At 33.1% G+C, this 225434-nt stretch overlaps 11 protein-coding genes and 2 long non-coding RNA genes across 14 annotated transcripts; 2 read left to right on the top strand and 11 right to left on the bottom strand.

Annotated features, from left to right (window-relative positions):
- Positions 1–8766: 8766 nt before the first annotated feature.
- Positions 8767–12916, bottom strand: LOC120346105 (sulfotransferase 1B1-like). Its single transcript, XM_039415756.2, has 7 exons — positions 12056–12916; positions 11545–11658; positions 11327–11436; positions 11112–11244; positions 9808–9923; positions 9445–9616; positions 8767–9050 (listed from the first exon to the last, which is right to left on the bottom strand). Exons 1-7 carry the CDS (start codon positions 12285–12287, stop codon positions 8938–8940), a joined length of 990 nt encoding a protein of 329 aa, XP_039271690.2. The 5' UTR covers positions 12288–12916; the 3' UTR covers positions 8767–8937.
- A 7185-nt stretch (positions 12917–20101) lies between these two features.
- On the bottom strand, positions 20102–23923 carry LOC120346046 (uncharacterized). The gene is made up of 2 exons (XM_039415680.2): positions 23303–23923; positions 20102–22936 (listed from the first exon to the last, which is right to left on the bottom strand). Exons 1-2 carry the CDS (start codon positions 23767–23769, stop codon positions 20968–20970), a joined length of 2436 nt encoding a protein of 811 aa, XP_039271614.2. The 5' UTR covers positions 23770–23923; the 3' UTR covers positions 20102–20967.
- Positions 23924–25204: 1281 nt separating this feature from the next.
- LOC120346378 (cytosolic sulfotransferase 3-like) lies at positions 25205–39783 on the top strand. The gene is made up of 7 exons (XM_039416093.2): positions 25205–25470; positions 36497–36610; positions 36694–36803; positions 37303–37435; positions 37671–37786; positions 38198–38369; positions 38786–39783. The coding sequence occupies exons 1-7, from the start codon at positions 25239–25241 to the stop codon at positions 38896–38898; spliced, it is 990 nt and encodes a 329-aa protein (XP_039272027.2). The 5' UTR covers positions 25205–25238; the 3' UTR covers positions 38899–39783.
- On the bottom strand, positions 27477–27844 carry LOC144425630 (uncharacterized). Its single transcript, XR_013477562.1, has 2 exons — positions 27773–27844; positions 27477–27592 (listed from the first exon to the last, which is right to left on the bottom strand). It is a non-coding gene; the product is annotated as an uncharacterized LOC144425630 (long non-coding RNA).
- Positions 39784–39910: 127 nt separating the features above from the next.
- Positions 39911–47024, bottom strand: LOC120346376 (cationic amino acid transporter 4-like). Of its 2 annotated transcripts, none has more exons than XM_078114994.1 (11): positions 46399–47024; positions 45812–45988; positions 45567–45711; positions 45242–45456; positions 44818–44983; positions 44575–44730; positions 43807–43948; positions 41909–42075; positions 41247–41697; positions 40977–41085; positions 39911–40542 (listed from the first exon to the last, which is right to left on the bottom strand). In XM_078114994.1, the coding sequence occupies exons 2-11, from the start codon at positions 45933–45935 to the stop codon at positions 40484–40486; spliced, it is 1734 nt and encodes a 577-aa protein (XP_077971120.1). In that variant the 5' UTR covers positions 45936–45988; positions 46399–47024; the 3' UTR covers positions 39911–40483. The 2 variants fall into 2 exon arrangements, with proteins under 2 accessions (XP_077971120.1, XP_077971119.1); XM_078114993.1 differs by having other exon boundaries at positions 46404–47023.
- A 5787-nt stretch (positions 47025–52811) lies between these two features.
- On the bottom strand, positions 52812–119499 carry LOC120346535 (uncharacterized). The gene is made up of 122 exons (XM_078114947.1): positions 119367–119499; positions 118839–118921; positions 118268–118421; positions 118079–118161; positions 117837–117990; positions 117080–117162; positions 116839–116992; positions 116386–116468; positions 116158–116311; positions 116005–116087; positions 115693–115846; positions 115495–115577; positions 115261–115414; positions 114584–114666; positions 114202–114355; positions 113297–113379; positions 112906–113059; positions 112738–112820; positions 112484–112637; positions 112265–112347; positions 111816–111969; positions 111273–111355; positions 110903–111056; positions 110361–110443; positions 110028–110181; positions 107730–107812; positions 107468–107621; positions 106947–107029; positions 106510–106663; positions 106350–106432; positions 106101–106254; positions 105752–105834; positions 105444–105597; positions 105156–105238; positions 104605–104758; positions 104321–104403; positions 102858–103011; positions 102421–102503; positions 101141–101294; positions 100941–101023; positions 100179–100335; positions 99858–99943; positions 99447–99662; positions 96206–96273; positions 95838–95997; positions 95548–95657; positions 95350–95458; positions 94936–95112; positions 94418–94456; positions 93937–94038; positions 93648–93743; positions 93286–93378; positions 92460–92549; positions 91997–92196; positions 91587–91782; positions 91246–91383; positions 90774–90935; positions 90489–90556; positions 90091–90247; positions 89518–89636; positions 88788–88896; positions 88440–88628; positions 87978–88119; positions 85983–86075; positions 85141–85262; positions 84791–84935; positions 84510–84637; positions 84129–84256; positions 83562–83679; positions 82327–82452; positions 81750–81954; positions 81278–81414; positions 80556–80774; positions 79229–79435; positions 78861–79055; positions 78253–78313; positions 77966–78087; positions 77643–77753; positions 77399–77565; positions 77147–77238; positions 76979–77059; positions 76457–76572; positions 76060–76188; positions 73222–73365; positions 72906–73001; positions 72569–72661; positions 72312–72393; positions 71590–71699; positions 71295–71375; positions 71043–71165; positions 70544–70735; positions 70028–70231; positions 69374–69580; positions 68828–69016; positions 68346–68528; positions 68037–68228; positions 67504–67692; positions 66691–66891; positions 66451–66578; positions 66215–66308; positions 65654–65848; positions 65371–65577; positions 64729–64836; positions 64494–64592; positions 63780–63992; positions 63070–63273; positions 62519–62728; positions 61742–61942; positions 61428–61523; positions 61181–61303; positions 60591–60803; positions 60164–60352; positions 59487–59741; positions 58908–59089; positions 58313–58471; positions 57980–58105; positions 57615–57733; positions 57183–57393; positions 56692–56879; positions 55020–55852; positions 53882–54078; positions 52812–53755 (listed from the first exon to the last, which is right to left on the bottom strand). The coding sequence occupies exons 1-122, from the start codon at positions 119369–119371 to the stop codon at positions 52952–52954; spliced, it is 17916 nt and encodes a 5971-aa protein (XP_077971073.1). The 5' UTR covers positions 119372–119499; the 3' UTR covers positions 52812–52951.
- Positions 119500–119603: 104 nt separating this feature from the next.
- LOC144425697 (uncharacterized) lies at positions 119604–141454 on the bottom strand. Its single transcript, XM_078115215.1, has 45 exons — positions 141376–141454; positions 141151–141304; positions 140511–140593; positions 140005–140158; positions 139592–139674; positions 139316–139469; positions 138971–139053; positions 138340–138493; positions 138085–138167; positions 137841–137994; positions 137509–137591; positions 136051–136204; positions 135861–135943; positions 135616–135769; positions 133549–133631; positions 133143–133296; positions 132944–133026; positions 132715–132868; positions 132468–132550; positions 131632–131785; positions 131421–131503; positions 131193–131346; positions 130940–131022; positions 130047–130200; positions 129838–129920; positions 129609–129762; positions 129389–129471; positions 125962–126115; positions 125747–125829; positions 125516–125669; positions 125253–125335; positions 124967–125120; positions 124031–124113; positions 123787–123940; positions 123266–123348; positions 122784–122937; positions 122574–122656; positions 122361–122514; positions 121661–121743; positions 121120–121273; positions 120785–120867; positions 120532–120685; positions 120360–120442; positions 119833–119986; positions 119604–119697 (listed from the first exon to the last, which is right to left on the bottom strand). Exons 2-45 carry the CDS (start codon positions 141237–141239, stop codon positions 119604–119606), a joined length of 5160 nt encoding a protein of 1719 aa, XP_077971341.1. The 5' UTR covers positions 141240–141304; positions 141376–141454.
- A 767-nt stretch (positions 141455–142221) lies between these two features.
- LOC144425696 (uncharacterized) lies at positions 142222–150102 on the bottom strand. The gene is made up of 29 exons (XM_078115214.1): positions 149939–150102; positions 149647–149729; positions 149407–149560; positions 149252–149334; positions 148956–149109; positions 148759–148841; positions 148519–148672; positions 148370–148452; positions 148086–148239; positions 147887–147969; positions 147647–147800; positions 147406–147578; positions 147204–147357; positions 146912–146994; positions 146672–146825; positions 146516–146598; positions 146220–146373; positions 145978–146060; positions 145738–145891; positions 145587–145669; positions 145303–145456; positions 145062–145144; positions 144822–144975; positions 144654–144736; positions 144360–144513; positions 143808–143890; positions 142644–142797; positions 142493–142575; positions 142222–142391 (listed from the first exon to the last, which is right to left on the bottom strand). The coding sequence occupies exons 1-29, from the start codon at positions 150100–150102 to the stop codon at positions 142222–142224; spliced, it is 3588 nt and encodes a 1195-aa protein (XP_077971340.1).
- Positions 150103–165834: 15732 nt separating this feature from the next.
- LOC120346537 (uncharacterized) lies at positions 165835–183693 on the bottom strand. Its single transcript, XM_039416304.2, has 44 exons — positions 183572–183693; positions 183404–183486; positions 182992–183145; positions 182829–182911; positions 181905–182058; positions 181746–181828; positions 181526–181679; positions 181175–181257; positions 178271–178424; positions 178116–178198; positions 177891–178044; positions 177721–177803; positions 176204–176357; positions 175972–176054; positions 175719–175872; positions 175556–175638; positions 175278–175431; positions 175079–175161; positions 174834–174987; positions 174668–174750; positions 172985–173138; positions 172830–172912; positions 172605–172758; positions 172436–172518; positions 171679–171832; positions 171443–171525; positions 171190–171343; positions 171027–171109; positions 170749–170902; positions 170549–170631; positions 170304–170457; positions 170138–170220; positions 168735–168888; positions 168580–168662; positions 168355–168508; positions 168186–168268; positions 167428–167581; positions 167192–167274; positions 166939–167092; positions 166777–166859; positions 166520–166673; positions 166347–166429; positions 166105–166258; positions 165835–166039 (listed from the first exon to the last, which is right to left on the bottom strand). The coding sequence occupies exons 1-44, from the start codon at positions 183664–183666 to the stop codon at positions 165835–165837; spliced, it is 5277 nt and encodes a 1758-aa protein (XP_039272238.2). The 5' UTR covers positions 183667–183693.
- Positions 183694–186970: 3277 nt separating this feature from the next.
- Positions 186971–197196, bottom strand: LOC120346538 (uncharacterized). The gene is made up of 22 exons (XM_078115213.1): positions 197181–197196; positions 196342–196545; positions 195577–195780; positions 194763–194916; positions 194574–194656; positions 192483–192636; positions 192321–192403; positions 191677–191830; positions 191400–191482; positions 191156–191309; positions 190623–190705; positions 190378–190531; positions 190211–190293; positions 189716–189869; positions 189553–189635; positions 188518–188671; positions 188370–188452; positions 188147–188300; positions 187702–187784; positions 187447–187600; positions 187248–187330; positions 186971–187128 (listed from the first exon to the last, which is right to left on the bottom strand). Exons 1-22 carry the CDS (start codon positions 197194–197196, stop codon positions 186971–186973), a joined length of 2715 nt encoding a protein of 904 aa, XP_077971339.1.
- Positions 197197–198223: 1027 nt separating this feature from the next.
- On the bottom strand, positions 198224–200634 carry LOC144425695 (P-selectin-like). Its single transcript, XM_078115212.1, has 4 exons — positions 200628–200634; positions 199959–200189; positions 198802–199023; positions 198224–198533 (listed from the first exon to the last, which is right to left on the bottom strand). The coding sequence occupies exons 1-4, from the start codon at positions 200632–200634 to the stop codon at positions 198253–198255; spliced, it is 741 nt and encodes a 246-aa protein (XP_077971338.1). The 3' UTR covers positions 198224–198252.
- A 320-nt stretch (positions 200635–200954) lies between these two features.
- LOC144425611 (uncharacterized) lies at positions 200955–205352 on the bottom strand. The gene is made up of 4 exons (XM_078114936.1): positions 205225–205352; positions 202624–202887; positions 201550–201768; positions 200955–201481 (listed from the first exon to the last, which is right to left on the bottom strand). Exons 1-4 carry the CDS (start codon positions 205319–205321, stop codon positions 201087–201089), a joined length of 975 nt encoding a protein of 324 aa, XP_077971062.1. The 5' UTR covers positions 205322–205352; the 3' UTR covers positions 200955–201086.
- A 3030-nt stretch (positions 205353–208382) lies between these two features.
- LOC144425615 (uncharacterized) lies at positions 208383–210020 on the top strand. The gene is made up of 3 exons (XR_013477551.1): positions 208383–208554; positions 209428–209612; positions 209778–210020. It is a non-coding gene; the product is annotated as an uncharacterized LOC144425615 (long non-coding RNA).
- The last annotated feature ends 15414 nt before the right edge of the window (positions 210021–225434 follow it).

Genomic DNA, 225434 nt, shown 5'->3' with positions numbered 1-225434 from the left:
AGCCAGCCATGACCAATCGCGAGAAAAAGAAACACGAAGAAAGTGTGTGCGATTCTGAAGGCGACGGATAGGTCAAGAGGCGGTGGGCGTTAGTGAGGTTGAAATTCAATTTGTACTCGGATATTTTAGGAGCATTGACTTTTTTGACTTCGACATTAAGCACTCGAACATCTACTCGCAAATCTATTTTTCGTTTTCCAAGTTGCTCTAAGAATACCGCCATGAAGTAAGAGCTGTGGCAAAGCTAGGACGAAGTATTATTTAAATGGAGAATGAGACTGACTCATTTGCGGCTGCTCCGTAATAACCCAAGTTGATCTAATATGGTTTGCAAAAAGTACACTATCTGGATAATTAAATACCACTCAGACCGAACGTAGTATATATTTTATAAGCGTAAATATATGTATACTACTACGTATAAGCACTGTAGAAAGTTCAGACGCCCGAAATGAACTGTTCGAGTCTACCCTTTTTAGCCGTTGTTTACACAATTGTGTGTGAGCGTGTGTTCATCAGTATTGCAGTAGTTCGGAAATTTTCAGATACAATCGGCGAATCGTTCTACTGATTGTTATTTAGATGTGTGATATGTGTCACAATCGTATATTATTTTTTGCCTTATTTTTTTTTGTGTGTGTGCTATAGCTAGAGGTCACTCACTTGCATGCTGTATAGTGTATACAGTTCACATGAACCTTAACTTTTCAATTGCATTTGTCATATTTGTGTTTTTTGCATTGCATCAAGCTTTCTTTGAATAGATACAACAAATTTTTATGTAACATTGGATATCTCCATTAAAAAGAGAGGATCAACTGAAGAATCCCATGGTGGTGGTACCAAAATGAAAAATCTCCACCCCAAGTTAGATCAACTGTGGAATCACCACCCCAACTAAGACTAGGCTTACCATAAATCTGAAACAAAAAACCGGGACGGTGCGATTTGGCAAACATTTGGTCGATTGCCAGTCTTGATAATATTGGAACTTCTACCATGCCATTGCGGGTATATACGGCTTTAAATCTCTACTGATCATTGAATTAGAAAAAACACAAAAAATTAGTTTGTATTATTCATTTATACCAAAAGTATTTGTCCGCAGATGGAACCTTTCTCAAAAATTCTTGTTTTGATTTTGTCATAAAACTGATAACAAGAGACATCACCATTAAATTTGCAGGTTACGGAGTGGTTTTATATTTTCTTCTGGCATTCTGCACCTGCTTTCGGACCAAAATTTTTTAACAATGGAAAAAATCCTTTTAACAGATGCCGATGTTCCGAAAAACAAAATCAACCAATTTGCTGCAAATTCGAAATGCTAATATTTCTGTTAGAAAAAACGTTAAACATCTTTGTCCACTTAATTTCAACCGGCAAAGTAAGTCAAATTGCATTTGAACCATGCTCAGATAAATATCTCTTTATCAGTATTCGTAAAAGTGCATCGCTATTCAAAATCTGATCAGCTAACCAAATATATCATTTATCAATTTTGCAGACCAAACACTTCAGTCCAGTTTATTTCACTCTTCAAATTTGTCCATATGTGTGGCCTGGCAGCATTGTAGGCTTCATCGTGCAGCTCTATATACGATAGACATTTCTCGTAAAAATCGCAAACATTCTTTTTAAATACAAATTTTTTCCCTGCAAATTTAGCTTCACCTCTGACAGAATATTTGCAACATCTACGGCAGGGGTCGGCAACCTTTTGTCGCCCGCGGGCCAAAATTAAGGGTTGCGAGTCATTGGCGGGCCGCAGATATTTTTAGAAAGTTGAAACTGAACGGATGATAGTTTTTATATTAAAAATCAAGCAGTGATACATCTCTCGAATAGAATATAGATTTATTTCCTCATTGCATCTCAAAAAATTCCGTTTGAATATTTTCAGCGCCATTGAACCCTTTGCACTTAGCATCAACTTTTCTGCGTTTTGTTGCCATTCGAGCTTGAAGTAAATCATCATTAAATTCAGAGGAGAACAACGGAGCAATGCACCAACTCTCATTTATTTCTGGCTAAACGTGCAAAATCAGCGAATCCGCTTATCAAACAGCGGACATCAGAAATTCTAACTGTGTATATTTACAAGTTAATGCAAATTTAGCCTCAAAAAAATTTGAAATTCATTTAGAGGTGCAGTCAAAACTTTGGTCATGAATAGCAGTGCGATAGGTAAATGTCGGCTGCCAACGACACAGAATCATCCGAATTTGTTATCGCAAAATTGGTCAGTCGAGTCGATGCTTCAATGTTATTGTTTTGTGCTTCCTGCTTTGGATATGATCGTTGACATCTGAACGTCCGCCATGACTAATAGAAAAACAGATCTGCAATGCGTACAGTGTACCTTTCCTCCTTCAGTTTGCTTCAAATAAGGTAAATCTTTCTTCAACTCATCAGAAAACTTGTACTTTCTTTTTGGCATTTCGACAACTTGACGACATTGCAGTTAACGCCAGAAAACATATACCAATTGTGACATAACAATAGAGCGATTTCTCTCTCTGGACTAGCAAAGTGTGTCGCAAAACAGTGGTAAATGGGCTGTCACCGTTAAAAAAAAATTGTAATATTAATGAATTTGAATTTTTTACCCATGAAAACCGTGCTGACAAACCGGGACATTTGAGTCAACCGGCCGGGACGCCGGGACAGCTTGTCAAATCCGGGACTGTCCCGGCTAAACCGGGACGTATGGTAAGCCTAACTAAGACCAACTGTAGAATCTCCACCCCAACTAAGACCATCTAACCCTACCAAATAATTAGTCCAGGTTAAATGAAGGTATTCATCAGGTCGAATAAAGGATCAACTGGTATTATCGGCTTAGGTGGGTTGGGGGAGGGAGATATTCTTTAGTAGGGAAACGGGATCAACTGAAGAATCTCCACCCCAACTAACACCAATTCACCATCAAATTCTTCAGTTGATCCAATAAAAATATTGAACCATATAAGAACCGCAGCCACACTTTTTTTCTTATTTATTGAAATCTAGTTTTTTATAAACATAAAGTATTGCCATGATCTTCTTTCGATCAGTGTCTTACATCCTAAATTGATTTAAAAGGTATTGCCCGCTTTATATCGTGTCTTTATTTTATTGTGTTCTTTGTTATTTTTGGTGGACGGGAACGTACTTGTACGTTTTTAACTGGTGAGTAAAGTGGTCTAACTCTAGCCTAGAGCTAAGATCTGAAGCCCGACCCGAGCTTCGGGCCTGAAATGTTAATCATTACGGTCGGGTCGGGCTTCTCTATCGCTGACTTTTTTTTAAATGAGTCGTTTTGGCCACGAGGGACCGTGGTCTGCAAAATACAGAAGTTGCCTTATCACCACGACACATACTGTACTAAACTCTTGCAATGACAATTTAATGAACTACTAAATAAAAAATGAAATTTCGGGCTCCAGCCTGCATATCCGTTTAATCGGGTTTAATACCCATTGGCCTGGTTCGGGCCGGGCTGGAATTTTTTGGCCCGATCTTACCTCTAGTCTAGCCCAGTGGCTTCCAACTGCTAGAAACTTTTTTCAGCCATCGTAATTACCCTCTTGGATACAGAAAGGTAAGTTACGATCCTTCATAAGAATTCGGAGCAATTTTAGAAAAAACGGCTTGCTTTTATCTGGCATTTTTTCATATCTTGAGACAATTGCAGGTCGCCACGTCATTATCTCAACACCGGCCAAACGAGTATCTTCGTTAATTGAACACGAAATGAACGTATGAATCGCTTTGTTATTATGCTGTTGTTAGTTGGAATTTTCAGCGATTAATGATTGTTTTTCTCGAAAAGAGACTATTAGTATTACTTTTATTTGTTTCAAAAATTTCTGTGAGTTTCAAGGGATTCGTTTTTGTGTGGTCGAAGACGTCATCAACATTAAACACCCTGTGGCGCTTCCTAGTACGTGTTGTGTTCATCATGGCTCTTTTGTTTTCCTTGCGTTTACATGTTTTCCTGAGTGTAGCAATTCCGCGGTTGTTATATTTCATACTGGCAAGGGTTTTAGAGCATTAAGTTCGACTACTTAAAATGTTAAGGAGCTTTACAATTGTGTCATTGTATAATCGTTAACGTAACAATATATAATAGCATTATAACGTCATTCCTTATTAAAAAACATAATTCTGCAAAGTTTACCTCGTTCTCATTGTTACTTCTAAAATCGTATTGTAAACGGTACTAAAGCATATATATATAACTGGCGTTTATCATTTAGCTGAAGGTTAATTTTAGAAGAACACGATCATTATATGTCCATTATTGTTTGTAAACGAACTTTTAAGAATTACAGCTTAAATATTTAACTAATTGTTGCAGTTTTATGTTATCAAAAAATAAATGTTCCCATTCTTAATATATTGGGTATTTGATTCATCCATGGTCTAAATATTTAAATAACCCATACGTGTTTAGTCATCTCCATCGCATAAAAGTGAATAATGTTACAAGAGTATTATATATATATCGTAATTAACAAAACTTGAAACTAGAATATGTTGCGCTACATTCCCGATTTCCTCTGCACCGCCAAGTGAGAAGTATATGAAAATATTAACCTAATTAGTAAAGGTCAAAATGGGCATGCCTAGAAGTATGCAATTTTTTGAATTTGTGATGAATTTTGATTTTTCCGTTGTAATGGTTCTTATGAGTGTTGTTTTCTTGATGTTAATATTTTTGGGTGACGTGTGATTTTGCTAATTTTGTTTCGGAATGTTCGATTTAGTATTGAAAACACGCAAAACCCCGGTACTGTTTTTAAAAACAAATCCATATTAAATTACCACCAGGAATGCTCTCATCACTTTTGAGAAGGATTTTGTTTCTGAAGAAAGATAATAAATCAAACATTCCTAGCCAAAAGCCAAAAACTGTAAGTAACGGAAGCTGATAGGCATTTTATATTCTAGTGTAAATTATTATTTCGGAGCGTTTCACGCAGTAAAAACAACAGGACAACAAATTTTGGCAAAATAAAAGTCACTCAACACGACCAAACCCAGTACATGTTTTCCCATTCATGCTTCGTTTTACTCTTGGAGTAATACCCTTACACTGAACTGCAAAAACACACAAATATTCGGATTTAGACTCGAAATTATTTTTATTCGAATCATATGTAAAAGTATTCATACGCTACCTCACAATCTACCCCCTTTATTAGGACGTCGTTCCGAATCTCAGAGCCCTTCAACACGTTTTTCATAAGATGCCGTGTGATAGTACTCGTCCTAGTGTTACTCGTTTTGGATAGCACCGATTCAGATGTATCATGTTTTGGCATTGAACACTGAAGTCATTTTTAACAGTCCTTGCCAGCTTGTCGGAGGGGACGTTGAGCAAGTTGTCTCCGTGACAAAATTCGCATTGAAACAATTCGCATACATATATAGTGAACTGCCAAATTTCATATGCATATTCATATGCCAACCCAACATATATACATATAAGCAGTGATGGGATGGGAATATTAAAGTGATATTTATTGTTCGCCAATATATTTGAAACCAAACACAAAAAATTATTCAAAGACGATTGGGAGAAGAATGAAGCTTTTAAAAGGGCAGTTTTCCCTCACGTAATACAAAGTAGCGTTTAAAAAAATCAAAATCTACGGGAAGGGGGCCACAAGTTGCAGAAAGTATCGCCGAGCGTGAGAAGCCTTTTACCGATGGTTCAATTTTGGTAATCTCAGAGACGTTGTAAAACCTTGCTTTCTGTATTCGGATCTATAGGTACTTGTGCAAACAATTCTTTTCGCAAATGAAGTTTGTCTCGCGGCTGATAATTGCGAAGGTTATGTTCAGCTAACATCTACAAATTACAAGCCAAATATTTAAACTCTGAGTGAGATAAAGCAAGGACAAAGATGCTATTGTGACCATTTTTTCTTTTATGTATAACAAATAACAATGATTTGCCGTGACATTTACATTGAAACAAATAATTTGTGTGCAAATCATCAAACAAATAGTGCAAACTATCCAAGCAATTTTACACCAATCTGGTCTGATTATACAACGAAATTTTTCATCAGCACGCAAGCGTTTATTTTAACATTGAATTTTACAAATTGTGGAATTTTACTAACAACGGAACGAAACCGCCGCCGACCTCAGCGGCTGTGCAACCAAATACCTATTACAAAATGCTGACAATTCAGGTCATATGTGACGTCACAATTATCTGAATCCGGCACAATCTGCGTTCGTGTGACATATCCGATAGCTCTAATGGAAATTCCATTTCGTAATATCTAAAAACTCGAGGATTTGTAGCAGGGATTCACTAAATTCAATAATCCCTGGCATTTAAGCACTTTTCAACGTTTCTCCCTGACGCAAATTTAACCCCTAAAATCCTGGACATGTGGGTGCAAATGTATGTGAATACGAGTACGAATATGCTGGATGAAATTTTACTGGTGCTAAGAGCGAAATATTTCTGTATTTCTCCCATAAAACATTTCTTCTCTTATCAAATTTTGCGACATCCAAATATCGATATATATATTCAATACTGTTTAGTTAGTATATATATATCTTTTTTTAATAATGAGTAAAAATTCAAACAGTTTGGTGAGCAACTGCGGGCAAATATTCCTGATTTGTGTGTCACTGAATTCTCTAAAATGCCTGATCATGATTATTTGTTCACCTATCCACGAACAGCAACGTATTGTTGTTGCTGAGGTTGTGAAAAACACACACGTATAAACAAGGTATGACACGATAAAATAATCCGATTAGCTATTCGCAATATTTTGAACGCACGTCATTTTAAAATTTGATGGATAATTCTTTTCTATTTCGACAACAGTTTTCATATTCACGTGTTTTTGAAATAGCCAAATTTCGATTCAACCTGCATATTCACGAAATCAACTGGGGTGTAGTAAAATTGAATTGGCTTTTGCAAAATCTGAAAGATCTCTATATATATCCATTTAAGAAACATAGTAGCTTCGTACATATCGGTTACAACATTTGAAAAACCCCGTTTGAAGCAAATTCCTAAATATTTCTGATGTTGTCAAACAAGCTCTTAACTCTTATCGTTGAACGCGTCCAAAATAAAATGCCTGCTGATATACAATCCACTGAAAATATCACAAAATTTCCCGCTTTCGCATTAGGCATGTTGTAAAAAATCAAAATTTTCCATTTGGAATGTCCTGACAAAAATTGAGCGTTTATATGATCGCGGCTCACTATTTAAAAATATTTTTCAATCAAGGCTATATGTTCACCTGCAAAAAAAATGTTATTGCCCATACTCGTCTAATTATGAAATATGCTTAGGAGATTTAGAAGAGTAAGATATAGATAGGTACCAGATATATATATAGTAGTAACTAACCAATAACATAATAAACCTGGTTGACCTAAGAAACAGAACTTACGTCACCAGCGGTCAATTTAAAAACATCAGTTACTGGTAGGGTTACCATATTTTTTTTACTTCAAGGTGGGACGCCTCCAAAGACACGACCCCTTAGCTGTGATCCTGAAACATTACAGTTTCCGATTTCACTATACATAGGCCTACATTTAAAGCCATCCCGGCTGTCTTCGTTGATCATATTGTCATCGAGAGTTCATGCGCTTATTCTCTGTTTAAATATCGGGTTCAGTTCGAGAAATAGAAAGAAATATAGACGTTAATGATATAAATGATCCGAATTTAAATTTTTTATACACAGCAAAGGGAATAAAGAATAATGAAATAGTCTGCCGTTTTCAAGCATTGAGAATTTACTTATTCGCCCAAGCATGCTTTTCTGTAGATAACACCTTCAAAAAGACGTTGTCCAATGCTACATTCACGTGAACGTCCGAACCTTCAACTTTTGGCTGACTTGTCGGGACGGAGGGACAAGACGCTAAAAAGCGGGACTGTTCCGTCTAAAGCGGGTCGTATGGTTACCTGGTTACGATATCCCGCGGTGGCGAGAAAAAGCTTGAGCCGGGGTACGAGTTCAGTCGGGAAACTTCATAATCGCCAACACCAATCGACCAAACTTTGGGCGCGCATTGCACCGCGCATCCGATGGCCATAGCTAACCGCCTTGAGAATGATGAGAAGGCAGTAGGCAGACGTTTAAGGTAGTCGAGCTAGTAAGGGCCAGCGGATACAGTAGAGTGTAGACTTTAGTCAAGATTTAAAATCCAGGTGTGCAGGGTGTGTCTTAGCTCACACATAAACAAGCTAAATATATGGCTATATGCTAAACCGACCTATTAAAATCAGAGCTGAAAATCCGAGTTTGGCATTCTTGCTGATATTGAAGTCAGGTGAGACCCGAACCGAAGTCGAATTTCCAAACAAGTCGGAGTCCGGGGCGAAATTTTTAACTCCAAGAAGTCCGTATGGGTATTTTAGATGTCCAATAGTAGTGACGGGATTCTGAATTGAGGATATAGGCTGAAACAATTTTATTGTTAACGCAAATCGTTTTTGTTTTGAATAGCGCGGAAGTGTAATATTTGGAGTGAATGAATTTTTATTCCGAAAATTGTTTCTGTATCCTACATCGTGTGTAAACATATTATAACTTCAGGGCTAGCGACAATCTACTCAATGCGCTCGTTGTTTGATAGGTCCAAGTTCATTATTTTGTTGTAATGAACGAAGAAGGTTAATAAATTATAAGCATTGTCGTATCGTATCTCCAAAGTATGCAAATACCAACACGATATTCCCGAATAAAATCATACTATATAAAAATGAACTATAATGAACATGGTATTGCAACACAAGAATTTATTTGATATTATTTTGTTTTTTATTTTTACAATGTTGCTCAATTCTAATAAAACGAGTATTTACCATGTAATGAGAACGAGAACAAATTTCAAAATGCAATGTCAAAATTAGACATGTTTGTCTGCAAGCTTAGATGTTCACTACGTCTATAGCACATAGGTGAAATTTATGTCTGTATCACCGAGTTTTTTCTCAATGATACTATCCATCAACTCAGACTGAGCTACCGTGAAAGAATCCTTCCACGAACCAACTTGACCTGAAAAGAAAAGAATTGTTATTCAGTTTAGCTTGTAAAATTATAATATGCAATGGATACTTGAGCATAAGTCCAAGATGTATTTTGACGTTTCTGGAAAATTCGCCGCAAGTGCATTTATATGTCAATCAAGTATTTGTGATAAAAACAGTTAGGTAGGGTTAGGGTATGCTCTTAATAACGAATCTTTTTTGAATAAAAATTAACTTCAAAAACCTGAATGTTTTTATCACAAATACTTGTTTTACGGCAAAATGCTCTCGCGGCGATTTTTCATGTGAGGCGAAATTTCCTGCGACGACATTTCCTACGGCGAATTTTCCCAGAACCGTACTTAGATATATAATACAAATAGTGTAATCAGGTTTATTAAACCGCAAATTTAACATTTTACCTTTTCTCATCATATTCAATGATTTGTGTACTTGGGCTGAATCAACAGCGCCAGCATCAGCAGCTTTTTTCATTGAATCAAATGAAGTCGATTGAGCAATCGACGATACCCTTTCATTGTTCAATTCAACTTCTAAGAAATTTGCTAATCGACGAATTTCTTTTTGTGGATCCTAGAAAAAATATACTAACAAGGTAAAGAAACAGTCCAGACCCAATTCGTAATCATAGCTGGAATGCGAAGATGCATGTTTTGTTTGCATCATATGACTGTTTAGACATCCAAATTTCAAAATTAAACATTCTGAAGACTCGCGGAAAGCGCATATCAGAAAAATGTGTCAACGAAAAAGTAACCACAAACCCGTTTCATATCTTCAAACACCAGAAACAAAATATTATCTTCATCTTTGTGTTTGTTCCAACCAAGTAAAAAGTCTGGATACCATTGACCTGGTTTTGTTATCATGGGATGCTTTCCTAAATATTAAAACATCATGTGAAGGCATAAGCTTTGTTTATATGACGAAGGTAGATCTCCATTACAAATTGTCCCAGGACTGCTTATGCTTATAAACATTGATGTATATCTTTAAGGATTGGTTGATTAGTTTCATATATAACCTAAATTGAAAAACTAGTTTGACATATATATATAATCAATTTTCGAGTGTGTAAAAGATTTTGTATGTGCTATATACTGTTTAATAATAGTAGCCTATATGTCATTATAAACAAAACCACAATACGTAGTACAATACTAAATGAACGACTGGTCACATTTCTTGTTTTACCAGCAATCGAATGATATTTCTATCGATTGAGTTCAACTGTACGTAAATGATTTTACAAAGTTTTCGTTATTGTAATGGTATTGGAAATATATAATATGCTTTTCTGAATTACATAAAATATATATCGTCTAGCTAATAACCGAATTGCGTAAGTCATTTTTAGCAGTTTTGAGAAAAACGTAAAAAACTTCCTATTGAAATTGTTATGCCATTGAGTCAATAATTTGCCATTGTTCAATTTTTTGATCGCAGCCGGATTTAAGTTAATTTGTATGACGCAGTTAAGTGACGTCATAATGGCGCACTGTGACTTAGGCAGAAATGTGTCTATGACTTGGGGACATACGCAATTTTGCAACTTTACTATATGCACCAGTCCTGGAAACTAAACATTCCAAAAACGAATGTAATTTTCAGTATCTACAATGTCTAATCCCAAAAATAGCTAATCAGTTTCAATTACATATATTTTTATGTTTAAAAATATATATTTCAATAATATAACACGTTCTGCACACCCACCGAAATAAGACTAAGATTAAATATAAAGAATAAAACAGCAATGCACCCAATATAAAAGCCAACCAAGGTGAATTGGACTCGGACAGTGAATATCACAAGTGCACGTCTTCCTATACTGTAGTATATATTCAAATTAATACGCGCTAAGATAGAATCCGAGATGCAAAAACTCGAAAATACTTCGCCGAGGTTATTTTGCCTTTGTGACGTCACAATAGTCCTGCATTACATAAATACCTATTTTATAAAAAACTCAAAATCGCCAAAAATGACTTACGCAATTCGTTCATTAGCGTGACGATATTGTATTATTGTTTTTTTGTTTGTAGTAGATTTTTATGCGGAAAAATACCCTGAACGTAGTCCGATAGAAATTGATTCCAATCGCTGCTTATTTCATCACGCAATCCATCAAAATGACGATTTTTCGTAAAATGAAACCAAGAAACTGCCTGGTCTTTGGGATTTCTAACGAGGACAACGACCTTCGAAGATAAATGTATATGTGTGTTAGATAAAATTTAAAACGCTACGAGATTGTATTCTGTTCATGTGAAAAATTTATACCTTTCCGTTTTTCTTTTTCAATTTTTCATAATTCACCAATTCTTCCGGAAGATGAGTCAAAAGAACTCGGCGAGGTAGCGGAATGTGCTCGAGAAGATCAAGTTTCTCCGCTAAATGATACGTAATTTATATATAAAATGTGTGCATCAAATTGAAAAGTGAATGAATAGAAAGGTAAGTAATATTAGTTATGATAGACTAATCATTTTATTACTTACGACGCCAGATTTCCAAAGCCGTCAAAGGAGGTGGAAGTGCTTTGGACAACGCTGAAAATCTTTCATTGTCGCCATATAATATTTGCCGAATTACTTCGGCTGTCCAATTAGTTCCTGAAATGTTTTCACGAGATGAAGTCGAGTTATATTTTTGAATACAAAGCTAATTTGAAAAGAAAAATTTAAACAGTTTCTTGACGATATAATACGACCATTTTCTGCAGTAAACTATTCCAATGATTATTTTTGTAATTTGTAAATACAGTCAATATATAACTATAGAAAATACGCTTCTGCGGGTCACGGAAACGTTCTAAAAAACTGGACTACAGGCCGCAACAGTATCGAAACTGCTTTTTATGGAAAAGCGATCTATTTTAAACTTTACTACTTATCAATAGAAACACACAAATATAAACGATGTGGAATTTATAAAAAAAAAAAGAGAATCAGAGTATATTCACAACACTCGCATATTTTCGAAAGCGGTAAACTTTGATTTGAAGCTTACCTGTTTTTGGATACGATGCTAAAAGAATAGTATTTTCTTCGAATTCATAATTTTCAAATGCTCTTCTTGCGGTCTCGGCTTGGAAGAATGGAATGAATCTGTAACCTTTCCACTCGCTACATTTCATAGACTTAAAATCGAATGATTGTCCCATCATTTCCTTCATCGTTGCTACCAATTGTTGAGCTATAGGTTTTTTCTCGTCGGGAAGGGAAGCTACAAACTGCTCCATTGTTAATATTTGCCCTAATTTTATTCAACTATTTACACGTTTCTGTATAGTATACATTAAAGAGCTCTCAACCCGCAAAATCACATACACAAGTTATAAATTGATGACGATTCTCGACAAGAGGAACCAGATACAAAACAATTTACCGAGATGAAATTATATCATGTCCCATTAAAAAACAGCAGATATAAAAATCAAATAAGGAAATAGTAAAACCATAGAGCTTGGAAATTTGAAGCAGAGAATTCGAATTAAGTATTGAACTGAACAGTATAATATTTTTGAAAATTATGCCCCAGTACTGCTCTTATCGGATTCGTAAATGACCAAAATTTGTTATCGGATGAGCTTCATGTATATATGCCAGAAGTTATAGATTGGCCATTTCATTACTTTTGTGTATTTTTAAATATTCGCTTTCAAATTTGTAAATCAAATCCGATATTGACATTGTCATAATATTGTCGACTAACGGCACCATTAAAATTATACAGCACTCGTTATGGCTGTATTTAAAATAAATTTGAACTAACAATAAGGTACAAGAAACTTTAAAACATCTATGAATGAATTGATTGTTGAAATAATAAAGAATATAAAATTAGCATTATTACACAGTATAAATTTCTGCACTGGAATATCAAACGCTGTGACTCAGTAACCCTGAAATAAACTTAATTTCATTAATTCTACCTACTATATGATGACTTATAACAACTAACCGCTCAATAAAATGCCAACAACTTATTTTGAAGAGGAAGACTCACAATTAGAATATATGTCGACACTATACTTTGCTTACAACGTGAAGAGTATCCTTCTTTTTGCTTAGTCATTTGAAATATTGACTTTACGGTCGAATAGCATTATAGTATCTTGTTTGTTCAGACGTGATTCGCGTATCAATATCCCTTATATACATGGTCCACGACAACTTTTTTATGAATTACAAATATGAGAATTGCGAGCGCAGACCTTTCAATCACAGTGCGATATATACAATTTAGAAAAAGAGACGTATACATATATATATGTATATCCCAATTGCCATCCAAGACATTTGTACCGATGATTGAATTTCAACAAAATGTCAGAATTGTACCAATTTTTCGCTTAAATGTTGGTCTTCTGATGCAGATATGACTTAACATTTACTGTATATTGCGACTGATTGCCACCAGGTATATTCATGTCGAAGATAAGCGAAGCACAGTCGGTGTATAGCAAAACGATTTAATTTGCCGACGTTTCGAATTTATATTCAGAAAAACTTCATCAGGGCATGCTATGAAGAGTATACTATCGTATATATAGAGAGCAAAAAATAAAAGGTAAAAATTAACACGGCGTGAAAAAAATGACAATATGATAATAGCGAGTGAACTGGCTCGAATTCAGACAAATATGCGACTATCTAAACAATGACTTATACATATGCGGGAACAATGTAGTTTCTTTATCGTTCATTGAATTTTTCTCTTCGTTAATGTGATATGATTCGAGAAATAGTCTTTTCCTGTAGTGAATTTCATTCTCTGATATCCTGCTGTTTTCCCAATCAATGCCGTGATTTGTAGAAAGGGCATGTTTTGAGAGGGCCGATTTTTCGTATTTCTTTTAATTTACATGTCGCTGATGTTCTTTTTTCCGAGTTTCGAGACCTCGTTTCGTTCCTCCAATGTAAATAGAGGAACAATCAACGCCGTTTTTCTTGTTGACCTGGCGCTAAGAGTAACCCGGAAACGTTTAAAAAACGACATCACGCTTAAGGAGAGGACCAAACTTTCAATCGACTAAATTTGCGAAGCTCTAGCAATTTGTTTAAGCGCGGCCAATTTAAGTTTTATAGGGGAACACTATCAACAAATTTTCGGAACAGCCGTGCATGGGTTCGCCTGTCTCGGTCGTGGTGGCCAATATGGTTATGGAGGACGTAGAAGAAAGAGCCTTAAAGTCCTTCCCTAATAGCCCGAGAATTTGGGAAAGGTATGTTGACGATTCCTTCAACATTATCAAAGAAGAATTCTGCAATGTGTTCAATGACCACACAAATACAACAAACCCAGTATATAATTTACAATAGAAAAAGACCTGAATAGAACTATCGCCTTCTTAGATGTACAAATACATAGAGAAGAATACGGGAAGTTAACGACCGATATATTTAGGAAAAAGACCCATACAAATCGCTATCTGAATTTTATTTCCAACCACCCGGTAGGCCACAAACGTTCCGTTATCAGTATATCAGTTAGCCTTATTAATCGCGCCAAAACTCTAATACCAGATGAAAGAAAACAAAAGCAAGAAATCAACTTCATTAAAAAGATCTTAAGACAAAATGGATATCCAATGAAAATGTATAAAAATCAGAGCAACCTTCAAGACACGAATGAAAAACTGAAACCGATCGCGCCCACTACCATCCCATATGTTTGAGGACTTAGTGTAAAATAATAGTAATGAAAAACAGCTAAGACCGATGACAAAGGAGAGCGTGGTCTGTTTGGAAAATACGACTTGCCAACTGCTGGTGTTGAAGAATGAAGCATTAACCTAGGAGTTCCAAGTTGCCTGCTATTAGGAAATATGCGGCCAGTGAAGTTCAAATTGGAAAATGTTGGTTGCTCAAGCCAATTGGTAGGAGTGATTCAACTATTTGTTAGGAGTCATCAGCACCAACTTGTATTGTGGTTTATTCCACTTGCGATAACAGAGGCTGAGAGAAGATGGTTCGAAGAAATGGCGACAACCTGGGAACGATTAAGAGCGTTTTATATCAATATCAGATGTATACCTGTGGCACGCAGTAATATCGCAGCGATAGAGGATGTGGTTGAGGTATACCAATTCATAGTACATCTGTTTTGGGCAACTGCAAAAACTAGCCCATTGGCGAATTCGAAACAATAAATTAGACAATGCTAGACATATTTCCAACACCCAGGTCTTACGACTATATATGAAGACTTGGAAGAATTAGATATATTTAGACATGTAATACATATGTTATTAGCAACTTCATTAAACACGTGGTTTTAACATTTCACCTTTCCTCATCATATTCAATGATCTTACAAGGCCGTGTTTCTAAAGCGATCAAAGCGGGTGGAAGTCCCTTGGACACCGCGGCAAGTCTTCCATTTTCACCATATAATATTTGACAAATAATTTCGGCTGTCCAATTCGTTCTTAAAATGTTTTTGCAAAATGAATTTATGTGCGATATATTCTTTTTTACCAAAACTAATCCTAAATTGAAGATTTCAACAGTCTCTCAACGATATGATACGACCGTTTTCTGCAATATGTAAATCCTTCCAGATCATGCATTTTGTAATTTGTAAAATGAGTTTATACAGTTAATAACTACACAAAAGTGAGCTACTGCGCCAAAATCTGAAAATAAAGAGAATGCGCCTCGACAGGAAATAATGTTAAAACGACAATCGCGTGACATCGCATCTAATATTTTTGAAGACCACAAACTTAGACTATAGTAGCTAACTTGTTCTAGGATATGATTTTAAAAGAATAGTATTTTCTTCAAATTCATATTCCCCAAATGCTCTTTTTGCCGTCTATGCTTTGAACAAAGGAATAAATCTATAATCCTCTTACACACTACATTCTATAGAATTGGAATCGAATGATTGTTTCAATATTTTCTTCATCATTGCAACTAATTTTAAGCTTGAGCTAAGCTGTTTCTCATCAGGAAGGTATGCTTCAAATTGTTCAACTGTAAATATTTGCGGTAATTATTCAATTTAAGTATTAGTCTAGTTTCTAGATGAAGGAACTTTTAAGGACAACATAACCCACTCAAAGATAGAAATTGATGATGAATCTTGTGTAGCGAGTACATAGAATAGTTACTGTGTATTATAATACTTTTCACCACTTATTGCTAATAGAGTAATAGTGCATGTCATTTGCCTGAAACAAGGTCGTTGCCAAATATCATTTTCTTCATGATTATTTTCATGGAACGTTAGATGCGAACAAGTTGAGGATGTCTTTTCCACCTCGCTCAAGTGTTGCTCATCTTTGTTTTATCGTTCTTTGTTAGCTAGAAAATTAGTTTCATCTCATATACTTACGTTAAGTTAAGGTTCTAAGTGTAATTCGTTATCTGATATTTGAATCAGTTCTATGATGAAACTGTACAATGTATATACATTTGGCCTACCACTTATTGTGTGTAGTATCGAACAGCAGATTATTTCTCTCTGTAGTTCATTGTGGACTTGCACGCAAAGTCCATATCTATAATGATTTTTGTTTCGTTTGAGACCAGCAGCGTCTCATATAGCGTAGCACTGGTGTCATACCACAAAATCACCAGTAAGTGCAAACAAATCTAACGCAAGTTCACTGCCGCATCAACCATTGATGCCCCCAATAAGCTCGGGAGAAAATCGGGCATCTCACAATTACGTTGAGAGAGGCGTGTAATTATCGACCAGGAAAATACCTTTTTCGCGAATCTTCATATTTTGTTACAGTGTCCTAATTTATTTGATACAAAAAAAGTATGTTCGAAACAAAACTGATACGAAAAAATTAAGTTACTAAACAAACTCCCAGGTTTGCAGCAGTTGCAAAACACTAAACTGGTTGCCTTGTTGGGCATTTTGTAATATTGAACTCTGGTTGGGAAGCATGAGGTTAAACAGATCATCTGGTGTAACTGAAGGATGATGCTAGAAAAGATGACCGACAAAGATTCTGCAAGTGCAAATAAATCAGTCTGGATGATGGACCTACAGGCAGTGCTTACCACAAAATAACCAGTGATTGCAAACAAACCTAACGCAAGTTCACTGCCGCATCAACCATCGATGTCCTATGACCCGGGACCTAGAACCAGAGCTAGTACATCCTATTACACAATATTATTTGAAGAATGTTCAAAGTCAACAGTTGCCAATGTTAGATCTCGTATTCCAGCCTGTTCAAGGAAATCTTCAAGGCCAATTGACTGCCATCGTAATTTTTGATAACTTTCTCACGAGTGTATTATATGAACTTTAGTGAATTATACTTTGAATTCATGTATTGAAGTTGTTTGTTCATGTTGATGTTGTAGGTTCAAAATAAGTTAGTGATGTTTTGATTGTATTATATTGTTTTAATTGTGAAATTTTACATTCCTCATATCAATTGAATAAAAACACATCTAGTCCAATGTTCATCATAGCCAAATTATAGTCACGGAGGTACATTGCATTTTGTGACATATTAATTCAATCAAAGTTACCCGCTAATTTTTTTTTCAATTATTGCCGAATGGACTTAGGTTATGCGAATAATATTGCACAACGCAGGGTGCGGGAATAAAAAAAATGTCAATTTTACCGCATATGAAATAAAATTTGTAAGTAATATGAATTCTAAAATAATTAATAATGAGATAAGATAAATCTAAATAAAGAAATTTTTGAAACAGATTGAGAAATGGGAAAGATATGAATTTTTTATTTTATTTACCCAAAATGCGAAAATATGACTTGGGTCATTTTTTTTATTAGGCTGGCGATAGATGTTTGAAGATATTGACCTAAGATTTACAGTTCACCTGTTTTTGGATACGATGCCAAAAGAATAGTATTTTCTTCAAATTCATAATCTTCATATGCTCTTCTTGCGGTCTCTGCTTCAAAAAAATGGAATGAATCTGTAACTTTTCCACTCGCTACATTTCATAGACTTAACATCGAATGATTGTCCCAACATTCCCTTCATCGTTGAAAACAACTTTTGAACTATAGGTTTTTTCTCATCGGGAAGGGAAGCTATGAATACTACTATTAACTACTATTTGACGTTTTTCTGTAATGTTATAATGAAAGAACTCTAAATTCACAACATTGCACACACTTAGTTCAAAATTGGATGCTGATAGTTGCAATGATGGAACAAGAAAAAATTACTAAAATGAAAACCTTATATTGTTCTATTAGCAAACAAAATATATATGAGAAGGATACTTCTCTATGACACATGATATTCGACCGGACTCCTGAACAGCATGTGAGGTTTTTATAAATAATTCATATTCTTTGAATCCCTTGAGGCGATCTTGAATTAGATTAGAAAATATTCTTTTGCTGGATGGTCCTAAATACTCAAACGCGACCAGCGCATTGGAAACTAATTTAAACCACAATCTGTTATCATATGAGTGTTTGATATACCCCAGCAGGTATAGAACTGAAATATCATATATTTTTCAGTCACGGCTCTCTTGAATATTCGCCCCCAAATTCTATATCATCAAAATATTACAAATAACCGATTGCAATAACACAATTCTGGCTGTTTTATATTCATATTTTGAACGCACTACGAAGTATATGAATCACGATACACGTGCATGAATGTATTAAAATATCTATGCTCAATTGGCATCATTAACCAACGAAGATTTTTGCAGCCGAGGCTCACCAATTCTGAATTAAACGCATTTGAAATAATACTCCCCGTTGTACTATGACCTTATCACAGTTAATCGCGCAATAAATGCCAACAACGTCTTTTTGCTCGTCTGTTTGCTTAGTCATGTTGGGTTTACGATAAAGTACTATTGAATTATCTTGTTTGTCCAAAGATAATCGTCCCTTAAATGCAAGTCCTATCCACAGCCCACGTCAGCTAAATTCGGCAATCGTGAGAGCCATGGAGAATATTCTTGAATGACAGTGCAGTTTTTGACTATTCTCCCTTCGATCTTGTTTTTCGCCTCCCGAATGACGGACATTGATTTTTTGTTGAAAATCCTTTATCCACGTGGAAATACTCTACAAACTCTTTCATAAAAGCGTAAGTCTTACATGAGCATTGTACTTGATTTGCAGTAGCCCTCGTATCAAAATCAAACCATTTGCCAAATATTCAATGGAGAATTTGATTATATGACCATCCACACACCTAATGTAATCAGCGCAACCGATCCATTACTTTCCACTGTTGCTGAACGAAGTTATCAATATCTTCACATCAGTGAGTAGATCTGGGAATAGTCGGTAAATCGGTGGACCGTTACTATAGATGGTTAATGGTTTCTATTAATTTAGTTAGACCGTTAACTGGCATCCAAGGTAGGCGTCCATTTTTCAGTGTGAATTCTCCTAATAAAAATTAATTTGCACATATACCTATTTTGTGATATATACTTCATAGTACCACTAATTGAGTTAAGCCATGAATGGCATGAAGGCAACAAATGACTTCGAAAACCATGACTGCTAGCAATAAAAATGTGACAATACAAAGTTCATGAACAGATGCAGATCTCACCATTCAATACAAATTATATGACACTAATTTTAGGAATAACATTCGAAACATGCAAATTCTGTGGAAACAACATAAGCAATGAAATATCTTCGGGAAGTAGTGCCAGATGCTGCGAGTTCACAATGTCGCCGCCGCACTGAATACAAAATTGAAACATTGACACGTAAGTTACATTGAATGTCCGAATCGGTATTAAAATAATATTTTTAAAATAGTTTGCATCTCTTTTGTGAAAGAGTGACCAAAAAGAACTACTAGAAGGGAATTTTCGATCCGTCCACAATTTCAAGCAATACTAAGGAAAGTTTATGACAAACTGCTTTATAATCAAAATGAGACGTGTTTTTCCATTTTAACACGTCAAATGAGACGGCGTTGTTTTATGCTGCGCCTTTGACCCCGCCAGTCGTTAACCGCCTGGTTAGCGGCTAAATTTTCCAAATTCCCAGCCCTAGCCATAGGAAGAAGTCCGAAACAGGTTCTATGAATCGAGTTTTGTTGCACATAGATGATGACTGGAAATTTTTTTCGGATTTTATGGCAATAGGCATATTTGAAAAAATTTCAAATCAACTTTCAAGTAAACACATTATTAGGAAAAAGGCAGTATATAAACGATTCTATATTTAGGATTTGAGAAGTAACACACATCAACGAAACTTGGCACAAAAGACTGTCATATACGCAGATGAAGTTTTCAGGCTTTTGGGTGTTCAATATTTTATTAGGTAGCCATCTGGGTATTTAAAAATCGAGATACTTTTTAATGAGATCTCCTTCATAAACAGATAAAAACTGTAATAGTTGAGGATTTTAGAAAACAAAAGAACAGCCGTTGGGAAACAGTCGAAGGAAGGACCTGGATTGTTGAACTGTTTAAATTAGCACCGTGCACGTGTGCACAGAGAAGAACGGATATCTGTGAGTGTTCTTAATTGAAATTAAAAAAGTTATATAAGCATATACGACTCTTCACGTTAACTTTCGGTGCTGTCTTTTATTTGACTCTAGCGGAGGCAGCTCTGGACAGTTGTAATCAACATCACAATATGATCAAATCCCAGAATTCCATTCGATACCGTTTCAACTCACAACATGAGTTTCGTGTCGTGCAAAATTCATCTATCTTAATTTGTTCAAGACAATTCAATTCTTTAATGAACATACCGTTCATACCATAGGTACAAAATCTGAGAGGTGGTGTTACGAGACAGTTTACAAACCCCCTAGGTTTTTTGGTGTTATTAGAAAACAATAAAGAACAAGTGCAAACACATCTTTTTGTGTGTTTAAAAACTCGACAAATCAAAATATAATTGGTAAATAAATGAAGAGAATAAACGTATATATTATGTGTAAAATAGATGAAATGTCTTTGTCACCACCAACCGTCCCATATATCGCTGGAATCCTCCTTCTTAATGGATTTTATGATTTTTATTTCATTTGTTTTGTCTGTTTTAGAGTACTGCATCATTTTTGCGGTTGAAAGTGCCAAAATTCTCCATTTGGGTAACCGTGTCTTCACTGTGAAAGCTGCTGAGTCAGTTGTACGTATTGAAATATTGGCAGATTTTTTTCTATTGTTGGAAGGTTGAAATATATCATCATTTGCTGAAAGTTCATCTTCATATTTTTGGTTGAGTGAGTACGGAACTGGAGGCTGTGCTTCTAGCATTTGTTCTTCGCTTTCAATACTGTTTGTCGATATTTGAGACATTGATAATTCGTGTGATGAATTATCAATATTCGCACATGCCAAAAATTGGTTACTGACGGAGCATGCATCTTCACCAGGTATTATGTTTTCCCTAGAGGGAGACTGATAATTCAACAACTGACTTTCTACATGACAAATCCTTTTTAAGATTATATGCGAGCTAGCTACATGTCGCATTGTTGATTTTTTCTCGAGTGGTCTACTCGTATTTTTTGCGAGTTTATGAACACTCGTTTTTCGGGAATGAGCTTTAGAGGGTTTTTGTTTCATAATCTCTATACGCTCTTCTTGCTCTTTAATCCGTATTCGTCCTTTATGTGTTGCATGTAAAGGAAGAATAACATTATGTAAAAGATGCGCAACTTTACGGTCACAATAATATGGCCTTTCATCTCCGTTGTTCCTTTCAAAATCTTCCCATATGCAGATAGCTAATCCGGCGATGGTCTCAAGTAAAGATGCCGTAAAAATCCCCACCACAAGCCAAACGATTGAACCAAACAGTAAAATCAGGACTGAAGGAATATACAATCGAATATTCGATGTCAATGCAAGAAAAAGGCTCGTTGAAGCGCACGTTAAACCGATTTTGAATGCACAAATTGCGTTTCTAGTTTCATAGTAAGCTTTTGTAACTGCCCTTTCAACTTGTTTGCTTCCTGAACATTTTAAAATAGTATCTCTCAGCTCTCCGTACACTCCAATGGAAATAGATGACAATGAAGAAAAATATCCCAGAAACTTTGTGCTGTTGAATCCATTTAAAAAGAGTTCGATTCTCTCCGTGGCATTTCCAGAAAATGAAGTAGCTGCAAGACTGCCCATATTATACCGCAGTACATCTTGAAAAGCGGTGGTTATTGGGTGATTATGAGATTTGAAATACCAGTTTGCTGCAGTTCCTGATAGTATGGCTGCTTGACATCGTCCAACTAATTCTAGAAACCATATATGGAACAACAATAATGGTAATAGTATCCAAGTATCAGTGTTAGCTTCGAATTCAACATATTGATTTGTTGCTGATGCTTTGATTTCTCGACAGCCCAATACTGAGAGAAACAACAAAACAGAGAGAAAAGTTGCTCCGGCATTTATGAATAAGGTGAGCAGAGGCTGGCTCAATATTTTTGGATTTTCATTTATGCAAAGTGATGCACTATGCCACAATCCCCTTGCTTTACTAAAGTTACCTCTTGATGAAATCAAGCAGTAAATTATAAAGGATTCTCCAAAAATACAGAACACGGATGTTAATAAATATGGAATCGTTCGCGATGTCGTAAATAATCTTTTATTGTTGTAAACAGCGTTTTCATAATCTGTCATGCCGGGAAGTAACTTGACCACATACGCTATCATGTATGAGCAGGCCAGTGATGTCATTAAGAAGGATGTCACATAACAGCACAGCGATGCATATTTTGGAAAGCGAACGAGAAGCATGTTCATAAATATGCTACCGATAAGTATGAGTACGAAAATTGATCCGCTTGCGTTCAGACTGCTTATTATATCATCAATGACGTAACTGAAAATAGTGAGGAAATCTGCAATTTCGACATAACCACCCTCCACTAGTGTCTCCTTTATACATCTGTTCAATATAACGATGCTGTTGCTGGCACTGTAAAATAAATGTGCAAATTTGCATATTAGATATGGTTGAAGAAATTCTCCAACTCGTTTTTTACTTTATTTAAAAAAAGACTATCTAAGAAAAATCTAACTGATTAAATATTGCAAGCCTGATGCGGCGTATTTTTTGGGTTTATCAATACTTTCAATTTCAAGGACTTGTTCTTCTTTTTACAAAATATTGCTCATGCTAGACATTTAGAAAGTTTGCCATACAATAGCAAATTGAAATTAGTATATAAATTAGATGAAAATAGACAGAATTTTCCCTATTATTTTGATTGGTAGCCGTTTTATGGTAGTCAAGTGACAATTAAAGCATACCACCTCATGTCTACTATACATGGCAACTCACTTCAATCGTTTTGGTGCACACGCGTCGTCACATCCATTTATCAATGTTGTATCATTGATAAAGTTGTAGCCATTTTCCCAAAATATGTTGGAACACATAGACGAGTTCTCCAACCACTCAGGACATTTTTTAACGCAGAATCTCAAGGTTGTATTGATGCATTGCATTCTCCACAAATACGTCGAATCGGCCTTTACGTCGCCCGATCCTTTAACGTCTTCAACCACACGCGAAGAGCTTGGATCGCCTCCACAAACGTTCCCCCATGAGTCGGTCCCAGCCCATACATACGACGGATAACATTTCTGAAAACAGTGCATGGATATTGAAACAAATGCAGCAACGAATAATATATAGCAGGCAAGAAATGGCAAGTCTCGGCATTGTCGCTTCCGCAATGGTATCGGTTTTGAATCATATTCTTCGTCGCCACCTACGGGATGCACGACATTAGGACTTGAACACATGCCCACACAACAAGAGGATGCCGTTGTTATATTCACTGTATTTCAGATTTTATACAGTCGCTTTTAAATATATTGCACGCTTATTGTGACTTCATAATTCAAAATGGTTTATTTCGTCCTATCCTTTATTCTAAGCGCAGTTTATTGAACGGGAGGCGGGAGACTCGACTACATGGATAACTTACCTGAGACAATTCGACTACCTAGACAAGAGTAATGATGAGTTGTCCGTATTGTCACATTTTCTACAAGGCATGTTATAATAAGACTATATAGATGTAATTTCGATTATTTCGGGGTTCCAATGGCAGGTAAAACACATCAATATTCTCACATTGACATTTTTATGTGCTTGAGCGACCTATTTTCGAAAGGCAGACAACATATCGGCCGAGTAATCGCTCTGCGAATTTGCGATATCGATGCTTGAGAGGAAGACCGAATACCGAGCGATCAGTCTGCGAAGTTACGATATCTATGCTCGAGAGACTGACAACTCACCTACTTGGATAGCGTTTCCCTAGTGCCGACTGATATTAGTGACAACTCAACGCCACACAATTTCAGTCCTGTCCATATATTTGAGCATCGCTCTCTTGTTTGCTTTAAAGGTTATATTACCCAAAGGTTCGCATTTGTAAATATTACAATGAGGTATATATTACAAGCTATTTCCATAAATTCTGCACCGTGTTGAGCAAACAATACATTATTTGCCGACGCTCATGTACAGTTTTACAGTATGAATTTATTGATTATAAATAGTTGAAACTTTTAAAATTTATTAAAGTTTAATACAGTCTTTGTATTGTTCGACGCTAACAGTACATTCCACAATGGAACGATAGTAATATATTTGAACCAACAATCTGCTATAGTGGTTTTCTTGCAAAGCATACACCGGAAAAAGTGCAGTCGTATAGGGTCAATTTGTACTACGTGATAAGACTAAGTAAACATTGTAACTCAAACTAGATAAATATATACGATACAGAAATTAGGTCATTGACGAGATCATTGAGTCAGATAGAAATGTGAACTCATTAAGTTTAGGCAGTTGTGCATGGGTGCAAAGTTTCATTTTTTTAGTGAATGTTGAAATTGAAATATCTTGTTTTGAAAATTGTACAGATTACGGCACATCATTTACCAATATCGTGAAGAAGCTGACTTCGGTAAAAATAGTTTGTCGTGGACTCAAAGAAACAAGTAGGCCTACATATAGAACGAGCTAATCCGAAATAATAGTGGTGGCTACTGGCTACTGCAGGCATCGAATTTTAGAACAATCATCTTTAGATGACTCAGGGCCGCAGTCGAGAGCAACGACATTTATTACTGATAATAAATAATAAAAGGAATGATACAGCATTTAATTGCATAGCGGTTCAACTATATAAATTTTTTTAATGATTTTCTATTATATACAAAGCTTAGATAGATAAGTTATATGAAACCAAAACATTATCATGAATCAGTTATTTGCTTCGATACCGAACAACAAAAAGATAATTGTTCAAGAACTGACAGCTCTGGTTGAACAAATTGTGCAACGTACATTCGACTTTGGTGCGCTTACATGTAGTGAATGGAAAGGATACAAGTTTATTCCGCTATTCGAAGCAGATACTGCAAAGCGAGCATATGACAATTACGAATTCGAAGAAAATACTGTTCTACTGGCATCTTTTCCGAAAACAGGTTTGCAGTTAAAAATATTTTACACACCGAGAAAACAATTAATTGAGCCTCATGCCTAATGGCAAAAGACTAAATTTCTCACACTCTTCAGTTATGAAAATCGCTCTACAAAGCATTTAATATCTATCCATGCTAACAAAAGCATGGCAGAATGTCTAAACAAACTGAAATTTGTCATGATAACCAAAACCTAGACGCAATCAAACCGAAACTACTAAAAATGCAAATTGGGTCTGGTGACAACATTTTCCATAAAAATAAATATTAAAAGCTTTTTACATCTACGCTTTGGGTGGATTTTAATGTATTGAGTATCAAACGTCTGATAATGTTCCCAATGACGACGGGTATATTTTCTCCTAACTCTATAATTCTTATGCATCTGTTAGTATAGATATGTTACTATATCTTTGTTGCGAAAGTTTAAAATAATTTGTAAAGATGTACTCAATTGGTTAAATGCAAGGATAGAATTTTATTGTGTTTTGTCTGTCATCCCAGACCAGTGAAAGATCCATATCATTTTATCTGGTTCCTTTTAATACAAAGAACCCCAGTATTGTCCGACAGCTACCAAACTTCATTGTACGATTTATTCAATGTAATAATCACATCAAATAGGAAAAGTCTGCGTGAAATGTATATTTACACACTGAAGCTTAGATTATGTACCAAAACGTACGAAAGGACAACACTAAAAGGCTGAAGGAAGAAACGGATGAAGTGGAGGGAAAACGGAAGTTGAAGTGTTCCCAAAGGTGAAAAATTAAAAAACACTAAAAGGCTGAACACTAAAAGGAAGAAGTGGATGAAATTTTTTCCGGCGGGTAGTTAGGTGGCTGAAGTCACTAAAAAGCTGAACACTAAAAGGAAGGGGGGATGAAATTTCTTCCGACGAATAATGAGGTGGTTGAAGTCACTAAAAAGCTGAACACTAATAGGAAGAAGTGGATGAAATTTTTTCCGGCGGGTAGTTAGGTGGCTGAAGTCACTAAAAAGCTGAACACTAAAAGGAAGAGGTGGATGAAATTTTTTCCGGCGGGTAGTTAGGTGGCTGAAGTCACTAAAAAGCTGAACACTAAAAGGAAGGGGGGATGAAATTTCTTCCGACGAATAATGAGGTGGTTGAAGTCACTAAAAAGCTGAACACTAAAAAGAAGAAGTGGATGAAATTTTTTCCGACGAATAATAAGGTGATTGACGTCACTAAAAAGCTGAACACTAAAAGGAAGAAGTGGATGAAATTTTTACCGACGAATAATGAGGTGATTGACGTCACTAAAAAGCTGAACACTAAAAGGAAGAAGTGGATGAAATTTTTTCCGACGAATAATGAGGTGGTCGAAGTCACTAAAAAGCTGAACACTAAAAGGAAGGGGGGATGAAATTTCTTCCGACGAATTATGAGGTGGTTGAAGTCACTAAAAAGCTGAACACTAAAAAGAAGAAGTGGATGAAATTTTTTCCGACGAATAATAAGGTGATTGACGTCACTAAAAAGCTGAACACTAAAAGGAAGAAGTGGATGAAATTTTTTCCGACGAATAATGAGGTGGTCGAAGTCACTAAAAAGCTGAACACTAAAAGGAAGAAGTGGATGAAATTTTTTCCGACGAATAATGAGGTGGTCGAAGTCACTAAAAAGCTGAACACTAAAAGGAAGAAGTGGATGAAATTTCTTCCGACGAATAATGAGGTGGTTGAAGTCACTAAAAAGCTGAACACTAAAAGGAAGAAGTGGATGAAATTTCTTTCGACGAATAATGAGGTGGTCGAAGTCACTAAAAAGCTGAACACTAAAAGGAAGAAGTGGATGAAATTTCTTTCTACGAATAATGAGGTGGTTGAAGTCACTAAAAAGCTGAACACTAAAAGGAAGTGGAGAAGAAGTGGATGAAATTTTTTCCGACGAATAATGAGGTGGTCGAAGTCACTAAAAAGCTGAACACTAAAAGGAAGAAGTGGATGAAATTTTTTCCGACGAATAATGAGGTGGTTGAAGTCACTAAAAAGCTGAACACTAAAAGGAAGAAGTGGATGAAATTTCTTTCGACGAATAATGAGGTGGTCGAAGTCACTAAAAAGCTGAACACTAAAAGGAAGAAGTGGATGAAATTTCTTTCTACGAATAATGAGGTGGTTGAAGTCACTAAAAAGCTGAACACTAAAAGGAAGTGGAGAAGAAGTGGATGAAATTTTTTCCGACGAATAATGAGGTGGTCGAAGTCACTAAAAAGCTGAACACTAAAAGGAAGAAGTGGATGAAATTTCTTCCGACGAATAATGAGGTGGTTGAAGTCACTAAAAAGCTGAACACTAAAAGGAAGAAGTGGATGAAATTTTTTCCGACGAATAATGAGGTGGTCGAAGTCACTAAAAAGCTGAACACTAAAAGGAAGAAGTGGATGAAATTTCTTCCGACGAATAATGAGGTGGTTTAAGTCACTAAAAAGCTGAACACTAAAAAGAAGAAGTGAATGAAATTTTTTCCGACGAATAATAAGGTGATTGACGTCACTAAAAAGCTGAACACTAAAAGGAAGAAGCGAATGAAATTTTTTCCGACGAATAATAAGGTGATTGACGTCACTAAAAAGCTGAACACTAAAAGGAAGAAGTGGATGAAATTTTTTCCGACGAATAATGAGGTGGTCGAAGTCACTAAAAAGCTGAACACCAAAAGGGAGAAGTGAATAAAAAAATTTCCGACGAATAATGAGGTGGTTGAAGTCACTAAAAACTGTACACTAAAAAGAAGAAGTGAATAAAGTTTCTTCCGACGAATAATGAGGTGGTTGAAGTCACTAAAAAGATGAACAGTAAAAGAAAGAAGTGAATGAAATTTCTTCCGGCGATTAATAAGGTGGTTAAAGTCACTAAAAAGATGAACACTAAAAGGAAGAAGTGGATGAAATTTCTTCCGACGGATAGTGAGGAATACTTGAAAATTTAATATATTAGGAATTGGGCAATTTAATGTTTGTTCTGTTCGTATTTATAAGACAATGTCCTCGTGGATTCGTTTTTTGGTAATTTTTTATCTGTTATGCTCAGTTCGAGCCTGGCGAATTGAAGGCCATGACATTCTCGTTATATTCTTTTTAATTTTGATGTAATGTGCAAATTAATATATATATATTTTCATATCTAGCTGTTCTAGATCAACAAACCTTGTAATTTATAATATGTTTGTGGCCCACCTCAAAATGCCTCTGAGGCTTACCAGTGGCCCAGGGCCCATTGGTTGAGAACCAGTGGTCTAACAGGACTTCGATTTGACTAATACATCATTATTCAAAGTCTTCGTGCGTGAACTGCTTGCAAAATTTATAAAAACAGATATTAAGTTCAAGGAATGAAATACGGAATCAAAAATAAATTATATTCGGGCACAATATCACGGCAATCTATGTACATAGATGTGTGGTCAACTGCGCGATTATTATTAATTTTTGATTCCTATTTTCGTATTTACGGCGATCCATGGACTTAAAATGTGTGGTAAACTGCCCGATTATAATTAATTCTTGATACATATTTTCGTATTTATAAAATAATAAAAGATATATATGCGGACATTGAAGTGCCCCAATATAAAAAATCCATTCGTATTTACGTACTCACGAAAAAATTGTCGCAAGTCAGAAATATAATTTATACTTTATCCCGCTTTTTGCAAATAATTTGGATAATGGTTGGTATTTAAAAGTATTTTTTACTAGGATGATTTTGTGTTGCGCAAAATGTTCAAATCTATGACCGATAGCACTATTTTAAATGCTTGCCGTATTAATTTAATTCTGATAACGTAACTAATGGTATATAAAAATATATCGCAGTAATCTGCAAACATTAAATGCATGGTAATATAGTCATGTTGTAGATAACAGTTATTCCATTGTTTATTGTATGCAAATTCCTTCATATACTATAGATCAGTAGTCGGCAACCACCGGGCCGCGGCCCATCGCCGGTCCGCGGAAAGGTCACTACCGGTCCGCAGAAAGGTGACATGAAAACGTACAATGCCATTGTTATCTTCATGTGAGGTTGGGTTTTTAAAATGGCAATTACAAAAACGAAAGATCGAAGTGGGTTTAACGTAAGAAATACGTTACGTGAATAGTATCACCTTCGTTTTTGAATGAATTGTCAACATACATTTTCTAACGCATATTATTTATTAGATTAGTTCGTTTGTATAAAGGTGGTCCGCCAAAATTTTGGTCAGGCTTTACCGGTCCGTTACTGAAAAAAGGTTGCCGGCCACTGCTATAGATCATTGATTTTCAACCGGCGAGAGACCTCCGGGCGTTCTGCGGAAAATTGCTTTTTTTGCAGTATTATGACGTCATAACTGATGGATTTATATAAATTTCACAAAGCGCTGTTCACAACCGCTTCCAATCTTGCTATCATTTTCTACTACCTATCTTTGCGAAATGAGTTTTTTAAGCATGGCCGGTCTAGGGCTGTGCAAAATATTCGAATAGCGAATACAATATTAAAATATTCGAATGCCATTTTACTGTTCGTATGTACAATACCACATAATCTGTACCGCTTTGCTTGGGCACGGAATTCACGCCGGTAAATCGATCGCTTGGATTACGCGAGAATTCACCCTCGGCTTCCACTGTTATTTTGCAAAAAGCGTGCCGACACTAGTCCGTAAATGTAGAAACGTCAACCCAAATAAGATATCTAAAATAAAGTTACCAGCCTCCGCATGCATGACCCGAATAGAAAATCATTTTCGGAAATTAAGAGTTACAAAGACGTTTTCGATACATGGTGAAAACGGCAATTATAGGTCGTCAGAAAATTCGAGTTATATAATTGGTACTCCTGTAATATGCAAACCAAGACGTTGGACACCAGAACGTAGTATGTGTACCAGGTTAGGCCAAAATTTTGTTCAAATTTTCCTCATTTTAGTTCTATTACGAGTTCGGGGACTAGCCAGGTGACTCCTATAGTATTCGTACCTGAAGTTATGGCCTGACCCTAACTTGGTACACATACTACGTTCGTGTGTCCGCCATCTTGGTTCACATACCACGGGAGTACCATATAAATAGCATAGATTTGAAAATGGCGAGTCAGAGTTTTGAAAAGCCGGTATAAAAACATATAACCAGATAAGAAATGACAGGCCATACTTTCTTTTAATGGACTTTCTAATAGCTCGGCGTGTATTTTTAGTGATCCATTTCATCCTTGACCAAATAATGTTTCAAAAATGTGAACATTATACTCGACCATGGATGGAGTCATCATCGGAATTGACTACATTTGTTGCATTTTGAAGCTTTTCTTGCAGTATTAATTAGGGCGTGGCATCATCAAAATCGTCAAGTGGAGTGTTGAATTTGCAAATTCCGTAAATAAAATTATGAATTTCCCGGTAACGATATTAGCTATGATATTGGTCGGGGTATTGATTTGTTGTAAAATAAATGGTGACTTGAGGTGATTAATTATAATTAGCGTCTTCCCTTCTACTAGGTACGAAAAGCACTTGGGCACAAAATTGTTTACAATTTTTTGGTATCAGGTCGCGTATGTAAAATATCGTTCAAGAGTGCTGCCAAACGACAACGTAGAAATGCCTTTATTTCAGATTTTAAATCAACATTCTTTATTCACGCAATCACAGCTTCACAGATTTATCTAATCACAGTATCAAATTGATTTTTTTCGAAAATAACACTGAGCCTAAGAAAGTCAATTGTCGTCTTAATAATAAATGTGTGCATCCCGTTGACGATAATGATAATATTATTTGCTTAAAACTGGGACGTTTAATTTGCAAACGGCGATAAGTTAGATCAGAGTCGGCGCAAAAGATAAATATCAAAATACAATTAATTTGGCTTTGAAATCACTCCGTAATGTCATTAAAATCTGTCGCTGATGTGAACTCATAGTTATATCAATAATATGAAATCTCGATCTCCGCCGACCCACGGAAATTAATAGCTGTGCGGAAGAACAAATGGCGGGAATTTAAAAACGTTCAGGCTTTGTTGCCGATTTTCAATGTTTCTATTAATTTCCAAATCTACCTCCGACGTTCTGGACCCTGCTGCGTATAAAAATAGTCGGTATTGGACTATTCGGTATTTGTTAAGAATATTCGAATTATTTGATTCGAAAAAAATATTCGATTTTGCCCACCCTTTTCTTGGCCGCCATAAGAGTATAAAAACACGAAAAATTGAGAGTCGTCGAGAAAGAGCTGCGTGTTTGTCTCTCTCAATTAAATTCCAGCCAGAATAAAAAATTGAAACTCATCGAAACAGGCCCAGATATTACATTAAAATACCATTTCTGTTCCTAGCTCATCGGTAGCTCTGAATCGGAATATGTGTAACGTCTTTTCCAGCTGAAGTTGACAAGCTAATATTAATCTCGTTAATTTATTTTTTTCCGAAATGATCGATGTCAGTTAATTGCATAATATAGTTTATTTCCAAAAATCTCATTTGGTGTTCCGTCACAATTTTAGAATAAAAAAAATGTTCCGCGATACAAAAAAGGTTGAAAATCACTGGTGTACGAGGTTAGGGATCAGGTTGTGCGACATCTTGGTGCGCATACTTCAGTAGTACCAATATTTCAATTTCAACGAAGTTTAAATTAAATTTCAATCAAAATTAAATGTTTTCTAGAAGTCGGTATCTGATCGTTTATCAATTCATGTCAAGGCGTACCATAACTTAGTCGCAGAGAAGGTGTGCTGTTGCATATTTTTAACAAAATTGCAACGAACTTTCGGGTATACGATCCATTTAAATTTGCGTGTGATAGAAACTTAGGTCATTCAGTGGAATACTCGATTGACAGATTGAAGGAAATTAATTACCCACACAGCACGTCAGCATCTCGAGTGATGATCAGGGTGTGTTGCGCTGAACATGAAAATGAATGAAGGCAGATCAATAAAAGTAAATAACGAAAAATTCATTTACATTCCCGTCTTGCAATTGGTGTTATTTGGAGTGTTTGTTTTTCTTCGCTAAATGGCTCTCTTCCTTTCGAATCGCGTAAATCAGATTCGAAAAAATTGCGATTTGAATCGATTCAATTCATAAATCTAAAAAGGGCATGCCTACTCATCAGTCCGCTTTCAGGGTCTTCATCCAATCTCACTTCCGTCGGGATATGTTTTGGCTATTTAACTCTCCCAATGTTCGGTATTTCAGTGACTTCAACCGCCTCAAAATTGATAAGACAAAATATCATCTAACCCTAACGTACTTCTTCCTTATAGTGTTTCGATTTTTAGTGACTTCAGCCACCTCACCACCCGTCGGAAGAAATTTCATCCACTTCTTCCTTTTAGTGTTCAGCTTTTCAGTGACTTCCGCCACCTCATTATTCGCCGGAAGAAATTTCATCAACTTCTTCCTTTTACTGTTCAGCTTTTTAGTGACTTCAACCACCTCATTATTCGCCGGAAGAAATTTCATCAACTTCTTCCTTTCACTGTTCAGCTTTTTAGTGACTTCAACCACCTCATTATTTGTCGGAAGAAATTTCATCCACTGCTTCCTTTTAGTGTTCAGCTTTTCAGTGACCTCCGCCACCTCATTATCCGTCGGAAGAAATTTCATCCATTTCTTCCTTTTAGTGTTCAGCTTTTTAGTGACTTCAACCACCTCATTATTCGCCGGAAGAAATTTCATCAACTTCTTCCTTTTACTGTTCAGCTTTTTAGTGACTTCAACCACCTCATTATTCGTCGGAAGAAATTTCATCAACTTCTTCCTTTTAGTGTTCAGCTTTTTAGTGACTTCAACCACCTCATTATTCGTCGGAAGAAATTTCATCCACTGCTTCCTTTTAGTGTTCAGCTTTTTAGTGACTTCAACCACCTCATTATTCGTCGGAAGAAATTTCATCCACTTCTTCCTCTTAGTATTCAGCTTTTCAGTGACCTCCGCCACCTCATTATCCGTCGGAAGAAATTTCATCCATTTCTTCCTTTTAGTGTTCAGCTTTTTAGTGACTTCAACCACCTCATTATTCGTCGGAAGAAATTTCATCCATTTCTTCCTTTTAGTGTTCAGCTTTTTAGTGACTTCAACTACCTCATTATTCGTCGGAAGAAATTTCATCAACTTCTTCCTTTTACTGTTCAGCTTTTTAGTGACGTCAATCACCTTATTATTCGTCGGAAAAAATTTCATCCACTTCTTCCTATTAGTGTTCAGCTTTTTAGTGACTTCAACCACCTCATTATTCGTCGGAAGAAATTTCATCCACTTCTTCTTTTTAGAGTTCAGCTTTTTAGTGACTTCAACCACCTCATTATTCGTCGGAAGAAATTTCATCCACCTCTTCCTTTTAGTGTTCAGCTTTTTAGTGACTTCAGCCACCTAATTACCCGTCGGAAGAAATTTCATCCACTTCTTCCTTTTAGTGTTCAGCCTTTTAGTGTTTTTTAATTTTTCACCTTTGGGAACACTTCAACTTCCGTTTTCCCTCCACTTCATCCGTTTCTTCCTTCAGCCTTTTAGTGTTGTCCCGTACGAAACATGGTACGGTAGGTAAAAGTCAAAGGTAAAATCTTTGAAACGAAGTTTACGCAAAGAACAAGCATGTGATAACTCATGCACCAGTACTTTGATGACAAACTTCCCATGGCATTCACCGAATTTTTTACGAAGCAGAGTAATATCCATTCCTACTCTACCAGATCGGCTTCATCAGGTTCATTCCATGTCCCAAGGTACTCCTCGAGCAGAACACAGAAATCCATTAAATATATAGGTGTGAAACTGTGGAACGCTTTACCTAATACCATTAGATCCCTAGCATATTGCACTTTTAAAAGAGACCTGAAAAATAAATATATCGGTGAATATCTCTCCTCTTATACCAGTACGGGTACCGCCACCGGTAACCATTGAAATTTCTACTAAGATCGCTTACTTTTTATTACCGTAACGATCTGGCCTACACTGGCTAACGTCAATCAACCCGAACGAAAATAGGTGCAAGGAGTCGGAATCCGAGAGTATCTACTACATTAATAGTTGATTCAAAAATCGTTCAGAGTGGAGAGCGATAGCTTATTGCCCTTAACCTACGTTCGCTATTATTTTCAATGACCAGGCCGTTTTATCTTTTCCTCTTTATTATGTACATTATATAGATGTAATAGTTTGTTTGTATTCCTCATTAGACCTTATCAATTTTTCGTAAGTGTCTCCTAAATTGCATTTGCTGTAAATATTTTCGATTTACTGTTTGCCTTATATTGCTTTTAGTTGCATATTCCGCCAAACTTACATTCCTATATTTTTTCTGTGCTTTTATCTTGCTTTCCTCGCGTTTTTATTAGTTGTTAGTAATTATTCCGTGAAAGTTACATTTTCTGTTTTACTGTGTCATAATCGCATACATTTCGAATGTCGCTGTAATTGTATCAGTTGTGACTTATTCCTAGGATTTATTCATTTTATCCCTCATTTAATTATGTTTATTCTAACCTGTAGCGCTGTAGGTGTCGCTGCTTGAAGACCTTCTTAGGTCCCTCGCGACTCCGGTCACGCAAAAACATGATTAGTACTGTAATTTATTCATTATGTCACTTTATTTTTGAACGTGTTTTTTTTGTGATGACAAAATAAACGATTGATTGATTGATTGATTGATTGATATGAACGGTATATGGGCCATTCCAAGCAAAAGTTGAATTCCATCATTTTTTTTGAAAAGTGTAGTGAAAGTATTTTTTTTTTTTTTGATATCAAAAGACATTGGAATATTATTGGACTGCATTCATTTCATCGAACAATTTAAAATTTCAGGTTTTTGATGGTTTATAAAAAATGGCCTGAAATGTAGAAATTTTGGTATATTGACATATTTTGTGATGATTCCTGACACAAAGTGTTTGATTGTATGGTACAGTTATTTCATATGAAATTGACGCACTGGATTTAAGTTAAAGTTTAAATGTTTGCAGTGCTGTAGGACATTTCTTCACCCATTTAACGATTTAATTCCAGAATTTTAAGAGATAATAGAGGCCACTATTCCGAAGCGGAAAAATGTCCTGTTGTGTCACGTCCTGTCGTGTCACATACAATATGCACATTGTTGGCATGGATTTACAGTGTTACATTAAGTAACTTGAGCAACACATAGAGGGGTCGTTCAGCTACTCCACCAGAAAATATTATGGGCTCCTGCTGTACCATTGCAAAAATTTACAGCACAACACAACGTACTGTTATTGCATGGTGGATTTGCCGTCCTGTAGTGTCACGCTATATTTTACTATATTGTTTGTATCTACAAGTAAGTCTTGGGTGTAACTTTTGTGCAATTTTTTACATATTCAATAAAGCAACTGATTGAACAATGAAACAAAACATGTAGCTGAAAATATATTGCATCCAACAACATGCAAAATTTCTGGAATTGTCCTGTAGTGTCACTTGGAATAGCCCATATGCGCGATATATATAACATACATGGGCACACGCTTAATCGGAGAGAGAACTGGTTCCAACAAATTACAAAAAATAGGATGCCATAATAATGGACTTTGCGATTGCTGTAATGTTTCAGTGACAGTATAACATTTTCTAATGAACTGTCGTGCATATAGAAATGAAAGACACACACTTAAGATGAAATGCCGCGATTAAGTACACCAAGAGAGTACTATAGGCATATAAAAAGTTTGGTTCAAATTATCTTGCGCAAAAGACTTAAATTGTTGAAAGCGCCATATATTTTCATATTACACACACACACAAAATTGTGTGGTAAATATTTCGAAATTAGGCCTTCGTTCTATGCAGGTATTGGTGTATTCAATTTAACAGAATGTGATCTTTGAAACAAACACTTGCTTCAGTAAATAACACTGCTTAGTTTTAAATATTTCAATATCGTCGCATGTTGCTTGAACCATGTTGAGCTATATAAAAATTTTAGTTTAAATTTTGAACTATTAAAATTAAATTTTCAACAATTTTAGTTTATATTAAAATTGTCATTCTAGGAACTAATTGGACGGCCGAAATTATTCGCCAAATATTTTACGGGCAAGATGAAAAGCTCGATGCTATTTCTAAGTCGATACCTCCAGCGTTGTCAATGCTAGAAATTTGGAAGGGTGAGTAACTTAAATTTTAATATATCTCTTGATTGATTTTACACAGAACTAATAGCATAATGATTGAATATATTTTTATGCAGCTGAAAAGCTTGATCTGATGGAGCACCTACCTTTACCACGTAAGCTATTTGCAACTCATCTTCCGGCTGAATTGATAAACATCGACAAGTTAAAAAAGAAAAACGGAAAGGTATTAAATCTACAATTTTGAATACAAGACAAACAACGCACCTCTCAGACCGAAATCAGGAGTTATCACTGATGTGGCGACTAAGATTAGCCGCATCACAAGTTTTGTTGCCTTGCCATATCTCTATAATTTTTTTCAAATTATCTCCATTTCATAGTTTAATGAATGTTCTTCGTTAGTTATTCATTGACATAACCTACCTTAAGTTGATTATATATATATATACTTTGAACAAAGATCTCGTGTATAAAATCGGCCACAAAAATCTAGCACGATATTCGATTGGTAGAGCTACTTCATTATTACGCAATGGCCTTCCTATTGACTTAAAATATGGTATCTCACTGAAGCAATTTCTGGTTCAACAGCACATTTTTTATTATGCTTCATGCGTATAACTCACATTAACAATGAGGCTGAAATTTATACTATATAAGAAGTAGAAATCCATATATTGTTTTTGTCATAACAAATTTACTTTCTTTTTCTATGTCTAAAGGTTGTTGTTCTTGTGAGAAATCCAAAAGATCAAGCGGTTTCTTGGTATCACTTTTCGAAAAATCATCATTTTGATTCGGTGCGTGACGTGTTAAGCAGCGATTGGAATCAATTTTTGTCAGATTACGTGCAAGGTAATATTGTAGCTAAAATCGTAACACGACTATAAAATACAGGTAGCAGGTAATAATAGATATGAAGTGGACTACATGGCTTGTTTTCAAAATCAAGAAGCATGTGCAGCTCAAATTTAATATTTGGACCGCTGGTTGAGTTACCCTGAACTATAGAGAGCCAAAACATGAAATGCGATAGTATTCTTGTTTTGATCTTGAATTGTATGCTTTTCGTGACTTGTCTTTCTTTCAGGCAAGCACCCTCTTATAACAAAACCGGGTGAATGGTATCCTGAATTTTTGCTGGGGTGGAATAAGCACAAAGGTGATAGTAACGTCATGTTTCTAATATTTGAAAATATGAAAAAGGTTAGTAATATGTAGGCAACTTCTCACTCGGTTAGCAGCTTATATTTTTCACACGCCTAAATCAGATACAAGCACAGGGCGACTACCAAGAATAAGTGTTGTTTTAATCGTCAATATCATAAATTTCAACACAGACCCATCTTTTAATTTGCGCTATTAATTTATTAGACAGTAGACACAAAGTATAACGATGGATCGTTTAGCTAATTTGTTGTTAATGTTGTGGGCAATCGCTTTCTCTGCAACTTCGCTGTTTCATTTTATTTACGGGAACATTTTTATACGTTAAAGAGTGTATAGCCTCTAAAACAATTGTTATTAGTTTAATTAAAGCAATTGCTTTCCATATAGTTATGTAAATTATTGATATTATTTCCTAATAAATATTATTATTATATATTACTCAACAAGGATATTAAGAGGGAAATTCAAAGATTAGCTACATTTTTGGAAGTTGATATAACAGATAAAAGAGTAGCAGCGATTGCTGAATCTACATCGTTTGGCGCCATGAAAAAAAATGCAGAATTAGGCAGAAGTGAATTCGCGAAAGTACAGAATATCATGACAATGATGAGAAAAGGTAAAAACAAATTAATCATTAATTAAATTAACAGGATATTTACAGAGAAGGTTTCGTAATAATGCTTTATCTCAGTTGAGATATCATGCTTACACTAATTAGAAGTAAAAGAGAACCGAAGTTTCACATAGAATTTGTTAATATATTTACATATACTATTATCTTCCACAGTAACTGTGTTTTTTTCAAACATGCTTTACTGCAAAACAGCCCTTTTCAATTTATTCATCATTGACAAATCTTCAAACCACGTGCGAAGTTTCGTACTTTCCCTTGCAACTTTTTCGTAAGAAAAATTATCAGCACACAAATGTTTTTTGAATTACTAGTCTCGCGAGACGTCGGCTGTTTTGTAATGATAATAATATTAAAATGCCAGATCCTGTGTCACATAGCAAACATAAAATGTATTTTAGGGCAGGTTGGAGGATGGAAAGAGACGTTTACCGTTGCACAGTCTGAATTAATGGATAAAATAATAGAAGAAAAGCTTGGCCATACGGACATCAAATTTACATACATGCTTTGATATCTTAGCATTTATATGAAGTATACGAGTTTCATCTTCTGATATTACAAATCTAAGCTATAATTGAAATGATTCTACTGGTATTAGAGTTTTCATTGGTCTGAAAAGTTATCTAATGGCGAGAGGAATTCTTTTATGAACAAAATACTGTATTACATAACAATTCAGGTTAGATACAAGCGATAACAGAAAATAATCATATGAATATGATGCAATATATAAACTTTCGTCCGTTATGAGAATTTTCATTTTAAGATATATATTTGGTGGAGGATTGATCCTGTCGTGAATGTCTTTTATTAGATTGGTAGACAGGGACAGTGACGTAAATTGCATATGTATGCGAGGAGAAACGCACTTGTAATCATTAAGTAGTAAAATTTGAAATCAAATTTTCCGTTCTTTGCGGTGATAGTCCAGTTTTCCCAAATTTAATACCAACAAGAATTTAGTACAATATCAACCTAATAGCCTCACCATAGAACTCTTAGTTTACCAACAATATGTAAAATTTCGATTCATGTTCAAGTAATTTCATTTGTGCGAGGTTTACACTACTGCGACTTGTAGTTTGGAATTCCTTCACTTTCACCAAGTGCAACATCAAAAACTTTATTGTCTTTGAAAAAACTCTGAAGATTAGTAGGGGCGCTTTTTAGGCTCCAAATAGCACAGTGGTAGTAACGACTTTTCATATGAAGTCAAACGAAACCCCTATCACCACGTTCCTATCGATTAGCTGTACGAACATATGTCAGGCCATATATATACAGAAATTAAACAATCCGTACAACTCATTATGTGAATATTTGTAAACTCGTTCATTCTTTGGACTATCTGTCCAATCATTCATTAATATGCGAAATAAACACATATTAATAGGTGTACAAGTGTGATTTTTCTCGCGTGTCTTTGGTGGTAATTAGGAGGAGGGTTGGTAGCATGAAAGTCATATTGGGGATGGCGAAATACGGTCGAAAGGTGGCAGATTAGGGATGGCGAAATAGGGACGAAAAGCCAAATTGGGGATGGCAAAATGTGGTCGAAGTAAGTACCACCAAAACAACTGCCAGAGTAGCCTAATTTGGACCAGAAGAATGTTAAATCTCTTATTTTCTGTCTACTGCCATTCTCTACGCAGCCCATGCCGTCAGGGACTGGATTAGCATTAGCAGATTAATGCTGTAATGGGCCACATACCGGTACTCACTACGGTACGTACCGGTAGGTGGTACTTATTACCGTATCCTGGCATATGCAGTTACATTCAGGCTACATGCTAAACTTAAGAACCCTAAAATGTTCGTACGGTACCGACAGTACCGATGTACGGTACGGTAACACTGACACCATGCCCTTCACTTTCTCAAACGTCGCCATCCCTAATCTGCCACCACAATTCGACCGCATTTTGCCATCCCCAATCTACCACCACGCTTCGACCGCATTTTGCCATATAGTATATATAGTCTAATTTATCTGGTATCACAACATAAATAATATAGGTATAAAAATACAAAAGTAATTCAAATGTTTCTCTGATGAATTTTAAACAAAATGATTCATCCATGCAAAACGCATATTATCATCTTCGCTTTCCTTCTGCACTGTGATTATATCCGTAACCAAAATATATTGCCAAACCTAAAATAGAAGTGAAAGTATTGAGTAAAGCAACTGAAAGTAGACTTGAAAAATTACATATTAATTGAATTCCCATTAAATGACTTAAATGCAAAGAGGCTTCTTTATTCAAGTTATGACTTGGAAATGGCTTGTTTGTTTGCCTCACAGCAACCGTAGATTAGTCATATACAAAATGAAGTTCAATCGTTACCTTGAAATAAACTTGCAATTACCGCCCTAGGCATATGACAAAACCTAAGCTATGGTATTCTTTGCAGTATACTGTAAGATTACAACAAAATCGCGAATCGAGAGCTTTCAGCTTACAGTAGAAACCTCGATGCTAGAAGTTACAAGCTATTGTTTGGAAGATAATAATTACATAAATATCGGTTACTAAAGATATTTAACGTGTTTGATATTCCTTAGTTACCCACTCCACTGAAACTTACCCAATATGCACCAAATTCCAAGTCTTAACCAAGTCATTGGCTGAAGTTTTAAAATAAGAATAATATTTATGATTGCACTGAGAAATGGGACAAACGGAACTCCAGGAACCTGTGTAAATTAAAATAATATAAACTGATGATAATAAATGACTGAATCATATTTGTGAGATATTGTATTGACATCGCATAAATTTTTTTTTTAATTTGAGCACATATTGTGATGTCGTCATTCTGTAGTCGAAAGAATTTTTTCCAATAGAAATAAAATACCTTGAAAGTTTTGATGCTTTCGTCTTGCTTGAATACGAGCAATAGCAGAATTGATACTGTCGCGATGGATGAAAATATGAAAATCAGAGCAATGTTCCACCACGAAGAGATGTAATCTTGAGTGAATATGCCGAGTGCAGATGTAACGGTAATAGCAAAAGTTGCCAATATTAGAAGATAATTTGGAACTTCTCCGGCTTCAAATTTCACTAGAGGTTGAAAAAGAAAACCAAATTTGCTAGATAAAATTTCGGCTTTCACACTACCGACTCCTTGATCAACATTTGGCCCAGTCTCCTCGAAGAGGGTTACTTCGGACTTAGAAGATAAACTCGAAGCACTTTGGGTCTTTGTCTCATCTTTCTCAGAAGTTTTTACCACATGCGACATCAGCGGAAATTTTTCCGATGCATCAGATTGGTTTTCATTAATGGTATATGTATCCATGAATCTGAAGAACAACAACAAAAATAAAATATTGTAAACAGCGTCTGCACTTATACTGATTTGCGATAGTGTACTTTTACCCATTATTAATAATATATTGAACATGCTATTTGCTAAATAATATGTTTACTCCAGTCATGTAGAATCATAAAAGCCTTACAATTAAACAAATACATTCATTTTTAACCGATTCATCATTATCAGAAACATGTTACCTCGTAATGGAATTTGGTTGATATCTAAGTTTTATGACGCAAATTGCGACGAAAGTGCACGCAATTAGTTGTCCAATTGAGACGAATTCTACAAGTGCATCAACTTCAAATGCAAAAGCAAATAGTACACATACTAGTCCGCAAGTCACGATAGAAAATATAGGAACCTGTAATAAAAATTTGTTCATTCAAAAGCTGTTTTTTACAGTATTGCCCAGAAGGGATCTTCTATAGTCATTATTAAATCCTTTGTCTTTCTGCGTCTAAAATGCAACTATACTTACTAAATTGTATGGAGATAGAAATTTTCATTGTGGATGGAGCCATATATATGATAAAAAATTCTGTTAAAAATTTGACATTGCAAATTGAGCAAATTTAGTTCTTACATTATGTAAAGCAGGGGTGTGTATTCTTTAATACCGGAGGGCCAGATACAAATACCTTGGTGAAACCGCGGGCCACATCTTTATTTAACATGCACCCTTTTGTAGTTGCACACAAATTCTAGTTATTGGTCTTATGACATGAATTGTTCGCTTTGCACTTTGCACAAGCTCGGTGTTAGCGCATTGTGAGGTCATAGTCATAGACAATAAATTGGACTCACATATATACAGGCTTTGCAAGGCAAAAGGATTGGACTTACTAGCACGTACCAGATTAAACTAAATTAAAAACTCGTTTCGCAGGCCGTACACCTTTTAAAATTGACACTTCTTCTTGTGTCAATTAACAATTTGTCCTTGTGGGCAGCAGGTTGCACACCCTGATTATAGCACATTCAGATTGAATGGCAGGTTTTGAATAACAGAATTTTTAGCCGTTACTCTGAAATAACAATTTGGTCAGAATTTTCGTTAGGACATAACACGGACACGCAAAAGACTATTATTTGAACAAAAACATGCAGATTGATTCAACTCGCAAAAACAGACAAGCTGGGAAAATTGGTCTTGGATGGAAAAAATAATAAAAAATGGTTATTGAACCCGGCTAAGTAGTAATTGAATTGACATGTTTGCACTATTTTTTTACGATGTTTTTTTTCGCCGAGCATCTTGACTTTTCTTTCATTCATTTTACCTAGTTTTTAGCATTCTTGCTTATTCACGGAATACCCCATTAGCCACCTAGCAGGCCGAATGTTAATTTTTTGTAATTTGTGGCGCACGGTTGGTTAGTTAACTGCCAAATCCTCGCCCATCAATGATACCATCACTCCGAAATTCGATATTTTAGACCTCGCGAATGTTCAATTCGAACCTTGAGTGTCGCTGCTAGACAGCTTTGGTTCCTTCGGCTTTTCTTTCCCAGTGAAATGTGTGTTTATTTTTATTCTTTTAATTTTGCATGCTATTTTTACTGGGTGGAAAAAATAAACTTGACCATGACTAATATTTAGTTTAGTATAACGCTCTCATCTCATCATAAAACACATTTAATAACGCCGGACGCAATATAAAACCATCTCCTCACAATCAGAATTGACAGCCACTCAGAAAATTAGCAGATCAAGTTAAATATACTTCTATCTCATGTTTTCATAGGCTGCAAGTCTGCAAACCTATACAGTACGTGATTTTTGATATTTCGACACCAGTAATAAATTTTTGGATTCTATCGGATAATATTCGAAAAATAGGCAAGTACTCAATTGTAAGGATTAAAATAATTGTGAAAATAATCATTAATATATCAACATGCATACATTTGCGGACCCAGAATTGAGTTGAAGAGGGGGAAAAGAGGCATTCAATATTCGTGACATTATAATATGGCATGATATTTAATTTAGCACAATGTGAAATATATATTGTAATGCCATATCGGGTTTATAGGAAATGCATTATACACTTATAATTTTATGATACATCACCATAAAAGTGTATTTGTACTTTTGTTTTCTCGTTGACTCTTGCAAATATTTCCATCAGTAACCCATCTCTGGACATTGCAAGAAAATACCTTGGTACGGTAAACAACGAAGTTAACATAGCTGTTGTCATGGCAGCGAGTGCACCGATCGAGACGATGTACCTGTTCAAAAACGTTGTAATTACATTTGAGTTATCGGGCGTGAACCTGTGTTTTGAGGATTATCGTATAATTATCAATAAAATAAATTAGGTTACGGCACGTGATTGTTTTTTTTTCTTTCATTTTATATTTCTTCCTATATGAGAATATTTAAACATGAATTTTTATACTTCGATTTTAAAAAATATACATATAGCCAGAAACACAATGCGCCACTGCACTGTAAAACAATTTTACCTTACCTTGAGGCAAATAACGTGACTATTGAAAATTATCCTAAATAGTACTAGAATGCAAGTTGTTTATAGGCTATATACGTAAATAATACAGACTTTTAGAATGCAATATCTACATGCTACAATATTATTTCAAATGACACATACATGCCCATTTTCAATGTGACAGAACGTGAATTTTGAGTTTTTTTATAACACATAAAAACTAAGGAAAAAATGACTGTCAGCAATTTTACGGTGACTTGCAGTAAAATTAGCGGCTATAATAACATTACATGTCGTTTAGTAATCAGGCATATTTTTAGAAGGCGAAATTTCACTAAATTTTTACAATAATTTTTTTAAATATTATAAGAAAATATAATGATATAATATAAGGAAAAAACGAACCTTGCCCAGTTCCATCCATATTGTATGTACGCATTAGGAAATGGAGCTAAATCGTAAATCATGTTGTAAGGAATCATATATGTAAGAGAAGCTGATGCACCAACATACGCTGTCGCAACTACCGACAACCCGATGAGAAGTGATAGTGGTATATCCCTGCGAAAAAAAAACAATATGGTCAAAGTAAAAAAAATAAAAACGTAAATACAAACAAAACCAGTGACATAATATTTTCACAATAACCTGTTCGGATTCAACGCTTCTTCTGTGGCGGTTCCAATGGCTTCGTATCCAGCATAGGCAAATATTAGGCTGGCAGCTCCGCTCATAGTCCCAGAAAATCCGTATGGGAAAAATCCGCCATCAACATCAGTCCAATTATTGGTATCACCCAGGTAAAAACCAGTACCTAGTTAGTTAAAGATAGAAATATTGTATATTTGTGAAGGATGTTTAATCATCAACATAAGATGCTACAATGACATATTAAAAGACTTCAAACAAGAGTTATGCATGCTGTGTTTCAAACTTCAGCCAAATAGGGTTTACATGGTGATGCAGTGACGGCAATTTTTATGTTTGAACAGGTTTAATTAATTTTGTAACGTAGACATAAAAACAACGAAATTCTCTTCTTGTGACACCCAACATCACACTAATCACTTACCAATTATGATAACCACAATGAGCAGATTAAGTCCAGCAAATCCTGTTGTTACCAACGAAGATATCTTGGCACCAGTTGCAAGAATTACTGTTATTATTATCAAAACAGCAATAGCAATGAGATCCGGATATCTTGCGAACATACCGCCATCGGCCATTGGAGCGTTTTGTAAAAGATAATTTTGAACAACATTTCCGAATGCGGCATCAAGATAACTGTGAATAAAGGACATAAATTCCGGTTGTTCAGTTGTTAATACGAGATTTAATTGCAGAATGGAAACAAAATGATATAAAACGAATAAAAAATTGAAGTTTCATCGTACCCACTCCATGCCTTTGCTACGGCGGATCCCACAACTATATGTTCAATGAGTACATTCCATCCAATGATAAAAGCCCAAAATTCTCCGATGCTAATATAAGTGAATTGATACGCCGAACCAGTTATGGGAATTCTGGCTCCGAATTCTGAAAAGAAAAGTAAACATTCGCAAATAAACTTGATTTGGCTGTAAAAACATATTGCCCACCTGGTGGAGAATGAGAAACTGCTACGTGGTTCACTTACCAGCATAACAAATAGCAGAGAGACCAGATGCCACCGCAGCTATTATGTAACTAATTATTACGGACGGACCTGCAACATTGTGGGCTATTGTACCCGTCATAACATATAATCCACTTCCAACCATCGAGCCGATAGCTAGAAATGTGAGGTCGACGAGATTGAGACATTTTTTCAAATCTAAATTGATATTGAAATGTATTAGAGTTAGAGATACACCGTGTGATAACATCTGATCACAATGGTACAGAAATATTGCTAAATATATGAATATTTGATAAATAAAATGACTAATTTGATAATCAGAATGACTAATTTGACGATGAGACTTACCCAAGAGAGTCGCGCGATTCACGATGCAATGTAATAATAAACTTACATTTCAAAGCAATGTTTTAGCAACTCAATCCTTCTAGATATTTGATTTTTAATCAAGTTTTCTACTTTTAACCGCCCAATGCAAAGATTGAGGTGAACCAAATGTGTTATCAATAAACGGAATTCAGGCGTAATATACATTGGCACTGTGGACGAAAAAAATGATATTTTACAAATTTTCCAATACAAAAAGAAATGTCGAAAAACTTCACCTCACCTGTTTGCAACAAGTCTTCAGTCAATGTCTTTTTTCGATTAATTGCCTTCCAGAAGGCAAAGCAAAGAGATGTTCCCATTTTATTTATAAAGATTTACTTTAGTTTGAATGGTAAGCATTATAGTCCGTGATAAATCATATACAAATAATGAGAGCGTATTCGAATTGACGACAGAGTGCTCGAAATATGTTTATTATCCAACACACCCCTGGTATTCCGAATACTTGACAATTTTCCACATTGTCACAGGTCGTGGGCGTGGAATGATTATATAAAAGAGAAATTTCAAAATATTATTCTGCTTCTTATACTTATCCATACTTCACAAACATATATATACCAAACATCTAACCACTGATATTACTTTTTGTTGTCCTAATTCCCGAAACCTCCTATACCTCATAAAACTCAACTTCACGGTGTTATCTGATGGCAAATAACTCCTAACATGTGCAAAACATAGTCAACTGGGAAGATCATTCGCCGAGTATAGGGATTCCGCGACTGAGAGAAGTTGCCTCTTCGCTATAATGACAATATGTCGTAACAAAGCTTCCTTTTGAATTAATCAAATGCAGAACTGTTTCCTGTAAATATTACACGCACCATACGCTCAGCACGTACAAGAGCGCATTGATCAAAATTATCGCGAACTTGTCATCTGAATGCTGTGGTAAATTATTTCTATCTCCTGGAACTAGATTCTTTACTTTTAAATCTACAATGCTATAATAATGATATATATTGAAATTAATAATGATATTAATTGATATATACATTGCGTGCAATGAAGGCATAGTAATTTGGCCTGCAATTGGATATTTGACTGGAGCCTATCAGTCAAAATGTATTTTATTATGAGCATTTTACTATCGGTTTTGTTTTCGTATACCTATCACTAAGCTTTCCTCGGTTCAGGTACGGGGTTTCCCGAACTCAACCCTAAACTTCTGTTCATTGGTACCATTTGAACAGTTTATAGGTTCTCTCGTGCACCCACAATTCTGATGTTTCGTCTTGCGTGCCTGCTTGGCAAAAAAGGGCACGTGAGCTGCTAAAGTAGACTTGGTGGTTACTATGGTTGTAGTTGTGGCTTTCTAGGGAGTTCTTATAATTATAATATAATAACTTTATTTCTTAAACGCAGATCTTCAAACTATTAACACCAAGTGGTGCATGTACCCCAGTGACACATGAGCTAGGCAGTGTTTCAACACGACATACCAAACCTAATATTTCAACAATATTGCTTCGCGAACATCCTCCGATAAAATTTCCTGCATTACGTTTCCCACTTCCGCCCGCGTTTAGTACTCAGCAAAAACCGTTATGCATTAGCTTGAACTTCCGAAACATGCCACAGAACTAACTAATTGGGAAGGAAACGTAACACGAACTTTTTCCGACTTAAAATTTTATGGAATAATTTTGGCGATGTGTGAAATTTACAGTTACATGATACGGTTGTAACATTTATCTCAGCGAGAAGGAAGCCGATAAAACGACTTGATATCATGGCAAACGACGTCATTTCCGGTCACCAATTCATGTTAACTGACCATCGAGCAATCCCCTCCCACAGGGTAGATTTACATATTTATCCGGGGGAGAAGAGAAGGGGGACAAAAGTCGATGAACCAACTTAATCATATGGCGAATCACGGCTTCTCTTTCGGTTACCTGTCCATTTCGGGTATGGGATCGGTTATCTAGTTATTTTGTACCCAGGAACCAGGTAGGCTATATACTTATAATAGCAGAAGCCCTAACCGATTAGCGTTTACGTGAAACACCCTACGGCGGCGAGTCCATCCACCCGCTACTATCTCGCACATAATTACCCCCCACGGGATTCGAACCCACGCAGGGTAATCAGAGATGCGGTGACAAGGGCATTTATAATGCTTAGCACGACACGCCACATAACCGAGCCGTGATTATTTCCCCAGGAATGCGTACGGTACCAGAGGTGTGATGGGCTGATGGCAAGCATCCCTAAAGCTTAACATGATGCAGCTTAAACCAATACCGCATATTTTGTTATAGTCTGGTAAGCGGACGAGACGAGCCATACGATTAAGCCGTGTTCCCACTGGATAAGTATATATGAAAACCATATCCTCATCAGGCAATGTATAAAAATCAAGGCGGGAGGTCAATCTAGGCCAGTGATTCTTAACCCTTTTTTGCATATTTTACCCCTTTATCAAACAAGATTACAATATTTACCCCCAATCGAGCCATTGATAATCATTTATTAAAAATTCGTCAAGCAAAGTATGAATAGCGAATTTCCTCTCAACATTCTACCCCTTCTTTTCCCCATCTTGGGGAGATTGCGGGGTAATTTCTATCTTATAAACTAGAACTTTTTTCAAACGAGTTCGAGCCAAAAACCGATATTAACAAAAAACTCAAGAATAAACAGAAAGGCTTGGTCAGGAACAACGACTAACATACCGGTCAGGAAGCTACATGAATTTACTTTCAGGAAAACAAAGAACAATCAAATTTAATGCGCGACGTATGCCCTTGTTTAGGGCAACCAGATTTTGGTGAAATAGCAAACAATGCGCTACGCATGTCAGTCAGGTTCGACATTAGGCCTCATCCGTGCTTTAGCTTCGATAGTAAGCAACGCAGAAAATCCGCACTTGCACAGGTAAGGCGTAGGGAAGGGAACAAGTAGCTTTAGGGCATTAGTACCCAGTCTTGGATAAGAACGTTGCATTTCAACCCAAAACTCCTCTAGGATGTAAGTGAAATTGATCTCTAGCGAAAGAATCGTTTATTGATTCTATAAATTCTTATTGATTACTTCAGAAACATCCTTTACTACACATACAAAGAGATTCCTTGCCAATCTCATCAAAATGTGGAATTCGGGAAAATATCGTTCGATTTCCTTTTGCAGCTTTTTTTAGATGGCAGATGAGATTTTGAGTCCTGCTGAGTTGTTTCAAAATAATCTCCATTTACATCCGTCAAGCGAAATAATGATGTAAAATTATCGTTTATTACTCGTTGGCTAGGTGTTGTTTTGATGGTGCAGGTTTCGCTGTACTGTTTGAAAAAGGTTTTCATGCACAGAACAAACTGGGAATATGAAGACCATCCCGAATAAGATACGTAAACCCAAAATCTAAATATTCTTGATATTTTTTTCCTGACACTCTTTTTCAACAAATTTCAGTGTGCTACTTTGTGACTAAATTCGATGTAATGGTTAAAATAACGAAGAAGTCGGCTTATAGTCCGGCAGATAAGGGGCTTTTTTGGGCCCAACCTTGTTTTCAGACATAAAGTTTTTTTTATTTGTGATTATTCATCTTGGGGTTATTGCCCATCATTTCTACATGGGTGTGGAGTTTGCAGCCTTGAGCAATTTTTTTTACGGCTCGATATTTGTATTAGTGTTTTTCATCAAATCTGTGCACCATGGCGCACAACCTGAAACATAACCTGTTACAATACTATGTTCAGGTTGTGCGCCATCTTGGTGCACAAACAACGGAAGCAGCAAATTTACTATGAAATACAAATCAATAACTTTTAGGTATTTTTTGAACCCAGCTTTGGGTCGCGACCCATATATATGGAAATACTGTTGTAACATACGCGTAAAATAAAGAGTACTATTTCAAAATACCCGCTCTTGTTGCAATTAACAATACAAGCCTGCTAATGCAGCCGGCAGTGGTTCAAGTGGATATACACCCTTGTTATGCAGCGGGATGATCACGACGATGCAGTGAAAGATAATGCTATCACGAGAACAAGAATGAGAAAATTGCTACATTTTATAGTATATCCATGGGGAAAAAATGTAGTTCATTCTTATGTTCCATGCCAATGCTTTTCAAACTACCAAAGACTTTCAACACTTTTGCTTCTTCTCTTCTATAAAAATACATTGTTATTATATATTCGCATTTCCATCTGTTTGTTCGTGCTCCCAGATAACCGATCAGTGGCCTCCAAGGGGGCTGGGGTGCCCTTTTAGGAAACCCTGTCATAAACTATAAGAGGCTACCGTGCTTTTCTTGCCTGTTGTCATGCTGTCCCTCGAATTCAGCTACAACAAAAAAATCACGAGAACGGGTTTTAGATTTCCTCATTATTCTCGACAATGAATGATATATATGCGGGTGGTAAAATGCCGAGTTATTCCAACAACATGATCATGTTTTGCAACTTACAACCAATATTTTATATGTAACTTTGCTTGACAGAGGCCCAAGGCCAAGAGATCTGAATACAAATATCAAAAATGTGAGGTGAAAAAGTTACACTACAACATAGCCAAATGTGCTGTATTTACGATAGATAACAGGTTTACCAAAAAGCATTACATGAAAAATGGTAAAATAAAGATCAATTTAGCAATATCTACTTAGCATTTGGTGAAATGCATCTGTTGATGATTTTATCTGTTTGTTTCGGAAGTTTCATGACAGAATTAATTGTGGTTGTTGGGGATGTTTCAAAAAAAAGGTTGAATGGAAAAAAGGTTTGACAAAATGTCAAGGTTTGAGAATAGTAAAAAAGTGGAAAAAATACTCCCATGTGTTCTTCATTTGATAACCACGCCACAGAACTTCTCCGATAAATATACGCAGCAATTGCGCGAGGCAGAAATGCCAAGATGGAATTTCATCGTATTGCAAACCAATATCAGCGATTCTCAGATATATTCGCGCATTCCCATCTGAACAGCGTGGAAAAGATTATACCTATCTACACACTTGAAAAACTATGTCAGATGAGCGTCATATTATTGAATATCAGTAAAGGAATAGTGCAATGGGAAAGTAACTTTCAGTAATATGCATCAAATAATCTTATTGCGGAATATATATTTAAAAACAATTCTTCGCGCCAACCGCAATCCGAAACTTTTTGTCTCTGGCTGAGCTTAGATACCAATTGGCACTCATGTAAACTGGTAAGAGGCACGCGATGGAGCAGATAATATGAGTATCCATCCCCCAGCTGTCATTTGAGTAGGTACTGCTGTTTTTATTGCAGATGATACTGATTTTTTTGTATTAAAGATTTACTGGCATCACCGATTTAAGTATGTCAAGTAATGGATATAAATAAACCATTTGAAAACCAACACGCAGTATTACAAAACTTACTTCCTACGGTTTGAATGAATAAAAAAGCTGAAACTAGTATTCTTTAAAACAGCATACAAATTCTATGGAATGAAATCATACACAAAAGCTCGTCAAAAACCTATAGCTCAATAAACAAGTGGAATTTGATGCATGTTCGCAAAAATGTGCGCGTTACTACGTACAACCGAAGCACGCAGGAAAATGTATGTGATGTACTAGTGATCAAAATGTTTGACTCAACTATGTTGGCATAACAGGTGCACATCTTGGTTTCGCATACGCATTTCTTCTATCTCCACAAGGATATATTAATTTGGCCAAAGTCAATGCTGCACCTGAAAGGTTCCGGTTATTCCAAAAGAAAACACGTTACACATCGTTAGATACCAGTGGATGGTTTTGCATGGCCTTGTTCGGAGTGAAAGACGAGGTCGAATATTCCAATCCATTTCAACTAATAAAATATTTCCTAAGTCCCTAAGCTTTAAGAAAGAAAACGAAATGCCCGCAGCAACACAAATGTAGTTTGACGAGCGCAAAAGAAAGTGGCTAGATGCTGTCGATGGATCTTGGCTTATATTAGTGAAATAAACTACCATTAATCTACTAAAAATGAATTTCTGACATTGTAAGGAGATGCAATGTTACTATGTATTCAAAACTAACCCATGTAGTTATGAAATAATTGTTTTTAACGAAAAGGTGCTCCCGAAGTATTCGTACCAAGATGGCGCACAACCTGAACATTGTATGTGTACCAGGTTAGGATTCAGGTTGTGCGTCATCTTGGTACGTATACTTGAAATCCATTTAAAAAAAATTGCTCAACATTATATACTCCACACCCACCTGGGTATCATTATTTATGTCATCGACATTTTATCTAAACAATAAAAAAAACTTTATGTCCCAAAACAATGTTAAGGCCCGATTCTGCCGGACTATTATTTGAAGGTGTTGTTTTCAATATCGGTTGAACCTACTGTTGATAATAGGCTAATACTGATTTCTCACAACATTGCAATAAAACAAGCAAACAGATGTGTTTTTTTTTTACCATTCTGAATCTCTTTTTCACAAAAACGAAATTTACCCCAGGTTAAGAAATGCTGAATTCTAGGCAACTCTTTTTTTTAACTCCAAATTGATAGAAGCCGCAATAAGAATTAATATTTATCCTCGCGTCAGGTCTTCTACCAGAACAATGAGTCATTGAGAGAAGGGAATGAAAAATATCCTAACTTGAAACTTATTAAGCTCCCCATATGTACAGTACCAACTGCATCATCCATACTAAAACAGCTAATATGTATTTTCATTGATAAGAACTGATTGAAACCATAATTTGGCACACAAACAAAAAATAACACAATAGGTGGAATTATAATATGCGAAAACAAATCAAACTATTAACTCGGTAAAATTCATAATCTATTGCGAAAACAAGATCCAATTCCCAATTTATTCAATAGGTACAAACTAAAAGCGATAATGCAAGCACAAATTGGAATGCCTAAACAGATATTCATAAGTAAGCTGAGTAATAACAAAACTGAAACTTGAGCAGATGTTTTTTCAGAACAATTTGTGGTATTGGAAACTATATAAATAGTCACTGATATGGCAAAGATAATTATTGAAGCAGCAAGTATAAAACGAGCAAGTGTGAAATGAAATGGTTTGTAATCATTGGGCAGATTATTTTCGAATGGATCATCTGGTGGATACGGACGATGAGTGATTACATTTGGACGATCATCAGATTTTTCAAAAACTTTAACAGAATCAATATCTGAGGCTAAGGACTGGGGTCGATTTATTACACCACAAGAAGGAAAAAGAAACGGATGCTCATGTTGAAGATTTGAAGACAATGAATGATGCTTTATATGAAACTCTGTCTTATAGATAGATTCTGTTGAAGCAGTAAAGTCACTTTCACTCATTTTTGGTTTTAATGTCACTTTTTCAAGATTAATTTCCTCTACCTCTGATTCTTGCATCATGTCAGATTCTGGATATGAAATCGAACTTGGTACACTGATTTGCGCTGAAGTAGATACCAAATGGCTTTGTCTAGTCTGATCAATAACTGAACTGCTGCATGCAAAAAGTTCATCTTTGCTCACATTCTCAGGTTCTGGGTACAAAAACTGACGCAAGCTTCGATTTTCACTCAAATAATTTGGTATGGCTCTGACTACCGGTTGGATCTCTTCATGGATGAGCTGAAATATCAAAATACTAGGATGTTGAAAGTAAAGCTTCCCAAACTCAATTCTATATATTCTCAAAATATTTATTCAGAATAAATTATCTAATTCTCATGTCTGATCATTTAAAAATTATATTACCTGTTTCAACTCAACAGGACCAGAGTTCACAGTTGTTGCGGATTTTTGATTAATGGAAGAAAGATGGAGTCTTGATGCAGAATGTCCCAAACTCATTCCTTCTTCCGATTTCTCATCTTCCATAACTTGCTTTTCCGATATCATATTGTGCATACAGCTCAGTAATATTTTCCATACTGAGTAGAGTGGTTTGGTACCTTGTAACGATAGCAAAAAAAAATAGTTCTGATCTTGAGAGTACATGTTTCTCAAAAGACAAAGAAAAATTTAATTGTTCAAACAATATACTAGGAGAATCATTCTCGCACTTGCATTGTAGGTGTAGCTCTGTCATATCCGAGAATTTGTCACACAAAGTATCAACAGTTTCAGATCACTTTAATTGGGTTCTTTTATAGCAGGGGTTCCCAAACTTTATTGGACGCAGGCCAAAATTAGAATCGGAAAGATGTTCGCGGGCCGGAAGAATGTAGCGCCCAAAAGTGGATTCACTTTCATTTGACATTTTTTTGAAACATGTTTGTTTGACTCATAATGGCGCTTAATGTTGTATTCCTTCAGAACTGGAATAGTTCGTTGGCAAAGAAGACAAATCTCTAAAGTTTGATATTTTTTAATGAAGAAATACGAACACCGCCATTTATCCAAGAAACGTTAGTTTTCTAAATCTAGTTTTTGTTTGATTTCTGACATCTTTAAGCTTTCCTATATGGCTGATAACTAAATTACTGCCTTATGTAATCCTAACACCGGTACCTATAATTGATATACTGGTATAATTGAATTGTTACGATAAACACGTGCTTGAACTCTGATAATGACATAAATTAGCGGTATCTAGATTGCAAAAAGGTAGGAATAAAATCTGTTGAACATTACTTCACGTAAGCTCGGCGGGCCATTTTAAATCGTTACACGGGCTGTCTTTCGCCTGCGGTTTGGGAACCCCTGTTTTATAGGATTGCCAGCGGACAGAACCCCTTATTGAATATCTAATGATGTACATATGTGTCAGTGAGGCTGATAAACTGGAAGTATCAAAATTTCTTTAATTTTGACAGACCAACTTTGTAATTCAAGTTTAAGTAATTTAACATCAAACAAGTTTACTAACTGTTGTCAATATATATTACCTTACCTTGCCAATAACTTATAGGATCCTCAACTCTCCTACTCCACTTTCCTGATAAAAACTTTCCAACAAGAGAAGTAACAATCAGCAAAATTACAGGGATTGAAAGCATAAGAAATCGAGTGATTTCAAAGTATTCCCCAACAAATTGCAGGACACTCGTTGTATCATCAGAAGCAAAATATAATGTAGAATCAGAAAGGCCATGTTGAAGTGCTTCTACTAGGAAACTTAGAAACACAGCAAGAATAACAAAGCACAATCTCTCCATTCGTGTTAGGTTTGTCACCACTGGATGAACTTGTTGACCACAATAGAATAGCCATGAAAGTGGATACTCTTGCAGAATCACAGATAAAATTTTTTGGATACCACTCTTAGGCCTAAGGTATTTTGATGAGGTATCAATAAGTTCAAAGGTTACAGGGTCACCATGTCTGAAATACTTTCCTGCTTGCTTATTACATGACCCCGAAGTGACACTACTCCACTCTTTTTTTATTCTGTTAACGGGATCCATCAAAACTAATTTATTGATGCTTATAACATGATTTTCCGAATCAAAACCAGATAAGAATATATTACTGATTTGTCTCAGTGGCCCCGGAAAATAATCATAGTGAATTGATGGAGCTTTGTCCATTGGTGATTCACTTGCTGTCATCGATAGTTCTGATAGAATTTTGGACAAGTTTTCAGAAGCATGTCCACTAGGAATTGGAAATTGAGATGATGATTTATTGATATTTGACTGTTTGTAGATACATACAACATCTATCTTCTCAACAAGATTAATATCAACTGGAATGTTAATGGCTAATGTGTCTGTGAAACCAGGCCTGAAACAAAATGACAAAGGATTGAATACAAAAATATAGGATTTACATATTCATCCCGATGGAGAGGAAAGTCAATACAACAGCTTAATCCTATGACGAACCACGGACTTTACAGTAACCAATGTCCCCTCACTTATCGTGTGTTTTCTTTATAACTTAAATACATTTATCCAAAGATGCCTTTTTTGTAAATTTCTCCTCGAGTTGTTTTTCTTTTTTATTCTATTATATAATTTTAGTAAAGTTGCGTTTGCTGCGAAGTTTTTCAATATTTCAAAAGTCAAAATATGTTCATCATAATGACTATTGCATAGTCAAGGTTTGTAGCAAATGTGGTTATTTTTTACACCAAACCAGTAACAGCGCTTTAGGTGTCGCTGCTTGAAGACCTAATAAGGTTCCTCGTAACTCTAGGCGGACAACTAACATTATTACGGTAGTATATTTATTTCCTGTACCAATTTTTTGTGCATTTGTTGTTTTTTGTGATGACGAATAAATGTTTGATTGATTGAACTCGTCCGGTTACTGGTCCAAGTGGGGTATGGGATTAGTTAGCGAGATAGCCTCTTGCACAAAACTATCCCAGCATGGTATTCCAACCTGCGAACTCTCGCAGGGTAATCAGAGGTACAGTGGCGAGCATATTCCTAAAGCATAGCACGATGCCCACTACACAACCATGATAATGAATGTGAACATAGTTAAGTGACGTGCAAACTATAAAACTGACAGAGTTTAATAAATATCATTATAAATTATTTTATACAAACAACAGCCTCATAAAATAGCAGAGATACCACAACAAAGCGTACACCTATGATCATTGCTCTGCTCACCTGAGTAAACCGTCATATGAATGTCGTAGCCATATAATAGGTGATATGCTGTCTTCTTTAGAATCAACGATACGCAGCAACAAATCTACATCGTGATTTCTCTTTTTCCATGATGTTGTGATACTGAGTTGGAATGTTCTTAGTTTCAAACTATCACAATTTCCCCCAGGAACCAACAATATATATCTCTGTAGATATGCATATCACTATAAAACTACATGCCAAATTGATTTAAATATATGCTGGTAAAGGTAGAAAATATCAAAAAAAAATGGAAACGTACTTTGCTATCACAACAAATTTTAAGGCAAATAAATGTTCAAATTGCAATCATACATACAAGTGCAAAGGTATATGCTGCAAAATGCATACCTTGCAAATACAGAAAGTTTTAAAAATTGATATAAGCAAATGTGATGTGATAAAATCGCTTAGAAGCAATGATAATTAACCAGATACAAATTTAAAATCTCAAAATACAAATTCGAAACCTTCCATCTATCTTTGACATCTGATTTATATGCTTGAAAGAAAGTAAAAAATAGCAACAAGTGCAGAACAGCAAAGAAGGCAGGAATGATCATAGTATCAGTAGTCTTAGTACTATCCAAAACACAATCAATTTCAGATCCAAAAACACCAAACTTTGTCACTATAGGCGACCTCATCAATGCAGTTACAGTGATATTCAGCCTGATGTATCTGGAAAAAATAAAGACATTTAAAAATTTGTATTTGTTTCCTAGTTTTCCAAATTGGCATCCATAGGAAAACAAGTTAAGCTAGTTAGTTATGTGAACAAATTGAATGAAGGATAATTACTAGTGAAGATGATGGAATCATACTTTCCAGTGAGACAAAAAATCATAGAGTTAGTATTGATGAACTTTAAATACTGGTAACTAAAACATAGAAAAGCCTACCTTGCTTGAACTGGTTGAAAACCATAGAAAAATTCTGCTCTATGTGACCGAATGAAAGCATGAAATGGTCCAACACTTGACCAAACCTCTCCATTAAGTGAAAAATGAACATTGAACATCTAAATTAATTTGTTAAAACTTAATTTTTTAAGGAACAAGGCAAGTACCATGAAAATGTTATCGATGTAGTGATTTGAAATGACATCAGCATGCAGAAACATTATTTAAATAGCAATTATACACTGAAAATGTAGTACGGATGAAGTGTTAATTTTTATTGTTTTAATATGTTTATCATTCATTCATTATGTACTTTACAAAAACATATAAATACAACTCAAGTTATAAAGAAGCTTATTCAGTACCTTAACATCATTAGCAAAATTATCAGAAGTATGAAGTTGAATGCTGGCAATAACATATTCATGTTGTAAATCCCAATCAACGACCCATCCTTTCCAATAGTAATAATGATATTCCATTTCTGGTTGCTGAAGAAATTGCAAACCTGTCTTATCTATGGTGTGTGAAGTGTGGTCGTAAGTTGATAAAATTTTATTTGCACTATGACCCTGATATATATGTGATCAATTATTAGTCAGAATTCAAGAAGCATAGAAAAATCTGTGAGTATCTTGCATAAGTTTGCTATGAAAATGAATAAACATATATATTTATTTAAAAAAAAATAAAGCTACTTCAATAGGCATCCAGTATGTGTCAAGATCATTGTCAAAAATATTCCACAGATCATGAGTTTCACCAGTTTCCTCCATGACAATTGGATGTAATTTGGTATTCACATCATCTTTTGATGATGGTTGTAACCATTGGCCATGATTTTCAATGAGAATGACCTAAATAAAAATGTAACAATAAAATAGTAGTAATCAAAAAAAACATTCACCCTCAAAGAAGATGAAACATTTTTAGCTCCTTTTTTGAGCTTGTGACATACTATAACAAACCATCACTAAAGCAATACCCTCAGAGGGACATGTAAACAAGTAATCATTAGTGAGTGTAATAACAAGTACCGTAATTACTAAATAATAACAAGCACAATGATTACCAGTACATTCACAGGATTAAAAGAAAAGACTGAATACAATTTATTTGTGTAGTTGAAATGTTAATCCAAATAATTATATTTAGTATATTTCTGCATCTTGTATTCTAGTAATAAATACTGGTATTTATACAAACATTAAATGAATATTAATTGTTAATTTTCAAAAAAATCCAATTTTCTTATAAATCATCAATTTAATCAGCATGCTTTCAGACATTCACCTCATCATCTCCACAATGTGATCCGACAACTGATTCAGCTTTAGATGATGACTTGACAGGAATTTCATAGAATGACCCACGGGATGTGGGTTGATGATTCAATCGACCAGTTCTTTCTAATGTACTGGGATATTCATTTATTGCTTCAAAAAAATCTTTTAAATTTGTTCCAGTATTTGGTTCTGAAAATATTGGTTAGGAAGTTACATAAAAGATATTGAATGTATGATTTTAATACTAATGTGGATATTGAACACAACCAGTAAAAAGTAATGTTTAATATTTCTAGGGTAATTAAAAATAAGAGAGTCTACCAATACCAGGCCACAATGAAATCGAATAAAAAGTAAAACAAAGTGTACAAGTACAATGTATGCAATAATCCCAATGAGAGGAGAGTTTTCTGAACATACAGAAAATGTCTGCAATTTGCTGTTATTCCGCTTGATTTCAAATGTTGTTCTCGAGTTTCAGCTTTTAAGTCCTTATACTCCAATTTGAAAAGTAAAATATTACTTTTCAATAGTTTGTTGTATTGCTCCTAAGATTGGGATGACAGCATAAAAATATAGAACTTACCGGAGCAATGTACATTAACAGGGAGTGGTTTCCATTTTCCCTCATTTGTACATGTTAGTTTAATAGAACTGGATGTTTTATCAATTCCAGGACTCAAATTTGTTATCCAGGCCCCTTTTGCATCTTGTTCTTTCGCAATGAAATATCCTGGCAGACATCGATACTCAATTTGTGAATTTTGAGAATAATTACCATCTCCTGATAAATCAATTCTTACAGAATTTGGTAAAATTCCTGGATTAGCACATTGAATTTCTGAAATCATAAACAATTTATGTATAAAATTCATAGCAAAATCGTATCTAAGCAATATTACAAATGAGATTTGATTACATTGTCTTGAATTACACATAGGAATAATATATTTGTATCAGATAATTAAACTTTATCATAAAGCTAACTTCTTGTTCACTGGCTGACAAAAAATAATAATATGTGTAAACACTGCAGGGAAAACCAAGAAATCATGAATGAAATGCCACAGTAACTTTAGATCACAATGTTATTATAGTCTCTGCTAAGGCATAGATGATATTGAATACAGTGATGGGTTAAATAATCCAAATATTACGTTATAGATTTTCAACAAAACAATAAAGATAGCTATTAAACAAACATGGTATGGCTTGACATTTAACTACAAGAATAACAAAAAGATTAAATTTTCTATAGCATACCAATACATTTGAAAGTCGGTGAAGGCTTCCATGTTGTGTCATAAGAACATTGGGATGTGATAGATGATTTACCAGGTTTTATAAAGTATCCCTCTCTACATTCATAGGTAACTTTATCTCGATAATTAGTTAAACCATTCCAAAATCTTATTGTGCCAGGATGTTCTGGGGGTTTGGGACAAATAACATCTGAACATGTAAGAAATCAAATAATTAATATAATAATATTCACAGTATGAACTTTCATCATAGAGAATGAAAAAGTCTTAGAAGTAAAGAAGAAGGATGTAATCTATTCAAAAACATCTGATTGGATCTAAATTGAGGAGATACATACTCCTCTGTAGGATAACAAAGCTTCTGCTTATATGATTGTCAAACAGTGTTTACTGGTAATCTTGATTCAAATTCCAGGTTATCAACTTACCCACACAAGTATGCATTGTTAAATTATTGGACCATTTTCCATTCACCAAACATTTTGATTTGTCTTCAAGTGAATCCATTCCTTCTAAAACATAGCCATGAGCACATGTTACTGTAGATTCATCTTCGAAAAAGAAATTGCGCTCTCTGTTGGTCCAGTGGCCACCAGAAATATAACCTCTTGCAGGGGGTATTGGAACAGAACATTGCACTCCTAAATTGTAATGAATATAAACAAAAAAGTTCCACATATAGTAAACTGTAGATTTACAATTATCAAATTTGTAAAAGACGAGCATGCATCATTATCTTTTCTGTTCATAAAGCACAAAATATTTTCTCAATAATTTTCCCGGTTCAACTGTAGATCGCTCGAACATGGATCCCAAAACTTTAAATGAAATTGCAAAAACAACAATAGAAATTAAGTCTATAAAAAAATGTAAGAGTTCACAATGTATAATATTGAAATGTAACCAGTTGTTTGTTGCATCTTAAGAGTTTTAAGGAAATAAAATAGGTTATCAATATGTTTTCAGTTTGTTCAGATCTGCAACACATCAGAAAAGTAGTTAAATTGATGCCACATACTTTCACATTTTATTGTACTCGGATGTGGCGTCCATGCAAGTTGAATAGTACATTTTGAAACAAAAGTAGTAACAGGAGGCCACTTTACTATGAAACCACCATTTCCCAGATCCACTACATATCCTGAAATACAATGAAATACATATTTTTATGGTAATGGACACAATACTCAATAAATATGAAACTGAAATGAAAATTGATGATACAATAAAATTGAAGTAAATAATAATTCAATCTAATTGCTTACCATGTTCGCATTGATATTGTGCTGAACTTCCTATTTTTGTATATAGATATGATTGCTCAGAATTTTCGATGGGCTCGGGAATGCCACAGTCAAAAGCTGAAATAATGGCAGATAACAGTTATTGAGTTTAAAATATTAAACACTATATATTACTTAGGATTAACTTGCTGCGGAATTTCAACCACCTTAACCATTTTGACTTGCTTAATAGAGATAAATAAAGAGATGTGATGAATCTTGACTCAATAAACCATAACCAGATTTTAGTGTTGAACAAAACCACAAATCTTTTATCATGAATTCAAAATTCTTACGTGAACAGTCCAGTTTATATGGGTTAGGTTGCCATGTTTGGTCTTTTGTGCATTGAATAATCTCTTCATTTATTCCCGATTTATTATGCTGATCCATAAAATATCCAGGAAAACATGTAATTTTCACTTTAGAACCAAACTCAAAAGTTGATTCAGATAATGATGAGTTCTTTGGAGCGTAAGGTTGGTCACAAAAAAGAGCTGAACAAAAAGGTCCATACAACAAAAATGAACAATCAATAAATTCCAACTTTGTTAAAAGATTTAGAATCACTTGAGATACAAGGCAACATTTGTGGTATTCATGCAAAGCACAGAACCCTAGTTCTATTCAAATGTAATATAGGATGTTTTAGACCAGTGCTTCCCAACCTTTTTCAGTTCGCGATCGACTTTCATTGTCGTTTCTCAGTTTGCGACCCACTTTTATTGCCATTTTTCTGTGTGACCCACAATGACATGTTAATATATGAGAAAAGAAACAATGCATCACCAAGCAATTTACTAATAATGCGAAACTTGATCTTGCATATTGGATAATATCTGATGAGATCTGATACTGACGCATAATATTGATTGTTGCATTGTTTCATAATTGTTTTGAAATGATAATGCCACAATTTCCTGATCTAGTCAAAAACGGTATGTAACATGTGGAAAAAATTCGCGACCCACTGGTTAGGAAGCACTGTTCTAGACAGTACAGCTTCATTTAAACCCAAACAAATAACACAAAATATTACAACCAAAACTGAACAATTATGAGAATTTTGTTACTTGCACATTTGAGTTTAGGAATATATTTATCCCATTCTCCGGTATCCATGCATGAGACTGTAGTTGACTTGATAGTATTTTGATAATTATTTGGATCGCGAAATGTAAATCCAGCATCACAAGTATAAGTAACAGAATATCCATATTCATAAACATCTCCATGTCTTACTCCATTTGGAATAGAATGCAAAGGTGGAGGACACTTCACAACTGAACAAAAGCAATAATATTATCTTTTATTAAACATAAAATTATTTAGAATCAGAACAGCAAACAAAACCTCGAGTGAGGTGTAAAACGTACAGCGAAAGCGTTTTGCCAAAATAAAATGGTACGTGTTCACTCACCCAAAATACGAATTTTCTCAAATCAAGTAATAAATATGTTTAAAATATAAAGTTGACAAGTTGGAGTACAAGTATTAAAAAAATTATTAAAAAATTTAGTTGGAATTGGAAAACCCATGAATATTTACTTTAAAACATTGCAAGTGATCATTGGATTTTCAATTGAATATGTATTTTCAAATGTGACACACAAACTTAAAATACCTTGACAAGCATAATCATCAGGATCAGGAGTCCATTTTCCATTCGATGAACATACTGCTCCAAAATGAGTTCTATTTAAAGATATTACAGATTGACTGAGTTTGTATCCTTCGATACAAGAATACATCACACTATTACCAATAGTGGTCTTGTCAGCAACATAATTCATGAATTCAATTTTTGGCGGAAATCCACAATCAATTTCTGCAAAATAATATAACATTCATTACAAAACCACATAATATGCACACAAAACTTTAATAACCAATACTACAATCATCAATTATCTAATTTACAGTTTGTTATAATGTAATAAAAATTCCTTCAATTCAAAGTGTAATTGGGCACTAGCACAATTAGCTGACTCTAAACTGATGAAATTATTTTTCATTTCAGGTATATAATAATCAAACTATTTTATTTCATAAACCTTAACAAATTCACTAATTTTCATAGAGGAATTTACTTTATACATACCTTACATCTACATCTGTGAATGATCTATACACTTATTTTCCGTATCGATAGTTAACTAGACTAGACCACTCATAACGATGCAAATAAGGAAAAGTTGATTTGAAGTAAAATTCCAATTCATAAGAAAACAACTCAATATTCACAAATTTATTTTATATATTAATTATCATATAACAACCCGTCAGAATAACAACAGCTACAAAACCACTCAGAATTATATTATTAATTTTAACCTTCACACTGTGTTTCAGTAGGCAGTTTTGACCAGTAACCATCATGCTGGCAAGTAGTTGAAATATAAGATCCATGTGATGGAGGCTTTGAGAATTTATATCTATCTTGGCACAAGTAAACTGTTGTCTCTGATACAGAATATATATCTTTATCATCAAATGACGGTGACGCATCAGCATTAGGAAGCATCGGTGGTTGTAAACATGTCACATCTAAAAGAAAAGCAAAATTTGGTTTAAAAAATGTGAACACATCAAGAAGTCATGGTAATAAACACTAGTGTGGAAGAAAAGGCATCTTCAACCTTTCCTAAATGAACATTAATTATTCTAAAATAAAAACCAAGAATAGCCAGCTCTAACTGACCAGTTGTAGTCTGTCAAATAAAATTTTCCTGCTATTGTGAATAAAATTTGCGATGAAAAATATTGCCTGATTTTCAAATGATGGCAACTTCATTTCCATGTTTAGATTGCTGTTAATTTCTGAGGCATATGCACTTTCAGTAATATTGTCAATCCTGTATTGAACTGTCCAAGCGTCCCAGTTGATTGACGTTCACATTATTGAGCAATATATTATTGCCCAAAATTTCTTCCAATTACAATGTTCAACATTACAAAAAATGGTAGAAGAACATTGCAATCAAAATAACGACAACAATCTTTACAGATGTATATACACAAGCTTAGTTGAAAAGGAAAATCTCTTACCAATACATGACGGCAAGGTTTCAGCAATCCCAGGAAACCACTGACCATCATCACTACATGTTATCCTAATTCGAGTGTGCCCACGATGAAACCAAGATCCTGTTACATGCATTTACAATCATACTCAGGATAAAATATTTACAGAAATGCAGAAAAAAGTGACGTATATACAAAGCACTTGTGCCTAAGTGTAGTATCCTTGGTGCATTTACAAAAACTCATTTGCATTTCATACCTGATCTACAAGTATATTCAACAACTGATTTGTAATCATACACAGAATTAGATGTTGAGGGATGCTTTGTAGATGCAGGCAAATATCCAGGATCATCACATGTTATTCCTGAAATTATTATTTTGTTGAAACTGATCACACTGACATATTGCTAGGATCGATTAAAGAGATGTTTCATTTAAATTTGGAGATAAAGAAGAAAAGAATTACAGCTTAACAAAACAACGATCCACTACATGTATCAACATGAAATTAACTATCCATATAATAAATGCATAAAACTGATGTGAACATAACTGCCTTGTCATAGATAATGGATGAATTTGAATTTGTATATTCTGTACAAAGATATAAGTGCTACATTCTTAGTTCATAGCTCCAGCAAACTGTCTAATTTCACACCTTAATTTGTTACTAATTTATGACATTTGATTGAAAATATATAGCCTAGTTACTGAATAGGTTCAATTAAAAATAACACATAAGAGAATGCTCTGTAAGTTAAAACAACAATACAATTTTAATTTGATCTTTAGTCTACAAAACAAATCACAAGCAAAAAAATGAAAGGAATCATACAAGGACGATAATACAAGTTATATTCAATGTTAAATTATCTCATATTCTTGAGAAAATACTTACGTTCACAATCCCTCATAGCTTTAGCATTGGTCCAAGTTCCATCTTTGGAGCATTCCAAAAACTGTGAGTTTCTTATTTCTTGTTCATTGTCTGATGATGGCACACGAAATCCCTTCAGACAATGGAAAGCAACTTTCGCACCATAGGAGGTGGAATTTCCGAATACCAAACTGTTCGCCGGTTGCTTCACAAAACCACATGTAACAGCTAGAAAGAATTAAAATTTTTTAAAAATTTTTAAAAAGACAGTAACGCAATGAAAAATAAAAAAAACAGCACTTACGTCTGCAGGCAAACATCTCTGGATCAGGCACCCATTTACCATTGATAGAGCATTTGATATTTGCAGATAGAATACGTTCAGTCATGAAAAATCCTTCATCACATTCTATGGTGAGTTCAGCACCATATAGCGTATCGATGTAAGTTTGTGTTATCGATGCATTGCGAGGCAAAATCGGATGAGAACAGTTTATAACTGAAATAGATTTTGTAGACATGCTAACTTATGAGGTCTTTTATGGAATCATGAAAAATCTTACAGTCAGCAAACGTTGTTCTTCCATTGGCGCATCATGCTAAAAATATACTTGTTATGTCACAGATTTGATTCCTGTGTTGAATAATTATATGCAAGAAGATTGCTGGAATCTGCGCTGTCATCAGTGGTTGTTGGCTTCATCCACCACAAAGTCTGTGCATTTTAAACAAATAATCAGTGAACTATTTTCATACCCGACATAGACTCATAACCAAACGAGGAGCTTTTAAATTTTTCTTATTTTAGTAGTTTACAGCAGATACTGGGTTACAAATGTGAAGACAAAACACATATTAGTCAAACCTGTACAAGATAATGTTTTAGGATCAGGTATCCAATTACCATCAGCTCCACACTGTATTGAAATTGTTGTGAGTTCTGTTTGGGTGGCAAAGTTCTTAAAATATCAAAAATAACATAATAATGAAGATAAATTGAAAACATTATAATATAAAATATCATTTTATACCATATCAAAACAACATACCAGAAAATGTATATATATTTGTATAACAAAGTAGAGAAGTAATAGCTCTTACGTCATAGAAATTTTCAGATGAAATCAAATGAGACGGAGCACAATCAACTTTGATAACTCTATAATAAACATAATTATAGCCAAGGATCTGAGCATTTTCAACGCTTTCAGGTTCTTCACAGTAAACATCTAAAAACATATAATTGTCGTAGTCACTTTCATATTGGCACAGGGTGTCATGTCTCTGTTAATACTTGAATAGATAATTGAATTCAATGAACAATTTAATAAATCATCTTACCATGGCAGTAGAATGTAGATGGATCTGGATGCCATGTTCCATCAAGCATGCAAGTTATGGACATGGAATAAACAGAAGGAGAAAACCAAAGACCAACTCTGCATGTGACATTTATAACACTAGAGTATGCAAAACTATCTGCAACATAGTACGAAACCTCTGGAAGATTTTGTGGTGGATCACAAAGGAAAGCAGATTTAGCTGTAAAGTAATTGCATAGCACTGAGAAATGGTTGCATTGTTAAAATTTGATAATACAATATTAAATAACATTTTATGATATCAGAAACTGAGTGGAAAAATATTATATGTTTTTTCGAAGAATAACATATTTCGGAAATAGAGTCTGAAATTAAACGACTCAATAAGCAAATTATAAAAAATGTAGCTATAAAAGAAATTCACAGTAAAGTCACCCTAATCTTGCTTTTTCGGAGATCCGTATTTCCCAATAAGATTTCGATATAACTAAGTCAGATGACTCAACTTTTCTGTGAATGTTTTGGTCTAATTACTTCACCATACACATGTAATCATTGTGGCATTACTTGGTATTATTTAGTAATTACTATTTGTTTACATGTTTGCATGCTGCATTGGTGATGGTCTATTAAGCTCACAGAAGGAGCTGTAAATGTTTAATCTGCTTTGATGGCTAATTTAATATATGATGTGGTGTAAACTCATTTCTATAGAAATACCAAATCTATTTTCAGAGGCTGAAATAGGCATAATAAGCTAAACCATTAGTATTAGACTGCGGTGGACAGTAAAAAAATGTTCTGGAAAATGTTGTGTGGCAAATGGACTTACGCAAACATTTTATGCTACGAGGCTCAGGTGACCATCTTCCAATGTAGGAACAAGTGATGTTTGTACGATTTTCAGTTCGAGAAAGAAAATATTCTTTATTGCAAGTATATTCGACTGATGCCCCATACGTTAAGTTATTTCCTGATGATGTTGCATGCCAAACAATTTCAGGTTCAGGGCACATCACATCTAATTAAAAAATAATTGATAAAATATTTGAAATCTGAACAAAAAAGGTTGGAACAAATAGATTAATATGTAGAATCTATACTTGTAATAGTAGCTTATGTAACTGAAATAAATTGTTAACAATACTAGACTAAAAACATGCCAATTAAGGAAGCTTTCCGTGGCAAATTTGTACCGTTTTGTGTTTGACACAGCTCATAACAAAATTGTCCATCTGAGAAATAAAGCATCAGATTCATCTGGCAAAAATATTTACAAAAATCTCATGGTTGATATAAAAACAGCAATGAATGGTAAACAATATCTGTATCCTTCAATATTTTTTTTATTTATTCAGCACTTACTTTTACATGAAAATTGTTCAATAGGAATGTCCCAGTGACCACTCTCTGTACATCGTATAGTTACTTGAGATTTACCGGGCTCAATATAATAACCTCTTTTACAAACAATAGTAACAAGACTTTGGTAAGCAAAATCATCCCCATAAAAGTCAGCATTTTGTACAAGTATGTCTGGATCCAAACATTCGACAACTAAAAAGAATAATTAGGAAATGATCAAACCACAGCTCATGCTGATAATAAAAGATATTTAAATATCTAGTCTATGACATGAGTGTTCTCTTTAGTGTTAAAAAATATTGAACATACTTTTGCAACCTCGGAGTGGTTCATCCCATCTTCCATTTTCCTTACAAGTAGTACGAAGCTTGAATTGATCTCTTTGAAACCAAGTACCCAGATCACATATGTAAATTACGGTACTGACATATGAATAATCACCACCAGATTTTATCGCACCTTGAATTTTGCCTGGATCTCCACAATTTACCACTACAACAAAATAAATGACATGAACTCTTAATCATAACATTAGTATGCATCAAAGCTTTTTAACTGATTGCTGAAATGCATGCTTTGATAAGTTATTACTAACATGCCCCATGAAAATAAATGCCCTTGGCCACCAATAGAACGGATGATGTTTGATTCACATGACCCATGATAAACAATCATCTCTAACAAGATCTGATGTCTATTTTTCTTCCATACATTAAATTAAACAGGCTGAAGCAACAATATTAGGAATATGTGACTGTTTAATGTGAACAAACTATGTATGTGGAGCATACATTGACAATCGACATCAGTGAACTCCTCATCCCATTGTCCACTTTGTTCACATACAAACTTCCATGAAATCTGCATGCTTTTGGCAGCATAACCTGTCACACATTTGTACTGAACTGTACTATTGAAGTAAAGTTGACTTCCAGTTAAAACTGAATTTGGTCTCAAGGTTGGTTCAGGACATTCAACAGCTAAAGAATAATTTTGTGAATATAAAATAGTTTTGTTAGACATACAAATGCTATTTTGTACCAAAAAATTTGCACTTTATTTTATGAGGACATCATTGTGGTCCAGATCACAGTAAACATAGAATGGAATAAAGGCAGTATAAGTTGTCAATGCATTCCTTAAATGAATTACTAGAAATACATGATGAATTTTATTCAGACAATGTAATAGAAATTGTTAATATTAGGTAAAATGCAAGTCATTTGAAACATGAACGAAGTATTTCATGGAATAACTATAGGCTTAATGAATTTTTTTAGTGTTGTATTTACATCCCTACATGATAAACCAAGTTATATATAACAGGTTAAACAAACCTGTGCAAAGTGTAAACTCAGGTTCTGGTAAAAAGTGTCCAGTTTCGTCACAATAAAAGTGAAGCATCCTCCTCCCTCCTTCAGAAGCAAACCAATAACCATGATCACATGTTACTGTCAAAGTTTCATTGTAATAAAATGTGCTGTTCAATGATCTACTCATTTTTGAGTGAAGTGATCTTTCTTGTTTAAATAAACATGTTTTGACTGGAAATGCAGAACAACAAGCAATGTAAGTACAAAGCTATATCATCAAGACAAGTTTAAAGATTAATATATGGTATAGAGCATGTATTTATAAGAATTAAATAAGAAAAATGCAAAAATAAAAGGAGAACGTGGAACAATTAATGGTTTGAAAAACTTACAAGCAAACTTTATTTGTGTCACTAAATAGTCACCTCACATAGTTCCAACTGTCTTATAGCTTATAAAGTAAACATGTTCATAATACAAGTAGAATTTGACAATCAAACTATTAACATCAATAATTATTTATTGTATAGTTTATTGCATTACTATTCACAGCAATGGTGCTAATAATGTTGTGACATTTTATCTAACATTTGACAAAAAGTAAACACAAAAGGACCTGAACTTTGTATATTAAAAAAATTTTGATCGGAATAGCAAGACAATACCGATAATACTGACTTTTACAAATAGACTTGGATTGATCTGGAAGCCATAAACCGTCTGATTGGCAAGTTGTAGAAAACAAAGTTGTAGCATTGATATAATTGCCAAGTTCATGACCTTTATTACATTCATATACAACTGTTTCATTGAAGGTGAATGAAGAAGGGATATGCAGTTGATGAGAACCAGGTAGAATACCAGGATTTTCACATCTCGCAACTAAAATATTCAATTATCAATATAAAAATGAGAATAAGATGTGTGAAATATATTAACCTCTAATAATGTATTTTTTATAATATAAAACACATCACAAAATCTGCAATTAATTTCCTAAAACAGTTTACTTTTAGTAAAACTTAATTTTTCAGGATGCCACAGAGAAAACTGAGCGCATGCACCAGCCTTTTAAACGTTTGATCAAACTCAAATTTTGGTGTGGTACCGGCTAACTAACATGACTGAGCTTCTTTGATAAATGATATTTTTTAAAAGTTGTTGCATACAATATTTTATTTATGGTTGCAATACCTCTACATTTAACATCTTCTGGATACCACATTGCATCTTCAACACTGCATTCTAACTCTATTTCAGATTGTTTTGCTTCTTGGTCAATCCAAAATCCCTCATGGCATTTTAGAGTACGAAATGCACCAACATAATTTCCACCATCTTCTATTATTCCATTTTGAACATATGAAGGTTTTCCACACATTTTATCTACAGAATTCATGAAGTTAAACATTATCTGTTTTACCCAAAATACACATCTGTTGTTAAAAGAGACTTTTGGATTGTTAATATAGATTGTTAATATATATAAAACAACAATATATAAACGGATGTTACTCAAGGTGATGTAGTTGCTTAGTACCTTTCACATTTTTAATGACTCATATTGTGCCAGTGCTTTTCATTAGTGTTCATAGATTCGAGGTTCAACAAACTTCTATTGAATGCCTTCTTTGATAAAAAAAAAGTCAGACTAAACCAAAAGGCAAATATAACCATTAAATTTTTCACTTACTTTTACATATTACTGTGTTTGGTCGTGGACTCCATTCTCCGTCATTTTGACAATAAAATGTCTCTGATAATTTCCCCTTCGAAATCCATGACCCATCATAACACTTATATGTCACACCATCACCTGCAGCAATAAAATCATTCCAGTCCTACTTATTATACTTGAAATAAATAGATAGATTGGAACTGGTAAAACTAGAGGTTAAGAAATGCTCATAAGAATGATTATGTAAAGTATGTAAAAGCAATTCACCTGCATTATAAACATGATTCCAGAGCTTTGGATCTGTATCATAAGCTGAAGGTACATAGCCAGGTGACTTGCAGGTAACACCTGGAATAAACATACAAATAAAGTGTTTGCAAACACATAATGAGAAGAAAAAATCAAACAACCGCTGCGTTTCTGTTACTTTTACGTGAGATAGAGAAGAGATGGTGCCGAAAGGTTCAATCATGTGCCAAAATATTTGAAATGCATAATCAATGATATTCTTATTGTAATCTCTAGAAAAAAACCATAAAATTCCAGTTATGAAATGGCAAACCTAAGCACTTGACATCTTTTACAGATGGTTTGTAGCTTCCATCCTCTTGACATTTGATCCCTTTTGTCATTACACCGCGTTCTATCCAGTAACCATCATCACATCGATATCTTAACATACAATATGGAAAAAACAAAATACAAAATATGATCGAAGCAGATGCACAATTTCACAACCCATTGTATAATATTCTATAGCAACGTTTTCAATAAATGGGTCAAAAATTATATTTCCATAATAAAAATGGAGAGGAAGAAATTTTGTCTTCTAAAGGGCATATTATGCAGAAAAGAATGAACTGTGAAGTAGCATTTTTGTATGCCTCCCAACACATTCTGTTGCTGCCTTCAGCACATGCACCTTGAAAGCGATCCACTGTAGCAAGACAGGTTGCGTGAATACAGGTATATTATAGTACTTACATTAATGTTAGATCAAAGTAAAGCTGGTTTTATGGCAAATTTTTATCACTGAAATGTTGGCATGTTTTGAACTTGTGCACACATGACTTGACATGTCACTGTTAAAAACGTGGTGGGTCATTTTGTGACCTGCGGGTCAGTGGTACACCATCCCTGTTCTTTAGTAACATGTTTTTTGCAACAATGACTAATTGACTACATAGTTTTCATATACAAACAAAACTTTCTTTTTAGCATAATAAAATGCCATACAAATGTTAACACAAAAAGGTAAAAGTAAGAACTTGATATGAGAATTACCCGACTACTTCCTCATATCCAATAAATTCTGAAATCTCATAAGTAGCATGAGGAATCTTGCCAGGATCGGGACATTCAACGGCTGAAAACACATAAAAAGTTAAGAGTCAAATTGAAATAAATAAGAATAAAATATAAAGAATCAGATAAGGGTACAATTGAAAAATTTGCTGTCAGTGGTTGGAAAAAATCAGATTTTCAGTAATAAAGGGAAATATTTATATATAGTTTCCCAAATTTACAATCGCAATACTCACGTTTGCACTCAAAATTAAGAGGATCAGGATCCCATTCTGCTGTTTTGGTGCATGTTGTACTTTGTTCATATTCACCTCTCTTCACCCAAAATCCTGTTAATTAAATGAGAATTTGAGTGTTGAAATTAACAATAGGTGCATCATTTACGTAGCTTTGAATATGCTCTATAAAATACATATCATTCACAATTTTGTGAGTAGGCACTTTTTTGGAAACTATTTTATTAATGGTTTGGAGCTGTTTTTAAAGAATTCAATCATTTTTTTTATATATACACATCAGCTATAAAACAACTTAAATTGTTACCAATCATCATAATACAAACAAGAAACTTACCAGTGGCACATTTGAATGTTATACTTTCATCATATGTATAACGAAGTCCAATAATATCAGCATATTGTACAGGATAAGGGGGTGGACAAATTAGATCTGAAAAATTGATAAGTACGGAACATTGCAGTTAAAAATTATATAAGAAATTAGCAAACATATATATTAGTAAACAAGTATGACTAAAAAATGAACATTGGTATAAGTTTGAAAGAAATGCAAAGCAATCAAATCTGTAGTTCATAAAACCTAATAAAGGGGCTGTTGAAGCTACACTGAACATATCAAAAATAAAAAGATATTTTATCAGGAAACATACCAATGCATCGAATAACGTCAAATGGAGGATACCAGTTGCCAGTTTCATCACAAACAAATTTTTGTTCAACTATTTCTTTTGAAACCATTTTTCCAACTCCACAAGTGTAAATTGCCTCTGCTCCATATGTAGTGCTTGAGGACACTGTGGAGTAAATTTGAGAGTTGGTATTAGGGATGCCGTGTCCGAATAATAAACTATTCTAAATTGCTTCTCAAAAAACATTTCGAATATTGCTTAAATTAAATTAAAAGAACCAAAACAATACTGCACCAGTGTTTGAATAACTTTATTCCCAACATAGGTGAGTGTAAGAAACATGTGACATATGACAAAGTCTGCCAAACTATACTGATGTGAATTGCTGAAATAAAATGAAACATTCTCCAAAAAAAATTGTTTTCTGAATTAAATAAAACGAACTTTTGCCATTCCAAACTTGTAATAACAGAAGTTGGAGCCAATCAAAATACTTTGAAAATTATCAAAAATGAGTCATGGGATCGAAACTTTTTTGAAATTGCACATTTCAACCAATGTTTTTTTATAACAAATTATGGCTGCAATGTAGAACATTCAACGCTCTCACATGCTTTCCAGTTAAAAAGGTAGACAGAAATAAGATGGCAAGTGTTGCAACTTGCAAGCATTGCCGTACATTTAAATTACTTGAATAAGCAATAAATATAAATTACCTCAATAAGCAATAAGATATTTTGCAACCAAAATGAAGCCGACAAATAGCTATACCAATCAGGAACAACAAAATTAAACCCACAAATTGCCGAGTGACTAAGCAAGCCTTTTTCATACTTTGTTGCGACGTTGTGAACAAAGAACGTTTTCCTAATTCATTGCACAACTTAAGAACATATTTGGACACAATTTATCTCATGTATGATCTCAAATTTAGGCGAGACGCATTGTGCGCAAGGCGCTACATTAGAAGGCCAAAATAATTTCGATAACGTAACTATTTACAATTGTATTACAAGCTGTGGCGTAGCAGCAGACTCGGAGTTCAAAACGCCACATTATTAAATTTTCAAAACATCGAATGCGATTTCACAGCACTAATTTTGGTATTAAAATCGCTGATTCTTCAAATTCGGAAATTCCCTTGCAACAGCTTCTGGAACGGTCACAGAGATAATGTGTTAATAATGTTAAAACAATGTTAATAATGTTAAAACAGCCGACATTTTTAGCGTTCAAATGACTTTTATGTGGCCTAAAATGTTCAATCCACAAGAACTACAGGAATTTTAAATGTCTTTTTATATTAATTTACTTGTGTTCAAGGTAACTCGTGGTTACCCCGACTAACGACAAAATAAAAGATGTGAGATGTGGTTGCGTCAATAAATATAAGCATTAATAATACTCAAAATACCACGGCAATCGGCAGACATAAAAATGTGCGGCAAAGTGCTTAATTATATCTTGTTTTGATTCGTATTTTTGCGAATTTGACAAATCTGTGCTGTTCTTGTAACACTGAAACCGCACTATCACAATGCTTTCAATATCAATTTAAATAATATCACTGTTAGACAAATCCCTGTGTCCGCAATAAAATTTCATGGAGTTGAATTTTTTTCAGGAAATTATTTAAAGATACTTTACATTAAATATTTTATATATTGCCATAATCTGGAAAAAAGTTACGCCAGGCCCCGTCGGTAGTTTTGAATGGATAAAAAATGCCTCGCGCTCACAACTGACTGTATGATAATGTGAAATTTTGCAAAAGCGTTTTCAATCTGTCGCGGGCCTCTTGAAACACAACTTATGGTGCTTTACGTTTTATTTCAGCGCTGTATTTTATATTCCCGCTTTCTAATCTAGGAAATTCGGGTTGTGAATTCACTCCCTTATTTATTTTTAGCATCTCGTCACCGATGATTATATGATAACTCGTTTTTCCCAATGGAGGCGACACAGTCCCATGCAAAAAAAAAACTTTCATTTTCCTGGTGGCAAAAGACATACCCATATGTCGTCGGAAATTTGTGATATTGAGAGAATAAACTAAACGCCGAAATAATAATCATTACGGCCTAAAACAATCGATGATTCTAATAACAAAATTATCGCTGTGAATTGTCATCAATTGTGCATTTACAACAACGATTGTTGGTCTCGAAGAGGGTTACTGGTACCCAGCAGAGCTAATGCGTCGGAAGATTCAGCATATCTACTTATTGACGTACTGAAAAAGATTGCGCGGCGACGTCGCAAGTTTTGCACATCATAAATTACGATTAAGCGAAATTGGAAAAAGCTATTCGAATACAGCTCTAAACGAAAACGAAACGATAGGGACATCCCTAGTTGGTATGTTGTTCAGTATTAATATGAGGTTGAAAAACGTGTTTTTATTGATCATTTTCTTGTATCTCAATTAATCTCACAATCTCAACAGAAAATTTTTTTTTTGTTGCACAACTCATATTACCGGTATCTCACATCTGGGATTAGTGTTTTCTTTATTCCAAAAAAATACTGCAACTATTTTGTTTTAATATATATATTACAAAAAACAATAGCTCAGATTCATTTGAGCATTATTCTTTTGCCTAATTACTTACACTAATTCATAAATGAAATGGGAAGCTTATTTTTAGTTCCAAACAAAATCAGAGTTTACTTCAAATTACAAGCAACATCCAAACCATCAGATTACAAATATTCAATAAACGAAATATCGATGGAGATCAAAGCAGAATCTGTGTATAGCAAGCCTTTTTTCATTCGATGCCAATATAAAAGTAATCAAAACATTGTACACAGTGGCAGAGTTTTCACTCAAGATGAAAATAAATATCCATAACTTACAAAGCGTGTGATTTGTTCCATCAATATCAGGCAGTTCTGGACATCTTTGAATAAAACAATTCACATCAGATGCTGGTGGCGTCCAATAACCAAACTTCGTACATTCAGGTTTTGCAGTTGGAAATCCATCTGAGAATATGATATATTTCTATATTGTATTCCTAAATTTCATTTTTAAACCTGGATTTCTTATGAATATTCAACTAATGTCGTGCATGAAAGAGAAATTGCTTAGCATAATATATCCTTGAAAAAACTGTAATTCAAATTAAGGATTACAAAGTACAGATTACAATTAATTATATTAACTGTCAATCATTTGTGTTGAAACCATTGAGTCAGTAAACAATTTAACTATTTGATAAATAAATTTGAAATAGTTGGAAAATAAAATAACCTAAATATGAACATATATTATTTTCCTCCCAGTGGTCTCTAATCATCCAACTACTGAGCGGATCTGTAAATTCTTCTCCAGATCTTGCTTCTACAGCATTCTTATCTTTAACGACTCTAAAGATAATTCAAGTTTAGATAATGATAAACTAAAAATTAACTTGTAATAAAGTAGTGTTAGCATAAAGGTTGCCAATGTAACATAGAATGACCAATAGAATATAGATATACATTTGAATAATTTGAAGTGCAAAGTATGCATGTTCATTTCAAATAGCTAAATAGAAAACAAAAAACACAATCAGTAATTTCTGAATGGATATAGAATATTGAAATTTTGGTCAAACTTTGCAAAATACAAGATTCAAATAAAAGTCTTAAAAAAATACAGCATATTTCAGGTAACTTGAGAATTTATCTGTAAATCCTGTAACCAGCAATAAATGTCATTTGTCACTAATGTGTATGGCTCTGTGCTGACCAGACTGGATTTCTATCTGAATAGCTTTAAAGTCATACTAACCTAATGTATACGGGAGGTGATGTATCTTTCAGTGACAGTAACAATTTGTTTCCATTTGATATTGGGCAAATCCATCGTTGTCTGTACGAGTAAATATTTATAGTTGAATATGGAGACAAAAACAGCGATATAGATATACTCCAAATATGTGTAAAATCATATTCTTACTTCTTATTCTTGCTATCACATCTTCTTAGCACAAGACCAACAGATTTACCATCAGATAATTGATGTGTTGAAGAGTCAATGGTCAGACAGTACTAGAAAAAAATAATCTGTGAGATAACAACACTGAATATTTTCAAATAAGTGAACAAAACAATATTTTAATATATGATCCCGTGTAAAATTGGTGAAATATCATTTATGAGTCTCGTATATCAATCATTTTAAAAATGACAGCAATAGAATGAAACATACCCTAGTACCAACTATTCGAATTTGATTGTTTCCCTCCCATATCCATGAATATTTATGATCACCCCATTCACAGTTAGATTCAAGCACAACTTTTTTCTTTTCATCTATAGCAAGACATTCAAGTCGATAAGGGTTCATAATTTCAAAATGTCGCCTTATTTCGTGACCTGCAATCACAAATTTGATAATTATAGTGAAGCCATGTTCTATACTTATAATGCAATCAGGCAATAATATACCAAACCTGTTTTGTTACACATATACTGCAAAGTATCGGAAAATAAGTATTGTGTTTTATGTCCACCAACATTTATTGTATCAATACCGCTGTCAGTTGGTTGTGGACATGTCACATCTGCAATAAAATACATTGAGTTAAGTGAGGTAGCATGAAAGTTACATTTCCAATATAATAAAAGTGTGCAATGGCAATGCCATTTGCAGACAATATATTATCAAATATATAAATTTTATAAAAAAGTATCACAGGCATAATTACTGCAGCAGACATTTCAAAGAAGTAAATGGTAAATAAAATATTCAAAAATAAAATGAAACAGTTCATACTTTGGCACCAGGCATCACTGGGATCAGGATACCATTCTCCCCACTTATTGCATTTTACAACTTTTCCTTTTTCAATCACAGAATAACCCAGTTCACATCTTACGACCAGTTTTGCATTGTATCTGTAATAGTGACATATTCTTTTCAATTACTATTGAATAATTTAAAAGAATTTAGCAAAGAAAATGTTAATATGATAAGTAATAATAAATTCTTGTTAATGATTATTCTTAGATAATTCTGAAAAGAATAACATTCAATTAATAGCATATTAGCAGTACATTCACCTGTAACTTGTGACAATCATCTCACCATGAGGTGGAGAGTCTGGTTCTTCACATATCAAGTCTGTAGGAATAATTCACAAACATGTAAAGTAAAAAGCGAAGTAGTAAAGAATCCAGCACATATGTGACTTATTCGAGCATTGCTGTCTTGTTTATTCAATTACGTATAATAATTTTGATTCATAAATAAAAACAAAATCCTATTCTTGGAGACAAAACAAAATGATAGTTTCATTCAAAATACAAATATTTAAAAATCAACTTTTAATTCAAATATTGGAACCATCCAGCAATATCAGGATCAAATTTATTATCATTGATAAAGTTACCAATTCAAGTTATTCTAAATTGGTGGATTATTTTTTATTCCTTCATAAGTGAACATCATGAAATAAAGCATACATTCCAAAGTTTCACAATGCGTGAAGCCTTATGAGGAGGACTTTTCAAGAGAAATGTTATTGATTAGAACATTAGAACATATTTTTTCCTTTTGCAACATGGAAAGCAATCAAGTTATGTTCCACTTTTGTCATTTTACATAGAGAAGTTTTAAAAGCTTCTGCATATATTCAAGAGCTAGATAAACGAATCAATAAATCAATTACCAACACAGTGTACAGTAGTAACAGGTTCAGGCTCCCACTTTGCTTCAATGGTACAGATGAATCCAGTAACATTATAAACGCCACGTTCAATCCAATATCCATCATTGCATTGATAAATAGATTCTGATCCATAGGTAAAGTTATCAGCTATATATTCAGCATTTGCAACTCGGGGAGGATATTCACAAGTGATAGCTGCAAGCATATAATTTCAACAGCAAATGAAACTCAATTAATATCAAGTGCGAATCTTCAAATTTTCGCGCACAAAATGGTAGCACATATTTAAGAGTATATCGTATGGCAAAAACTTGAATATCAAAACTATCCTTGCCAAAACATAGTACAATATATCAACAATATCATACTCAAACATTCAAAGTCGCTAGGATCAGGATTCCATTGCTGTGTTCCATTGCAAGTGGAAATAACTGTGTCATGTCCTGGTCTTCTAAGAACAGCAGTACCATAATCACATTTATAAGTGATCTTATCTTTGTATCGAAATCCTGAGCTTGGCCGTGTAGTTTCCAATGTTGCATTGGAAATAGAAGGAGGATCTGGACATTGCAGTCCTGGAAGGATAAAATTTATTTCCAGTGTAATTGTATGATCAGTTATACCAGTAAAAGGAAGTTAATCTTTATAATATACCAATGATATACAATTAGCTAAAGCAGGATGATCCAAACTGCTGACACAGCCTCTCGTACATAATTACTTAGTTGCACTGTCTGTTGGCACTATTGACAAAAGCAATGGTGAAAACCGTTGTCAGGTGTCCTTGCAAATACTCATGGTACCAAAAGAATTCATTGCAAAGCAAACAAAAAATATGTATATCTAGAAAACTCTACAGAAGCAATTTCAAAGAATTGGAGATTACAACAAGTGAGGTGTGATTTTGCTACACCTGATTCGCAGCTGGAACCATCAATTGAAATTGCACTATCAATCGTAAGCTTTAGGAGAGGTAAAAATTTTAAAGATGAGAAAGTTTTCCATAAAAACATTTTAATATCTTGGTTAAAAGTATCTTGGTCCCAACAAAATGCTGCTGTCGAACTATCAATAAATACAACAGCCTTGAATCCCCTGTCAATGCTCATAGAGCTTTGACCGTTGGGCATTGTGAAATAACATGGAGTGAACCTCACATTCCGCTGCACTATTGTGTTTAAAGGTGTGCAGGTGGCTAACATGGTAAATAGTGGAGCAAATAGAACAAAGAGACTTTACAAATTTATCAAGTTCTTGGATGATTTGAAAACTGAATATGAATAATCATAAAGCATTTGAAAATCAAAATACAGAAAAAAATGTTTGAGAAGCATCTGGAAGCACAGCCATGTATATCTGTCACTAAAATCAAGTCAGAAATAATATAAAATGAGTCATAATGAGTCATTCAGTTTTTCATCCAATATGTATTCATATTACCATTGGCAAGGAATTCACAATATCACCACAAAGTATAATTTTTGCTAGTGGCATGGATTCAGAACTGCTAGAGACCAACTGTAGCCCACGATACTTTTAAGCTTGTACCGCCCTGATCTAAAGTATTTATGTTAGTAAGTGGTTACTTATTTTTCATATGTCAAAACAAGAAATATAGTCTGTACTTTTTCACTAAAAAAAACAGGTGAAGTGAAATCACATGAAACAATGTTTATGCAAAATAATATAACATACTTTCACATATCCACAGGGAAGAGTCCGGTTCCCAAATTAGACCAGCCATTGCATTATCTACGCAGTCTAATTTGCCCTCCAATTTATTCGGATCACCACCGATACCATAACCAAAATCACATTGAATTAAAACTCCTCTCTTATTTACCCTCCAATCTTCATAAATGGTTTTGGCATTTAGTGGTATAGACGGAGATTTGCAAACATCTTTGTGTAATTCTAGAAAAATAATAAGTGAAAATTATTAAAAATATATTCCAAAGAATATTTAGATTTATTGATTTTCTACTTTCATTGTTACAATAATTTTATGATATAAACAGGAGTGAAAATCAGGTATTTTATAAAAAAATTCCTGGAATTGTGTTTCAAGTCAAAAAAGAAATGCAAAATATATATATATATATAAATATCTACTGACTCCTCGAACTAAAAACTAAAAAAAGTGATATTAATACAAAGTTCTTCGAATATTTGACATCATGTCTATGACATAATAAGGAAGTAGAAAAAAGAATAGGCAAAGCTAATATAACATGATTTTAATACAATTTAATAAAAATAAGGCCAACAGAACAGACTTCATATATATATATATATATATATATATATATATATACCACCCAAGCTGAAATGATTTTTCGTAAAACTTCAAGTATAACCAAATAATCTTTTTGGCCACTTCATAAGCTCAATCTAATAGCTTTCCAAAGATAACTTACTTTGTTGACATGCAAAATAATGTGGCTGTAAACAACTTCGTTCTTCATAACCAATTTTATCTTCAGATAATATAGAATATGTTGCACACCATGGTGCATACTGAACTCCACTAAACTTGTTTTCACCAGCTTTTCCTCTGGAATAAAACATAGTATATAGAAAAACCTGACAAAGGTCGGATAGATGCCTGAGTGACTGGTTTGAAATCACAAATTGTTCTGGCTTCAGCTCTGCCTGTGGAGCTTCATTTTAATATGAATGTGAAAACTAATCATATGGTTAAGACGTGGAGACGCTAAAATTATAATCTTGGCTTAGCTTCAGCAAAACATCACGGCTCTATGGCTCCAACTCCAGCCGTGGTTTTAATTGAGCTCATAAAATAAAGTGTTTGCCTGTAATTTAATGAACAAATTTGTTGACAAAAGTTGGCAAATTAAAAATTGTTACTTCAATGCTATATATTCTAACCTATAACACCAAACAGCTGTCGCTGTTCCATTTGATTTCCCACAGTAATATACACCAGTTCCTGATTTTTGTTTTGTGCAACTCTCATCTTTTACTGCCATGATTCCATAAAGTTTTCCTCCTCGTGTCTCACCACATAAACAACCATCAGTAACACCATCCATTCTTCCAGCATTCATGTCAAGTTTACTTGCAATTTTTCCACCTTTATTGTTTGAAATAACCATTTTAGTACATATTAACATTCACTTCAACACAATTTCAGGGTTTATACTTTCATAAATGTATCTAGAGGAACAAACTGAATGTCAATACCATGCTCAATATCTTGTTTTGTCAACTTTAGAATATTACATTAATATTATCGAGTTCATTTTGCATTGAACATGATGATGTATTCATAGGATTATCATTATAATCATCTAAATAAAAACTATTGGCTTTGGCTTAAATTACTACATTCTGACAACAGATTTATTGGTCGATATAGGCTAATATCATTGCTAATAAATAATATATTGTTAATGTACAAATTAACTGAACAAAAAAGGCCATAACATTACATTATAGAAATTACCCTGATAAAAGCAAGCAAGACCAGCTTCTTTTTCATTGACAAACTTTTCAGTTAGTTCAGCTTGCATTCCACATGTAGCGTCATTTGCAGGTGTATAACCTTCTTTTCGCACTACGAATAAATTTTCTTAAAACAAAATATGGATGGCTTAAAAAATTCACAAAAGTCAAGCATTTTACTACACAAAATGAATTACCGTAATTCCTGGCTATCAAGTCAACTTTCTGGACCCAAATTTTTGGCCTGATTTTTGGGGGGGGGGGGGAGTTCTTATTAGGCAGGTATACCTTTCTGGGATAAGGTTATTTTTCGCAAGTCTTCTTGAAAGCGTAAGCTTCACATATGGGTTGATATATTTTATAATGTATCTCCAATCAAGTGTCTGTGATTGATTGATTTATCCATCCGTTTTTCTGATTCAGGAAAAAACGATACCAGACTGGAAAACAATGCTGTCGCCTAACCCATGGACGTACAGCGCAGTACTTATCACACCATATTCATAGGCTATTTCAACAATTCAGTTAATGGGTTGTTCAAAATGATTGAAATTACTGTTTTATTGTTAAGAATTAATGCTGTGAGCATTATTCTACCTGAAACAAACATGATCCGGTTCTAACCATATAAAATTATTAGCGCATATTAGTGCTTCACTGATCAACAGAGAAGCAATTTTTCATCCCCGTCTTATTGGAGGGCTATATGCAAAAACACTATTTTTCAGTGCTAAAAATATGCCGGGTAGACTTATCGCCGAGAAATACGGTAGTTATGATTTATTACTGTCTTTGGTACACAAAATATGAGCAATTGACCACTACTATGCCAAAACATTAATATTTTGGTGATAAAAACAAAACAAAAAGAGAAATATTTTAACTATTGATGATAACTCGCACCTTGTTAGTATTTTATATATAGAGATTGAATGTGTAAATACAATGCTGTGTACTAAAAGATTTTAATGTGCTCAATATTGTACATTCGAATCAACAGAATAACTTAATGTTTGATTAAAAGCACCAAAGTTCTTTGACACAACTGGGGTAGAGTTATCTATAAAAATACCATGTACATGGAGCAACAAATAAACAATAACTATTTTTCAACTAAATTATTCATAACCTAAAAATTTATCATGAAATATGCAAATCATACAATTGGTTATGTAATTTAAGCTTTCTACCATACATACTTTTCTGTTAACTATAACAAACAAAACTTGCATATACCTCCAGGATGATACTGCTCATCACAAATGAATTTTTTGGTTGTACCAGTTCTCCACATTGACTTGCATTTATCTTCATAAAATCTGCCAGCCATATGTAATCTGTCCCATGGTTCAATCTTAGAATTTAAAAATTACACTTGAATATTAAGTTATCTCAACCTGAAGCAGGTGATCAAGTACGCTGCCTGGTTTAGCAGCTAGTTTGAATTTCATGCACTGTATATTGTTGTGCATGCAAATACATTTTTATGCTACAGTTTTTTCTCTCAAAAACTGCCGTTATAGAAATTTCCGTCCCATTAGCTGTTTCTTTGGCTGTTTAAACATGTAGTACTGTTTTAAACCATGTATCAACCGCTGTCTCCCGACATATTTGTACAAAGATGAACCTGTATATAGCTTTTAGTGTGTCAGTGAATATTTCTTCTATAATTGTTTCTTCCATTTTTAGTTGAGTGCTGGTTGACCTGCTTCGAGCAAACTTATATTATCAAAGAATAATATTTTATAATAAAAAAACATTGAAGTGGAGCGATTAGGCTTGAGAGAAAATTGAATTAGTTACCTTGTCAAATATGAAACTGTAAGGATATTTTCTCAGCTTCACTTGATATGGATTACTAGATCTACAAACCCACTGCTGAAAAGGATCTGTCAGATTACATGGCAAAATACGAACACCAGCAGCAACAGCTATGAATAAAATTTTGAAAGTTATCATTTCAAATCCAGGTGAAGTTGTAAAAAATACAAAAAATATGTTACTGTCAACACACAATAAAATGTGATACGATAATAACCCTTTCTACGCTCCCCACACCTGTAACACAAAGTGAATGGACTTATCAACTGTAAATTTTTAATAGCAACATGGGAGTGAGCAATATGCCACACAAAGATTGGGAAATAGCAATATAAGTACCAGTAACTATAATAACATAACCACCTTCTTCTGTTGTTTCCTCAACTTTGAATAGAGCAGTAAGGCAGTTGCCACTCTCAACATGTAGTAAATGATATGTTGATATCCATACCCACTCCAATTCCCGTTTGTTGTTGAATTGACAAGATTTACTGGAAAAAAAAATCGAAATTTTGAAATTTCAAAATGACATTAATACATTATAAATAACATCATACATTACAATCTATGTAACCATCAAGATGAAAAATTTATGCTGTATTCCCGATTATCAATGCATAAATCAATAAAATTAAATAACCAACCTTCTAACATAGAGATGAGGATCAAATTTTCCACCTAAATTTCCATAGGTATGTTTCTCCATGTCACCATAAATGCATCGTCGTCGGTAAGGAAGCTTTTCCTCATTTGATTCATCATCACCCACATTTGAAAACAGTAGTCCATCTAAAATAAGTTTCAGAGGATAAATACAAAAGTGCTCCTGAAGAATCTACGCAGCGAATCAATCTTGGTGATCCAAGTTGATAAAACTTATATAGCTTTCATCAAAAGAATATTGCTTTTTTGGGTAAACACAAAGATAAAGCACACATTATATAGTTCAAAATGTGTGGCAAGAATTTCAAAGAAAACAAGTTGAATTCAATACCTCTTATAAATTCATAAGGCGGTTCCATTTTTTCATCATTCCCATCAATTCTCCACATCCAGTTACGTTCAGATGCATTGATGCGGGATGGATTACTCTTATCATAGAGGGGAAGCCAATATCTTCAAAAAAATAAATAGATATAAAAAAAAAAAAAAACTGGAAAAATAGTGATGCAAAATGGTCTTAAATCCATTCAACCAATTCAGAACTTTAAAACAATGTCAAGATAATGAAGAAAAAAAGTACCTAATGCATATAGTAACGCAATATTTTGCGACATTGGTGAATAATGTAAATATAGGATTCTTTATATTTATAAGAAAGTGAGTAAAGTCAACAAAATGGATTAATCATATTGCAAATCTCGATCCCTTGGTATCCTATACCAGTTCATGCACTGTATGGGAACAGTAAAGCCGTTGTTTGTTCATTCCAGATGCATGGATTTGATTGTTGATAAGGCTAGTTGTTATGCAGACCACATTGGCGATTGGTACAGTAATCTTATTGTACATAATTATCTACCCCAAGATTAAATTCTGCGAACTCACCAAATTAACAGTCCAATGACAAGCACGTAACTAATGCTTGGCACAATGTGCCAACCATTAATCCACCTACTCACACAAAAGTCTTTGCAAAATCATATACAACTATCAACAAAGACTGTAGGACATCCTTTACTTTTATTAATAATTGGAAAGTTGGAACTCATTAACACATGCAAAATATAAAAATAACTCCAACATAATTTAATAGGAAAATAAAAACCAAAAAAGAAAATTTTCCGCAGAAAACATGACAAAAACATCGTACACTAAACTACCATATTTTTTTACCTTAAAGAATTATGATACATTCCATGAGAATGGTCAAGCACAGAGTCTCGGAGAAATTTAGTAGTTACTTCATCCTTTGCAACTAATAAATGCCTGAAATTAAGTGAATATATGAAGGTTATAAAATTCAATTCAGCCATTTTAGTAGTGAGGTATCGTAAGTTCTTCGTAAGAGTTGGAGACTGATTGTGTGATGCCATTCTATATCAAATATGAAATAACAATTTCATATATTTGACAAGCTAATATTATTTTTTTGTAACATAATTTCTCAATACTGCAGATGATAAGGCAGCGTTTCCCAACCTTTTTTGGTCGCGGACTATTTTCTCACCGGCGATAACCTTTGCGGACTCAAGGTGCGTTTATTGCAACCGTACTCTCTGTGAAGAAGCAATAAACCTAATCACAACAGAATTTTAACGAATTTTAAAATCGGAAATTCGCCGCAATTACGCGTTCGTTAAAAAAGCCGACTATTTTTTAGTGTATAGCGGCCTCTTCTGTCGCACAATACTCAATCCATGACAACGACGAGAATTTAAAATGTCTTTCTATTTTAATTTAATTGTGTTCATGATAACTGGCGGTTGCGTCGACTTACGACAAGATGAAAGCATTACTTTTTTAAAATGCTATGGCAATCTGCGAACATAAGAAAGTAAGAATATATTGCCCTATTATATTTAGTCTTAATACTTTTTTTTGGCGATGTTGCGAATTTGTTATCGCCGTTAGAAAAATCCTACTAAGTGCTATAAATCTCCAGAAAATACAATTTGATATAGTACTTAATAAAAATATATTCAAATTATATTAGTAAATCAAAAATACATATTCATCGCCTTGTTTTATTACTAATTTACTTCTGATCAATTTAATCTGCGGTTGTATTGAGGAAATAAAAGCAATACTCTCAGAAAATACAATGACATTCCGTGGATACAAAAATGCGTGGTAAAGTGCCCGATTATATTTTGTTTTGATTCGTATTTATGTGAATTCGACAAATCTGAGCTGTTCCTACAACATTTACTGTACGTACCAATGTGTATGCAGTAAACCAAAAAAAAACAAAAAAGGGAAAATGCCCTGGTGCGTATAATACGGTAGCACCCAAAATTTTGCGATTTGCAATGTCGAAAAAAGCGTTTTTAAACGGTCGCGGACCATCATAAAACAAAACTTAGATGTTCTCCGTTTTATTTTTAGTATTTTGTGGTGCCGCTTTTCAATTTAGAAAATTTGGGTTGCCACCATTGACACCTACTAAAAAAAAAGATTATTCCTCGTTGCTCGAACTCGCGAGAAACACCAGTTAGGTATCCTCGAAGCGTGTGCAGACTCGTGTTTTCGTCGAAAATCCGCAAGTGAGTTGTGAAATCCAATCGTTTGATTAAGCGACCCACAAGTGACCTGTCGCGTCACGTGTTACCAAATTTTCGAATAGTAAATAACTATTCTAATAGTTGAATATTCGAATATATGCCCAGCCCTACTCAGTAACCAGTAATTATTGACTCGATTAATGCTATGTGAATAAATTTGCTCTTTATGTGTTATGTAAATTCGAACGTAAAAAACGTTTGCGGCCCGAAGTGAATTTCTGGCTCGTTGCGGACTCATTCAAAGGCTTCGCGGACTCATGTAATGCTATGTGAATAAACTTGCTTTTTATGTGTTATGTAAATTCGAACGTAAAAAACGTTTGCGCCCGCAGTGAATTTCCGGCTCGTTGCGGACTTATTCAAAGGCTTCGCGGACTCATTTGAGACCGCGGACTCAGGTTGGGAAACACTGTGATAATGTATTAACAGAACAAGACCTTAGAATTTATATTCAATTATTGATGAAAATGGTTGAAGCATCCGAATATATTTTGATGAAAAAGAAAACGAGCTTTAAATCCTGAAGTCATGTACATGAGCTTGGACAGTTTTGATTCAGGCTACAATTTGATTAGCAGCTAGCTAGACAAACAGCACAACAACATACCCTCCAATAGCAGCACAATTTTGCTCAGCTTTTTCCTGGTTTACTGCATATAGACTTTTCACTTTTGGCACAGGATCATGTTGTAAGTACACACAATAATCTCGATGAAAATATGTATGTGATATCGGATAATCACAGTTTCCTAAAATGAATTTAAAACTATGTAGAAACTGTATAAGACATATCAATAGTTAGTTTATCGACAGATCATTGAAAATAGGTTTAAACCACCACAACTTCTTTCTTATACTGTGAATACAACAGATCCAATTTAAGATCAAAATAATCCTATTTTGCAAAGAAAAGGCTATTTTATGCCAGAAAATATCTTTGAAGCTCTGGTTTCAATAAATAAAATTGTCACAAAAAATCATAGATATTTTTTTCTATTTCTCAACCTCAGTATCTTCAAAAATTCAAGCACTTGGAAAATGGAAAACAAACATTGTAATTCTTCCCTACTTCTCATGCAAATGAAAGAATGGGTTTCAGAACAGCTGTCTTCAAAATAAGTCATCCCTTCAGCTGGATCTCCTGCTACACAATCTTTTTCATCGTCAGTATTGAAGTTATCGAAGATTGATTTATTCTGCCAATTGTTTACATCAACTACAGGATCAAATGGTTGACCACTGGACCAGATAAACACACCTAGAAAAACCAAGTTTATGCATACATAGTATAATTCAAATCAATTGACATCATTCCAGTTTGGTGAAGATAGCCAAAGCAATGAGCAATATCAACTGTCTTAAGAGTAGGCTTTATCATCTGCCGATGACATATATGCGAGCAGGGAAGCAAATAAACCTTCAGTTTCTCTGTCTGTAAGTCCAATCCACCAGTATTTTGTTCCAAGATCTTCGGCTGATAGATTGATTTTCTTGTAAACATAATCAAGAATTTCTTGTTCTGCAGCCTGAATATAATTTTGATTCGTATATTTATTTATTCCATATTTATACCCCTTCAACTTGTGGTAAATAGTGAAAACCAGATGATTCCAGAATTCCATTACTGTCTTGATAGGTTTATATGATCTTGTCACACACAAGGTAAATAAGGGATGTAAAAACCATGGTTTCGTTATTTTTTTGTATGTCAGTACTAACCAATGAAAAAAAATGAATTTGAGGATAATTTCCTCATTCAGAAAAAAGAATGCCGGACTTTTCATTTTCATTGTATGATGGATATCATATAGCAATGTCTCGGACTAAATTCAGGATAAAAATGTGAAAACAACAATTTATTGCAGTTAGTACAAGAAAAGGATCCATAACCCTGTTGCCAAATCCAAAAGGGGTTCGCATTAACAAAAACTGAAGAAACACTGTTCTAAATATACTCATAACTGTACTGGATAGCAGATAGTAAAGGCTGTGAAATCAATGTAAAAAACCTTCAAAAGAATGCATATAAAAATCTGATAAAAGAATATGACAGCAAAATACAATCAGCGATATGAAAAAAAATAGATTATTCAACCTATCACTATACTGATAAAATTTATAAATTAGCAAAAATTATAAATGCAAACCATGATTAAAATTGCATCTTCGTCTGCACAATACTTTTCTGCTTCTTCATATGTTTTATTTTTGATGTGAAAAAGCAGCTCAACCTCCTTTTTACTTGGCAAAGTGACTTTAACAAATTCTGGGTAACAAGATAACAAAATTTTCATTTGGTGGTTTGCGGAATATAGATAAATTCCCTTTATGAATATTCGGGATATGTATTATTCATGATAAAGTGTGGAAAAATTGATATTAATCAAGAAGATTACTTTTGATTACTCAAAAAGAAAACTTTCGTGGCAACAAAAAAAACTTACCACATGTTTTAAAATATGATCTACAACTAACTGCAGATAGCAAATATATTCAGGTTTTATTGAGCCCCTAACACAGATTTTAAATACAATCCACAAATTAATAAGCAAAAGTTAACACAAGTGGAAACCTCACATCCGGCCTGCTCGACTCGACTGAATGAATTTAGGCAATTTTTTGTTATCAGAATAAACTAGTTTTAAATACTTATGCTAACAAGTAATGAATCTCCATTCAAGCCAAAAAAACAGATGACAGTATAAATCAAATTTCATTACCTGGTTCATAACAGGCTTCAGAATACAATCCGAATTCCATGTCACTGTCAGCAAGTTCTTTAATATCATTTAATTCATAGAGCACAATCAGTGATGTGTCTTCAGAAAACATATCAAAGTCCATAACGGGACCATGTCCTTCTTCCTCACAACCAGCCTACCATAAAAATGTTGACATGTAATTTAATGAGGAACATATAAACGCATTTGAGAAAATAAAATGATTTTTAGCAAATCATTCGTGAAGTATCACAAATAATTAATCAGTAGTTTTTCATGACATGGGAAATATTCCAATGATATCTGAGTTTCAAGAGTTTTTTTATTTCTCTATTGATGGTGACTGTCAGCTACCATCAATTTTTTAGCATAGCTTGATTATCTCAGCTTCCTCGTACCTCTGAAAACAAATTGATAATACATCCATCTTCTATGGGAGGATTGTGCGTGCATCCTGTGGGCATTTCTGAAAACGAAGATTTTTAAGAGAGTTAAAAACATTAAATAAAAAAATGATTTTATATTATATGTTACCAGCTTAAAACGTCTTATCATAAATAAAAAGTAGAAAGAAAAAACTGGCATGCTCAGTAGTTCAATTAAATAAAAAAACTAAAATAATTTCGATGCATGTCAAAAATCATTACATTCATAAAAACAAAATATCATGGCATCAAACATACCAACTTCACAAACAAATGGAAATTTTCTAATACAATGGTAATCATTCCACATTGGATGAGTTACATTCAAATTCATTCCAGCACAATGTTCATCACACCATGCATTGTTTGGTTCAGATGAGTTTCTACCACGATTGTGCCAGCGTTCAAAAGGAAAAGGACCTGAGATTACAAAAGCAGTTAGTTCTTGAAATATAAACAATAAATTTATTATATTAGACAGAAATAATTAATATCATTCAGCTAATGGCATGTGTATGGGTTGTAAAGTTATGGCAGCAAAAACGGTATTGAATCTATTATCAGACATTTTGGTAATACAAATAATGTGACTTTTTTGGTTAAACATACAATAAAATAAATACAAATGACCTTATACAATTAAACGAACTCACAGATGATTTTTCCCCAAATATAAAATACCAGAAAAATGCACAAGAGAGAATAAGTGAAAGCAAAGTTCAAGTTATACCAAATTCACACATAGCGGGTAGTCTTCGTGAACAAAATTGATCAATCCAGTTCATGTTTGATTGGATGGAAGCACAGTGTTGCCGTTCAAAGTCAAGGTCACCATTAGGATCTGACCAAGTTTGCCATTTTTGAAAAGCTGAAAAAAGTATTTTCCACAGAATGTATGTTAGAGAAATAGAGGTTGAGCATAATATGGAACTACAGTATTGTATTCCAACTGAAATAAAAATATAAAAAATACGGTAATTTTATATTGTATACACCAATCTTGATGTTTAAAAAAATGAGCTGATGAACTAAGTCTCTGAAATCACAAAATGAACAATACATTGGTCTTACGTGCAAAATCCTCCTTGTCTGGAACTGGTAGATACATTTTTCTATACCAATTTTCATGGATATACACTTGCTGACCATCAGCCTGCCTCCAAATTGCAAGATCATTTTCATCACCAGTCAGTGCGAAGAAATAATTTCCATACTCATTGCCAGGAGCTGATGTGGGACCTTTTTCTTTCCAGATATTATAAAGATCCTGGAAGCAAGTAATATAAATAAAAAATGTACGAAGGTTATCAAGTATTGAATAGTTTAGTAGTATTCTCAAGAACATTTAAAAATTTGAGAATGATCCATAATCAATCTAATCTGATTATTATCCAGAAATTGAAATAATTACACAAAGCAATAATATATATATTGTAATAATATATACAGACATATCTATATAATAGTTTTACGTTACTTACATGAACATGTTTTCCAACGGCATAATTGATTTCTTCAGAAGTAATATTAACAAGAGTTCCATTCAAATCAGAACAAAACTCTTCCTGTTCAGTAAAGTTACCATAAAATGAGTCACCCCATAGAATGTAAAACTGATCGACTAGCGTTGAATTTCTTTCATACCACGGAATTTTTCTATCGTACATCTTTTTTAACATTTCTAAAAAAATAACCAGTTAATAAAAATATTAAATCGTCTCACAATTCTAGCTAAAATATAACAGTGTGTTTGTGTGTAGTATGTTCAGCTGATAAGATATATTGCAACCCGTTCCAGCATGGATTTATCAAGAATTAAATCTAGAATACTCTTCATGTGATTCACTATATCTTAGTCATATAATTTCTTGTATTGTATTTCTTGTATTCAAGATAATTGAGATAAATCCATTCTTATGTAACCATGGAAAACTATTTGCATACCAGAAAAATCTGGAGGTGGATTGACTCTCTCTCCATCAGAAAAATACCAACTGCCTTCCGTTCCCGTATCATTCATTCCTAGCCAAACAGCTGAATTATATAAAAAATTAAAAAAGGGCTTCTATTATATCAAGCACTTGAAACTATTACAGAATTTAACATCACAAAATATTCATATTATAAAATAAAATTTGATGGATATCTTTCTTATTATGCGAGATTCTTATTTTTAGAAATTCCGCAGGTTCACAGGTTTAAATCCTGTAGGGTAAATGTGTGCGAGAGGATTGCTGACTTTTCACCCTCATAGGATGGTGGTTCACATAACCGTCAGGTTAGTTACTGCTTTCCCCACCACCAAGTCTATGCATCTGAATCAAAACACTAACTGACATGGATTGGTAACCAGAAGAAATGCCGTGGTTTCAGTGGCGTAGCCATGGGGTAGTTTTGCGGGTCGAACCCCCCCCCCTTTTGAAATGTAAACCCCAAGACCCCAAGACTACTAAAAACATGCGTATTCCAGCGTTCGATCGGACCCGCTAGCAGTTTCGATCTAACTTGGCAAAAAAAATTTCAGAACCCCTCTCTTCGAACATTTTTGGCTACGCCCCTGCGTGGTTTGTCACATTATAAATCCATTTTTAATCGACTTTCCTCTCCAAACCGCATCCTAGCAACAGATCCTATTATTGAAGTAAGGACAGTTACTGAATTTCAAAATTTGAATATAAACGTGATGATTTTAGACAGTATCACAAATACCTCATGAGGTTGAACTATATTTTTCCTGTATTTTGATTATTAAAATACCCATAATTCATACCTGAAGCATTTGTGTAGTTTGATTGCATCATTTTTTCAACTAACCATTCATGAATTTCTTGGGTTTTAGGATTCGCCAAACGGCCCCATATCCCTGAAAATGTATTTTAAGTTTTTATTTTATCACATTTAATCCCACTTTCCCATCTTTATCATAATTTTTCTGTTGTGTGATAGTTTTTTAATAGGAGTTTGAAGGAAAAATTATTTGCTCTGTGTCCAAATAAATGTTAATAAAAACCAGGCAAGCCCTTCCATTTGAAATATTTAAAAAAAAATAAGCAAATGTAAGAATAAAAGATAAAGAAAATATTATAAGGAAGGTGATGCTATATAATATATAAATATGAATACTTTTGATACCTTCACAGTAATCAGAAGCATCTTTCCAGGTCAATTGTTCTTCAAAGAAAACATAAGATTTATTGAACATTTCATATTCCATAGATGCCGGAAATCCTAATAAAAATAATAGTTATAAGAACAAGCTTGTAATATAAAATAACAACAAAGTGTACTGTATTATCAAAATGCATTTTCCAGATATAATATTCCAAGAAGTTGAAAACCTGCAATCAACTTCAGATACCATAATATTATCATTATCTTAACTATCAAAAGAAGCTGAGTATATTTAATTATGCAATTGCACCTTTCAATATTGTACAATTTTCACCAGTGTACATGTCATTGCATACACATTCTTCATTTACACAAGTGAAGTGCTTTTTACAACTTGATTTGCATGGTGCCTCTACAATCAATATAATGTAGAATATTATTTTCAAAAATGCATACACTTGAGAAGTATTGTATGGATTCATCTGAAAATTGCCTTTTAAATATTTAAATTCCATTAATATTCTTTATTCTAAAATACCTCTCAAACAAACAAAAATAGGTATATATTTATCATTCAGGAACTATTGAACAGAAAAAAAATGTACTACAGGCAACATAGTGAAAAATCAGTTTAATTTCAAAGATATATATCATTAGGCAAATTATTCAGAAAATAAATTGTGTATCTGTGAAGTGTAATTAGTACTAACATGATGGAAAAAAGTAGTCCATAACATTTTTAATAATATCTATGACTTATTAGTAAAAAAGCAGATAAGGAAGACACCAACCTTCAGGAAGAATGTAGTCAGCTCTATACTTGCAAGTGACTGAAAAATGAAACTATGTGTAACATATAATTTTAATAACTATATTTGTTCGAAGCTTTAACTTTTGCTGAAAAATTCCAGTATGGTATGTGAGAAAGTTCCAATCAGCATGATAAAATACAAATTTCAAAAATTATGGTATTTGGTATGTGTAACATTATTTGTACAACATTAATATGAACATAAATATCTCCCTTCTGGGTTACATGCAGCTTCTGCATATACATACATTTCCATGATGTCAAGTCTTAAGCCTATTGGCATTTAGTGACACATTATGCACCAACATATTCCTGTATAGTTTCAGTAGCCCTTGTCATTTCAATGTTCACACATGCGTCTCCTTCACTTCCGAATGTGTGCGTATAATATTGTTTTGGTCAAATTAACCTTGAATAAAATTCTTATAAGGCTTCAGCTAGAATTGACTGAAATCTACTCAATTCATATTTGAGCGAATTATTACATGCAATACCCACCATCCATGCATATGAATGAAAATACTTCATCACAATTATCAAGTGACCAACGAAAGCCATTTTCAGAGTTGAAAGATGCACAATGTCTTTCATTGTGATCCATGGTAAAACTCACATCCCATTTATTATAATCATTTTCAATATCATATTCTTTGTTGCTGGCCCACCGGAATGTACCTATACAGAACAGTTTGCTATACATATAAATCATTTCAGCAAAGAAACAAAAATTCTTATTGAGTCGGTATTTAAGCAACATCATGCTCAAAATTATGTGAAATATTGTTTACCATGGATGTAGTGTTTAAATTCACAATCTGCAAATTCAATAAAACTCAATAAACAGAATGATTGTTAGGTGATGATTGTTAATGTAATTATTAATTACTAACTAACAATTCAAAACATACTTACCATCATTTTCTAAGTCATCAAGCCCAATCCACCATTTGTCTGTACCGAAAAATTCATTTGAGTTATGTAATTTTTTCTGCAATTTTGATTGAATATCATCACTTTCAATCTAATAAAAAAGAAAAGAAAAAAATAAGAATTGAACAAATAAACATAAGGAATGCACAATACAAATCAAAAATCCAGATGATGACTTACAGAGAAATGCATCAGAGCATTTCGAGATTTACAATATTCATGAGCTTCATTGAATGTTTTCATATCTGTGTGTATCAATATACTCATACCATCAGAAATCTCAATGAATTCTAAATATAAAGCTAACTAAATTACAATAAATTATATGCAATAAATTTGCCATTTCTGTACAAACGCAATCATAAAATGCAAAACATAAACAAAGACAGGGCGAACATTTCAATTTTTCATGCATAAAATTTTAAACTAGAGAAAAAATTTTCCTTTTTAAATGAATCACATATTCATACCAGGTTTAAAACATGATTCTGCATAAACACCATTTGACTTATCAGCATAATTTTGGTCGTGAATCAATATAAAGTGTTGATAGATGTCCCATAAATTTGATTCATTGTAATAATTCAACTTTGCATGAGGTACTGATCCTGCCACAGGATCACATCCAGCCTGTATTGAGAAACAACGATGAAAAAGAAATGTGCGGTAAATAATTTATAACAATATCATCATAGAGCATAAAACTATCAGAAATTATATTCAAAAATGTAGAAAATCAGAATCTCAGAATAAATTAAACAACCAAATGAACAATAGCTCAAAAGACTACATGATGGTACTCAAACTGAGTCATCTGAATTATGAACGGCAAACAAACCTGTCGAAACAACTCCTCCAAACAAGTCATATTGTGAGTTGGAAAATAGGTGCAGTTGAGGGGAAAAACTAAAAAAAAAATTATCGATAATAAAGGAAAATTAGATCTGCATGAAAAAATATTCCATGATATACATTAAATAAAATATTCACAAAAAGGTTTTGAATCTGAAGCGGTTATATGAAGAACTGAAAATGTACGCTTCATGATATGCAAACTCTCAGCCTTGTATTGAAATTACGTATGTAGCAAAAATATTCTGCATGTAGAAAAAGCAAACTATTTTAGCAGTTATCTAATACCATTCTTGAAATTTGTCGAAGCATGTGTGTACAACATAATGTTGATCCAAGCATTGAAACAGTGAACATATAAGCATTTGGTTAACTAGTTGAGTTTAAATTAGTAAATTATGTGCTTAGAATAACTTTAATATTGCTAGTTATCACACTGTTATTTTTGTTGATTCCATACTGAAGAAGGTGACATCGATCATGCATGAAAATCCCAGGCAAATATTGTTTCATACACCCTTTCATCTGCTTCATTTCAGTATGCATATGAATCAAGTTCATTCACATTTATGCGGAAACTCAGAATACCAATGTTTATTAGTATGTGGCTAGCTCCAGGACTAGACAAGATTTGCCATGCGATGCTTATAAAATTGCCCGCAGAATGTAAAGACATATTACTCAAATTGTTCAATTTAATTTTGAACAAAGGGAGTATTCCAGATACCTGGAAACGCTCTGTTGTAATTCCGATTCTTAAATCCAATAAACAAAAAGATCAACCATCTTCATATAGAATTATATCTTTAACTAGCAATTTATGTAAGGTCTTGGAAAGAATTATAGTTCGCAGACTAAAACGATTTGTTGAAAAAAATGGCATATTATGTAGAGAACAGAGCGGTTTTAGGTGAAGGAGATCTACGACTGATGCATATCTAAAATTACACGATGACATATATAAAGCTTTACCAAATAAAAGATCTGTACTTGGCATTTTCTTAGACATGGAAAAAGCTTATGACATGGTATGGAAAAGTGGACTGTTATACAAACTATATAACATAGGTGTCACAGGGAAAATTTGGCTTTTCGTTGCATCTTTTCTGACGAATCGTTCATTTCAGGTTAGAGTAGGCAGTCGTCTTTCAAGTATATTATTCTCATTAGAAAACGGAATTCCGCAAGGGAGCGTAATCAGTCCACTGCTGATATGCCTAGTACTATTTCATCAGATAATGTTGGATTGTTTGCAGACGATAGCGCTCTATGGCACATTGGGCTCAAAATTGAAGATTTAATCATTTCTTCTCAGAACTCGTTGGATTGTATTCAGTCCTGGTGCAACCAATGGCGTTTTAAGATCTCGGTCACAAAATCAATAGTACTCTTCACCCGAAAGAGAAAATTACCACCAATACAACTACACATAAACGGAGTAATAGTACCAATCAGGAATGAAGTAAGATACCTCGGAGTCTATTTCAATAGGCGCTTAAATTATAAGAGACATATCGAATATGTTGTACAAAAATGTAGTAAACGGATTAATCTGCTGCGTTTGCTTATTGGAACTGGGGGGATGCTAACAAATGGCTGATAACAAAAGATGGGGAGCTAACAAATTACCCCTTTTGTCATTGTACAGATCTCTAGTTCGACCCATTATTGAATATGGTATGGAAGCGTATTTTTCAGCCTCAATAAATGCCATAAGAAAAATCGAAATTATCCAATCTCAATGTCTACGCATCGCCGCAGGTAGCATGATGAGTACGCCTAAAATTGCTTTACAAGTTTGTTGTAATGAGATGCCATTGAGTATACGACGACTACGATTATGCCTCTTATATAAGGCTAAACTGCTAACATTTTTTGACCATCCCTGCCACGAAGCCAACGAACACTCATGGCATGAGATATTTTCCTACTCTCCAACATTTCGTACATTTGGTATGATTGCAAGGACTTTCGATATTGACAAATTGGATATCAGTATTATTAAAGCCGAAGAAATTCCTCCATGGTATTTGGACGAAATTAATATTGACGATGCATTATCGAATATACTTTTTCCTTGGTATACGCCCGACCAAACAAAAGCAATAAGTTTAGATTATATAAATAAATCTTATCAATCACACGTGCATATCTATACGGATGGATCAAAAACTGATGACAAATGTGGTGCTGCGGTTTATGTTCCATATAATAATTCTCGTATGGGTTTTAGGCTAGACAAAAACTGTTCCTCGTTTGATTGCGTAGTTTTTGCAATATATAGTGCCCTTACATGGTCAAAAAATAACTATGAAGGGAATATACTTATCATATCGGATTGTATGTCTGCTATTCACGCTATAAATAATAACTCGGATCAAATTAGTAATATATTTTCAAATATTCAGACTTGTCTTTTTGAGTTACAGGAACAAGGGTGCAAAATCACACTACTATGGGCTCCAGGGCATGTTGGCATTCCAGGTAACGAAGTCGCCGACAAAATAGTTTATCCCAATCACAAAACAAAGTCAAATCACAAATTCGACAATTCTGCGCTAATAAATGGGATCAACATTTTATACACAGTGACCAAGCGTTTCATAACAAGACAATTTTTCTCTCAATTGAAGAATTCCACTTGGTCACCACGAATAATAGACAAAATTTTATTTCGACTTCAGACGGGACATTGCCGTTTAAATAAGCACCTCCATAAAATAGGATGCCACAATAATGTACTTTGCGATTTCTGTAATGTTCCAGAGACAGTAGAACATTTTCTAATGAACTATCGTGCATATAGAAATGAAAGACGCATACTGAAGATGAAATTCCGCGATTATGGCATTGATTTTCAACTCAAAGCTATCTTAAGCGACCCTAGCTAGCATTTTCCCTGCTCTTGTTGATTTTGTGAAATCTACCAAGAGAGTACCATAGGCATATACAAAGTTTGATTTAAATTGTCTGGCGCAAAAGACTTAAATTGTTTAAAGCGCCATATAATTTCATATCACACACAGTAGAAAAGTGATGCAGTTACTAAAAAAAGTATTATAGGCTACCACAGAAAAGTAAATGGAGGCAGTTATTACATGGGTGAAAAAACTTTTTACAATGAATAAGTGACAACTTCTTCAACATTGTGAAAACAGCAAATTGATTTTGAAAACAAATTTGTCTATAATAACTGACTATATTGTTAAAACTCAATAACCACATACCAAATCCATAGCATTCCATTTGGTCGGTTGAGTTATCTGCCATAATTGCCAAAGCCTTTCTAAGATGAGCTCTTTCATATAAATATTTTTTTGTAGAAAGCTCAATAGTTAGAGGATAAGCTGTTCCCATTTCAACGCATCTTGTCATATTTGTCCAAATGAAATGAAGGCAATCATCAGTAAGATTGGGGTGATATGTACACAAATCTGGAATCACTAGCCAAAAAATATCAATGATAAATGAAGTGACTACCAAAATCAGGTACAGTAAATGTATGGTGATACATCATGTATTTCAACACTTTCTGTTCATAGTTTTTGTAAATTTGATTTTTTTGGTAGCACGGGTATAAGGCTAAGCTCTTTTATTGCTTCTTTCTTCTAAAGTTGAAAATTAAAAGAAATACTTACGCATTCCATAACACTGCATCTGATATGATCCTTCTTTATCAATATCAGCTTTATATCTTATAAAGCGAAATGCACTTTCTACATCCCTGTGCCATCAAAACAGAACGCATCATAAAGTGGAAAAAAATCATATGTTTAGACAAACCAATATTTATTAACATGAAATCATAACTCTAAATCTCTATTACTACTTCTGTCTCATATCAACAAAGTTCAAATATGTATCTATTTATATTTAAAATAAAGGTGTTTTCTAATTCCAAATATCAGCGAGTAAAGTGGTTCAGAGTTATGGAATACTTATATAGTTATATATAGCACCTCAGATTCAATTCACTATTTGTATCCAACTCAGTTATATTTAGCTTTGATGGATGTTTTGTTCCTTCTATGAGACACCAAACATCTTCTTCCCATATTGTTATAAAACAATCTACTGTGTGTGGTCCATAGTACTTGGTGCAATTATCAGGATAAACTTGAAAATAGAAAAGTAAGGGCGCTCCAGAAGTACCAGTATGTGTACAAATATGGGGGTAACTAATTTTGTTCGCCAATTTCGCCTACATCAAGTTGTGAAAAGGGACTGAAATCTATGAACAGGGGGTATATTCACTTGGCTAAAACAGACAGTACCCGAACTCATAATAGAACTAAATTAAGGAAAATTGGAATAAAATTATTGCCTAACCCTAACCTGGTACACACACTATGGGAGTACCAAAGTGAGTACGGTACATGCCACATTTGACTCATTAATTCTTAAGTGTTTTATCATTTTCATTTCCTTGAAAATAGGTTGCAAATAGTTAAATGCAAGACTTGAATAAAGTAAAGTAATAAATATATTTGTTATTCCCTGTACCTCCAAGCAAAATGTCTGTGTAAAACTTTTTCATACTATTTCAAAACATCAAACTTTTATTTTTAACTTTTATAGATTCATTTTATACTAAATGATTCCCCAAATAATTCTTATTTTAAATAACTCTTACTTTACAGTATTTATGTAATTAAGTATTTATACGAGTCAAAATCATTTATTTGAAAACGCCATTAAAGATTACGAAGTTTAATATTTACCCATTCCAAAACATTCAAGCTGTTGTTCAACACTATAATTATCTGCAGCCATAGCTGTTGAGTTGAAAGCTTTTTGAAGTTCTCTGTGAAAAACAGTGTGATTCATATAAAGGTAAATATTTTTGCGATGACGTCACAAATTCATCATCCGTTAAAGATTTAGTACAAGGTTTTTAATCAGGAATTCAATCAACTAATACCTTAAATTTAAGATATCAAGATCATTTAGTTCTTCTTGTGTTCGGTTACGTGGATAGTCATCACCCTCTGGTAAGCAAGTTGCAATATCCCAAATAGTTTCCAAGCACTCAACACTGTGGGGTCCATAATACTTTGTGCAATTATCAGGGTACTCTTAAAAATAATACTTTCAAAAAGATTTCCATATATATGAAGATTAGTGGGCAATTGGAAAAGTTAACTCATATCGTAATTGAAAATAATTTATATTCAAGCTTTGAGTTACTAGGTTTATGTAAATTTGTTTCACATTTCAAAATGTCAAGTAGCAATTTTAACATACATTAATATGCCACATGAAACTTTGAGGTACAGAGCAAGGTAATATATTTTACAGCCCAAAAAATCCATGGAACTCTTTTTATATCGAGCATTGTTTGCAAAACACCAGATGATATAGTTTAAGATTTATTCGAAATAGACATTCAAATTAATTAATATTCACCTAGCTTAATTGGGGTAAAGCAAAGAAATAGACTATGGAAAAGAATAATAGCTCGTGGACGCTGAAATACCAACTGGAACTAGAGCTGCGTGCAGCTTTAACAGGCTTCTCGCGTAAAAAAAAATTTGCATTTTATTGCTAGCTGAGAACTTCTGCACATTTGAGGTGAATTTCAAGTTTGTAGGACCAATTTGAAAAAATAATAATAATAAATAAATAATAATAATAAATAAATAATAATAATAATAATAAAACACAGGAATACAATAAGTTCCCTGCTGACAAGCAGCGGGAAGCCTAATTATGTAAGCCAGGTTGTAAGTAGCTAGGTATAGCAATGACATTATAACATTCAATTCGAGATTGTTTCGATAAGAACAAGTCCTATATTTTTGCAGGGATTGAAGAAAGACAAACACGTAGTTATTCTTCGATGTTTCTCAGTTTCTCACATCTTTCAACTTTTTCAATTCTGATATATATTTATTCATCATAGATAGAGTAGTTGATATAATGTATATAATGCATTATAAATAACTTAGCAAACTATCGCGGCTCACAAATCTGGCTAACTAAATTTCAGTTACAATATCATATTACATTATATCATGTTACAATATCATGAAACGCTAGTGTTCCGCGGAACACCAGTTGAAAATCACTGCAATAAATCATTAACTGAGTAATCATCATACTCGTTCCAATTTTTCATGAAACACCTGGAGGCATTTCATGGAATACTAGTGCTCCGCGGAACACCAGTGCAATAAATCAATGATACTGTAATCATCATACCCATTCCAAAACATTTTAATTGCATTTCATCATTATCAGAATCTGCCTCTTGTCTAACATCACTAAAATTGCCGATCACTTCTCTAGAAAAGCATGAGTGTAATAAATTAGAGCACTATCGACAGATTTCATACAGATAAAACATGGAAATGCAATTATCATCTTAACCTAAAATTGATGTTTGGGAATATATAAGTATTTGCATTTTATTCAGTGGAAGAGAATAAATAGCTCACAAGCGAGGCATTTTTTCATACCACAATGACAGTCACTTCAATAATCCAAGTCATGCTTTAGTCAAATAGACATTTACACTTTCAGAATATAGTATGATCAACAATAATAAACCTGCAGTGAATTTTTTCTTAATCTTATACAGAATTTAAAGTTTCTTGCTCTCTATATCAAATTCTTAACACACATAAAGACACGCTTACCTTATATTCCACATATCATATTTGCTTATCTGATCTAACGGCAGTTTGGTTGGATATCCATGACCTTCTTCAAGACATTCAACAGATTCCCATATAGTTATATAGCATTCAACAGAATTAGGACCATAATATGTAGTGCAATTATCAGGATAAACTGGGCGAACGATCAGATAAAACATAGTGAGAGATGCGTAACGCAGTTCGTTAAAACAAATTTGAAATCTTTTACTACTTTCTAATTTTAATTCTAAAATTTGTTGACAATTAGAAAATGAATATTCCATCTGAGGAGTAAAAAAGACATGACCTTATTTCACCATTGCTTCCTGATGATAATTTGTGAGATCTAATTTGACTCACATTTTTTTCTATGTGTAAAATTTTTGTGAACAATAAAACAGCCTTTTTAAACAACAACTAAGTTAAGGTCTTATTTAACATTGTCTCTGCTGCCATACTCTTGTCAAGCTGTAATGTTCGTTACAATGTTATTACTTCAATAGTACACTAATCTGACTCTCCACTTGTTTATTTGAAGTTTGATCATTTTTTTATTTAAAAGATTCAGTGTTTTTTAAATTTCATTTCAAAATTTTTTGAATTAGAAATTTGAATGGTCTAAGTCAGGGGTGTGCAACCTTTTTTGCAGGCGGGCCAAATATCAATAACCGGTTGAAACCGCGGGCCGCACCTTAATTTAACAAATGCGCTCTATTGGTTGCAGGCACAAAATGATGTTTTTTTGTTATTGATCTCATGTCATCATTAGGGTCCTTGCAGAAATGATGAGGTAAAATGCATAAATTTCTCAAAACTGTAATTCAAATATATCGTCACACCCAATTTAAACGAATTCAGTAAGAAATTTGCTGCTGGATACTTTTCTCGACTATACTTTTATCCAAATTTGCTTGAATGGAAGTGCTAGAGTGCCAGCAATTCGATATGACGCCCATTTTAGAAAAAAATATGCTACCGAAATATACCATATTTGAGGCCATGACTTTTTTTAAATGTGGAAAGTTATCTTAGTTGAGTTGAGATGTTTTCAGTGAAATACGCCAAGATTCATTTCCAAATAATTTTCTGTCAAATCTTATTCTAGGTTAGATTTATAGAAAATCAACGGATAGGCTGGAACCAAAACTCATTTAGCTTTTGTATTTTTTAATATTAAATTATTTTAAACTGCTCTACAGTTGCCTCCGAGGGCCGCACAATTTTCCCCTGTGGACCGCATTTGGCCCACGGGCCGCACTTTGCACACCCCTGGTCTAAGTCAAAAAGCTGCTTAATGTCAACATTCACTGTATGATAATCAATCTGACATAGTTTTGACTGTACAAACTGGCAACAGTGAACATCCTGTGCAATATTTAATTTGTCGGTTACACAAAACACAGACAATTCAAGTATGACAAATGAATAGATCATAACTCAATTTTCATAAACAGTAATCATACCCATTCCAAAACAGTTTAGTTGATGAGATTTACTAGCATTATCAGCAGAAGCAAAAGTAGCATTGAAAAAGTATCCAACTTCCCTAAAATAGAATTAATATTGTGATGATAAAATATATCTTTCTGATTCAATCAAATTTTTTGATATTGTAAATTAATTGAATGTGTGAAGAATAATAAAAATAATAAATGAATACCTACTGGCAGTAGTAGTATATATATATCTGTCAATACATACTGGGACAGGCTGTTTATATTAATGACTAATAAAAAACTCAATATACCTCAAATTCATTTCGTCCAAAGTTCCATGCTCATCAGAAGTCAAATTGTTAGGATATTTATCACCTTCCTCCACACAACTCGCGATATCCCATATTGTTATCAAACATTCATCTGAATGAGGTCCATAGTACTTGGTGCAATTTTTAGGATAAACTGAAAGTGTGAAATTTATATATATATATGATTTTTTGAACTGTGTACCTCATCAAAATTAGCTGATTTAGGAAAAACAACAGAAAAAAGTTAACATTGATGAATTCGTCTAATGGCATTACAGGAATGGTTTGTTAGGATGAATTTCTGGAAATACCCTAATATAGATAACTAGAAGATATTTCAAACTTTTTTTCATCAAAAGTGACTTATTATACTCAATAGCATACAAAACATAAGAGAGAAATGTTACCTCCTATATTAACAAATGTGAGTCAACTGTCACTATGAAATGGATCACATTGGAAGAAACACTTCAAAAAGAATTACTGAACCCCAAAAAATGTCAGTCGAATCTTGTCAAAAGTTGTATTTGTAACTTTCTATGCATACTAACCGAGACCAAAGCATTGAAGTTGCATTTCCACATTCCCATTATCTGACCCATTCATCAGCATTGTGAAGTTAAGAATATTCTCTCTTAAAATAGAAATATCAATAAACATGTAGCAATGTAGCATTGGTTCCACAATTAATCAGAGTAAATTTAATCAATATATCTGCACCACACAAAAAAAACCATGAAGATATCAACCACAAGATATCCTATTATGACGTCAAGCCCCACTGATGTACATTTGTACGTACTGCGACAATGAGATTTGAAAACAAGGTAAATAAATACCGGATGTTCATGTCCGAATGAACTTGAAATTGATTAGATGATAACTTGGTTGGATACAATGTTCCTTGTTTCAAACATTCTGCTTCTTTCCATATTGTTTCCAAGCATTCAACAGAATTAGGTCCATAGTATTTAGTGCAGTTCAATGGATAAACTAGGTTTAAGTTGATAAAATGTTTAAATTGTCAATCAAATTATATCATTCAAATAGAATATCTCAAATACACCACTCCCTAAATCTATGATTTAAAATGAAATTTGGTATGTCACAAAATTAATGGCTATGCTAGTGTTGTCTAAATACTTGCCCATTCCAAAGCAGTTCAACTGATCAACAGCACTACCGTTATCAGCTGATATTGCAGTATAGTTGAACAAAGTTCCAACTTGTCTAAAAAAAGGAAATGTTTTTGTTTAGGATCAGAAATAGTTGTTTAGGAACAGAAGGTGTCAATGGGCTCAATAGAAAAAATAGATCGTACATTTAAAGTTGAAAAAAAATTGATATTTTTCAGTTCAATAGTATTTAAATATTGTCATTTCAAAAATATAAACATTAGAGAGAATTCAATACATGTTATTTATCAATCCATAAAGTATTACAAACACTATATCGTTCCTATTTTTAATTGAAAATAAACTTAAAACATAAAATACCTGAGATTTTGTTCATCCAAATAATCATGCTCACTCTCATTAAGTTTTAATGGATGTTTGAATCCTTCAGGTAAGCAATAAGCAATCTCCCAAATTGTTTCCAAACATTCTACTGAATGAGGCCCATAATAGTATGTACAATTTTCAGGATAAACTAATTGGAACAGAAACAAAAATTGAAAACCCATGGACAAAATTACTTGTTAAATTGAAAAATTGATTTTATATGATCTATCTATAGTAACATACCAATTCCAAAGCAAACAAGCTGCATCTCTGCACTTTCATTATCTGCATTTTCTTTTATAGTTGTGAAATTATGATTTATTTCCCTGAAATATGGATTTTACCAAATACAATGAAAATGGTTAAAATGGTTTGTCATAAGATCTCACATCTCATAATATACCTCAGATCCATTGTTCCATATTCTTCTACTTCAAACTGAGATAATTTCTCAGGAAATTTAGTTCCTTCTTCAAGACATTTTACTGAATCCCATATTGTTACGAGGCATTCAACAGAATTTGGTCCATAATATTTAGTGCAATTTTCAGGATAAACTAAAATATAATACCAAAATAAAATCACAAAAAATCATGAACGAATGAAACATAATTAAAACAAATCATTGCATTAGAAAGTTTTCATATTTTCATTTTGTGAGCTTTCTGGTTAAACATTATACATTGATGCATATCATTCATGCCTGATAAGTTTTCTTGGTATTGAGTAAAGACAGTTGAGTAGAAGCTTCGATGGAATGATATTAACAATTTTTTACCACACCACAACTTAGATAATTATAAAACTAAAACGTTGTTCTTCAGAACTTGAAATACTCACCCATTCCAAAGCAGTGTTGTTGACTTGTAATGTTGCCCTCATCAGCTGCTTTTGCAGTATCATTGAATATTCCACCTATCTCCCTATGGTAAAAATAAAACTTCCTTATTATAAGAATTCTAAATTTAAAAGTTTGTAATTTAGAAAAATAATTAATTTCAGTCATTTATAAAAAGAAATTGACTATATTTGCCGGTATACTATATTTACTATATGTACTAAATTTACTAATATGTTTTTTTAATAAATGCATAGTTTATTTCTTTGATTTTAAAATCTTCCATGCAAGGTCTTGCTTTGGTTGATAAGGAATTTCGCGACGTCTATGACAATGAGAACTTCTGTTATTGTGCTGAACATGTTCATACTTTCAGTGGTTCAATATCCAACGCCCATGCATGGTTGGCTACTTTGGGCAATCTTGTGGTAAAAAAGGACTATAATTCTGACACTTAGCTGAGTGAGTCGATTATAAGTGTAATGAAACTGGTACTGAATAAAAAAAATATCAGTCATGTTACCTCAAATTCTTGGCGTCCAAATTTTTTAATTCATCTTCAGTACGATTCTCAGGATATTTGTATCCATCAGAAAGACACAATGCAGTACTCCATATTGTTTCAAGACATGCAATTGAGTGTGGTCCATAATAATTAGTGCAGTTTGCAGGATAGACTTCAAAATATTAACCAATCAATTATATATAAGACAAAGACAAATCATAGAAACAATATAGAACTTAAAAAAAAGGAAAATAAAATTACTCCTCAAGGAAATACATACCAATCCCAAAACAGTACAACTGCAAGCTACTATTCCCACTATCAGCCCCCTGTTTTATATTTGAAAACTCTGCCAATATTTCTCTGGAAAATAAAAATAAAATTATGTATTGAGCTTCAAAAATCTCATGATTATTCTAGAAACAAGAAAATTACCGATAAAAAATGCAGCAAAGTATTCTAGTAAATACTAGGGATGCGACGAATCCAAAAAGGTTCGGCTCGGCCGAATCCCGAGTATTTGCGCTGGACTCGTGTCCGAGTCCCGAGTCCAATACTTTTACATAGCTCCGAAATAAATACATAAAGTGATGCTGTTGTTCGCGTATATTCATTCTGTATGATAAGACTATGTAATTAAAAACGTTGCACATAAACACTATTGCTTTCGAGACAATCATTCGCTGAGCGGCTAGTTTAAATTAGTATAAATAGGTCCTATTCCCCGTTGAAGGAATAAATACTTTGTTACGTTACTCTGATCTACCGCCGCGTCGACTGCTGACGACGCCGCGCTCGTGTCCTGTCACGATAAATGTGGGCCATAACCCACACGTTTGGAACAAATTTTTTATGGGAAATTTTTACTTATATGTTATCTTTTTCAGTCGGCGCTGATACAGACGCCCATCTCCGTGACAAATGAGATAATAATAAAGAATTGCCAACTGCGGAAGCATCGAATAAATGTATCTTATAAATATATCGTAACAAAATAGCTAACTATTCTTCGTTTAAAAACCATCAATAGCGATTGTCGAAATCCGCGGAATCCGCGGAATGTGTAATTGTTGATTATAATTCAATCAGAGAGACGCAAAAGGCGAAATGTGTTATATGCTAAGTTACGGCTGTCTGTTCAAACTCATGGTCATGACGCAATCATTTTCATTAATACAAATAACGACGCTTTGAAAAGCAAAACCGAATTTATTGACATTAATTCAGAAGTGAGAGTTACGACTAAGATTTAAGCCACGATAGGTATTGTTCGCTTAAAATAGGGACCGTAATTTACAAACTGTGATATGGAAGATCAAATCCAGAAGATGAGACCAGAATAAAATTAATTTGTTTATGAATTCACTAATTAATAGCTGTCTTTAATATCTTTGCCGATTTGTACTCACACTTCTGCCTGAAATATAAAAACGAAACTTCGATGTCCGGAGTTGCGTGAGAGCTGATAGTGAAAAAAGGTGCTTTAAAAATATAGTTTACTAACAATAATCAGGATGTCGGTCGCCGAAACAATCGCGGTGACAAAAAAAACAATTCGCGATTGTGATAAAATTACGGATAAGAAGTAAAGGCGCCGCTTTTTTATTGAGGCTCCAGTCTTCTAGTAATTTTCTACTATCGGTAAATAAAAAGAAATAGTCGAATTATTCGATCAGGAAAAATTCGATTTTGCCCGTCACTAATCGCGGTGTATTTAAATACTTATTGAATAAAAAGTCGGCCCGATTAACATTCAATTACCACGAGTAATAGTTTCCAAATTTATGCACATTTAATCGATGTGACTTGCGAGATTGTTTTTGTACATATATACGATTGTAACGCCACTGACATCTGCGAGTTGTACTTTTCTCTCAAAAAATCCGTAATTTTCACTATTTTATCGTTTCATTTCTAACATTTCTCACATTTGTTTCTCTCCGGAAATGGCAAGATCATTTGTGGAACGATAAAAGACGAACAGTGCGACATGGTTACCCCTGATTACGGATTAATCACTGTTCGAGGATTATCAAGTATATGCTTGAAATAGGACGTGGTAAGCATTTACTAAACGACGTCTGGCAATGAAAGGCAAGCTACACGCAACACTGGAATTTATTCAGCTGACTCTCGCTGACGTTTTTTAGTTCTTACGACGTCGTGAATTTGTAGTTTTGGCGCCTAGTTTTAATTTCACCGTAGAGAAAATAGGCTGGACAGTCTCGTGGCAAAACAGAACGAAAAAGTTGAATTTCTCGTCTAATCCGCCACCAGTCTGCGCTTGACTATCGCGTGACGTATGATATCCCGGACTCGGGTAAAATCATCAAAGACTCGGGCCGAATCCGAGTATCAAATTACCAGAGATTCGGCCACGAATCCGAGCACGAGTCCGAATCTTGTCGCATCCCTAGTAAATACTGGTAAAATCCGGTAATAAAATCGAGGTCAAAAGATAAAAGACCACATCACCGCTATTGCCAACAGCTTCATTTTATAAAAAAAAAAAGACTTCAATTCAAACCTTCTAATTGCATATTTTTTATTTTGCCTCAAATTAATATATTTACACTACCTCAAAGTATCATCATCATATTCCTCAATTTTATCAGCTTCCAACTTGTTTGGATATCCTGAACCTTCAATGAGGCAATCTACTGATTCCCAGATTGTTTCGAGACATGATAGAGAATTAGGTCCATAGTATTTAGTGCAGTTATCAGGATACTCTGAATCAGAATGCTAGCTAAAATCTTTGGTGGTAGAAAAATAATAAATGATCTCCTTATTCAGTCAGTGTATTACATTATTTGATACCACGATAATAACCCCCACTTTCACTAAAAATAGTATGTATCAGTATTAGTATAGTACTAATCTTGTCATAAATTATAACTTTTGATCATACTCATCCCAAAGCATTCAAACTGATTTGTTATATTCCCCTGATCAGCAGTATCAGCATAAAATTTGAATAGTTCAGCCACTTCCCTGAAAATAAAAAATAATTTGCATCATTTAATCAACATCTTACTAAAAATCACTTTACACTGATATAGTAGGCATTCAAGCTCTGAGTAGGGATATTAGGAAAGTCAGTATTGTAGAGTGGGTAAAACCGAAGCTATTCAAAAGTTCAACTTCAGCATTGATTTTCCTATTTTCGAATGCCTAGTTAATTAAACCGAAAGATGGAAGTGTGACTTCGATTTCAAAGCAAACTAAATTTGTAGGTTTCAACTCCATATCCATTGTTTAAAATATAATAAACAAATGGATACTTTTAAAATATGATAAAATATGATGCTATAACTATCTGCAAAAATAAAACCCTATAGTCTCAAACACTAAATGATCTCTCGAATAAAAATGCCCTGAATAATAAGAATCTGCTGATTCAAATACTTGAATATGCAATGCTTTTTAATATAAACCAAATGTTTGCTTCACCTCAAGTTCATTTCATCCAAGATATTACGTTCATCTGTTGTGAGATTACGTGGATAATTATATCCCTCCTTCAAACATGTTGCATTTTCCCAGATTGTCTCCAAACATTCAACCGAGTGTGGCCCATAGTAATTTGAACAATTAGCAGGATACACTGAAACATTTTGAACACTGTCAGATCAATTTTTCAAATAATGTATGAAATAAATTGGGCAATATTGACAGAAAAAATTAAATGATGAGGAAAATAATCTGAAGTCAAATTAATATAACAGAATGTTTAAATTACCAATTTGTATTATTGAACTTTTTATCTGGTTAAAGATAATATTCATTTCTTCTGTACTGTGAATTAGATAGTATAACTTACCTATGCCAAAACACTCAAGTTGCTTTGAACTGTTCCCCGAGTCTGCCACAGTGAACGTTGTGTTGTATTCGTTCAGAATTTCTCTGCATTAAATGAGAATATCAATGTTATAAAAGTATTAATAGCTGTAAGATAAAAAGTATTGTAAGCAGGTTATTTTATTGTCAAGTTTCATGAAGTTTATGTCTTTATCATTCAAAATAATCATCCACTCAAGACAATATAGTATGTAAGATCTAGAGCTTACCAAGTGTACCAATACCGAGATTGAAGCTGCATAAACTTCATAAAATTTATAAATATGTGAGGCTTCAGTTTTAAAAGAGTGATTAATTTTGCGTTGTCTCAAAATTTTAAATGATGGACAAACGTAATTATAGTGATATGTTAACTAACTAGCTGGGATTAGAGATTTGAGATTCATCACCTGCAATGGTAGCATGAATACTTGCTTAATCGGAACAACATTCCCAATCAATCAGTTACTCTTTTTTATCTTATGTTAAATGTTGTCCAGTAATACAATAAATATAGTCATTTAACCTTAGGTTCATCTGGTTATATTTATCCAACTCATCTGCAGTAAGTTTGCTGGGAAATTTTGTTCCTTTATGTAAGCAGGTAATTGAAAGCCACATTGTTATCAAACAATCAACTGAATGAGGACCATAGTAATCTGTACAATTAGCTGGATATTCTGTAGCAAAATCAAAAATCACAGTGTATCAGTATAAGAAAAAATAGTGGCATTTCTTGACAACGATTCAATTTTTCTAGAAAAAGTGACAGGTCAGAAAGTTTAAATGAATTTCAGACAGAAGTATATTATAGAATTAATTGTATTACTTGTAATGAGCTAAGCTGTACATGACATGATGTTAAACATACACATATCACACTTTGCTGAAAAAAATCAAGCAAAAAGCAACAAAATCAATATTTGTTCTACCAAAACCAATAAGCTGATCTTATTTTGGACTGAACACAGTTACCTAATCCAAAACATTCCAGCTGACTTGAAAAATTTCCATTGTTGGCGGAAAATGCGGTTTCATTAAATAATTCTGTTACATTTCTAAAAACAAATCAAAAAGTTTTAGACACAGGTAGTCATTCATGATCGAAAAAATGGTATAACCAGTCCTTTTAGTCATTACATTTAGCAATATGTTTTAACTTAAATCATATTTAATGAAAAATATATTCCTAACCTGATATCTATTTCATCTAATTCAACCTTTTCATTGATTGTCAGATTAGTTGGATAATCATATCCTTCGTATAAACATGTAGCATTTACCCACATTGTAATCAAACAATCAACAGAATGTGGTCCATAATAGAATGTGCAGTTTTCCGGGTAAACTAAAATACATAATGTAAAAGTAAAGACAAAATATATTTGAACAGTTCACAAGTTAATATAAAAGCAAGCACAAACATTGCCCAAAAATAACAAGCTAACCGAGTCCAAAGCAAGCAAGTTGTTCAGCAGTATCACCACCATCAGCAAGATTGTGTGTATTGTTGAAATCTTTTACAACTTCTCTGTAAAAAATCAAGTTGATCATAAGTATAATAATTTAGTTGTATGACCAAATGAATTTTAGAGATTAATTAAAAAGATATTTACCTCAGATTCATTTTATTGAAAACATCGATTTCCTCAGATACAAGTTTTCTTGGGTATTCATGTCCATTTGACAAACATTTTTCTTGAGTCCATATTACAACTAGACATTCAACTGGGTGTGGTCCATAGTACTCCACGCAGTGCATAGGATAAACTGAGAAAAGTAACGCATAATATTATATTCCCACATTTAGTAAAACTGAACAAATTCAAAATAATTTTATACGATTATCAACATTTTAGCAAGATTATGAACAGTTATGAAAACAACTATTTCCATGAAGAGCTTCCTCAAATTTTATATTTTTGACTGTCTCACTGAAACCAAAATGTCTGTACATTGATGTATGGGCACATTCATAAATAAAAATTTCAATGAAAAACATCTTACCCATTCCATAACATTCTTCTTGATAGAAAATGCTGCCATTGTTTGCTGAAAAAGCTGTGATATTGAACTCTTCCTCAATTTCCCTTAATACAAAATCTCATCATTTATTGTTATTTGTATGGAAAATCAAATCAATCAATATCAGTCAGATCAAAAAAACATTTATTAATTTTTTGTTTTAACATTTTTCTCAAGAATAGAGCCATATTCCTAAATGGAATGCACTTCTCGAGCTATGGACAGAATTTTTGCTCCAAACTGAACGAGGATCCAGTTTGTGTTTAATTTAAAAAAAAAATTTTGTTTACAAGTTTAGACCCAATCAAAGAGGATGTAGACTAAAACTGGGTATTGAACTAATCTGAGATTTTTGCGTTACCAACAAACTCAATTATTGGTTACGTCCAGTGGTGGGAATCAGCCGTTTCGCACTGGTTCTATAGAACCCTCTTACAAATTTTATGAGATCAGCGAACCGGTTAGAATTCCTAGTTACTGTCAATGTTCTGTTTATAACAGAACCGGCTGAAAAATATGACTTTTGTGATGAAACCGGCTGACAAAAAATTTGAATCCCACCACTGGTTACGTCTTGTATGCAAACGAATTAAACACGGATCTAAGTACACTTGTACTGCATTAACTGTGACAACAATTCAAGTCATGATGTATCTAGCAAATTATATTGAAATTTAATATTAAATGCAGCATTGTTTGTTTCTTTGTTTCGCCTATAAATAGTACATTTATAATATATGATATTTCAGTATCTGAAAAAAAGTCACATAGTAAAGAAAATACTCTACATATACATTGAATAAGCAATTAACATAACTGTGGTATGTATAAGATTATGATTCTGGTAATAGTAAAATTAATTATAATGCTACGTAAATTTGACTAACCTTAAATTCATTTTATCAAGATTATCGAGTTCATATGATGTCATATTCTTAGGATGATTATATCCTTCCAGCAAACATGTTGCATTATACCAAAGTGTTTCCAGACATTCAACACTGTGTGGACCATAATAGTTGGTGCAATTCAATGGAAAGACTGAAAAATATTTTAAATTGCTAATGACTTACTGAAAAATTTGTAGCAAAAAAACTAGAAAGTTGAGATGAATTTATTTGGGAATTAGTAATAACTATTTCGCATTATGTTTTATAATATTAAATAACCATATATACAAAATTTAATAAAGCATATTTTAGATGCAAACTTTAACCAAAATTGTGTGTATTAAAATAATAAATCCAAATATTTATAAGACCAAATTACCATATCCAAAGCAATATTCTTGGTAAGACTGATTACCAGCATCAGCAATTGTGAAGGTTTGGTCGAATTCGTTAATCACTTCCCTATAAATAGAGAACTCATTATTATACTCAAGTATCCAACAAAAATGGTCAACACCATAAAAAGTCACAACAGTCATCCAAATTATTTCAAGAGTCTGTATGCTAAAAGTTTTTGAATTTGATTTTAATGTTGCGATATGTATCATACTTGTTCGAATATAATACACAAAATTCTGTACTTATTTTCAATCAAAAATTAAGGGTGCATGTTATAATCGAATGAATAGCAAACCGGTACCACCCTTTTGCCCGGTAGATACAATTGAGCAATCACTATTTCTTGTGCGCCTTTTTTATCATAAATTTTAGAGATTATTTTATTATAATTAAGAATAATTTCATCACTAGTTTTACCATTCTCATTTCGATGTATTTTAAGGTAAGGTATATTTAATTGTTATTTCAGGAAGATAGCTGACAGCAAATGGCCGTTCAGAATCATTGATAGCAACATAGAATTATTATCTGTGTCACCATTGCTATCAGCAGTAAAAGGAATATTGAATTCAAAAATGACTTCCCTGATATAAAAAGAAATACTATTTGAAGAAAAAAGCATAATAAAAAACAACATAGGCAATTTATCTGACTGACCTCAGATTCATTTGGTCCAAACGATGCAAATCTTCAGCATCACGATTAGATGGATACTTGCTGCCTTCAGCCAGACAGTTTGCAGATAACCATATCGTTAGCAAACATTCAATGGAATGAGGTCCATAATAATTTGTACAGTTCGCAGGATAAACTTAATTTATGAAATGTAATATTATCATGAAATATCATAATGAATACTGCAGTCAATGAATCAACATTGGGTTCACTTACCAATTCCAAGGCAAAAACTTTGATTAGCTGTGTTTCCACTATCCGCCGACAAAAATGTGTTATTGAACTTTTCTGTCACCTCCCTACATCAAAGTAACATATTACAGCAATTTAAAACATGGTTACAATCATTACCAATAACCACATTGTTAATGAAATATCTATACTAAAATATTCAAATCAATGTATGTATCTTGCCTTATGTCCAAAGTTTCCAAATGCTTCAAATATTCGGAATCAAGCTTATTGGGATATTTGGTTCCTTCAATCAAACATCTAGCAGACAACCATATTGTTGATAAGCATTCAATAGAATGGGGTCCGTAGTAGTTAGTACAGTTAGTGGGGAACACTAAAATTTTAAAATTGAAGTTACAAAAAAAATATTGACCTCCAAGTCACGCTATAATGGACGATTGATATCGTTGCAAACAACAAAGGCTTAATTCAACAAATTATTCTGAAAATATAGAATAAATAAGTAAAGAAAAGATAATGCTAGTTTCCTACCCAAGCCAAGGCAAATAGACTGGTGTTCTGAATCTCCATTGTCAGCTGCAAGAAATGAGTTGTTAAATTCCAGAATTATCTCCCTGAAACAAAGTGAAACATCATATCATGCTGGTACTCTTAAGACTTTAAAAGATTGAACAAAACGAATACCTTATATTTAGTTCATCTAAACGAGTTAGATCAGTTTCATTTCTTTTATTTGGATATTTAGATCCCTCTTTCAAACATTTAGCAGACAACCATATAGTTTCCAAGCATTTAACAGGGTGAGGTCCATAATAGTTTGTACAATTTGAAGGATAAACTGAAAAGTAATATTTAAATGAAAGCAATCATAATTAGTTTTTCTAACTAAATTCAAAGTTATTTTATACAAACCCATTCCAAAACAATTAATCTGGTCTGTAACAAAACCACTCTCTGCTGACAAAAAAGTTGCATTGAATAAATCTTTAATATTTCTGTAAAAAATTAAATTAAATTCACAGTGAAATATACCTATCTACATTTTACAAAAAAAAGGGTAAGACAAAATATACAATAAGATAAAAATACGCAGATAAATAATAAAAAACCCTATATTACAAATATTTGTTTGCGTTTTTAGCAAGATTTAAGAACTTCCAATAGAATAATAACATAATTCAAACTATTTTCTCCTTATGACATCATAATTTTTAAAGAACAGTGACAGTTGATTTTATTTTTGTCCAAAAAGATTTCTTTAAATTATTCTACTTGGTTTCTATGTGGTTTACCTGAGTATATGTGTAAGAGTGCAAAGAATTATTGCTTTTTTTAATATGTTATAACAATAAATAAAATACTTACCTCAAATTCATTACATCCAAGTCTTCATGCTGATCAGTAGTAAGTTTTTCAGGATATTTGTAACCTTCAGGAAGGCATGAGACACTCATCCATATTGTGATCAAACATTCAACATCATGTGGACCATAGTAATTTGTGCAATTGGATGGATAAACTGGAAAATTTATGTGTTTAATGAAGGTATGATGAAGTAAATGCATAATGTGCTATAATATAAAATATATATATATATAATTCCTACCTACACCAAGACAATATGTTTGATTATCTGGATCTCCATTGTCAGCAGCAATAAAAGTGTTATTAAACTCTCCAATAACTTCGCTGTAATAACAATTTGTTTCTATTTGATTATGTGCTTCATACAAAAGAAAAAAAAAGGAAAAAAATTGTAACAGATATTTCCTTATTGAAAAGAAATTGAAGTGAAGTGAAGATATTTTATGTATGAGTACAAAATTGAATCAAACATTAAATGACATAAAGTATTTAGTATGTTGGGTACATAAAATAATAATCTGCATGAGTCTTTTTATTGGCATTTAATGACAAAATGAAAAAATAGACACATTAAATGACATAAAGTATTTAGTATGTTGGGTACATAAAATAATAATCTGCATGAGTCTTTTTATTGGCATTTAATGACAAAATGAAAAAATAGACACATTAAATGACATAAAGTATTTAGTATGTTGGGTACATAAAATAATAATCTGCATGAGTCTTTTTATTGGCATTTAATGACAAAATGAAAAAATAGACACATTAAATGACATAAAGTATTTAGTATGTTGGGTACATAAAATAATAATCTGCATGAGTCTTTTTATTGGCATTTAATGACAAAATGAAAAAATAGACACATTAAATGACATACAGTATTTAGTATGTTTGGTACATAAAATAATAATCTGTGTGAGTCTTAGTAATGACATTTGATGACAAAATAAAAATATAGACACATTGTGTATTTTTTTATGTGAGAATATGCACACCGGATATTCAAATCATCAATGCGGTCTAATTCAACTTCATCCCTTTTTTCTGGATATTTGCTTCCTTCTTCTAAACATTTAGCAGAAAACCAAATTGTTCCCAAACAATGAACAGAATGCGGCCCATAGTAGTTTGTACAATTAGAAGGATAGACTGTAAAATACAAACACATTGAAAAGCCTGAAGTGTTATATTCAAAATTGAACTAATATTGAATACTGAATGTCATAAAATGACTTACTGATACCAAGACAGAATGTCTGATTTGCTATGTCCCCACTGTCAGCAGCACTAAATGAATTGTTGAATTCAAGCGTCACTTCTCTAAAAAGTGCCAGGAAAAATGAGACAAGGTGTGAAAACCATACAGTTATATTTAATAGGTTTTTTCCGTCAGCTCCTTTGAAAAACAAAACACTAATAGGCCTACCTTATATTTAAAGTATCCAATCGGTTTAAATCTTCTGAATTCCGTTTTTCAGGAAATTTACTTCCTTCTTCTAAACATTTAGCAGACAACCAGATTGTTTCCAAGCAATCGACAGTGTGAGGGCCATAGTAGTTTGTACAATTTGCAGGGAAGACTAAACAATTTGACATAATTACGATTGTTCCAATACATGCAATAATAAACTGAGTTTCTGTCAGTTTAACAAAGTAATTGTTTTGAAGCAAGTTAACAGAGAAATTTTTATTTCACATGCTGTGCGGGGTGAGAAGTTTAATTACAATAAGTTAAAACTGATGGGACTGCTGTACCAAAATGTCCTTTAATTTAATAAGTGAAATTTACTATTCAAATTTTAGCAGTATAATACACTAGTTATCAAAACTTCAACTGAATATTTTCACAAAAACTTTTTTGCTATTTAAATGCTATTTAAAAAAAGTGCTTAAAGATTTTTGAATGAATGATTTTTGGGAAAGCAACATCCCAAGTAATAGACATAAATCTATAAAAATGTTATCAAAAGGTTATGCCAAACATGTTATATACATACCTATACCAAAACAAAATGTCTGATTATCCAAATCTCCATCATCAGCAGCATTGAATGTTTCATTGAATTTCCAGATTACTTCCCTGGTAAATATTTTATTAATGAATTCACAATGTTTTTTTCATAAAATAAGACAAAATGACTTATTATTACTCATTAATTTTATTTATTAATTTTATGAAAAAAAATAAATAAATAAAAGCAATGTGCAGCGTAACAATGTTTAAATAGTTATATGGAATTTATTGTTAGATAGGATTATCAACATAAAAGGGTAATTTATAGCCATTCTATAACCAGTTTTTATTAATAGTTTAGTGTAGCAACTGTCTTCGACATAGGCATTTTTTAAAATTATAACAAATAGATTGTTAAAATAAATTGTTAAAATAAAAGTGTCACAAGCAGCACCTTAAATCACATTCCACAAAAGAAATGAATCTTTGGGTTTTATATATTCAAAAATATATCCTTAAAAACAGGTTTACAGTATAACACTTGAACAAATATCACTGTGTCTTTGAATACCTCATATTCAGTGCATCCAATAAGTCCAGTTCATTTTCATCGCTCTTTTCTGGATATTTGCTTCCTTCTTCTAAGCATCTTGAAGACAACCATATTGTATTTAGGCATTCAACAGAATGCGGGCCATAGTAGTTTGTGCAATCAGTTGGATACACTGAAGTAAAATGATAACAAAACTCATCATCAAAATCATAGCTCTACCTTATAAAGTTTTTTAAAGTTTGGAAAAAAAATTTATTATAACTTACCAATACCAAGACAGAATGTCTGATTATCTTCATCTCCATTGTCAGCAGAAATAAAAGTGTTGTTAAATTCCCTGTTTATTTCCCTGTTTGACAAAAAAACATTAATGCCTGACAGTTACGGTAATAGCAATAAAAGTATTGAAATGGTCTAAATGTGGCTGACAGTTCATGAACTTACTGTATATTGTGGCAACACATATACACATAAATATTATTACCTTATATCTAAAGTATCCAAACGATCCAAATCAGTTTCATCTCTCTTTTCTGGATATTTGCTTCCTTCTTCTAAACACTTAGCAGACAACCATATTGTTTCTAAGCAATCAATTGAATGAGGACCATAGTAGTTTGTACAATTAGCAGGGAACACTGCAACAATACATGGAGTACTTTAATACAATATTGCAAAGTTGGGATTAAAGGCCTAAATAATAAGAAATCAAAAAAATCAAACAATATGTAAAGGCACCAATCACATCATAAAGCTGAGTAAAAAAAACTTTTGTTTGTTTTTTTACGAATGGCAAATAATTCTTGCACGTTGAAATATATAAATTTTATTGGAACCCCATAAAATTTTGGAGATTTTTTTCCAAGATTAAAAAATATACAAGATTTAGGGTAGTTATATATATCTATGTATTACAAATTCCATGTTTGCAAGACTAATATAATTAATAAGGCCTGAAAACCATAATTGTCACCTAGAAATTTTAACAACTTTAACCATATTAACACCCACCCAAGCCAAGACAGAATGTCTGATTGTCTGGGTCTCCGTTGTCAGCAGCAATAAAAGTTTCATTAAATTCTTCAACTACTTCCCTGAAAAAATATTGTGAGCTAAGGAGTTTAAATCTAATCTCCAGGATTTAAAATTACATTGCCATAGTTCCCAAAAGCAATTAAATTACCTTATATTTAGTTGATCTAAACGATCCAAATCAGTGTCATCTATCTTTTCTGGATATTTGCTGCCTTCTTCCAAACACTTGGCAGTTAACCACATTGTTTTCAGACATTCAACAGAGTGAGGGCCGTAGTAATTTGTACAGTTCGCAGGATAAACTAAAAAAGACAGAATTTATCAACAGTTTCATTACAAAAAACTTGGCAACTCTTATTGCCGTATTTCCGAAAAGAGAATTTTAATAATTCACTACTAACCTATACCAAGACAGAAGGTCTGGTTATCTGCATCACCATTGTCAGCAGAAATAAAAGTATGATTGAATTCTAGAGTGACTTGTCTGTGATAAAGATAAAAAATGAACAATTAAATCCATGGCAATATATTAAAAATCTTCAAGCAGTTAAATCCACTAAATTCAAAAATGATGTAATATTCCATGGATTTATGATATTTATACTTATATTCTTTTCAGCATTAATTGTTCAATCATTTTGAATAGGTGATTCCTTTTGCACTGATATCATTAACTTGATATGCATGAAATGACCTTGGTGCACTGTAAATACTAATACATATAAATTAGTCTCACCTTATATCCAATGTATCCAAATGATTCAGATCTTCTGTATTTCGTTTTTTAGGATATTTGCTTCCTTCTTCTAAGCATTTAGCAGACAACCATATTGTTTCCAAGCAAAAAATTGAATGAGGACCATAGTAGTTTGAACAATTGGCAGGAAACACTGTTATAAAATTGTGAATAAGGGTAAAACAAATGATCAAAGCCTATTTGATCTTCTGAAGGTTTAGTTGTCGAAGTAATAAGCACAACTTATTTTGTTTTACCTCTTTACTTTTGCAATATATGATTTATAACTTTGAATTTTTTTTTATATTATTTGTGGATCCTCACAGCGAAACAGAATCCACCTTAAATGTAATTGTGGAGTGAATAAAATCAATTTTTTTTTTCAGATTTCATAAAACTTGTTTCATGAACCACCAAAATGTTTTGTTTCCAAGAATAGGGAAAGTTTCTTCACAGCCTATCTGAATACACTGAAGACAAGATGGAAAAATCCGTAATTGTGTTTGAATAAATTCATGGAAGTGCAACTTCTGATACTGACCCAAGCCTAGACAAAAGGTCTGGTTGTCAGGATCTCCATGATCAGCAGCTAAGAATGTTTCATTGAATTCCAAAATCACCTCTCTAAAAAAAACTTTGCTATCAAAGATAATTCCTATTGAGAGAAAATAATTTTTTTTAGAAAACACACACAGCCTGTTAACCACTTGTGTAACCATTCATCAAGATAATTCTTCAAATCCCTGGAGGGATGAAATACTGTTCTCAATGAAAGTCGAAGCTGAACATGACAGAATTACTAATAAAAAACATATTTCTACAAGCTACATTCCCGGCCTATATATTATGATAATAAGCATGAAAAAATTTCACAAAATGTTGATATGTCAGCCTTGGTACTTTCAGATATGGTTTATATTGTTGCTGTCTGAGAAATATGGAAAAGCAGACTATAATGCTCATATATTTGGAAAAAAATTAAATAGAATATTGAATGAAAAAGCTTTACAAAATCTTAAATCAACGAAATATGATTAAAATTACGCAATCCAGAAAAGTTCTACCTAAGAAGTAGTTCTACCTAAAATTGGACAATCCCTTTACAAGTATGCTACATATTTTGAAAAATCATTCTTTGTTCATAGATAGGTTTTAAAAATTATTGGAGTTGATAAATTTAAGGCAAGTTTGATACAGGAATATGAATATGATACAGATTTTTATGATATCTAATTCAATACCTTATATTCAATTCGTCCAGTCTATCTAGTTCAGTTTCATCTCTCTTATCTGGATATTTAGTTCCTTCTTCTAAACATTTTGCAGACAACCATATCGTTACAAGGCATTCAACAGAGTGAGGGCCATAGTAGTTTGAACAATTAGTAGGATACACTGAAAAAAAAGGCATTAAAAATTCTGATCTTAATAGAACAAATAAAATAGGAACATACCAATTCCAAAGCAAAAATTTTGATTTTCTGGATCACCATCATCGGCAGAAATAAAAGTATTGTTGAATTCTGTTGTAACTTCCCTGTAAAACGTTGTAACAGTTTAACAAGATAAATTAATTTGCACGTGGCAAAAGAACAGGAACCAATGACAGTAAAAATGTTTCTGTGAGTTCATGTCTGTACAATGTGTACGCTATTCAATAAAACCTTATATTTAGGGTATCCAATCGATTCAGATCTTCAGTATTTCGCTTCACTGGATACTTGCTACCTTCTTCTAAACATTTTGCAGCCAACCAGATTGTTCCCAGGCAATCAATGGAGTGAGGACCATAGTAGTTTGTACAATTAGTTGGAAATACTGAAACAAATAATACAAATGAATAGAAAACAGGTAACCCATATTCCTGTAGATTTAGTTCTGGATATTTTGAGAATTTATTGACTTTATTAGTTTACATAGCTCATTATCCTAACTCAACCATAATCATGAAAATTCTAACACTCAATGACATTCTACTTATCAATTACAAAAAAATGGGTAAAGTTAAAATTTGAATAAGCGATGAAGTGTTACAAACACTATGCAACTATTCTCATAATGTTCCTACAATATTAGAAACAGTCTACATAACTAATTACTACTAGTTAATATGGACAAAAAATTTTATTGAAAAAATATTACTTACCCAAACCAAGGCAGAAGGTTTGATTATCTGCATCTCCATTGTCAGCAGCAATAAATGTTTCATTGAATTCTTTGGTTACTTCCCTGTAGAACATATTGAATTCTTTGATTATACATTCTATAACTCTATAACTCCAAACTGAATTCTTGAACAAAATTTCATGAATATGGGCAGGCGTGGGAATTGTTTTTGACACATAATTGACTAAATTGTGAGAGCATACTACTGACATTTTTGAGGTATATATGAATTTAACAAGCAAGTCTAACTAGCAGGTTCGATTAAATGAAAATGAAATTAATTAACAAATAAAAATGAAAAAACGAACACAGAGTTCCAATACGCCCTTTAAAATTTTTTTTTTATTTGAGAAGGAAAGGTCCACGTTTCCAAGGTTTCTCTCTCACACCATTATACCGCGCTTGCGTTTGGCATGCGTGCCAGGGGTTGTCGACCCCTGCTATAAACAAACACTAAAATCCTTTAAGTGTTTGATCAACTGAATATAGCATACGATCTACCTTATATTTAGTTCATCTAAACGATTCAAATCAGTTTCATCTCTCTTTTCTGGATATTTGCTTCCTTCTTCTAAACATTTAACAGATATCCAGATTGTATCCAGACAATCAATAGAGTGAGGTCCATAGTAATTTGAGCAATTAGCAGGATAAACTGGAAGAAAACAATAGAAAACTGGAAGTAAATACTAGCTGGTAGAACACTGTAGGTTAACTTTTAGAGAAAATGGAATCTTCGACATACCGATACCGAGGCAAAAAGTTTGATTTTCTGGATCACCATCATCAGCAGAAATAAAAGTATTGTTGAATTCCATAGTAATCTCCCTATGACAAGTTGAATCGTTTTAGCAAAAAACAAGAAGTATTGCACAAATAAATATTGTATTTTCCAACAAATAAGACAATTTTGTGGACCCAATTTACTTATCCGATTTTCTCATCTCATTCGATAAAACCTTTTTTTTGTTGGGGGTATGGTTATTTATTTTGCATAACTCTCGTAAAGCAATTATTTCGGAGTTGATATACTTTATAATGTATTGAGCGCCAACCAGTCTGATAATCGGGGCTAATAATATTCGACAGTGTCTGTCTTCTTTATGGCAATCATAACATGAATAGTGTGATGAAACCCTCCGGCAACTATAAGATAAAGTGATTTATGACCTTCTGTTTTGCTGATTTACCAAAAAACGACACCATACTAGACAACAGAGCTGTTAGCTACCCCATGGGTGTATGGTACAAGTGCATATCATACTATATTAACTGAATATTGAAACGCTCCACTTACTTAGTTTGTTCATAATGATTTCTGCCACATTTTTGTGCTATTACAGCTTTTGTTAGGCGGAATATTAAATTCCAGGGCTATGGTTCTATTGATGTAAACATGATATGGCCCTAACTAACTTTGCCATATCATATTATGATTGCGAGTCAATGCTTAACTGACAAACAGAGTAACAAAGTAACACAATTTTTCTGCCTTGACTTATTTGGGAGTGATATGGAAAAACCAGATTTCAGTGCTGAAAAAAGCCTAGTCTTATTGGCCAAGTAGACTTGTTAACTAGGAAATACAGTAAAATTTTGAAAATATCTGTTTACAATAGATACTTATTTCAAATGATCTTACAAGCATAGATCTTGTCAAAAGATACAGACATTATATCACCTTATATCCTGAGTATTTAAACGACTTAGATCTTCTGTATTTCGTTTCAGTGGATATTTGCTTCCTTCTTCCAAACATTTTGCAGCCAACCAGATTGTTTCCAAACAATCAATTGAATGAGGGCCATAGTAATTTGTACAATTTGCAGGAAATACTAAAATCAAGTTATAACTATAGTTATATATTACAAAATACAAGCTACAACAAATATTGTTCAAAAATTTTCAATCAATCTCTCTCTCCATTCTGGAATTAACTTTTGAGTTGAATACATAATAATAGTCACCCATCCCAAGACAGAATGTTTGATTATCTGGATCTCCATTATCAGCAGCAATAAATGTTCCATTGAATTCCTCTATTAACTCCCTGTCGAAAAAAATACTAAATTTTAAAATAAATGCAATGTTGACTAATACCAACCAATAACAAATTTTAAAATATCAATGTTAAGGTGTTCAGTAAGATGATTTAGTGTTGATGACAATTCTAAAATTTGTACACAAATATTCAAAATATCCAGGTAATAAACAAACAATTATTAAATACCTTATATTAAGTTCATCTAAACGATTCAAGTCAGTTTCATCTCTTTTTTCTGGATATTTGCTTCCTTCTTCTAAACATTTAGCTGATAACCATATTGTTCCAAGACATTCAACTGAGTGAGGACCATAGTAATTCGTACAATTGGCAGGATAAGCTGAAACAAAACAAAAAAATATTCGTAATGAAACGTGATTTTTTGCTTTTTATTTTTATTGAAAAAACATGACTTACCAATACCAAGACAAAAAGTTTGATTTTCTGGATCACCATCATCAGCAGAAATGAATGTATTATTAAATTCCTCAGTAACTTCCCTGTACAAATATTAAACAGTTTATCAACAAAATTATTTTTTATCACATAATTAAATAATCTAATCTTAATAGATGATGTTTTCCATAGTAGCTTCTATTTCACTGAAAAACACAGTCATGGATATTTATTACCTTATATCCAATGTGTCCAAACGATTTAGATCATCTGTATTTCGTTTTACTGGATATTTGCTTCCTTCTTCCAAACATTTTGCAGCCAACCAGATTGTTTCCAAACAATCAATTGAATGAGGGCCATAGTAATTTGTACAATTTGCAGGAAATACTGCAATCAATTCATAAGTATCAAGAATAGAATATACAAAGCAGTACAATATTATCAAATTCAGGGTTCGAAAACCTGGTTTGAGTAAAAAATTTTAAGTTATATAAATAATTAATAATAAGGTTTAAATTTTTGAAATAAATATTTGAAAAAACAACTTCATTGAGCTGCATTTCATCAAATAGTTGAAATCAAGTACTTTATTTAACATCCATTTAGCATATTCTTTTTGTCAAAACCCAACATAACTGAGGCAGGGGCGGACACCCGGGGGGGCGAAGGGGGGCGGTCGCCCCCCTACCCCCCCCCAATAATTTCGCAAAAAATTTTGATACATGTTGTTTCCGCCTTACAAAATTATCATTTCCGAAAAGTGCGATAGTCAAGCGCAATTAAACGGTTAACAGTTACCGATATTATAACTGTTTTCTTACAATAATGTGGACCAGAGCGCCTTCGGAGCACCTCACATTTTTGTGAAACATGCGCGCCCGCACGGGTAATACTCCGTCTTCAAACGCACCGCCGATCACGCGCCACGGTTTTGCACAACAAATTCATTTTTGTACAATTTAATATGGTTTTCTCATTGTCAAAATCTTTCAATAGTGTTATTGTTGGCACTTGCGAGAGAAGTGAAAGAGGCAAACTGTATTTCATTACAACAACTAATTATTATCGCTAAAAAATTAACTAGATCTAAAGTTGTTATAAACAATTTTCACCGCTGGACGTATCTTTTCACGTTATGGATTTCGTGCATCAAAGCATTTACTAGGTCGAAACGCCTATTCGACTTTTCAGACCACAGAAACTATCTAAAAAAGATACCCCCCCACCCCTTCCGAAGTTTTTTGAAAACTGAAAAAGTCGCCAATAAGACGTGCAATTGCCCTTTGCTAAAATCGCCGATTGTTTTCATCATTGTGACCTATTGTTTAGGTCGTAAATGCCTTTACGTTGGCGTTTATCCTCTCTAAATCACAAATTTTCCCCAAATTTGTGACACGATGACTATGATAATTATTTTATTTTTGTACAAACACGGACTTATGAACCCGGCGAGAATTCCAATAAGTATCGATAAGTTGAAAAGCGACAATATAAAATACTAAAATAAAACTGTAAACAATATAAGTTTTGTTGAGGCCCGCGACAGTCTAAAAACGCTTTTCTAGGCATCGAAAATCGCAAAATTTCGTGTGCCTGCGGCACAAATTATCTTTGATTGACCTTCGTTTCGTCACTAAAATCGAAACACGGTCAATTGTGAGCGGGATTTGCCTTTTTATCCATTACTTTTAAATTGACGTCGAAAATTTTCGTGTTAACATTAAACAAAGCTGAGGACGCGACTTTTTCCCGGTTTGTGATGATATATAAGATAATTAAAGTATATTCGATCAATTTTTGTATTTATTTATGTATTTTTTATGTACTGAAATAACTTTTACTACGTGAGAATTGACAGAAAATTTACGGATTTTTCGAAAGGTTTTATCTTTAAAAATAATCGGAGTGACAACATTGCGATTGAGCGGAGCCAGTGTTACATCTCAAATTCATCGAATTCGCAAAATAGCAAAAATACGGATCAAAACAATATGTAAACGGGCAGTTTACCACACATTTTTATGTCCGCAGATTGCCGTGGTGTTTTAGAGTGGCTCTTGTTTTGTCGACTCAACCGCAGTTAAAATTGAAGACAATTAAATTAATAAATCAAGACATTTTGAATATGCCCGTATCGGTCTTTGATTGATTACTTTGCATAAGTTAAAAATCATTTTTCGTTGAAAAAGTCCGCACTTTTGACAAGTGGCATAATCGCGATTTCGAGGCGGAGAATTTGTATTTTTGATTTACTAGTATACTTTATAATTATTTTCATTGTATGAAGTAAAATTGTACTATATGGGATTTTATATCAGATATCGAGATTTTTGTAACGGCGATAACGAGTTCGGAAGATTGCAAAAATACGTATCAGAATTAAATACATCAGGCAGCTTATCTCATATTTTTATGTCCACATATCGCCGTGGTACTAGTTTAGTAATATTTGTAATATTTTTATTTTGGCGTAAGAAGTCGCACATTTCAGGATCTCAGGACATTTCAGAATCTCGTGGCTGTCATGGATTAAATATTTTACGCGACAGAAAAATCATTATACGCTTAAATAGGCGGCTCTTTTAACGAGCGCGTAGCCGCGGAGCTTGTTGCAGACGGCAATGGGAAGTTCCGACTTTGACCAGCCCCCCCCCCCGCCTTTTTTTTAAATCCTAGCTGCGCGCCTGAACTTGTGCCTGTTTATTTTCGTATTAAATTATAAATCAAAACCCTGCAAAGTCATTGCGTGAATCTTGAATATTATTTCGAGTTCAAATGATGATTTAATGAATCGGCAATAATGGCAATTCTACTAGTCAAATGATAATTCCTTGGTAAAATTTAGGAAAAAAATTCGCACAATAGCTTGTTACCTTGTTTTGCATTTCTAATTTTACGAAACGGCGTTAGCTCGCTTTATGCAGAACTAGGAATTGAAACAATAACCTAATACGACTCCTCAAATTTATTATTTTCTGTTTGTTAGCAAGAGCCGTGGGCTAATTCTTGCGGAATTCAAGAAATTGGTTCAGTGACGCGCAAGTTCCGTGTCTAAGCGAAGCATCCTAGGTAGGCTACTCGATATATGAGTAGCAAAATGACATTCTAATACTTAGAGAATAACATCGACAGGTTATTGTTATGTGACGATACACGACGCGGGGTTTTTCGGTAGGCGATCCAAGTTCGACCCCCAAAATTATAGAAAGTGCCCGCCCCTGAACTGAGGCTTTAAAATCCTAACTCATTTAAAATTGCTTCATATATATTAGCAACAACAAACTTGGAGTAGTTTAATTTTATTCACGCAAGAAACATGAAGCAATAGGAAAATTTTTTGTTAATACATAAAATCAAATATGCTGAATAGCAGGCTGTACAACAATTGTAACACTGTTCTACAATTTGTTTTACAATGTTCAGATAAGTGAGTGAATAATATCTTTGATTCAATATATACATTTTTGATTGAAATCAATTTTGGATTCGACATGTGGAAGGTGTAAGAAACATCTCATTTAAAAAAAGAAGAATAAAAACTGAGCAATCATCACAACATTCACTTCCTTGCTATTGTCTCATATTAATAAAGCAACACATTGTTGAGAAACAAAACCTATTAATTCAAAGCCAAAGTATTTAAGATATAATTATAATCACCCAATCCAAGACAAAATGTTTGATTATCTGGATCTCCATTGTCAGCAGCAATAAATGTTTCATTGAATTCCTCAATTACTTCTCTGTCAAATAATTTTCAATATTCAAACAAATGTAATGTTGATTTGTACAAATCACTGACAAGTTTTAATATTCAATGATAAAGTGTTCAAAATCTGTACACAGACATACACACTATTCAGGTAATTTACGGTAATACCTTATATTTAGTTCATCTAAACGGTCCAAATCAGTTTCCCCTATCTTTTCTGGATATTTGCTTCCTTCTTCTAAACATTTAGCTAATAACCATATCGTTTCCAAACATTCAACTGCGTGAGGACCATAGTAATTCGAACAATTGGTAGGATAAACTGAAACAAAACAAAAAAATATCCGTGATTGAACTGAATATTTTGTTTTTTGTTCATATTAAAAAAATGTCTTACCTATACCAAGGCAAAAAGTTTGATTTTCTGGATCACCATCATCAGCAGAAATGAATGTATTATTAAATTCCTCAGTAACTTTCCTATACAAATAACAAAATTTCACCAACAAAATTATTTTTCATGAGATAAATGAAAAATCTAATCTTAATAGATGGTGTTTCCCAAAGTAGCTTCTATTCCACTAAAAATACAGTCATGGATATTACCTTATATCCAATGTATCCAAACGATTTAGATCTGCTGTAATTCGTTTTACTGGATATTTGCTTCCTTCCTCTAAACATTTTGCAGATAACCAGATTGTTTCCAAACAATCAATTGAATGAGGGCCATAGTAATTTGTACAATTTGCAGGAAATACTGCAATCAATTTATAATTATAAAGAATAGAATATACAAAGCAGTACAATATTATGAAAGTCAAAGTTTGACAACTTGGCTCAAAAATCTCAATTCCTTTTTGCATTCTAAAGTAAAATTTTTAAGTTGTACATGTAATCATAAATATAGCAAAACTTTTAAAAGAAATATTTGAACAAGGATGATATTTTTTTCAATCCTTGCAAAAACAACTTCATTGAGCTGCATTTCCGCAAATTTGTTGTAACCGAGTGCTTCATTCAACATTCCTAATCTATATTCTTTTTGTCAAAACTCAAAATGATTGAGACTTTTATCATAACCCATTTAAATAATCTTCATATATATTTGAGACAACAAACTTGGTGTAGTTTTATTGAATTCACGCAAGAAGCGCGAAGATATGAGAAAAAATGCGTTTATACATAAAATCAAAAATGCTGAAAAGCAACAAATATAAAACAAAAATGTACAAAAATTTGTTTTGCCATATTCAGATAAGTGGGAAAAAATTATCTTTCATGTTATAAACACAGTTTAGATTGAAATTAATTTTCGATTCCATGTAACAAAAGGTGTAAAAATAGTGTGTTTTAAACAGACAAAATCTCATTTTAAAAAAAAATGAGCATTCCTCACAACATTAACATCCTTACTATTGTCTTGTCTTGTCAACAAGGTGCTCAGTATAAAAACCTATTAGATCACGCCAAAGTATCTAAGATATATATATAGTCACCCAATCCAAGACAAAATGTTTGATTATCTGGATCTCCATTGTCAGCAGCAATAAATGTTTCATTGAATTCCTCAATCACTTCTCTGTCAAATAATTTTCAATATTTCAAACAAATGTAATGTTGATTTATACAAATCACTGACAAGTTTTATAATTCAATGATAAAGTGTTCAGATATATGATTCAATGTTGGTGTAATTTTTAAATATCTGTACACAAACATCCACACTATCCATGTAATTCAATACCTTACCTTATATTTAGTTCATCTAAACGGTCCAAATCAGTTTCCCCTCTTTTTTCTGGATACTTGCTTCCTTCTTCTAAACATTTAGCTAATAACCATATTGTTTCCAAACATTCAACTGAGTGAGGACCATAGTAATTCGAACAATTGGTAGGATAAACTAAAGCAAAAGTAAAAAATATTTGTAATCAAACTTACGGTAATATTTTGTTTATATTAAAAAAAATGTCTTACCGATACCAAGACAAAAAGTTTGATTTGCTGGATCGCCATCATCAGCAGAAATGAATGAAGTATTAAATTCTTTGGTGACTTCCCTGTACAAATAATAAAAATTTCATCAACAAAATTATTTTTCATCTCTTAATTAAAGATGCTTATATTAATAGATGATGTTTCCCAAAGCAGCTTCTATTCCATTGGAAAATACAGCCATGGATATTACCTTATATCCAATGTATCCAAACGATTTAGATCTTCTGTATTTCGTTTTACTGGATATTTGCTTCCTTCTTCTAAACATTTTGCAGCCAACCAGATTGTTTCCAAACAATCAATTGAATGGGGGCCATAGTAATTTGTACAATTTGCAGGAAATACTGCAATCAATATATAAGTATCAAGAATAGAATATACAAAGCAATACAATATTATCAAATTCAGAGTTTGATAACCTGGTTTGAGTAAAACTTTTAAGTTTATTAATAAATAATGAGGTTTAAATTTTTAGAATGAATATTTGAAAGAACAACTTCATTGAGCTGCTTTTCATCAAATAGTTGAAACCAAGTACTTTATTTAACATCCATATAGCATATTCTCTTTGTCAAAATCCAACATAACTGAGCCTTTAAAATCCTAACTCATTCAAAACTGCCTCATATATATTGGCAACAACAAACTTGGTGTAGTTATTTTATCCACGCAAGAAACTCGAAGCAATAAGGAATTTTTTTGTTAATACATAAAATCAAAAATGCTGAATAGCAGGCTGTACAACAATTGTAACACTGTTCTACAATTTGTTTTACAATATTCAGATAAGTGAGAGAATATTTATTATCTTTGATCTAATATATACATTTTTGATTGAAATCAATTTTGGATACCACATGCTGAAGGTGTAAGAAACATCTCGATCAAAATAAGAAGAATACAAAATTAGCAATCATCACAACATTCACTTCCTTGCTATTGTCTCATAATAATAAAGCAACACATTGCTGAAGAACAAAACCTATTATTTCAAAGCCAAAGTATTTAAGATATAATTATAGTCACCCAATCCAAGACAAAACGTTTGATTATTTGGATCTCCATTGTCAGCAGCAATAAATGTTTCATTAAATTCTTCAATTACTTCTCTGTCGAATAATTTTCAATATTTCAAACAAATGTAATGTTCATTTATACAAATCACTGACAAGTTTTAAAATTCAATGATAAAGTGTTCAGATAAATAATTCAGTGTTGGTGTAATTTTAAACATATGTACATGAACATCCAAAAATTTCAGGTAATTCAATACCTTATATTTAGTTCATCTACACGATTCAAATCAATTTCATCTCTCTTTTCTGGATATTTGCTTCCTTCTTCTAAACATTTAGCTAGTAACCATATCGTTTCTAGACATTCAATCGAGTGAGGACCATAGTAATTTGAACAATTGGTAGGATAAACTGAAGCAAAACAAAACATAATCTGTAATCAATCATAAAGTTTTATCTTTTGTTTTTGTTTAAAAAATGTCTTACCAATACCAAGACAAAAAGTTTGATTTTGTGGATCACCATCATCAGCAGAAATGAATGTATTATTGAATTCCTCAGTTACATCCCTATACAAATAACAAAAATTCAACAAATTTATTGAAGAATCTCATCTTAATAGATGATGTTTTCCCAAAGTACCGGTAGTTTCTATTCCATTGAAAAATACAGGTATGGATATTACCTTATATCCAATGTATCCAAACGAATTAAATCATCTGTATTTCGTTTTACTGGATATTTGCTTCCTTCTTCTAAACATTTTGCAGCCAACCAGATTGTTTCCAAACAATCAATTGAATGAGGTCCATAGTAATTTGTACAGTTCGCAGGAAACACTGTAACCAGATTTATAAATAATAATTTTAATGAATGCAAGTCATTATCATATTTTTATAACACAGTTTTAAAAATGATTTTCAAGGATATCTTTTATTGGCCACAATAATAAAATGTGACGGGTACATTCTCAATTAATCATTGAAATAATGTCATAAACAGAGTGGCAACATCTTTCAAATTGCGGACCCCGAACTAATATATAAATATAAAATCCAGAAAGTAATAAAATAGTAAAAACTAATACTAACCCAATCCAAGGCAAAATGTTTGATTGTCTGGATCTCCATTGTCAGCAGCAATAAATGTATTATTGAATTCCAAGATTATTTCCCTACAATGGAATTACGATTTCAGTAATTTCTCATTCACTAATTTTTTTTATTGAATATAGGAGAAGAATGAAATCCTCCAAAATGTAAACCAGTGTTGGCAGTTGGAGGTTAATGTTTTTCAATAGGCTTGCACGTAATTTACGGATTTAAAGAATTATTTAGAGTTACGGAAGGGAAGTTACGAATTACGTAAAGTCGTAATTATTGGTCCCCTTCTCTCCTTTTGAGCTCCCATAGCGACGGTAAAATCCGTTTCATGTCTTTTTCATGGAGAGAAAGAGAAATACGTCTTTTGGAAAATGCAATCAACAATCGCACATTCTTATTTCGAGAGAGCTCATTCCAATCGCTCATTCCTCCATTTTTTTACTTGTTCCAGTTTGCCGTTATATATGTTATATATGTTGCGTTTCTATTTTATTCTATTTTTATAGTTGGCCGTATACAAATAGTGGGTATTCCCCACCAAGAATTGATTAGCAATGCTTAACCATTCTTCATTGTTAATATCAACACTTGATATAAGAACCATGGAATATCATACTGTTTTTGGCTATTTTATTTCGACTTGGGGTATAAACAGGAAAATCTCCATAACCCTTCAATACAACTGCCGATTTTTAGGCGAAAAGAGCGATTGAATACTCGGCGCCAATACGTCGCCGTGATAATTAATGTCGCGCTCATCAAACAGCAACATGACGAAGGAAGAGAAATTGCATAATGAACTAACGCAACTTTATCTTTTCGGCATCGGTAAAGCGATTGAGACGGCAGAGAAACAACAAAACGACGAGATTTCCCACGGACCAGTATAAATCCTTGGCGGATGTTATGTTTTTCACAATGCCTCGCAATATTTCTGCCAAATATGATTAACTGTCGTTACCAAATGCGGCAACTTATTTTGATTTATCGTCGACTCGAATACCACCAGCACTCGACGAAACTTGTGTCAATCTTGGCCGATAGGATCGTCGACTTGAGTTAGAAAAATAAGTTAATTTTTTTGTGAGTGCAAAATAAATGTCACAAAATACATTGTTTTATGGTATAACTTTGTATTTTCGGAGAAGGCAAGTCATATAAATACGGTATTTAAATTATGCGCAAATAATTGATATTTGATCTAAATTTATCGCAAATAATGTTATAACCGCGTTTGTTTAGGCTGCGAAACGATTCAATGTAAAATGAAGCATGGTAATCGGAATATCGTCAATAAGTCGGCATCAATAATTACCGGTAATATAAAATGCTAACTAGGTAGTAAAGTCGGATAATGTAAAAAACGGTGCAATAACAAGTCTTCGTCGCAAGGCAAGCGCAAGTATAATCAATCGAGAGAACACGCTCGTCGTTGTTTGATAAATTAGAATTCCGAAATTTTTATGAAAACCAAACTTCGATGTCCCATTCGGAAAATTTGTTGTCCCAATTCGTTGGTAATTGTTATGATAGGTTTAAATGTGTGAAAAAATATCGCAATTACAGAAATTACGTAATCGATTTTTCCGTAATTACGGGATCGATTTTTGTCAATTACGTGCAAGCCTATTTTTCAAACTGATGAAAAAAACTATTCAGGCATCCCAAATATTTCAATACCAGCGGCATAAAAAAAAGAATAACATTCAGGGCTTGAGATATAAATTAGAAAAAAAAAATGGATAACTGCGCCATGTATTTCAAATTCAAGGATATATAGAAGTCAGATATGATGTTACTACCCACAAATGTTAAAACTGTAAAACGCTATGGTTAGCCAAATGTAATACTAGTATAATACACTAAAATAAGACCCAAATTGAATATATATATCAGATGAGTAGATATCTTTGTTCAATCAGAAAATTTTGGAAATTAGAATAGTCATAGTTTAAAATGCTCAATTTTGAAAAGGGAAACTAGTTGCTAAGATATTTTTTGTTGTATGATGCTCCAATGCTCAGAAATGTCATGATCGATATCAACATGCAATACCTTATATTTAATTCATCTAAACGATCTAAATCTGTTTCATCTCTCTTTTCTGGATATTTGCTGCCTTCTTCCAAACATTTAGCAGACAACCAAATTGTTTCCAAACATTCGACTGAATGAGGACCATAGTAATTTGTACAATTGGCGGGATAAACTAAAACAAAATAAAGAGAGATTAATAATAGTGAACAAATCTGAAAGCAAGTTTCCGATTGAAAGTAAAGTAAAAAACACAAGTGACTTACCAATACCAAGGCAAAAAGTTTGATTTTCCGGATCACCATCATCAGCAGAAATAAAAGTATTATTGAATTCCATGGATACTTCTCTGCAAAAGATTGAAATATTCCACCAGATTTAGTATTGATTTAATAATGAACATAAAAACATCAACTTCCAAATTTCTGCAAGCATATCATAGTTACTGCTTATCACCTTATAGTCAAAGCATTCAAACGATTCAAATCTTCTGTATTTCGCTTTACTGGATATTTTGTTCCTTCTTCTAAACAGTTGGCAGACAACCACATTGTTTTCAAGCAATCAATTGAATGTGGGCCATAATAATTTGTACAATTCACAGGGAACACTGTAAATAAAGGCAGAAAAACATTTGAAACTAGTTTCATATTGCAATATAATTCAGATGTTCATCTATTCATTTTCATTGTGCAAAAAAAAATGCAATGTAAAGCATGATTAAGCAAGCCTGTTACCGCGACTATTGGTATTTGATAAATCTTTTTCTGATGAAATAAGTTAATATATAACTACACAAAAATTAGTGCAGATTGAAGTATGTAATCTGTAGATATTAAAGCAAATACACCGAAAACTACAATATAAAGTAGGACACAACAAGAGACAATGACTATTTCCAAATATGAAGTTAAGGTAAGGTGTTCAAGTTTTGAATGATTTGGTGGAAAATCGATTTACATACTAACAAGAATTTTTTAGTGAAGGACCTTGCTGTACATTGCTTGGCTTCTAAGAGAGTTGGCAAATGCAGAATGGATTTTTTTGTGAGCATCCATCTCAACACTTCGATTTCATAAACATTTGCCATTTTAATCATTTGCAGGCTATAATAAATAGGACTGAGTTGGGATCGATGTCTCGCAGGAGACACAACATGGAATGCAGTTACGCATAATTTTGAATGCGATGTAATAAAGTTTGATGATGTGACCCCAAGCATTTATGCAATATTGAATATGTGTTTGGAATAAAAAGTAGTAGACCATGCTTAATTTTTGTTAAAATGGACATTTTCAAAGTCTGTATCTTTAATTTGGATTACCAAACCACTTTAAGATATGCTTGATATTAATATTATATTATATTTGGTGATATTAACATAGTTTTAGATTTATCATTGTTTATTGGCCCCCATCTGATTTCCCATTTTTATGACTTCTGTGTTCACTCTTAAATGAAGAGCTGATTTGTCGCTGTTGATCATCAGCAAACAGTTTAGAAAATAATGCAGAGCAATACACTATATCATTCATTAATAGATACTAATTAGAAATTAGAGTTTGAACTCATGTTCTATCGCTTAAAAAACTAGAAATGAATTTATTTGCATGTCCACTGGTACCATAATGCCTCAACTTATAATACAGAATATCCTGATTTACAGTTTCGAATCCCTTCTTTAAATATAAAGAAGTTGCGATGACAAACTCTTTTGTTGGTGGTTTATCATGGATATTTCATATTGTATCTAAAATAGGATTGGATTTGATTGTTCTAGAAACCTAATTGATATTTATTCATTACATCATGTTAGTTAAAGATATCTTTTTCTAAATATTGTTACTTTTTTACAGCTGACAGTTAAATATCAAGATTTGAAAAAAGCAATGTCTTCTATACAACAGAACCTACCCAAACCAAGACAAAATGTTTGATTATCTGGTTTTCCATTATCAGCAGCAAAAAACGTTTCATTAAATTCCATAATTATTTCTCTGCAAAAAAAATTGAAAAAAATTCAGAATTTTCTGTGTCATAAAATTTCTGAAAATTAAACGTAGATTCAAATTGAAAATTCATATATATATATATATTTTTTTTTTCGATAATGCTTGATTAACATAAATTGTGGGCAATATAATATAGCAGAAAAATCTTGTGTGCTAACTATAAATAAATACTTTACTTGAAAAGTTGTTGCACAATTCTAATAATATAATATTATTTCTGTCACTACCAAATACCTTATATTTAGTTCATCCAATCTAGCCAAATCAGTAGTATCTCTCTTATTTGGATACTTGGTTCCTTCTTCTAAACATTTAGCAGACAACCACATTGTTGCTAAACATTCAACTGAATGAGGGCCATAGTAGTTTGTACAATTCTTGGGATAAACTGAAATAACCCGAAAAATTATATAGAGATATACAGAATGCTGTAAAAAACCTTAAGCTATGAAAATTCAAAAACAAAAAGATGACTCACCAATACCAAGACAAAATGACTGATTTTCGGAATTACCATTGTCAGCAGAAATGAAAGTATTGTTAAATTCCAAAGTTACTTCTCTGTAAAAAATAAACAACAACTTATGGATCTTTATTGAGAGAATTAATTTCTCCAGAATTGAAATAAATTTAAAGTCTCTAATGAACAAAATCAAATTAAAAAACAACAACATTTAAACCCATTCTATTTTTTGTCTACACAAACTTCATAAAAAAATAATATGATTATCACCTTATATTTAGAGTATCCAAACGACTCAGTTCTTCTGTATTTCGTTTTTCAGGATATTTGATTCCTTCCACTAAGCATTTAGCAGACAACCACAATGTTTCCAAGCAATCAATTGAATGAGGACCATAGTAATTTGTACAATTCGTAGGAAACACTACAACCAAACATGAATTATTAATAATAATATACTTGAACAATTCTTGCACAAGATCCAAAATCTGATTCACAAAACTTTGACATAGATGATATCTTTTCTGAATTGGTGAATCCAAAATAACAGGCATAACACTAAAAATATTTCAATTTTCGTACATAAGCAAAGCAATAATATTTCATTGTATACTGATTATAAAATGGGATAATTTGATTCAAAAAGTTAAGGCAGTGGTCCCAAATCAATAAAAACACCAATATCCACTATATTCTGAACTTGCCTTAATAGTTAGTGGCGAGTTTTTGTGAATGAGATAGATTTGGGAATCACAAAAAACACATGGATATGTAAAACAAACATGGATCAAATATTTGAAAAACTAAATACCCAGGAATTATTAGATAGCATAAAAATATGAAATGACGGTCATCTTTAACAAAAAATGAAACAGTAAATATCACATAAAATAACACTCACCCAAACCCAAGCAAAACGTCTGATTATCTGAATCCCCATTGTCAGCAGCAATAAATGTATCATTGAATTCTGTGACAACTTCTCTACAACAGAATTATGAGAAAAAGATTTAAAATATTGTCATTTGCAGCATTTGTTTAGAACAACTTCAACTGGTGTTCACTATGGGAAAATTTAGATAATCGAACATCCGTCTCAAAGTAATACTGATTGACTTATCTAATGATAATAAAGAAAACTGTATTATCTAAGGTGCTTAAGCCAATTTAACAATTTAGTATGAAATGATTTGAATATACATAGTGTAATTAGAGAAATATAGTAGAATTCCTATTGCTTATCTACCTTATATTCAGTTCATCAAGACGATTTAAATCAGTTTCATCTCTCTTATCTGGATACATAGTTCCTTCTTTAAGGCATTTAGCAGACAACCAAATTGATTCTAAACATTCAACTGAGTGAGGGCCATAGTAGTTTGAGCAATTGGAAGGGTAAACTGCAAATAAAAAAATTTGAAATATAAAATGTAATAGAGTACTTTATATATGTAACAATGATATTAACATATAACAGGGTATTGCAAGTTCCCTCAAAAACATTTCTAATACAATCACTTACCAATACCAAGACAAAAAGTTTGATTATCCGGATCACCATTGTCAGCAGAAAGAAAAGTATTATTGAATTCCAGGGCAACTTCTCTGTAAGTTATAAATAAAATACCAATAAAACAGACATAATGAATCCCAAGTCAATGACTTTAACCTTTTCAAAACCTGAGTTGCAATTATAACGTGGCTTGTGCAATGAAGCATTACCTATATATGACTGACAACGACCCATCAAAAGGGAAACGACCTCTAATGAGTAAAAGATAAAGCCTTAAGCTTTGCCAATTCAGTGAATGGAAGACTACTCATATAATATAAATTAATAATATTTTTTCACACCTATGCATAATACACACATGTACACAGAGAAATACAGTACTTGGTGCAAATTCTAGCTAGCTATAATTCTAAATGTGTTACCTTATATCGAAAGTATCTAATCGATTCAAATCTGCTGTATCTCGCTTTTCGGGATATTTGCTACCTTGTGCCAAACATTTAACAGACAACCATATTGTTTCTAAACAATCGATTGGATGAGGCCCATAGTAGTTTGTACAGTTTGCAGGAAAAACTTGATAACAACAAAAAATAATGTCAGGGGAACATAAGTAAAAGGGCTCCAGATACATAGATATGGTGTACGCCTCATCATAAACACAGAACCATTGTAGGTATTATTCATACACCTTACAAATTCAAAACATGCTTCCAACATTTTGGTTAATGTGAAAACTGGTGATCCCAAACTGTATAGCTTTGTTTTGATCAAGTTGAATTAACATCAGCACAATTAACACAATACCTAATTCCAGATTTCATAAAAATTAGCAAACTTGGTGCTTCACAAGACAAACCAGCATTTCCATACTTCAAGGTTATATATTTTACGCGTAATTGTGTTTTACATGGAATGTAACTCTTACCCATTCCCATACAGAATGTTTGATTATCTGGATCTCCATTGTCAGCAGCAACAAATGTATTGTTGAATTCTATGATTACATCCCTTAAAACAATTTATCATGAGTTTAACACGTGGTACTCTAAATCAGGGTTTCCCAAACTGGGGTCTGCTTAACTGAACAGGGGGTTCGCAACAATTTGATATGAAAAGATGGTGATCGATCTTCAGTGATTGATTTCAATCAAAAAAGCCATTACATCTTTTTGTTTGAGCATTGTGGACGAATATCTACTGCTGTCAGAAAAGGAAATTAAAATTTTATTGACTTTTGCAACGACCTACATGTGTGAGGTAGCATTTTCGGCTCTTACCAATTGATGACAAAATACAGGTCGAGACTTACCGTAGAGTCGCACCTACGATTTTGCTTGTAACAAATTGCTCCGAAAATTGATAAATTGTGCTGTGAAAAGCAACCTCATCCATCACATTAATGTTGTTTGTGTTGTAAATGAAATGTTATTCTTGCTCGTTGGTTAGGCACATATATAGATACGAAATATGATGGGGGTCCGTCAAAAATAAGATTTACAAACAGGGGTTCGCGGCCTAAAAAATTTGGGAAACCCTGCTCTAAATATATAAAATTATTACAATACCTTATATTCAAGTCGTTTATTCTGTTAAGGTCTATTTCATCCCTTTTCTCTGGATATTTGGTTCCTTCTTGTAAACATTTAACAGACATCCATATTGTTTTTAAGCATTCAATAGCATGGGGTCCATAATAGTTTGAACAACTCTCAGGATAAACTGTCAACGACGCATATTTGTTTACCTTCGTGAAACAGCGAACAATAAAAAGTGCTAAGAAAAATATTCACCAATTCCAATACAGAAGGTTTGACTATCTGTATCTTCATTTTCTGCCGCAATAAATGTGTTATTGAATTCAAGTGTCACCTCCCTAAAAAAATGTTCAATGTAACAATACAGGATTCAAACTTTACAGAATATGCAACAGTTGATACCAATAAAGTTCAACGTTTAAAAAGATTATGATTTCTTGATTTCAATGTTATATACCGAAACTTATATATTATAAATATGAAGTTTGCTCCAACCCTCTGGTCTCAAATTTGTTTTATATATATTAGTGGGTAGAGATGGAAATTCTTTCAAGAGTCTCTACTTTACTAGTATGATAGGGCAGCAAAATCACTACTAATCATCAATATTGAATATCAGAAGTTTTCAACATACCATCCTATGATTTTATGTCGCATAGCACACATATGCAGCAATCTCACGGCATACTGTTGCTGGATTATGATTTGAGGTTTTATGTTTTACAGGAGATAAAATTGGTCATGGCAAATTTAAACTTTTGGAAGTTCAATAAAGCTATCTAGCTAAAGTTTACCAATAATACTTATGTTTTTGTGAGTTGTTGCATGATTTATCTTTTTATCTCATAAATGTGTTTATTTGATCAATTGACTAAGGAAGAAATGTGTTTATTTGATCAATTGACTAAGGAAGAGTTATTTAAACCTTTATTTCAGATTCACGTCAAGTCAAATGAAATAGTGTGAAAAAAATGTGGTTTGACATTTTGAAATATCAAAAAGATTGTATGCTTATTGTCGATTGTTGCAAATAGATAACTAATAAGTTACTGCAATAATTTGCTATCTCTACTGAATTCAATGGTCATTTCATTTAAGAATTTAATAAATTGTATGCCTTATGTTCAGAGTATTCAAACGATCCAAATCCTCAAAGCTTCTCTTTTCAGGATATTTGCTTCCCTCTTCCAAACATTTGACAGACAACCATATCGTTTTCAAACAGTTCATAGGATGAGGACCATAGTAGTTTGTACAGTTTCCAGGAAAAACTAATATGAAACCAAACATAGATCATGGATATTGAGTAGTACAAAATGACACAAAACAACAAAATAAATCTATTGATGCAGGGTATTATTTGGATACTTACCCATACCAAAACAGAAAGTCTGATTGAGAGGATCACCATCATCCGCTGCAATGAATGTATTATTAAATTCTTGAATCACCTCTCTGCAAAAAATAGAAACAAATATTAGTTTCACTTTATTTGTAATTATAATTTGCAACAAATATCAAACCTTATATTTCGTTCATCCAATCGAGAAAGATCAGATAAATCTCGCTTTTCAGGGTATTTGGTTCCATCATTCAGACATTTTGCATTTAGCCATATTGTTTCCAAACATACAACAGGATGAGGTCCGTAGTAGTTTGTACAATTAGCAGGATAAACTGCAAAATTGTGAAATAAAGATGCATGATAACCATCGCATATGCTCGCGAATAGGCCGAGTTTAAAACTCAAAAAAAAGTTGCCAAACTGAGGGACCGTCTTATTCGCGCATAACTCAGATTGCACCAAAAAATCGGCTCATTCGCGCATCAGAATTTGATCACGCAACGAGATGATATTATGCTGACTTGCCGATAATTCCAAAAGCTTCAAACCATACCAAGTTCTCACGATAAAAAGCGTGCACGCACACACACAATCGCTTGTGAAGGTGGATTGTCTTATCATACAGCTATTGGCTTGTACAGTCTGTGATTGGTTGTTTAACACGTGACGCTTGTACAGTCTGTGATTGGTTTGTTTTCGCTCGCTTGTGCAACAGTGTCGATTTACGACCAGTTGATTCGTGGTGAAAACGTTATTATTTGGTGCGCTATCGCCATAGAGGCAATTAACGGCGTGCAACTTTTATTCACCTTTACGATATGTTATTCGTTAAGGGGCAGTGATAAGGACTTATCGAAATTAACCGGGTGTGGACGATCAAAGGAAATTGTTTTATGCTGACTCAGGGACTCTCTTAAACTCCCGACAACAATCCCTTCCATTAATACAAATCACGACGCACTGAAAAGCAATATAGACTTTATTTAACATAAATTAACAAGAAAGAGTTACGAGTAATAATCCACCTACGGCCCTCGCTAACATGCAGAAACTATAAACGTGAGAAATGTTCGCGTTATAGTAATTTTGTTCTCTTTCTACGTTTTTCTTGAGGCGTCCGGCGTGTAACGATTCGTAGGACCGGCTTATGTGCAATTTTTTATAAAATCGCCGTTTTAAGGACGTTTTTAGGGAGTCGGCCTATTCGCGAGATAGGCGTAATTTCGAGAAAACAGCTAGGCAAAAGATACAAATGTATAATACAGAACAATGAAAAAACATGAAATATGTGAAAAAGATCAAGTTTACATAAAAGAAAGTTAATGGGGAAGAAAGGACTCACCAATACCGAGGCAAGAAATCTGATTATCAGGATCACCGCTGTCAGCAGAACTGAATGAGTTGTTAAATTCCAAAATAACTTTTCTAAACATAATAATACATATGAATAATAACTGGATTAAAGATGGACTTTGAGATTGCCAAAATACTATAAACTGACAGGATTTTTGCTCTACATTTAAAAACCTATCCACAGTTTTAATAGGTTTTTTAAACAATTGATTCAAGCAGAATGAATATTTTACTGAGGTAATGTAATATGAATATCAAATGAGCACAAATGTCATTGATTGAAAATGAAAATAAACTTTAAATGTTTATAATTTCCATTAGTACAGAATTTAACAATGTAAAAATATGGGATGTCGGAGAGCTGAAAAGTGACCCACGGAAAAATGACCCCCTGTATTTCATGTACGTTTTAGTTTCCTAAAAAGTTCTAATATCACAGGATGCATAACACAATTGAGATTCAGAGATATTATGTTGAAATATTATTGGCAAAAAATTTATTTCAATGATTTTTCTACAATCTAGAAGTACACAAACTAACCTTATATTTAAAGTATCCAATCTTGCAAGATCTAACGAATCTCTTTTTCCTGGATATTTGGTTCCTGCTGGCAGACATCTTGCAGACAACCATATTGTTTCCAAACAACTAACAGGGTGAGGGCCATAGTAATTGTTGCAGTTGACAGGAAAGACTAAAATGAAAAACAAAAATAGGTTTATATCATGATTTTCATTAAGAATTTGAAATTGAACAGATTTTGATTACATTTTTCCAGATATTCAAAAATTATCAACAGAAACCAAATAATGTTAATCAAAATTACATAATTACCAATGCCAAGACAAAATGTCTGATTATCTGAATCTCCATTGTCAGCAGAAATGAATGTCTGATTGAATTCAGCAATAACTTGCCTGTAAACCGATGAAGAATGAAGAAACAGTTAAATGGGATCTGAAATAATTTCAAATCAATACAAAGATATTATTTATATCAAACCTTATATTCAACTCATCTAAACGTTCCAATTCATTTTCATCTCTTTTATCTGGAAATCTGCTTCCTTCTTTCAAACATTTAGCGGACAACCAAATTGTTTCCAGACATTCAACAGAATGAGGGCCATAGTACTTATTACAATTGGCAGGATAAACTAGAAAATTGAAAGAATAAACCATTTTGCAATTAAATAAACTTGTATGCAAAACCAATATTGCAAAATTGAAAGTTACTGCGTACCAATTCCAAGACAAAATGTTTGAGTAGCTACATCACCACTGTCAGAGGCTGCAAATGTATAATTGAACTCAAGAATCACTTCCCTGCAAAAATTAAAAAAGACCAACCTTAACAATTAAAATCAATCACATATCTACTCAATTAAATAATACCCACATTCAGAAGGAAAATAAAATTTTACTCTAGTTTTATTATATCCATGTTATGGTTATATAAATGCTATATTGCTGATGCAAATTACCTTATATTCAAAGCATCCAATCTCTCAAGATCTGAAGAATCTCTTTTTGATGGATATTTGCTTCCTTCTTCCAGGCATTTAGCAGACAACCATATTGTCTTCAAGCAGTTAATAGAATGTGGACCATAGTAATTTGTACAATTGGCAGGATACACTACAAACATAATTATCACAATGAACTATGACTTGAAAAAGTTTAAACTATTCTCGATTCCATTTCTTGACTGCAGTTACTCAAAACTAAACCAACAATGAGTGAATGTTCAATAATTTTTGATAATTACCAATTCCGAGACAAAACGTCTGGTTATCTGAATCTCCATTATCTGCAGCGATAAATGTTTCATTAAACTCATCAATAACTTGTCTGTAAAAATAGAGAATAATCAATAATTTTATTACAATATATATTCAAATATTGCAAACGATCCAAACCTTAAATCTAATTCATCCAATCGAACCAGTTCAGCTCCATCTCTTTTTTCGGGATATTTACTTCCTTCTTCCAAACATTTAGCGGACAACCAAATTGTTTCCAGACATTCAACAGAATGAGGGCCATAGTAATTATTACAATTGGCAGGATAAACTAGAAAATTGAAAGAATAAACAATTTTGTAATCAAATAAACTTGTATGCAAAACCAATATTGCAAAATTGAAAGTTACTGCGTACCAAATCCAAGACAAAATGTTTGATTAGCTACATCACCACTGTCAGAGGCTGCAAATGTATAATTGAACTCAAGAATCACTTCCCTGCAAAAATTAAAAAATACCAACCTTCACAATAAAAATCAATCACATATCTACTCAATTAAATAATATCCACAGTCAGAAGAAAATTAAATTTTTACTTTTGTTATATTAAATTCATGTTATGGTTATGTAAAATGCTATATTGCTGATGCAAATTACCTTATATTCAAAGCATCCAATCTCTCAAGATCTGAAGAATCTCTTTTTGATGGATATTTGCTTCCTTCTTCCAGGCATTTAGCAGAAAACCATATTGTCTTCAAGCAGTCAATAGAATGTGGACCATAGTAATTTGTACAATTGGCAGGATAAACTATAAACATAATTATCACAATGAACTATGACTTGAATAAGTTTAACTTAAAACTATTTCCAATTCCTTTTCTTCACTACAGTTACCGGTATTCAAAACTAAACCAACAATGAGTAAATGTTTACTAATCTTTGATAATTACCAATTCCAAGACAAAATGTCTGGTTGTCTGAATCTCCATTATCTGCAGCGATAAATGTTTCATTGAATTCATCAATAACTTGTCTGTAAAAATAGAGAGTACCGTAATCAATAATTTTAAAACAAAAATATATCCTTTTATGCAAACAATACAAACCTTAAATCTAATTCATCCAATCGAACCAGTTCAGCTCCATCTCTTTTTTCGGGATATTTGCTTCCTTCTTCCAAACATTTAGCGGACAACCAAATTGTTTCCAGACATTCAACAGAATGAGGGCCATAGTAATTATTACAATTGGCAGGATAAACTAGAAAATTGAAAGAATATACAATTTTGTAATCAAATAAATTTGTATGCAAAACCAATATTGCAAAATTGAAAGTTACTGCGTACCAATTCCAAGACAAAATGTTTGATTAGCTACATCACCACTGTCAGAGGCTGCAAATGTATAATTGGACTCAAGGATCACTTCTCTGCAAAAATAAAAAACACCATCATTCACACTAAAAATCAATCACATACCTTACTCCATTAAATAATACCAATATTCAGAATAAAAATCAATCACATACCTACTCAATTAAATAATACCCACATTCAGAGGAAAATTAAAATTTCCACTTTTGTTTTATTATATTCATGTTATGGTTAAGTAAAATGCTATATTGCTGATGCAAATTACCTTATATTCAAAGCATCCAATCTCTCAAGATCTGAAGAATCTCTTTTTGATGGGTATTTGCTTCCTTCTTCCAGGCATTTAGCAGACAACCATATTGTTTTCAAGCAGTCAATAGAATGTGGACCATAGTAATTTGTACAATTGGCAGGATAAGCTATAAATATAATTATCACAATGAACAATGACTTGAAAAAAAAATTACTTAAAACTATTTCCAATTCCTTTTCTTTACTACAATTATTTAAAACTAAACCAACAGTGAGTGAATTGTGTACCAATATTTGATAATTACCAATTCCAAGACAAAAGGTCTGGTTGTCCGAATCTCCATTATCTGCAGAGATAAATGTTTCATTGAATTCATCAATAACTTGTCTGTAAAAATAGAGAGTAATCAATAATTCCAAAACAAACTATTTCATTTTTTTGCAAACAATCCAAACCTTAAATTTAATTCATCCAATCGAACTACTTCAGCTTCATCTCTTTTTTCTGGATATTTACTTCCTTCTTCTAAACATTTAGCGGACAACCAAATTGTTTCCAGACATTCAACAGAATGAGGGCCATAGTAATTAATACAATCGGTTGGATAAACTGGATAAAAAAAATCAACAAGATATGAAATTGAATGAACTTGTGAGAATAACAAATACGTTAAAAGTAAAGGCCATACTGCTTACCAATGCCAAGACAAAATGTTTGATTAGATACATCACCACTGTCAGCAGTTGCAAATGTGTAATTGAACTCGAGAATCATTTCCCTACAAAAATAAAAATTGTTAACATTCAAAATAAAAATCAAATTATCGTTTTGCTTTCCTAAAATTTCATTGCATGTTCAAGTTATATCAAGGTTGATAATGTTGATGTAATTTACCTTATATTCAAATCATCTAATCTAGCAAGATCTGAAGAATCTCTTTTTGATGGGTATTTGCTTCCTTCTTCCAGGCATTTAGCAGACAACCATATTGTTTTCAAGCAGTCAATAGAATGTGGACCATAGTAATTTGTACAATTGGCAGGATACACTACAAACATAATTATCACAATGAACTATGACTTGAAAAAGATTAAACAATTTCCAATTCCATTTCTTGACTGCAGTTACTCAAAACTAAACCAACAATAAATGAATGTTCAATAATGTTGGATAATTACCGATTCCGAGACAAAACGTCTGGTTATCTGAATCTCCATTATCTGCAGCGATAAATGTTTGATTAAACTCATCAATAACTTGTCTGTAAAAATAGAGAATAATCAATAATTTCATTACAATATATTCAAATATTGCAAAAGATCCAAACCTTAAATCTAATTCATCCAATCGAACCAGTTCAGCTCCATCTCTTTTTACGGGATATTTACTTCCTTCTTCCAAACATTTAGCGGACAACCAAATTGTTTCCAGACATTCAACAGAATGAGGGCCATAGTAATTAATACAATTGGTTGGATAAACTGGATAAAAAAAATCAGCAAGATATGAAATTGAATGAACTTGTGAGAATAACAAATACGTTGAAAGTAAAGGCCATACTGCTTACCAATGCCAAGACAAAATGTTTGATTAGATACATCATCATTGTCAGCAGTTGCAAATGTGTAATTGAACTCAAGAACCACTTCCCTACCAAAATGAAAAATATCAACATTCAAAATAAATATCAATTTACCGTTTTCTTTCTTCAATTTCACTGCATGTTCAAGTTATATCTAAGTTGATAATGTTGATGAAGTTTACCTTATATTCAAAGCATCTAATCTGACAAGATCTGAAGAATCTCTTTTTGATGGGTATTTGCTTCCTTCTTCCAGGCATTTAGCAGAAAACCATATTGTCTTCAAGCAGTCAATAGAATGTGGACCATAGTAATTTGTACAATTGGCAGGATAAACTATAAACATAATTATCACAATAAACTATGACTTGAATAAGTTTAACTTAAAACTATTTCCAATTCCTTTTCTTCACTACAGTTACCGGTATTCAAAACTAAACCAACAATGAGTAAATGTTTACTAATCTTTGATAATTACCAATTCCAAGACAAAATGTCTGGTTGTCTGAATCTCCATTATCTGCAGCGACAAATGTTTCATTGAATTCATCAATAACTTGTCTGTAAAAATAGAGAGTACCATAATCAATAATTTCAAAACAAAATATATCCTTTTATGCAAACAATACAAACCTTAAATCTAATTCATCCAATCGAACCAGTTCAGCTCCATCTCTTTTTTCGGGATATTTGCTTCCTTCTTCCAAACATTTAGCGGACAACCAAATTGTTTCCAGACATTCAACAGAATGAGGGCCATAGTAATTATTACAATTGGCAGGATAAACTAGAAAATTGAAAGAATAAACAATTTTGTAATCAAATAAACTTGTATGCGAAACCAATATTGCAAAATTGAAAGTTACTGCGTACCAATTCCAAGACAAAATGTTTGATTAGCTACATCACCACTGTCAGAGGCTGCAAATGTATAATTGAACTCAAGGATCACTTCTCTGCAAAAATAAAAAATACCATCATTCACAATAAAAATCAATCACCTACTTTACTCCATTAAATATTACCAATATTCAGAATAAAAATCAATCACATACCTACTCAATTAAATAATACCCACATTCAGAGGAAAATTTAAATTTCCACTTTAGTTTTATTATATTCATGTTATGGTTAAGTAAAATGCTATATTGCTGATGCAAATTACCTTATATTCAAAGCATCCAATCTCTCAAGATCTGAAGAATCTCTTTTTGATGGGTATTTGCTTCCTTCTTCCAGGCATTCAGCAGACAACCATATTGTTTTCAAGCAGTCAATAGAATGTGGACCATAGTAATTTGTACAATTGGCAGGATACACTACAAACATAATTATCACAATGAACTATGACTTGAAAAAGATTAAACAATTTCCAATTCCATTTCTTGACTGCAGTTACTCAAAACTAAACCAACAATGAATGAATGTTCAATAATCTTTGATAATTACCGATTCCGAGACAAAACGTCTGGTTATCTGAATCTCCATTATCTGCAGCGATAAATGTTTGATTAAACTCATCAATAACTTGTCTGTAAAAATAGAGAATAATCAATAATTTCATTACAATATATTCAAATATTGCAAAAGATCCAAACCTTAAATCTAATTCATCCAATCGAACCAGTTCAGCTCCATCTCTTTTTTCGGGATATTTACTTCCTTCTTCCAAACATTTAGCGGACAACCAAATTGTTTCCAGACATTCAACAGAATGAGGGCCATAGTAATTATTACAATTGGCAGGATAAACTAGAAAATTGAAAGAATAAACAATTTTGTAATCAAATAAACTTGTATGCAAAACCAATATTGCAAAATTGAAAGTTACTGCGTACCAATTCCAAGACAAAATGTTTGATTAGCTACATCACCACTGTCAGAGGCTGCAAATGTATAATTGAACTCAAGAATCACTTCCCTGCAAAAATTAAAAAATACCAACCTTCACAATAAAAATCAATCACATATCTACTCAATTAAATAATATCCACAGTCAGAAGAAAATTAAATTTTTACTTTTGTTATATTAAATTCATGTTATGGTTATGTAAAATGCTATATTGCTGATGCAAATTACCTTATATTCAAAGCATTCAATGTCTCAAGATCTGAAGAATCTCTTTTTGATGGATATTTGCTTCCTTCTTCCAGGCATTTAGCAGACAACCATATTGTTTTCAAGCAGTCAATAGAATGTGGACCATAGTAATTTGTACAATTGGCAGGATAAGCTATAAATATAATTATCCCAATGAACTATGACTTAAAAAAAAAATTACTTAAAACTATTTCCAATTCCTTTTCTTTACTACAATTATTTAAAACTAAACCAACAGTGAGTGAATTGTGTACCAATCCTTGATAATTACCAATTCCAAGACAAACGGTCTGGTTGTCCGAATCTCCATTATCTGCAGCGATAAATGTTTCATTGAATTCATCAATAACTTGTCTGTAAAAAAAGAGAGTAATCAATAATTTCAAAATAAAATATTTCATTTTTTTGCAAACAATCCAAACCTTAAATTTAATTCATCCAATCGAACTAGTTCCGCCTCATCTCTTTTTTCTGGATATTTGCTTCCTTCTTCTAAACATTTAGCGGACAACCAAATTGTTTCCAGACATTCAACAGAATGAGGGCCATAGTAATTAATACAATCGGTTGGATAAACTGGATAAAAAAAATCAACAAGATAAGAAATTGAATGAACTTGTGAGAATAACAAATACGTTAAAAGTAAAGGCCATACTGCTTACCAATGCCAAGACAAAATGTTTGATTAGATACATCACCACTGTCAGCAGTTGCGAATGTGTAATTGAACTCGAGAATCATTTCCCTACAAAAATAAAAAATGTCAACATTCAAAATAAAAATCAATTTATTGTTTTGCTTTCCTGAAAGTTCATTGCATGTTCAAGTTATATCTAAGTTGATAATGTTGATGAAGTTTACCTTATATTCAGAGCATCTAATCTGACAAGATCTGAAGAAACTCTTTTTGATGGGTATTTGCTTCCTTCTTCCAGGCATTTAGCAGAAAACCATATTGTTTTCAAGCAGTCAATAGAATGTGGACCATAGTAATTTGTACAATTGGCAGGATAAACTATAAACATAATTATCACAATGAACTATGAGTTGAATAAGTTTAACTTAAAACTATTTCCAATTCCTTTTCTTCACTACAGTTACCGGTATTCAAAACTAAACCTACAATGAGTGAATGTTTACTAATCTTTGATAATTACCAATTCCAAAACAAAATGTCTGGTTTAGCAGAAAACCATATTGTCTTCAAGTAGTCAATAGAATGTGGACCATAGTAATTTGTACAATTGGCAGGATAAACTATAAACATAATTATCACAATGAACTATGACTTGAATAAGTTTAACTTAAAACTATTTCCAATTCCTTTTCTTCACTACAGTTACCGGTATTCAAAACTAAACCAACAATGAGTAAATGTTTACTAATCTTTGATAATTACCAATTCCAAGACAAAATGTCTGGTTGTCTGAATCTCCATTATCTGCAGCGATAAATGTTTCATTGAATTCTACAATAACTTGTCTGTAAAAATAGAGAGTACCGTAATCAATAATTTTAAAACAAAAATATATCCTTTTATGCAACCAATACAAACCTTAAATCTAATTCATCCAATCGAACCAGTTCAGCTCCATCTCTTTTTTCAGGATATTTGCTTCCTTCTTCCAAACATTTAGCGGACAACCAAATTGTTTCCAGACATTCAACAGAATGAGGGCCATAGTAATTATTACAATGGGCAGGATAAACTAGAAAATTGAAAGAATATACAATTTTGTAATCAAATAAATTTGTATGCAAAACCAATATTGCAAAATTGAAAGTTACTGCGTACCAATTCCAAGACAAAATGTTTGATTAGCTACATCACCACTGTCAGAGGCTGCAAATGTATAATTGAACTCAAGGATCACTTCTCTGCAAAAATAAAAAATATCATAATTCACAATAAAAATCAATCACATACCTTACTCCATTAAATAATACCAATATTCAGAATAAAAATCAATCACATACCTACTCAATTAAATAATACCCACATTCAGAGGAAAATTAAAATTTCCACTTCTGTTTTATTATATTCATGTTATGGTTAATTAAAATGCTATATTGCTGATGCAAATTACCTTATATTCAAAGCATCCAATCTCTCAAGATCTGAAGAATCTCTTTTTGATGGGTATTTGCTTCCTTCTTCCAGGCATTTAGCAGACAACCATATTGTTTTCAAGCAGTCAATAGAATGTGGACCATAGTAATTTGTACAATTGACAGGATAAGCTATAAATATAATTATCACAATGAACAATGACTTGAAAAAAAAATTACTTAAAACTATTTCCAATTCCTTTCCTTTACTACAATTATTTAAAACTAAACCAACAGTGAGTGAATTGTGTACCAATCTTTGATAATTACCAATTCCAAGACAAAAGGTCTGGTTGTCCGAATCTCCATTATCTGCAGAGATAAATGTTTCATTGAATTCATCAATAACTTGTCTGTAAAAATAGAGAGTAATCAATAATTCCAAAACAAACTATTTCATTTTTTTTTATAAACAATCCAAACCTTAAATTTAATTCATCCAATCGAACTAGTCCAGCTTCATCTCTTTTTTCTGGATATTTGCTTCCTTCTTCTAAACATTTAGCGGACAACCAAATTGTTTCCAGACATTCCACAGAATGAGGGCCATAGTAATTGATACAATCGGTTGGATAAACTGGATAAAAAAATCAACAAAATATGAAATTGAATGAACTTGTGAGAATAACAAATACGTTAAAAGTAAAGGCCATACTGCTTACCAATGCCAAGACAAAATGTTTGATTAGATACATCACCACTGTCAGCAGTTGCGAATGTGTAATTGAACTCGAGAATCATTTCCCTACAAAAATAAAAATTGTTAACATTCAAAATAAAAATCAAATTATTGTTTTGCTTTCCTAAAATTTCATTGCATGTTCAAGTTATATCAAGGTTGATAATGTTGATGTAATTTACCTTATATTCAAATCATCTAATCTAGCAAGATCTGCAGAATCTCTTTTTTCTGGGTATTTGATTCCTTCTTCCAGGCATTTAGCAGACAACCATATTGTCTTCAAGCAGTCAATAGAATGTGGACCATAGTAATTTGTACAATTGGCAGGATACACTACAAACATAAATATCACAATGAACTATGACTTGAAAAAGTTTAAACTATTTCCAATTCTATTTCTTGACCGCAGTTACTCAAAACTAAACCAATATTAAGTGAATGTTCAATGATCTTTGATAATTACCAATTCCGAGACAAAACGTCTGGTTATCTGAATCTCCATTATCTGCAGCGATAAATGTTTGATTAAACTCATCAATAACTTGTCTGTAAAAATAGAGAATAATCAATAATTTCATTACAATATATTCAAATATTACAAACAATCCAAACCTTAAATCTAATTCATCCAATCGAACTAGTTCAGCTTCATCTCTTTTTTCTGGATATTTGATTCCTTCTTCTAAACATTTAGCGGACAACCAAATTGTTTCCAGACATTCAACAGAATGAGGGCCATAGTAATTAATACAATTGGTTGGATAAACTGGATAAAAAAAATCAGCAAGATATGAAATTGAATGAACTTGTGAGAATAACAAATACGTTGAAAGTAAAGGCCATACTGCTTACCAATGCCAAGACAAAATGTTTGATTGGATACATCACCATTGTCAGCAGTTGCAAATGTGTAATTGAACTCAAGAACCACTTCCCTACAAAAATGAAAAATATCAACATTCAAAATAAATATTAATTTACCGTTTTCTTTCTTCAATTTCACTGCATGTTCAAGTTATATCTAAGTTGATAATGTTGATAAAGTTTACCTTATATTCAAAGCATCTAATCTGACAAGATCTGAAGAATCTCTTTTTGATGGGTATTTGCTTCCTTCTTCCAGGCATTTAGCAGAAAACCATATTGTCTTCAAGCAGTGAATAGTATGTGGACCATAGTAATTTGTACAATTGGCAGGATAAACTATAAACATAATTATCACAATAAACTATGACTTGAATAAGTTTAACTTAAAACTATTTCCAATTCCTTTTTCTCACTACAGTTACCGGTATTCAAAACTAAACCAACAATGAGTAAATGTTTACTAATCTTTGATAATTACCAATTCCAAGACAAAATGTCTGGTTGTCTGAATCTCCATTATCTGCAGCGACAAATGTTTCATTGAATTCATCAATAACTTGTCTGTAAAAATAGAGAGTACCATAATCAATCATTTCAAAACAAAATATATCCTTTTATGCAAACAATACAAACCTTAAATCTAATTCATCCAATCGAACCAGTTCAGCTCCATCTCTTTTTTCAGGATATTTGCTACCTTCTTCCAAACATTTAGCGGACAACCAAATTGTTTCCAGACATTCAACAGAATGAGGGCCATAGTAATTATTACAATTGGCAGGATAAACTAGAAAATTGAAAGAATATACAATTTTGTAATCAAATAAATTTGTATGCAAAACCAATATTGCAAAATTGAAAGTTACTGCGTACCTATTCCAAGACAAAATGTTTGATTAGCTACATCACCACTGTCAGAGGCTGCAAATGTATAATTGAACTCAAGGATCACTTCTCTGCAAAAATAAAAAATATCATAATTCACAATAAAAATCAATCACATACCTTACTCCATTAAATAATACCAATATTCAGAATAAAAATCAATCACATACCTACTCAATTAAATAATACCCACATTCAGAGGAAAAATAAAATTTCCACTTTTGTTTTATTATATTCATGTTATGGTTAATTAAAATGCTATATTGCTGATGCAAATTACCTTATATTCAAAGCATCCAATCTCTCAAGATCTGAAGAGTCTCTTTTTGATGGGTATTTGCTTCCTTCTTCCAGGCATTTAGCAGACAACCATATTGTTTTCAAGCAGTCAATAGAATGTGGACCATAGTAATTTGTACAATTGACAGGATAAGCTATAAATAAAATTATCACAATGAACAATGACTTGAAAAAAAAATTACTTAAAACTATTTCCAATTCCTTTTCTTTACTACAATTATTTAAAACTAAACCAACAGTGAGTGAATTGTGTACCAATCTTTGATAATTACCAATTCCAAGACAAAAGGTCTGGTTGTCCGAATCTCCATTATCTGCAGAGATAAATGTTTCATTGAATTCATCAATAACTTGTCTGTAAAAATAGAGAGTAATCAATAATTCCAAAACAAACTATTTCATTTTTTTTTTATAAACAATCCAAACCTTAAATTTAATTCATCCAATCGAACTAGTCCAGCTTCATCTCTTTTTTCTGGATATTTGCTTCCTTCTTCTAAACATTTAGCGGACAACCAAATTGTTTCCAGACATTCCACAGAATGAGGGCCATAGTAATTAATACAATCAGTTGGATAAACTGGATAAAAAAATCAACAAAATATGAAATTGAATGAACTTGTGAGAATAACAAATACGTTAAAAGTAAAGGCCATACTGCTTACCAATGCCAAGACAAAATGTTTGATTAGATACATCACCACTGTCAGCAGTTGCGAATGTGTAATTGAACTCGAGAATCATTTCCCTACAAAAATAAAAATTGTTAACATTCAAAATAAAAATCAAATTATTGTTTTGCTTTCCTAAAATTTCATTGCATGTTCAAGTTATATCAAGGTTGATAATGTTGATGTAATTTACCTTATATTCAAATCATCTAATCTAGCAAGATCTGCAGAATCTCTTTTTTCTGGGTATTTGATTCCTTCTTCCAGGCATTTAGCAGACAACCATATTGTCTTCAAGCAGTCAATAGAATGTGGACCATAGTAATTTGTACAATTGGCAGGATACACTACAAACATAAATATCACAATGAACTATGACTTGAAAAAGTTTAAACTATTTTCAATTCTATTTCTTGACCGCAGTTACTCAAAACTAAACCAACAATGAGTGAATGTTCAATGATCTTTGATAATTACCAATTCCGAGACAAAACGTCTGGTTATCTGAATCTCCATTATCTGCAGCGATAAATGTTTGATTAAACTCATCAATAACTTGTCTGTAAAAATAGAGAATAATCAATAATTTCATTACAATATATTCAAATATTACAAACAATCCAAACCTTAAATCTAATTCATCCAATCGAACTAGTTCAGCTTCATCTCTTTTTTCTGGATATTTGATTCCTTCTTCTAAACATTTAGCGGACAACCAAATTGTTTCCAGACATTCAACAGAATGAGGGCCATAGTAATTAATACAATTGGTTGGATAAACTGGATAAAAAAAATCAGCAAGATATGAAATTGAATGAACTTGTGAGAATAACAAATACGTTGAAAGTAAAGGCCATACTGCTTACCAATGCCAAGACAAAATGTTTGATTGGATACATCACCATTGTCAGCAGTTGCAAATGTGTAATTGAACTCAAGAACCACTTCCCTACAAAAATGAAAAATATCAACATTAAAAATAAATATTAATTTACCGTTTTCTTTCTTCAATTTCACTGCATGTTCAAGTTATATCTAAGTTGATAATGTTGATGAAGTTTACCTTATATTCAAAGCATCTAATCTGACAAGATCTGAAGAATCTCTTTTTGATGGGTATTTGCTTCCTTCTTCCAGGCATTTAGCAGAAAACCATATTGTCTTCAAGCAGTGAATAGTATGTGGACCATAGTAATTTGTACAATTGGCAGGATAAACTATAAACATAATTATCACAATAAACTATGACTTGAATAAGTTTAACTTAAAACTATTTCCAATTCCTTTTTCTCACTACAGTTACCGGTATTCAAAACTAAACCAACAATGAGTAAATGTTTACTAATCTTTGATAATTACCAATTCCAAGACAAAATGTCTGGTTGTCTGAATCTCCATTATCTGCAGCGACAAATGTTTCATTGAATTCATCAAAAACTTGTCTGTAAAAATAGAGAGTACCATAATCAATAATTTCAAAACAAAATATATCCTTTTATGCAAACAATACAAACCTTAAATCTAATTCATCCAATCGAACCAGTTCAGCTCCATCTCTTTTTTCGGGATATTTGCTTCCTTCTTCCAAACATTTAGCGGACAACCAAATTGTTTCCAGACATTCAACAGAATGAGGGCCATAGTAATTATTACAATTGGCAGGATAAACTAGAAAATTGAAAGAATAAACAATTTTGTAATCAAATAAACTTGTATGCAAAACCAATATTGCAAAATTGAAAGTTACTGCGTACCAATTCCAAGACAAAATGTTTGATTAGCTACATCACCACTATCAGAGGCTGCAAATGTATAATTGAACTCAAGGATCACTTCTCTGCAAAAACAAAAAATACCATCATTCACAATAAAAATCAATCACATACTTTACCCCATTAAATAATACCAATATTCTGAATAAAAATCAATCACATACCTACTCAATTAAATAATACCCACATTCAGAGGAAAATTAAAATTTCCACTTTAGTTTTATTATATTCATGTTATGGTTAAGTAAAATGCTATATTGCTGATGCAAAATACCTTATATTCAAAGCATCCAATCTCTCAAGATCTGAAGAATCTCTTTTTGATGGGTATTTGCTTCCTTCTTCCAGGCATTTAGCAGACAACCATATTGTTTTCAAGCAGTCAATAGAATGTGGACCATAGTAATTTGTACAATTGGCAGGATAAGCTATAAATATAATTATCACAATGAACAATGACTTGAAAAAAAAATTACCTAAAACTATTTCCAATTCCTTTTCTTTACTACAATTATTTAAAACTAAACCAACAGTGAGTGAATTGTGTACCAATCTTTGATAATTACCAATTCCAAGACAAAAGGTCTGGTTGTCCAAATCTCCATTATCTGCAGAGATAAATGTTTCATTGAATTCATCAATAACTTGTCTGTAAAAATAGAGAGTAATCAATAATTCCAAAACAAACTATTTCATTTTTTTGCAAACAATCCAAACCTTAAATTTAATTCATCCAATCGAACTAGTTCAGCTTCATCTCTTTTTTCGGGATATTTTCTTCCTTCTTCTAAACATTTAACGGACAACCAAATTGTTTCCAGACATTCAACAGAATGAGGGCCATAGTAATTAATACAATCGGTTGGATAAACTGGATAAAAAAAATCAACAAAATATGAAATTGAATGAACTTGTGAGAATAACAAATACGTTAAAAGTAAAGGCCATACTGCTTACCAATGCCAAGACAAAATGTTTGATTAGATACATCACCACTGTCAGCAGTTGCGAATGTGTAATTGAACTCAAGAATCATTTCCCTACAAAAATAAAAAATGTTAACATTCAAAATAAAAATCAAATTATTGTTTTGCTTTCCTCAAATTTCATTGCATGTTCAAGTTATATCAAGGTTGATAATGTTGATGTAATTTACCTTATATTCAAATCATCTAATCTAGCAAGATCTGCAGAATCTCTTTTTCCTGGGTATTTGATTCCTTCTTCCAGGCATTTAGCAGACAACCATATTGTCTTCAAGCAGTCAATAGAATGTGGACCATAGTAATTTGTACAATTGGCAGGATACACTACAAACATAATTATCACAATGAACTATTATTTGAAAAAGTTTAAACTATTTCCAATTCTATTTCTTGACTGCAGTTACTCAAAACTAAACCAACAATGAGTGAATGTTCAATAATCTTTGATAATTACCAATTCCGAGACAAAACGTCTGGTTATCTGAATCTCCATTATCTGCAGCGATAAATGTTTGATTAAACTCATCAATAACTTGTCTGTAAAAATAGAGAATAATCAATAATTTCATTACAATATATTCAAATATTGCAAACAATCCAAACCTTAAATCTAATTCATCCAATCGAACCAGTTCAGCTCCATCTCTTTTTTCGGGATATTTGCTTCCTTCTTCCAAACATTTAGCGGACAACCAAATTGTTTCCAGACATTCAACAGAATGAGGGCCATAGTAATTATTACAATTGACAGGATAAACTAGAAAAATGAAAGAATAAACAATTTTGTAATCAAATAAACTTGTATGCAAAACCAATATTGCAAAATTGAAAGTTACTGCGTACCAATTCCAAGACAAAATGTTTGATTAGCTACATCACCACTGTCAGAGGCTGCAAATGTATAATTGAACTCAAGAATCACTTCCCTGCAAAAATCAAAAAATACCAACCTTCACAATAAAAATCAATCACATATCTACTCAATTAAATAATATCCACAGCCAGGAGAAAATTAAATTTTTACTTTTTGTTATATTAAATTCATGTTATGGTTATGTAAAATGCTATATTGCTGATGCAAATTACCTTATATTCAAAGCATTCAATCTCTCAAGATCTGAAGAATCTCTTTTTGATGGATATTTGCTTCCTTCTTCCAGGCATTTAGCAGAAAACCATATTGTCTTCAAGCAGTCAATAGAATGTGGACCATAGTAATTTGTACAATTGGCAGGATAAGCTATAAACATAATTATCACAATGAACTGTGACTTGAAAAAAAAATTACTTAAAACTATTTCCAATTCCTTTTCTTTACTACAATTATTTAAAACTAAACCAACAGTGAGTGAATTGTGTACCAATCTTTGATAATTACCAATTCCAAGACAAAAGGTCTGGTTGTCTGAATTTCCATTATCTGCAGCGATAAATGTTTCATTGAATTCATCAATAACTTGTCTGTAAAAATAGAGAGTACCGTAATCAATAATTTCAAAACAAAATATATCCATTTAAGCAAACAATACAAACCTTAAATCTAATTCATCCAATCGAACCAGTTCAGCTCCATCTCTTTTTTCGGGATATTTGCTTCCCTCTTCCAAACATTTAGCGGACAACCAAATTGTTTCCAGACATTCAACAGAATGAGGGCCATAGTAATTATTACAATTGGCAGGATAAACTAGAAAATTGAAAGAATAAACAATTTTGTAATCAAATAAACTTGTATGCAAAACCAATATTGCAAAATTGAAAGTTACTGCGTACCAATTCCAAGACAAAATGTTTGATTAGCTACATCACCACTGTCAGAGGCTGCAAATGTATAATTGAACTCAAGAATCACTTCCCTGCAAAAATTAAAAAATACCAACCTTCACAATAAAAATCAATCACATATCTACTCAATTAAATAATATCCACAGTCAGAAGAAAATTAAATTTTTACTTTTGTTATATTAAATTCATGTTATGGTTATGTAAAATGCTATATTGCTGATGCAAATTACCTTATATTCAAAGCATTCAATCTCTCAAGATCTGAAGAATCTCTTTTTGATGGATATTTGCTTCCTTCTTCCAGGCATTTAGCAGAAAACCATATTGTCTTCAAGCAGTCAATAGAATGTGGACCATAGTAATTTGTACAATTGGCAGGATAAGCTATAAACATAATTATCACAATGAACTATGACTTGAAAAAAAAATTACTTAAAACTATTTCCAATTCCTTTTCTTTACTACAATTATTTAAAACTAAACCAACAGTGAGTGAATTGTGTACCAATCTTTGATAATTACCAATTCCAAGACAAAAGGTCTGGTTGTCTGAATTTCCATTATCTGCAGCGATAAATGTTTCATTGAATTCATCAATAACTTGTCTGTAAAAATAGAGAGTACCGTAATCAATAATTTCAAAACAAAATATATCCATTTAAGCAAACAATACAAACCTTAAATCTAATTCATCCAATCGAACCAGTTCAGCTCCATCTCTTTTTTCGGGATATTTGCTTCCCTCTTCCAAACATTTAGCGGACAACCAAATTGTTTCCAGACATTCAACAGAATGAGGGCCATAGTAATTATTACAATTGGCAGGATAAACTAGAAAATTGAAAGAATAAACAATTTTGTAATCAAATAAACTTGTATGCAAAACCAATATTGCAAAATTGAAAGTTACTGCGTACCAATTCCAAGACAAAATGTTTGATTAGCTACATCACCACTGTCAGAGGCTGCAAATGTATAATTGAACTCAAGAATCACTTCCCTGCAAAAATTAAAAAATACCAACCTTCACAATAAAAATCAATCACATATCTACTCAATTAAATAATATCCACAGTCAGAAGAAAATTAAATTTTTACTTTTGTTATATTAAATTCATGTTATGGTTATGTAAAATGCTATATTGCTGATGCAAATTACCTTATATTCAAAGCATCCAATCTCTCAAGATCTGAAGAATCTCTTTTTGATGGATATTTGCTTCCTTCTTCCAGGCATTTAGCAGAAAACCATATTGTCTTCAAGCAGTCAATAGAATGTGGACCATAGTAATTTGTACAATTGGCAGGATAAACTATAAACATAATTATCACAATGAACTATCTACAATAACTATGAACCAACAATGAGTAAATGTTTACTAATCTTTGATAATTACCAATTCCAAGACAAAATGTCTGGTTGTCTGAATCTCCATTATCTGCAGCGATAAATGTTTCATTGAATTCATCAATAACTTGTCTGTAAAAATAGAGAGTACCGTAATCAATAATTTCAAAACAAAATATATCCTTTTATGCAAACAATACAAACCTTAAATCTAATTCATCCAATCGAACCAGTTCAGCTCCATCTCTTTTTTCGGGATATTTGCTTCCTTCTTCCAAACATTTAGCGGACAACCAAATTGTTTCCAGACATTCAACAGAATGAGGGCCATAGTAATTATTACAATTGGCGGGATAAACTAGAAAATTGAAAGAATAAACAATTTTGTAATCAAATAAACTTGTATGCAAAACCAATATTGCAAAATTGAAAGTTACTGCGTACCAATTCCAAGACAAAATGTTTGATTAGCTACATCACCACTGTCAGAGGCTGCAAATGTATAATTGAACTCAAGGATCACTTCTCTGCAAAAATAAAAAACACCATCATTCACACTAAAAATCAATCACATACCTTACTCCATTAAATAATACCAATATTCAGAATAAAAATCAATCACATACCTACTCAATTAAATAATACCCACATTCAGAGGAAAATTAAAATTTCCACTTTAGTTTTATTATATTCATGTTATGGTTAAGTAAAATGCTATATTGCTGATGCAAATTACCTTATATTCAAAGCATCCAATCTCTCAAGATCTGAAGAATCTCTTTTTGATGGGTATTTGCTTCCTTCTTCCAGGCATTTAGCAGACAACCATATTGTTTTCAAGCAGTCAATAGAATGTGGACCATAGTAATTTGTACAATTGGCAGGATAAGCTATAAATATAATTATCACAATGAACTATGACTTGAAAAAAAAATTACTTAAAACTATTTCCAATTCCTTTTCTTTACTACGATGATTTGAAACTAAACCAACAGTGAGTGAATTGTGTACCAATCCTTGATAATTACCAATTCCAAGACAAAAGGTCTGGTTGTCCGAATCTCCATTATCTGCAGCGATAAATGTTTCATTGAATTCATCAATAACTTGTCTGTAAAAATAGAGAGTAATCAATAATTTCAAAAAAAAATATCTCATTTTTTGCAAAAAATCCAAACCTTAAATTTAATTCATCCAATCGAACTAGTTCAGCTTCATCTCTTTTTTCTGGATATTTGCTTCCTTCTTCTAAACATTTAGCGGACAACCAAATTGTTTCCAGACATTCAACAGAATGAGGGCCATAGTAATTAATACAATCGGTTGGATAAACTGGATAAAAAAAATCAACCAGATATGAAATTGAATGAACTTGTGAGAATAACAAATACGTTAAAAGTAAAGGTCATACTGCTTACCAATGCCAAGACAAAATGTTTGATTAGATACATCACCATTGTCAGCAGTTGCAAATGTGTAATTGAACTCAAGAATCACTTCCCTACAAAAATGAAAAATATCAACATTCAAAATAAATATCAATTAACTGTTTTCTTTCCTCAAATTTCACTGCATGTTCAAGTTATATCTAAGTTGATAATGTTGATGAAGTTTACCTTATATTCAAAGCATCCAATCTCTCAAGATCTGAAGATTCTCTTTTTGATGGGTAGTTGCTTCCTTCTTCCAGGCATTTAGCAGACAACCATATTGTCTTCAAGCAGTCAATAGAATGTGGACCATAGTAATTTGTACAATTGGCAGGATAAACTACAAACATAATTATCACGATGAACTATGAATTGAAAAAGTTCAACTTAAAACTATTTCTAATTCCTATTCTTTACTACAGTTATTCAAAACTGAACCAACAATGAGTGAATGTTTAAAATCTTTGATAATTATCGATTCCCCAGGGCTCCGCGAGAGAAACCTATGGGCTCCGTGAGCTATTCGATTACTTTTCAGAATACTGACTTGGCTAATTTGGTAACTGTCCAAATAAGCAATAACAGCTCTAACAAAATTTGACAACAGTATAGCCTCGAAATATGGCAAAGAGGCGGAATTCAAAAATAACATTATTTATAAGCAGGAGCGCATCCAGAATTCTTAAGAGGGAGGTGGGTTTAAAATTGAAATCGGAAATTTCCGCGCAACATTCTTTGTGATTAAAAAAAACTTTTTCAGCGAATAACGAGATTTCTGCTGCGTACAATATTCAATCCATGACCTATGCGAGCATTTACCGGTGCCAGTAGTTTAATAAGTTATTTGTGCCCGTCCCGATTAAATCATAACCATGACTGATTGTGTGACAGATTACAACGATTTAGCAAATTCGACAAATTTGAGCCGTTCTTGCAACACTAACTTTGCCCCATCGCAGGTCTGCCACTCAGATTTTATGCAAGATATCATCGTTCAAAAAACCATAAGGTCTGGGCAGAATACGAATGAAATTTATTTTATTGCATGCGGCTCTGTCGGTAGTTTCAGAATGGAGAAAAGGTACATCGCGCACACAATTGGCTGTGTTTCAATTTCAAGAAGAAAACCTAACATAATACCAATTTTTATGATTTACAATGTATAAAAAAGCGTTTTTAATCTATCCTGAGTCTACTTAAACAAAACTTATAGTGTTATCTTTCGTTTTAAATTTAGGTTTTAATATTATATAATGCCGCTTTTCAATCAAGAAATTTGAGTTGCGGATTTACCTCTTTATTGATAATTTTTAGCATCTCGTCGCCGATGACTATAATATGGTAAAATGATTTTCACATTGAACTCATAATTCTCCCCGAGAACAAAAAAGCAATTATCGTCGACATTCTGGAACAATACATGTATATGCCAAAGGAAATTTTCGATTTAGGGAGAATAAACACCGACGTAAAGATGTCACACCTGGTTTGAACTTATTCCGGCAAAATTGTTTGAGGGATGTTAGAGATCAACTTATTTGACATGGTAAAAATGTGTAAAATGACAATCTTGAACCTGAATTCTTATATGTCTACAGAATGCTTGAGGCGATAATTATCACCAATTACCTTTAGATATAATGTTTTTCAAACAATATAATACTACAGTATAATCATTATAATAGTTAACATCGCTACCGAAAATTTCAACAATCCATTCAAACTGCAACGAATGTAGTTAATTATGTTATTAACAGTCGCTATTGACAATTTCAGTACTGGAATTTGACACCTTAGGGGACGGACGCTCATATGAGACCACCGGCAGAAATTAGGTTAAACGTTTCCCGTTTATTTTACGATATGTGGTTGTATGTAGCGCCAATTATCTGTAGCTTCTATAAACAAAATACTATTGCCAAAACAGGTGGTACTTTTGTCTGTGTTGAACGGATATATTCAAGTGATGACTTGATTTGTATTAGTTAATTCACCTACGCTTGATGTATCCAAGTGACCTAAACCTGATGACATCACCTCTTCTCCGATAAAATGAAAAAAGAAATACGCGAAAGAATAAATAGTAGATAAGCTTTCTAGTTTTCATCATGGCGTTCAATGGTAATTATTGAATAAATGACCGTGGCATGTAAAGTGTTATAACTATTTCCATTTTCTTCTCTTTAGTACAATTATTTAAAACTAAACCAACAGTAACTGAATAGTTGATCAATTGTTGATAATTACCAATTCCAAGACAAAATGTCTGGTTATCTGAATCTCCACTATCTGCAGCGATAAATGTTTCATTGAACTCATCAATTACTTGTCTGTAAAAATAGAGAGTAATCAATACTTTCAAAACAACTTTATCTTTTTTGCAAACAATCCAAACCTTAAATCTAAATCATCCAATCGAACTAGTTCAGCTTCATCTCTTTTTTCTGGATACTTGCTTCCTTCTTCCAAACATTTAGCAGACAACCATATTGTTTCCAGACATTCAACAGAATGAGGACCATAATAATTATTACAATTAGTAGGATAAACTGGATGATAGAGAAAATAAAGAAGTTGTAAAATTCAATAAACTTGGGAGCAAAAATCAATATTGCGAAAGTAAAAATCACTGCTTACCAATGCCTAGACAAAATGTCTGATGAGCTACATCACCACTGTCAGCTGCTGCAAATGTGTTGTTGAACTCGAGGATAACTTCCCTACAGGAATAAAGAAAATATCAACATTTACAATAAAAATCAATTCATTTTTAATTTTATACAAAAGGTGATGTTGTTGATGTGATTTACCTTATATTCAAATCATCTAATCTCGCAAGATCTGAAGATTCTCTCTTTGATGGATATTTGCTTCCATCTGCCAAGCACTTAGCAGACAACCATATTGTTTTTAAGCAGTCAATAGAATGAGGGCCATAGTAATTTGTACAATTGAAAGGATAAACTACAAACATAGGTAATTGTTAGAATGAATAATAAGTACGGACAATTTCAATTTTCAAAACAAAAATCTATATTAGTTAGGTTTCTATAAATTTAATACTAACCAATGCCAAAACAAAAAGCCTGATTGTCTGAATCCCCATTGTCTGCAGCCACAAAAGTTTCATTGAACTCGGCAATAACTTGTCTGCAATGACAATTGAGAAGAATATTAATTCCATAGCAATAACCACATGCAGTTCATAGAAGCATGCATCTAATAAAACCTTATATTTAAATCATCCAATCGGTCCAATTCAACTTCATCTCTTTTTACAGGAAATTTATTTCCTTCTTCCAAGCATTTTGAAGATAACCAAATTGTTTCAAGACATTCAACAGAGTGTGGACCATAGTAATTGTTACAATTAGCAGGATAAACTGAAAATTGGAAAGATTTCACAAAATGTTAATGCCATGCAAGCTGCACAGATTAATGAATACAATGAATAATGAAAGCAAAATAGCAATAGATCTCACCAATGCCAAGACAATGCGTTTGATTTTCTTCATCCCCATTGTCAGCAGTAGTAAATGTGAAGTTGAATTCCAGAATGACCTCTCTACATAAATATTAATAAAAAATTGATATATCCTTTTTTCATCACATTTGATTCAGCAAATCAAATCAGTAATAAATAATATATTCTAATTTTTGCATTTATTCAATTCATATGTATTTTGTTTGAAGAATATCAATCTTTCTGACAGTTCACCTGATATTCAAATTATCCATTCGCGATAGATCTGACGAATTTCTTTTCTCTGGATATTTAGTACCATCTGACAAGCATTTTGCAGATATCCATACTGTTTCCAAACAGGCGATTGAATGAGGTCCATAATAGTTGGTACAATTCTTGGGATATACTGAAACATTTACATAAAAATTATAGATGATACATAATGAAGTCCAAAGTCCATTTTTTACTACAATTGTTTGTTCAATTTCCAATTCTGGAACTTGAAGATGGTTGAAGCTGCTAGAATGGTAATAAAATTATCTTTTACATTCAAATCTTGTAAAGGATTCCTATGAAACTCAAAATTTAGCTGGTATACATTATTTTGTGAAATAACATAAGCATGATGTGTGAAATCATCTTTTTATAACATTTAACCGTCCTGTCTATATACAAAGACATCGCTCTCTCGTGAAGAGTTTGTTGAATTAAAAAATAATTCATAAACAATTTTATGCAATATTCAAAAAATATCAATACACTAAAAAGCTATGTGATATAATATAAAATTAAACCTGTTGTTACCGAATAGATCAGCTCAATATTTATATTAAACATCACAATGTCATAAATTCAAAAGCATGAATATAAAATATACATGTTCATACTTCAACGCGAAAATCAAAGTCAATACTTACCGGTACGTAAAATAATAATCATCACAGTCTAAAATTAATATAGAACATATATCAGTAAAAAACGCTGAAAAAACAATAAAAAATTTGACTCACTCATTCCAAAACAATAAGTTTGATTATTTGGTTCACCATTGTCAGCAGCAAGGAAAGTGTTGTCAAATTCAAATATCACTTCTCTAAAATACATAAAAGATTTCAATCAAACAATGTGAAAATTTCATTTTTATTACATAAACAGCAAATATAAAGAATGGAACCATACCTTATATTTAATGTATCTAAACGAGCTAAATCAGTTTCATCCCTTTTTTCTGGATATTTGCTTCCATCATTCAAACACCTGGCAGACAACCACACTGTTTCCAAACATTTGATAGAATGAGGACCATAATAGTTTTCACAATTTTCAGGATATGCTGATAATGAAGTAAAAATTGTGCAATCATTAATAGATTCAGAAAAAATATTTGAATATAAAAGAACATACCAAATCCAATGCAATACATTTGGTTCTCTGGATCACCAGCATCTGCAGTTATATATGTATTGTTGAATTCCATTATTACATCCCTTGAAAAATATGTAAGATGAGCATTTAAAAGCAATTTTAACTAGACCCAAATTTATATGCATAATTAATACCTAATAGTCAAAGTGTCCAAACGATTTAATTCATCTTCATTCCTCTTTTCAGGATATTTAGATCCTTCTACCAAACATTGCACAGAAAACCATATTGTTTTTAGGCATTCAACAGAATGGGAGCCATAATAGTTGGTACAGTTCTCAGGATAAACTGAAAATAAAACAGAACAGTGAATTTGAGCCATACGATGATGTAGTATGATGGAACTCCCATTTTTATTGCAATGGTAATGATGATGGCAATGATCTGATGGCTTAATCCTATTTTAATTCATATGGCATTAAGCAACTTTCTTGATATAATATTAGAACAAAAAGTTATTTTAGCATCATAGTTGCAAGAAAGATGATAGTTATAGAATCAAAGATGAGCAATTATGCTAACTATCCTCCACATTGTATGTTCTACACTTAAATTGAAGCACTCATGTCTTCTTGCTGTCAGACAAACCAAAATGTGTGTGTCACATCGCATTGGTAAAGTGTGAAACATCGCAAAGTGTGCAGTGATCAATTTTGTTTAAACATAAAGTTTCGTTCATTTAGCTCAGGGATGGCAAACCTTTTTTAATGAATGGGTCAAAAATGATATACCAATCATGGTACAGAAGGGTGTGTGTCACATATATTTAATCAATGTTTGTATCTATAAGAAAGTCGCTGCTGCATCTTATCTTGCAAAACTTATAAGCTTTATTTGGTGTTGAGAAGTTTTGGGCTTTAGATATGCAGCACTTCTATCAGGGACTACTAGACTCTTAATGGCAATCAATTTTATGAAATTTCTCTAAAAATTATCATATCAACCCGGAAATTGAAAACTTCGCAGCCCTGGTTGCACAACTGACAGTACTTTAAAATAGGTTACTTGTTGTGGAATTGAATAAGAGCTAATTTCATCAATTTTGATAACTTATATGTTATTATTATTCCATTCAATTCGTGCCTTGGCGGGTCACAGAAAAGCAAAAACGCTGTGGGTCGATGGTTCAGCATCCCTGATTTAGCTAATAATACTGTAAATCTGGCAAGGCAAAATTTAAAGCCAATTTTTAGGTCATGAAAACATGATTACTTCTTCAGTCTTTCTATTACCCATTCATCAAATATAATTTATATTTATACCTACCAAAATGAAAATTAAAGATAAAACTTGAATAGATTGCCAACCATGATAGTCATGTCCCAATTCTACCAAGGTCAACACAAATCAACTATGCTGGAAACAGACCAGTCTAGAAAACTGGCCTCAAGCCCAGTGATTAACGAACAGTTTTTACGATACTTGGCATAATGACAGTGTGATTGAACAATCATACAAACATCTTTTACAGATGAAATACTAGTACAGGCACTGAGCAACAGAAATCTTGAGAAAGTAAAGATCTTTTAACACTTACCAATACCAAGACAAAACGTCTGATTCTCTGAATCTCCATTGTCAGCAGCAAGAAATATCTCATTGAACTCAGCAATAACTTGTCTGTAAAAGCAATGAAGAATTCTAATCTTACAATATGTGTTCTAATAATTTCAATTGGATACTAAACATCATTTATTTGAAACCTTATATCCAACTCATCTAAGCGATGTAATTCAACTTCATCTCTTTTTTCAGGATATTTGCTTCCTTCTTCCAAACATTTAGCAGACAACCAAATTGTTTCCAGACATTTAACAGAATGAGGACCATAATAATTATTACAATTGGCAGGATAAACTGGATAATAAAGAAAATGAACAAGTTATAAAATTCAACAAACTTGGATATAAAATCAGTATGTATTGCGAAAGCAAAAGCCGCTGCTTACCAATGCCAAGACAAAATGTCTGATTAGCAACATCACCACTGTCAGCAGCTGCAAATGTGTTGTTGAACTCGAGGATTACTTCCCTTCAAAAATAAAAAAAAATACAAACATTTACGATAAAAATCAATTTATTCTTTACTTTTTTTGTATAGATTGCATGTTCGAGTTACATAAAAGGTGATATTATTGATGTGGTTCACCTTATATTCAAAGCATCCAATCTCGCAAGATCTGAAGATTCTCTCTTTGATGGATATTTGCTTCCATCTCCCAAGCATTTAGCAGACAACCATATTGTTTTCAAGCAGTCAATAGAATGTGGACCATAGTAATTTGTACAATTTGCAGGATAAACTATGAACATAATGGTTAGCTTGAATTATAAGTCAAGTCAAAAAAAGTTTTCATTTCATTTCTGTGTTAAGTTTTTCAAACCTAATCCTATACTAATTAAGTTTCCACTGATTTTAAAACTAACCAATGCCAAGACAGAAAGTCTGACTCTCTGAATCTCCATTGTCTGCAGCAACAAAAGTTTGATTGAACTCGGCAATAACTTGTCTGCAATGACAATTGAGAAGAATGAATAATTTCAGAACAATATGCACATGCCGTAAATATAAGCATGCATCTAATAAAACCTTATATTTAATTCATCCAATCGTCCCAATTCAACTTCATCTCTTTTTACAGGAAATTTATTTCCTTCTTCCAAGCATTTTGAAGATAACCAAATTGTTTCAAGACATTCAACAGAGTGTGGACCATAGTAATTGTTACAATTAGCAGGATAAACTGAAAATTGGAAAGATTTCACAAAATGTTAATGCCATGCAAGCTGCACAGATTAATGAATACAATGAATAATGAAAGCAAAATAGCAATAGATCTCACCAATGCCAAGACAATGCGTTTGATTTTCTTCATCCCCATTGTCAGCAGTAGTAAATGTGAAGTTGAATTCCAGAATGACCTCTCTACATAAATATTAATAAAAAATTGATATATCCTTTTTTCATCACATTTGATTCAGCAAATCAAATCAGTAATAAATAATATATTCTAATTTTTGCATTTATTCAATTCATATGTATTTTGTTTGAAGAATATCAATCTTTCTGACAGTTCACCTGATATTCAAATTATCCATTCGCGATAGATCTGACGAATTTCTTTTCTCTGGATATTTAGTACCATCTGACAAGCATTTTGCAGATATCCATACTGTTTCCAAACAGGCGATTGAATGAGGTCCATAATAGTTGGTACAATTCTTGGGATATACTGAAACATTTACATAAAAATTATAGATGATACATAATGAAGTCCAAAGTCCATTTTTACTACAATTGTTTGTTCAATTTCCAATTCTGGAACTTGAAGATGGTTGAAGCTGCTAGAATGGTAATAAAATTATCTTTTACATTCAAATCTTGTAAAGGATTCCTATGAAACTCAAAATTTAGCTGGTATACATTATTTTGTGAAATAACATAAGCATGATGTGTGAAATCATCTTTTTATAACATTTAACCGTCCTGTCTATATACAAAGACATCGCTCTCCCGTGAAGAGTTTGTTGAATTGAAAAATAATTCATAAACAATTTTATGCAATATTCAAAAAATATCAATACACTAAAAAGCTATGTGATATAATATGAAATTAAACCTGTTGTTACCGAATAGATCAGCTCAATATTTATATTAAACATCCCAATGTCATAAATTCAAAAGCATGAATATAAAATATACATGTTCATACTTCAACGCGAAAATCAAAGTCAATACTTACCGGTACGTAAAATAATAATCATCACAGTCTAAAATTAATATAGAACATATATCAGTAAAAAACGCTGAAAAAACAATAAAAAATTTGACTCACTCATTCCAAAACAATAAGTTTGATTATTTGGTTCACCATTGTCAGCAGCAAGGAAAGTGTTGTCAAATTCAAATATCACTTCTCTAAAATACATAAAAGATTTCAATCAAACAATGTGAAAATTTCATTTTTATTACATAAACAGCAAATATAAAGAATGGAACCATACCTTATATTTAATGCATCTAAACGAGCTAAATCAGTTTCATCCCTTTTTTCTGGATATTTGCTTCCATCATTCAAACACCTGGCAGACAACCACACTGTTTCCAAACATTTGATAGAATGAGGACCATAATAGTTTTCACAATTTTCAGGATATGCTGATAATGAAGTAAAAATTGTGCAATCATTAATAGATTCAGAAAAAATATTTGAATATAAAAGAACATACCAAATCCAATGCAATACATTTGGTTCTCTGGATCACCAGCATCTGCAGTTATATATGTATTGTTGAATTCCATTATTACATCCCTTGAAAAATATGTAAGATGAGCATTTAAATGCAATTTTAACTAGACCCAAATTTATATGCATAATTAATACCTAATAGTCAAAGTGTCCAAACGATTTAATTCATCTTCATTCCTCTTTTCAGGATATTTAGATCCTTCTACCAAACATTGCACAGAAAACCATATTGTTTTTAGGCATTCAACAGAATGGGAGCCATAATAGTTGGTACAGTTCTCAGGATAAACTGAAAATAAAACAGAACAGTGAATTTGAGCCATACGATGATGTAGTATGATGGAACTCCCATTTTTATTGCAATGGTAATGATGATGGCAATGATCTGATGACTTAATCCTATTTTAATTCATATGGCATTAAGCAACTTTCTTGATATATTATTAGAACAAAAAGTTATTTTAGCATCATAGTTGCAAGAAAGATGATAGTTATAGAATCAAAGATCAGCAATTATGCTAACTATCCTCCACATTGTATGTTCTACACTTAAATTGAATCACTCATGTCTTCTTGCTGTCAGACAAACCAAAATGTGTGTGTCACATCGCATTGGTAAAGTGTGAAACATCGCAAAGTGTGCAGTGATCAATTTTGTTTAAACATGAAGTTTCGTTCATTTAGCTCAGGGATGGCAAACCTTTTTTAATGAATGGGTCAAAAATTATATACCAATCATGGTACAGAAGGGTGTGTGTCACATATATTTAATCAATGTTTGTATCTATAAGAAAGTCGCTACTGCATCTCATCTTGCAAAACTTATAAGCTTTATTTGGTGTTGAGAAGTTTTGGGCTTTAGTTATGCAGCACTTCTATCAGGGACTACTAGACTCTTAATGGCAATCAATTTTATGAAATTTGTGTACAAAAACATGCAGATGAATAACACAAAAACGTTTAGGAATGCTGCAAATTATTTTACGCTGCCAAAGAGTTTGGAGGGAATTGCGCTCTGATAGAGTTATATTTTGTGTTCGGTTTTCAACCACATTATTAAAGCACTTTAGCACTGCCCAATTGTTATTTCAGATTTCTAGGTTTTTTTTTTATGTCCAAAAGATTTTGTTTTCTCGACGGCATTGTAGGCGAGAAACTAATAAAATGCAAAGTAGAATGCACATGTGCGTCCAAGATTAGGAGTTTTAAAAATTATCATATCAACCCGGAAATTGAAAACTTCGCAGCCCTGGTTGCACAACTGACAGTACTTTAAAATAGGTTACTTGTTGCTGAATTGAATAAGAGCTAATTTCATCAATTTTGATAACTTATATGTTAATATTATTCCATTTAATTCGTGCCTTGGCGGGTCACAGAAAAGCAAAAACGTTGTGGGTCGATGGTTCAGCATCCCTGATTTAGCTAATAATACTGTAAATCTGGCAAGGCAAAATTTAAAGCCAATTTTTAGGTCATGAAAACATGATTACTTCTTCAGTCTTTCTATTACCCATTCATCAAATATAATTTATATTTATACCTACCAAAATGAAAATTAAAGACAAAACTTGAATAGATTGCCAACCATGATAGTCATGTCCCAATTCCACCAAGGTCAACACAAATCAACTATGCTGGAAACAGACCAGTCTAGAAAACTGGCCTCAAGCCCAGTGATTAACGAACAGTTTTTACAATACTTGGCATAATGACAGTGTGATTGAACAATCATACAAACATCTTTTACGGATGAAATACTAGTACAGGCACTGAGCAACAGAAATCTTGAGAAAGTAAAGATTTTTTAATACTTACCAATACCAAGACAAAACGTCTGATTCTCTGAATCTCCATTGTCAGCAGCAAGAAATATCTCATTGAACTCAGCAATAACTTGTCTGTAAAAGCAATGAAGAATTCTAATCTTACAATATGTGTTCTAATAATTTCAATTGGATTCTAAACATCATTTATTTGAAACCTTATATCCAACTCATCTAAGCGATGTAATTCAACTTCATCTCTTTTTTCAGGATATTTGCTTCCTTCTTCCAAACATTTAGCAGACAACCAAATTGTTTCCAGACATTTAACAGAATGAGGACCATAATAATTATTACAATTGGCAGGATAAACTGGATAATGAAGAAAATGAACAAGTTATAAAATTCAACAAACTTGGATATAAAATCAGTATGTATTGCGAAAGCAAAAGCCGCTGCTTACCAATGCCAAGACAAAATGTCTGATTAGCAACATCACCACTGTCAGCAGCTGCAAATGTGTTGTTGAACTCGAGGATTACTTCCCTTCGAAAATAAAAAAAATACCAACATTTACGATAAAAATCAATTTATTCTTTACTTTTTTTGTATAGATTGCATGTTCGAGTTACATAAAAGGTGATATTATTGATGTGGTTCACCTTATATTCAAAGCATCCAATCTCGCAAGATCTGAAGATTCTCTCTTTGATGGATATTTGCTTCCATCTCCCAAGCATTTAGCAGACAACCATATTGTTTTCAAGCAGTCAATAGAATGTGGACCATAGTAATTTGTACAATTTGCAGGATAAACTATGAACATAATGGTTAGCTTGAATTATAAGTCAAGTCAAAAAAAGTTTTCATTTCATTTCTGTTTTAAGTTTTTCAAACCTAATCCTATACTAATTAAGTTTCCACCGATTTTAAAACTAACCAATGCCAAGACAGAAAGTCTGACTCTCTGAATCTCCATTGTCTGCAGCAACAAAAGTTTGATTGAACTCGGCAATAACTTGTCTGCAATGACAATTGAGAAGAATGAATAATTTCAGAACAATATGCACATGCCGTAAATATAAGCATGTATCTAATAAAACCTTATATTTAATTCATCCAATCGTCCCAATTCAACTTCATCTCTTTTTACAGGAAATTTATTTCCTTCTTCCAAGCATTGTGCAGATAACCAAATTGTTTCAAGACATTCAACAGAGTGAGGACCATAGTAATTGTTACAATTAGCAGGATAAACTGAAAATTGGGAAGATTTTACAAATTGGTAATGCCATGCAAGCTGCACAGATTAATGAATACGATGAACAACAAAATCAAAATAGCAATAGATCTCACCAATGCCTAGACAAAGCGTTTGATTTTCTACATCACCATTGTCAGCAGTAGTAAATGTGAAGTTGAATTCTATAATGACCTCTCTATAAAAATAATATTAGAAAATTAATTTCCTATTCTTTCACTGCATTTAATTCAACAAATCAACTCAGCAATAATACAATCTCATTTCTGTATTTATTCATTTCATATGTATTTTGTTTGAAGACTATCAATATTTCTGACAGTTTACCTTATATTCAAATTATCCAATCGCGATAAATCTGAAGGATTTCTTTTCTCTGGATATTTAGTTCCTTCCGACAAACATTTTGCAGATATCCATATAGTTTCCAAACAGGCTATTGAATGAGGTCCATAATAGTTTGTACAATTCTTGGGAAATACTGAAATATTCACATAATAAGTCTACACGGTGAACAACGAAGTCCAAAGTACATTTTTACTACAATTGAAGTGAAGTCATATTTTTGTAACATTTCCCCTTCATTTCCATATACATAGGCATCATTCTCTTGTGATTTAACTAGTGATGAGTTAATTCATGAATAATTTTGTGCAATAATTAAAAAAAATCAATATAATAAAAAGCTGTCCAATATATTATGAAACAAAACCTGTTGTTACCGAACAGATCAGTTCAATATTTATCTTAAACTCCACAATGTCATAAATTTAAAAGCATGAACACAAAATACACATGTTCGTACTTAACCTTCCGACCGCTCCAATCCCTGACCATTTTATGGGTATTTTTAAACTTATTTTTTTTTGTCAACCATTAAGCCCTTAAGCTTCAATCATGGCTTTTTGAAAGCGTCTGCTAGAGTTCTATTCAGCAATATATCTTTAAAACACACTCCTCAAAAAAAAAATTTTGCAAAAAAATTTCAAAAATTTCTAAAAAAAAAATTGGACTTTGAGATATTCTGTGTACAGTAGAGGGTTAATAATTAATTCCTAATTAATTAGTTTTTTCTTCAACGTTTTCGTCAAGTTTTTCCTAACATAACAATACCGAAACGACTATTATAGCATAAATGGTTATTACTCTGAAATTCACAATTGTATTTACAGTATTGTCAAGTTCAAGGTCAAATTACCGATACTGATGACGTCACAGCTCTTATTATTACTGCACAGACCACCCCCAATGCAAAAAAATTAAATTTTTTCGACGGAAATGCGCGTAGAACGACGTAAACAATCTCATACGCGCATTCACGCGTTAAAATTACCATTAATTTTACGTTTTTTTTACATACAAAAAATCTCCATACCTCTGCCAACTATGGAGCAGTCGAAATCATATTTATCAAAACAACACAGCGCCAGGAATGATCAGGGATAGTTAGTATGACTGAAAATACATGCTAAAGCAATAATAAGTCGTTATAAAGGAGTATTTTCTGTCTGAGCTGAGTCGACATTTTCAGACGTCTGACAGGCGATTTTGAAATCCACGCTATTTATACGATTCGCACTTTGCGTCACGGCTGGAAGGTTTTATCGCTTCTCTCATATCAGGGCATTACGTCAATAAACAGCTAAGAGCGATATTAACAGTAGGTTACCATGTGCTAGACTTAATAGCGTTGAGAATCCCATATGGACTAACGAGCGGCGAGAGAGTTAAATGAGAAAATCGAAGTCAATACTTACGGTAAATAATAAATATCACAATCTAAAAATAATATGGAACATATACCGGTAAATAATACTAAAAAAGCAAGAAAAACTTTGGCTCACTCATTCCAAAACAATAAGTTTGATTATTTGGTTCACCATTGTCAGCAGCAATGAAAGTGTTGTCAAACTCAAATATCACTTCTCTAAAATACATAAAAAATTTAATCAAACAATGTGAAAATTTCATTTTTATAACATAAACAGCAAATATTAAAATTGGAACCACATACCTTATATTTAATGTATCCAAACGAGCTAAATCAATTTTATCCCTTTTTTCGGGGTATTTGCTTCCTTCATCCAAACATCTGGCAGACAACCACACTGTTTCCAAACATTTGATAGAATGAGGACCATAATAGTTTTCACAATTTTCAGGATATGCTGGATAATGAAGTAAAAATTGCACAATCATTAATGAATTCAAAAAAATATTTGAATACAAAAGAACATACCAAATCCAATGCAATACATTTGGTTCTCTGGATCACCAGCATCAGCAGTTATATAAGTATTGTTGAATTCCACTATTACATCCCTTATAAAATATATAGGATGAGCATTTAAAAGCAATTTTAACTAGATCATGATTTACATGCATAATCAATACCTAATAGTCAAAGTATCCAAATGATTTAATTCATCTTCATTCCTCTTTTCAGGATATTTAGATCCTTCTACCAAACATTGCACGAAAAACCATATTGTTTTTAGGCATTCAACAGAGTGGGAGCCATAATAGTTGGTACAGTTCTCAGGATAAACTGAAAATAAAACAAAACAGTGAATTTTTGTCATACGATGATGTAGCATGAGGAAACTCCATCTTTATTGCAATGTTAAGGAAAGATGATCTGATGGCTTAATTAAATCGTGATTTACATGGTATTAGGTAACTATCTTAATAAAGTAATATTAGAAAGAGGAGTTGTTTTTAGAATCATGGTTGCATGAAAATTGTAAGTCACGGAATGAAAGATGAGAAATTATGCTAACTATCCTCCAAACTGTATCTTCTATACTTGTTAAATAGAAGCACTCATGTCTTAATATCAAAATGTGTGTGTGTCATATAACACTGGTATGGTTTGAAACTTTTGCTTAAACATAAAGTTTCATTCATGTACCTTAAGCTTTATATCTAGAGAAAAATAAATTTGAGCTAATTGGTACGATATGAAAACATAATCACTCGCTTATTCAGTCTCCCTAAGAATGGAGCATCAAATATAATTTATATCTATACCTTCTCAATGGAAAACAAATGACATAACTTGAATACATGGTCAGTCATGTCCTTATTAGAGATGTACTACTTTTGTCACTGATACCAATCAGATACCAACAAAAAAACGCTGATGTTGTTGATATTCCAATACCAATATTTCGATACTATGTAATTACAGGGTAGACGGGTTACAACGATAGCCTTCTCAGCTCGAAAAAAATATATTCTAGGGTTTGGCTACGGTAGATGGTAAAGTAAATAAATTTTTACTTAACCTAGGAAACTGATACCTTGAGTTGCCTGTGCAGGATTTTGTGCAAATATAACATCGTATTTTGTATTTTACATATTAGAAAATATTCAATTGGTATATTTCTTTATAATCACCATGTCCTATTAGAAAGTCAATAATAACAAATGATGATAATAATAATATAATAAAATTTGGCATCAAAAATAGCCAAATTAGCTGAAAACAGAGCAGAATCTTGTTACCGTTTCTATTCGCGGGGAGGTGTGAACGGGCATGGAGTTAACGAGGCAAATGCCACTAACATGATCTCTCCAGGCAAAAAATTATTTCCACATTTGTATTCTAAATTAATTTTTAAATAATTCTTGGCCAGATTAAAAAGCTGAATATATCGGGAATATCGGTCTACATTCAACCGATACATTACTGATACCGAAAAAATGGCCGATATTGCTGATACCCAGGGATGGTCATAACCAATTACTTGACTATTTCAAATACATTCAAAAAATATATTTTCGGCTCTCGAATTGCGAAAACAGTCTAAAATCCACCACATAAATTTATTTAACTTTTTCAAAATCCAGGGACATAGAATCTAAGCTTAATAATATTATCATTGTGAAGCAGCTATGAATACAAATGACATGTGTGATAATATTGAAATTAATGTCTTCTCGCTTCTAAGAAGAGAGACTTAATAAACATTACGGTATTCATTCCTATGAATTGTGATGTATCTTGGAAAGCACAGAAGAAAGAGCAACTATGCGCCCAGTGGAATGTTTTAAATTATACAGGAAAATCAAAGTCCTTATCAGCACACACACTTTTTGATACAGCTAATTTTTGATATAAATTCTGACTGTTTATCGCCACAATTACCGGTATTCCTCTACACAAGAATTAATTGTTCTGCTTCTACAGACTTTGATTTTTATTTTACTCACGAAACCATTCGTTAATTCTGAAAATATAAATATTAATATTCGATCATCGCCATAATCAAATAAGTGAACTCGATTCCCAAATTTCCATTGGCCACTGACAAAGAAATAATAAGACCGAAAATCGTAATTTATTTTTCGAGTCGGCAAGGATTTATATATTTCATGACAGCGGTTATGCTTTGATTTTGGATTATAAATTAATACAGCCAACTTCAACTGAACGATATTGTCATCAACAACACCATGCTCTTGAAAAAATCCGCGATAAATACTAAATAATATCTAAGAGCTATTTTTTAAGCTATCAATTTGCATGAAATGCAAAAATTTCCCTTTATGTTCGGTCACTTTCGAAACCAAAGATGAGAACAAATAATTACGACACAATTTGCTTCTAGATTTATTGCCGCTGCTGCACAAACTATTTTGGACTACCGTAAGTTGCAGTGTTATGAGCACTTCAAGTTGACGCTAATTGAAATCCTTTTATGTTGGCTGTAATTTATTGTCACATGTCTTTCTTCGATTAAGATAAAAAGTGAATAAAATAATTGTGAAATATTTTTAATCAAAACGTAGTAGGTGGTAGGATGTGTATGCGATATTCAGCACTCTTATGAACAAAACAAAAAACGATATTTGAATATTAAATTCAAATTGGCCATCCATGCTGATACTGATAACCGATACCCAATACATTGGTACATCTCTAGTCCTAGTTCCATAAATCAGCTGTGCTGATAAGAGATCAGTTTAGCAAATTGGCCCCACTCCCAGTGATTATCTATATTTTACAATACCTAGCATAGTATGACTGTGACTGATCAATTTATACAAACATATTTCGTAGATAAAATACTAGTACAATATTAGGACAAGCACTGAGCAACAGAAAACCTGAGAAAATGAAGATTTCTTCATGTGCTTAAAAATATTTAAATTGTTACCGTTGATCTGATGGCGTACAAAATACACACAAAATTTATATGAAGTTGCAACAGTTAACCTGTAAACATTACCTACAAGTATAACCATCATAAAAATAGCATTTATCATGGTACATGTTAACAGTTAACCGCTTACCAATTCCGAGGCAAAAAGTCTGATTATCCACATCCCCATTGTCAGCGGATACAAATGTATTGTTGAATTCCAAAATCACTTCCCTGCAAAGGATTAGTTTGGGAATACTTGAGAAAACTAATAAATCTAACAAATATTCCTGCGATTACAAACAGAAAAATAACATATTGGATACAAATAAAATACAACCTCATATAAAATTATACTACAAATGAAGAGTTAAATGAGAATTTCGTTTAAATGAAGTTCCTAACCACTTCAGATAAGTTACATTGCAAGAAAATGGGACTACTACGTCGCCACATGACAATTGTAGAAAATATGAAAAAAGAACAAATGACAAACAACAACCTTATATTCAAGTCATCCAAACGTAGCAATTCAGCAGAGTCTCTCTTTTCTGGAAACATAGTACCTCCCTCCAAACATCTAGCAGCTAGCCATATAGTTTCCAAACATTCAATTGGATGAGGACCATAATAGTTCACACAATGAGAAGGATAAACTGCATGAAAAATAGTTTTAAATATAACAAAAAATCTTCATTGAAATTAAAAAAAATTTCACTTACCAATTCCAAGGCAATAAGTCTGACCATCTGTATCACCATTATCAGCAGAAAGAAATGTATTATTGAATTCCAAGATCACTTCTCTAAAATAGGTAATCAGAATAAACTTCAAACAGTATGATTCTCTATCAATAATAGTTTGAAAACAATCCAATATACCTTATGTTAAGAATATCCAACCGTGCAATATCAGAAGATTCTCTCTTGTCAGGGTACTTAATTCCTTCTTGCAAACATTTAGCCGATAGCCATATTGTTTTCAAGCATTCAATTGGATGAGGACCATAATAATTGGTGCAGCCATTGGGATATGCTAAAACATAGTAGAAAAAGGTTTAATCATGCTGAAAACAAAAACATGCAAATAAAAATTATTTTTTAGTAACTTGTGGAACAACATGAGCAAGAATAATATGATGTAACATTCACTGATTGAAAAATACTTTATGATTTGTGTATGCAAACAAATCAAGTACAAATTACACTTAGATGGATGTGATATTCGCTAAGTGAAACCAAGTAGGTGTTCCTAAAAGGAATGGCAAATAATCTTGATATGTTGCTTCTCCAATTTCCTAAAAATATCAGGCGGCACTAACGGTATGACAAAATTTATTAAATTATTTGAATGTATAAAATTCCTGTTATTGTTAATAATTTGAAAAAGTATCATCACGAGTAATTGAAATCAGACAAAAGATGAAATCAGACAATGACAATAATGTGCTTTACCTGTAATAATTAAAACAATACCGTTGTCAAATTTTTGCGTTAATTTGTAATGTACATATTTATACAAAATTTTAAAAATTTCTCAAACTAGAATCTATTCAATAATGAGATTCAAGTCATTATTGTATATTAGTATATTATAAAAACAAGTGATAAATAATAACAGATAACAATTATCATTGGACAATTAAATTTGATTCAAACCCTTCAATAAATTAATAACTTAAAAATTAGACACAAACTAAAATTTTTAAGTAATAGCATAAAGTTGATCAATTTAAAAAAAAACTTCTACCAGAGAGTAGATCAATTAAGACAACATCCTAAATATTGTTGTGTTTTATCACATACCAATGCCAAGACAAAAAGTTTGATTATCTGTATCTCCATTGTCAGCAGAAATGAACGTATCGTTAAATTCCACAATAACATCTCTAAAATAAAAGTTATGAATTCTTATTTGAAGCATAATAGAATAAACAAGAACATATCAGATGTTAATAAAATGACAGACCTTATATTTAACTTGTCTATTCGAGCCACTTCAGCTGTACTTATTTTTTCTGGATATTTAGTTCCATCTTCCAAGCATTTTACAGACAACCATATTGTTTTCAGACATTCAATGGAATGAGGACCATAATAGTTCACACAATTAGTAGGATAACCTAATAAATAATATTATTTTGAAAATAAATTAAAAACAATGATTAATATTATTATTTATATAGTGCAACATTTTCAACATATTTTCAAGGAACATTTTCAGCATTCAGTTTTGCATTTGTCGCCTCATAGAAGAGTAAAAATATGCCTCACCATCACAATTATACTTTAAGTACTATTATTTTAAATTTTAAAAATGATATTCAATTGAAAACTGTATTTATCATTATCAATTAGGAAAATATCACAAAATTGCTTACTAATCCCGAGACAAAAAGACTGATTTTCTGGATCACCATTGTCAGCAGCAATGAATGTGTTATTAAATTCAACAACAATGTTCCTGTAAAAATTGGAGAGAGTTATTTGAGCTACTTCCAAGTATTCCAAAATTTACGATTATCATAATTAATAAACTAATTACCTACCTAATATTCAAAGTATCTAAACGACGCAATTCTGTCTCATCTCTTTTAGCTGGGTATTTACTACCTTTCTCCAAACATTTAGCAGACAACCACATTGTTTCCAGACACTCAACAGGGTGAGGACCGTACAAATTCACACAATTTTCCGGATAACCTGAACATTATTTGAAATCATGGGAATCTCTGACTTTCCGGCAAAAAAGTCTAAAAATTTATTTGTGCAAAATAAAAACTTGCTTGTCGGTTAGCATTGACTCACCGAAACCAATACAAAAAGTTTGATTTTCCAAATCACCATTCTCTGCAGCAATGAAAGTATTGTTAAATTCTGATATTACTTCTCTGTAAAAAAAGACAATTCAAATATAGAAGGTATCCTAATTTATATGAAAACTAGTATATTAATGCATTGAACTTGTATGTGTACACAATATGCGCAGGATTTGCCTACAAAAATATAATCAATATAGTTATTCAAGCAAACCTTATATTTAAATCATCTAAGCGTAGTAGTTCTACTTCATCCCTTTTTTCAGGAAACTTTAGTCCTTCTTCCAAACATCTAGCAGAATACCATATTGTTGTTAGACATGGAATAGAATGAGGGCCATAGTAGTTTTCACAGTGAAGAGGGTAATCTATTGAACATCAAAACAAACAAAAATCCCATAAATCTCTATTACATTATAAAAACGCGTGTCTTGTGCCATTGTTCCTCGCGCCAAAAAGAGACTTTTTTAGTAGTACGCGGCCAGAGTTAAAATAACAGCAAAGTGGTACGCGGTAAAAGGTTGAGAACCACTGATGTAACAGGACCCAAATTTCAATACTATTAGATCTAAACAGGATTAATATTCTCAATCCTACACTAAGTCTGCATGTTGTTAGATGCAAACCAAATTTAAATTTTCCATAACATTCTAAACATGCTATCTTTTATTCATGAGTGCAAAAAACATACCAATTCCAAGACAATATGCCTGTTTCACTTTATCTCCATCATCAGCAGCAGTGAATGTCTCATTGAATTCTAAAATTACTTCTCTGTTAAAATAGTATAAAACAAACTTTTGGCAAACTAACAATTCAAAGAAAAAAGAAAATATACAGAACAAATTGCATGGCATGTCAGTATGTCAATATGTTTTACATTCATACTACACTTGAAATACCAATGAATGATGGCTGTGATAAGAGGTAAAAGTATCTGTAAATATTTGAAATTTTACCTATGTAAATTGATGTTTTCAATTTAATATAAAAGGCAACAATTATATCTTTTGACTAGCAGAAAAATTTATTGAACTTTCTAAATATCAATGTTGGCAATGTTTTCTAACTATGTTTGCCGGCAGCATACAACAGGTAAAAATAGTTACAATAATATCAATCCGGTTATAAATAAAAGTAAATTAATTCATTAGTCCTAATCGCCCTTCTCTTAAATTTGGTACCTTATATTTAAAGTATCCAAACGAGCCAAATCTGAAGAATCTCTTTTCTCTGGAAAGTTTGTTCCCTCTTCTAAGCATTTTGCTGATAACCATATTGTTTCCAAACATTCAACTGTGTGTGGACCATAATAATTCGAACAGTGAAAAGGATAAACTGTAAAATAATTTAACAACAATTTATAGCAAATGAATAGAGTACATGATTTAATTATATCATATGATCAAGACTCACCAAGTCCAAGACAAAATTCTTGATTATTTGAATCCCCATTATCAGCATCATTAAATGTGTCATTAAATTCTGAAATCACTTCCCTGAAAACAATAACCTATATCCATGATCATAATTTTGTTGCTTAATCGTTTAGCTGTTTTGTAATTTTATCAGAAAACTACCGTACCTTATATTTAGTTCATCCAAGCGTGCCAAGTCAGAAGAATCTCTTTTTTCTGGATACTCCGTTCCTTCCTCCAAGCATTTCACAGATAACCATATCGTTTTCAAGCATTCCATTTGGTGTGGACCATAGTAGTTTTGACAATTTTCAGGATATGCTAAAATGACAGACGAAAATAAAAAACAATTTTCTACCAATCTTAGGTATATGGTCAATTTCACTACAGTTACTCACAAATTCCAAGGCAATATTCTTGATTATCGGCATCACCATTATCAGCAGCATTGAATGTTGCATTGAATTCAAGAATCACCTCCCTGAAAATGAAATATTTGTTATTTTGAATATTAATATTTTATAACGAATATACAAACACACAAAACCAGCAGAGCCTAGAAGTTGTCAATGGCACGTTACAAATAAAACCTCAATAATAAATTGTGTATTCCAAAATACCTGATATTTAGACCATCTAATTGAGTCAAATCTGCAGATTGTAGCTTCATAGGATATTTGGTCCCCTCTTCTAAACATCGAGCTGATAACCACATTGTTTCCAAACATTCAACAGGATGTGGTCCATAGTAGTTGATACAATTTGTTGGATAAACTAAATATACATTATAACTCGTACTACGTGTATTTTTTTTAAACAGAAGAACAAATCATGATAAAATTTAATACCCTTGTTCCGTCTACCATGAAGTCACCATGAAAGTGACATTAAGATAAATATGTAGACTCACCAATTCCAAGACAGAGATTCTGACTATCTTGATCTCCATTGTCTGCAGCTATGAAAGTATTATTGAACTCTGTAATAACTTCTCTGAATTATGGAAAAAGGATAACTTTATAGTTTATTTACAAAAAAAATGTCAATAAAAAATTATGCAAAATACCTGATATTTAAGCCATCCAATCGAGTTAAATCTGAAGATTCTCGCTTTTCAGGGTATTTGCTTCCTTCTTCCAAACATTTAACAGACAGCCAAATTGTATTCAAGCATTCGACAGAATGAGGGCCATAGTAATTTTCACAATTCACAGGGTAAGCTGAATTTTACATTATATGATTTGTTTTATATATAGAGTAAAAATATAGATATATAAATCTGCATTACACCTAAATGCCATTGAATGAATCACTTTTGACAGTAAAATAGAAATTCAAAAAAAAAATCTTACATTTTCCAAGACAAAATTCCTGATATTTGGCATCGCCTCCATCAGCAGCAGCAAATGTGTCATTGAACTCCAATACCACTTCTCTAAATAGAAAAATATTGCATAAAGAATATATTTTTACTTTCATGTGTGCATATATCCTAAGGTTCCATTACATTTGAACCCACGTACATTTGGACCCATGGCAATTGCACCTGCCTACTATTGCACCTATGGAATTTTTTTTTGTTTTACGGATATTTGAACCCATACTAACCCTAACCCATGGGTTTAACACCCGCATATAGATTGAACCCGCGGATATACACATGGGTTCAAATGTACATGGGTTCAAATGTACGGTCACCATATCCTAATATTTACCTTATATTTAAACCATTTAGTCGATCAAGTTCTGTCATATCTAGTTTACTTGGATATTTGCTGCCTTCTTCCAAGCAACTTACAGACAACCATATTGTTTCGAGACATTCAACAGTGTGAGGGCCATAGTATTTCTCGCAGTTTGAAGGATAGACTGGAAAAATAGGGAAAATAATAATTCCCTTCTGGCTATTTTAGTATTCACTTAAAATTTGTGAAATAAATGATGAAGTTTATCGCAAGGATTGAAACTACTTTATAAAAAAAACTTACGAATTCCAAAGCAGAAAGTTTGTTCATTTGAATCTCCATTATCAGCAACAAGATATGTATAGTTAAATTCAGAGACCACTTCTCTATAAAAACAAAGTCAAACATGTAAACTTATCCAAAACTGAGCTAAGAATTATCCAGCGAACTGGAGCTAGTTCTAAACACCAAACATTGTTGAACCATGCTAGAAAAAAATTACCTAATATTCAAGCCATCCAGACGTGATAAATCATTAGAATCTCTTTTAGCTGGAAATTTAGATCCTTCCCTCAGACATCTTGCCGACAACCACATCGTTTCAAGACATTCTAGAGAGTGGGGGCCAAAGTATTTTTGACAATTTTCAGGATATGCTGGAAAAATAGTAAAATATTTAACAATAAATTTGCTGCATGAACTTCAGGAAGATGGAAGAATTGTAAACCACTATCACACATAAATACACAATACTCACAAATTCCATGACAATGCTCTTGGCTATTGACATCACCATTTTCAGCAGTATTGAAGGTGTTGTTGAACTCCAAAATTAATTCTCTGATGCATACAAATATGATAAGTTTGAAAATTCAGTACTCAAACAATAACTGTCTTCTAGAACTGACTGCTAGCTTTACCCAGGTGATATAAAGCATTGACTCAAAATTTCAATTCGATTTCTTTCCAGTACAGGCACAGAATTGAGGGACAGAAGACAGAATGGAATTATTTCAAATTAAATACATTAAATTAGAAAATTATGGACATTGTATGTAATACAGGGTTGTGAAATGATTAAAAAATAATTTTTTAAAAAGAGGTGTAACATAAATCAAATATCACAATCCACACTAGGACAAACATAATGAACTTAAACTTCATTCCAGATTGAATTACTATCATCAATGATTAGCCCATACCTGATATCCAAATCTCCTAAACGAGCTATCTCAGAAGCATCTCTTTTCTCTGGAAACCAGGTTCCTTCTACCAAACATTTCACAGAGAACCAAATTGTTTTCAAACAGTCAACAGGATGCGGACCATAATAATTTGTGCATTCATCAGGATAAACTGAAAAAAAAATGGATCAGCGAACCAGAGGCAAAAAAGAAACTAAAAAAAAGATATTCATTAACAAACCTAATCCCAGACAGTAGTTCTGATTATCTGGGTCATTATTTTCAGCAGAAATAAAAGTATTGTTGAATTCTATTATGACTTCTCTGAAAACATAATACCACCATTGAATTAAAAGATGACAATCACAATTGGTATGCAGAAAGGTTACCTCAAATTTAATCCATTTAAACGAGACAAATCAGTTTCATCTCTTTTCTCTGGATATTTGCTCCCTTCCAACAAACACTTTGCAGTTAACCACATTGTATTTAGACAATTAAGAGCGTGAGGCCCATAGTAATTAACACAGCTTTCGGGATAGGCTAAAATAAAATAATACATTGGCAAATTTTTTAAGATAATCAGTGGCAATGGAAAATAATATCGAGTATGATCATCAATACTAAATCTTCTCAATGTAGATTTTGTATTATATTAAATATCCTCCTCGATACAATTATGCTATAGAGCAGGGTTTCCCAAACTTTTACAATATGCTGCACACTAACTACGAGATAAAAAAAAGTCACGGCACACCTATTGCTAATGAAAGTTTTATTTCATCCCTTTTCCGCAAACATTATGCGTTTCATCTGTAAAAAAAATTGAAACAAGATTTCCTTGTCTTTATCGTTTTTAGCTCTTAATTTTTGTAAGCTCATAAAACTAATATTCGCAGAATCATGAAAAAATTAAAAAATTACTTTGGTGTACTGTATATTGTATGTGTTGTACCAATATATATTTCTAATGACAATCGTTGAACACTCGCTCTCTGAAATTGATGACAAAAAATATAAATAGTGTCGAAGTTAATTAACAGAATTTGTGGCAAAATTAAAAACTCTGTATATATATATATATATATATATTGTTACGAAATACATCACCTATCAGCAGACATTAAATAAGAAATCTTTATATTTGGCTGCACACAGTTTGGGAAACCCTGCTATAGAGTTATAAAACTGAAAAAAATAATACTTTAAACATAAAATAACAATAGTGAAACTTGAGTTTGTGTCCATCAATTTTTTGATAATAATATTACATCTTTTAATAAATAATTAGCAAAATACTAATATATACATAACTTCAAATTATTCCTCATACAAAAACACAATTGATCCACAAAATATAGGATCACACAAACAAATGCATACTTCAACAGCATGTTTTTTGGACTTCTAATATTCACACTTACAAATTCCAAGACAATAGCCTTGACTATCTACATCACCGCTTTCCGCAGCATCAAATATATTGGTGAACTCCAGAGACACTTCCCTAAAAGTGCAAGGAAAAAGAATTACAATTATAACAGACTGGTCAAAATCCATATGGTACTTTTGTTTATAATGTTTAACCTTAGATTCAGTTCATTCAATTTGTTCAATTCTGTCTCATCAAGTTTATTAGGATATTTGCTTCCTTCTTCTAAACATTTTGCAGACAACCATATAGTTTCAAGGCATTCGAGAGAGTGTGAGCCATAGTATTTTGCACAGTTAATGGGATATGCTGAAAAAAATAATATACTCTATCATTCCCCAAGTATATGAAGAAAAAATAAAATAAGCTAAAAAATATGATATGGATATTTAATAAAAATTAAACTAATATATGATGCTATGTTCATTGGTCATGTACATGTGTATGAAATGAAACAAAAATATAGATAAGCATATTAGTGTGGTTTTGTGACTACTACCTTGACAAAATCAGGAAAAAAGTTTTTGTATATAAATTAACATCTTTTAGCTTATATCTTTTCATTTTGTTTTGTTAACTACCATAAATTAATGTATAAATTAGTTAACAGATATTGTTGAAGAAAACATGTGCGATTATTCGTATCATACCCATCCCAAAACAAAAATCTTGATTGGCTGAATCACCACTTTCTGCAGCATTATACGTCTCATTGAACTCCAATAACACTTCCCTGAATCCAAAAGCAACATAAATTAAAAAATAAATATTTTGTTTTAATATATTACTAATATTGATTTTTATAAAATTCCAATACCTCAAATTTAAGCCATTCAAACGTGCCAAGTCAGCTGTGTCTCTAATTTCAGGATATTTGCTTCCTTGTTGTGTACACTTTGCAGATAACCACATCGTCTTCAAGCAATCGACAGAATGAGATCCATAATAATTTTCACAGTTTTCAGGATAAACTAAAACATCATTACACATTAGTTCAATATAACTAAAACAGTTTTTATTGTTCAAATATAAAAAGATTGTAAATGTCATTATTGCCATTACCTATTCCAAAGCATTTGAGTTGATTTTCTTCACTACCATCATTTGCTGATTGTGCTAATGCATTAAATAAAGTTGCTAGTTCTCTGTTTGAAAAGTAGATGCAAGAACATTTAATTAAACTATGGCAAAGACATTACCGCAACACATACAAATAAATTTATTCAAATGGAAACAATAAAAATGTTATCAAGATTGCATGTATGAGCTTTTGCTAACACATATATTTTATTGGTGGAAAAAAGTAATTCCGTTCTACTATAAAATCTTGTATCCACCATGGTAAAGCATCCAAACAACCCAGGTCACATACAGAAATATAGAGAATAAAATGAATGATTTAAATCAAAAAAGCAATATAATGAAAATGAACATGCTTGGAAAACCTGTGGTTTGATTATTACACTTCAAACAAGCTGTTCTTCTTAGAATATGATGCAAAATTATTTTAATACTCTAATAGATAATATTCCCTCCAGTTGTATTTAAAAATACTAAATAAAACTAAAATGAAGTATAGTAGGTCTGAAACTTACTTCAAGTTTTTATTATTCAAATTTTCATGTTGTGGAGTACTGAGTTTCTCTGGATATTCGGAACCCTCAGGTGTACATGTTGCACTATTCCAAACTGTTTTTAAGCAATCAATGCTATGAGCACCATAATAATTTATACAACTTGTGGGGTACACTAGAAATATATTTCGATCATGATTAAAACAACATTTGTTGAGAAAAAGCCTGAAAAATAGCATATTATATAGGTGGCAATATATCATACCCATTCCAAAACAGGACATCTGCTTGTCTTCATCTCCACCATCAGCCAATGCAAAAGTGTTGTTAAATTCATTGATAATATCTCTGAAAAAAATCTCACTTTAAAATTTTTTGATTCAGATAAATTAATTGACATTATATTTATTTACATTTGATACATCAAGGGAAGTATTCAAGTGAATGTCATTTACCAATACTTTTCAATAAGAATTGAGATAATGTAGGTTTTAATGTTTGACAACAATACCACATAATTCAAACTCAAATATCCCATGCACCTCAAATTCAAACCATTTAATCGAGTAAATTCTATTTCATCTCTCTTTTCTGGAGAGTCATTTCCTTCTTCTAAACATTTTGCAGACAGCCATATGGTTTCAAGGCATTCAATAGAGTGTGGACCGTTGTAATTCATACAATGGGTAGGAAAGACTAAAAAAAAAAAATTTCAATCGAATCAACAACATGCAAAGTTGAGGTAGTATAGAAGTATTTTTCACCATACTTTTATCGGAGAGCCATGAAAAACCAAGATAAAATTTAGCATGGGTGTGCAGTTATTTTTTCTCATGGAGCATTTGGAATTCAAGAAGAGGCTACATATTGAATGCTAATAATAGCATGATCTAAGCATGACACTAAATCAGATAAATGATGTGATGCAATTATTATATTTGAACATGATTCGAGAGAGTACAACCTTGACAAATTCTTGGAGCTTCATTAATTGCAGTTAAATATATCAATCTGCCACCTACCATTATATAATACAATACGTTTAACACAAACATCAGTGAGCAAATATAATATGTCCGCTATCAATATACGGTATTAACACAATAATGTATACCAGTGTTAGTTTAGTATTTTCTATTTCAAGATACCTCATGATCTCACAAAAATGCTTCAAACTACAGCATACCCAATCCATAACATTGGAGTTGCTTTAAATCAATTCCACTGGCTGCATCTTCGTAGGTTTTATTAAAATCATCAATTACATTCCTGTGGAATAACATTCAAAATAAATTAGTATCTAACTATCTATTGAAAAATGCACTTGAGAAGTTTTATTCAGTGATACCTTAAACTCATTGAATTCAATTCCTCACGTTGAGCACTTGCGAGGCTCTGGGGATGTCTGGTACCCTCTTGCGAACAGCCCGCAATCAGCCAAAGTGATATCAGACATGCATCAGTATGGGGTCCATCAAGATTGGTACAAGTCTCCGGATAGGCTGTAAATGCAAAAATATAGCTGCAATATCTGGGTGTATGCTTTTCAAGATATTTATTCATTTTTTTAATTCAGGGGTCACCAAACTTTTTTGACCGCAGGCCGGGTATGACTCAAACTGTGTTGAAACGGGCCGGACAAATATTTTTGTCAATGCAATACAATAAATTCACAAAAGTTTGGAAATCCATTCAATTTATTCAACAATAAATATATTCTACATTTCTGAGGACTTGAATATTAAATTCTATCTCTATCGCAGAATATATGAGTATAACAAGTACATTTTGATTTTCCCGCAAAAAATCATACACAAAACATAAACAATGAACACACAGAAGATTGGGAAAACTGGCAAAACCTTTATAAAGGTTTAATAGGTCGAGAACATCCTAGGGAAACAAATATACAAGATTTCTATATCTATTCAACTATCCTGAGTTTAGCTGTTAGCAAATTGTTGCTGCCATGAATTAGACATGTTAAAAAATCCACTTTTTCGCGCCAAAAAATATGTACGCATCACTTCTGCTATGTACCTTTACGTCGCGTTGGAATACCGCTCATATAAACGACTACGGACTGCCTGCGGTACCTTGGAATTCCATGAAATTTTGACATAATTTAGATAAATAAACAACTATTATCTGGTATTTGATTTTTTTCATTAGCGCATAAATTTCAAGTTATACGTAGTGCAAATTTTGATATTGTCTATGGACACCAATTAAATTTATGTGAACATGTGTATTTCCCTGATACTTACCAATTTTTATGAAGTTTGTTCTATCAGAACATCTTTAATTATTACCCACAATGAACCAATGTCAAACTAACATGCACAACTCCAGCGCTTATTTGTGACGAACTTTCGGCGGTGTCAATGACCGTTGCCAGAATAAAATCCTGAAATAGTCTCAATATTCCATAGATGTGACGCAGATTGAAAGATTAGAAATTAATATGTGTTCTTTTTTCATATTTATTACAGTTATTATCCAAAAAGTAATACAATCCTTATGGAAAAAATTGGCCTGTCGGGCGGTACTAAAATCCCGATATCTTTGTTACTTCTAGACCGTTTTTTATAAACTTGATATTGTCTTCTTATTTTCACTCAGATCTATCCACTGGTGCAGTTTTTATTTAAATCGAATGAACTTTAATTTGTTTGTAACATACCCACATGAATATCCGCATTTAGGCAGTACAAAAGTTAGTGTGACTTGTGAAATTGCAGCAGTACGCGAGGAATCACAGTACTATTAGCGCAACATGCACATTCGTCGTTCATTTCAGCGCAAGAAACGTAAACAGTTTCGTCGAAAGCACGCGCCACAAGTATACGAGTGCATCTTTCGCGGAAAACGTTTCGCATCGATAGATAATTTTAGTCTAATTTGTCAGAGCTATTTCTAAACTAATTTTTCATCACTACTATTAAAACTAAAACTCTTAAGGAGGCAAATAATGATTGACTTATTTGATTCAAATTTTCCAAACACAACCAAAAACTAACGAATAGCATTCAAAATCGCAAAAACGAAGTAATGTTTACAACCAAGACTGAATCTATCAAGGTGACAAAAGTGTCTGAGCGGATGCGAAAAGGCCTATTATTAAGTCACTTTTTTTGCATCTTGCTGATTGGCCCTTATTATCAAATAAACAAGGAAGACAATGCTCGGAAAAATTTCCATTGAAAAAAAAATTTCGCAATTTTTGCGTGTTATTACGGGCCGGAAAATTACGCCGCGGGCCGTAGTTTGGTGACCCCTGTTCTAATTTGTCTCCTATTTCATTTACTATTTCAAATTAACAGTTTACGATAACAATATTAAGATTAGAACTTGTACTTACTTATCTTTCAAAGAAGTACTTCAATGAAGCAGTCCAAAAAATGCGATGTAAAAATACTTTATATATTCCTAAACTCACCAAATCCTACGCATTTCCTTTGCGATATTGAATCCCCATTAACTGCACTTGATTTCAAACCTTCAAATTGCTGCAGCAAGTCACTGGCAAAACAGACAGCAGTATAATGGACAGCATAAGATAAATTGAATGATAGACGCAACATAAATAGATACAATAGCCTAGGCCTGTAAATAATTGTAATCAAACCTTAATGGTATGTTTTCCAATTCTGATATCCTACTAGCAGAAAGCTTTGGTGGAGCATCAATACCGTCATTATTGCAACCACCATCAATCCAAATAGCATTAATACATTCAACTGAATGTCCACTCAAATGGCTGGTGCACTCAATAGGTAAGTCTAAATTATATAAGTGAAATAAAAGATAAAACATAATGCATATTTCTGAAACCTATGATTGATACATTGAAAAATTTGAAGTATTCAACTTGTGCTTTTGACATAAATGAATGAATACAAAATCCACGTACAGTGATACATCGGTAAAGCTAAGGATTGGAAACTCGAACAATTTGGGAGCCGACCAAAAAATTCAAGACGAAAATGCTGCAGTACTCGGACAAAATTTGAAGCTTGAACATCCATGCCGACCCGAGCACACGGCCGCATGCTGAAAACAGTGAGGACTACTATCGAGTTGAAAAAAGAAATCATTGTGAAATATTTAAGGTGTTTCGAGTGTCTGATTTTGTCTTACAGTACATAGCGAAGTCTACCATTTCAACGCCTTTGAAAAATAAGGATATGATAAAGAAAGCTAATGTTGCGCAGGCAGCGACAGCAATTATTGTTGTTTAAGTACACGTTTTATTAATATTTTAGGTCTTTGGGAATACGAAGCAATGTATTGAAATATGTATGATAGTTTCCCATATCCCAAAAAATTTGGTACTTGAACAAATCGTTAGTCAAACACCAATCCTGAACGAATTATGTTCAACTACAGAGGTATCACTGTACTACCATAGCATATCATCACTTTAATCCAATTCTACTTACAGACACAACTTTCAACAGGAGGATCCCAAGCTGCAATACGATCACTGTCAATATCCTTACAAAAAAATGAAGTTGAAGATACAGGTAATCGGGTACCCTCTTGGCACTGAAAGACACATTCAGAGCCAATGACAGCTTCATTAGAACAACTAAATGAAGTCTCACTTGTAAACTGAGATTGTTCCAGAGGTTCACATTCAATCACTAAAAAACACAAATATATGAAAAATAATACTATAAATATGACAAAAACAGTTAAGTTTTAGGTGGGCATATGCCATTGCCTGCTTTCAAGGATCAAGATTTCGGAACTGCAAAGTCTGTTTCTACGTATTTCCAAACTCCGATGAGCATCTTGGCATAATGGAATCAATACTTACAAATGTGTGCAAAGATAGCCAGTGGAGAATCACAGCAAATCAAAAGACCATTTACTGGAATCTATATAAATGATCTGTGCTATGTAAAGCAATATACCAACTCATTAGCAGGTTTTAAAAAATTTCAATTTATTTCAAAGAATATATATATATATTGGTATGTTATAACTTATGTAAAAACTTGCATAGCATTAAAATATTTGAGAAACTAAAATTTGTGTGTCTTGCCAGTTGTTATCATGTTTGTAATTATCCAATATTTAGTTATGCTTTGAATTAAACTAGTATCAAACCAAAATAGTATTTATTATTCTTGGATGAACTGACCATGTCATACTGAAACATCTTAAACTACAACTTGGCCAACAACTATAACTAATCTTACAAGTGCAAAGTGAAAACTCTCGACTCCATTCTGCAATTGAATCTCCATCTTCATCCAAGCATGCCACTTCATCTGGTGCACCTTTCAGTGACATTTGTTCAGGGCAGGTTATGGTGCACACAGAGTCTAAATTATTTGATGACGTGCAACTTACATAGGTGTCATCAGGAATGAAAAGCTCATCCAGTTCTTGACAAGTTATACCTAAAATATATCAATAAAGAAAATGCATTGTCAAGTATAAATAAAAAAGTATTTGTTATTACAAATAGAAGGATCAATTCTTGTAGTTATGAACACATATAAGAAGCAATATAACAAAATATTATTAAAAGATATCAACATCATTTTAACACAAGATATAGATCAGGGGTGGGCAATTACTTTCCTGAGTGGGCCAGATGTGGATAATAGACTGGATTACTGGGCCGGATGATCAAAACTCAATATGATCAAAAACGGTTTATTTGCAAATTCGCAACTCGCAAGTCTATCAGTCTTTTTACTTCCTCAAAAATGCCAGATGACTTGCGGTTACTATATTTTCAGTACATTTACAGGGGAAACGAGTCGTCGCGCTTACGACATTCATTAAAATTGCCGACTTTGTCACCGATGATGATTTTCTGTTGCGTAAAATATTCAGTTCATGGCCGATACGAGCATTAAAATTGTCTCGCGATATTAATTCAATTATTTTCAACGTGAATCGCCGTAGCGCCGAGTTACAATATATGAAAATTTCACTATTCTGAAATACTACAATCTGAATTTTGGTTTAAGATAAATTTAGGATATCACCATTTGCAAAATCCCAATGTCTGAGTACAATTTAATACGATAAAGTAAAAGCATTATAACTCCAATGCAGTAAACTGGCGCCGCACAAACAAAATGTTTGGGAACCGCTGGACTGAGCAATAGTTTCCGATTGAAAATTTCGAGATAATTTAGTTTACCGACATAATTTCGATGTTCTCGGCTTAAATACCCACGTCAGGAAAACAATTGGTGTTTTTAACTTAATTTTACTCGCCGAGAATGCGCAATTGCCCCCTGTCGACCCGTTTCCTATCTTTTTTGCCCCCACTTTGGGAATCGTTGCGCTAGACAAGACAAAAGTAAAGAACATATGTTGGGGCATTCACAAACGCACGAAAAAATTTTCAGGCCCAAATGCTGATATACCAGGAGCTTGAGTTTTTTTAATGACCTAAATAATTCGGATGGATGAATTTTGCACATCATATTCAGGTGCTTATAATACGCGATGAATCACGGTATTTACTTTAGCCGACGATCAGTTTCAATTTATATCATCGATATTTTCAACGAATATCTATATTCCTAAAAACTATGGTCATAATTTCAGCGGGCACAAGTGGGCCGGATGAAACACTCCGGTGGGCCGGATCTGGCCCGCGGGCCTTAATTTGCCCACCCCTGATATAGATGGGAGTATATAAATACCAATGATAATCCATCCCACAATGGACAAATAAAAATTTTTCTACATACCAGTTCCACCCACTTGATTGTAAATACATGGAATAAAAATATTTTGAGGTAATTAGTCAAATGCATTCAAGAAAAATCATAATTTTCATCTAAACAATCCAAGATATGTGCCATCCCGAGTCTATTCTTGATTTTAGTATAACCCAAATTAGGAACAAATTAAACTTGGAATAAACAAAAATTGTACTCAATATACCTTTACATGCAGGCACATATAAATCCCAACTTCCCCTTCTGTCATCATCAGGATCGATACAAGTAATTGCGTTTTGCTCAGAAGTCAGAATATATCCAGAATCACAAGTGAAAGTGCATGAAGATCCAAGATTATTAGAATTTGTGCAGTCTAGTTGCAAACCCGACGACAGCGCAATTTCAGGGCATGTGACACCTTTAATTGTAAACAATTTTTAAAGAAAATTGAATATTCATGAAAATTGCTAAATACAAAGTTAAAATGGCACAATAAAAACACAAACCAGTACAGTCAGGAAAATCTAGATTCCATTCTCCATTTCCATCATCATCTGAATCTACACAAGTAACTTCAGTGTGTTCAGTCATAATTAAACCAGTTTTGCATGCAAAATTACAGCGCGAGTCATAATAAATGGTGTTTGTACATGTTACTTCAACATCAATATTATCTACTTGAATTTCCTCACATACAATATCTGTAATTAAAGATTTTAACATTTTTATAACTGTGCAACAAACATGTATCTGCTAATATCGCTAATACTATATTTCAATTTCTTTTTCGTAACTGTATGATACAGATGTTGAGTTTGAGATGTAAATTGGCATGCGCGAGACTATTTGTTACAAGCATTTTCTGTAAATTTGGACTTGAACCAAATTAGAATAACATGATAAAATTAAGCTTTTCGTGCATGGAAGTAATCAGTTTAATTCAAGAATATGTTGTTGTTGTTTACTTACCAATGCATGGATAATACTCCACTCTCACTATGCCATCAAAAGCTGGAATGTAACTTTCCAGATAATCATTTTCACAAACGACTTTGATTTTTTCACCTTTAGGAACGGTGTATGTACCGAGTGGGCAATGATACTCACATTCAGTTCCAACCAAATATATGTTACTTGTGCATGAATACAAATCCCCTCCAGGGAAATGAGACATATCATGGCATACTCTGTCTTGAAACATAAAAAGGATGGCTTACTGAACTTAATTAAACATTCAAGTATCAAAATTTAGATAATTTGACTGAATAATTATCAGTAGCTGATGGGACCAGCCTGAAAACAATAGCTATTGAAAAGAGGTCTGAAATAAATTGGTGTCCAAGTTTTGGGTAATGTATCACAATAATTTAAAAATATTTCGTGTATGTATCTAACAAGAGTATAAAATAGATCTGGTTTATTTAAGAACTCAGATTTACTTACTTCTGCTTCATATCTTAAAATTATTTTTGTTTTCTATTTGTGTGAAATAATTTCTGAAAGTTTACAGCAATTAAATATTATTCACTGATTGATAATGATTGACACACACATTTTTACTTACTCAATCTACTTAAGGTATTATTTGCTCTTTTGATTATATATTTATTTTCTTCATATTTGTCTTTATCAATTATTTTATCATCTGTTATGCTGATTTTAGACTCAAAATAAACTTATACAGTAATCCTACAAAGATACTTTTATAATATGCCTTTATTATTGAATGTGTTATGATCTCAGGGCCCTATTCCTATATTCTATTTTCGATCCAGGCAATGGTTTATTTAATCAATTAATTAACAAAAACTCCATCTACTGTTGTTACGATTAGTTAAGAGACTCTTTGAATATGCCCTTTTCAAACACATAGGGCCTTGCTATTTTTGAATGACCAAATTAATGACTTTCAACAATAATGCTACAGCATTATACTAATCGATCAATGTCTGATACTATAGATTGGCGTTATAAAAGTGGGTGACATGCTCTTTTTTCAAATGAATATCAAACAAAATTTAATTTCAGAATATGTCATCACCAAGGTTTTGATCATTCGAAAAGTTAGATACATTTAAAGATTAGATTCGAAAGAACAAAAATGTGCAATAGTAATATGTTTATACCAACGCAATTTGGCATCATTCCATCTTTAAATCCTTCACTTGTCCATACACCGTTAAGTCCATATTCATCAAAGTCACCAGTTTGTTTACAGGTCAGTAATCGAGGGCCAAAAACAGCACGCCCTTCAAGACAGGAAAGTCTGCATGCCAATTCATTGTCATGTAAACAATGAAATGTCTCTTCAATTGGATTTTTTAGATCATAAAGGGGAGCGCATAAAACAGGCTTCCCTGAAATTTAAAAAGGTTAATTTTGTAATTAAAAAAAAAATGGCATTCACTTGATGTAATTTGAAAAGTACCTGAGATCACTATAAGAGTTTCATCAGTATTGAAATGAATATAAATTGATAAAACCGCAAATAAATATGTTCTGTATTTTAATGAAGTTTTGCTTCATTATAATATATCAGGGTAATATCAGAAATTTAAAGGATCCTAAAAATCATTTTTGAAGCGGATTGAGAAATGAAATGAGAGAGGATGCATTACATTTGATACTGTTTGGAAAGTTAAGTGTTTGTATTAGCGGTATATTAATATGGGAAATCGGCTTGAAATCATATTTCATAAAACTGCTAATGACATATTTTAAATTTTCTCTCTTGTTTATTAAAGCATTCCCTACTCAAAACCAACAATATATTTATAATGAATGACACCTTTTACCTTTCATGTGCAAGAATTTTACACTCAGCTATACGAATTGACTCAAAACGCCAACCACTATATTCAAATACAACTGTGTACTTACTGTATATTGCAGTATTACTGTATATTGCTCTTAGAATATTGGAGAATATAGTCAGAAATAGACACGGATATTAAATGCATGAACATTAATATATTAGCATTGCTCAACAGCAAAAAATTCACAAGTCTAATAAATATAATATCCATTATAACTATCTGTGATAAATTCAAATACTTATTTGGTAAATATTGTGATTTCCAAAAATGCTTGCGAGTGCATGTATCATGTACTAAATAAATTGAAAGTATCAATTTAAAGCCTCTGGTAATATTTTTTGATATGTTTGTTTGAATCCTCCATTAATTAAAAAATATTTAATCAAAGTTGTTTGAATAACAAATGAACATTTTTTTCCAATACTATAATAATTCGTTTCATTTGTAAAAAATTAAATATGGCAAATATGGTTCTATCAAACATCTGACGGTCATGATTAACCCTATTACATAGAATAGTCCAACCTTGAATTTACTATTCGACCGTCTTATTAAACCAGTATAGTGAGTCATGTAACAAAGAATGTTGTACAACAGTGAATACTTACTGACACAACTGGGTGGTTCAGGCCACCATTCAGACAATAAACCCATGTCATACTGGCGGTTAATACAGCTTATTGGCTTTCTATGTGTCACATTATATGAATAATCATCACATGTCACTTTGCAGGTAGTGTTAAATCTGTAAACATTGTTGGCTTCATCAATCTCCTTGTCACAGCTTTCAAGAAATGTGCCAGGCATAAGATTTGGTGCAGTACAATCGTAAGCTAAAAAAAATATTTCTGAAATAGGAATCAACAATTTCTAGCATTCTTGATATAACAGAAAAACTCACGTTTACATTGAGCTACCCAAGTCTTCCATATTCCATGATTTATTCTCCCTGGTGTATTTGGATCTCTTTTAACACAAACAACAGTATTTAGTCCACCCTTTGCACATACAAAATCACAAAGTGCATTAAGAATATATCCATACTCTTCATTCCTTGGTGGATAACAAAGTTCTGGCTCACGTACACCATAGAGCAATGGAGAGTTTCCACAAAAAACGTCTGTGAAGCAAAAGTAAATATGGATACGATACATATTAATAATTTTAGACTGTATTATATTTTCTATTTACATAGAAACTTTTTTGAGGAAGCATAATAGTGAAGAAAATTTAAATGTTTGGAATATAATACTGTAATACTTGAAATAGAAGCGTCAAGAAATAAATTAAAGACTAATCCATGATTTGGAAAAATTACCAAATTGATAAGACAAATCCCGAAAATGCTTTATTTAGTTAGAGGCTGTGTGTCATTATAACAAGCTTGTAAAGACATAGCAAAATACCATATTCAGGGGTTATGAGCGTTAGGGTGGGTGTGAAGATGCATAAAAAAATTGTTGAATTTATAATCATTGCAGAGTGACTGACATATTCAAATCACATTTACGAACTTAAAAGTAGATCTGGGCAAATATGAAATTCAAAATTTGAATTCGATACTTTCTTGGAATGTTCAATTGATGATATTGTATTTTAGTAGTATCAATTATCGATTTTTAACTTTTATATGTACATTGAACAATGATAATATAAAATATAATATACTTATAAATACAATGGATGGTGAACACGTAATAAAAGTGTAAGTGCTAACATAATAAAGCAGGCAAAAATAATTATCTATCTAATAATTACCTCATTTCTCCATTAAACAGTAAATAAATTTTGAATTTAAGTTGCCTTTCCATATTCATGAAAAAGATGGTAAAAGTTTATTTAAAAAAAAAATACCAAGTATAGTAACTTTCAATATGAAATAACTTGGCATGTTCTGCTTTCTTCTGACCAGCAACTTGAGATAAATAATAATACATATGTACTGTATATACACATTATATATAATAATACTCACTACTACATGCCCCTAGTCCTCCTCGCCAAGCAGTGGTCACAATTGAATTCTTGGTATCCCATATCATCCAACACTGCATATGGCGATGGGGCCGAATTCCAGGTATCATGGTTTTGTCGTTGCAGTGATATCTGCATACCGTTCCATATCCGACCTCGCCATTTTTATTTTCACATGTCATGACCCAATTCCCTGGTTGATTAACGAATACTGCAAATGCGGAGTAATGGGGGATGCAGTGTTTATTCGGTGTTTTACCTCCAACTAAAAACAGATATAACATGAATGTGAAAATATGTTTGTCAAATATACCGCATCAGTCTTCATAGGCTACCATGGATATGTAATTTGGTCTGAAATATGCATTTCCAAACACGCAATGTCGGCACGACAGCGACGTACGTAGTTTATCAGCAGATTGGTACAAACCAATGAGAAAAGGTTTATAATTAATGAGAAATTCATGTCTATTGCATAAACAAAAAACACTGAAAATTTCGTTTCATTTATTCATTGCAAATTAACAATACATTAACTGATAAAAATCTTTTATCAGTTAAATAAAATTTTCTAACGATAGCAACCTGTTATATAACGACCCCTAACCTGTATTATTTACAGAGCATTACCGTCTGTTGTAGCGCAGTAGTCGTCGGGACATAAGGTTGTGAAACCGGCCCTTTTTTTGGACATGAAGTGGAGCTATGGATCGTTTCGTTATTATTGTTATTATTATGTTGTTGTTGTTGTTGTTGTTGTTAGAATTCTCTTTCTCGTTGTTACCGTATGAAAAAAATCGCATTTTTAATTAACTACGGGAACAACTGCTTTGAAATTTTCAGTTGAATATTGTAAAATTCCTAACTTTTCTATGAATCCTATGAGATCTGATATTTCGTTGTATAATTTTTTTATTCAAGGGAACACGGTTTTTGATCCGCGAAGCGCTTCGATTTTGCAAAATCTTGCGACGCAAAAGTGGTAAGTTTTTCGATACCGGTGACGCACTGCAGATGGGTGCGGTAACTTACTGTAGAAGGAAAAGTACTTCAAATTAATTAATACTACAGTTGTGAGTCGAATCAATTAGCATTTCAATCCACATTGGCACAAGATGCATGAATCATCATTGTCACGTGACCTGTGAAAGCTAGGGCAGGCAGTCCAGGTGATCAAGGCCAATTAAATATCGCTCTGAATAATCCCCGCAGTTTGATAGCCCTGACAAAGAATTCTCTGATCTGAGTAAATTCACACATCAAAAAACATTGCGAAGGTTACGATCCAGCTAAACCATGGGTTTTCGACGAGTGAGGAAAGGGCCACTGCTGGGCCACAGAAACATTTCCAGGCGCAACAAAATCTTAAAAATTACTAGAGTTATTGATAAATTTAGTTCATTTGTGTCACCATAGTTGAATTTTGATTGTAGCAGCAATGAATTATGATGCTGTCTTTTCGCTACTGAGTTGTGATTTTAATTCTAAATATTTTCATTCTAATTATAATTAAAGTGAAAGTGTTTATTTTTGGGAAAAGTTTCTTGTCATTTTTCACTGGGATGAAAATGTTAGAGTGCCACCGAATTTTTTATGCAACGAAAATGGGCCGCGAAAGAACCCAGGTTGAGAACCACTGCGGTAATCTCGAAAAACTATCCAAGTTTCACGTGTTGGAAACGAAAGGTCGGCCAAAAGTATGAAGCATCTATCTAAAAATGTGTTTAACATTGTGCTGTATAAAATATTAACATTGGATTGAATCGCAAATATTCAATTCTTACGTTTGTGACCTAATAACCACTGTTAGCGACGGTTAAGCGCCATCACGTGTTTTACTATAATGGGAGAATTTCGCGGATATGTTGGTAGTGCTCAACTGTTCATCAAGTATAATATATTAAAAAATATCGAAAATAATATCCCACGAGCGCTAAAAATGTACGATATATACAAACTGTAAGCCGTGTATGCAAGATTTCAGTTTGAATCTATGATAAATTTCAATTGCTCCTATTGCTCACGGCCATACATCTGGAATGTTTAAGCAGGATACATATTCTTATTCATCCCGGGGGTTGGGAGCCGACAGCACGGCTTAATCATATGACGTACGGTACCACGGGCTCTCGTTCGGTTACCTGTCCATGTTGGGTATGGGATTAATCCGACAGTTTTTTTTCTCAGATGCATGGACTTGATGGTAGAGGAAGCCATAACCGGATCAGAAGTTAAGTGAGCGACGTTACGACGGTGAAGAGTCGAGCAATCCTCTCGCTGTTTCGCACGTAATCTTCGCTCACAGAAAAGGCCGTAACAAAGCATATATACGGCTCATATATATACCACCCACTGAGCCGTACTCAGTTCGCAGTGTAATTAACGTTAGGTCTTCATTTCGACAGTTACAATCTTATCCTAATTAATTGGAAAGTCTACTTTAGTTATTGGTGTTTTGTTTGGTATGATCCGGTAAAGCCATGTTATAAAAAGTCAAACCAATAGTTTCACAGGGCGTTCTTTAACGAAAAATCCAATTTGTCCTGAATTGCTGGGAGTTGACTGATTGCGGTAGGGTTGACATTACAACCAAAACACTCACCTGCGTCTGAAGGTGTGATGATGCAGATCAAGACACTGCTCACCCAGTGAAGAGTATTTATTACAGAAATACATGTATGAACCTTAAGGTTCATCATGCTCGCCTCCCTAAATCACAGACACCTAAACCCCATGATAACAGACAACCGATAAAGATAAACTCGAAGCGCTAGCGGCCTGCCATTAGAACATCTATGTGACATCATTGTCTTACTATTGTTACGCTATAGTTAGTTCGAAAGTGAACCTTCGGAGAGTTCCCCCATGTTTAGGGTTACCATATTTTTGTGACTTCAGAGCGGGACGCCTCCAAAGACAACGAACGACCCCTTAGCTGTGATTTTCTAACTTTACATTTTCCGGTTTTACTACATTGGCCTACATCTGTCTTCATTGACCATATAGTCATCGAGAGTTCATTCGCATATTCTCTGTCCAAATATCGGGTTCAGTTCGAAAAATAGAAAGGAATTGACGTTAACGATATGGTACAAATAATTCGAATTTAGTCCAATTACTATTGGTTTTACATACGATACGTTTGCTAACAATGTTAGCGTGAAATAACGCATTCGCCTTCAGTAAGTAGGCTATCGCTGCGCTAAACAGAAACAACAGTAACGAGAACATGTTCGTGTAGTATGCTGGATGGCTGAACGCAAAAGCGGGACTTTTGGATGATTTGGCGGGACAAGACGCTAAAAAGCGGGACTGTCCCGCCTAAATCGTGACGTATGGTAAACCTACCTATATTTTTAAGTTGAATAAATCGGCGTGAATGAGATTGCGTCACTATACGTTTGGATTGTAATTTTAATGTAAACAGGTTGGGTATCTACGAAAAAATGACTGGATTTATTTTATTGGTCTTTGGTTGATTAATAGCAAATTATTTGAACATCTCATTAACTCAAGTTTTTTAACATCGCCGGGTGTGGTCACGTTTTCCGCGCTGCGGAAGGACTGGGCCTACAGACGATGCAAGGATGAGAATGACATTGAGGCAACATAACAGAATCGAAAAATAATGAATCAGGAATATCAAAAAGAGTATGGAATTGAAATTAACTGTTAGCAGATATAATACTGCAAATGCAATCACCGGTACTGCAAATTTTACCTAAATAATAAATGAGAATTCAAACAATTTCTTTCGGTACTATTTATGCATAAACAATTTGTATTGTGACACGATACGACCATTCCAATTCGCTGCGTTTTTAAACATTCATTAATGGCATATATATAATTGTTTTTGTTTTGTTCTGTGGGCATACTGTTTCGAGAATATTGGCCTCAACAATTACAGATCTGTTTATGAGTGATTAGTGTTTTTCCTGATACATGTTTTTACGAGTGACCGTGCACAGAGGTTACCAGCATAGTTTTGATTTAGGTTTGTATGTATCTTGAACCAATTTGCCAATCAGTGTAGTTTTTCATGGCTTTTGACCATCCTTGTCACATTGCATTCCACAAGTTATCTTTGTATCAGATTGGTCCTTTTTAGCGAAAATTATTTTAAAAGTAGCAAACAGCCTGAAAGTTCTATACATTCGCGTATTTTTTTTGCGTTTATTCCTGGCCCAAGCCTAGCTTAAGTTTGTGTTTTTTGTGGTTTTTTATTGTGAGTGTGTGCTGGTGAGCAGCACATGATATTCGTTATGATTTGAACTTTTTAAACTTTTAAAGGTTTTGCTCGCTCTCCAGAATTCTCCATTTTTAAATTGGGTTTATTATGGAGTTTTTAAAATAAACTAACTATCTAACTCAAATATAACAGCTAAGCAGTATAGTTTTCGATTATAAATTATATTTGACCTACACTGATTGTGATTTTTGACTTTATAGACTATACATGCAATTACATATGCGACGATGATGACACAACTCTATCATGTCCCAATGTGAAGTCGTACAAGAAAACAGACTGATGTCGTATGAAACTTCATTCGATTAATCAAATTTTTTTTCTGTCGGTCTCACAGCCCTATTCATTGCGATGATTGCTATAAACCAGGGGTCTCGGACTCAATTTACTTGGGGCCGCTGGAGCAGAGTCTGGGTGAGTCCGGGCCGCATTAGGTTTTCCACAATAAAAGCTAAGCAACTCGTTTAAATTGTATTCCTTGTGCACTGCAACTTTAAATGTGCAGATAAGACGTGTCGGGATGCTCCTATGCTCAACAAAGAAATATTTCATCCCCCAGTTTTCTTGACACTTCAAACGACACGTTTAGGTATGTGCGAAATTATAAATTTCTACCTTGTTATAAATGATGCGCTGATGTTTCAATCAAGTATTTAGCCGATGGACAGTGATGTTTCACCACATGGAAAACATGGTTACAAAGTATCAAGATAAGTCTAAGTGTTAGTGATTGTGACGTCAAAAATCATGGAAAACTGTTTTAAAATTATATCAGGCGGTCCCGCGATCGAATATCAGGTCTACACGTACGGTACTGGTAGGTTACCGCACCGCATATTCCTTTTGGAGGATAAATAATAAAACACTTTTTATATCACCTCGCGGAACACCAAAAAATGAAAGGGTTAAATTGATAAAGAACAAGAGATCTATGCTCACATATATGGACACGTAGCGCCACATAATTTTGATGACAAAAATTAAAAGTAATAGCCTTCTGGAGAAAATTCCATCTTTAACCACTGAAAATTGGTCCAGTAATCAAAGAGAAAAGCAATTTCTTCAAAACGTGTCAATGAACAAGAACAACAAAACAATTGTTATGTCCACTAAACGTGTCCAAAAACAAAACCAAAAGGAGTAGGCCTACTGTAAATTTGATAATGAAATTAACAGTTAAAAATCTAGTCCGACAGTTAACGAAAATGCCACTACCCTAACTTAGTCAGTCCGCTTTAGGCCGACGGTGACGCCATATTAAACGATCATTTGGGCGACAACCTCACGATTCTCAGATCGCCATGACGACTAATTTAGACGTATTTACGCTTCCTTTCCACAGAACACTCGGAGATGCTCGCGGAACATTAGTGTTCCGCGGAACACAGTTTGGGAAACGCTGTTATATTAAATGGACCGATCATGCTAAGTGACTTGCGGGCCACACTAACATTAAACTTTCATACTAAGGCGGGGGCCACAAACTATTGTCCTGCGGGCCGCAATTGCCCCGATTAAGTGAGTGACTTATAAATATTCAAGTTAGTTGTGCACATGGAATATTACACGATATACTTGACTATAGAACTGATAGAATGCAGATTACAAAACAAAATAGAAGAACAATCAATTGAATGGGAAGGCCCTAGGACCGGTTCAGCACTCGAAAGCACATTGACAGTAAGATTTTAAATTCACTTTAAAGCTCCCATGAGTAGATGTAGTCTAGTAGAGCCGATTTGTGCTACGATTGTCAGCATAAAAACGAGTAAGTTGTAAATGTTCTTATAGGTACCCAATACAGTAATGATTTGTCAAGGAATGTAAATTTTGATAAGAGATATGTGTATTTTCGGATCATAAAAAAGTTGCAGTGTGAGGATTTATGCTGTGTGATCAAAGCAGTAAGCAAGAATATAAATTGACTGATGGGTGATTGAAATTGTGAAGTCTGTATGAAAAACTTAAATTAAACACACATATTTTAACTTCAATTAATTAGTGTTTTATGATGGAGTTCTACTGATCTTGATAATTTTTTCCCAGACTCATTCTGTCATTGTATACAAAGTCACCAGCTGCATATTACAACATAAGAGGTGTTTTACGTTTGCCATGATAATCCATTTTGCTTGATTTCAGGCTGGTACTAATAACTTTTTTCACATAAATTGGATACCTATTATTGCTATTATCTAAACATGGCTTCAACATATATATATATTTATAATTTTAGATTTGCCAAAAAGTTTTGAATTATTTTGTCGAGTGTTTTTTAATTATTGATTTGTGATCAATAGCAATAACTTTTTTGCTACTGCAAAATCCACCACATTTATTGAATGCATTAATATTTCTCCTGGAACCGTTACATTTTATTAATTCCAATTTGTTTTATGGGGTATTCACATTTTTGTTTCCAATAATACTTTGTCAAAGTGGCTGTTATACTTATATATAAACACATACATGCTTAGATGGTAGACAAGGTTCCATCGTTGTGGGCAATTTATTTCGATATATATATCGTAACTAAAATATAAATATTTGCAGACGTCTCGAAACTCACTTGTGAAGAATGATTTGCTGTCACCAGATGGGGTTTTGGCATGGAAACACATTAGAGGGAATTTATGAAGATATGTCTAAAAAAACATTTGAAACAGCCATGTAAACTAACAGACCAACATGTTTAACTCAATAGCTTGTTAAAAATGTCTGTTAAATATCAAGCACAGGTATAGCACAAAGAATTGTTTTGGGTATTAATTCATTTGTATTTTCCTATTAGATCTATCTCCTATTGAGCATTTACATACTTGGATCATGATTATTATTTCTAAAATTACCAACAGTATTCAGGTCATTAATAACAGATGAACCGGGGAAATTTTTCTTTGTAGGTTCTTCCTGCATCTGTTGCTAGGATTTTGAAGATGTCTGAATTTGAAGCAACGCCAAGTTTTGCAAACTGCAAAATACCTTATTTGACATATGCAACAGCACTACTGACGTGGCTTCCCTCAAAAACGGAAATCTATTACTACTCTCTGAAACATCTGGAGACAAAAGACTGCAGTAGATCAGCTAAAATTTCATAAATTAATTTACACACTGGAAGTCTACAGCAGGTGATTAGCTCAAGGACTTTTTAACAAAATAAATGCTATACAGCTACATGCAACACATTCTGTAGTCATATTTAAAAAACAACAACATTTCATTGCTTCTCCAGCGTATGTAGGGCTCCAGATACTGGTACCTTCAACATGTGATATACCATATTAGACCAAACATCTGTCAGACCCCCCTTTAAGTGTAAGATAAAAGTCTTCTTAATTGTTTTACTATATCATACATATAAATTATTCGTGGCTTGAAACACTTTTTAGAGTTAGACCATCGGGACTATTATAAACTAACATATGCGATCATACCTGCTAGGTGTTTTGGTCTAATTTGTCAATTAAAGATTTCAGGAATACGGAAACTTGACTGTAATCACATACATCTTAATCTCCGTTCCAGCTGCTGTGTTTCTTCAATTGTTTTCGTATTCCGTGAGTCATATTGTCCATCTTGTTGTTATTATTTTGGCTGCAGTACTTTGCGTATACATTTGCTCAAATTTTTTGAATACTTTCTCAAGTAGTGTTGTTACATCTTGACATTCAGTTACACTGTTTAATAGGTATTCGCTCATGAATGATTTGAAAATATTTTTCTTTTATATTAAGTGTCGGATGTTCAATGATGTGATGATGGAAATAAATTTCAGCTGCTTGCAGTGTTGAGATAGCCTTTGTATAATCATTGACCCTTAAAAAAGTTATTTATAGATTGGTTTGATTAATTTCTTTAGCAGAGCCTTGTGTTTCTGGGTTGCATTATATTCACAAAAGCTGCAGTGCGCAAATCACTGGCCCTTCGTTTCGTTTGACGTCGTTGAATTCTTTCTCATAATCATCACGGCAAATTTTTTACGTTTACTCATTTTATCTCTTATGAAGTTCCAGATCTAAACTAAATTCAAAGTTTAATCTACTGGTATATTCATTTATAAGGTTGAAAATAAGGACACACGTCAAAATAAAGATGTTTCTTAGAAATAAGGACAAAAATATTTCCTAAAACAGAGACCTTCAAAATAAGGACAAATTTTAAAAATAAGGACTTTATGGCAGCCCTTATTATAGGTCAAGTGGAGAAAAAACTTCTGTGAAAGCTACAATACTTGAGATGGAGTGAGACCAAAATGCTGTGCTACTAAGCGTTTTTTTTTTTTATATAAAGTGCAAAGTATTCATTTTCGTCACCACTTTACCTACATCTGACTGACATTTTTTGCAATGCATCGCATTTTTGATGCCTTGCTATCTTTCGACAAGGAAGTTGTCACATCATCCTGGTCATTTGCAAGACAGACTGTGTCTTCATTTTCACAATTTTTTGTTCATTTTTATCAAATTTCTTCGTCCTTCAGCAAATATTTCGATCAGTCATCAATGAACAGGGCTAGTTTTCGAGCTGTGATGCAGGAGCGTCGTCGTCGTTAAGCATCTTGTCTGAACAAAACCAACCGTGACGCCCGCCACTTGGATGTGCAACATCGCCTTTGTTTGTTTATTATACGGCGAGCGAAGATGGACATCTAGTAGTAGTATATATTTACGGTTGGCTGCCAGACGTTCAACTGATCTGATCTCATTGTGCCTGGAATGGCTAAAAACATTAAGCAATGGGATCGTAAATGTACCGGCCGGCCAAAAACGGCCCAAATCACTGTTATAACCTGACCCTATGCGTTTAAAAAGTATTAACATGTTTCAAATGCAATGTGCGAAATTTTATTCTTACTTGTGGTGACAGAATTTTGTCAGAGTCTACCGGTATGGTCGAGGTCTATTAATGCTTTTTAAAGTTCGAATCAAAATGTTTTTACAAAATTTACCGCTTTGACCATGCAATCCTGGACTTTTATTATCATTCATGAACATTAATGCTGCATATAGTTTGTCTTCAGTGATCTCATCATTGCACGATTCATTATCACTGTCTAATTTGGAAATCTTAATTTGACTTATTTATACATTCCGGTACACATATCAAATTTTGAATATAGTTTAGCACAGTAATCTTGAATTTCTTAAAGTATTTCACCTCAGTATGTTATTATTTTATTCATTCTATCTTGATATTCAAAATTTTCCAGGTAAAAAAACGTGAAAGCTTTTTCACCATCTTCGACTGATTTTAACCGACTTCTTATCAAATGGCCCTGGTTGATCTTCGATTGGATGTTTTTATATTTTTCTTGATCCTCAATGATTCTTTCAAATGTATTCTCAATTGACGCGAGCTTAGGATTCTTGTAATTGTTTCAACACCTCTTTTATATCATTTATTGCCCTTTTTCAATTGAATTAAATTTGAATATGCAATGGTTTCTCCTCTTATCATTGTTTAAACTTTAAAGGTATCCCAAAATATAATTGGGTCTACGTATTAACGAGAGTGATCATGAATTGCATTCCATTCTGTATTAGTTGCTTCATTTGGGTAACAAATTGTTGATTTCGTAGTAATACACCATTAAACATCCAATAACCCTGCCCTCTTAGTGGTGGGTTTAAATCAGTCTGAAGACTACACACTGAATTATCAGTTCTAACACTATATATTATATCGTCGTCATTTATTTTAGAAATAACTTGGTGAGAAACAAAGAAAAAATCTATTCTAGACATGGTATTAGCCGCTTCGTCAAAATGTGTATAAATTTGTTTAATTGGATGAAACTTCCCGAAGGCATCGTATACATGAACTCACTCATAACATTCAATAGAGTAGTTATCGCATTAATATTAGGATGAGCAGGTTAGGTATTAAGCACAAGATTGAAGCTTTTTCCAACAATATAATTATCAGAGTTGTCGCTGTCGTCGGTGAATCCTTTTAACGACAGAGTTAGTCTTCTTCTCCGAGGTAAATTCAACAGTGAATAATCGACTAAATTTTCTGTCTAATGCCGAAATATATATAGCAGGTTCTGGCGCCACGATTCAAATGATTTGACGGTTTCGAACATGCTAAGTTTCCATTGTTTCGGAGCTTTCGGTGAAGTCATTTCAGCCTCCTTGAAGATTCCTTTAAAGTACTAACGTGAAATTTGTTTTCAAAGTATGCCATCACGACATTATATAACTAAACTCTTTTGCCTAGTGTCGTATAAGCGAGAACAGAAAACACAATTGCGGACATTTGCGGTACTCCAACAGAAGCCACGAATCGAATGTATTAATGAACAAATTCACACAACCACAGATCACGAAATCAAGCACGCGCGCATGTAACGACAGAGGAACGCATGTTGATGATAACATTAACAATCTGGCGCTCCAGCTGCTTGATCAATTTGGGAGATTTTTTGATTTTGAAAATATAAACCAGTCTGCATGCGACAACTCGCTAAAATACTTTCAAAATGAGCGTGTAAAATTTCGCAATGGTGAAGTATAGAGAGAATTTTTGAGGGGCCCAAGGTCGGAGAAACCATCCACAGTTCACATATTGTTAGATTTATTTAAAGCTCACTGAAATGTTGGTCCCAAAGTCTTCCACGTCTAATTGTTGCTTCACATTTTTTTGATTGGCATATTTTATGGTAACAAATATATTCATACAGTCAAATAGACATATATATAATCAATAGACGCTTCTCCGCTTTTTGACCCCAGATAATTTCTTTTTATACTTACCGTACCATTGCAAAATATTTGATGTATAATCTGAGCATCTTTCTGCGGGTCGGATCTTACAACGTGGTTTAAAACCGCCATTATCATTCATAACATTCAACCACCTGTCATTTAAATTACTGACAGCAAATTTCAGCCTAGTTTTTCGTGACTTTGTTGAAACGAAATTTTGATTACTGTAACTGAACTAAACTCCTTGGAGGACAAAATGATCACCGAGTTATTTGATTTATACCTAAATTTCTCAAACACGACAAAAGCTGAAGAATTGCCAACAAAACAACGAAATCGATATAATGATTAAAATCACGTCTAAAATCCCGTCTGAGTGAAAAGAGTGTCAAAGTGGCTTCCAAAATTTCAAATTTGATTGATATATTGCCGATATTACGGAAATAAACAAGGCTATGCTCGGGGAAACGTGGGGATAAATTTTCATTGGAGTTCCGTTCCACCAATGGGGTTGAAAACCACGGGTTTAGAGCCTTATGTTCAAACCGCTGGTGGTAGAAGCAATATCGATGACTAGAGTTGCAACATTTTGAGATGTATAATTATGATCAGAAGGTTATTGTGACAACCGAGTTAGTAAAAACGCCCGTTTTCGTTATGTAGATTATAAGCATGTCTTCTCTACAAAGTTCAATAAGTTACTGTAAACGGGAATTTTTTTGATTGATAGTTGGCTTGAGTGTGAGAATGAAACACGCTCTGTCAATCGAAGGATGAACCAGCCGGTCTATCGTAAATATTGTCGGAGCGGTGTGCTAATTGATCAAAATTACCATCAACTCGTGATGTGGCGCGATAAATAACACGAAAGCAATATATTCTTTGCTTGGGGAATAAGAACTATGAATGTTCGTAACTGACCTCAGTGTATGTGATATTTCATATGGTAATTTTCCACTGACAACTTTACACTGAAAAGTCTTTCTAGCCACAAGAACCTCAAATCAATATTTTTTTAAATAAACTTAATATATTTTTAAACTTTTGTGGTTGCTTTCTGTATCTAATATAATAATATTATTTATAAAAGCAGACTTCAGTAACTATAATAGTTATCTGATATAAAAGCCTAGACCACTCGCTCTCAACCAGTGGGCCATGGCTAACTCCTGGGCCACAGACATAATAATTGCTAGTTTCATTTGTGTCACTATTGTTAATTTTGAATATAGTAACAATGATTGATGATGCTGTTTTTTGCTACTGAGTGGTAATTTTCATCCTAATTATCAAAGTGAAAGTGTTCATTTTTGCAGAAAGATTTTGTTTTTGTCAGCCGGTTCTATCACAAAATTCATATTTTTAGCCGGTTCTGTTACAAATAGAACATTGACAGTAACCGGTAATGCTAACCGGTTCGCTTATGTCATAAAATTCCGTGAGACGGTTTTATAGAATGGGTGCGAACCGGCTGAATTCCATCACTGGTTGAAAGTCATTGGCGGGTCGCACATATTTTTAGAAAGTTGAAAACCGAACGGATGATACTTTTTATAATAAAAATCAAGGAGTGATACATCTCACGAATAGAATAGAGATTTATTTCCTTATTGCATTGCATCTCAAAAAATTCCATTTGAATATGTTCGGCGCCACGGAACCTTTTTCACTTAGCATCCACTTTTCTTCCTTTTGTTGCCACTTGTCTAATTATAATTAAATTATAGGCTCATTAAACGAGTAATTGTGAATTAAATATACTTGTTAGAATATAATATAATTTAGTCTACACGTGTCTCACAATGAATTCCCTTACGTAAAGAATATAATTGTCAAAACAGCTGTTTTGTTACTATAGTTCAGTGAAGCGTAGCGGGCCGGATTATATTACTCGGCGGGCCGTAGGTTGGCGACCCCAGGGCTACATGTTCATAGATCCTTCCATTTAACCCACAGACTACCATCAGCAACAACCTATTTTTGACCATTTTGGTGGGGATGATTGGTTTTGGCTCGAAGCAACGGTTATAAATTTCCGCTTGGTAGTTTACTATTAGCCCTTTCGCTAGTTTTGTTGTTCCTCAACAACAAATACAGTTGTTGTGATTGGTTGGCCCACATACCCACTAACCTACAAACTGCGCGTTCGCTGACTACAACATGTAACACGCACGTTTTGTGACCCTCAATAGTTTAAGATTGTCTTGGCAAGTTTAAAAACAAGTAGGTTGAAAACATTTTAATGCAGATTGAAATTTGAGCATGTTTAGAAACAAAATTTCGTACGATAACCCAATTTTGATGAAAATAAAAAATATGGCCGTGGTTGGTAGTTATAGTTCTGTAACAATGCTGGAATCTTTTGGTTTACATTGCTTTGGTAATTGACTTATGTGTAAATGTTGTTGACAAACAACATCATGAAATTATGGGATGGCGACATTTAGCAGTATATATATATTAATTTTGGGAAAGTATTTTATTTTACTTATGCCACTAAGAGGTTGTACAATTTATAGAGGATTGCCTATTTGAACAACTAAATTGCAGAAACACCAGGCCTACAATCATTTAGGCACATACAACTTGGAATGAAAAAAAAAATGTTCAACTATTTTTCAATTTTGTAGAAAATTTGCGTGATTGATTGAAAATCAGGAAATGGGTCTTCAAAAATAATAAGAAGGATTAACAAATTATAGATTGTGTTATACATGAGTATGAATCAATCAATGATCAATTAAGAGTGAAATATTTGTATTATAATTATTTCAATCATCTAACTAAGCAGCAAACTCACCCATGAATCGTGCTTCCCTGGGCGGCTGCCCCTATTGCCCCCACCTAGATACTCCCCTGGTTATATGTCACACGCAACTTCAGAAATGGCCCTTTCCCAAGCCGCTATTTTAAAGCTGTTTTTGATGATAATTTAATGTCTCATCTTGCAGAACACTTCAAGTTGTATTTAGAACAAAAAGTCGGACTTTTATTTGAAAAGTTTAACAAAATGTGTAGTGGGTGGAATTGCATAAAACTCTTGGATTTTATGCTTTAAAGCAAAGTATGAGTCGGAAAAAAAAATAATGGGGATGATAAATCATGCTATGCACTTGATTTTTAACATTGTGAAGTTTGAATACGGTTGGGCATTTTAAATCGAATAGAAAATTTTTGGAATCGGTCAAACGAAAATTTGGAATCGCCGCTATCTTTTTTTGTTCACAAAATCTAGGTCGGTCATTGCGAGTGATTTATTGATGAAACAGGGATCTATTCTGTGTGAACACAAAACCAATTGTCTAAATGATGGAGTGTATGTTTTCAGTAATTCAATAAAAAAGTCGCATTCAATTACCAATCTTTCGAGATTTGATTCCAAAAATATTCGATTTAATTCTAAAACCACTAGGTATTTGAGAATGCGTTGCTCTAATCGCGAACAAATGTTTATGAAATTATGATAAATCTGCGAGGCAACTAAGAAGAGGATTCGTATAATGGCTCGTATATCCAATAGTTTCACATGAGCCTAGTTCAACACATACAAATGGGCCACAGTTAAGATCATTATCTGAAAATAGTTACATGGACGATGTTCAGAGTGTATTGCAAACACGGAATGTGTATATTTTCATGATATGCTATCGTCCATGCATCGATTTTAAACTGCGTGCTAGTGCGGGTAATCATTAAGAGAATCAATTGAATCTGTATACATTTGAGTCTCTTATTGAAAATTCCCCACCATTATCTAAAAAAGAACCAGTACGACAATCGTTATCAATGTCCCCATCTTATCCAGACTATCCAATAGATCTCAATCTGGCGATATTTGGACATTTTCTATTTATAAAAAAAACATTCATGATCGGAAAAGAGAAAAAATGGTTTGAAATGTTTTTACATAAACTGGAAAAAGGAGCTTTTTTCGGGACTCAGAGAACATTTAGTCCATTTTGTGGTAAAGTTGATCAATGTTAGTGTTCAATATTAGCAGTTTCATTGCAGTAATGGGGGTTTCAAGAAACTCACTCATCACCTTTCTTTAATGATGTTTTTTTCCGAACAACGTTACAGAACTCGATGCTGACGTCATCATTTTCAGTATATATGCTATTGACATCGTAAATACTTGTAAAAAGTCATGAATGAAAGGGTTAAGATGCTTTTTTATCGAGCCTTTGTTGGGTGGCATAGTGCCATCTATAAGTTTGCCAGTTTTAAAAAAATATAGGCCGCGAGACGAGGCCGTTCATCTTTCAGTTTCGTAGCTCACAATCTGAGTCTGGGGGCAAATTACCAGACAGGAATTCATCACTGTTGCCTAGAACCAAAGCCAATTATTCCGCCACCTATTGGCCATAGGTTTTTGATGATGGTGTTGTGCGGGTTAGATTGATGTATCCACTTTCAGCGCCCAAATCAGTTCTTGAATTGGTGTCACAATAATTTTTGCATGTGTGCCAAAAACAACCTAAATTGCACAAAATTTTGTTTTTTTGTTTTTATGTCGACTACAAAAACCACCGTACACTAATAGAGGAAAGGTCGATTTTCGAGTATGAGGATTTCGGAAGCAATTCATAGGGAAGTGAATTAGATATTGAAGTTAATTCAATAAATATTACTTATTAGTTTTTTTTTCAGACATCTGTTAGTGTCGAAAGTTCTGTTTTTATAAATAATATTGTCTTTGTTGCAAATACACAACCACATAAACTGAAAAAAGACCAATTGTATTATTTCTGTTCACTATGTTATGAACATATATACTGTATTCATTTGATTTTCTTGACGTTTTCGGTAAATTTCTCATTGAGGAACAACCGATTAATTTGTGTTTTTGTTCTCACTATGTTAATTTGTGACTTTATTGTTTAAAAATAAATGCGTTTGATGGCTTCTTTAAAATAAATGCAACTTCTTATAACGCTGTTCTTTGTCGTAAACTGCTTGTCTGAGTATGTCTGATTCTGGTCAGACGAAACATTACAGAAATACATTTGTGTTGATGTGCAGCAGTGTTGAGTATTCACGTAACTCAGCTTTGGTTTAAAACACTGATACTTAACACGTGAATAAATCAGCAAAATGGCATTTCTACGTGGTCAAAATATTATTTCTCCGCAATATCTCGGGGAATTTGCATAGAATACATTATTCACATGCCTTGCTTATCTGATTCAACGTTTCTAAATTTACAAAAACGATGTTGACGCGATTTACGCAAAATTAGAAATTGAAAGATATGATGGCGCAAAAATGACACAAAATGAAAAATTATCACATTCATCGTTTCTGCCTGTTGGCGATAGCCGTCGGTAAATTTTACGTAACTCGTTGTAAATTTATGTTAGTAAATTCTATTTTGCTTTTCAATGCGCCCTGCTTTGTATTAAAATAAAAGAAATCGGGAAGAGAATGTCCTGGAATTAGCTCATAACCCTTCTTTCAAAAACATAAAAGTAACTAAATATATATAGAATCGGGAGAGTAAACAAAACCCCCAAAAAAATTTTGAGGCGTACAGATATTAGATGGAAAGGTATTGATAAAAGAAGTAGTACGTGTTCGCTCACTCAATGCAATGTTTCTTATGAATACTGGAATGTCACGATTTTTCGTAGCTGGAAATAAAATATACTATTTAAAAAAACGAAATGTATTCTGAGGCATTATGTCATTTGAGTAAAATAACGTGGTGAAATGGGAGGTATGGTTGCTTATGAATTCAGGTCTGCCGGTGTCGGTGCTACCGGTATCAGCTCAAAAACTATGCCAAAGTGAATAAAAGTTATCCTATTTACTTTTGCAAATGGTATAAGGTAAGATTGGTTCTAGCTGTGATTATTAATAATGGCAGACTTATGTTGTAAAAGTACATCACATTTTTTCAGATGTCCACGATTTGAATATCCATAATTACACCCCTCCATGCTCGAGCTTGTACAACAGACATAGTCAATAGTCATAGTCAATTTTATTTTTTCCAACCAGCAAAAAAATAACATACAAAATCAAAAGATAAACAAAATTTAACACACATTTTTACTGGGGAAGGGAAGCCGCGGGGAACCAAATTTGGTTATCGAGCAGCGACACCCAAGATTCGTCATCTAATTTAATTTGGATACTCGGAAGTTATGTTTTAAGAATAAAATGTAACGGTACAGGTTTGAAAATCCCATCCCACCGGATAACTCGTAGGATATTCCCTGATTAATCGGGTAGATAAAGGTCTGAAATGCTGATACGTGTTGTATATATTGGCTAGAAATAGCCTGATTGCGAACACTATAAACACTAATAAGTAGTTTATATATAACCATAGTTTAAATAGGCGCAAACATGCAAATGGCAATGAATTATAAATAGGCCATATTACAGGATGAAAAGGACGAGGGAAATCAGTGGTGGTTATCGAGCAGCGGCACCTATAAAATAACTCTGCACACTATATTATAAAGAAGAAAAAGTCGTAGAAAAAGTCATAGTTGCTGTCTAATTGTACATGGATCATTTGGTTGAAATACAAACCACCTTTCTTAAGAAGACTTGTATCTGAATGCTGGGACTTTCTCATTCCTATTTATAAAAATCAGCCTCGGTCAATCAATCATCGGTCTTACCCATTGAGGTGTATATACCTAGAATGCGCATGGGAGCAAAAATGTTGTGCTTAATTGAAGGTCGCGGCGGCCATCTTGGTAAGCGCGACTTTCTGCTTGCGGATGCAAGGAGTAGGTTGGATATGCCGTGTCAACGGTGCAAAATGTAAGATAATTTGAGGTAATTCATCGTTCTGCGCGTCGTAGTGTATTTTCACGCAATTGTTGGTGGTTTAGCCATTAACTTGGAAACGGATAACACAAAACGTGTTATGCACATAAGTCGAAAAATCAAGTTTTGGAAGTCAGGTAAGCACCACCGGTATTTGGTCTAGCTTGTGAAAAAAAACAAGTAGAATTTATTAATTTGATTCGGTATAGATACCGGTGGTACCATGACACCTAATATAAAAAATAACTTTTACCAGAGATACAACATTCATCCATGTAAAAGCGAAATACCAGTAAGCCATCTAGCAATTAATCTGAACCTAGTAAGTCATTTTACTTCCAAATTCGAATTATTAGATGGTTCTTTAGTTTTGGTGTTATAGGCTAACATTGTCATTTTGCATTTTCTTCTTCTTGTTGTGTAGTAATCGCTCTTCCGTTTATGAAGCCTACAGAATCAAATGATTCGAAATTTTCAGAAGAAAAGATTGTTATTGTTGCTAGAAGGCTATTACTTTTACTTAAACAGAGAAAATACGACAAAGACGTATTCTAATTCAGGCTTTCCGTATCAAAACAATTCAGTTTTTTAATATCATATTCATGATTATATCGCATAAAAACAAGTAGTTGTGAGCATAACGCCACTGCATTGAAAATCATTATCCCTTTCGTCTCAACTTACATATGTGGACATGGGTTTTCTACACTTGTTCAAATATAGACGAAAACAAGGAACAAACTTGTTGTGCAAGATTATATGAGATAAATCAGTACATATACGTTTTTTTTGTTGAGTGGTAGTGGCAGCTAATTTAAATGTCGTCTGAATAGCATTATGCTATGTTATTCTATTTTTTTTCCGGTTTGAAACTTTTGCGGGTCCCCAAGCACATAGAGGTTGAGAACCACTGGTTTAGTCATTTTGCACGTTGAAGTTTCATCAGTAACCCATAATATTGCCATATATTACGGCATTACTTTTCACTACCTAATACCTTTTGCATTATGTTTGAAAGCCTTTTAAACATCTGTATCGTTTTACATTTCAGTTCACCACTTCACGCAAGCCCCAAGCTTGTCGTACTTCACCGTTGAAGCTGATAATCCAAATGAAGTTAAGATTTGTGAACAGAAATATAACAACTGGAGACTGTCAGGAAAAAGCTGAAAGTCCCCATGCAAAAGTCAGAGCGACTGTAAATAATACTTCAAAATAACACTGTTATAAAATCAATACAAGAAAGAAATTTAATCATCACTAGCTGTGAAGAACTTTTTCTGCAGGCCGCGGTCCTTCTCACTTGTACCTTCGGCGATTTTCAATTTTTGATGGGCTCACCCACAAAAAATATTTTACAGAATTGAAAGCATTTGCCCTTACTTTTTACTTTTATCCTGCTAATTCCTACCAACTTTGTAAGGCATAAATTTAATCTAGCTTATATCCATCCATGTCAAATTTGACACTTGTATTCCGAAATTTCAGCAGAGCCTGGGAGCCATTTTTGCTTATTTCTCTTTTTACACGTCCCTATGAATTTCAAATTTGCATATTTTTAGTATGCCATATTTGCTTTTTTCTCTTTTTACACGTCCCTATAAATTTCAATTTCACATATTTTAGTATGCCAAATTTGCTTATTTCTCTTTTTACACGTCCCTATATAAATGCAGAAGGTCGCGCGTTGATTTTCGAAGCAATAATATGCCTGAACCTAGTCGGGCGTGACGGCAAATCCAACATCGGGACCAAATATCCGGAGTTACACAGGGGTTGTCTAACCGTAAATATATACTACTGTTATATCTTTATAACAAGTAATGAATACAGACTCATTACAAAACTGCACGCGATTTATTTGGACATCCGTCCGTCAACTTAGTTCAGAACAAAAGACCTCTAAACAGAGGAAAAACAACTTACGGCACTAGACAGCATTGTGACGTAACAATATAGCACACAAGCAGATAGAGTAGTAAACAAGCTATGATAGTAAGCTCAACATAATATATAACACTCCTTCCCCCCTTTTTGGAAATATTGTACAAATTCAAGAACCAAATATTAAAAATAAATGTACAACACAATTACCCGAATTCCAACATTCCCAATCAAATGGTATAAAATATTGCAAAAACAAATATACAAGCAACGTACAGAATTTCACAAAGAAACTAAGAAATTCAAAGAAACTTTTACAACTATAATTCTGTCCAGTACAAAATTATAAAACTTCTTATAGAGATAGTTTTTCTGGCGGTTTTGATATTCTGCCAGATCTTGTTTTATAAGGTATGTTTGAATTACTGGGCGATTCTGGAAAATTAGGAACTGGGTCTACATTGTCTCTGTCATTTTGAGATTCATCAGTCTCTTCAGTAGCAGTAGAGGTGGGAGTTGAATTTCTATCTCCCACATCAACATCGATGTCGAATATGATCAAGATGACGTCTAAAAATTCTCCCATCGTTCAAACGAACACGACACATTTGACCCATAACTTCAGTTACTGTGGCAGGTAACAATTTGAAACAAGATCCAACGACTTCTGTAATAAAAACTGGGTCATCAATGTGAAAAGTTCTTATTATTCCACTTGGAACATTCTCTGCTGACTTCTTCAAACGTGATGAAGGTGCGATTAGATCAAGATGCGTTCTAATCTTACGACGAAAAAGTAATTCCGACGGAGTCTGACCAGTCGTTGTATGTGGTGTAGTTCGGTATTTAAATAACCACCGAACAAGTCTGACTGACAAAGATGCTGGTGCTTGTTTCTTCAATCCAAGTTTAACTTGTTTTACCATTGATTCAGCTTGGCCATTAGAAGCCGGATGTCTCGGTGGTGAAAACAAGTGCTTCACTCCATTTGCCTTTAGAAATGTTGCAAATTCGTCTCCTGCAAAACAACCAGCGTTGTCTGTGACTACAACTAGTGGTAATTCGTGTGTAGCAAATGAAAGTCTGACTTTTTCAATAGTTTCATGAGCAGAAACTGACGATGTAATCCACACATCTGGCCATTTGCTAAACGCATCAACAATAACAAGAAGCATTTTCCCATCAACTGGACCGGCATAGTCCATATGTATTCTTTGCCATGGACCATGAGGATAAGACCATGGGCTAGCAGGAACTTGAGGTGCACTGGGACGTAACTGTTGACACAAACTGCAAGATTTTACCAACTCTTCAATATCAGCATCAACCCCAGGCCACCATACATGATTACGAGCAATTCTTTTCATAGAAAAAATACTAGGATGACCATCGTGAAGTAATTGCAACACTTTCTGTCTTCCTTGTGGCGGAATAATTACTCGACAACCCCAAAATAAACAATTTTCATGGACACTTAGTTCCGTCTCTTTGCTTCTATAAATTTGTAATTCTGGGTCTATGTCAGAAGATTTTGGCCAGCCCATTTGAGTATGATGCATAACTGCGGACAGTACAGGATCTCTTCTCGTCCAAGACTGAATTACATCAACTTTAACAAGGGTAGAATCGACTGCTTCAAGAAGATTCACTACATCACCACAAGGCGGTATATAATCCGGTTTAACAGGCAAAGGCAAACGACTTAGTGCATCGCTATTGGCTTGGTTTTTACCTGGAACATACACTAATTCGTATTGATATCCATCAAGTAATACTTTCCAACGAATCATTCTCGGTGGAGCTGCATCAGGAAGTGGCTTATTCTTCCCAAGTAAACCGAGAAGTGGCTTGTGATCAGTTTCCATAACAAACGGTCTTCCATATAAAAATGAATGGAACTTTGTAACAGCGAATACTAGAGCTAATCCCTCTCTATCCAATTGGCTATAATTACGCTCTGGTTTTGACAAAGATCTGGATGCAAAAGCCACAGGACGTTCTCATTCCTGCGTTATTACAGATAAAACTGCTCCGATTCCAGAAGGACTGGCATCTGCAGAAACAATGACGGCGGCATTTACGTCAAAATGAGCAAGGCATGGAGCATTACACAATAGCGATTTCGTTTTCTTAAAAGCTTCCACTTGCCTTTTATTCCAGTGCCATCGAACATTCGAACGAAGAAGTTCATACAAAGGAGCAGCAACAGTTGATAAATTTTTAATGAATTTACCATAATAATTAAGCATCCACAGATATGAGCGCATCTGATGTATATTTTGTGGTTCTGGGGCATTCAGAACAGCTCTCAGATTATCTTCAGTTGGTTGAACTCCAAGTTTATTTATACGATATCCAAGATAAGTAATTTCTGAAACCATCCATTTACATTTGTTTGGATTAATTTTTTTAGACCTTCATTTGTAAGACGCTTGAAAACTTCTTCCAATCTGGCTATGTTTTCTTTATCAGAAGAACCGGTCACTCCAATATCGTCTTGGAAAACACATACACCTGCTATGTCACCCAGCAGTGTTTCAAGATATCTCTGGAATATAGCTGGGGCACTTGATATTCCATAAACAAGACGATTTGCCGTGAATAATCCCTTATGTGTATTAACTACTGTGTACTTTTGACTCTCTTCTGCCAATGGTATCTGCAGATATGCCTCTTTCAGATCAATAACAGAGAATTTTTCCCCACCAGCAAATTTAGCCAATAATTCATCCACCTTTGGCAATGGATACTGCTCAAGACGACTTGCTTTATTTACAGTCAAGTCATAACTTCCACAGAGCCGAACTGACTTCTGATCAGCTTTTAATGCGGTAACCATAGGTGCAGCCCAATCGGATGTTTTACATGGCTTCAAAACATCGATTTCAACTTGTCTATCAAGTTCAGCTTCGACCAGTTCTTTGAGTGCAAGAGAGGTCGTGGTTTATAAAATTTAGGCTTAACGCTGTCATCAATCTCCAATTTAGCTTCAGTTTTTGCACAACCTAATCCAGGTGAAGACAATTCAGGATACTTATCAAGCAGTGTACTGATTTTAACATCAGAATAGTTAATTTTGAAAATTGAATTCCAATCAAGTTTGATATGTTTCAACCAATTTCTCCCCAGCAATGGTTTACAGCGGTTACTATTTCTTACCACAGTGATTGGCAATACCATTGG

The sequence above is a fragment of the Styela clava genome, chromosome 8 (genome assembly GCF_964204865.1).
Source record: "Styela clava chromosome 8, kaStyClav1.hap1.2, whole genome shotgun sequence".
Classification (NCBI taxonomy): Eukaryota; Metazoa; Chordata; class Ascidiacea; order Stolidobranchia; family Styelidae; genus Styela; species Styela clava.
Note: the sequence above shows the minus strand (reverse complement) of the source record. Positions and strands in the feature narration are given on the sequence as shown.

Bases quoted from the DNA above. Each gene is read 5' to 3' on its own strand.
- LOC144425696 (XM_078115214.1), bottom strand. From the start codon at position 150,102: ATGTTTGTAGTGTATCCTGCCAATTGTACAAATTACTATGGTCCACAT. The intron at 147,358-147,405 runs GTAATTTTTTTT...TTATATTTATAG, and splicing joins GGAATTGGAAATAGTTTTAA to CTTATCCTGCCAATTGTACA. The intron at 143,891-144,359 runs GTTAGTTTGTGT...TATTATGTTTAG, and splicing joins TTGGATACTTTAAATATAAG to AAAAGTTATTTTGGAATTTA.
- LOC144425611 (XM_078114936.1), bottom strand. From the start codon at position 205,321: ATGATGAACCTTAAGGTTCATACATGTATTTCTGTAATAAATACTCTT. The intron at 202,888-205,224 runs GTGAGTGTTTTG...ATCTGTTTTTAG, and splicing joins CATCACACCTTCAGACGCAG to TTGGAGGTAAAACACCGAAT. The intron at 201,482-201,549 runs GTGAGTTTTTCT...TATTTTTTTTAG, and splicing joins TTGGGTAGCTCAATGTAAAC to CTTACGATTGTACTGCACCA.
- LOC120346376 (XM_078114993.1), bottom strand. From the start codon at position 46,482: ATGGGAACATCTCTTTGCTTTGCCTTCTGGAAGGCAATTAATCGAAAA. The intron at 45,712-45,811 runs GTAAGTGAACCA...TTTTCTTTTCAG, and splicing joins CTCTGCTATTTGTTATGCTG to AATTCGGAGCCAGAATTCCC. The intron at 42,076-43,806 runs GTACAAATACAC...TTTTTATTACAG, and splicing joins GAGTCAACGAGAAAACAAAA to GTTCCTATATTTTCTATCGT.
- LOC120346538 (XM_078115213.1), bottom strand. The intron at 195,781-196,341 runs GTAAGATTAGTT...TGTGTTTTTTAG, and splicing joins AGAGTTTTCACTTTGCACTT to TGATTGAATGTGAACCTCTG. The intron at 191,310-191,399 runs GTATGATATATT...ATATATTTCTAG, and splicing joins GATGTCCTGTTTTGGAATGG to TGTACCCCACAAGTTGTATA.
- LOC120346537 (XM_039416304.2), bottom strand. From the start codon at position 183,666: ATGTGGTTGTCTGCTAAATGTTTGGAGAAAGGTAGTAAATACCCAGCT. The intron at 183,487-183,571 runs GTAGGTAATTAG...CAATTTTTACAG, and splicing joins TTAGATACTTTGAATATTAG to GAACATTGTTGTTGAATTTA. The intron at 175,639-175,718 runs GTTTTATTAGAT...TTGTCATTGCAG, and splicing joins TTGGATGAATTAAATATAAG to ACAAGTTATTGCCGAGTTCA.
- LOC144425695 (XM_078115212.1), bottom strand. The intron at 199,024-199,958 runs GTATAAACATAT...TTATGTTTCAAG, and splicing joins AATGATGCCAAATTGCGTTG to ACAGAGTATGCCATGATATG. The intron at 198,534-198,801 runs GTAAGTAAACAA...CTTTAATTACAG, and splicing joins GGAGTATTATCCATGCATTG to ATATTGTATGTGAGGAAATT.
- LOC144425697 (XM_078115215.1), bottom strand. From the start codon at position 141,239: ATGTCTGTTAAATGTTTACAAGAAGGAACCAAATATCCAGAGAAAAGG. The intron at 133,027-133,142 runs GTAATATCCATA...TTATTTGTATAG, and splicing joins TTGGATACATTGGATATAAG to GGATGTAACTGAGGAATTCA. The intron at 126,116-129,388 runs GTGATTATAATT...AATTGATTGCAG, and splicing joins AACATTTTGTCTTGGATTGG to TATTTCCTGCAAATTGTACA.
- LOC120346378 (XM_039416093.2), top strand. From the start codon at position 25,239: ATGAATCAGTTATTTGCTTCGATACCGAACAACAAAAAGATAATTGTT. The intron at 25,471-36,496 runs GTTTGCAGTTAA...TTGTCATTCTAG, and splicing joins GGCATCTTTTCCGAAAACAG to GAACTAATTGGACGGCCGAA. The intron at 37,436-37,670 runs GTAATATTGTAG...TCTTTCTTTCAG, and splicing joins TTTGTCAGATTACGTGCAAG to GCAAGCACCCTCTTATAACA.
- LOC120346535 (XM_078114947.1), bottom strand. The intron at 113,380-114,201 runs GTTAGTCAAATT...TTTTGTATTAAG, and splicing joins CTTGATAAAATGAATTTAAG to GGAAATTGAGGAAGAGTTCA. The intron at 71,376-71,589 runs GTTTGCCATTTC...TGTTTATTCCAG, and splicing joins AAAAGATGTCAAGTGCTTAG to GTGTTACCTGCAAGTCACCT.
- LOC120346046 (XM_039415680.2), bottom strand. From the start codon at position 23,769: ATGTGTTCAAGTCCTAATGTCGTGCATCCCGTAGGTGGCGACGAAGAA. The intron at 22,937-23,302 runs GTGAGTTGCCAT...TTTATTTTACAG, and splicing joins TGTGCACCAAAACGATTGAA to TGCCAGCAACAGCATCGTTA.
- LOC120346105 (XM_039415756.2), bottom strand. From the start codon at position 12,287: ATGGAGCAGTTTGTAGCTTCCCTTCCCGACGAGAAAAAACCTATAGCT. The intron at 11,245-11,326 runs GTATAAATTTTT...TTATCTTCGAAG, and splicing joins TGAAAAAGAAAAACGGAAAG to GTCGTTGTCCTCGTTAGAAA. The intron at 9,617-9,807 runs GTTTGTGGTTAC...TATTTTTTCTAG, and splicing joins TGTTTGAAGATATGAAACGG to GATCCACAAAAAGAAATTCG.